The sequence below is a fragment of the Eleutherodactylus coqui genome, chromosome 12 (assembly GCF_035609145.1).
Source record: "Eleutherodactylus coqui strain aEleCoq1 chromosome 12, aEleCoq1.hap1, whole genome shotgun sequence".
NCBI lineage: Eukaryota > Metazoa > Chordata > Amphibia > Anura > Eleutherodactylidae > Eleutherodactylus > Eleutherodactylus coqui.
This window is the reverse complement of record NC_089848.1, coordinates 14031067-14319424: the sequence shown is the minus strand read 5'-3', so window position 1 is coordinate 14319424 and position 288358 is coordinate 14031067. Positions and strand designations below refer to the sequence as shown.

Here is a 288358-nt window from a genome sequence, read left to right as displayed (position 1 = left end):
TCCTTATGGTCGCACGTGAAATGCTGCCAAATCACCATCTTTATATTTAGGCTTGAATTACGTTATCAATAACTAAAAATAGGTGACGATGATAATAATTCTAATAATGACAACAATTGCAACAACTATTGTAACAGCGTCCACATATTCCCCAGATTCGGGTATTCTGAGAATGAAGTGTATGGTAACTGCGCCACCTTGTGGACAAACGTGGAGCTGTTCTACACAGTCAGCATGCAGGAACAGTCCAGGAATGTCAGTTTTCTAAACGCGTAGAATCATTGTCATGTGTATTAATCGTTTCATGACATTTTAGGCCTCACTTACACAACTTTGTGGCCCAAACTGTATGTTTCGAATGCATACAGAGGCGTTCTCATCAACGCTATACAACTCTGTGAGGGTATATCAGTATGCACCATCAGTTGCCACAGAGGTAAGTTGCCTAGTAGTATTTTTGTTCTAGTAAAGAATACAATGTATGATAGCAGCTCAGGCCCATCGGGGGGATTCACCTGTTCCCCTATCGGCTAATCTGAGCCTGACCACATTGTCGGCTTGTACCACTTCTTACAACTTAGCAGTTATTCTTAACAAATATCCTCATCTGAGAAATTCATGGTAGAATGACAATATTAGATTCACCTATTGGCAATTAAAGGGATACTGTCACCAGCAGTTTGCATTTTACAACTGCTCCATAGCGCCCCCTGCCATATTACACAGAATCTGCACAAATGGTTATAAGAGCAAACATGTATTGTGTTTCTGTAAAAAAAACATTTTTAATACCTCCTCTGGTTAATGGATATTGGCCCACCTCAAGTCCCGGAGATGGGCAGCCTGAGCCCCGCGTCACATCACCTGGCCTTGCATTACACCCCTGACATCAGGCAAGGGGAGGTGCCGGAACGCTGGAGGGGTGTAATGAAACAGCAACAAAAAGAGGAAGGGGTGCAATAAAAAACTGGATGGCATGACTCGGAGTTTGGGCAGCCTGCCTCTATGACTCGAGGCGAGACAATTCACACATACCTCTGGAGCTATTAAAAGTGAGCTGTCACACAAATACAATACATGCTTGCTCTTATAACCATATGTGCAGATTCTGTGTATTATGGCAGGGGGCGCTATGGGGCAGGTGTAAAATGTAAACGTCTGGTGGCAGAATCCCTTCAAGAGAAGTCAAGGTGGCCACACAGTCATCTAGTTATGTGTTCTACAACTTCCATAAATTACAGTGGACGATGCCATATAAAGTGTAGCAGCCTATACCTACTAAGGAACGCTATCTTTTCTGACCCTGTCCCAGGCCTCTCACTAGCAAAGCCAGACTCCTACTGCACACTGATGAAGGGCAAAAACACTGAAACAGCTGTCTATACATGGAGTCTGGCTTTGCTTTTAATTCTCAGTCATTGTTACAAGACTTGTATAAAGAGTCTAACTTTGGCTTGAAGGAATGCCGCCTTCCAATAGGTGGCACTGTGGAGGTATTATTCCATCTCCCTTATTTACCAAGGAACAGTAACGTCAAGCTGTGATCATTCCATAGGATAATCACTTGTTTGTAAGGCAACTGTAGGCAGTCCAGGCTTCTCTATGGCATGTAGCATTCATCTGCTGTACATGTACTGTAGATACCTGGTGTCAGTGGACCCAGCGGCCTCGGGAGTGAACCCGCTCCACCTGATACAACGACCAGAATCGGAAATAATTCTAAGCAATACTAACAGTGGCATTAAAATGGCCTGATAGAGGGAGAGCGCTCTCTGCCCGCCAAACACCCCCCCTCCCCCATGGCAACATTACCGGGAGGGGTATTTGGTTATCATGGCCGCCTTGTGGGGTCTTCCTGTGAAGCGCTGCCTGTGACAAACCTCTCAAATGTTATCAGTTCATCGAGTGAAAGTATGAAGGGTAGGAAATGAAACTACAGGAACTACAAGTCAATGTTTTTTGGCACTCATTAATAAACCTCTACATGAGCCCCATTGGTAGGAAGAACAATATCCAGTCTGTACTTCACTTCTTGCCACGTTCTCTCCAATGTGTCCATTGTTACAGTAGCACTCCTATCACGGATGCAGACTGTTTTAGGACACTTCCAGTTGTAGGAAACTTCTGGAGTCACACCTTAAGGCTACCTACACACAGGCAAAAATGTCTCGCTTCGCATCTGTGAAGTTCTGATCCTCTCGTACGATCTCACATGCGATAGAGGAAGAGAAGTGTTTCCCATTGATTTCACATAAAGCACTCGCATCACATAACACGGCATGTGAGAGCCATGCAGTGCATACAAGGTCCCATTGAGATCAATGGGCGATGCGTTCCAAGGAACGTGCAAAGATAGAGCATCGCTTGTGAATATGACTCTAGTTAAAAGAAAGGTGTTCATATTCATGCGAGATTTGTGCGTCTCGCAATGCACAAATCTTACGTGATTTTCTCAGCCGTGTGATAGGGGCTTTGTATGCCCAAAAACACACGCATTAGCACAACGTATTTGAGCCGTAAACATCACGTTTTGCGCATTTTACTGTATTTTTTGTGCTGACAGGGACATTTCAGATAAGCACGGAACACAGCTGACTAACCTGAATAATACCAGATGTGTGCTTTTTCCCAGAAAATCGTGCAGCGTAATGCACAATTATGCAGGTTTTGGGTGCGCATTTGCGAACTCCCCATAGAATTCTATAGGGCCCTAGGTGCGCAAATGCTCACTAAAATAGAGCAATGCGTTCCATCCTCTGTGTGCTGTGCACATATATATGTCCATGTGAATCTGCTCTAATTGTTTTCCCATCATCTCCTCTGCACTCGGGGCGGTCATTTCTTTGCACTTTGCACACTACGGTTGCCACGCTGTCGCACAGTTGCCATTTTGCTTCATGCAGCCGTGGTGCTTTAGTAGGGAGTGAGAACTTCAAAATGAGAGAAACAGACCTGTCACCCGTTTTGGGCTCTCTCCCCATCCCTTCCCCTGGTAACCCTGTCTGTGGCCCAAAATGAAGTATATTCTCTCCTTTCTCATCCCCCAGCAGCTTCTGCGGCCATCACCGCCGATCCCCGTTAACTTCCTCAAGGCTTGATCACACGATCTGAGCATGTGGCCACAGAGGGGACATTATTTCTTTGTGGAGTCACAGATAGTCCACTAGTACTATGCAGGCATAAGGCCTCTTTCACACCGACAGTGATATCACCACAAGAAAATCCCAGCTGTGTCCTGTGCCATATTGATGCGTTTTCTCGCAGCGATATATAGCAATTTTGTGGCGCTACAAAGCCACATGACATTGTAGCACTCTTTTGCAGGGATTTTCAGGTACCTTTGAAATATTGCTATGGCTGTGATTGGTTCAAGTTGCAGCAATTATCAGCAGGCCGTGATTTTTTTCTTTGCGCAACATCAAATCAGAGAAAACATCGCTAATGTAAAGGAACCCATAGGAAAGCATGAGTTTCACCTACATGCGATTTGTAGCGCAGTCGCATCGCAAGAAAATAGTGCAATTTTGGCAGTCTTGTGAAAGCAGCCTTAGGGCGTATTTACATGGACGTATATCGGCCAGATTTTCACGCCGGGTCTATATATGCTGCCCCTCTCTGCAGGGGGAGGAGGTGGGATGGGGCGGGAGCTAGTGTGCTGAGCTCCCGCACCCTGCCACTGTTTGCAGTGGGAGAGGTGGGACGGGGTGGAGCTAAGCTCTGCCGTGCCCTTCCCAATGCAAACAGTAGTGAGGGGCGGAGAGTGGGTGGGAGCCCCTTGAAGAGCAGGGCAGCGTATATCGTCCGAGCTTGAAAACTCGGCCGATATACGTCCATGTGAATACGTCCTTACTGAGGTGTTTGTTAGAAGCAGCAATAGGATGGGGAGAGCATAGAGAGACAAGTTCTGGCTGAAAGAATTCTCCATGACAGTCTGGTCCCAAATAGAGAAAAACAACAAATAACAACTAGAAAATGCCATGTGTGATCACTGGAGGTAACTGCACTGTAGTCACTATCACTGCATGGAACAGATAGCTGACTATTACTTATATTCTAGTATAGTGGGGAAATCATAGAGGGGCACTATTAACTGTGAGGGAGTTACTGAGGGGCACTATTTACTCTGAAGGTATCACTGCTACTTCGCCAAATACTATTACTGTAAGGGGACAAAGAGGGCAAGGTGTAGTTGCCCAGTACAACGGGGCCCCTCCATAACTGTATGCATGCTTTTGTCTTGTAAGTGTCTTCTGTGTTGCAAGAATGGTGTGCATTGCCTAGCTGCAGCACTGAAAGGGTTAACTGTCTGGTATGTGAGTTGACTGTCTGGAACATGTATCTGTTTGTTTGTCATGTGACCTTGTGAAATATATGTACTTGCAAGGCATGTGCAAGAGGGCCTCTGTTCTGGACCTGCAGCAGAGAGGTCTTCAGAAATTCCACACAGGTACCTTCAACCTGTGTGGTGCAGAATAGAAGAGGCTGAGAGAATGTCGCAATGACTGTCAGGGACTATTACCCCAATGAGTGTGGAATAGTAGAGATTAGGAGAGAAAAGAGTGTGGTACCGGGCCAGGACCTACAGATAACTGTGGCTGCAGTTTCTCCTGCCATCCAGTTAGTTCTCCCTGTTGCACCTCCTGCCCAGTCGCAGTGTCGTGTCTCCTTAAAGGGATTGTCTCACGGCAGCAAGTGGGGTTATACACTTCTGTATGGCCATATATATATATATATATATATATACACATACACATACACATATACACATCTAGTCCATGAGTACTTTATATTTTATTATTACATTAACCCCTTAGTGACCAAGCCTGTTTGCGCCTTAATGACCAGGCCAAATTTTGCAAATCTGACACGTGTCACTTTAGCATGGAAAACACCAGAAAGGTTTTGCATATCCAAGCGATTCTGACATTGTTTTTTCGCCACATGTTGTACTTCATTTAGGCGGAAAAAATAGACCGATAGAATTTGTGTTTATTTATTAAAAGCGCCAAAATTGGGAAAATTTTTAAAAAATCGTCATTTTTTCTCATTTCCAACTGCAATATCTCAAACATGTGCAAACATAATATAGAAATTTTTACTAAGATTCATATTTCCATCTGTTTACTTTATTTTGGGCGCACATTGGAAAAACTTTCGTTTTTTTTAACCATTTAGGAGACGTACAAATTTAACATTACTTTTCAGCATTTTGAGGAACACTTTGTTTTCCTACACCAATCCAAGATTGGAAAGGCTCATAGGAGTCAAAATGATAGATACCCCCACAAGTGACCCCATTTTAAAAACTACACCCTTTAACGTATTTACTGAGGGGTGTCATGAGTATTTTAAACCCACAGTTTTTTTTCAGGAGTCAATGCAATTTAGAAGAGAAAAACTAAAATTTCATATTTTTGCAAATATGTCATTTTAAAGACAGGACTTTTTTCTATAGTACACATGAAAATTAGGATTTGCACCCCAGAATGGATACTCCTGTTTGTCCCATGCTCAGAAACATACCCATTGTGGCCCTAATCTTACGTCTGGATGCACAATGGGGCCTAAAATGAAAGGAGCAACCGGTGGCTTTCGGAACAGAATTTTTGCTTGAAGGAGATTTAGGCCCTATTGCACACTTGTAGAGCCATTGAGTGACTAAAACGATGGAGAACGCCCACAAGTGACCTCATTTTGAAAAGTAGACCCCTTAACGAATTTATCTAGGGGTACGTTGACTTTTTTGACTTCACAGTTTTTGAATGAATCTAAGCCAAGCCGAAGGAAAAAAAATACGATTTTCATTTTTTTGGTAATTCTGTCATTTCAAAAGCAGTTTTTTTTGTACCGCACATATATGAATGAAGACTTGCACCCCAAAATGGATACCCCTGTTTGTCCCGTGCTCAGAAACATACCCATTGTGGCCCTAGTATTACGTCTATATGCACAATGGGGCCCAAAATGAAAGGGCAACCGGTGGCTTTCGGAACAGAAATTTTGCTTGATGGAGATTTAGTCCCCATTGCCCACTTGTAGAGCCATTGAGTGACCAAAACGATGGAGAACCCCCACAAGTGACCCCATTTTGAAAACTAGACCCCTTAACGAATTTATCTAGGGGTATGATGACTTTTTGACTTCACAGTTTTTGAATGAATCTAAGTCAAACAGAAGGAAAAAATTATGATTTTCATTTTTTTGGCAATTGTGTCAATTTAAAAACTGTTTTTTTTGGACAGTGTACATAGGAATGAAGACGTTCACCCCAAAATGGGTACCCCCGTTTGTCCCGAGTTCAGAAACATACCCATTGTGGCCCTAATCTACTTAAAGGAAACATAGCTAGGCCTATAATGGAAGGAGCCCCCATTGGATTTCAGGGTACAACGGAATAAATTCAATCCAGTCCCCATTGCCCACTTGTAGAGCCATTGAGCGGCCCAAATGATAGAGAACCCCCACAAATTACCCCATTTTGAAAACTAGACCCCTTAACGAATTCATCTAGGGGTGTACTGCATATTGTGACCCCAAAGTATTTGAATGAATCTAAGCAAAGCAAAAGGAAAAAATTACGATTTTCATTTGTTTGGCAATTTTGTCAATTTAAAAACAGTTTTTTTTGTACAGTGTACATAGGAATGAAGACGTTCACCCCAAAATGGGTACCCCCGTTTGTCCCGTGTTCAAAAACATACCCATTGTGGCCCTAATCTACTTACAGGACACATGGCTAGGCCCATAATGGAGGGAATGCCCGCTGGATTTCAGGGCAGAACTGAATAAATTCCAGGCCCCATTGCCCACTTATACAGAAAAGAAAATTGACTTCCTAAAAATAATCCCGACTAATAACCGACTGCCATCACCGCAACTTCACAAACCCCCATTCTGGCGCACTACACTTGTACCTCAGTGTTCCTGTGTGTAATTTCCTTGTACTAGGTTGTGCTGCAACTTGCAGTGCCTTAAAAGGGGTTGTCCCGCGCCGAAACGGGTTTTTTTTTTTTTCAATAGGCCCCCCGTTCGGCGCGAGACAAACCCAATGCATGTGTTAAAAAAAAAAAACGTTTAGTACTTACCCGAATCCCCGCGCTGCGGTGACTTCTTCCTTACCTTAGTAAGATGGCCGCCGGGATCTTCACCCACGATGCACCGCGGGTCTTCTCCCATGGTGCACCGTGGGCTCTGTGCGGTCCATTGCCGATTCCAGCCTCCTGATTGGCTGGAATCGGCACACGTGACGGGGCGGAGCTACGAGGACCAGCTCTCCGGCACGAGCGGCCCCATTCACCAGGGAGAAGACCGGACTTCGCAAGCGCGTCTAATCGGGCGATTAGACGCTGAAATTAGACGGCTCCATGGAGACGAGGACGCTAGCAACGGAACAGGTAAGTGAATAACTTCTGTATGGCTCATAATTAATGCACGATGTACATTACTAAGTGCATTAATATGGCCATACAGAAGTGTATACCCCCACTTGCTTTCGCGGGACAACCCCTTTAAGCCTTGTTCACACCAGTGTTTTTACGCAGCTAATTTAGCGGTGCAAAAAAATTGCGACCGTCTGAAGCACTGGTTTACAATGTATTCATACAAACAAATTATATTTTTTGGCGCACAAAAATGTCCGAACGAAAAAAAAAAATAACACATATGCGCTCAAAATCAGCGGTCGAAACTTCATGCTGCAGAAAAATATAGGCCTAGTCCTATCTTTGGACTGAAAAATTCTGGAGGGTCCTTGGACTCCCATGGGAACTGAAAAAAAGGGAGTGGGAGGGAGTTCTGCTGCGTCCGGCACTTGGAAAAGATGTCAGCTGCCGCAATTCAGACAGTAGGAGGATCTCTGCTGACCAAGGGAATTCTGATCAGCGGTGCATTTTTTGGGACAAAACGTCGCACCTGGCCCTGTAAAGGGACAAGAAAACGGTAATTGAGCTCAGGACTTGTTCGCGGAAGATCGTCCATTCATGCAATTTTCCGGCGCGAACTGCTAAGCGTTAAATTGCAACGCTCATGTGAAAGAGGCCTTAGTGTGTTAGGTGTGCAATACACAGTGAATAGAGCCCATTGATATCAATAGGTTTGAATGAGTGTGTTTTCCGCATACATTTCATCCGTACAAAAAAATATGCAGCGCGTTCTATTTTTGTGCGTATTGCACACGAACATGGCGCATATTAAACTAACTTAACTTAATTGCTCATCTAAATCAATGAGAGCATGCTTGCGTGATTTCTTGACACGCAAATTTGCACAACATGCATGCGCAAAATACAGTAAAAATACAGTAAAACACGCACAGGAGCGCCAAAAACACAATGTGCGTGTGACCGTGTGAAGTGGGCCTCACTGCGGATTCTGAGGCGGAATTGCAGGTAGGTTTTAAGCCAATCTCAATTCCGCATCAAAATTTGCAAGTATCCTACAGGTTTTGGTGCAGAATTTACTGCAGCTTGCGGTGCGTTGTACGTCCCGGTCCGCCCCTATTATCCCTAGACACAATACAGGAGTCTACCAGAAAATACTAATTCTTTTTATGGTTTTTATGTTAAAAAAATGTAGAACTTGGAAAATGTCATGTGGTCCAATTCCTGATACAAAATGAAACATTTCTAAAAGAAATTAGTCATTGTGTGTTTAATGGCATCGATGCTCCAAAGTAGCCCGGTGACTAAAGGGTTAAGTCAGAAGAGCTTCTAGTACAGTTGTAGAAGGACGCCCCCTCCTGGTCACTCTGTAGCTTTGCCAACGGCTCTAACATTTGTGCTTCTCTGTGTATCAATGGCAGAGAATCAGATATCAGCATTTCCTCTCTGCTATTATTTGCGTAGAAGGCGTCTCCTCTTCCCCCTCGGCTTGCGGAGAACAGGTAGATCCGGAAGGAAGGAAGCGCCAGGAGGCTCAGTAACTTAGCAGTGTGGGATTTGTCACCAGCAATAGCAGAGTAGCAGAGCGTAAAGTGACACTCAGAAGGCAGCTGGCAGGTAGCAAAGACCAGTAATACGGCGAACGACGGGCATATTTAGGGCTTATTTACATGTGAATAGAAGCCATTCATTTAAATGTGTTCATTCACACAAGCGTATTTTGCACGCACATTTCATTCCCGCAAAAGAAGTTCGGTATGTTCTATTTTATGCATATTGCACACAAATATAACACATATGAAACATATTTAACTTAGATGCTGATTAAAACCAATGGGGCATGCTTGCTGTTGTTTTGAACATGACATGCGCAAAAGATACAGTACGGGCGTCATCAGATGCGTGTTTGCGCAAATATGCTTTCTCTGTAAAAAAAAACTATTGACATCAGTGGTGGTAAAAGGCGGATCTGTTTAATTCCATGTTAATTCTCTCTCTGCTCTGAACACAGGCTAAACGCTAGTGAACGACCCAAAAAATGAACAAAGTGCTTGGCTGTCTTGCTTTATTGAAGTTACCTTGCCATAAAATATAGGGGTTCACAGAGCACTCGTTTCACACCCTCACATGGGTTCTAAAGGGTTTTAGGTGAGCTCAAAAAGGACTGTATATCCATAAACACTAGTGAGCCCGTACAGGGGCTGGGTTTCATCTCTTCCAGCCCTAAGGCGTACTATTACATTACGGGAACCATACTGCTCCCGTGATTCAATGTAATAGTACATGACCCGGGTATAACGGAGTCGTTCCTCCTGCAGCCTCCGTCCCCACACTCTCCACAACCCCTAAACTTACCTAAAATTTAATTCCCCTTCTCCTTTGGATTAATTGGCCACAGCAGCCATTTTATTACAAAACATAACATTCATATAACCATAACATTTTTTAACCCCAAAAGAAGGGCGCTCCTTGGAGCCCCAACTAACTCTGCCGCCTCACCAACCATGGGAAATATTTGTAATGCCTCCCACAGCACACCGACTGACTCAGGAGACCCTATTTCCCAAACCACGGCTTCCGTCGCAAGCCAACTGACTCGAGAGACCCAAAACTCCTTACTTGCCTCTTGTCGCCTACCCCCTGACTGCTTACATGACAAAGTCAACCTATCTCTCCCCTACCCTCCAACCGGGTGGGTGGGCAGGATTCCTCACTGTCCTGCTCCACTTCTTTCTTCCTTCTTCTTCTCTGCTGCACTGCCCCCACCCCCCGGTCTGGCTCGTCTTCCTTTTTTCCCACACTTTCTAACTACCCCTTTCTCTTCCCCTTCTCCCTACACCACCTCCTCCACATTAACCCCTTCCTCCCTGTTAACCCTGTCATGCCTGCCTCCTCTTACCGCCCTATGGGCTTCAGCTCCAGCATGTCTTTATAGTGAATGAGCGAGCACAGGAGCGATTCCCACACTGTGGCACAAGTTGTAACTGTAGCTAACAGCTGGATTCCCACTGGTTAATGCTGACTGTGGCATATAAGTGGTTAACAGTGAGAGGTAGCTCCTTTTATGTCATCGGCCCCCCACAAACATAAGGCTGGGTTCCCACTGAATGGAAATCTCACAAAAATCTGGATTCCCACAGCGGGAGTGCACTGAAATTCTGGGAGATTTCCGCAGCGGAAAGGCTGCTTAAAAGCCATCTGTATTCCCAATCGAGAGAAGAGAGCCCTCAGTGGAAATGGCGATACAATTGACATGTCGCAGATTTAAATTCCGTGCCGCATGTTTGTTTCCACGCGGCTTGTCTGTAGTGGACAGTGGGCAGCACATGAAAGAGATTTTCGCAAACCTCGTCCACTTTGCTGCTTAGTCTCAGGCTAAAAATGCATGTGGAGTGGAATTTCCATGCAGAAAGTACCCATGGAAATTCTGTAGCTATTCCACCCCGTGTGAACCCAGCCCAAAAGTCCATTTACACCAAACAATTATCCTTTGAACAAGCAAACAAGTGAATGATGTACATTGTTGGCTGCTTCGAACAAGAATTGTTCAGTATCGTTCAGTCTCTCACATTCGCTGTAAACGACTCAATGAGTGCCATGGAAACTGAACGATGAGCAAACGAGCCGACACTGATTCTTCAGACGAAAACACACTGCCATAGGCTTTTCAAACTTCGCGGCAGTGCACAGTATGAAAATAACCACAGGGGGGCAGCGGCTGCCCGCACCATGTATTCAGTACTTGCAGGGAGGATAGGGCAAGTCCCTGGAGCTGTAATATTCATGCCCAAGAAATCCCGATAACGAAAACTAAACAACTGAACTCCATTGAAATCAGTGGTTTCATTTTGTCCCATTATGTACCCGTGATTATCACTGCTGTATGAGGCTAGAAATTAACGCTCATGTGTGTTTGCCCTTATGCCTACGTAAAATGAACGATGGGTGAAAAGTGAACAATTCTTCTTGAATGATTTTTTGAACAAAAGGGCCAAAAGATAGCAGATAATACTAATTTATGTCCCCTAGAAGGAAATACAGAAAAAGCAAGTAAAATAAAAATGGTGAAAAAAAATTCCAAGTTAAAAATTTACCCCCTTTTATTGGCATTCATTCCTTTATGTGAAAAGTAAAAGAGTAAAAATGGCATACGTGGCATCACTGCATGCAGAACAACCCATACAATGAAATGAATGCTTTTTTTTATCCATCATGGTCTACACTATAAAAAATATATATTTTAAAAAGTCATAACGCTTTTCTGTCCCAAAAAACGCAATAAGGTTCTATTTACACGTCCGTAAGCATTTCACATGTGCCCACCGGTGCCATAAAAATGACTGAACGGCAAGGGGCCTGGCGCATATACGCTGAGGCCAAAATGCCACGGGGCCTGGGGAGACATTCCCCCTTCCCTCCACCTCGCCGGGTCACCTACTCTCTCCTCCCCTCCAGCCATTTGCAGTGGAAGGGGCAGGACGGGAGCGGAGCTATGCTTTCGCCCCCTCCCCACCCCTTGTCCACAGCCAGCAATAGGGCCGGGCAGAGCTTAGCTCCACCCCCATCCCTCCCCCTCCAATTGCAAACAGCGGCAAATCACACTGTTAAACTCCCTTCTCCAGCAGATAGCATAGGCTCCCACAGGAATCTACACCCCTGTGCACTGATGCATTGTAAGCCAATGCATCACAGGGGCAGTGTATGTCAGCCAATATACGCCCGTGTGAATAAGCCCTAAAAGTGATCAAAAAAGACCTTTGCACCAATGAAAACTACAACTAATCATGCAAAAAACAAACTCTCACACAGCCAAAGAAAAAATAAAAAAAGTTATGGGTCCTTGAAAGCAGCAATACCCAAAATAAGTTATTTTTTTTAGGGCTCATTCACACAAGCATATACATTTTTACGGCCAGCCACACACGCTGTAAAATCACATTAATGAACAATAGCCAAGATCGAGACCTGAGCTTAATTAATATTTTCTGAACTATTCACATGGGCGTATTGCGGGAAAAATATGCTGCAGAGCGGCATTCCGTCGGTCACACAGCGCGAGGAAGCCAATGTTCTTGTTTTGACAGCACAATTTTTAATGTGCCCAAAAATCGCTCATGTGGATGAATACATTGATGTCCAATGCTTCACATGGTCATAAATAGTCATCCAACATATTTATGCGACTAAATAGCCTCATAAAAACACTTGTGTAAATGAGGCCTCACTGTGCAAAATGGGGAGAAAAAACGAATATATATATTTTCATATATCTATGGCAGGGGTGAAATTACGGAAGAGGAAAAGAAGACAGCTAGACCTCATTAGGCTTTAAAGAGTCAATCAATTCTATAGAAGGGGAGTAACGCGTGTATGTGAATTGTCACTGCACGCGTATTAAGTACAGTAATAAGTGCTGACACGCAGGCAACACGCTGATTGTCTGGCTCTTCAAACATCATTCATTCGGAAATATACTGCTCTGCGGCAATCGCATTTGTGCTAATGCTTGTCTGAAGCATCACTAAGAGAACACAGAGGCCTGTAGAGGTCCAACATCTTCTTGGCCCCATTGCAAGCCTGTTGCAGCGCATATCGTCATTAAACTGGAACAGACGGTGGAGATGTGGGGAATAGGCCACTGCGAAACCTGACTAATCCCATTGATTAATAGCGTGGTCCATCAGGTTATCATAGAATCGTAGAATTATTGAGTTGGAAGAGACCTCCAGGGTCATCGGGTCCAACCCCCCCCCCCCTCACCCCCTCCCCACTCAATACACTCAATTCCCTCTGTGTTCTAATGTTTTAGACAACAAAAATATCTGTGTAGACTACACTATTCTTCAAAAGCCACAGAAACCCAACTGTTGAAAACAACACCAATGTGAAAAAGAGCCTTTATTGTATAAATACCTTTACTTTACCTTTTGATCCATCAGTAGTTGACAACAGCGGTGTGAGATCTTGGTACAACGCAGCGTCGGGCCAGGCCGGATCCACTTCCCCAATCTGGATAATTGATTCACAAAAGTAATTTGCAATGGTATCAAAAATACAAAATGGCAGAGTGGTCTGTTAAAAATAGCTCTCTTTAGAGCAAACCGGTAAATCTGAACTTGACTTTACTTATATCACAAATGCATAATGGTTGCACTAGCAGTGAGGCACACATACATATTGGTGCTCACTGGGAGACATCACTTGACCAAGGCTGTAACTGGCACTATAGTGATAGTAGTACCTTCCCCTAGCAGTTAGTCACAATTAAAAGCTGTCAAACAGGTCCATCGGGGCGCAGACATATCTACCTATACTCTTCCCTTTCCTTATCTCCTGTGGGGTGGCTCCACCCTCCATCCACCGAACCCAGCCTCTCGCAGATTCACCCCCAGGTAATACCCCTCCAACTGCAGAGCCTTTCATGGTGCAGGTTCAGCGTCCGAGGAGCAGGCCCACAGCCGAGGAGACAGCGGGGTAGAGATGTTAACCTTGTCTTGGGGCTCTACCATCTCCTCCCTAAGGACCCCTGCACGCTAGCGCTTTTTTAACGAGATATCACTGCGTTTTTTAAATGCAAATGTCAATGGGATTTTCTAATGTTACAAACGCATCGCACAAAAATCGCAAGTTTGTGCTTTGTGATTTTTGTGCGATGCGTTTTTAACATTAGAAAGTCCTTTTGACATTTGCATTAAAAAAAACGCAGCGATATCGGAGTGTTAAGAACAACATTAGTGTGCAGGGGGTTTAAGGGTAGTTAGGGCCTGACCTCATTACTGCTGGGGAAGATCACAGGGGTTTTAACCAGGGGTTACCTGTAGTCCAATTGTCACTCGTGACGCCACCGTTCCTTCTCCTGGAATGGATCTTGTAGAAGAATAAAATAGTCCCACACCAGAAGAGTATATTTTGGAACAAAAGTGGGAAGGTTGATCTTGTCCATTTGCTTAAACTTCTTGCTAAAGTAATATAACAGTCTCAGTACAATGGTCTACAAGACTTCTTCAGGGTAGAGCTCACGGGTTATTGGAGCAATCCACAGGCCAAGTTATCTGCAGGTCCTTTAATTCCTGACAATCACTTTCTCCACCAGCAACAACACTCACTGTTATGTTCTTCTCTTCTCGCCAATAAGCAGTTTCTTTCTCTCAGTACTCAGCAGTGGTACAGAGGTTCTCTGGGTTGAACAGGCCCAGGCTGAGCATGAGGCAATTGCTTGGCCTCCTCCATACTCCACATACGGACTGACCTAACAGCCTCTATTGTAGTGTCTCAAACTCTCACTGACAAACTCTCTGAATCAACTTCCCATGCATTGCCTTCTCGCAACCACATATATCAAGCATCATCACATGATCAAAAACGATACACACAAAACGATACATTTTCCAGACAGGTCAGAACTAGAGATGAGCGAACGTGTCCGTTACGGACACATCCGCACCCGGACACCCGCTTTGCCGAACACTGCAGTGTTCGCGCGTAAGTGTCCGGGTGCCGCCGGGGGGCGGGGAGATGCGCGGCGGCGCGGGCGGCAGTAGCGGGGAACAGGGGGGAGCCCTCTCTCTCTCCCTCTCCCCCCCACTCCCCGCCGCACCCCCCCGCGCTGCCACGGCGGCCCCCGAACTTTTTCGCCCGAACACTGAAGTGTTCGCAAAGTTCGGTGTTCGGGCGAAAAAGGGGCGGGGCCGAACGTGTTCGCTCATCTCTAGTCAGAACATACCAGACATTAACCCTTTCAGTCCTGCAAACATCCAATACACATAACATGATGCATTCTACAAACAAAACACTGACAAGACATTGACATGAGACAGAAAAAACATTCTGGAGGGGCGCCATTAACTCTGGGCCACCACACAGAGAATCTGGCTTGCAGAGTCTGCTAGTCTCCAGCTACCAAAGCAGTGCACTTTGCCTCTCTGTTGGGCTCCTGCCCTCTTAGTGATATTTCAGTGATCATTTCCCTTCTTACATGTTTAAAATAATAAAGTCCACATTGCTACTGAGGTTCCCGGTATACAGGGGTCCACAGAAATTCCTATCTGAGGGCAAATGAGCTCTTTAAAATAAGCAAAGCAAATCAATTAGACAGGCTAGTATAATAATATATTTATTAATGCAACAAATAAATTAATGTAATTAGTGATATAAAAGAAATCAGTCACATAAAAGGCTCTGTGACAGTGTCTTGGCAGAGCAGAAGGTACATTTTTCTAACATCAGACCGAGATGCAAATCACAACTGGAATCTGGATGCATGTGACCGCTAGGCTGAACATATTCCACGAGGCACAGGAGAAGTGAGGCAACAAAGTCATGTTGTCTGAAATACCTTGTGTGGAATTTGGTGTAAGCAGCTCCTTGGTCCCTTTATTCATTGACAGCAGTGTGAATGGTGATTGATTTAACCCGTTCCAATCCAATTTGTATCCTGATTTTCCTAGGGGGCTTGCTCTTTTTCTGCAATTATACAAGGTCGCTATCTGCTGGCTAAAGCCAGTACTGCATAAGGTGACACATTGGATAGCCTCTGACAGCAGAGAGGCTGGCAATATACAGTAAGAGAACCCTGACTAATGTCTTCCAACATTGGAGCTGTATAGCCTTAAACCATGTCTTCACAGGTCAGACAGTGGATTGGAAAGGGTTAAACATGATGGTGGACACATGGTTCAAAGACTTGTCATTGGCACAACACCAACGGATTTGATAGCAGCACAATGGCATACCCCCTTATTCCCGAAGAGATATGATTCAGTGGCCCGCCATATTGGGCTTCATGGCCACCACATTTCCCAGACTTGATCCCTCTGGATTTCTTCCTGTGAAGGCGATGTCTACAAAGGGTACCCAGCAGCAGTTGATATTGGTGACCTTGAAAGACAAATATGAAAACATGTGAAATGGTGACCCCAGAAATACTACCTGCCATCCATTCCACTATGCCCAACTGTGTACATCTTGGCATTGCCACTGACACTGATGGTTTTGAACATTTTCTGTAAGATAATGCTCAGTTTTTTGTCTCAAGTTATCCTTTACAGACAGAAATTATTTGTTAGGCTAATTTGTCTTAAATTGATTCCCTTCAATTATTTTAGCACTGGAACAAGCAGCTCCACACACATAATGTCACGTGGCGATAGTTTGTGCTCCTGGGTCTTGTACTTCTAAGCACTTTCAGGAGCACATGTCTGCAGGTAGGGGTTCATTTGACTGGCTGATTGTGTGGATTGCCCCAGCCAGCCAATCACCTGGGGCCTGTGCACATAAGTACCAGCCCCCCTGGGTAGAGGATGCTGGTCATTATACATCTCCTGACTGATCCCTGGTGATAGTGTAGTGACCCAGAGTAGGGTCCCTCCATCATTTGTAAGTATGTTTGTCTTTAAAGGGGTTGTCTCGCGAAAGCAAGTGGGGTTAAGCACTTCTGTATGGCCATATTAATGCACTTTGTAATATACATCGTGCATTAAATATGAGCCATACAGAAGTTATTCACTTACCCACTCCGTTGCTAGCGTCCCCGTCTCCATGGCTCCGTCTAATTTCAGCGTCTAATCGCCCGATTAGACGCGCTTGCGCAGAAGGGTCTTCTCCCTTCTGGTGGGTCTGGGCACGAGTGGTGTTCTGGCTCCGCCCCCTTCTACACGTCATCGCGTAGCTCCGCCCCATCACGTGTGCCGATTCCTGCCAATCAGGAGGCTGGAATCGGCAATTGACCGCACAGAGCTCACGGTGCACCATGGGAGAAGACCCGTGGTGCATCATGGGAGAAAACCGCGGTGCATCCCTGGGAAAGGACCGGCGGCCATCTTTGGAAGAAGTTTTATAAGTTGATGAAACACTAGAATGGTGAGTAGAAACCTTCTTTAAACCTTCTTTACATGTGTACATTGTAATGTTTGACTTAGAAGGGGGACTGGGCAGAAAAAAAAATGTCACTTTTGCCTCGGGACAACCCCATTAAGTTTGATTGTCTCTCTGTCCCATTAGTGTGTTGTGATTGGTGGTTTGGGGAGAATAGGAAGGAGTTTGTGAGTGAGAGAAGAAGGTAATAGTGTGGTGTGTGTGGTCAGAGAAGGAGAGACGGTTGATGCTCCTGCCAGGTCTAGGCCACAACTATGGCTCTGCTGTCAGAAGACTTGCCTCCTCCGAGGATGAAAGTGCAGGTGATGCTGCTTAAGAGATGGTGTGGGAATGCAAGAGCCGTACTAGCCCCCAAAGATGCCAGAACCCCTTCCGTCCGTAGGTGTGCAGACGCTTGAATTCCCCTTTGTCTGTAGGTGTGTGGATACCTGGTTTTGAACAATGTCTTGCCTGATCTGTTCCCTGATCTTGGGGGTTTGCCTGTGTTTCTTGTTCATGTTGTACTATGTGCTGGAGTTTATATTATGTGTCCTCTGCTCCACAGTTACCAGCTGCCGTTTAGGCTGGATTCCAGCGGGACGGAAATCCCACAGAAATCTCGCGGAATGTCCACAGCGGGACTGGCGATACAATTGACATATTGCAGATTTGAATTCTGCATCACATGTCAGTTTCCATGCGGCTTGCCCGCAGTGTTATACGAGATTTTTGCAAATCTCATTCACTTTACCGCTTAGTATCAGGCTTACAAATGCATGCGGAATTTCTGTGCGAAAACTCCACACGAAAAAACCACGTCAATGCTGCCCTGTGTGAGCCCGGCGTAGACCAGGGTCAGACGTTTCCCTGTAGTTGGTGTGAAAATCTATTTGTATTGTATCCTTGTCTTGTCTAATAAAGTATCATATGTTTTTATATCTTAATTTTGTCTATTTTTGTCCTAATACTTACTATCCAGTTAGGGGTTATGTTCGTTCATGCAGGAAAGGTGAATAAGTTCTGCACTTGAACATAACACATACCCTCATGCAGGGGCGTAGCTAAAGGCTCATGGGCCCGAGTGCAAAAGTTTATCTTGGGGCTTCTCTTAACCCCGTAACGCAGAGCCTTAACTTGATGCTCCTAGGCCCCAGTGCAAAACCTGCAACAGGGCCCCCAACTATAATGCTTTATTCATAGTACTAGGCTCCCTATGTGGAGAAGAGAGGCCTTACGAGCCCCCTAAGGCTCCTGGGCCCAGGTGCAACCGCATCCCCTACAGTTACGCCACTGCCTTTAATGCAATACTGCAAGGCCTCTTTTTGCCCCTGGACATCTGTGGCCACCCTGTATATTTGGATTAAACTGTATAAGCCACTTCTAGACAAACTCTTCCTACCCTCATATTATGTGCAGTACCGATGACACACAGCACCAACCTGTGTAACATCAACCAAAAACAGGCTGAACTACAGCGGTTCCAAGTCATTAGTCAAAGCAAGATAGACAAAGAAGAACCAGAATACAAGCAGGATCGTAGTCGGAGCCAAGAGGCCAGGAACGAAGAGGCTGAGTTGCAAAACAGCACTAAATGAGAACTAGCTATATGCATTAGGATGCAGAAGGTGTACCAATACTGACACACCACCACCTGGAATATATAGGGTTACCATCCAGGAGGGTAAAAGTGGTCATGAACCTGCACATCGGATTGCAGCTATAGTGCCAAGGATATACTACTATCTCCGCATTCCATAACGCTACAGCTCTTGAGTTACTTTTGGATGCCTTGAAATTATGACCGCTGGAAATCCTCCAAAACATTCTAAACAATCAGAGGTCTTTTGCTTAAAATGTTATAGGTTAGGTTTCCAGTAACCTGATTCTCTATGCAGTGTTAGAATGGCTGAAGACCATCTTAAGGAGCTTCCTTTCTCCACCACCACAATCTTCTCACGTGTATTTTACATATATAAAGTAAAAGAAGATTATACTATTCGTTGAATCTTTTCGAAATTGACACAAATATTGCCATATTGGTATGATTAGCATGTATTGCCATGGGAGCCGAATAATTAGGAAGTGAAGACTAGGCTCATCTGTTATGCACAGTTGACATTCATCACTGCTGTCAAGCAAGAATTTATTATCACAGTGTAAGGAAAACGCAAATAAGGGACGTGATGGGGAGGAGCCTCCTTCAGCAGGAGATCCAGTTCTGTCACCCTAAATTTCAGGTTATTATGATAGCAAAGAAAAAAAGTGAGGGACATATGTTATTTACAAGATTCTTCATGCATCTGATCAACATTATGGGAACCTGGAAGTATTCAGTTGTTTTGTGAAACATTCACATTTTAGCCACAGTAGAGATTAATGAATATCAAGACAACCTTTTAACCTGGAACCTATCAGTCATGGCAGGAGCTTCACTGTCAGACACTTACATGAGGGTTACTTATGTGTGCACCCTATGACGGTTATACGGTACCCTCACTCGAGAATGGCGCAGTGACTCACACGGACTCAGAAAAGTTTAACTTGAATAGCAGTTTACTCACGTTGAGGCAACAAGCATACAGTTACAGTCTCTCACGTAGGGCAGAAATTTCATGGCTACACAGAGAAATGTGTCAGTTACACAAAGAAAGGTGACACAGATCTTGGCAGTTACAGTCTCTTAAAGGGCACATAACTTGGGGTTGTCATTAGCAATATCTGCATACAGTTCGCAAAGTAGCTGCAGCAGGCGGCTGCCAACAGTAACAGGGTAGTCTCTATTCTTGGAACAAAATACTCTACATGGTATACTAACAGTGTTTAGCATTCTTGCTGCGTCACAGTCACAGTCTCTGTTTGCCGAATAAACTCACAGAATCTGGCTTGGGTCTACACACTTTACAGTGTCTACGGTGAAAGTAGTCCAGAACCACTTGTGATGTCCAAGGCAGTCTCTACTCCTGGAGCATGCCATCATTCCAACATGTCTAGTCACACACAGGCAGAGGTATGAGGAATGCCTCCTACTGTAATGGTTGCACAAATAATAAGGCCATATGGTTCTCTACTTTCCCTTGATAATGTCAACATAGGTTGCATGCTAGGAGTTATCTGTAACCCCTTGCAGAAATCTAGCCCACCTCTCTATACGGAGTGCTCATTCTAGTAAACTCAAATAGAAGTCCAGAGCAGGTCCAGGCATAGGTAACAATCCTAAACATCCCTGCTGGGTTTTAGAGTCACTACTTTTTTCAGCAGGCCCAGCTCTAAATACGAATCCTCCTCACTGCTAACTAAATCACGGCAGGTGCTCCCTAGCCCAGCAAGACTCTGCCCTTACACTCTCTAGATGACTGAATATGAGGCACTCTGAGCATCTACTATGTATAACCTAGTGCCACCTAGGACATAGCTCATGCCTTACAATGTCTACATGTTTCGCACTGGTGACCCTTGACCTCAGGCACAATGCACATTAAGTGGACCTTAAAGGCACAGTGCACAAGTCATAAACATAGTGCAATGCCTACAATAAAGTACAGGTCAATCATCACATGCATAGCATAACATAATGTAACTTAGAACCACATGGCACAAAATAACGTGACATTAGCCAGTTACTTCACAGTGGTTGCATCTCCTATCTATCTCCTGTCTCGTATCTATCTATATGAGATAGATAGATAGATAGATATGAGATAGATAGATAGATAGTTAGATATATCTATCTATCTCATATCTATCTTCTATCTATCTATCTATCTCCTATCTAGCTCTCTGTCTCATATCTATCTATTTCATATCTATCTATCTATCTATCTATCTATCTATCTATCTATCTATCTATCTATCTATCTATCTATCACCTATCTATCTCCTATCTCGTAGGAGATAGATATGATATAGATAGATAGATATGATATAGATAGATATGAGATAGCTAGATAGATATGAGACATAGAGCTAGATAGGAGAGTTCGATATTAGAGATGAGCGAGCACCAAAATGCTCGGGTGCTCGTTACTCGGGACGAAATTTTCGCGTTGCTCGAGGGTTCGTTTCGAGTAACGAACCCCATTGAAGTCAATGGGCGACCTGAGCATTTTTGTATTTTGCCGATGCTCGCTAAGGTTTTCATGTGTGAAAATCTGGGCAATTCAAGAAAGTGATGGGAACGACACAGGAACGGATAGGGCAGGCGAGGGGTTACATGTTGGGCTGCATCTCAAGTTCCCAGGTCCCACTATTAAGCCACAATACCGGCAAGAGTGGGCCCCCCCCCCCCAACAACTTTTACTTCTGAAAAGCCCTCATTAGCAATGCATACCTTAGCTAAGCACCACACTACCTCCAACAAAGCACAATCACTGCCTGCATGACACTCCGCTGCCTCTTCTCTTGGGTTACATGCTGACCAACCACCCCCCCCACGACCCAGTGTCCACAGCGCACACCAAACTGTCCCTGCCCAGCCTTCAGCTGCCCTCATGCCACGCCACACTCATGTCTATTTATAAGTGCGTCTGCCAGAGGAAAAGCAGGCACACACTGCAGAGGGTTGGCACGGCTAGGCAGTGACCCTCTATAAAAGGGGCGGGGCGATAGCCCACAATGCTGTACAGAAGCAATGAGAAATCCAATCCTGTGCCACCGCCATCAGGAGCTGCACACGTGGGCATAGCAATGGGGAACCTATGTGCCACACACTATTCATTCTGTCAAGGTGTCTGCATGCCCCAGTCAGACCGCGGTTTTTAATTCATAGACACAGGCAGGTACAACTCCCTATTGTGAAGTCCCTGTGGACCGACAGCATGGGTGGCTCCCTGGAACCCACCGGCGGTACATAAAAATATCCCATTGCATTGCCCAACACAGCTGAGGTAGTAATGTCGTGCTTAATGCAGGTGGGCTTCGGCCCACACTGCATGCCCCAGTCAGACTGGGGTTCTTTACAAGTGGAAACAGATGCATTTATAATTCCCTGTGGACCCACAGCATGGGTGGGTGCCAGGAAGCCACCGGCGGTACATAGAAATATCCCATTGCATTGGCCAACACAGCTGAGGTAGTAATGTTGTGCTTAATGCAGGTGGGCTTCGGCCCACACTGCATGCCCCAGTCAGACTGGGGTTCTTTAGATGTGGAAACAGATGCATTTATAATTCTCTGTGGACCCACAGCATGGGTGGGTGCCAGGAAGCCACCGGCGGTACATAAATATATCCCATTGCATTGCCCAACACAGCGGATGTAACGTCAGCTGTAATGCAGGTGGGCTAAAAATTCATTTGATTACACTGTAGGCGAGGGCCCACAAAAATTGCTGTATCAACAGTACTAATGTACATCCAAAAAATTGGCCATGGCCAACCAAGAGGGCAGGTGAAACCTATTAATCGCTTTGGTTAATGTGGCTTAAGTGGTAACTAGGCCTGGAGGCAGCCCAGTTTAACGAAAAATTGGTTCAAGTTAAAGTTTCAACGCTTTTAAGAGCATTGAAACGTATAAAAATTGTTTAGAAAAATTATATGAGTGAGCCTTGTGGCCCTAAGAAAAATTGCACGTTCGGCGTGATTATGTGAGGTTTCAGGAGGAGGAGCAGGAGGAGGAGGAGGAGGAATATTATACACAGATTGATGAAGCAGAAATGTCCCCGTTTTGGATGGTGAGAGAGAACGATGCTTCCATCCGCGGGTGCAGCCTACGTATTGCTTAGGTATCGCTGCTGTCCGCTGGTGGAGAAGACAAGTCTGGGGAAATCCAGGCTTTGTTCATCTTGATGAGTGTAAGCCTGTCGGCACTGTCGGTTGACAGGTGGGTACGCTTATCCGTGATGATTCCCCCAGCCACACTAAACACACTCTCTGACAAGACGCTAGCCGCAGGACAAGCAAGCACCTCCAGGGCATACAGCGCGAGTTCCGGCCACGTGTCCAGCTTCGACACCCAGTAGTTGTAGGTGGCAGAGGCGTCACGGAGGACGGTCGTGCGATCGGCTACGTACTCCCTCACCATCCTTTTACAGTGCTCCCGCCGACTCAGCCTTGACTGGGGAGCGGTGACACAGTCTTGCTGGGGAGCCATAAAGCTGGCAAAGGCCTTGGAGAATGTTCCCCTGCCTGCGCTGTACATGCTGCCTGATCTCTGCGCCTCCCCTGCTACCTGGCCTTCGGAACTGCGCCTTCTGCCACTAGCGCTGTCGGATGGGAAGTTTACCATCAGTTTGTCCACCAGCGCCCTGTGGTATAGCATCATTCTCGACCCCCTTTCCTCTTCGGGAATGAGAGTGCAAAGGCTCTCCTTATACCGTGGATCGAGCAGTGTGTACACCCAGTAATCCGTAGTGGCCAGAATGCGTGTAACGCGAGGGTCACGAGAAAGGCATCCTAACATGAAGTCAGCCATGTGTGCCAGGGTACCTGTACGCAACACATGGCTGTCTTCACTAGGAAGATCACTTTCAGGATCCTCCTCCTCCTCTTCCTCCTCCTCAGGCCATACACGCTGAAAGGATGACAGGCAAGCAGCATGGGTACCGTCAGCAGTGGGCCAAGCTGTCTCTTCCCCCTCCTCCTCATCCTCCTCATGCTCCTCCTCCTCCTGAACGCGCTGAGATATAGACAGGAGGGTGCTCTGACTATCCAGCGACATACTGTCTTCCCCCGGCTCTGTTTCCGAGCGCAAAGCGTCTGCCTTTATGCTTTGCAGGGAACTTCTCAAGATGCATAGCAGAGGAATGGTGACGCTAATGATTGCAGCATCGCCGCTCACCACCTGGGTAGACTCCTCAAATTTTCCAAGGACCTGGCAGATGGCTGCCAACCAGGCCCACTCTTCTGTAAATAATTGAGGAGGCTGACTCCCACTACGCCGCCCATGTTGGAGTTGGTATTCCACTATAGCTCTACGCTGCTCATAGAGTCTGGCCAACATGTGGAGCGTAGAGTTCCACTGTGTGGGCACGTCGCACAGCAGTCGGTGCACTGGCAGATTAAACCGATGTTGCAGGGTCCGCAGGGTGGCAGCGTCCGTCTTGGAGTTGCGGAAATGTGCGCTGACCCGGCGCACCTTTCCGAGCAGGTATGACAAGTGTGGGTAGCTTTTCAGAAAGCGCTGAACCACCAAATTAAAGACATGGGCCAGGCATGGCACGTGCATGAGGCTGCCGAGCTGCAGAGCCTCCACCAGGTTACGGCCGTTGTCACACACGACCATGCCCGGTTGGAGGCTCAGCGGCGCAAGCCAGCGGTCGGTCTGCTCTGTCAGACCCTGCAGCAGTTCGTGGGCCGTGTGCCTCTTCTCTCCTAAGCTGAGTAGTTTCAGCACGGCCTGCTGACGCTTGGCCACCGCTGTGCTGCCGTGCCGCGCGACACCGACTGCTGGCGACGTGGTGCTGCTGACACATCTTGATTGCGAGACAGAGGTTGCGTAGGAGGAGGAGGAGGAGGAGGAGGGTGGTTTAGTGGAGGAAGCATACACCACCGCAGGTACCACCACCGAGCTGGGGCCCGCAATTCTGGGGGTGGGTAGGACGTGAGCGGTCCCAGGCTCTGACTCTGTCCCAACCTCCACTAAATTCACCCAATGTGCCGTCAGGGAGATATAGTGGCCCTGCCCACCTGTGCTTGTCCACGTGTCCGTTGTTAAGTTGACCTTGGCAGTAACCGCGTTGGTGAGGGCGCGTACAATGTTGCGGGAGACGTGGTCGTGCAGGCCTGGGACGGCACATCGGGAAAAGTAGTGGCGACTGGGAACCGAGTAGCGCGGGGCCGCCGCCGCCATCATGCTTTTGAAAGCCTCCGTTTCCACAAGCCTATACGGCAGCATCTCTAGGCTGATCAATTTTGCAATGTGCATGTTTAACGCTTGAGCGTGCGGGTGCGTGGCGTCGTACTTGCGCTTGCGCTCAAACTGTGGCACTAGCGACGTCTGGACGCTACGCTGAGAGACATTGCTGGATGGGGCCGAGGACAGCGGGGGTGAGGGTGTGGGTGCAGGCCAGGAGACGGTAGTGCCTGTGTCCTGAGAGGGGGGTTGGATCTCAGTGGCAGGTTGGGGCACAGGGGGAGAGGCAGTGGTGCAAACCGGAGGCGGTGAACGGGCATCGGCCCACCTTGTGGGGTGCTTGGCCATCATATGCCTGCGCATGCTGTTGGTGGTGCCTCCCCAGCTGATCTTGGCGCGACAAAGGTTGCACACCACTGTTCGTCGGTCGTCAGGCGTCTCTGTGAAAAACTGCCACACCGTAGAGCACCTTGACCTGTGCAGGGTGGCATGGTGCGAGGGGGCGCTTTGGGAAACAGTTGGTGGATTATTCGGTCTGGTCCTGCCTCTACCCCTGGCCACCGCACTGGCTCGGCCTGTGCCCACACCCTGACTTGGGCCTCCGCGTCCTCGCCCGCGTCCACGTCCTATAGGCCTACCCCTACCCCTCAGCATGGTGTATTACCAGTGATTTGATTTCCCAGGCAGGAAATAAATTGGTGCAAGCCTGCTGTTAAACGTAGCTGGCTGCGTATGATTTGTTTACTATCTCCACCCACCACACACGTACACAGAACGCTGAGGACTGACAGAGGCAGGGCACATAGAATGTTTCCCTTTTTTTAAAAAGAAAAGGCCCACTGACTATATTCAATCAGATAAGATATGTGTTGCACAGAAATGCAGTTATATGAAGTGCAGCACAGCAGTTACTTTTCCCAGGCAGGAAATAAATTGGCGCAAGACTGCAGGACAAATACAATTTTTCCCTTTTTTGGAAACGGAGGGCCCACTGACTATATTCAATCAATAATATATGTCTTCTGGCCCTGCCTACACAATTCTCTCCCTGTAGTATTACTGCAAGGCGCAATGCTCTGCAGACTGCCGATTTTGAAAAAAAAAAAAATGCAACACTGCTAACAGCAGCTTGCACAGTACTGCACACGGATAGATGTGGCCCTAAGAAGGACCGTTGGGGTTCTTGAAGCCTACACTCACTAACACTCTCCCTGCCTAACCACCACTTCTATCCCTGGACTATTACTGCAAGGCGCAATGCTCTGCAGACTGCCGATTTTGAAAATAAAAAAATTTGTGCAACACTGCTAACAGCACCCTCCACAGTACTGCACACGGATAGATGTGGCCCTGAGAAGGACCGTTGGGGTTCTTGAAGCCTACACTAACTCCTAACGCTCTCCCTACAGCAGCACCAGCACGATAGTACTTTCCCTCAGCTAACTCACAAGGCATCTGAGGCGAGCCGCGGGAGGGGCCGATTTTTATACTCGGGTGACATCAGATCTCCCCAGCCACTCACTGCAGGGGGGTGGTATAGGGCTTGAACGTCACAGGGGGAAGTTGTAATGCCTTCCCTGTCTTTCAATTGGCCAGAAAAGCGCGCTAACGTCTCAGAGAGGAAACTGAAAGTAACCGGAACATCTAGTGGTGCTCGTTACGAGTAACGAGCATCCCGAACACCCTAATATTCGCACGAATATCAAGCTCGGACGAGTACGTTCGCTCATCTCTATTAGATATCTATCTATCTCATATCTATCTTCTATCTATCTATCTATTTATCTCATATCTATATTCTATCTATCTATCTCCTATCTCATATCCATCTAACATCACATCTATCTCCTATCTAGCTCTCTGTCTCATATCTATCTATTTCATATCTATCTATCTATCTATCTATCTATCTATCTATCTCCTATCTAGCTCTCTGCCTAATAGATATGAGACATAGAGCTAGATAGGAGAGATAGATATCTATATATCTATCTCATATCTATCTTCTATATATCTCATATCTATCTTCTATCTATCTCTTATCTATCTATGTATCTATCTATCTTTCTATATCCTATCTCATAAATATCTATCTCCCATTTATCTTTGTGTATATCTATCTTTCTATCTATCTATCTATCTATCTATCTATCTATCTCATATCTTTCTATCTATCTATATCTATCTATCTATTTATCTATGTATCACATATCTGATATGCATCTAACATCATATCTATCTCCTATCTATCTCCTATCTCGTATCTATCTATATGAGATAGATATGATATAGATAGATAAATAAGAGATAGATAGCTATGAGACATAGAGCTAGATAAGAGCGCTAGATATCTATCTATCTATCTATCTATCTCATATCTATCTTCTATCTATCTATTTATCTATGTATCTCCTATCTCATATCCATCTAACATCACATCTATCTCCTATCTAGCTCTCTGTCTCATATCTATCTATTTCATATTTATCTATCTATCTCCTATCTAGCTCTCTGTCTTATGTATATCTATGTCATATCTATCTATCTATCTATCTATCTATCTATCTATCTATCTATCTATCACCTATCTCATATCCATCTAACATCATATCTATCTCCTATCTCGTATCTATCTATATGAGATAGATAGATATGATCTATCTATCTATCTATTCTCTATCTATTTATCTATGTTTCGCTCATCTCATATCCATCTACCATCATATCTATCTCTTATCTAGATCTCTGTCTCATATCTATCTATCTATCTCATATCTATCTATCTATCTATCTATCTCCTATCTCATATCTAACTATATATCTATCTCCTATATATCTTGTATCTCATATCTATCTATATGATATAGATAGATAGATATGAGATAGATAGATAGATAGATAGATAGATAGACGGATAGATAGATAGGAGATAGATATGAGACATAGAGCTAGATAGGAGAGCCAGATATCTATATATTCTATATATCTCATATCTATCTTCTATCTATCTCTTATCTATCTATGTATCTATCTATCTTTCTATATCCTATCTCATAAATATCTATCTCCCATTTATCTTTGTGTATATCTATCTTTCTATCTATCTATCTCATATCTTTCTAGCTATCTATCTCATATCTTTCTATCTATCTATCTCATATCTTTCTATCTATCTATATCTATCTATCTATTTATCTATGTATTATATATCTCATATGCATCTAACATCATATCTATCTCCTATCTAGCTCTCTGTCTGATATCTATCTATATCCTTGCTCATATCTATCTATATCCTAGCTCATATCTATCTATCTATCTATCTATCTATCTATCTATCTATCTATCTATCTATCTATCTATCACCTATCTCATATCCATCTAACATCATATCTATCTCCTATCTCGTATCTATCTATATGAGATAGATAGATATGATCTATCTATCTATCTATTCTCTATCTATTTATCTATGTTTCGCTCATCTCATATCCATCTACCATCATATCTATCTCTTATCTAGATCTCTGTCTCATATCTATCTATCTATCTCATATCTATCTATCTATCTATCTCCTATCTCATATCTAACTATATATCTATCTCCTATATATCTTGTATCTCATATCTATCTATATGATATAGATAGATAGATATGAGATAGATAGATAGATAGATAGATAGATAGATAGACGGATAGATAGATAGGAGATAGATATGAGACATAGAGCTAGATAGGAGAGCCAGATATCTATATATTCTATATATCTCATATCTATCTTCTATCTATCTCTTATCTATCTATGTATCTATCTATCTTTCTATATCCTATCTCATAAATATCTATCTCCCATTTATCTTTGTGTATATCTATCTTTCTATCTATCTATCTCATATCTTTCTAGCTATCTATCTCATATCTTTCTATCTATCTATCTCATATCTTTCTATCTATCTATATCTATCTATCTATTTATCTATGTATTATATATCTCATATGCATCTAACATCATATCTATCTCCTATCTAGCTCTCTGTCTGATATCTATCTATATCCTTGCTCATATCTATCTATATCCTAGCTCATATCTATCTATCTATCTATCTATCTATCTATCTATCTATCTATCTATCTATCTATCTATCTATGGTATAAGTTTTACATCTCTATGTATTTATTGTATGTAATTTCACCCTTTACACACAATTAAAAAACGCATTAAAACCACATGCAGTTTTTGACTGCGTCTGCAGCTCCTTAATAACGTACGTGGTCCTTAAATACTGCATGCAGGTTTTTTATGTGTTTTTCTTTATTGTGGTTCTAAAGTACAACAAAAACATGATTCACCCTGAGGCCGCTCTCACACATGTGTTCAGAAAACGCAGTTTGAAATTGTGGCATTTTTTCTTGGAATTTCGAGCAGCATTTCCGAACACATGTTACAGCATTTGACAGCGCTTTTTAATGCACCCCATCATTGCGAGGAGGTGTGTTAAAAACCACGAAAACGCAAAACTAGAACAGACAGCTCTCGAAAATGACGGCGTTAGAAACACCGTGTTCGAGCGCAGGTTTGAGTAACCTCATTAAAATCAAAGAGGGTGTTGTACCGTGGTTACTATGGCGCTCGGGACACCGTGCTAATAGCGGTAAAAAGCGGCATGTGTGAGAGAGGCCTGGAGGGCTACATACAATTTTTATGTACAGGAAAGATTACACCAAGGGGCTAAATCATGTATGCAGCACGATTTAGGTATTGGTACGAGGGAGTGTGGGGTGGAGGCCCGGGGGGGGGGGGCCCAAGCTGAACTTTTGCACCCGGGCCCCTGAGCCTTTAGGTACGCCCCAGGCAAGGGGCTATATTTGTTACTTACTTATTTGCACAGTTACTTAAGGTGCCACATTTGGGGGCACTGTTACTGGAGGGGCCACACTTGGGAGTACTGCTACTGAAGGGGCCACACTTGGGGGTACTGTTACTGAAGGGCCCCATTTGGGGTCACTGTTCACACATAGCAAAATTGATCCAGATTTCTATGTGGATTTGAGTGTAGACCCACAGTAGAATTCACTCCTTCAACTGAAAGGGTGAAATCTGCAGAACCACACTGAAAACTGTGTCAAAAACTCACCAAACGGTGTGGATTTTGAATTTTTTTGGTGCAAATCCATACCAAAATCCACAATGTGTGAATGTATCTTTAAAGGGGTTCTGTCAGCAAAACCCCTTTTTTAGCCGTGCCCTGCATCCTGCCCTGCATCCCTGTACATTCTAACCTGTTGAAAGAAAACAGTTAAAAAAAACAAAGTAAACTTACCTAATCCCATTGTATTTCTTCCCTCCCTTGAGGGGTCATTTTTGATTGGCTCCTGCGCGTTGACGCCAACCTGGCCACGTCTAACTTCTGACGTCCTCGGAGAGTCAGCAGTGAATGCGCAAACACATCGGGAAGGGAGACGCAAGCTCACTTGCCGTCGACTCTCCGAGGACGTCAGAGGTTAGACGCGGCCAGGCCAATCAGTGACGCATCTACCACTGACCCGGGCGGCAGTACTTGCTGTCTGGCAGTGGTCGAGGCAGTGGTGGAAGCTGGAACTTTGTCAGCTTCTGCACTGCGATAGAAACGCTGCTGGAGAGCAGCAGGTTCCTGGTGAACGGCCCGGTAAGGAACAGGTGAGTATACATTTTTTTATTTTGCTGACAGAAGCCCTTTAAAGGGATTGTCTGAGTTATATTGTTTTTAATTTGATATGTTGCTCCTTATGCCTGAAGATAATAAAATCTGCTACATGTCCCTCAGTGACATCATAGTAACAGGGGGACATCATGTATACAGGACATCACAGGCTATTGTAGCTAATCACAATGCTCGGTGGTAAAATGCCAATGTCTGCAATTGACTGCAGCACCCAGTAACGTCCTGTATGGTGGCTGACTGAAACCTGTATATACAGTGTCATAGGGAATACCAGAGCTGCCGGCACTGATACGCAGGGAGTCAGGAGAGGTGGGTATAGGATATATTATTATTTTCAGGCATGGTCAACATCAATGAAAAAAAAAAATTACAACTCAGACAATCGCTTTAATATTATACTATTATTTACTGCCAGTATGGTGGCATTATGGTGCACTCTGACTGCTACTCTTTATATAAGAAATCAAGGTTTATATCAGGAAATCTAAGAGGGTTTTACAACAGAACTACCTTTCACAGTACAGACAACCTTTAAAAATACCAAATTTTATTAAACAATTATTAAAAACTGTAGACTAACAAAGACACACTCACATATAACCATGTGGTGGGGATCACCCGATACAAAATGTTGACTGTTCCACAATGATATATGGCGACAGTTTATTAGGGTTTTCTACACCACCAAAAGTAATAACCAAGGATCTTGTAGTCTTCCTTCGCACTGTACCGTATTATCACTGCATGAACAATAGGGATGTAATTCCCTGATGAGATCAAGCTGGGCACCCCCTAATTGATATCCAAGAGTAACTCCCTATGAAAGGCAGAGCTTAACCTCCTTGTAAATCTCAAGGCACTTAAAAAGACACAGTGAACATAAGCATTTGCCTCATATAGATCATAGAATCATAGAATGGTAGAGTTGGAAGGGAGCTCCAGGGTCATCGGGTCCAACCCCCTGCTCAGTGCAGGATTTACTAAATCATCCCAGACAGATATTTGTCCAGCCTTTGTTTGAACACTTCCATTGAAGGAGAACTCACCACCTCCCGTGGTAACCTGTTCCACTCATTGATCCCCCTCACCGTCAAAGTTTTTTTTTAATATCTAATTTGTGTCTCCTCCCTTTCATTTTCATCCCATTGCTTCTGGTCTTTCCTTGATCAATGAGGTTAAGTGCTTCTTCAAGCAGAGTTGGATGGCAGCACTTAGCACCAATCTCTCCACTAAAACCACCTGACACACCGATAAATAAGAGTGCAGAGTTGTCAGGGGGCTATCTGGAACTTAGTATAGTACAGGAGCCCAACAGATCATATATATATATATATTCTGCGGTTTATAATTTGTTAGTCATTCTAATGTGGAAGAAGTCAATGGTTTAACGTTTATTGATGGTTCTAAAGCGGTTTGTCACGTTTCTCTGTTAATATTGCTGCAATTTTTCCGCTGCAAGCGGAAAATCGCAATAGTTTTTCACTCGTGTGCAGGAAAAGGCATTTTTCAATAGCATGCTATGGGCGATGTTTGCTGCGGAATCCGGAGGTGGACGCAATGCAAATCCAGCCGTGAGCAGCCAGCCTAATATTAAATTTTCCTTAACTTATTAAAGTCAAATGGGTTTTTCACAGCTGACACAGTGCTGCTCACTTAAATAGGGCTTTTTGTAAAGTGGACAATTGTAAAAAAAAAGAAAAAGATGTACAATTTTTATTCAGATGTTTATTGAAAAGACACAAAATACAAGTAAGTATTTGGATTTGGGATGAAACAAATCAGAATCTTGTAAAATTCTGACATAAATCTAATACACAAATAATGCTGTTAATGGGAGGGATAACCCTTATGCTCTGATAGCAATTGTTCAATATTTGGCTTAAAATTAGTGAGGTATAGTCTCAAATCCCCACGTCCAGTGACTTGCAATTGCTTTGTTTTTAGTGACTGTGCTTAAACCCCTTTCCACGAGGTATGAATATGGAAAAGCTATCAAAACTTTCTTGCAATAGTCCATAATGCAGGATAAGCAGCAGGTATGCGCAAAATGCATTGCTGCCGGTATGAAAACTTGTACAAACTTGCACATGAAGATAGCACACCACAAAGCAGATAGGTATAGTACGCTCAAAACGCCTTGGGCTCTGGTGGATCATTTGAAAACGATGAGCAGTAGAAACTTTCTAGGTAAATTAGCTCCTGCACAGGTCTGTTTTATCTATTGCCAGAGCCCAAGAAGTTTTGTGCAAACTCTATATAAACAATTTAATGAAATATCAAGGAGGTACGTGATTTCTATGTCTATAACAAGTATTATGTACACAATCTGTGTAAGGTGCATTATGTCATTTATAGAATGCCTAAATGTTGATGATGACCTGCGTAAATAAAGTCTGCTCATGTAGACCCCCATTTACATCTTGTGCACCACAAAAGAATTTTTCTTGCTGACATGGACTCCCAGCAAGTCAAAATTCACCTCTGGGGTTCCATATATTCCACTTTGGGAATCACTGATCTAAGCACTCCTGAGCCTTAAATCTCCTACAACAGTCTGAACTCAACATGAGTATGTATTGAAAATCAGTACGAAGTACAATGCTGGCAGATCCGAGCTTATTCGAAATTCACTTTTCCTCCATCTATAACCCACTGGGTTCATAAGGTTAATGACATTGTGAGAATGAATATTGCTTTTATATCCTCCTTGGATTCTATTTCAGGGCTCAGCCACATACCATTCCATTCTGCTTGGAATGGTTAGGCTGTGTTCCCTCCCCTTGCCCCCCCCCCCCCCTACTTTTTTCTTTCTTCTTTCTCTCTTGCCCTTCTTCTTTCTCATCCATTGCCTTTCCCTTATCTTTTTACAGTTCATCTTTATGGCCACGAGTCCTGGGTTCTATTCTCTCTGTATGTGGTTACTGGAATTTCCAGCAAGAACTAATCATATTGATAAATTAATGGCTAAACCAAATGCATTTTTTTCAGATTAAGACAATTCAGCTTTATTTGATATTGAGGCTATTAACATATCAGGTCAATATATATACAAATCTGGCGCACAAAAGAGTAAATTTTCCACCTTGACTAAAACACGCAGAGTACCATAACAACATTTTTTAGGGGGGTAGAGGGTGGATTGGCTAGGGGGGGGGGGCAGGGTGTGATGAGGTCGGGGGGGGGGGGTGCTGGTTAGTAATCTGGTAGGGGGCCCCTGAGAAAATGTGGGGCTATGGTAGGTAGATAATGGGATAGTGGTGCTTACACATGCAAGAAGGAGGAGTCTGACACCTAGACGAAGGTGTTGCTGTCCCCGCCTGCGTTTACTTTAGTGCGATCTTATATGAATCTATAAAATTTGAATAACTTGTCTTATGCCTTTGCTTATTGGTGTACAGTCCTGAGGAATGAGATTTTTGTTATTCCCTGAAACACGTTAAGTGAGTTACATATGTTAGTATTAAAAACTGTGGACTTCATTGCTCTGTATTTAGTGATGGTGAGCACTTATTGGTCTTCGAGGGGTAAGTGTTAGTCAGACCCCTCCCAGCATCTCTAAGTATCATTGGCCACCAACTCTTCTACATTACATACAAAAGTTTGTGCTGAGCGCCTATACTGTTTTTTAGCTTTTTTTGTTTCTGTATGTACTACCCTTCTTGGTCCTTGTACGTGCTGCCAAGGAGGTGGCAGCTGCATTAAGAATAGATAAATGACCGTGGGATTGGATCTGACTAGTTTGGATAACAGCGTGGCATAATCCGATGTCACACATGGCATGGGTCACCCCCATCTTCCCTTGTTATCTTTCTTTACTATTCTCTTCTGGCGCCTCAAATCTTTCGTACTAATTGCATTTGGATGTTGTGACACAATATAATGTGTACTTTTGCCTTTCTGTTGATTAGTAGATGACAGATATTGTTTGTCTTTTTTCAGGTCCAATGCTTCTGATCATTTGCTTTTTGATTTGCATTTGGAGTTGTTTAATTATATCATGTGAAAAAAATAAACGTTTTTCTGTAGTTCAACGTCATTTTTAGAGATGAGCGAGCACCAAAATGCTCGGGTGCTCTTTGCTCGAGTCGAGCTTTCCGCGATGCTTGAAAGTTCGTTTCGAGTAACGAACCCCATTGAAGTCAATGGGCAACTCAAGCATTTTTGTATATGACCCATGCACCGCTAAGGTTTTCATTTGTGAAAATCTGCAAAACCTAAGAAAGTGATGGAAACGATACAGAAACGGATAGGGCAGGCGAGGGGCAACATGTTGGGCTGCATGTCAAGTTCCCAGGTCCCACTATTAACCCACAATAGCGGCAAGAGTGCCCCCCCCCCCCCAACAATTTTTACTTCGGACAAACCCTCATTAGCAAGGCACACCTTAGCTAAGCACCACACTACCTCCAACCAAGAACAATCACTGCCTGCGGGACACACTGCTGCCTCTTCTCCTGGGTTACATGCTGCCCAACCCGCCCCCCCCCCCGCACGACCCAGTGTCCACAGCACACACCAAAGTGTCCCCGCGCAGCCTTCAGCTGCCCTCATGCCACACGCTCGCTTCATAGCCACACCACCCTCATGTCTATTTATAAGTGCGTCTGCGATGAGGAAGAACTGGAGGCACACACTGCAGAGGGTTGGCAGGGCCAGGCAATGACCCTCTTCGAAAGGGGTGGGCGATAGCCCACAATGCTGTTTAGAATTGATGAGAAATTGATGTTCGCTCTTCATTCCAATCCTGTGCCACCTCCGTCAGGAGCTGCAAACGTGGGCATAAAGGGGACTCAGCTGCCAGCCCAGCACTACTACACATCTCCACAATGCAGCAATACTCGGTGTGGGAAGTATGTGAGCGGGCCCTGGGTCAGCCTCTGTCCCAGCAAACACCTTGTGTGGCCCGAGGTGCTGCGAATGACATAGCAATGGGGACTCCATGTGTCCACACACTACTCATTCTGTTTTTGTGTCGGATACCTCATCGACAACGCAAGGGGTAAACCATCTGCACTCTGCACCCTACCCAAGTCTGTCAGTGTTTTGGGGACAGGCAGGTACAACTCCGCTATGGCAAGTCTGTGTGCACCCACAGCATGGGTGGCTCCCAGGAATCCACAGATGGTACAAAAAGAAATCCCATTACTGTTCCCCCGGATAGCTGAGGTTACGTTAGAGGAAATACATGTTGGCTGCGGCCTACATGCCATGCCCTAGACATTCTGGGTTTTTTTTTAAGTGCCACGCAGGTACAACTCCGCTATGGCAAGTCTGTGTGCACCCACAGCATGGGTGGCTCCCAGGAATCCACAGACGGTACAGAAAGAAATCCCATTGCAGTGCCCTGGATAGCTGAGGTTACATGAGAGGAAATACATGTTGGCTGCGGCCCACACGCCATGTCCTAGACATTCTGGATTTTTTTAAAAGTGCCAGGCAGGTACAACTCCGCTATGGCAAGTCTGTGTGCACCCACAGCATGGGTGGCTAGCAGGAACACACAGACGGTACAGAAAGAAATCCCATTGCAGTGCCCTGGATAGCTGAGTTTACGTGAGAGGAAATACATGTTGGCTGCGGCCCACACGCCATGCCCTAGACATTCTGTTTTTTTTGGGGGCCAGATAGGTAGAACACCGCGATGGGAAGACTTAGTGCACCCATAGTATACACAGACCCCTGTAATATTCCAGTAGCAAAGGTATAAGCTGACCTCAGTAACATTCTTGTAGCAGAGGTATAGGCAGACTCCTGTGACATTTAAGTGGCAGCAGTGTAGGCAGACCCCTGTAACATTCATGTGGCAGAAGTATAGGCAGATCCCAGTAACAGTTATGTAGCAGCAGTATAGGCAGAGCCCTGTAACATTTCTGTAGCAGCAGTACAGGCAGACCCCACCACCATTTCTGTTGTTGAAGTATAGGCAGACCCCAGTAACATTTTTGTAGCAGAAGTATACGCAGACCCCGGTATCATTTCTGTAGTAACATTATAGACAGATCCCAGTAACATTTCTGTAGCAGAAGTATAGGCAGACCCCTGTAACATGTAAGTGGCAACAGTATAGGCAGACCCCTGTAACATGTAAGTGGCAGCAGTATAGGCAGACCCCTGTAACTTTCTTGTAGCAGAAGTATAGGCAGGCAGGCAGACCCCAGTAAAATTTCTCTAGTAATAGTATAGGCCAACCTCAGAAACATTGGGATACCATGAGCGTAGGTGAAGGACGGAAAAATTAGTTGGAAAAGAGTGTAGGCGTGGGCCCCAAAAATTAGTGTACCAAGAGTACAAGTGTACCTCTGAAAACTTTATCAACCGAGAGGGCAGGTGAAACCCATAAATATTTTTTTAAGATTCACAGCGGTTATGTAACGCACACTGCAGTCCCAACAAAAAAAAATACGCAAGGCTGCAAAAAGGCCTAGCTGGGTAATAGTGAGGCAACTCCCAGCAGCCACGCAGTATAATGCACACGGTCACAAGTAGCCCTAAGAAGGAGCTTTTTTTCAAATTTTTTTTAAAAAGCTAACAGCCTAGAGAGCGCGTATATGTCTTTCCCTCTATCAGGGGCTGTCGCCGCATGCTGTGCATGAATTTGCAGGCACACACAGAGCGGTGTAAAAAAATATGCAATTATTGGCCTGCAGTTGGAGGCTGACAGCGGTTATGTAACGCACACTGCAGTCCCAAAAAATTATACGCAAGGCTGCAAAAAGGCCTAGCTGGGTAATAGTGAGGCACTACAACTCCAGCAGCCATGCAGTATAATGCACGCGGTCACAGGTAGCCCAAAGAAGGAGCTTTTTGGGGGTACTTGTTGACAGGATTCTACACTACCACTGTCCCTGCCTCACCAGTACTGCCCCTATACTCTGTATAATTGACTGCAGACTGAGAACGCTATAGCCTGCACAGCCCAAGATGGAAAAAAAAAAATTGTGCAAAACTGCTCCCAGCAGCCACAACAGTACTGCACACGGTCAGATGTGGCCCTAAGAAGGACCGTTGGGGTTCTTGAAGACACAAACAGTAGCCTAACACTCTCCCTATAGCAGGAACAGCACTCTCCCTAATCTCTACCAGTGTGTGTCTGAGGCGAGCCGCGGGCGGGACTGCCTTATATACTCGGCGGTCACTTGATCTCGCCAGCCACTCACTGCAGGGGGGTGGGATAGGGCTGGAACATCACAGGAGGAAGTTGTAATGCCTTCCGTGTGTTACTATTGGCCAGAAAATAGCGCAAAACATGCAGGGAAGGAAATGGAATTGACTCAAGTACCGCGTGGTGCTCGTCTCGAGTAACGAGCATCTCAAGTACCCTAATACTCGAGTGAGCATCAAGCTCGGACGAGTACGCTCGCTCATCTCTAGTCATTTTGTGTTCTTGATACTGAAAAAAAGAAACATCTCTATTCTTCAGAACATCCAGGATGAATTCACACACAAAGTCTTTAGGAAAAACACCATGTTTTGGGTAGCATTTTTTCTGATGTTTTTCACCTCATTTTTCTTTTCTTGCAAAAATCACCATTGCCAGATGTTAGCAAAATACTAAACGAAGTACAAACAGTACGTTTTTGTTGTGTTTTTGTTGACTTAGGCTACCTACATGTAGTGTCCCAGAATATTATTCTGCACCCCTCCAAATTGTCGTACATGTTTGTCTCATGTGGATCCACTGTGCAAAGTTGTCATGTCTATTTTCTGTATGTGTGTTGCACAGGTGCAGCGTCTGAAGGGTTAACTACATTAAAATCATTGCTGTGAGTTGGGTTGCATGTTAAGTGTATCTATCTTGCCATGTCATGTGACGTGGTGTGCATGAATCTTAAATATGAGTGATTGGGTTCCAGTGGGAAGTTCTGAGTCCATCTTCAGGCTACCGAGGAGCACCCATCTACCATCTGAGGGTTTGCCACCACAGAGGTACATCAGGGCACCATCAGCCCTTGTGTCGCTGCAGATGGAGGAAAAGGAGAGACCGCTGGACCGTATGTGAAGCGCATGGGAGTGAGTGAGCCTATATGTTTTCCCCACAAAGTCCCAACCAAGAGAGAGCCATAGTGAGTAATTACCCTTGCCAGTGACAAGAAGTGTATACAGTTATATAGCAGTGCAGAAGTCTACTGAACCTCTGAAGATAATATTGAAATGATTTATGATTCCTATGCGGACGTCTGGAGAATAGATCACCATATAGTCGTACACCGGTAACTGACACCCACACGTGCTGAAGTCTATAACAGCAGGGTGATCATTATAGCCATTCTGTGGCCATTGACTTTCATGTCAAGTAATTGCTGAATATTCACTAAGTTTTCCTGCATTGTAAACTTTGCATTCTGAAGTCTGCTGTATTTCATAATAAAGTTATTGCGCATGTGCGCTGAAGTGTCATGCGGGACGTCGGGCGACGGGTCTATGGGGGGGGCGCCGTGACAGGCTCCGCTGCGGAATTCCGTGGGCACTAGGCCTTATAGTCTGAGATTTCAGATGCTGTCTTTCTCTCATCCCACCCAAATGGTTTAGACTTCTAGGAGGTCTCAAAAACATCTGTATAACAAAACTAGTAAAGCCAGAGAGAAATGACAGTACTAGTTTTAGCAGCAGCTGATTACAGAGGGAAGTACCACATTTCTGCACCGTCCAGAGATACTTCTGGTTTGACCCATGCGTGTTCTACTCAACTTTCCCATCTTCTCCATTCCTGACTTAAGCTTGTTCCTGGGCCATATTATACATGTCTGCTGCTTACCCTGACTCTGGCTTGTTATATTGGTATGCAAGAATTCCGCCTGTCTTGACCTTGGCTTCATATCATGACCATGTCCCTCGCCCACCAGAATATAAAGGGGACTCAACTCCATCAGGAGGGTGTGTGGAGTGTGTGTGTATGGGAAGGGGTAGGAGGGGGTTCAAAGCTCCATCAAAAAAGAGGTCTGAAGGGAGAAGGGGAAAATGAAGGGGCAGTGTTCTGTACAGAAGGACCAGACAAAGTTGAAAAGTTCTGATGGTATTTTTAATTTAAAGGGGTTGTCCGGCCATAAACATTAGGTCTCATTACTTCTGTTTGCCCAATACAATGCACTTTGTAATATACATTGTGCATTGTAAATTAGGCAAACAGAAGTTATTCAGTTACCTTTAGGGTTGCCCCCCCCGTGTTGCTCCTCGGTTGCCATGGTTCCTGGTTCCGACAAGTCTCTAGTCCTCTTCTTGTCGGGACGACCGGGGACGCGCCTCTCCAGCACAGCTCTGCGCATGTGCAGAAGAACTTCAGCCTGGGAAGCTCAGTTCTGCCTGCAGGGGAGGCGTGGCTGCTGGCTCTTCAACTCCAAGGTAAGAATGAGAGGAGGGGCGGGCTCTCATGGGGGGGGGGGAGGAGGAGGAGGGAGGGAGGGAGGGAGGGGGGAGGATGGATGGATGGATGTGTGCAAGTGGCTGTCAGAAGTCCCGGGAGGGGAAGGGGGGGGGGGGGGAGGTGATGTGTGTGTGTGTGTGTGTGTGTGTGCAATGTCAGGAGACCCGGCTGTCAGAAGTCCCGGGGGGAGGGGGGAGGGGGGGTGCTGTTAGTGTACTTGTGTGTGGGCACTGTAAAGGGGGACTCTGTGGGGGAGGTCACAGGGGGGGCACTGTATAGGGACGCTGTGGATGATGGGCATGTGGAGGGGGGCTACTTTGGAGTGCAGTGGGGGGGACTCTGGGGGGTGGCATGTGTAGGGGGGGTACTGCGGAGGGCACTGTGGGGGGGGAATACTGGGGGGGCACTGTTGAGGGGGGACTATGGAGAATGCTGTGGTTAGGGGGAATGAGGGGGGCTACTTTGGAGGGCACTGTAGGGGTGACACTGGGGGGCATGTGTAGGGGGTACTGTAGAGGGCACTGTTTGTGGCGCTGTGGGGGATCATTAGGGGGGCACTGTGGGAGAGTGCACTGTGGGGGGGGGGGGTCATTTGAGGGGGGGGGGTCGCTGTGGGAGGGACACTATGAGGGCATGTGTGTGTGGGGAAATGTTTTGTTTTACTTTACTTTAGCAGGGTGGGGGGGCAGTAGGTAGCCTTGCAGTGGGGGGCTGCAGGAGAGTTCTCTCTGGGCTCTCCCCAGCCCCTCTCCATTCACTATACACAGTGTTGCTGTTTACACTCATGCCAGGATTTTATCCTGACATGAGTGTATAACGCAGTCTCCCCTGGCCACACCCCCTCTGATTATAGTATGCAGCAGGGGGCGGGGCCTTGGCGGGGAGAGACTGTAGATCAGTTCAATAGAGGTGGGCGTGTCGTGGGCGGGGCTAGGACGTGAGCTGAGGGAAATCCTGCCTTTTCATGTCTCTTACTGCCATCGGGAGCGCACACACAGAGGAGGGAGAGCGCAGAGCATTTGAGAAGGCAGCACAGAGGCGCCATCTTTGAAAGCTGCAGTGAAGATCAGATTCTAATGTAAGAAACTGACATTGCAGCTAATCTGCCGGCCGGTTTGAGCCCCTGTATGCTGTGTGTTACTATCCTTACTGAAAGGAAAGCAGCAGCATTATAAAAATTTTTACCCTGTGTGGCCGGACAACCCCTTTAAGTGATATGGTTTTAACGGATGTACAGAAGGTGGTTCTGAATAAGAGTTTAAAGTTCATTCCTGAAATTGGACTGAATACATTTCAGGTTTATGTTGATGCTCAGAAATTTATTCGGAATTTAAAACAATATTTTTTGATGAATATTGCAATTAAAGTTGTATCTGGTTATGATAGTTTTGTTCATAGAGTTCAACAATGATCACATGAATGCCTTAAAAACCTATATTCTGTGAGAAATACACAATATGGATAATAAGGTTTCTGGCCGGAGGAATCTTATAGTATATTAGAAAATGTCTCTATCAGATTTGCAGTCCAACCCTCGTATCATCTGAAAACTGGCCGGTGGGGGGGTCTTATTTTGAAAAGTTCAGATTATGATGTGGAGGTTATTAGATATTTAGCAGACACAAAAACGTATTAATTGCTGACGGGTGACCCAACAGTTAAGTTTAGTTGAACTTTGAAAGAAATATTAGATACTGCTTTGAAATAAAAGATTTTAAATTGAAAGGAATATGATTATCTGTATAGAAAACACTACAGAATTTGTGTATTATAATGTCTTCCTAAGGTGCATAAGACCCCGAATATACTCCCTCGGTTGTATCGGGAATTATGTTACTCACCTTTAGAATTTCTGAATATATAGATTTTTTCCTTCAGAAATCTAATATAAATAAGCCTACATGCTTTTTCTTGCACCACACTTTGCCTCCTTTGCTGTAACTTTGGTGTATGATGTTGGTGTCATTAGATGACACACATGCTCATCGGTGCCGTAAAATCATCACATGTGAGTTTAATACATTCAGAGAAATGTCAGACGGGTTGAAAGTTACAATGTGAAGTCTATGGGCAGCGCTGCTGTGCTTCAGGCATGCACTGGAATGAGTGAAGCGTTGCTAAGCAACACAGCAAACAATGCTAAGCTGCACGATACACTGCCCAACCAAGAGCGAGACAGAGACAGAAAGAGATAGAGAGCAATACAGAGACAGAGTGAGAGAGCGATAAAGACAGTGAGAGAAAGAGTGATAGAGAGACAGCGATAGAGAGAGACAATGATAGACAGAGAGAGAGAGCAACAGAGACAGAGTGAAAGAGCAATAGAGACAGAGAGAGGGATAGTAAGAGACAGTGAAAGAAAGAGTGTTAGCAACATAGAGAGAAAGACAGTGAGAGAGAAACAGAGAGCAATAGAAAGACAGAGAGAGTGATAGAGAGAGACAGTGAGACAGCAATATATAGAGAAATAATGACAGAGAGACATACAGAGAGAGAGAGAGAGAGCGATAGAGAGACAGAGAAAGCAATAGAGAGACAGAGAGAGAGGGCGATATACAGAAAGAGAGAGACAGATAGTGAGACAGAGAGAGAGCAATAGAGAGACAGAGAGCGATAGACAGACAAAGAATGAGCCATAGACAGACAGAGAGAGAGCGACAGACAGACAGAACGAGACTGGTAGACAAACAGAACGAGACGATAGAACGGGAGTGATAGACCCAGAGAAAGCGATAGAGAAACATAGAGAGACAGAGAGAGAGCAATAGAGAAAGAAAAAGAGAGCAATAGAGAGAGACAGAAAGCGAACAAAAGAGACAGAGAGACAGAGCGATACCGAGACAGAAAGAGAGAGAGACAGACAGATAGACAGAAACAGAGAGAGACAACGAAAAAGACAGAGAGACCTGTAGGCTTTTTTATATTAGATATCTGCTCCAAATACAAAATGACACTCTAAATATTCACCTAACCAAGCAGATTTAGGCACCCTGCACACGGGCGGAAATTCTGCGGCAAGATTTCCCGCAGAATTTCCGCCCCTGCCGGCCTGCATAGGATTCCATTGCAAAACGCAATCCTATGCAGATGACCAAGATTTGTCTGCGTGAAAATACACGCGGAAAACAAATCGGGGCATGTTGTATATTATGTGCGGGTCTCGCAGAGGCCTGCACAGAAATGTCACTCCCGGCGGCCCGGCTCTGCTCTGCGCCTGCACAGCACAGAGCCGGAGCCGCGGAAGAAGAGGAGACCCCCACTGGTCCCCGCAGGGGCGCAGGCCGGGTGCCCCTGTGAGAATCCTCGCAGGGAATCTGACCCGGCCGTCTGCAGGTGGCCTAAGAAGTTTATAATCACCACTTTTGAAACATTTTATTTTGCGTAGCGAACATCAGGTTAATCTAGTATGTTAAATTGGTCCTAAGAGATTCTATACATTTATTGGAGGATATTCCTTAAAGAAAGTTTGATTAGGTGACTTTATTAGTGACTGCAGATGTAAATTCACTCTATACTATAATTCCCGAGGATAGAGGGGTAGCGGCAATCAGAGGATTCCTCTGTAGGGATGATACTATACCCTGATTGCAGAAAGAATGAGTGAATTTATTTTTGCTTGGGGTGCTGGTACACAGTCCTTGAAAGAGTGCATGCAGAGCATTAATATAACATGTGGAATATTACTTTCTCTTTTGAGGTAAACCCCCAAAAATAAACTTTTTGGATTTATCCATATTTTGGGAGGATGGGACACTTAAAACAAAAACATTTGTTTTTTAAATGGGTATATTGATAATAAAAGCTGAAATTTTGATCTGTGGATTAAAAATATACACAAAGAATCTGAACACAACAGGCATAGTTAAACTTATGTAAAAAATCTGCATACTCGGACCATATGCTGTATAAGGGCTCAGTCAGACGAGCGAATAAACGCGCGTTTTATCCGCACGGGGAAAAAAACGCACCGCATGCGTGGCCGAAAATCTGCACCTGCCTAAGAGCATATGAGTAGCAATGGACATGGTCATGCAGATTTTTTTCCTCACACGCGGTGCATTTTTTTCCGCATGGAAAAATGCGTGTATATCCGCTTGTCTTACTCAGCCCTAAGAATGTATAATCTATCCTTTGTAATTAATACTGATGTCCACAACCATAATTACACCTGTATGTTATGTTATTGAAAATACCAATAACAATCATTGGAAAGAAAATATATACCCAAAGGTCGGATCAAAAGTGTCCCCAGAAATTGCACTAATAGTGAGGATTTTAAAGGGGTTGTGTCACTGCAAAAAAAACAATTCTCACATTAGGGCCTGCTATAAAATAAAACAAGTGCACATTCTCACCTGTCTTCGCAGCTCTTGAGGCTCCAGATTCGGCACCTGGCGTGGATGTCCACAGGAAGTCAGGTGACTGCTGTGGCCAATCAGAGGCGGCAGACTCACTATCAAAACCTCTGGCAGTAAGGCTCAAATCTTAAAGGGCCATGATGCAGGGAGATCCAGACACTCACACCTCTGATTGGCCGCAGTGGTCACTTGACTTCCACTGGATGTTTGCATCAAGAGTTGGAGCCAGGGCCATGGAAATCACTCAGCTGTGTCCTGGGGTCAAAGACAGGACAGAATACTCTGTTATAACAGGCCCAGCAGTTCATTTTTTTGGTAGTGACACAACCCCTTTACGGCGTAACATGTGATTACTACAAGTAAATTTATAGAGAAGGGATACAGGCCTGAGGAAGTGAATAAAGGTATTAAACAAGTGGCATGTGTGAACAGTGGTGTGTTAGTAGGGCCTTAAAGGTTAGACAGTTCTTTATGGTTACAATTTTTGACGTAAACTAAGATAACTATAAGGTGGTCTAAATGTAGATTAGCCTTCACTAGACAAATTCAACAGATTTATCATTTAACAAAGCCATTGCGGTAAATCTGGTGCATTTTAAGACTGTCTCGTCTAAGTTTGCACTGTCTAATTTTTTAGACAGTATTACTAAGGCTGCCTGTCCATGGCCGTTGCAAAATCCCGAGGTGGATCTCCACCCTGGGAGCTGCCGCTCTGGAGCAGGACGGCAGACGGATCTCCGCAGTGAATTCCTGAATGGTTGAGTGCTGCCTTTGATTGGCTGAGCACAAGGGCCAATCAGAGGCAGCTCTTAGCTGTCATTTAATAGCTGAGAGCTGCCTCTGATTGGTCACAGTGCTCAGCCAATCAGAGGCAGCCCTTTCAGCAGGCGGGGATTTTAAATTCCCTACCTGCTGAATAATACTCAGAGCAGTGCAGAAGAAGAGTCGGCTGCACGCAGCTGAGCCCCGGCAGCTGAAGAAAGGTGAGTATAGATGAATTCGTTTCGGGTTCTAGTTTTCAAAATGGGGTAATTTGTGGGGAGTTTCTATGGTTTTGGCCACTCAAGAGCTCTACAAATGTGCTGTGGGGGCCTAAAATGCCTTCAAGCCACATTTCTGTTCTGAAAGACACTGACTACTCCTTCATTTTGGGCCCTGTTGTGCATCCAGATATAAGATTAGGGACATAATGGGTATATTTCTGAACACAAGAAAAACAGAGGTATCCATTTTGGGGCGTCAATCCTCATTTTCATGTGCATTATCGGAAAAAAATAAGTCTTCAAAGTGACATATTTGTAAAAATATGAAATTTTATTTTTTCTCCTTTAAATTGAATTAATTCCTGAAAAAAAACTGTGGTGTCAAAATACTCCTGACCCCCCCCCCCCCCTCAGTGAATACATTAAGGGGTGTAGTTTTTAAAATACGGCCATTTGTAGAGGTATCTATCATTCTGATACCTATGAGCCTTTGCAATCTTGGCTTGGTGTAGGAAAACAAATTGTTCCTCAAAATGCTGAAAAGTAATGTACATCTCCTAAATGGTTAAAAAAAAAAAAAAGCTTTTCAAATGTTCATCCAGAATACAATAAACAGATGTAAATTTATATCTTATCAAACATTTGTATAGTATGTTTTCACATATTTGAGATATTACTGTTGAAAATATGAAAAAATTACAATTTTTCAAAATTTTTCCAATATTGGTACTTTTAATAAATATGCACAAATTCTATCGGTCTATTTTTTACAACCTAAATGAAGTACAAGATGTCATCCTGTGTTTCCTCCCTGACCTTACAGTCTCTGTCTTTCCTGCACTGGCGTGTGTAACGTGTAACATGACAAGCTTCAAGTAAAGTTTTCCGGTCACTGTCCATTCACAGTGACTGAGGTACTAAAGTTAATTGTGTGTGTGGGCCTTCATTTTTCCACTGAGGATCATACTGGTGTGTAAGGAACGATGGCGTTGTGATAGACATGATAATTATTTAGTATAAAATGTCTATCGCTATTTGTATATAACCCAAATGTATTTTGCTATTGTAATGACTTTCAGCTCTGAGGAGTTTAAAGGACACACACACAATCTAATCATAGTATTTGCTAGACAATGGATGTCTGATCTAATGTTAGTTAAGTACATAGAAGTTACACAAGTTGCACAACCAGCTTCTAAGAGTTAAGGGCCATAGTGTCGTGTATATCCTTATATCCTGTGTTTAATACTGAGTGTTTGTCTAGCCCCCTTCCACTCCTCATCCTGAAGCTAGGTAAACAATGAGTCATCACTACACGGAGATGACTTCAGCTAGAGGACGAAGTCCATACCACCTCAACACTTGGAGGGGGTGGGCAGAGAGGTGGGGGATTCTGTATGATCCGACAAATGAGAATCTTATATGTTACTGATGTAATCCGTTGCACGCCCATTGAAGGGCGGTTGTCATGTGTTATAATAAAAAGCCTGAGCCTCTACACATGGTAGAGACTCTCTCCCGGTTTTAGACCAGCATTTGTGTCTGATTCTGGATCGATGATGTGTGCACACGACACTCAATTCGGAAAGCGACAAAATACCCCAAAGCCTGCTGGAGAAATCATATTCCAGATCAGTGACGTCTCTGGGTGGACCGAGTTAAGAGATTTTGATTTCTTTCATTCTGGAAAAATACAGAGATCGGCGGATGGCACGCAGAACTCAGGGGCCCGAAAATCTACAGAACACGGTAAGATTGCTTTATGTAAATCTACCGATGTGATCTGGGTTCTGACTGCTTTTCTGCCTGTTCCTGATCCAGAGTGATAAATCAATGAAAGGCAGGTAATATAGTTCTTTCTTACTCGGAAAAGACCACCGTTTTAACCTGCTTAAGGGGTATTTTGTATGCTGTGTCTGTTATGTCTGAGACGGTTAAAAATTGTGTATACAAGACCAAGAGATAAATTCTGTGAGGGTTAATGTGTCGGGAGGGCGGACTCGGCTGTTTAAGTCTGAGGGAACACGCCAGTGACACGTGCTCCTAGGTAAAACTAGTGTGAGGTTAGGAAGATTTATGATACGTATACTTAACTTTATGATTGAGCGTGTTATGTTCTCATATGTGGAAAGGTATATACTGTGAAGTATAGCCGTGCTTTGTGACGGCTGATTTCTCCAGAATATTATTGAGGTTTTGGTCATTGAAAATAATCGTCAGTCTCTGTGTATAGCTAAATGTCCTGTCTAGGACGTGTACAGGAAGTGCTCTTCGGGATTGCTAGTAGACCTTGGGTTGATATAAAGGTAGATGAGATATATACCTTGGGTTGATATAAAGGTGGATGAGATATATATATACCTTGAGCCGTTGTGGGTATTCTCCAGTAATCCCGTCTGTCTGGTATTATAGAAAGAATGTGCAGTGTTTATTGTTGGGGGGAGGGCTGCTGATAAGAGTGAGCTGAAAGCTTTTTCCAATTAACCCTTTCTGTTTACTTTGTCGTTCCCTGTGTTTTGTAGAATTAATGTGCATTATAATTCTGAGTGGGAAAGAGGTTATATGGAAAGGATTTGAAGAAAGCAGATTTTACAAGAGAAACAGTACTGTGTGCAGAAACTTTGAATAGAATAGAATAAGCAGGTAGCATAGAGTTGAGCAAAGTGAGCAAGGACAAAGGTCATAGAGCTTGTGATTTGGTTACTGAACAATGGGAAAGGATCAGGAAAAGTTGCAGAAAGAAATGCCAGGTTATAGACAGATAAGATAGATTGTAGAAAGTTTTCAGAAGATGAGCAGGAAGCCTAGCAGAAAGAAATGTGTTTTTAGATTGCTAGAAGGAGGTATAATGTAGTTAAGAGATTGAAGAGGGGAAAGCATGTAGGGGGGGTATGTGTATTGCTTATGAACAATGTAATGTCTTTGTGTTGACTGCGGCCCCTCCCTGTAATGGCGGCCGTGCTTGCAATGTTTACAATCCAACATAGTGTGACTCTGCAGTAAATGTAGTGAGGCCTGCCCCCACCCTGAAGTTACTTCCCCCCATGTGCTCACTTTCAGGGTGTGTGATGTTACTTCCGGTCCCTCCCCATCCGGGACAGGACCTGGCCCCGCCCCTTCCTCCTCCAGCAGCCATCTTGCCTCACCTGGAAGTGCTGCTGCCCCTGGCCCCGCCCGTTCCTCCGGCAGCCATTTTGCCTCACTTGGGAGATTTGTAGCCCCGCCCCTTTCTGCCTCTGGCGGCCATTTTGCTGCATTTGGGAAGCCTATATTTCCCAATGCCACTGTATCCAGTGCTAACATCATGATTGTCTGAAGTAAGGTTTTGTTTGACCAGACTTTGTTACACTCCAAGATGTGGCCACTTTGGATGTGTGATAAGTTCAGGGAAACAAACCTTTGTGGAGATGCAGCTTGGGACATAGTAGATGACTAAGCTGGTTTATAGTGCATGGAAGATTGGAGTTGATGCATGGGGGGCAGAGGCTGGGAATACATGACAGGGGACGCTCTCTCATGTTCCCAGGGGCTCTGTTTTCCACTGCCCGCTTCTCCAATGGATGCTCAGACAGATGATGTTACGGAAGGCTCCTACAGATGAAATAATTTCCCTATAGTCACCCAGCAAACTTTTTCATGCAATTTGGTGAAGTAATTTTACTTTTTATGTGAAGAAAGAGGGACTGAATTGCCCAGAGTAGGATGTTAATTCATCCGTATTCTTTAGTTTTTCTTTAAGTCTTTTGTATATTCTAGTGTCAGTTTACACTGAAGCTATAATTATATTCCGACAGGAGAGTAAAAGCTAAACGCTGGCCATACCCTGAAATACTATTACACTGGGTGACGTAAAATTTTACTTGTGTTGCGCCCCCTTGTGTTAAAAAATGCTAACTGCGACCTGAAATTAAAAAAAAAAAAATTTTTTTTAAGGAGATTTTCGCTCAGACTTCGCTGCATACAATGTCACCTTGACCTACAAAGTGCTTGTTTTTGTGCCTCTTGGTTTACTAGTTTGAACGCAATGACTCTTTTTCCATTGAGTATTGCGGTTCAAAAGGGGGGAGGCATAGGTGATCTGGGTCATAGATGATCTAGGTGTTGTAGATCAGCTATTGGGTTTGAAAAAAAATAAATAAATGATTTTGTGCTACAAGGTTCCGAGCCATGTGAAATAGAACATCAGAACGATTATTTAGTACTAATTCAGTAAGAAACTGCAGATATGCAAACAGTTATCAGAACCTCTGTTGATAATGCATATGTTGAGCTTTTTGCAGATGGTACCAGGGTGAGGACTGATGACTCCACATCGGATATGCAGTGGTCACACAACAAGATGTCCTAGAAGCAGGAGCTCTGCCTCCGCATGTCACAGTACAATAAGCGGAATGGAAGGCCCTCACTGAGGCGTGTAGAGTGGCGAGAGGTAAGACCGGCAATCCTTTACACTGACTCCTGGTATGCATTTGGCATAGCTCATGATTACGGCCCAATATGGAAGGCCAGACAGTTTTTTACCTTAGCAGGACAACCAATTGAGAATGGTGCAACGGTACAGAGTCGCATGGAGGCCCTACTTCTACCTGACAAAGTTGAGAGTTCGCACCGATTCCTACACTGGAGAGGCGAGAGACGACACACTCGCTGACAGCGCAGCAAAGGCAGCGGCCCTCAAGCCGTGGAAGAAAGAAGAAAGATACTGACAGCATGAGTCAGTGGTAAAAAAAACTTTGGACATTGACAAAAATTTGGACTTTGATATGCTAAAGACTTTTACAGTTACCAGCCAGCAAGGAAGGAAAGAATAAATGGACTAATATGGGAGCAGCAGAAACAGGACAGCGTGTGGTGAACAGTCAACAGCACTTGCCCACCACAGTTCCTGTATCCCATGATGGCCCAGCTGATGGACGCAAAGACCCACCTAGTAAAGCAGTAATGACGACGACGCTTGAAAGAGGTTGGGCGACTTCTAGGTTCTCTGTAGCTGCTGCATCATTTGTCCGGTTTAGCATGATCTATGCCATGGGTAAGTCAGGGCAGAAGTAAATTTGCCACATCACACTTGCCGGGACCACTCTACCCATTTCAGGGATTGCAAATTGACTACGTTCAGCTCCCACTTGTTGGGAAGTATGACTACGTGCTTGTTGTTGTTGATGTCTTTGCAGGTTGGAGGCCGACCCTGTTACCAAGGTAAACAAGTAGGTAACCGCAAAGAAGCTCATGAACGAGGTAAACTGTGAATATGGGGTACCAGAGGTGATTCAGAGTCAGACAGAGGTATAAACTTCGCAGGTGAATGTAACATGTCATGTCTGCTCTGGGTGTATCCCAGGCCTTTTACATACTCTACCATCTTTAGAGTGGTGGAGAGACGTAGTGGCACGCTAAAAAGTAAGATACTTAAAAATGACGCCACTTTGGAAAGACTGTCATCCAATAGCCTTATACAGTGTTAGATATGAACCCAGGGGGGATTATACATTATCTCCCTACGAGATTGTTTGGGCTAGCCCCAAGACTAGGTCGTTACTATCCTCAGTGGTTACAATTACAATCTGATGTGTTGACTGAGTATGTGATTTCCGTTGTTAAAGAACTAACCAAAGCCTATGCACAGGTGTTCTCTTCCAGACTCAGAGGCAGACACTGGGACACATATCTTGCAGCCTGGGGATTGGGTGTGCGTCAAGAAGTTCCCCAGGAAGCACCCTCCTGAGCCCCGATTTGATGGCCCCTACCAGGTGCTTCTGACTACTGCCACAGCTGTGAAACTAGCCGAAAGACTTACATGGATCCACGCTTCATACTGTAAGAAAGCTTCAGATCCGGGAGACCAGTCTTAGTTGTGCCAAAGACGTTACTCTGGTTAGGGCTAGTGAGAGAGGAGGGTGGCAACTGGAATCCTTAGTCGGAAGAATATGGGGGTATGGTTACCTTCTAGTATAACTCGTCCAATGCTCAAGTAGCTGCATATTCCTTCGACTATTGTACTGTGGTCCCGTGTCTAGGCGCAAGATCCCACCGCAGGCCAGATTTAGCTCAGTCCAGCTGGTTATATGACTTATATACCCGGGGAATACAATATGTTTGCGCCACTGATAACGTCTGGGGAGAAGACTGCCGTTATTGGGGATTAGTGGGATGGAACGCAGGAACAGACTAGTCCTATAAACCGCGAAGTGCCTTAAATAAGAAAAATAGGAGCGGGAAATCCCTAATTAGTCGTATAACCCTCCTTGAGAATAATAAGGACAGCAGGTATTGGAAGGCTGAACTTAGTATGTTGCTTGGTTTTAATGCGGTTTTTACATTAACCATGGGAGATCCAAGCCCGGGGGACGGGGAGACTTATAGTCTGGGGACATACCGGTACGGGAGGATAGATCCCTTAGGGAAGTTTAAAATAAGGGATATGGTAGATGCAGCCGAATGGAAGCCTTCACTTAGTCCCGTGCCCATAATTAACCCCCTCCGCCGTAAGATAAAGACCTTGACGAACATGATGATCATAGCCGACCCTACCTTTTGAGGACACCTTGACAGTAGCGACTGGCTACTCTGACCAGAATCTCTGGTTGGAGTTGATGAGGTACAATGCTAACAGGAGCAACAAGTCTAACTGTTGCGTGTGCGGTAGTGCCCGACTACACTCGGGGATGGTCCCCCTAAATCTCCCTGTAGATGCTGAAGAGTGGTTTATTAGTCTCTTCACGAACATTTCCGCTAATTTCACTGTCCGTGAGAAATGAAAGAAGGAATACTCTATAACTACTTAAGTGTTTGCACCGGAGAGAGTATTACTGACTACCCTGGAAACTACACCTGCCAGGCAAATAGGCAGGGTGGAGGGAGATTTTTGGGGAACTCACCAACGGGTATTGCTCCTCCTACAGTATGATAGGAGGGGAATAGATGCAGAATCAGGTCCAGTCCTTAGGAGACGTTTACTGGCTTTGTGGAGACATGAGGTAGAGGACCCGCCTGGAGGGTAATTGCACAGGGGAGTGTGCCTTAGTAAAGCCCTTATGCTCCTCCACATCCTGTCAGACACCAACGTTTCCCTTGTTTGAAAAAGATGAAGAGCCAGTTCCGATAATGCCAACCACATGCGCTACCAAAGAAAAAGGAGAAATGTACTAGTACTGTGCCTGCCCCGATCTCCTAAGATGGATTGTCAGTGGAATTCCCATTTGCCTAGGGATAGTGCAGAAGACCTTAGGTTCCGGCGAGGGCACACCCTGTGGGGTGTTAACTTGTACAGATAGAGGGTATGGATGCCCGGAAATGAGCCCAGGGAATCCATGGCCTCCCTCTGAGGTGAGGTAGGGATCCCCCCCTCCTAGGAGTAGGGACTTACGGGCAGTGGGAAAACCCTGACGCAAGGGTGAGGCGACTTGGACGTGTTCACCATTAGGACTATCTCCAGGAGGGACACTGGTGTGGGTGAAGATTAGGGAGTCCCACGCCGTGCGTACCTGTGTACGCTACTAGTATTGTAACATTATGCTAGAGCGAGAAGAGAGACCCCTGGTGGTAGTTTTGATCTACACGTGTACATTGACGTCATAGGATAGCCAAGGGGGGTACCTGACAAGTTTTAAAAATTAGAGACCAAGTTAAAACTAGATTCGAGTCCATTTTCCTGATCATTATGGTAAATAAACGTTGACTGGATTAATTATGTTTATTATAATTAGCAGTGGTTTATAAATTATACTAGAGACGCCTTATAGGGACTAGTCGACCAATAGGACCTACCTCGACTATGACTTTTTTAAAAATAGAATGGCCTTAGAGACGACTTTAGCTAAAAAGGGGAGTGTCTGAAAGATGATAGGGGAGACTTGTCATACCTACATCCTAGACGACACGTGACCCGCGGGTAAAGACGCAGTTGCTATTAAGAAGCTGACCACACTAACTAAAAAGAGCTAACTTTTGGGACCAGCACTCGCCATGGATGAGCGGGTGGTAAAGGATCCTGGCACAGACGGGCGTCGCTGTTGTATGTGAACTGATGGTTACCTTTTCTGTTCTAGTCTGCTGTGTTATCCCCTGTGTCAGAGAGACCTGTGAAACTGATGCTGGAAAAGCCGCTCCCACCATGAGTTTGCTGAATGCATCCCCAGAAGGAGTGGACAAGTCCTACACCCCCTTGAAGACCCTAAAACGAACCTTCAACGCGCTCCGGTTATAGGCTCATGCGCAGAAGACTGTGAAAATTAGATAAAGAATTAGAGGATAGACATTTTAAGGGGGGGATTGTGATAGACATGATAATTATTTAGTATAAAATGTCTATCGCTATTTGTATATAACCCAAATGTATTTTGCTATTGTAATGACTTTCAGCTCTGAGGAGTTTAAAGGACACACACACAATCTAATCATAGTATTTGCTAGACAATGGATGTCTGATCTAATGTTAGTTAAGTACATAGAAGTTACACAAGTTGCACAACCAGCTTCTAAGAGTTAAGGGCCATAGTGTCGTGTATATCCTTATATCCTGTGTTTAATACTGAGTGTTTGTCTAGCCCCCTTCCACTCCTCATCCTGAAGCTAGGTAAACAATGAGTCATCACTACACGGAGATGACTTCAGCTAGAGGACGAAGTCCATACCACCTCAACACTTGGAGGGGGTGGGCAGAGAGGTGGGGGATTCTGTATGATCCGACAAATGAGAATCTTATATGTTACTGATGTAATCCGTTGCACGCCCATTGAAGGGCGGTTGTCATGTGTTATAATAAAAAGCCTGAGCCTCTACACATGGTAGAGACTCTCTCCCGGTTTTAGACCAGCATTTGTGTCTGATTCTGGATCGATGATGTGTGCACACGACACTCAATTCGGAAAGCGACAAAATACCCCAAAGCCTGCTGGAGAAATCATATTCCAGATCAGCGTCACGTGTGACAAGTGTACAGTTCACCACACGTATAGGGGTAACCGCTGTTCCAGCGTTGCTTGGAAAAGCCCTAGTGGTACTTAAACCGAGGTTGCGTACATGCCTCCGAGGAGGAGTCTGGTAAGAGCCACCATGACAAGTGCCAACTCTACCCTCCCAGCTCCTCAGCGTGAGCCTCATGTCTAGGTGCCGGATGGAACGCTGCAGATGCACATACAAAAAGTTTGCAGACAAAATAAAGTGCGCAGCATGACGGCAGAGTCAATTAAGGAAAGAGAGACTGTTAGGACTGAGAGAGGCAGTGTGATAAGAGAGACAGGAAGAGTGCAGCTTCAGTACAACTCCAAAAGGGATGTGACAGCATTCGGATTGGTACAGAGGGAGTTACTGGAACATGAACACAAGAAGAAATCAACAAGTGGACACAACTGATCTTCAGTCTCTGTCTGCATAAGGGGAGTGAGTACATTGCTGTATGCCCGACTTCAGTACTGAGGTTTCCTCTGAGACTATACAGATAGCATTTAGGGATAGTTATAGATTAATAGTTTACTCTCCTGTTTTCTAACTGGATTTTTAGCAGAAAAGGCCTCTTGAAGCATTGCTTATCTCCCTATGCAGCTGAGTGGTGTTGCTAAGTCAAATCCATCTTCAGTTAGCTAGGAGTGCAGAAGCTGCACCATTTTTTTCATAGCCTTACAGAAGCTGTAAAACAGAGTCCTGCCCTTGTTGTGATGGGGGTATAAACGTGAATTGCTCGTCACTGCTCAGATCTGGCCACAGATAGGGGGGTAGTGCAGGATAAGCCTCTGCCTATTACCGAAGAGTGGGAGAAGCTTTACAGTGTAAGGCCGGCTGCACACGGCCGTGACGGGCTCTGCCGCGGACGCGCCGCAGCTTCATGTGACACGCCGGCCACGTCACATGACATGCCCACCGCGTCATATGATGCGGCAGCGGTAGGCGGGGAAGCGGTTTCACGCTATCTTCCGCTGTGCTACAGCGGAAGATAGCGTGACGGACGGGCTTCCATTGACTGCAATGGAAGCCGTCCACGCGTACACCCGCGGGAAATAGAGCATGCCGCGGGTGTGGTAGAATTCCGCACCGTGAGCCCTGAGCTACGGGCAATGCAGCGGATTTCCACCGCGAATTACGCGGCGGAAATCCATTCGCGGGAAGGAGCCCTAAATGGTGCCATATAAATAGCAAGGAACTGTGCCACAGCTCCAGAGGAGAGGGGCAGACTGAGGCATGCACGAACACAGACCCAGGGCAGAGAACGTGACGGTGGCCAACAGACAAGACCTTAAATAATTTAATAACGTCTCCTGTGTGAAGGTGTAGTGGCTCAGCAGGCCCTGCAGAACACTCACAGCACACTTGTCCTGTTTCACCTGTCTTGATGCTGTCCTTGGATCCAGAAGGTGTCGTCTGTAGGAGAGACCCTGTGTCTCCCCTTCTGCTCTAGTCATAGAGCTAAATCCTGATGTCAGCTGGCCTCCCATTGGCCGACAGTCAGATTTAATCTTACTGGTGCAAGCCCAATGGCGGGAAGCAAACATACAAGTCCCTATGCAGGAGTACGGGAGAGGGAGAGGTTATAAAAGGAAGTGACGCAGAGCAGTTAGGCAGACTCAGCCAGGAGCATGTGAGGTTGCAGTTTTCGTAGTCGGCAAGGAGGAGTATTCTATGTTGCGCCCACGTTCGGTTTGGGTCGTCAAGCGGCGGCGGCGTTCTCCGGTGTGCGGGCTAGGCGTGTGGCACGCGCGGGCCTGCTATGAGAGGCGAGCGTGCTCTACCTCTGTGAGTTAGAGTGGCTGGCTGGGAGCTCCAGTCAGCCGGCTTAATTGGTCTCCGCCCAAGTTATTGGTTCCGTTCCCTGTGTGTCTGACTTCGGTCCTGCTCCAGTGAAAGTTACCTTATCTCTATCCAGCTCTGCCTGTGTTCTGTGGTTTTCCTGTCGTGTTGGTTTATTCTATCGGCCTAGCCTGTCGGTACAAGTAAGTTGTCATCTGCATAGGTACAGCGGTTCCTTCCTGTCCTGCCACTAGGCAGCATAGGGTCAGTCTTGGCGGCCTGGACCTGTCCACCTTTGGGGCTACCTCCAGGAAGGGACTTTGGTGTGGGTGAGGGTCAGGGAGTTCCGCGCCGTGCGTACCTGTGCACACTACTAGTATTGTAACATAATAACTGGCCCAAAAATATTTTGGATGGGATTCACGGTGTGAATGGAGTCCTACAATATGATTACTGGTCAGATTTGTGACCTGGCCGGGATGGTTCAGCACCTGTCAGGGCGTCTCAGCCATCATGAGCAGCAGTTGGTTGTGCCCACTGATCCAGTACCTGAACCTAAATGCCCATTACCCAAGGTGTTCTTGGGGGACCAGAAAAAATTCTTTGTCTTCCAGGAGTCTTGTAAGTTGTTTTTTCGCTTGCGGCCTCGTTCCTCTGGGTCCGAGCCCCAATGGGTGGGGATTGTTATGTCTCTGCTCAGAGAAGGGCCTCAGTCATGGGCCTATTTTTTACTGGCTGATTCTGCTTGCCTGCAGTCGGTAGACTCTTTTTTTCATTGAGCTCGGGAATATTTTTGATGAACCCGATCGTGCAGGTTATGCAGTCAGTAAGTTGTTGGCCCTATGCCAGGGGCGCCAGTTGGCAGAAGAATATTGCTCTAGTTTCAGGCAGTATTCAGGTGAATCTGCATGGAACGACTGTGCGCTCAAAGATTTGTTTTTGGTAGGCTTGTCTGACGCAGTAAAAGATCTATTGCTGTCCCATCCGTCATGCTCTACTTTGAATCAGGCTATGGAATTGGCAGTCAGAGCTGTTCGTAGACTCAGGTCTAGAAGGGAAGCTAAGCTGGACTACCGTCAAGAATGTGGTGCTAAGTCCCTGGCGACTTCTACAGCCTGAACCCTATTGTCAACCCTCGGAGCTGATGGTATGGAAGTGGACTGGTTGAGTCCTGAAGAACAGAGGCTGTTCCGGGTTTCAAACCAACTCTGTTTCTACTGCAGCAAGACTGGTCATCGCATTGTGTCCTGTCAGGAAAGACAGATACAGAAGCAGCAGGAAAACTTCAGCTCCTAGGTGACTGTCGGGAGGGTCATCTAGGAGGTCAGGTACTCCCTAAATTACTGGTGCCTTGTAGTGTGTCTTACAAGGCTTTTCACAGGGTGGGACAGGCATTTATTGATCCTGGGTCAGCCACAAACCTTATCCATTTGCAGTACGTAAGACCACTGTTATCAAGTTTTACCGTGTTAGGTTTGCCAATCCACTTTACCAGTCTCGATGCCTCCGTCCTCAGGGGTAGTGCGTTGGAAGACACCAGAACTTCGGTTCATGGTGGACGCATTACATTCTGAGGTTATTTCATTTCTGGTCATGGAGGAGATGTCCATGGATATCGTTCTGGGATTGCCATGGCTAAGGACGCACAATCCTCAGTTTGATTGGTCTACTCTGGAGCTAGTTTGGTAGGGAGGGTTCTGTCAGGAGCATCTAGTGCCTGTTACATTGTGCTCCACCGATACTATTAGTATTCCGGACTATTTACAGGATTTTCAAGATGTGTTCTCTAAGAAGGATTGATCTGGTCCCGAATAGTCCCATCCCTAAGGGGGCCATATTTAATCTGTCGGGTCGGGAGCATGAGGCTCTTAAATCCTATATTTCAGAGGCTTTAGCCAAGGAACATATCAGACCATCAAAGTCACCAGCTGGAGCAGGCCTATTTTTTGTTGAAAAGAAAGATGGGTCTTTGCGGCCCTGTGTGGACTATCGGGCTTTAAACAAGATCACCATAAAAAAATCAGTGCTCGCTCCCTCTGATCCCTGATCTGTTGAATCAGGTGGTGGGAGCACACTAGTTCTCTAAGCTTGACCTTCGGGGAGCTTATAATCTTATACGTATTAAGTCTGGTGACGAGTGGAAGACCGTGTTCAACACCCTGTTGGGGCACTTCGAGTGTCTGGTTATGCCCTTCGGGTTATGCAACGGCCCTGCGATTTTTCAGGGGTTTATGAACACGGTCTTCCACGATTATCTAGGGGGTTTTATGGTCGTCTATTTGGATGACATTTTGGTGTACTCGTCGGATTGGGACACGCATGTCAGACATCTCCATTAAGTGTTAGAGCGGCTACGCGAGTACCAATTGTATGTTAAATTGGAGAAGTGCTCATTTGGGGTCAAACACGTGTCATTCCTTGGATATATTGTTACTCCTACTGATGTGTGTATGTAGTCAGACAGGGTTGCGGCAATCGCACAATGGGCTAAACCAGATAATTTGAAGGCTTTTCAGCGCTTTCTTGGGTTTGCCAACTTTTACAGAAAATTTATCAGAAATTTTTTAGTGATTGCACAACCGCTGACTGATCTCACGAAAAAAAGAGTGGATGTGATGTCGTGGTCTCCGGAAGCTTCAGAGGCGTTTGAGCAAGAAGGCTTTTTCCACCGCGCCGGTGCTTGCTCAGCCGGACCCTCAGAAGCCCCTTTTTCGTGGAGGTAGACGCTTCGGAGGTTGGGGTGGGGGCAGTTCTCTCCCAGGAATTTGGGGGCCGTTCAGGGTATATACCTCAGTCGGCATAAATCCCCAAAATGACTTCTAATGCCTAAACAGAGCCAGCTGCCATGTTTTCGCAGCATTGGACGTAGGTAAACTCCCTCCTCCCCCCTTTTTTTGCAGCTCCCATAGCCGCCAGGTTATATCGGCTGAAAGATAGATCCAGACTAGAGTGAGCGAGCATACTCGTTAAAGGGGTTGTCCCGCGGCAGCAAGTGGGTCTATACACTTCTGTATGGCCATATTAATGCACTTTGTAATGTACATTGTGCATTAATTATGAGCCATACAGAAGTTATAAGAAGTTTTTCACTTACCTGTTCCGTTGCTAGCGTCCTCGTTTCCATGGAGCCGACTAATTTTCGGCGTCTAATGGCCAAATTAGCCGCGCTTGCGCAGTCCGGGTCTTCTTCTTTTCTCAATGGGGCCGCTCGTGCAGGATGCCGGCTCCGTGTAGCTGTAAGATGGTGAAACAGTCCTCCTGCTGGGAATGTCCGTTTCTGTTGTAACTGTCATTTTGTTTTTTGACCACAAGAGGTCACTGTGCTCTGGACTGGGACAGAGAAAAAAGAAGTGCATCATGACCATAGAGAGGAGCAGAGGAAAGCGGTTAGATGCGTGTGAGCGAGATGAGATGAGCTGGTGAGGACTGCAGCTAGCGAGACAGACACTGCGATCCACCGGAAAAAGGACCCCAACGAGGACCGGAGCTTCCGTGAGGGGAGCTGCATTAGAGACTGTTCCAGAGTTTGTCAGACTACCATCTTAACGGAGAAGATTGTCATTACAGACCGGGCTCAGAAGTAGCGGCGTCAGTGAGTTCATATGGTTCTTGGATGAAATCCTATTCCTGCGTTCCGGACAAAGTCTAAAGGTACCCACCAGACCCGGGTCAGCCAGAGAACTAAGGCCTCTGGTGTAACCGTGCACGCACCGCCAATCTGACTGAGACTAATAACAAGGCCGGCAGTTAGCTAGTTTAGTTAGGCATACTGATGGCCGCCGGCCGCACTGCTGGGGACTGAGCTGTCCGACATAGTCCTAACACACAGAGAACTCTATACTCGTAGAGCTGTCTAAGGATATCTACAAGTCACACGTTACGCAACTGTACTTTGCCTTGACTTGTGAGCTATATATATTGTTATATCTGTTGAGTGGTGTTGTGTAAGGGGAGAATACGGGTGTGTTGATAAGATTGTAAGCTCTTGTGCTGTGCCGCCGGTGCTTCCCTAGCATCCTCACTGATTGTTCCTACTTCCAGGGTGATAGAAGGTAATAGCGGCTGGTTAGAGACGGCCTGCGGCTAGGCAAAAGCTTGGAGGATATTGAAGGCGCACATTATAGAGCACAGTGCTGCATGGCACAAGAGTCTCAGCTTCCCCGCTGAGTGTATGTAACTTTCTGGGGGAGTTCGGGTTGGTTAAGGGTTCTGCCAAATTAAGTAAAATCTCATTGCTACGGATTGGTTTTGAGTCGCGTCTTTTGTTCAGGACTTCGCTGTATTCTGGAAAGCCCACCCCGGTCGGCGGCTTACACTTGGCGTAGTTCGGCAGGATACAGCGATCGTCATGGACGGAGACGTGGCGGGAAACATTCCCCTAGCGCCAGCGGCCCAGGGTGCCCCGGCGCAACAAGATTTCCTAGCCCCAGTACCTGTCACGCCAGCCCAAGTAGGGTACTTATCGGCTGGAGCACTAATGCAGCACTTGCCAAAGTTTAACGGTAAAAATATGGGGTTGCAGGACTGGACCGAAAGGGTACAAAGTATAGTTAAATTGAGTAATTTGATACCTGCGCTGCGTGCAGAGATAGCATTGGGAGCCCTGGAAGGCGACGCTAGACGGACCGTGATGGTACGGCCCGAGTCAGAAAGAGACACTTTGGAGAAAATATTCTCCCTGCTGGAGGGGGCACAGGGAGGGCGAACCAGGGTAGCGCAGTTGCGCGGCAGCTTCTTCAACCGGTCCCAGCGAGAGGGTGAAACGTTGATACAATACTCTAACACCCTACAGGAAGTGTTGAATGAAGTGCAACGACGGGATTCAGGGGCCATGGGAGCTTTCAAGGAAGTGGACCGGCTACTACGAGACCAATTTATTCTAGGACTATCCAATAGATTTTTACAGGATAAACTGCAAGAGATGACCCGGGCAGATGCTGACCTGACATTTTATAACGTTTACCGGGCTGCTGTAGAGAGAGAAGAAGAGCCCACGGCTGTGAGTGTGCAGGCAGTGAGTAGCACTCAAGTGACAGGGGCCCGGGGAGGTCTTGAAGACTCTGAGTCCTTGAAGGATGTGGTCCAGGCCCTACGAGCAGAAATGAGAGAACTCCGCCTGGAAGTGTCCCAGATGAAGGCGGACTCATCCAGGGCCCCGGGATTGACCCCATCGTCCTGCCCACCTCCACAGAGAGTGTTCCGGGGGCGAGGATCCATTAATCCAGACCCATCCGGGGTGCGGGGATCAAGGGGACCTCTTTGCTGGAGCTGCCGACGGTATGGCCATATCGCTCGAGAGTGCCACCAACAGACGGAACCTGAGCTGGCTTTAAACTTCCGACTGCCGCAGTAACAGGGCATCCTGCGGCAGTTCCCTCAGAGCTAAGCCCACTACGCAATGAACGCGGTCTCTATGCTAGCAGTCCCATTATGGAAGCTGAGCTGGAGGGCCAAAAGGTACACTGCCTAGTGGATACCGGATCGGAATGCAGCCTGATGCCGTTGGAGTTTTTCGAGAGACACTTCGGGCATATGATGGAACCGGAAGATGGAAGTGTTATCCGGTTGACAGCTGCCAATAATGGTGCAATGGATGTACAAGGGATCGTCTGGATGTGAATCTGGCTGTTTGGGCAGGACATTGGCAAAAAGGGGATCGTGCTGGTAGATCATCCGTCCCGAAAGGGACTCGATGTAACGCTGGGCATGAACGTGCTGAGAGACCTCGATCATCACCTCTATGCCAAGGAAGGGCCTAAATACTGGCAGCGGACCACCACGCACCGGCCAACTCAAAAGGTCCTACAGCAGATGGTGAGGAGCTGCAGTTTACAGAAGAGCCTCATGTCAGGGTGTCCTATTGGGCATGTGAGAGTACCGCTGAGAGCTCCAGTGAAGATTCCACCACGCCAGGAGAAAATTTTGATGCTTCCAGTGGGAGCTGGGCGGCCACTGAATGGACTGGAGGTCCTGATCGAACCTGCTCCACGGGGAGAACTGCAGAACCGCCCACTGGTAGCCCGAGCACTCGTCACCGTGAAAGATGGGTGCGTGCCTATACGCTGCCTCAATGGCTGGGACAGTGAGTCGATCGTTCCTGGGAATACCCTGCTGGCTGAAGTTCATGTGCCCGAGGGCGGTGTCATTCACCGGAGGAGCTTCACACTACAGCCAGATGGGAGGTCAGCTTGGACCTTTGCTGTGAAGGTCCAGCAAGAACAGGCCCCAACAGCTGAGTGGAACGGTCGAGTGATCATGTCTCTGATGGGAGTGGACCCCCGCTCTCTGACCCCGGGGCAACAAAAGCTTCTGGAAGACACGCTATGGGAATACCAGGAAGCGTTCTCAAGGCATGATGAAGACTTCGGGTGTGCCACCGCTATCGAGCATGAAATCCCTACCCGCGACGCTGCGCCAGTTCGAGAACGGTACAGGCAAATCCCACCCAAGATGTATCAAGAGGTGAAAAATATGGTGGCCAGCATGCTGGAAAACCAGGTGATACAGGAAAGTAAAAGCCCGTGGGCTGCTCCTGTGGTCCTGGTGCGAAAGAAAGATGGAAGTCTTCGGTTCTGTGTAGATTATCGGAAATTGAATGCCCGAACCATCCGGGATGCTTATCCTCTACCACGGATCGAAGAGTCACTATCCTCCTTGGGTCGAGCCAAGTACTTTTCCACGCTCGACCTGGCTAGTGGATATTGGCAAGTGCCAGTAGCTGAAAAAGACAAGGCAAAGACAGCCTTTATCTTGCCCATGGGACTATATGAGTTCAATAGGATGCCGTTCGGACTGACCAACGCTCCAGGGACGTTTCAGCGGTTGATGGAGCACTGTCTGGGTGACCTAAACTTTGAATCAGTATTGATATATCTGGATGACATTGTGGTGTTTGGGACTTCATTCGAAGATCATCTTAAAAAACTGCGGCAGGTCCTGGGACGACTACAAGATCATGGTCTGAAAATCAAGCCCAAAAAGTGTCAACTGCTTCAACAGCGCATAGAGTTCCTGGGACATGTGGTCACTCCAGAAGGGGTACAACCGGCCCCTAGCAAGGTGGAGGCCGTGCAAAAGTGGCCCCAGCCAAGAACCCTACGGGAAGTACAAGTGTTTCTAGGCCTGGCCGGTTATTACAGGAGATTTATACCCAAGTTCTCTCATCTGGCCGGTCCACTAACCGAGCTGCTGAGAGGCACAACTGGAGGGCCCAGGAATCGCCCCATTGAGTGGGGGCCACGACAGCAAGAAGCCTTCGAGGCATTGAAAAGAACTCTGACCAGCGCCCCAATCCTGGCCTATGCACAGTTTGATAGCCCGTTCTTGCTGTACACGGATGGAAGTTTACATGGTCTTGGAGCTGTGTTATCTCAAGTTCAAGACGGGCGTGAGAGGGTCATTGCCTATGGCAGTAGGTCGTTAAGGGAGTCGGAGCACAACCCTGACAACTATAGCTCCTTTAGGTTGGAGCTTTTGGCGCTGGTCTGGGCCATGACTGAGAAGTTTGCAGAGTATCTGACGGGTGCAGAAGTGACTGTGATGACGGACAATAACCCGCTAGCGCACTTGGAGAACGCTAAGCTAGGCGCCCTTGAGCAGCGATGGATGGCCCGCCTTTCCAAGTATCGATACCGCATCCAGTTCCGGTCAGGGAGGGAGAACGGCAACGCCGATGCCCTCTCCCGAGTTCCAGTGGGGTCGCCGACCAAGAGGGGAGAAGAGGATTTAGAAGACACTGAAATTCCACACCTCGGCAGAGTACCACCATTCCAGAATCTGACACATTCAAGTGGGGTGGCTTCAGGGATGCCGATGGTGTTGGGGAAGACGTTGGGAGATTGGGAACGAGTCCAAAGTAGCTGCTCGGACCTATGGAAAGTGAGAGAGTGGGTCCGAACTAAGGTTTGGCCTCGCCCGGACGAGCGGGCCAGTCTGACGCAGGAAGGTCAGAAGTTGCTGAGACAATGGGATAAGCTGAGTATTAACCAGGGGCTCCTGTGCCGGACAATATACGTACAGTCAGAGCTGCAGCACCGGCAACAGGTTGTCATCCCTATGTCACTGGGACCAGCTGCCGCTCAAGAAGCCCATGAGAGGGGGGCTCATTTCGGGAGCGCGAAGACGTACCAATGGCTCCAGCGCTTCGTATATTGCCCGGATTTGGGAGAAATGGTGACCGAGGCATGTCTGAAATGTCGGTCCTGCGGGCTGAGTAAAAGCCCCGAGCAACGGGCCCCTGTGCAAACTATCCGCACTTCCGCCCCCCTGGAAATCTTATTGATTGATTATGTACAGATCGGGTACTCTACCTCAGGACGCCCCTACTGTTTGGTCATGACGGACCACTTTACAAAATATGCAGTGGCCGTGCCCACCAGAGATCAGACGGCTGAATCGGCTGCTGAGGCAGTCTGTAAACACTTTATACAAGTGTTTGGGTGTCCGCGGAGAATTCATTCAGATCAGGGGGCATGTTTCCAGGGTGCTTTGATGAGGGAGCTGTATCAGCTCTATGGTATCGAACGTTCCCGCACGACTCCGTACCATCCACAAGGGAATGGGGCGTGTGAGCGGTTCAACCGCACCTTGATACAGATGCTGCGGACTCTAGAGGAAAGTCAAAAAGCCCAGTGGCCAGAGTACTTACCTGAGCTGATGTGGGCCTACAACAATAGGGTTCACAATACCACTGGTTACTCTCCACACATGCTTATGTTTGGGAGAGCAGGCCAGGAGATCGAGGATCTTCACATGCCGGATCCGAGACAGCCTCCGCCGAGAAGCACCACCGCCTGGGTGCAAGATCATCGTCGCCGACTGAGAGCAATACATAAGGTTGTGGGTGAGCGCCTGAGACAAGTGGTGCACCCCAACCTGGGGCCAGTGCAGATGGACGAGTATGCTCCAGGTGATCGTGTGATAGTCAGAGCCAAGAGGCCAACCGGAAAATTGGATGGGCGGTGGGAGGCGGTTCCATACATAGTGAAGCAGAAGGTAGATCCTGATATCCCCGTGTATGAGGTTGAGCCCAAGGGGAATGGGGGACCCTCAAGGAACCTCCACCGTAACATGTTGAGACACTGTCACTTTCAGCAACCTGCGGCTGATAAGGAGATGCTTATCCCTACCCCTAGTATTGGGGAACCCCTGGTAGATGATGAATGGTGGGTAGTTCCTGTCCCGGCCATGTCGGAGTCCCCGGTCGTGACAAGCTCGCCACCCAGGGAGAGAGATGCCCAGCCAGCAGAACCACATCCACCGAGTGTGCCAACTGTCCCTGGTCCTATGACTCTGCGCAGGACAGCCAGGTCCACCGCTGGTGTACCCCCACAGCGCTACGCACAGGATGAGTTTGAGTGGGGGAGGTTGCCGGGGATGGCAACATCTAGTGGGGTGGCATGTAAGATGGTGAAACAGTCCTCCTGCTGGGAATGTCCGTTTCTGTTGTAACTGTCATTTTGTTTTTTGACCACAAGAGGTCACTGTGCTCTGGACTGGGACAGAGAAAAAAGAAGTGCATCATGACCATAGAGAGGAGCAGAGGAAAGCGGTTAGATGCGTGTGAGCGAGATGAGATGAGCTGGTGAGGACTGCAGCTAGCGAGACAGACACTGCGATCCACCGGAAAAAGGACCCCAACGAGGACCGGAGCTTCCGTGAGGGGAGCTGCATTAGAGACTGTTCCAGAGTTTGTCAGACTACCATCTTAACGGAGAAGATGGTCATTACAGACCGGGCTCAGAAGTAGCGGCGTCAGTGAGTTCATATGGTTCTTGGATGAAATCCTATTCCTGCGTTCCGGACAAAGTCTAAAGGTACCCACCAGACCCGGGTCAGCCAGAGAACTAAGGCCTCTGGTGTAACCGTGCACGCACCGCCAATCTGACTGAGACTAATAACAAGGCCGGCAGTTAGCTAGTTTAGTTAGGCATACTGATGGCCGCCGGCCGCACTGCTGGGGACTGAGCTGTCCGACATAGTCCTAACACACAGAGAACTCTATACTCGTAGACCTGTCTAAGGATATCTACAAGTCACACGTTACGCAACTGTACTTTGCCTTGACTTGTGAGCTATATATATTGTTATATCTGTTGAGTGGTGTTGTGTAAGGGGAGAATACGGGTGTGTTGATAAGATTGTAAGCTCTTGTGCTGTGCCGCCGGTGCTTCCCTAGCATCCTCACTGATTGTTCCTACTTCCAGGGTGATAGAAGGTAATAGCGGCTGGTTAGAGACGGCCTGCGGCTAGGCAAAAGCTTGGAGGATATTGAAGGCGCACATTATAGAGCACAGTGCTGCATGGCACAAGAGTCTCAGCTTCCCCGCTGAGTGTATGTAACTTTCTGGGGGAGTTCGGGTTGGTTAAGGGTTCTGCCAAATTAAGTAAAATCTCATTGCTACGGATTGGTTTTGAGTCGCGTCTTTTGTTCAGGACTTCGCTGTATTCAGGAAAGCCCACCCCGGTCGGCGGCTTACATAGCTCCGCCCCGTCACGTGCCGATTCCAGCCAATCAGGAGGCTGGAATCGGCAATGGACCGCACAGAAGCCCTGCGGTCCACCGAGGGAGAAGATCCCGGCGGCCATCTTCAACCGGTAAGTAAGAAGTCACCGGAGCGCGGGGATTCAGGTAAGCGCTGTGCGGATTTTTTTTTAAGTCCCTGCATCGGGGTTGTCTCGCGCCGAATGGGGGGGGGGGGATACTCGAGCGAGTATTGCCCTTAGCGAGTACCTGCCCGCTCGTAAGAAAAGATCTGGGTGCCGGCGGGGGGAAACAGGGGGGAAGACTCTCCCCCCCCCCCCGCTCCCTCCTGCTTACTCCCGCAACACACCGCTCACCCCCGCCGGCACCCAAATCTTTTCTCACGAGCGGGCAGGTACTCAAAAAGGATAATACTCGCTCGAGTATTTGTCCTTAGCGAGTATGCTCGCTCATCTCTAATCCAGACCTATCTTTTCTGGCAGCGTATACATTCAGTTTTCGATTTCGGTCACATATGTCATAGAATTCCCGCCTTGAGGGTTTTTTTGCGCCCAAAAATTGCTCATCTGAATGAATACATTGGAAATCAATGCTTCAAATGGTCGCAATTTTCGTGCAACGTCTAAATGCTTGTGTAAATAAGGCCTTAACAGCATCAAAATGGCCAATAATCCGCATAATCATGTACAGAAAAGAAAATTTAAAAACTACAATTGGAAAATAAAAACAGATTAGAAAAAAAGAATGCGTGTGAGGATCAGGTTTTAATTAGTAACAAAGTACAGGTGATACAGTCCCTTTAGGGGTTAAATCTTGGATCGTCTTGTATGATGAATTGGATTCATGCTGCGAAGAGTCAAGTTGATTGGTGGTGCGTATTACACATTAGCATTGTAGATGACAGCGCGATCTTACAGCCATGAACACTAAATGAAGCCTTTCCAGCAGTTAAACGCCCTCCGCTTCTCGCTGACAACTGGATACATTGGAAACTATGCAAAGTTCCCGGCTGGCAGCCCACAGTTTCTGCACTTGTTCTGGTTCCCGTCAGTCTGTCAGCCTACTTTAAACTAAAGTCATCTTCCTCTCTGCCAGCACTCTCTGGTTTCAGCTCCCGGCTCTGTTGATTTTGTCTTGTAAATGTAATACTAATGTTTACCTAGAAAAACAGGTTTGTCTTATGTCCAGTGGGCGGGAATATGAAAATACTCTCCAAGGTTAGGCAAATGGTTTAACTTCTCCCCTTCTGTCAAGCCTCTAGTGCTATGTAATGACCTGGGACTATACTGAAGTCCTGCTGCATGAAGTGAAGTCAATGGCTCTCATCAATAATGCTGCGGGTTCACAGAGACAGAGCAAAGCATCACAAGGTAAGAAAAGTTTCTGATTCTTCTTTCAAACTTCCAAGCACATATAAGACAATTCCATGGTGGTCGTAATACATAGGAATGGTTAGAGACTGCAATATACTCCATTATGTATGATTGTCACCGTGATGACACTACAGAGACTACTAATTGCTGCCTGCCATCTGTTCTGTCACCAGGCATATAACTGTTGGTCCAGCCTTCCCTTGAACTTCTACATCTGTGTCTTAAGCAGGAGGTATACTAACAGAAACTGTTATAGAGCCCTGTTATAAAAGCGATCACTAATTAGTATGTAATATATGCTACATGTATGTGAATGTTTATGCAGCACAGTCATAACATTATCTAGATGCCCTAACAGCAGTAACGCTAGTTTCACACGGGCGAGCGCGATTTTGCTGTGAAATAAACACAGCAAATTTGCATCTTTTTTCCCCGCGATTTTTGAATATCAGTGCTGCTTTTTCTCACAAAAACATTCTGCCGCTTGCGTTTTTTTGCGTGATTTTGTCGTGATTTTTTTCAGCAAAAGTCAATAGCACTTTCTAATGTTAAAACCGCATCGCATCGCACGGGAATGGCAAGTACTTGTTTAGTGATTCGATAAAAAGGAGGCTCCATAGGGAGACATGGAAGATTAAAAAAAAGCAAAACGCAGAAAGATAGGACACGCTGCGATTTTTATTTCTCGCAACATCGCATGAGTGAAAACATTACAAATGTGAAAAAAAACCATTAATTTCATAATTCTGCGTTTTTAATCACTCTCGCATTGTGCAAAAATCACGTGATTTTATCGCCTGTTTTCAGAGCCATGATTTTACTTTTGACAACGGGGTTTAGCGCACCTCCTCATTGACGAGGCGCGCTAAACAAAAAAGATAGAAAGAACTCTGCTTGATCAATTTCACACAAGCGATTTAATTGCATCGCGTCCTATCTTTCGGCGTGCCCTTGCATCGCATTTCCCGTTGTTCTGAATGGGGTCGCACCACTCAATGAACACAATGGAAGGCGTCCAACTTGCAGCCCTTCTGCAATGATATTGCGGAAAGGTTGCAGGTACTCACGTCATTGCCAACCGGCATCAAAGAAAAAACAGGATTTTTAAAGAAAAAAACTGGACTACCAAACCTGGCTGCTACAATATGAATAGCGCAATCTGCTTTCTGAGTTGTGCGTCTGGGCGTCAGCTGATAGGTGAGGATGCTGAGCAGCGGACTCTCGCCAATCATCTATTGACAATCTACCCTGAGGCTAGGTCATTGATAGAAAGAATCCCAAAAGTTCCAGAAAAGCCCTTTAATTTTACCTTGTTTCTCAGTGATGGCCAGAACAGTTCTTAGAGACATACCACTACATGTGGGTCCTAGTTTGGACTGATTTTACTGGCAGATTTTTTCTATTCCTGCAATAGGAATATAATATCACCAATAAATTATCATTGTGATATTTTTCTGTTTGTGACATGAATACTATTTCTATGTTTGTACCGTCTGTACGGCCTTTTACTGCTATTTTGGATACTAGTATCAAAGTGTTTTTTTAAAAATGTATCACTTTGTCCCAGTTAGAAAATACCGATTGTTATGTTCTTACAGACTTTGCTTGGTACAAATTATTCTATTTTCTTTTTATGCTCCTTTATTTGACTTTCCAATCTCTACTCTGTGTATGGTGTGTGTTTTTTTTAATTGTTATAGCTGCCAGCAACAAATCTCTGGCACTCCAATGTCTGTGTGCCTTGATATAAGGAATTGTGGCATAGGAGCTCACTGGATGGAAAAGGCCATAAAATATGTCACCCCCAAAGCGTGCTGCATTTTAGGGGAAGAAATCTCAGTTTTTCCATTGCCAACCAAAGTGCCCATAAAGTCTGCAAAAGGGCCAGAAGTCAGCCGTAGAGCCTTATAGTCAACAACAATGTTCCTGGTGCCTGCCACGGCGCCCCAGTCTCGGCCACATCTCTTCTAGAGTTAACTCAGATGTCCTCAAAGTTCTGAAAGTTAAAAGATAAATTTTAGGCCGGTGTCATATACAGTACTAGAAGCAATGGGATGAAACTGAAAGGGAGGAAGCCTGCAACGAGGTCGGTGTGCAGGGAACGAGCACCTCAACTGGACTCTCTGGAACTTGATATTTAGAGGTGTCCCAGGCTCTGATTACTACTGAGGATAAGGTAGCAGATCCCCAGAGTTTGCCAAGCTACAGGGAGAGGGTCTTACAACCTTCCCCGGCTGCTCAGAACACCGGCAGCTCTGCGGGCCCAGCGTAGAAGGGGGCCGGGGGCTAGATTTTGGAGGAGGCAGAGGAGACTGCAAAAGAAAACGCTGAAAACAAGCTGTGTAACGAGCGCTTGGGCTGCAGATAGGAGAGGCAGCTTACCGAGGGAGAAACATCCGGGCACTGACATCAGGCAGAGGTAAGGAGGCTAGAGGTGGTGTCCGTGATCCCCTGCACTGAAGCCCCGGGAGCACAGAGTGCGGTCACTACACAGAAGTGCTGCTGCTGGCAAACTCACTCAAGACAAGTGAGCTTCACACAGCAGGGAGGCTGACAGGAGGGAGACCGGGGCTGACTGCTGTGAGGGAGAGCGAGGGAAAGTGCACTGCCATTAAAGAGGTTGTCCCGCGCCGAAACGGGTTTGTTTTTTTTCAACCCCCCCCCCCCCATTCGGCGCGAGACAACCCCGATGCAGGGGTTAAAGAACACCGCACAGCGCTTACCTGAATCCCCGCGCTCCGGTGACTTCTTACTTACCTGCTGAAGATGGCCGCCGGGATCTTCTCCCTCGGTGGACCGCAGGGCTTCTGTGCGGTCCATTGCCGATTCCAGCCTCCTGATTGGCTGGAATCGGCACATGACGGGGCGGAGCTACAAGGAGTCGCTCTCCGGCACAAGCGGCCCCATTCAGAAAAGAAGAAGACCCGGACTGCGCAAGCGCGTCTAATCCGGCGATTAGACGCTGAAAATTAGACGGCTCCATGGAAACGAGGACGCTAGCAATGGAACAGGTAAGTGAAAAATTTCTGATAACTTCTGTATGGCTCATAATTAATGCACAATGTACATTACAAAGTGCATTAATATGGCCATACAGAAGTGTATAGACCCGCTTTGTTTCGCGGGACAACCCCTTTAAGATCTGCAAAGCAGGCTTGATAAGATAGGCTCCGATGCTCCCCGCTGCCCCCCTCCTCCTCCCCCCCTCTTTCTTACAGAAGTGTGCTGAGAAGCACTGAGTCCATCACACTCAGGACCCTGAGAGCAGACACAATCACAGCATTTACAGAGGAGTCAGCAGCTAGGAGAGAGGGGAGAATAAGAAAGCAGTGAATAAAAGAGAATATCATAAAGAGTAGAACAAGAGGAGGAATAGGCTGGACAAACTGCTTACTTTATAACAAGGTGCAGACTGACAATGGAGAGAGAGATCAGTCTGTGTGGAAGCCTTCCCCACCCCTCTTGTTTGTATCACCCTAGCCACTGTACAAGGCAACTGCATAAGAATCAACAACGCGATAAGGCTCATCAATTAGATCTGCGAATTCCAAGTGCTGCTGGCTGCCTTAACTATAATATTTGTCGGCAAAAAAGGGCCTTGAAGCAGACGCAAAACCAAAGCGGACGTTCTTCCTATTCCTAAAATTCTTGCAAGGTTATTTCTCAGAAGGACACTGCAAGAAAATAACTATGCTTAATTAACAACTATGTAGAAACCACCGAGACCTATACAGACCAAAATTCAAGATGGTTAAAACTAACAGAGACAAGAGCAGAGACCCAGCAGATACACCAAAAATTAGTAAAAATCAACCAGAAATGGACAAATACTTAAAAAAGAAACACCATTCCCCTGCTGCACATAAATCTAAAATGGCGTATGAAACCCCGTCTAACCAAGAATCAGCTGAGTCAGATAAAGAATGCGCATCCGCTAACTCTGACCAAGAGGAGGACCAGGATAGGGGCCCAATTTCTCGTTCTTTCATCAAGAAAATTCTGTCCCAGTCTCTTTCCTCAGTTATGCAGGAACTTGCCGATATTAAAACGGATGTGAAACACATAGGCCGCAGGGTGGAGGAATTAGAGAAATCCCAACAAGAGATATACCAACATAGTGAAGCATTACAAAACAATTTCCTGGCTCAACAAGATCACCTAAATCAAGCCCTCCTTCTGATTGAGGATCAGGAAAATAGGAGTAGGAGGAAAAATATCAGAATTAGAGGTCTCCCAGAATCCACAGCAGCGGAAGCCCTTAAGCCAGCGGCCATACAAATATTTAAAACTCTGCTAGGAGATGAGAAAGCAGGAACTATCACCATTGAACGTATACACAGAGCTCTTCGCCCTAGACCTGCCCCCTCGGCCCCCCACAGGATGTTATATGCGGGCTACTCAGTTACGTAGATACGGCAGCTATCCTTCAGAAAACACGCGAAGTCCAGGAAATTCGATTTGAAAACAACAAACTACTGCTCTTCCAAGATATAGCACCAAGCACACTAGCTAAAAGGCGCATATTAAAGCCTCTCACAGATGCCATGAGGGCAAAAAGACCAGTTAAATGGCTGTTCCCCTTCGGCCTGGCTACATTTAAAGAGGGACAACAAATCACCATTAGAACCCCGGAAGACCTGAAGGGGGCATGGAAAACGATGGACATTCCTCCAATGGACATCCCCTCTTGGCTGCCAGTCCAGACTCATCAACCAATGCCCCAACTCACAAAACTTGAGGACTGGAAGATTAGCTCCAAGTTTAAACCATCTAGAAACAATAAACACCTGAACAACTAACATAATGTCTTTATATATAATGGACAGGACATCCCATCAAGATGGCTCTTTTCCATGCACAATACTTTTTCCCCCTCCCCCCTCTTCTCTTTTCTCTCCCAATATCTACGAGGAAAGAGTTGGCCTACATTCATGGAAAGGATCTTACAGAAGAGGGAACAATTGTGAACAGTATCGCTGGATGTATCAGAGACTTGTGAGTTAAAGCCTGCCTCTTACAGCAACACTACAGGCTCGGGAAAAAGCAGGACATTAAGCAAGACAAACATCTATTTGCCCTCCCGCTGGTTTGTGGCCCCCAGTTTAACTCGCATACCCCCCCAGCCCTTTGTAGAGAGGCGGGATGGATGGGGCCCTCAGCCAGTGGGACAAAATGTTTCATAGAGACCGTGCCAGCCCCAAAAGGGGGCATATGAGGACATATGCTTTGGTCTGTGTTTGATAAAGTTTGGAAATGTTTAAAAATTGTTACATACTTTTACAACTTACCTTCTACAAAGCCCATAATAGATACAAACTTTCTATTATAAAAGTCTCGGTGGTCTACTCAAAACTCATGGAGTGCATCCGACCACCCCCCAAACACACAGGTGGAGAGTGTCGCCATGGGCAAACCTTTGGCTTTCCCAGATTACCTCGGGTGCCAGGGGGTTTGTCTAATATTTACTGGCACACTCCCCATCTGGGTTTCCTTAAGATGTTAATCTCGGCACAAAATGTGGCGAGAATTGTAAATAGTTACCTTTTGGTCAACGAGATGAGCAGTCAAATATTAGAAGCATCACAAGTGGGACTCAGATCCTTGAGAAACTTATAACATATATGTCATGGCTAATATTAGATATACATCCTTCAATGTAAGGGGGATGAATACTCCCCAAAAAAGATGTCAAATATTTTGCCTTTTAAAAAAACTAAAATCTGAACTGGTGTTCCTACAAGAGACTCACATAAGGCACAACCACATACCCAAGCTCCCCTCCTATATATACAATCAATGGTTCCATAGTATATATTCTTCTGCTTCAAGAGGAGTGTCTATTGCTATAGGGAAAAATATTCCATTTGTCCCAACACTTCAAGAAATAGACCCTGATGGCAGATACATTTTCATCAAGGGCACGATCGCTAACAGTAAAGTGTCTCTCGCCAATCTATATGCCCCCAACAGAAATCAGGTCCCGTGGCTCATCCGCATTTTAACAAGATTCGCAGAATTTGCGGAGGGACTGGTAGTGGTGGGGGGAGATTTTAATCTAGTATTGGACCCTTTCAAAGACACTACATCAACTTTGCCTTCGATTCCATATAAGCAGACCCGTAGATTTAAGAGCGCTCTATCTGAGCTGAATTTACACGATACATGGAGAGTAGAGATGAGCGAACGTACTCGTCCGAGCTTGATACTCGTTCGAGTATTAGCGTGTTCGAGATGCTCGTTACTCGTAACGAGTACCACGCGATGTTCGGGTTACTTTCACTTTCCTCTCTGAGACGTTAGCGTGCTTTTCTGGCCAATTGAAAGACAGGGAAGGCATTACAACTTCCCCCTGCGACGTTCAAGCCCTATACCACCCCCCTGCAGTGAGTGGCTGGGGAGATCAGGTGTCACCCGAGTATAAAAATCGTCCCCTCCCGCGGCTCGCCTCAGATGCGTTGTGACAGAGATCAGGGACAGTGGTATCGTGTTGGAGCTGCTGTAGGGAGAGTGTTAGGAGTTAGTGTAGGCTTCAAGAACCCCAACGGTCCTTCTTAGGGCCACATCTAACCGTGTGCAGTAGTGTGGAGGCTGCTTTTAGCAGTGTTGCACATTTTTTTTTTTGGTATATCGGCCGTGCAGAGCATTGCGCCCTGCAGTAATACTCCAGGGAGAGAATTGTGTAGGCAGGGCCAGAAGACATATATTATAGATTGAATATACGCAGTGGTCCTTTGGAAAAAAATCTTGAAAAAAAATCTATTTCGGCTGCCTGTCACTCTGCTCAGTGTTCTGGGTCTGTGTCTGCTGGGTGTAGTAGTTCTACAGATAAATACGCAGCCAGCTAAGTGTTACAGCAGGCTTGCGGCAAATTATTTCCTGGCGTTCCGTAAGCGAACTCAGCCTCCAACCACAGGCCAATAAGCGGCACATTTAATTACAGTGTTGTGTTTCTGCATTCCTGGTAATACAGCATGCTGAGGGGTAGGGGTAGGCCTAGAGGACGTGGGCGCGGCCGAGGACGCAGAGGCCCTAGTCCGGGTGTGGGCACAGGCCGAGCTCCTGATCCAGGTGTATCACAGCCGACTGCTGCGGGATTAGGAGAGAGGCACGTTTCTGGCGTCCCCACATTCATAGCACATTTAATGGGTCCACGCGGTAGACCTTTATTAGAAAATGAGCAGTGTGAGCAGGTCCTGTTGTGGATGGCAGAAAGTGCTTCCAGCAACCTATCGTCCACCCAGAGTTCTGCGCCGTCCACTGCTGCAACTCAGAATCCTCTGGCTGCTGCTCCTTCTTCCTCCCAGCCTCCTCACTCCATGAAAATGAGACATTCTGAGGAGCGGGCAGACTCCCAGGAACTGTTCTCGGGCCCCTGCTCAGATTGGGCAGCAGTGGTTCCTCTCCCACCAGAGGAGTTTATCATGACTGATGCCCAACCATTGCAAAGTTCCCGGGGTCCGGGCGATGAGGCTGGGGACTTCCGGCAACTGTCTCAAGACCTTTCAGTGGGTGAGGAGGCCGATGACGATGAGACACAGTTGTCTATCAGTGAGGTAGTAGTAAGGGCATTAAGTCCGAGGGAGGAGCGCACCGAGGATTCTGAGGAAGAACAGCAGGACAATGAGGTGACTGACCCCACCTGGTTTGCTACGCCTACTGAGGACAGGTCTTCAGAGGGGGAAGAAAGGGCAGCAGCAGGGCAGGTTGCAAGAGGCAGTGCGGTGGCCAGGGGTAGAGGCAGGGCCAGACCGAATACTCCACCAACTGTTTCCCAAAGCGCCCCCTCGCGCCATGCCACCCTGCAGAGGCCGAGGTGCTCAAAGGTCTGACAGTTTTTCACTGAGAGTGCAGACGACCGACGAACAGTGGTGTGCAACATTTGTCGCGCCAAGATCAGCCGGGGAGCCACCACCACCAGCCTCACCACCACCAGCATGCGCAGACATATGATGGCCAAGCACCCCACAAGGTGGGACGAAGGCCGTTCACTGCCTCCGGTTTGCACCGCTGCCTCTCCCCCTGTGCCCCAACCTGCCACTGAGATCCAACCCCGCTCTGAGGACACAGGCACTACCGTCTCCTGGCCTGCACCCACACCCTCACCTCCGCTGTCCTCGGCCCCATCCAGCAATGTCTCTCAGCGCAGCGTCCAGCCGTCGCTAGCGCAAGTGTTGGAGCGCAAGCGCAAGTACGCCGCCACGCACCCGCACGCTCAAGCGTTAAACGTGCACGTAGCCAAATTTATCAGCCTGGAGATGCTGCCGTATAGGGTTGTGGAAACAGAGTCCTTCAAAAGTATGATGGCGGCGGCGGCCCCGCGCTACTCAGTTCCCAGTCGCCACTACTTTTCCCGATGTGCCGTCCCAGCCCTGCACGACCACGTCTCCCGCAACATTGTACGCGCCCTCACCAACGCGGTTACTGCCAAGGTCCACTTAACAACGGACACATGGACAAGCACAGGCGGGCATGGCCACTATATCTCCCTGACGGCACATTGGGTGAATTTAGTGGAGGCTGGGACAGAGTCAGAGCCTGGGACCGCTCACGTCCTACCCACCCCCAGAATTGTGGGCCACAGCTCGGTGGTGGTATCTGCGGCGGTGTATGCTTCCTCCACTAAAGCACCTTCCTCCTCCTCCTCCTCCAACGCAACCTCTGTCTCGCAATCAAGATGTGTCAGCAGCAGCACGTCGCCAGCATTCGGTGTCGCGCGTCGTGGAAGCACAGCGGTGGGCAAGCGTCAGCAGGCCGTGCTGAAACTACTCAGCTTAGGAGATAAGAGGCACACGGCCTACGAACTGCTGCAGGGTCTGACAGAGCAGACCGACCGCTGGCTTGCGCCGCTGAGCCTCCAACCGGGCATGGTCGTGTGTGACAACGGCCGTAACCTGGTGGCGGCTCTGCAGCTCGGCAGCCTCACGCACGTGCCATGCCTGGCCCACGTCTTTAATTTGGTGGTTCAGCGCTTTCTGAAAAGCTACCCACGCTTGTCAGACCTGCTCGGAAAGGTGCGCCGGCTCTGCGCACATTTCCGCAAGTCCCACACGGACGCTGCCACCCTGCGTACCCTGCAACATCGGTTTAATCTGCCAGTGCACCGACTGCTGTGCGACGTGCCCACACGGTGGAACTCTACGCTCCACATGTTGGCCAGGCTCTATGAGCAGCGTAAAGCTATAGTGGAATACCACCTCCAACATGGGCGGCGCAGTGGGAGTCATCCTCCTCAATTATTTTCAGAAGAGTGGGCCTGGTTGGCAGACATCTGCCAGGTCCTTCGAAACTTTGAGGAGTCTACCCAGGTGGTGAGCGGCGATGCTGCAATCATTAGCGTCACCATTCCTCTGCTATGCCTCTTGAGAAGTTCCCTGAAAAGCATAAAGGCAGATGTTTTGCGCTCGGAAACAGAGCCGGGGGAAGACAGTATGTCGCTGGATAGTCAGAGCACCCTGCTGTCTATATCTCAGCGCGGTGAGGAGGAGGAGGAGGAGGAGGAAGATGAGGAGGAGGGGGAAGACACAGCTTGGCTCACTGGTGAGGGTACACATGCTGCTGGCCTGTCATCCTTTCAGCGTGTATGGCCTGAGGAGGAGGAGGAGGAGGAGGATCCTGAAAGTGATCTTCCTAGTGAGGACAGCCATGTGTTGCGTACAGGTACCCTGGCACACATGGCTGACTTCATGTTAGGATGCCTTTCTCGTGACCCTCGCGTTACACGCATTCTGGCCACTATGGATTACTGGGTGTACACACTGCTCGACCCACGGTATAAGGAGAACCTTTCCACTCTCATACCCGAAGAGGAAAGGGGTTCGAGAGTGTTGCTATACCACAGGACCCTGGCGGACAAACTGATGGTAAAATTCCCATCCGACAGCGCTAGTGGCAGAAGGCGCAGTTCCGATGGCCAGGTAGCAGGGGAGGCGCGGAGATCAGGCAGCATGTACAGCACAGGCAGGGCAACACTCTTTAAGGCCCTTGACTGCTTTATGGCTCCCCAGCAAGACTGTGTCACCGCTCCCCAGTCACGGCTGAGTCGGCGGGAGCACTGTAAAAGGATGGTGAGGGAGTACGTAGCCGATCGCACGACCGTCCTCCGTGACGCCTCTGCCCCCTACAACTACTGGGTGTCGAAGCTGGACACGTGGCCTGAACTCGCGCTGTATGCCCTGGAGGTGCTTGCTTGTCCTGCGGCTAGCGTCTTGTCAGAGAGGGTGTTTAGTGCAGCTGGGGGAATCATCACAGATAAGCGTACCCGCCTGTCAACCGACAGTGCCGACAGGCTAACACTCATCAAGATGAACAAAGCCTGGATTTCCCCAGACTTCTCTTCTCCACCAGCGGACAGCAGCGATACCTAAGCAATACGGAGGCTGCACCCGCAGATGGAAGCATCGTTCTGTATCCCCATCAAAAACGGGGACCTTTTCGCTTCAACAATCTGTGTATAATATTCCTCCTGCTGCTCCTGCTCCTCCTCCTGAAACCTCACATAATCACGCTGAACGGGCAATTTTTCTTAGGCCCACAAGGCTCAGTCATATAATTTTTCTAAACAATTTTTATACGTTTCAATGCTCATTAAAGCGTTGAAACTTTCACCTCCACCAATTTTTATTTTAACTGGGCTGCCTCCTGGCCTAGTTACCAATTAAGCCACATTAACCAAAGCAATTAATGGGTTTCACCTGCCCTCTTGGTTGGCCATGGCCAATTTTTCTGATGTACATTAGTACTGTTGATACAGCAATTTTTGTGGGCCCTCGCCTACAGTGTAATCAAATTAATTTTTAGCCCACCTGCATTACAGCTGACGTTACATCCGCTGTGTTGGGCAATGCAATGGGATATTTTTATGTTCCGCCGGTGGGTTCCAGGGAGCCACCCATGCTGTGGGTCCACAGGGAGTTGTAAATGCATCTGTGTCCTTTTCTAAAGAACCCCAGTCTGACTGGGGCATGCAGTGTGGGCCGAAGCCCACCTGCATTTCATCTGACGTTAGCTCTGCTGTCCAGGGCACTGCAATGGGATACATTTATGTACAGCCGGTGGGTTCCAGGGAGCCACCCATGCTGTGGGTGCACACGGAATTCCCATTGCGGAGTTGTACCTGCCTGTGACTATTTATAAAAAAACGCGGTCTGACTGGGGCATGCAGACACCTTGACAGAATGAATAGTGTGTGGCACATAGGTTCCCCATTTCCAGCTGTATCTAATGTCTAAAGACACTAATTGTACATGTTTACTTGTTTAGAACAACTCCGAAATGTTTGAAATGTAGTCAACACCAATGGCTTTCTATGTAAGATTCGCATTCTCTAATTTGATATGCGAATAAAAAGAGATTGTTCAAAAAAGAAACTGAAAGGGAGGAGACACAAATTAGATATTAGAAAAAAGTTTCTGACAGTGAAGGTGATCAATGAGTGGAGCAGGTTACCACAGGAGGTGGGGAGTTCTCCTTCAATGAAAGTGTTCAAACAAAGACTGGACAATTATCTGTCTGGGATGATTTGGTGAATACTGCATTGAGCAGGGGGTTGGACCTGATGACCCTGGAGGTCCCTTCTAACTCTACCATTCTATGATTCTATGATTTGCGCTTCATATTTGCGCAATGGGTGTTGTGAATTTGCACACACAAGTTTGTGTTTTACTGTATTTTTTGCATGCAAAATATTGTGCATTTAATCACGCAAAAAAAACATGCAACCATGCTTCCATTCATTGAAATGCAAAATTAAGTTAATTAATTCAATATGTGTTATTTTCGTAAGTGCACAGGAAATAGAGCATGCATTAATAAAATGTGTACTCAAATTCCCCCTATGTGAACAAATCATTGAAATGAAAATGCTGCACAAATATGTTCGTGCGATACCTTAGGGCCGCCTCACACAAGTGTATGCACAGAAATACTTGCATAAATGCAGCGCATTCGCACTGTGAACAATTCGCTTTTGCATGGATTTTTACACATAGTACTGTCGTTTTTGTGCTTAAAAGGCCTGTTCACACAGGCACGGTAACCCCCCACCCCCACCCCCATATCCCCTCCCGCTGAAATTTTAAAGACTATCTAGCCCAATGAGTGTATTTGTGCACATCTCATAAGCTTGTATGGGGACCTTTGGTATGTAAATGCGCACAAAAGTAGAGCATGCTATGGTTTATTTCTCTTTCGTATCGATACGCAGTGTCCACACGCTGGAGTGCATGGGAGAAGGAAAGTTCATTGACTTACACTGACTCCATTCCCTTTGTATCACGCGTCCGTGCAATCATTCGTAATAAGTAGTGAAAACACGGTCGTTGTCATGAGCCCTTACCCAGGTGCCCCAGGCGGACAGTCAGTTCATGGCACAGCATTGCATCAATACAGTATAATTACACATATAATTACAACTACATTGTATGCACAAAGCAACAACATACAGCATTTTAAAGTGTGATGCTATTTTTACTTGGGACGACTGTCAAAGAGAACCTGTCACACAGCGAAACTTCTTGGAATCGCAATATTCTATGCAGTGAGATGTAACGGCTTCGAGGGTGCAGCTAGAGAAAAAGGTGCCTGAAAAGTGTCTGACATCTCCTTGTCCATGACATGTATTCATATACATGTATGTGTAGGTTTGTTGAGACCTTGGTGCTGGGTGGGTGAATCATGGGCTACAACACTGGAAATCCTCGTGTTTATTAGGATTCAGAAATGTATTTGCTCAGTTCTACTTTCTAAAAGAATATTATTACAAATTATGTTTTAGATTTCCCTCAGTGGCCGGTTGAGGGGTAAAGGGGTTCTTCCTCTGCTCATGTCCGGGAGTTTGTTTCTACTTTTAAACTACAGTTTTTTTTATCATCAAATTTGGATACAAATCAGTGATTAAATGAGGCTAAAACTGTTTTTTCAGAAGGAGTTTATGAACAATCACAACATGTTTCAATAAACAATTCCTTTAAGCAACTCACAAATATTTACAGAGACTATGTAAGATCTTGATTGGAGGTGTAAGGCCTACAGAACTATGTGGAGTATAAGCTTGTCCCCCATGGCCTCCGTATCCCCATAGTATCAGCCGTCGGAATACAATCTCCAGGATTAATGCAGAGCTGGCAAAAGGAAGCAACGAGCAGCTCTCTTAGATCTACATCAATCCTACGTGAAGATGAAAAGAGAGTTCTGGAATGTATGTAGATCGACAAAAAGAGACTATAGAGCAGACTTGGAAATTTGCTAGTGAACCTGAATGTGATAGGAAAGAAAAGGCTCTACAATTGAATATAGAAAAGTTGTAACAAGGAAAAGGATTACAGAGCCTATGACCCTAGGTCAGATATAAGGTCAGATACAGAGATCAGATCCTCAGACTGTGAGCTCTCAGAGAATGAATCTAGTAGGAGAGCCTTCTCTCAACGTTTTAGGAGACGAGATAAAGGCAATAATTGATCAAGGGATACTAGGGGAAGAGGGGCTGTTGTGGAGAATGATGTTTTAGTGGTCTCAGATTCTCCAGTACCTATTAAGGGAAAGGAACAAGCAGTAGATATGTACCCGCCCTTGAACCCACTCACTCCAGTACTGTTTGACTGTTGTGGACCCAGCCTGTCATAAGGTTGGGACATCGACACAAAAATATCGATAGTCGATAGTATCAACTATAGCTGAACAAACTATCGATTATTGTAAAATACCGGTGGAAAACTATCAATATTTCGATATATCGACTTTTTTAAAAGCTGTATAAAAATAAAACAGGTCTAGGGTTAATGAAGCAACACAAACAACAAAACAATTATAGTTTTCTTTTTAAACTTTAAACTGTTGAATTTATTATTATCTTATAACTATTAACAACATCATGAAAATATATTAAAGTTACAAATGAAAATAAAAAATTACAGATAAAACATAATTAAAATTAGGTCTATGAAAAGAAGTTTTTTATCATTGGCCCCAATAATCGTTATCTAAAGAGCAAAGAAATATTAATTTGCTGGCCTGCTCTCCCTTCAAAATGCTCCTTCGAGCAGACATGACCAGGAGTGCAGAAAGATGATTGGAGGTAAACACACTGAAACAAGGTCCTGCCAGCTACAAGGAAGCCAGAAGATGGCCGCTGGAGCTGACGGGATGTGAGCATGGTCTCTGTGTGTGTTTGTGGGGCTGCGTGCCCTGCATTTTTTTAAGTTGCAGCTGAGGGACCAACAGTCTCCATGGCAACTTGTAAATAATGCAGGGCCGGGTAACGCGAATGCAGTGCCCCGAACGCAATTATAATTGCATTAGATGGGTCTCCTATCTTTTCTATGGGACCTGCGTTCGCGTTAGATGCTGAACACACGTTATGTCGCGTCTCCTTTTCTGGACGTGACCTTCGTGTGTTCAGCCCAGCCCTCCATCTGCATGTGGAAATGCTTTCATTTAGAAAGCATTGCCCACAGCCATCATGTTAGATGCAAGTGTTCAGAGCCTGTGTCTAACGCGATGAACAAACGCATGTGGAGAAGGGGTCTAAGACCACACTTCTTCTGAGAGTCGTTTTGCCTGGAGTATACCTTATTGGTGACAAAGAGTCACCTAACACTTTCCAAAAGTTTCTAGAACTTGTTTATAAGTTCATTAGTGCCGCAAAACTACATCCTGTCCGAACACAAAGGGAAGGGCAGAATGTAAAGAAAGAAAATCTGGTCACTAGACCACAAGACACGCTTCGATATTATATCGCCTTAAACTATCGATGTTACCGATGTATCGGAAATAACAATATCGATGAAAAGTATCGCCAAAGCATTAGCGATATATCGATATTTCGATATATCGGTTTTCGATGTCCCAACATTAGCCTGTCGTAATAGACTCATTACATCCCTCTATGGTAATAGTGCAAATGGGGTGAATGAGGAGTTGCAGATCATTGACCTGTCCGGCAGGTAACTCAAGCAGAGAGATCAGGATCTCCTGAAGAAATGTCTATGTATATGTATATGAAAAGAACCAATGCAGAGAACTTGGGATCTAAGAAAGGGATCTCCCCGATCTAAGCACTCTTGAGGAGTTTTGAGAAGATGCTGAGTTTTGGGAATGATAACTAACATTGAAACTAGGAGTACCACATTTCTTCCAGAACGGGGGATTCCCTTAACATTGATATTTTTGAGAAAATGCCTCTGGAAGAAGTGAGCAAACTGCCAACTGTGAAAAAAAATTCAGGGCAACAATCTAACACATGACGAAAGACAATCTCTGTTAGAACTGGAAGGAGATTGTAATATTATGATCAAACCATCTTATAAGGGGGGTAATGTGGTCATCATGGATCACCCCTCTTAAGTTTAGATGTGTGTTAGGATTCTGAAGGTTATAGATTGCTGGCAAGTGAGCCCTCGATGTATATGCTGGGCAGCTGTGTGATCTGCTGTCCTGAGATAAGGACATGAGTCTTATCAGTCAAAATGAGTTTTTGTTCATGATTCCTAATAAACCACAAATAGCTACTTTCTATTGCTTACCTAAGATACATAAGGGTATTTCACCCCTGAAGGGGCACCCATAGTGTCAGGAATCAACAGTATAACTCAGAATGTCAGCATTTATGTGGATTGTGTATTACGTTCATTTGTGGAAACATATGTACTTAGATGTATAGATAGGTCTGTAGTGATGGAAGACACTAAATCGGTGAGTATTGACATTGAGGCCCACTTCAGCTCTATCCCACGTGCTGGAGGGTTACTTAGACAGTGGAATGTTTGGTACCAATATCATAATGAACTGATACTCCAGTTAGTGTCCTGTATTCTTGAGCAAATTTTTTTTTCTCTTCAATGGAAAGCTGTACCACCAGCTCAGAGGTACCACGATGGAAAGCCCTTCTGCCCCCATGTATGCAAATCTACACCTGGGCTGGTGGGAAGAGAGCACTGTGTTTCAAGATGCCAATGAGCCAGGGACATCAAAAGTTTCTCTTTGGTTACGGTATATTGATGACATTCAGATTTTATGGACCGGAACCACTGAGCATTTCTCTGAATTCGTAAAATAATTAAATATCAACTCTCTGGGATTTAGTTTCACCTCCAATATTAACAATTCTATCCTTACATTTTTAGAACTAACTATTATGAAAACCAGTGACGGTGGTCTAGCAACTACTGTCTTTCGCAAACCCATGGCAACTAATTACCTTTGAAATTGGAAGAGTTATCATCTTGTTGCCTTGAAGAAAGGGATCATCAAGGGACAATTTCTCAGGATATGTAGAAATTGTTCCAAGGATGAGGATTTTGAGATTAGGGCATCTGAGATGAGAGGCAGGTTCTTGATTGAAACCATCCCAGAGATGTTATCGATACTCCATGCTAGACCAAAAGATGACAGACTTAATGGCACATTTGGTGGGAGGGCAATGGAAGTCTGAAACATTTTTGGCCATTTTTGGAACATCCTGAGAAATGACCCTCATCTAACTGTAGTGCTAACCCCAGTACCATCCATTACCTACAGGAGAGGGTACAATCTTAGAGACCAGTTGGTACATAGTCGTCTGCGGCTGATTGATAACTGAGACACTTTGTTTTATGATAATCCACCGAGGGGTACATTTATGTGTACTGAGTATAGGGCCTGTAGGTTTGTGAGAAAGAATGTTGAGTTTGTTAGTTCAGTAACAGACAAAAATTTAGCAATAGAGAATTTATTAACTGCCAGTTTCAGAATTTAGTCTATCTTGTCACATGCCCATGTCCAATGAATTATGTGTGGAAAACCACACAGCAATTCTGTAGACAAATCTTGGCACAAGCTGGTAATAGTCTGCGGAATGAGACTACACCATTGGCAGTTCATCTTAGGGATCATCATGGGATCAATCCAAATGCGCTGAGCTTTCAGGGCATTAAACTGGTTAGACCGAATGGACGCTGTGGAGACATTAACAGGTTGCTGCTTCAAAAGGAGACAAGATGGATTTTCAGACTTGATAGTTGCCTTCCTCAAGTGATCAAGAAAATGCTATCACTTGCGCCTTTCATCTAGGTTTTTCTGGTTCTTTCTCAGGCCTATCAGGGTTATCTGTTATCTGATATTTGGGTATTGGCCTTGTATGTCAATGACTAAATACCTAGGTCGGTTTATCTTATTATCTTACAGTGACAGGCGGTATATTTTGGCATGTTCATTTTCTATCCGGCCACAAAGCGGATGAATGGATGCTATCATCTGCGCCTTTTTACTAGGTTACTCTGTTTTTTTGCTGGACTTCTCAGACATGTCTGTCCTTCCTAATATTATGCAATAGATGGCGGTATATTTTGGTAAGTTTAGTATGTTTATTTTCTGGCTGACCATACATCTTAAATCATCTTGTCATTGTCACTATCCCCACTTAGTCTCTGGTAATGTCTAGCATTTTAACCCCTTCATGACATGGCCTATTTTGGGCTTAAGGACGCAACAATTTTTGGCGAATTTTCTTCTCCGTTTATCAAAAGTCATAACTTTTTTATTTTTCCATTGACGCGGCCGTATGAGGGCTTGTTTTTTGCGTGGCGAACTGTAGTTTTTATCGGTGCCACTCTGGGGTACATAGACTATATTGTAAAACTTTTTTTTTTTTTTTTAATGATGGCAGGGAGAGAAAACGCATCAATTCTGCCATAGATTTTTTTATTTTTTTTTTTACAGCGGTACTCATGCAGCATAAATGAGACATTCCATTTTTTCTGCGGACCGGTACGGTTACAACGATACCAAAATTCTTACATTTTTTTTAGGTTTTCCCACTTTTCTGCAATAAAAACCCTTTTTCTGGGTAATCTTTTTTTTTTTCTAAATTGCTGCATTCAAAGTCCTGTAACTTTTTTATTTTTTGATGTACGGCACTCTATGAGGGCTTATGTTTTGTGAGACGAGCTGTAGATTTTATTGGTACCATTTTGGGCTTTTTTGATCACTTTTATTGCGTTTTTAGTGAGGCAAAATGCTAAAAATTAGCATTTTGCCTCAGTTTTTTAGCGTTTTTTTTTGCGTTTTTTTCCGTGCACAGTCAAAAGCATGTGCAACTTATTGTACGCATCGTTACGGACGCGACAATACCAAATATATGGGGTTTTATTTTTTTTTACCTTTTTTTATGCTAATCTGAAAAAAAGCATTAAAAAATTGTTTTTTTAACTCTTTTTTTACATTTTTTTAAATTCTTTTTTTAATCTTTGTTTTTTTTACACTATTTGAGTCCCTCTGAGGGACTTTAACCACTGCCCTGATGATCGCTGGTATAAGGCATGGCAGAGCTACTGCTCTGCCATGCCTTATCGCTTGTACAGCGATTATAGGCATAGGCAATACAGGACGCCAGTGTCTGGCATCCTGTTGCCATGGTGACAGGTCGGGCTCTCGCGATGACATCGCGAGTTCCGGCCGGAGACACAGAGGGAGCGCGATCCCTCTGTGAACTCTTTCCCTGCCGCGATCTACTTAGATCGCGGCAGGGGAGGGGTTAACAGCGGGGGGCGCATCTCCGATGCCCCCCCCCCCCCCGCTGTTGCAGCGGGACGCCGGCTGTGACTGACAGCCGGCTCCCGCTGCGAGAGAGCGCGGGATCTTATGTGATCCCGCGCTATCTCCAGGACGTAAGTTTACGTCCTGTTGCGGGAAGTACCAGGCTGCCAGGACGTAAACTTACGCCCTGCAGCGGGAAGGGGTTAATATTGTCTGACTCATCTTCTTGCCCTTGTTGTATTCTCTACGGCTGGTTAACTCTGCTACTTTCTGAAATTGACCATGAGATCTGCATGAATATGAGTATGTACTGTTTACCTGCTTTACCGTGACATTACATCCCGCCCCTGTGGCTAGATGACGCAGCGGCTCTGTTGCTCTTTGCAAATAGCTTGCAATAGCGCACGGATTAGCCCGGCTTTCACTGGAAGTAGTGTGTGAGCGGGGCATGCATTCAGTTGCAATAGTTTTATTCCTAATTGGAGGGAAGCACCAAACCTCTTACGGTGGGTGGAGCTCTGAGCATTTATTACCGATCTCTGGAGGATGATCTGGCATTTCCTAACCTGCCGCCAGGTACTAGGCAGGCTCCTGATGAAATAGTTAGAATAGAGAACTATGGGAACTCGTTGAGCATGAGGTTCAACATTAGGTAATGCAAGTTTTTCAGATATCTGAGCATCGGTCTTATACAGAGGGAGGTTGCTGCTTTTCAGGAGGGTATATCAGCCTCTTAATATGAGTGGAATGGTAATTTCTATAGCTAAGGCTGATTGACTATGAGAGCGGTTTCTCCGTGATCATCTGGATAAACCTAACTCTCCTGGTCAATCTGCTGTTTACCTGTTACTGTTTTCCTCACATCTGTTGTCTGCGGGCCATCTATGAAACACTGTGGGGTTCAGTCGGGGCCTTTCCTGACCTCTGTAGTTATGTTTGGCCCATATCAATCTCATTTAGGTTTAGAATATTCTCTATATTAATAATCACGCATTGAGAAACTTTTTGGTAGTGCAATATTCTATGGAGGGAGATTTAAGGAGTGTGAAGGTGCATCTAGAGAAAAAGGTGGTGCCAAGTGTCTGACATCTCCTTGTCCATAGCATGTATTCATATATGTGTAGGTTTATCTGCCTCTCCCGTCAGTGCCTGGTTGGTGAATCGCGGGCTACAACATGGGAAATCCTCCTGTTTATTGATATTCAGAGATTTATTTGCTCAGTTCTATTTTTGAAAAGCATATTACTACAAGTTATGCTTTAGGATTCTTGCTGTGATTGGCAAACCTGTAATATCGATCCATCCCCCAGGGAGCCATGCCTCATTTAAACATTAAGATGGAAACTTGTTGCCTTAAATGCAGTAGTCCAACGATTTCCCTAAATAGGGCTTTATTAACGTGATCTTATTACCCTCTTACACTGTAGTACACTCATATATCTCCATATCACAAGTTCTATAAACCAAGGTACTAATCACGTTAGTTTTACATTTCTTGACATTTTTTTCAAAAGTACACAATACCCCACATTGTCCTGTCTAAAATAATCTACCATAAGTTTCAAACACTGGGCCCCAACAGACCCCTTGTCCTGAAGTGTCATTTATAACGCCGGTTTCATATTATGCATGTGCGACCCCAGACTTATTGCATTTAATATTCATTCCGTTTTATGTAAGACAGGGAACAACTACGGTACATGTAGGCTGACCTATGCTATCAGTAAATTATTATAACCCCTTCCGGACAGAATCTTTTAAATGTATGCCACGCAGTTGGTAAGGCTGTTAGGACCAGACTTGGAAGCTGAGTCCACTCTATCCTCCAGGGTCATCGGGTCCAACCCCCTGCTCAGTGCAGGATTCACTAAATCATCCCAGATGTCTGTCCAGCCTTTGTTTGAACACTTCCATTGAAGGAGAACTCACCACCTCCTGTGGTAACCTGTTCCACTCATTGACCACCCTCACCGTCAGAAAGTCTTTTCTAATATCTAATTTGTGTCTCTAATGGGGGAGCGGTGCTCCTGCTCCCCCATCAACCCCAACCTCCTCTAGGATGCGATCGTGTGGTGCCAATGAGCTAGAAAAGTAGTAAAATGTAGTAAAAGGAAGTTTCAGACAAACATATGCACAAATATGTTCAACGGTACAGAACGTATTTTCGCATGAAGGAAGTTAGGAGATGGCAAGAAGCAGGCTAGTACACCCGTGCCAGCAGATAGATATTTTTTTCTTGTGCTCGAATTACCAGGTCACCCGCTTACGTGTTAGACCCTTTTTGTGGAATAGAATGGCGATTAAATGCCAAATTAGGGCCGTTGTATGCAGGGTAAATTCCTCCACCTCCCTTTTTTTGAGCTGCCATAGACTTCTATGGCAGCTTTCTGCGTAACACGGACAAAGATAGAGCAGGTCCTAGCTTTTGTCGGACAAAGATTTTTCACAGAAAAAACACGTTTGACTGAAGGAATCTATTGAAATCGAAGGCATTGATCATTGTGGACTGTATGTTCTCCATTGATCTCTATGGTCAAAATCTGCTAAATTTCCATGCGGTTTCCACAATATGAAGACATGAAGGATTGGTAAACTGTAGTGTTTTTCAAATTTCTTGCATATCCTGCAGCAAAAACAATCTACGAAGGGCTTCTTCAGATGACCCCCATGAAACAAAACCATTCTTGTCCTATCTTTCTCACACGTAGTTTTTCATTGTATAGAAAGATGAGGCAGGACCTCTCTACCCGCATGTTTTTTCAAACTTGCACGCAATAGTGCAAAGTTTGAATAGTAAAAAAAGACACTAGTTTATGCGCTGATCCGCTCTGTAGCGGCAAGTGTATTAGTGCATGTACCCATCTGTTTAAGCCCTAAGTGTGAAGGCGATTTGTAAAGTCCCATTCACTTGTCTTGTACTATAAATGCTGCCACTTCCTGCAACATTTACTGCCGGTGTGAAAGGAGCCTAAAAGTCCCAGAACCTCCTAGCACAAACCTAAGAAAGTAGTGTGAGCAGTTGAATTGTTATATATTTTTGTCAAGTTAATTGTGAACATTTCTATATGAATCCAGCATGAGTTCCAACAACACAGACATCTCAGTGACTCCATGAGTGTCCACTATCCAGTATGTGACAATGTAACTCTCCTGCTCAGCGGATCATGTACAGATGAACATCTTCAGCGAAGAAGGAATAGATTGTTTATACAAGACGTCTCCTGAATACGAAGTTTCCGCCGTCACTTGTTTGGTTTCATTGTTTTGCAATGCAAATAGCAGAGTGTTAATCCAAAAGTACCATAGCCATGGGAACGCCAAAAAAGATGTTTCACTACTTCCTTGGGCAAGTGCAATCCTTTTGCCTTTTCTTTATGGCCCTGCCAATTTGTGAAAAAGCAATTCATGGCCAGTGAGAGTGAATGAAGTATCTGACCCCAGTAATCTGGTTTTCCTCCCTATTTTGCCTTTGTTTATGCTGTGTGCTATTTCTTTCTTTGTACGCTCCTTGTCTTATGACACTCCGGCTCTGGGAGAGAATCTCATGCAGTTAGGAAAGTATGAGAGTCTTGTATGTTACACGGAGAGATAAGAGTAGCACCCCGTAAGTCGGACCCACCGGCCTTGTAAAGAGAAAGACCTCTCCCAATGGGATTCCCCAGGAGTTACTTCCCTGCCGCTGCTCGCTAGCAGGTAAGCGTGTGCGATGTTTATGACGCCGCTTGTCCTTTATTGCTTCTATAAAATGCTTGTGTAAAGATATTTAATTCTCACGCAACCGAACTGCAGATAACATTGTTCTTCCTGACAGATCATTTGTAATCTGATTTCAGGAAGTTGTGAATGTAGTGAATGCTACACTGAATATGTCATTTGTTTCCAGAGAGAAGTTCAACCTGTCCCCCCCCCCCCCCCCTCAATGGGCTGCTATTACACATTGCACACCCAGCTTTCCTAGAGGCCTGAACTGCAAATCTGCCCTGTTATGCATTTTCCTTTGTTGGAAAACTAGGTAACAACTACGACATTCCGCCTATAACATTGTAACAACTATGTGACATATATTATACCGTAACAATAGGATTTCTTTCGCACTTTTATAGTATTTTGGCGCACATCTAGTAACACGTGGCCGCTGTACGGCACTGTTATGTAGTAGTGTTCAGGAGTTTTAGGCTGCTTTCACACGAGCTACAAAATCACACGATTTTCCGGCAATGCGACAGAGCTACAGAATGCATGTTTGTGGAACCCATGCTTTCCAATGGGTTCCTTCACAGTAAGGCCTTAGTCAGACGGGCATTTTGTCGCGCGATTTGTGCATGCGTCCGGCGATTTATTTATTTTTTTTTAACTATTTTTTATTGACAGTTAGGAAGATCATACATGTACAAGTTTTGGAAAACGTCAAAAGTCATGTACTCAAAGTATACATTTACAGTGGTGTTGTCACCTATAGATGTTAACATGGTTTTTCTGTACAGTAGCTAAAATGTGTATATTTTCAGTCATACTTATATCTTCCATTTTTCCTTTTACTCCCCCCCCCCCCCCCCCAAAGTCCCCCCTCCCCTAATTCCCCAATATTTTAATACAGTGGTTTGAAAACAAAAACCTTAATATTAGAGATGAGCGAGCACCAAAATGCTCGGGTGCTCGTTATTCGGGACGAACTTTTCGCGATGCTCGAGGGTTCGTTTCGAGTAACGAACCCCATTGAAGTCAATGGGCGACCCGAGCATTTTTGTATTTCGCCGATGCTCGCTAAGGTTTCCTTGTGTGAAAATCTGGGCAATTCAAGAAAGTGATGGGAACGACACAGCAACGGATAGGGCAGGCGAGGGGCTACATGTTGGGCTGCATCTCAAGTTCACAGGTCTCACTATTAAGCCACAATAGCGGCAAGAGTGGGCCCCCCCCCCCCCTCCCAAAAACTTTTACTTCTGAAAAGCCCTCATTAGCATGGCATACCTTTGCTAAGCACCACACTACCTCCAACAAAGCACAATCACTGCCTGCATGACACTCCACTGACACTTCTCCTGGGTTACATGCTGCCCAACCGCCCCCCCTCCCCCCCACAGCGCACACCAAAGTGTCCCTGCGCAGCCTTCAGCTGCCCTCATGCCACACCACCCTCATGTCTATTTATAAGTGCGTCTGCCATGAGGAGGAACCGCAGGCACACACTGCAGAGGTTGGCACGGCAAGGCAGCGACCCTCTTTAAAAGTGGCGGGGCGATAGCCCACAATGCTGTACAGAAGCAATGAGAAATAGAATCCTGTGCCACCGCCATCAGGAGCTGCACACGTGGGCATAGCAATGGGGAACCTATGTGTCACACACTATTCATTCTGTCAAGGTGTCTCTGCATGCCCCAGTCAGACCGGGCTTTTTAATTCATAGACACAGGCAGGTACAACTCCCTATTGTGAAGACCCTGTCGACCGACAGCATGGGTGGCTTCCTGGAACCCACCGGCGGTACATAAAAATATCCCATTGCATTGCCCAACACAGCTGAGGTAGTAATGTCGTGCTTAATGCAGGTGGGCTTCGGCCCACACTGCATGCCCCAGTCAGACTGGGGTTCTTTACAAGTGGAAACAGATGCATTTATAATTCCCTGTGGACCCACAGCATGGGTGGGTGCCAGGAAGCCACCGGCGGTACATAGAAATATCCCATTGCATTGCCCAACACAGCTGAGGTAGTAATGTCGTGCTTAATGCAGGTGGGCTAAAAATTTATTTGATTACACTGTAGGCAAGGGCCCACAAAAATTGCTGTATCAACAGTACTAATGTACCTGAAAAAAATTGGCCATGGCCAACCAAGAGGGCAGGTGAAACCCATTAATCGCTTTGGTTAATGTAATGTGGCTTAAGTGGTAACTAGGCCTGGAGGCAGCCCAGTTTAACGAAAAATTGGTTCAAGTTAAAGTTCCAACGCTTTTCAGAGCATTGAAACATCTAAAAATTGTTTAGAAAAATTATGAGTGAGCCTTGTGGCCCTAAGAAAAATTGCCCGTTCAGCGTGATTACGTGAGGTTTCAGGAGGAGGAGCAGGAGGAGGAGGAGGAATATTATACACAGATTGATGAAGCAGAAATGTCCCCGTTTTGGATGGTGAGAGAGAACGTAGCTTCCATCCGCGGGTGCAGCCTACGTATTGCTTACGTATCGCTGCTGTCCGCTGGTGGAGAAGAGAAGTCTGGCGAAATCCAGGCTTTGTTCATCTTGATGAGTGTAAGCCTGTCGGCACTGTCGGTTGACAGGCGGGTACGCTTATCTGTGATGATTCCCCCAGCCGCACTAAACACCCTCTCTGACAAGACGCTAGCCGCAGGACAAGCAAGCACCTCCAGGGCATACAGCGCTAGTTCAGGCCACGTGTCCAGCTTCGACACCCAGTAGTTGTAGGGGGCAGAGGCGTCACCAAGGATGGTCGTGCGATCGGCTACGTACTCCCTCACCATCCTTTTACAGTGCTCCCGCCGACTCAGCCTTGACTGGGGAGCGGTGACACAGTCTTGCTGGGGAGCCATAAAGCTGGCCAGGCCCTTAAAGACTGTTGCACTGTCTGGGCTGTACATGCTGCTCGATCTACGCACCTCCCCTGCTACATGGCCCTCGGAACTGTGCCTTCTGCCACTAGCGCTGTCGGATGGGAATTTTACCATCAGCTTGTCCGCCAGGGTCCTGTAGTATAGCAACACTCTCGAACCCCTTTCCTCTTCGGGAATGAGACTGGGAAGGTTCTCCTTATAGCGTGGGTCGAGCAGTGTGTACACCCAGTAATCCGTAGTGGCCAGAATGCGTGTAACGCGAGGGTCACGAGAAAGGCATCCTAACATGAAGTCAGCCATGTGTGCCAGGGTACCTGTACACAACACATGGCTGTCCACACTAGGAAGATCACTTTCAGGATCCTCCTCCTCCTCCTCCTCCTCCTCAGGCCATACACGCTGAAATGATGACAGGCAACCAGCATGGGTACCGTCAGCAGTGGGCCAAGCTGTCTCTTCCCCCTCCTCCTCATCCTCCTCATCCTCCTCCTCCTCCTGAACGCGCTGAGATATAGACAGGAGGGTGCTCTGACTATCCAGCGACATACTGTCTTCCCCCGGCTCTGTTTCCGAGCGCAAAGCGGCTGCCTTTATGGTTTGCAGGGAACTTCTCAAGATGCATAGCAGAGGAATGGTGACGCTAATGATTGCAGCATCGCCGCTCACCACCTGGGTAGACTGATGAAAGTTTCGAAGGACCTGGCAGATGTCTGCCAACCAGGCCCACTCTTCTGAAAAGAATTGAGGAGGCTGACTCCCACTGCGCCGCCCATGTTGGAGTTGGTATTCCACTATAGCTCTACGATGCTCATAGAGCCTAGCCAACATGTGGAGCGTAGAGTTCCACCGTGTTGGCACGTCGCACAGCAGTCGGTGCACTGGCAGATTAAAGCGATGTTGCAGGGTGGCAGCGTCCGTGTGGGACTTGCAGAAATGTGCGCAGAGCCGGCGCACCTTTACGAGCAGGTCTGACAAGCGTGGGTAGCTTTTCAGAAAGCGCTGAACCACCAAATTAAAGACGTGGGCCAGGCATGGCACGTGCGTGAGGCTGCTGAGCTGCAGAGCCGCCACCAGGTTACGGCCGTTGTCACACACGACCATGCCCGGTTGGAGGCTCAGCGGCGCAAGCCAACGGTCGGTCTGCTCTGTCAGACCCTGCAGCAGTTCGTGGGCCGTGTGCCTCTTATTTCCTAAGCTGAGTAGTTTCAGCACGGCCTGCTGACGCTTGCCCACCGCTGTGCTGCCACGCCGCGCGACACCGACTGCTGGCGATGTGCTGCTGCTAACACATCTTGATTGCGAGACGGAGGTTGCGTAGGAGGAGGGTGGTTTAGTGGACAAGGCATACACCGCCGCAGATACCACCACCGAGCTGGGCCCCGCAATTCTGGGGATGGGTAGGACGTGAGCGGTCCCGGGCTCTGACTCTGTCCCAGTAGTGGCCCTGCCCGCCTGTGCTTGTCCACGTGTCCGTTGTTAAGTGGACCTTGCCACTAACCGCATTGGTGAGGGCGCGTACAATGTTGCGGGAGACATGGTCGTGCAGGGCTGGGACGGCACATCGGGAAAAGTAGTGGCGACTGGGAACTGAGTAGCGCGGGGCCGCCGCCGCCATCATAGCTTTGAAGGACTCCGTTTCCACAACCCTATACGGCAGCATCTCAAGGCTGATAAATTTGGCTATGTGGACGGTTAACGATTGAGCGTGCGGGTGCGTGGCGGCGTACTTGTGCTTGCGCTCCAACAGTTGCGCTAGCGACGGCTGGACTGTGCGGTGCAAGACATTGGTGGATGGGGCCGAGGACAGCGGAGGTGAGGGTGTGGGTGCAGGCCATGAGACGGTTGTGCCTGTGTCCTGAGAGGGAGGTTGTATCTCAGTGGCAGGTTGGGGCACAGGGGGAGAGGCAGCGGTGCAAACCGGAGGCGGTGAACGGCCTTCGTCCCACCTTGTGGGGTGCTTGGCCATCATATGTCTGCGCATGCTGGTGGTGGTGAGGCTGTTGGTGGTGGCTCCCCGGATGATCTTGGCGCGACAAAGGTTGCACACCACTGTTCGTCGGTCGTCAGGCGTCTCTGTGAAAAACTGCCAGACCTTAGAGCACCTCGGCCTCTGCAGGGTGGCATGGCGCGAGGGTGTGCTTTGGGAAACACTTGGTGGATTATTCGGTCTGGCCCTGCCTCTACCCCTGGCCACCGCACTGCCTCTTGCAACCTGCCCTGCTGATGCCCTTGCCTCCCCCTCTGAAGACCTGTCCTGAGTAGGCGTTGCACACCAGGTGGGGTCAGTCACCTCATCGTCCTGCTGCTCTTCCTCCGAATCCTCTGTGCGCTGCTCCCTTGGACTTACTGCCCTTACTACAACCTCACTGCAAGACAACTGTGTCTCATCGTCATCGTCCTCCTCACCCACAGAAACTTCTTGAGACAGTTGGCGTAAGTCCCCAGCCTCTTCCCCCGGACCCCGGGAACTTTCGAATGGTTGGGCATCAGTGACGATAAACTCCTCTGGTGGGAGAGGAACCGCTGCTGCCCAATCTAAGCAGGGGCCCGAGAACAGTTCCTGGGAGTGTTCCCGCTCCTGAGCAGGTGTCATTGTAGTGGAGTGAGGAGGCTGGGAGGAAGGAGGAGCAGCAGACAGAGGATTCGGATTTGCAGCACTGGACGGCGCAGAACTGTGGGTGGATGATAGCTTGCTCGAAGCACTTTCTGCCATCCAGGACAGGACCTGCTCACACTGCTCATTTTCTAATAAACGTCTCCCGCGTGGACCCATTAATTGGGCGATGAATGTGGGGACGCCAGAAACATGCCTCTCTCCTAATCGCGCAGCAGTCGGCTGCGACACACCTGGATCAGGAGCTCGGCCTGTGCCCACACCCTCACTTGGCCCTGTGCGTTGTCGGCCACGTCCACGTCCACGTCCTCTAGGCTTACCCATACCGCTCAGCATGATGTATTACCAGTGATTTGATTTCCCAGGCAGGAAATAAATTGGCGCAAGCCTGCAGGCCAAATATAATGTTTTCGCTTTTTTGCAAACGGAAGACCCCACTGCGTGTATTCAATGAACAAGAAGTTTAATATCTGTGGTGTGGCCCTCAAAAAGTGTCACACAAGTATAGTGTAGCAGAGTTATTAACTCTAGCAGAGCAGGTATTTGCCAGTCAGGATACACAATGGCGCTAGGCTGCAGTAAAGCGTAGCTGGTTGCGTCAGATTTTTGTACGTTGTACACGCAGCACACACGTACACGCAGACCTTAGGACTGACACAGGCAGGCCAAATATAATTTTTTTCCTTTTTAGCTTAGGGAAGACCCCACTGCGTATATTCAATGAACAAGAAGTTTAATATCTGTGGTGTGGCCCTCAAAAAGTGTCACACAAGTATAGTGTAGCAGAGTTATTAACTCTTGCAGAGCAGGTATTTGCCAGTCAGGATACACAATGGCGCTAGGCTGCAGTAAAGCGTAGCTGGTTGCGTCAGATTTTTGTACGTTGTACACGCAGCACACACGTACACGCAGACCTTAGGACTGACACAGGAAGGCCAAATATAATTTTTTTCCTTTTTAGCAAAGGGAAGACCCCACTGCGTGTATTCAATGAATAATAAATGTCTTCTGGCCCTGCCTACACAATTCTATCCCTGTAGTATTAATGCCGGGTGCAATGCTCTGCACAGCCGGTTTTGAGAAAAAAAAAAAAAAATGCAACACTGCTAACAGCAGCCTGGACAGTACTGCACACGGATAGAAGTGGCCCTAGAAAGGACCATTGGGGTTCTTGAAGCCTACACTAACTCCTAACACTCTCCCTGCCTAACCCCCACTTCTGTCCCTATTGCTGGGCGCAATGCTCTGCAGATCCAATTTTGGACAAAAAAAAAAAATACTGTGCTAACACAGTACTGCACACTATTAGATGTGGCCCTGAGAAGGGCCGTTGGGGTTCTTGAAGCCTACACTGACTCCTAACGCTCTCCCTACAGCAGCACCAGCAGCAGCACTTTCCCTCAGCTAAGTCACAAGGCATGTGTGGCGAGCCGCGGGAGGGGCCGATTTTTATACTCGGGTGACATCTGATCGCCCCAGCCACTCACAGCAGGGGGGTGGTATAGGGCTTGAACGTCACAGGGGGAAGTTGTAATGCCTTCCCTGTCTTTCAATTGGCCAGAAAAGCGCGCTAACGTCTCAGAGAGGAAACTGAAAGTAACCGGAACACCGCGTGGTGCTCGTTACGAGTAACGAGCATCCCGAACACCCTAATATTCGCACGAATATCAAGCTCGGACGAGTACGTTCGCTCATCTCTACTTAATATCTATAAACATTTAACTTATTCGCAGTAGATCTCACCAGCACCCGACCTCCCACTCGTGTTCCATCATCTAATCTCAAGGGATCCTAGTTGGTTTGTATCTTTTTGGATGTAGTACCATGAAGTGTTAGTAAATTGGTTCATGCATTCGTGTATTTCTTGAGGGTTGAAGAAATTTTCTATAAATCTTTTCCACTTTTTAAAAACATTTGGGGCTTGGGATTCTACTTGTCTTTCTATCTCTATCCTTTCTACTTTTAGCAGATGTTTTAATGGCTGTATAATATCTTTTGCGCGTGGGGGTTTTGCTAACAGCCAGTCGTTTAGAAGACATTTTTTGCTGATCAATAATATAGTGTGAGTCATTTTAGAATTTCTTGTCTGGCTAGGTAGATGTTGGAAAATGTACGTCTGCGGAGTCAGTTGAAGGAGCTGTCCCCCTATATCTTGGATTAGTTTTTGCGCATCTGCCCAATAGTTCTGTATTTTGGGGCAGTGCCATATGCCATGTAAGAAGTCAGATTTTGGGTGTGCGCATCTAAGACATGCTTGTAGTCTAGTCGGGCCTTTTGGATTTTGTGGCTTGTCAAACCCATATATAGCTCCGTGGATTATTCTAAAGTAGGTTTCCCTCCATCTCTCATTTGATATCGCCTGCCTTACCGAAGTCCAACTCTCAGTCAGTTTCTCGGGTAGCTCTGTATCTTGGAGTTCTCGGGCCCATTTTTTGAATAGGTTGGGGGTTAAAGTTGTTTTTCATCACCCCTCCCTCTCTAAGTTTGGTATAAAGTTTTGAAATTGAATGTTTGTATGTGTAGTCCTTTACCATGGTATCTATTGGGTTGAGTATCGCCTCCTTAGTTATGTCCGCTAATCTTTCCCGGAGGAAGTTACGTACTTGAGCAAATGGTAGGAAGTGGGACAAAGGTAGGTTATATTCCTCACATATCTCTTTAAAGGTCTTGTATCTGGGGCATTCCGGATGGATGAGGTGTTGGACTTTCATAATCCCCTATGTCGCCACATTTCGAACATTTTATTTTCTCTCCCCTCCATAAATTCTGGGTGTTGCCACAGGTTCATGTGTTTGGAGAGCTTGTACGGTAGACCGAAAGCTTTTCGGACTATTTTCCAAGCTGCTATAGTGTCTTTTGCCATTATTGAGTGTTTACACTCTGTTGGGAGGTTAGAGTAGTTTGTGTGTAGTAAGGCGTTCAGGCTCCATGGGGTAAACAGTTCTGTTTCTATGTCCATGTTCGAGTAATCAGAGTTTCGTAGCCAATCCAACGAGTGCCTCATAAGGCTAGCCACATTGTATAATTGAATGTTTGGGAAGTTGAGTCCTCCTTCGCTTATGGGGAGCATTAATTTTTTTAAGGCTATGCGTGGCCTTTTTCGTGACCACACAAAGGTCGTGAATGCTGTTTGTAATTTTGCTAGGTCGCACCTTTGGAGTGAGAGGGGGATTGTCTGCAGTGGGTAGAGAAGTCTTGCATCCGGCGATTTTTTAAAACCATTGCTTTGCAATGGTATCAGACACATGAGCGCTTTTTATGCGCTCGTCCGATAAATTATAGAACAGAAATCGCAGATCGCACCTATCTGCGATCTGCGATTCCTGTTCTCTTCTCTATATGCGCTCAATGGGGCCGGTGGCAGCAGCGCCGACCCCATTGAGAACATATAGAAGACAAATCATTCTTCTCTGCCACAGCTGTAACAGCTGTGGCAGAGAAGAACGATGTTTGCCCATTGAATTCAATGGAGTCGGCAATACAGCCAGCTCCATTGAAAGCAATGGGCTGCCGGTGAGCGCAGGATGAATTGTCGGGAAGGGCTTAAATATATAAGCCCTTCCCTGCAATTCATCCAGAAATGTGTAAAAAAAAAAAATGTATACTCACCTTTCCGCTGCAGCCGGAGTTCAGCGGTGGCCGCCGGCAGTTCTCCTGAACAATTTGATTGGTCCCGCTGACCCAATGAGAGGCAGCAGTGACTCACCCATTCATAAATTCATGAATGGGTGTGTGAGTGAGATCTGTCTCTGATTGGTCAGGCTGTGACCAATTAGAGGCAGCTCATTCAGCAGGCGGGGATTTTAAAGCCCCGGCTGCTGAATACTATAGAGAAGCAGTTCAGGAGAACTGCCGGCGGCCGCCGCTGAACTCCGGCTGCAGCGGAATGGTGAGTATACATTTTTTTTTATTTTTACACATTTCTGGATGAATTGCAGGGAAGGGCTTATATAGTTAAGCCCTTCCCGACAATTCATCCCTCGCTCGCCCGCAGCGCATTGCTTTCAATGGAACCGGCTGTATTGCCGGCTCCATTGAATTCAATGCGCTGGACAGCTCCGGCCCGTTTCTAATGAAACGCGGCTAGGAGCAGATTTTTCAGGCGATTTTTTGGCCCCGGTCACGCGATCCGCATGCGATCCGCAAATCGCGTGAAAAAACGCCTGTGTGACTAAGGCCTCATGTCCACGGGGAAAATCGGGCCCGCTACGGATTCTACATGTAGAATCTGCAGCGGGTCCCTCCTGCCCCGCGGACATGAGCGCCGAAAAGGAGAATAAATGACAATAAACTTACCTCCGATCCGCTCCGTTTCTTCTCTTCGCGGCGGCGTCATCTTCTCTCGTCGCGGCCGGATCTTCATTCTTCGGCTCGGCGGATGTGCACGATGACGTCGGTGACGTGCCTCGCGCATGCGCCGGGCCGAAGCAAAATGATCCGGCCGCGGCTGAGAGAGGATGGCGCGGCGCCGAAGAGAAGAAACGGAGCGGGTAAGTAAAATATGATTTTTGTGTCCCGCGGATCCGGACGGCTTCCATAGGCTTCAATAGAAGCCCGCGGGAGCCGTCCCCGCGGGAGACCCGCATGAAAATGGAGCATGGTCCAGATTTTTTCATGCTCCATTTTTTTTAAAATCACTTTTATTGACGATCCGCGGGTATTTATCTACCCGTGGGTGGTCAATGCATCCCTATGGGATGCGGATCCGCGCGGGAGAAGAGTTAAAATCCGCTGCGGATTTTAATTCTTCTTTTCCCCGTGGACATGAGCCCTAAGGCCTAAGGATGTTTTCAGTGATGCAATGTTGCAAGGGAAAAAAAATTGCGGCATGCTCAAGCTTTCTGCCATGTGCTATTTTTTCTCTCCCATGCTTCCCTATGGTGCCACCTTGCTTATCGCATCACATCGCAAAGCACACGCTGGAGATTTTCGTGCTATGTGTTACATTTTTAACTTTAGAAACCGCTATTAATATTCTCGTGATAAAATTGCGTGATTTTATATCGTAAGAAAATCGCAGGTTACAGAAACATAATGCGCGATGTTTCACGAGAAAAATCATCATTGTCGCTACAAAAACACGGAAACAAAGCTGCGATATTGCTGCAATTTTCTAGTCGCGATAACGCTGCCACTCGTGTGAAAGAGGCCTTGGGTTCAGTATCAACCTTAATATCTCTATTCTCTTGCTGTAAAACACAATAAGCTCCTCCCCCAATATATTTTTGCCATGGGCCCCCACTTATTTTGATTCAGCTAGATTAAAACAATCTGAGGGTTTAAACAGATAGACGTGATTTAGGCCCGTTATGCGACCGCGAAGATCACAGCCGCATAACAGGACAAAACAAAACGAGAAAGATAGTGGCGGACCTATCTTCCCACTTTTTTTTTCAAACGCGCATGCAATAGCGAGGAGTTTGAAAAGTCCGGAAAAAACAAACAAACCCTGTTTCATGCACTAATATGCTCTGTAGCAGTGAGCGAATTAGCACTTGCGCCCATGTGTTTTTGCCCTAAAACCAGGTAACCGCATTCTCTGCAATTTCCATAGCTACATCTCTTCTTATAATTTCTTCTTAATTTTTTTTTCTGACGGCGTTCACCATGCGGGGTAAATAGCACGTTACTTTGATAGATCGGACTTTTATGAACACAATCATACCAAATATGTATTTATGTTTTATTATATAGATTATTTTATTAAAGGGGACAAGAACTTGCAATGCTATAATCGCTCCTGCAGTATTTTGTAATGCCATAGCATTACATTATACCATAATCTGACAGGCATTCTATCAAGCCCCCCCACGGGCAAGGCTTGATAGGCAATTTGCAATGACAGCCCTTGGGCCTTTCAGGACTCCTTCGGCTGCCGTGGCAACCCACGATCTTATTGCTCGGGAACCCTTAACGACCGGGCCATAGTGTTTTTACGTCCTCCCGAAGTGGGCTTTATTCTCTGAGGACGTAAAAACATTTGTCCTGCAGAGAATAAAGCCCCTCGGGCTCTGGACGTGACAGCTCCATGCTGTCGGTGCCCGCAGGTGGCCGACAGCATGGAGCTGTCATCCCGGGCTGCGGGGACCCCTCCCCCTGGCAATGCGATCGACGCTATCCAATCGATAGCACCGATCGCAAAAAAGTTTTAAAAAGTTGAAAATAAGTTAAAGATTCAGCTGCCCTGATGGATCGGATCATGAGTCACTTTGTGTCACTTTAACATGGAAAAACACCAGAAAGGCTTTGCATATCCTAGCGATTCTGACATTGTTTTTTCGCCACATGTTGTACTTCATTTAGGCTGAAAAAATAGACCGATAAAATTTGTGTTTATTTATTAAAAGCGAAAAAATTGGGAAAATTTTGAAAAAATCGTCATTTTTTCACATTTCCAACTGCAATATCTTAAATATGTGCAAACATAATATAGAAATTTTTGCTAAGATTTATATTTCCACCCGTTTACTTTATTTTGGGCGCACATTGGAAAAACTTTCGTTTTTTTTTTTAACCATTTAGGAGACGTACAAATTTAACATTACTTTTTAGCATTTTGAGGAACACTTTGTTTTCCTACACCATCCAAGATTGGAAAGGCTCATGAGTGTCAGAATAATAGATACGCCCCACAAATGACCCCATTTTAAAAACTACACCCCTTAGTGTATTCACTGAGGGGTGTCATGAGTATTTTGACCCCAGAGTTTTTTTCAGGAATTAATTCAATTTAGAGGAGAAAAAGTAAAATTTCATATTTTTGCAAATCTGTCATTTTAAAGACATATTTTTTTACTATAGTTTACATGAAAATGAGGATTTACCCCCCAAAATGGATACCCCTGTTTCTCCCGTGTTCAGAAATATACCCATTGTGGCCCTAATGTTATATCTGAATCCACAATGGGGCCCAAAATGAAAGGAGTAGTCGGTGTCTTTCAAAACAGAAATTTTGCTTGAAGTCCTTTTAGGCCCCATAGCAGACATGTAGAGTTCTTGAGTGCCCAAAACCATAGAAACCCCCCACAAATTACCCCATTTGAAAAACTAGACCCCTTAAGGAATTTATCTAGGGGTGTACTGCATATTTTGACCCCACAGTTTTTGAATGAATTCAAGCCAAGCAAAAGGGAAAAATTTTGATTTTCGTTTTTTTGGCAATTCTGTCATTTTAAAAACAGCTTTTTTGTACAGCACACATATGAATGAAGACTTGCACCCAAAAATGGATACCCCTGTTTGTCCCGTGTTCAGAGACATACCCATTGTGGCCCTATTATTATGTCTACATGCACAACGGGGCCCAAAATGAAAGGAGTAATCGGTGGCTTTCAGAACATAGATTTTGCTTGAAGTCCTTTTAGGCCCCATTGCCCACTTGTAGAGTTCTTGAGCGGCCAAAACAATAGAGAACCCCCACAAATGACCCCATTTTTAAAACTAGACCCCTTAAAGAATTTATCTAGAGGTGTACTGTGTATTTTAACCCTACAATTTTTGAAAAGATCTAAGCAAAGCAGTAAGAAAAAAATTACGATTTTCATTTTTTGGACAATTTAAAAACAGTTTTTTTTGTACAGCACATGTATAAATGAAGACTTTCACCCCAAAATGGATACCCCTGTTTGTCCCGTGTTCAGAAACATACCCATTGTGGCCCTAATCTACTTACAGGACACATGGCTCAGCCTACAATGAAAGGAATATCCGTTGGATTTCAGGGTACAACTGAATAAATTCCAGGCCCCATTGCCCACTTATAGAGCCATTGAGCGGCCAAAACTATAAAGAACCCCCTCAAATGACCCCATTTTGAAAACTAGACCCCTTAACAAATTCATCTAGGGGTGTACTGCATATTTTGACCCCACAGTATTTGAATGAATCTAAGCAAAGCAGAAGGAAAAAGTTACAATTTTCAATTTTTTGGCAATTTTTTTAAATTTAAAAAGTTTTTTGTACAGTGTACATAGGAATGAAGACATTCACCCCCAAATGGATACCCCTGTTTGTCCCCTGTTCAGAAACATACCCATTGTGACCTTAATTTACTTACAGGACCCATGGCAAGGCCTATAATGGAGGGAACACCCGTTGGATTTCAGGGCACAACTAAATAAATTCCATGCCCCATTGCTTCTTTGTACGGAATAAAATTTGACTCCCTAAAAATTCCCCCCCACACACACACACACACTCTGCTCCCTTTTCGGCGCTCGCAAATCTTAGATAAAAGTAATAATGTGAACTGTGTGGTATTTCCGAAGACAGGGGTAATTACGGAGGCTGGTTGGAATGGGCCCATGGGGCAATAAAACCGTGTATTCCCCCTCCTCTTATGCTTTTTGGGGGTCATTTCTTGACCTCAGTGGCGGGTATGGGGTGTAAAAAATGGCGTTCCGTGAGTCTCCGTAAGCTTGATGAGGTGCGGTGGTCTCACACAGAAGGCGCTCAACAAGCTGTTCCTGGAACTGCATGAAGGCAAGCGTTCCCGGGGCTTCTTGTAAATTACGGATTACAGGTAGCGGTCTGAATAACGCTGGGCTCACGCAGCCGTAGGTGGAATCAGCTTGCGGAGGCCCGCAGCGGATCCCAGCTGTGAGCCGGCCGTGACCGTGCGTACGGCCGCGTAATGTACTGCGCATAACTGCCTACTCACACAGGCGGTCATGCGCAGTACACCTTTTTTTGTTTGTATTTCCCGCACCGTCGCTTAGCGATGACGCGGGTACCCGCAGCCCGTATACAACGTAGTTGCGAATGGGCAGCGGGTATATCTGCGACCATGGAGCACAATAGACTCTATGTTGCGGATATCCGCGGTAAAATAGAACCTGCTGCGTTCTCTTTTCTTCGAGTGGATTACGCAATTCCAACCCGCTAATGTGAGCGGAATTGTGTAATCCAATGTGATTGATCTGCATATTAGCGCGGATCAGACGCATGCGGAATCCGTAATTCCTATCCGGTCATGTGAGACCGACCTATGTTAGAGCGCTACTTTTTTATTAGGTGACCGGCGACCACTCAACGAGGCCACCCGTCACTGTTCCAGGCTCTCAGCGACCGTTGGTCGCTGAGAGCAAGGAGATTTTAACCCCTTAACGACCAGCCCATAGTGTTTTTGTGTCCTCCCGAAGTGGGCTTTATTCTCTGAGGACGTAAATAAAAACATGTGTCCTGCAGAGAATAAAGCCCCTTGGGCTGTGGACGTGACAGCTCCATGCTGTCGGTGTCCGCAGGTAGCCGACAGCATGGAGCTGTCATCCCAGGCTGTACGGACGCCCCCTCCCGGCATTGCGATCGGCGCTATCCAATGGATAGCGCCGATCGCAAAAAAGTTAATAAAAGTTGAAAAAAAGTTACATATTCAGCTGCCCTGATGGATCGGATCCAGCGGGGCAGCTGAAATTACTCACGAGGTCCGCCGCACTGCTCCCCGCTCTCCCAATGCTCCGGACCCCGCAGCCGTCGTTCTGCAGGCGGCATTACGTCAGCCGCATGCGCAGAAGGCCTAGTGGTGCGGGAAATTTAAAGGAGCCGGGAGCCAGGAGATGTCAGCGGGGACCGCGGTGAGTGGTCCCCGGTACCCGCGATCGCCGTTATACAATGGATAACGGCGATCGCGGAAAAGTGAATAAAAGTGTTAAAAAAATAAAAGTTTCACCTCCCCTCATGGATCGTATCCATGAGGGGAGGTGAAAATACTCACCCCGGTTCCTTCATGTCCTCCGGCTGGTCTCCGGACCCCCCGCTGGCTTCTGCGATGTGCCAATGTGGCGCGCATGCACAGAAGGCCGGCAAGCCCGGCAAATTCAAAATCTCCCTGCACCCGGCTGTCACAGATAGCCGAGTGCAGGAAGATATGACTGGGGACCGCTGTATGCGGCTTCCAGTCATATGATCACCATTATCCATCAGATAACGGTGATCATATAAAGTTAAAAAGTTAAAAATCGTATCCGTAAGGGGGGATGAAATTACGTACCCAAGGTCCCCGGATTTGTTCCCTGGTGGGATGTTCATACGCAGACCTTATCCCAGCTTATGCGCATGCGCCCGTCAGCATGATGGCGGACGCATGCGCAAAAGTGAAATATTGCCCAAGAAATTTAAAATCTCCCTGCTGCTGGCTACCAAAGGTAGCCAAGAGCCTGGAGATGTCACAGGGGGCGGCGGTATGCGGTTACTGGTCACGTGATCGCCGTTATCCAATGCATAATGGCGATCACGTAAAAGTTCTTTAAAAAGTGGAAGTTTCATCTCCCCTCACCGATGCGATCGGTGAGGGGAGATGAAATATCTTCTTGGAGGCTTCCGCATTTGAATCCAGATGCGATTATCCTCCATGGACCCTTCCGGCTGCTGCGCATGCGCCCGCCAGCAAAATGCCGGACACATTCGCAGGAGCCGGGGAGCCCAGGAAATTTTAAATCTCCTTGCTGCCAGCCACCAACGGTCGCTGAGTGCTTGGAGCAGTGACCAGTGGCCTCACTGAGCGGTCCCCGGTCACGTGATAAAGTAGCGATCTAACATTAGGCCGGTCACATATGACCAGAGAGGAATTACGGGTTCTGCATGCGCTTGATCAGCGGTAATCCACGGATCAATGGCATGCATTGGATTACACGATTCCCCCCAATTAGCGGGTCGGAATTACGTAATCCATTTGAAGAAACAGAACACGGCATGCTATATTTTATCGTGGATACCCGCGACCTAGAGCCCATTGTGCTCTATGACCGCGGATATACCCGCAGCCCATATGCAAACACATTGTGTACGGGCTGCGGGTACCCGGGTCGGGTCATCTCTAAGCGACGGCGCCGGAAATAAAAACAAACACCGGGGACTGCGCATGAGTACACCTCTATTGTTCTGGCCGCTCAAGAACTCTACAAGTGGGCAATGGGGCCTAAAAGGACTTCAAGCAAAATCTATGTTCTGAAAGCCACCGATTACTCCTTTCATTTTGGGCCCCGTTGTGCATGTGGACATAATATTAGGGCCACAATGGGTATGTTTCTGAAAACAGTACAAACAGGGGTATCCATTTTTGGGTGCAAGTCTTCCTTCATATGTGTGCTGTACAAAAAAAAGCTGTTTTTAAAATGACAGAATTGCTAAAAAAACGAAAATCACAATTTTTTCCTTTTGCTTGGGTTGAATTCATTCAAAAACTGTGGGGTCAAAATACACAGTACACCCCTAGATAAATTCGTTAAGGAGTCTAGTTTTCAAAATGGGGTCATTTGTGGGGGTTCTATATGGTTTTGGGCGCTTAAGAACTCTACAAGTGGGCAATGGGGACTAAAAAGGACTTCAAGCAAAATCTATGTTCTGAAAGCCACTGACTACTCCTTTCATTTTGGACCCTGTTGTGCATCCAGACATAAGATTAGGGCCACAATGGGTATTTCTCTGAACACGGGACAAACAGGGGTATCTATTTTTGGGTGCAAGTCTTCATTCATATGTGTGCTGTACAAAAAAAGCTGTTTTTAAAATGACAGAATTGCCAAAAAAACGAAAATCAAAATTTTTCCCTTTTGCTTGGCTTGAATTCATTCAAAAACTGTGGGGTCAAAATATGCAGTACACCCCTAGATAAATTCCTTAAGGGGTCTAGTTTTTAAAATGGGGTCATTTGTGGGGGTATCCATTTTGGGGTGTAAATCCTCATTTTCATGTAAACTATAGTAAAAAAATATGTCTTTAAAATACTCATGACACCCCTCAGTGAATACACTAAGGGGTGTAGTTTTTAAAATGGGGTCATTTGTGGGGGTATCTATTATTCTGACACTCATGAGCCTTTCCCATCTTGGATGGTGTAGGAAAACAAAGTGTTCCTCAAAATGCTAAAAAGTAATGTTAAATTTGTACATCTCCTAAATGGTTAAAAAAAAAAACGAAAGTTTTTCCAATGTGCGCCCAAAATAAAGTAAACGGGTGGAAATATAAATCTTAGCAAAAATTTCTATATTATGTTTGCACATATTTAAGATATTGCAGTTGGAAATGTGAAAAAATGACGATTTTTTCAAAATTTTCCCAATTTTGGCGCTTTTAATAAATAAACACAAATTCTTTCGGTCTATTTTTTCTGACTAAATGAAGTACAACATGTGGCGAAAAAACAATGTCAGAATCGCTAGGATATGCAAAACCTTTCTGGTGTTTTTCCAAGTGACACATGTCAGATTTGCAAAATTTGGCCTGGTCATTAAGGCGCAAACAGGCTTGGTCACTAAGGGGTTAAACATCAGTCAGGGGATTTAAATGCTGCTGTCAAAATTGACGGCAGCATTTAAAGGTTAACAGCTCTGATGAGCAGCGTGGCTTATCGGAGCTGTTGCAGCTGGGTGTCAGCTGTAAGAAACAGCCTGCAACCGCTTGTATGGAGCGAGATCTCTCCACCATGCCCCTTCCTACATACCCCGAACGTGCAGGATGTTAATGTATGCCCTGCAGTGTTAAGGGGTTATTTGTGCAGCTGAGAACAGATAGGATATGCCTAGAGATGAGCGAGCACCAAAATGCTCGAGTGCTCGTTACTCGAGTCGAACTTTCAGTGATGCTCGAGAGTTCGTTTCGAGTAACAAACCCCATTGAAGTCAATGGGCGACTCGAGCATTTTTGTATATGACTGGTGCTCCGCTAAGGTTTTCATTTGTGAAAATCTTAGCAAATCACCAAAGTCATGTAAAAACACAGAAACGGATAGGGCAGGCGAGGAGCAACATGCAGGGCTGAATTTCGGGCTCCGAGGTCTCACTATTAAGCCACAATAGTGGCAAGAGTGAGACCCCCCCCCCCCCCCACTGTCAGCATAACGATCGTTCTCCTCTGCCACAGCTGTAACAGCTGTGGCAGAGAAGAACGATGTTATCCCATTGAATTCAATGGAGCCGACAATACAGCCGGCTCCATTGAAAGCAATGGGCTGCCAGCGAGCGCGGGATGAATTTTCAGGAAGGGCTTAAAAATATAAGCCCTTACCTGAAAAAGAAAGATTTTAGTGTAAAAAAGAATAAAAATGCAGGCATTCTCTTCAATGGAGCCGCTGCTGCTGACGGCGACTCCATTGAAGACAATGGTCCGCTGGCACACCTGAATTCTTTTCCAGGGAAGGGCTTTACATATAAGCCATTCCCTGGAAATGAATTAAAAGTGATTTAAAAAACAAAAAAAATAGATACTCACCTCACTTCAGCTGCCGGGGCACAGCCGCGTCTTCTCCTGCTGTCCCCTGCACTGTGGTGCTGAACTGCTGTCATTCAGCTGAGAGCTGCGCTGAGCCAATCAAAGGCAGCATTCACTCACCCATTCATGAATTCATGAATGGGTGTGAGTGAGATCTGCCTCTGATTGGTCAGGCTGTGACCAATCAGAGGGAGCTCATTCAGCAGGCGGGGATTTTAAATCCCCGGCAGCTGAATACTACTCACAGCTGTTCAGAGCAGGTCAGGAGGACTGCCGCCGGCCGCAGCTGAACTCCGTCTGCCGGGACCAGGTGAGTATATATATATATTTTTATTTTTACACATTTCTGGATGAATTGCAGGGAAGGGCTTATATATTTACGCCCTTCCCGAAAATTCATTGTGCGATCGCCGGCAGCCCATTGCTTTCAATGGAGCCGGCTGTATTGCCGGCTCCATTGAATTCAATGGGCTAACATCGTTCTGCCGGGACAAGGTGAGTATATATATTTTTTTTTTACTTTTTACACATTTTAGGATGATTTTCAGGTAAGGGCTTATATTTTTAAGCCCTTCCCGAAAATTCATCCCGCGCTAGCCGGCAGCCCATTGCTTTCAATGGAGCCGACTGTATTGCCGGCTCCATTGAATTCAATGGTCAGTGCTCGTTTAATTGAGACGAGTACCGCGTGGTGCTCTTCTCGAGTAACGAGCATCTCGAGCACCCTAATACTCGAACAAGCATCAAGCTCGGACGAGTATGCTCGCTCATCTCTAGATATGCCCAATGATCGGGCAGCACCTATCTTCCTGTGTTTTTTTTTCCAACTCCTGCACTCTGGCGTGGACGTTGAAGAGTCGATGAAGAGGAAGAAATTTTCCCTGTTCAGGCATAACTAGGCTCCGTGCTGGCAAGTGTAATTGTGCCTACGCTCATCTGAATCCGCCGTAAAGTCGCGCTAAAAAATAAGTGTGAAATATGCCCATGGGAATGAGCCCTTACAGGTATTGAGAAGATTTTCTTCAAAAACAAGAGCACCAGAAAATTAGCATGCATTTGTCTGATGATGGCCGTGTTGTTTACAGATGTTTTTTGCAGTATTATTTGATATGGAAACATGATTTCCTGCTTCTAAGCGTTGCGTATTTTTTATAGGTGGAATTCACGTGGAAATTTCCACAGTGAATTCCGCCATGTGGACGTGCTCTAAATGCTGCATTGTATATATGCACCCATTAGATTCACGGCCCTGCTGGGAAATTGATTTTTTTCAAGCAAGTTTTCTAATCCTTTCTGACACTTGCTGGTTATATTATCCTTGATGTCGAAGGCGGTGAACTCATTCTTCATCCTACTACATTGCAGACACTATAAGGCCATATTCACACAGCAAAAAGCGAGTTGCGCCTGCGATTCTTAGGCGCAACTTGCATCAGACAGTGAACAGATACATCCGTGTGCTGTCCGATCCCACAAGTAGCGGATATTGTATGTCTGGTTCTGGTCCGTGAATCAGAGCAGAATCGAACATGATGCGAGTTTTTTCATGCGGACCATCATTCTGCTTAAAAAGGCCCATGTGAAAGGCCTAATTGGCTATAATGGGTCTGAGGGCTTCTGTGAAATACACGGACAGAGCACAGGCGACCCTGAATGTTCACATCAGATATTCACAATCACTATTATTCATAGTTGAGGAAGAGTTTGAGTCTTTTAACACAACTCCTCTGCCAGATGGTCAACTTATTTTACTAGTGACGGCACGCCTTCACTTCCTAGCTGCTTTATTTGAATTAAACAAATGGCCTGAGACTTAACCCTTTAAAGACGTCTTCCTCTGTTATACTGTGCCACAGTAGTTCAAGACAAGAGCATTTATACTGTTGAATGTAGATACCGGATATTTCTGACTACTAGATAAGATCTTGCTGGAAACCGTCTACGCTTATCGTCCAGAGGGTTGAGATAATGAAAAAAACAAACAAGGCAGAAAGCGCTCGAGAGCAGTACCAATAAGAGAAAAAGAGAAACAGGAAAACTTACTTTACCAGGGATGTGCGTAGGTCCAGGGTTGGAGTGATTAAAAATAGATTAAACCATAAGATACAGCCAATAAAAAATGTACAATAAAAAACACAAAACATGATGAAAATACTATAAAAATACAAATTAAAAAATAATAGTGGAAAAATTATAAGATTGTAGATAAAAATAAATGTAATGAAACAGAGGAATAAGTCGAAGCGGTAAACAATATTAAATACATGGAGGAGCTGAGGAGCTCCGATCTAGAGATGTGTACTGGGACCGCTGACATCATTTCCATGTGGGCACCTTGGATAGACTTCAAGGGATCCCCCATGCTTTCTAGATGGCTGAAGGAGGGAGCCACATAAGATAAAGAAGAACAACAATAACAACAACCTCAGTAAGAGGTAAAGATAATCAAGGAACTTGAACGGATGGCTGCCAACCCCCTTCCTTCCTACCCCGGACCCTCCCCTTACCCAAAACTTCCCCAACCCCATTACCCCCTCCCTCTCTCCCCCCTTGTATTACTCTTTATTTCTGTTTTATAAGTTGTACATTTCTTATTTGGAATTAGTTTTCATCCTCCACATATCTCTCAAAGTAGACAAAGTTTTGCGCGGGCCAGCTGGAGAGGAGAGAACCTCTCCCTGACGACTCGGAATTATGAAGAGGGACCTACCCCCTCGAGGGGACTCCCCGATGCAGAACTGTCGTATGTAACCTAAAGAATACGGTTTACTCTGTTTATTCTACTGTGTCCAGATCTAAGCTAGTTCTTGTTTGCCGTAGTTACTGATACAGCGAGAATTATTGTTCCATATTCCAAATAGTTAATTCATTGAATGCCTCTTTTTGAGTATGTTTTGCAAAGTAAATGGCTGACACGAATGATGTATGTTGTTATATATAACAAAAAGAAGAAACACAGAGGAATAAGGAGGAGGCCCATAATCAAGGCTTTAATAGATGTTTTCTAATGTCTCGTTGAAGCCATGTGGAGTCAGGGTGTTCAGACAGTACATCTCCTTCCTTCTCAGTTTCTTGTATTCCTCCACCAGAATTGTTCTCTTGGGGTAAAGCACATATATGTGGGGTTCTTGTTATGGCATATTGAGTAATGTCTAGGAACACTGCGTTTATCATAGACGTTCATAATATTTGATCTATGCCTATTCATCCTTTCTTCTAGAGGGTTTCTGGTGCGGCCCACATGTCTCAAATTGCACAGATATTCTAAGGGTGCCTTTCCACTATCGCAGCGTTTTTTTTAACGTGATTGTCAATGGCACTTTCTAATGTTAAAAACGCAACGCAGTGCACCAAAAACGCAAGTTGTGCTGCGTTGCATTGCGTTTTTAACATTAGAAAGTCCCATTGACAATCGCGTTAAAAAAAATGCAGCAATAAAAAAAGGGTAGTGGAAAGGCACCCTAAGATATATAAAACATAGTAAAAGCCATAGTTTAAATGTTGCTGGATCCCAAAGGGGGCCTCCTCACCATTAATCTCGATTAACTTCCTCCCGTGAAAAATTTCTATACAGGACTCACATTTTGGCTTCCCGCATTTAAAAATTCTTCTTTTAAACCCCTACGGCCAGTTTTGTCAATGGCAAGCTCTTGTCGTGGACAGTAGGGGGCAACGATGTTTTTAGGTCATGCCGGAAGATTGCTTCGGAAGAGCCTGGAGATGTCACAGGGGGCGCAGTATGTGGTTACTAGTCATGTGATCACTGTTATCCACTCGATGCAATGCGATCATCCTACATGGACCTTTCCGGCATGACATTTTGCCAGTGGCGCACATGTGCATAAGCCAGCGACAGGTCCTTGTAGGACTAGATCGCCGTGGGACATCGCAGAGGCCGAAGGTGAGTAGTTACATCTCTCCTCACAGATCGGATCCGTTAGGAAAAATGAAACTTTTTTTTAACTTTTATGCAATGGATAACAGCGATCACATGACCATATCTCCGATAGCAGAGAGCTGTCACACTCGCTACCCCCAGGGCTTTAGTCTACAGGGTCGTAAAAACACACTGGCCCAGACCCTCAGGACATGAAAACATGTATGGCTGGTCACTAAGGGATTAACCCTTTTCAATCCACTGTCTGACGTCTGAAGACATTCTGATTGAATGTCGGAAGATGTCCAGCAGGGTATTCTCACTGTATATTACTGGCCACTCTGTTGTCAGGGGGCCTCTCCAGCATGTCCCATACTGCAGTACTGGCTCTAGGCAGCAGATGGCGCCATTGTATAATGGCAGAAAGAGAGATCCCCCTAGGAAATCTTGAATCTTGAATCCAAAATTGGATTGCAAAGGGTTAAACAGATGAGCGCATGCCTAATACACTCGCCTCTATGGAGTGTATTAGTGCATGAACTGGGGTTTTGTTTTCTTTTACTATTCAAACTCCGCACTATTGCGCGTGAGTTTGAAAAAAGAAAAGCTGGAAGATAGATCCTGCCCTATCTTTCTCGCACCTAGAAAACTTTGCGGGAATCCCAATAGTGAAAACGAAACGATTGAAATCAATGGCTTCTTTTCGTTACTTTTTGCAGGCGTAATTTTCACGGACGCAAAACAGGGCAAAAAACATACCCATGTGCTTAAGCCCTGAGAAGAATCGCTCTCTTGTGATCGATGGGAACATAATAGACATTTATGTAATAAGTATCTGTGGTGGGAAAAACAATTAAACAAACCAGAAAACAGTAAAAACACATTGTAATGCACGAAAGTGCGCCACATTGTGGGAAGTAGTGAGATTGACATGGATGTACAATGGAGGGGCATCTGCATAGATGTGACTGCATGCTGCTTTTGGATTTCTTTGTTCTCCTCCTCCTCATTAAGCCTGGTAACCAGTATTAGTGGTTATCGTAGACTGGATCACTAGACATCACTGGGCAAACAACTCACTATTAAAAGCAGAATAAATACAATATGAGCAACCGCAACCTTTATAAATAGCTGGTGAATGACATCAGAGAGAACTAGACATAATCCTTTATTTAATCAATGTTTGTCATATGACAAACAGTCGAGGGAAAAAGATCTTATGTTGTATAAAAAGTTAAAGTGGTACTCCGAGAGTTTTTAAATTCACTAATGATGTAACTCTCCCCCCAGTATATATAAGTGAGCTAGTGTTAAATTGGTTAGTTATTTCTCTCTATCATACTTGTCAGAAGTGTAGAATCTTATTGGTCACTAGCTTGTTACCCGTGACTTCGTCCGCGTGGAATTTGTATTTTGACGCCCAGCATCTAAAATCTGATGGGCCCGAGTTTGCTCAGGGGCTCGGCACCCCTAAGAGATGTGTGATGCTCAGTATCAAGGGTTCGGTGACCCTGAGATTGCGCCAATGTCTATGTAGCTCTAAAAAACTTGTGATGGTCAGCATCCAAGGCCTGGCGGATCTGAGATTGCTCCAATGTCTCTGTAGCTCTGAGAGACATGTGACAGTCAGTACCTAAGGTCAGCCAGATCTGAAATTGCTCCAATGTCTCTGTAGCGCTGAGAGACACGTGAGAGTCATCATCTAAGGTCAGCCCGATCTGAGATTGCTCCAAAGTATCTCAAGCTCTGAGAGACGTGTGACGGTCACCATCTAAGGTTAACCAGATGTGAGATTGCTCCAAAGTATCTCAAGCTCTGAGAGACATGTGATGGTCAGCATCTAAGGTTAGCCAGATGTGAGATTGCTCCAAAGTATCTCAAGCTCTGAGAGACGTGTGATGGTCAGCATCTAAGGTTAGCCAGATGTGAGATTGCTCCAAAGTATCTCAAGCTCTGAGAGACATGTGATGGTCAGCATCTAAGGTTAGCCAGATGTGAGATTGCTCCAAAGTATCTCTAGCTCTGAGAGACGTGTGACGGTCAGTGTTAGGGATATTCCAGGGACCCCAAATGATATGTAGCCGAGTTCCAAATTATTATTGCATATCCAGCCTGAAGGAATCAATGAGATACAGTCAGTTCACTGTATACGAAAGAATTCTATGTTTATTACTACAGACAAGTGTTTTATCAAGAAAAAGAGAAAAAAGAAAGAAAGGAAGGGACTGTACATGGCTTTATGCCAAATCTTCACATAAGGACTCTTGTGAAACTATTAACTCACGTGAACAAATTCTCATGTGAAACTACAGACAGTACATATCTACAGAAACTTGTAACATTTTCTACTGTGGAATGCTGATGATAACTGAAAAAGCTATATTTCATGAAAGATTCTGAAAGAACAAAGGAATGACTACACACTGATAAATCCTCATCTAAGTTGAGAAACACAATTGGGCTAAAGTTCATAGTGTTGTATGTGTCAAGATAAAATGGAGTTTAACAGAGCTTCAGTCTTAACAGTCAGCATCTAAGGTCCAGCGGGTCTGAGATTGCTCCAAAGTATCTCTAGCTCCGAGAAACGCATGACGGGCCAGCATCTAAGGTTCGGCGGCCCTGAAATTGCTCCAATGTATCTCTAACTCTGGGAGACATGTGACGCTCATCATCTGAGGTCCAGCGGCCCTGACATTGCGCCAATGTCTCTGTAGCTCTGAGAGACGTGTAATGGTCAGCATCTAGGGTCCGGCAGATCTGAGATTGCTCCAAAGTATCTCTAGTTCTGAGAAACGCGTGACACTCAGCATTTAAGGTCCGGTTGACCCGAGATTGTTCCAATGTCTCTGTAGCTCTAAGAGAAGTGTGATGGTCAGCATCTAAGGTCCAGCGGATCTGAGATTGCTCCAATGTCTCTGTAGCTCTGAGAGACATATGACAGTCAGCATCTAAGGTTGGTCGGATCTGAGATTGCTCCAAAGTATCTCTAGCTCTGAGAGATGTGTGACGGTCAGCATCTAGGGTTGAGCAGACCTGAAATTGCTCCATTGTCTATGTGGCTGTATGATTTGTGTGACGCTCATAATCTATAGTCCGCCGGGCCTGAGATGCCCTGGAGTCTCTACTTCTCTAAGAGCAGCTTGTCTTTCAGCTTGTTGATGCCTTCTTGCCTCAGCGCAGTCATCAGATTCTTGGGATCTAGTAATTTTCACAGCTCGAGCGCTGCTGAGCTACACACTAGATCTGACCTGCGCAGCATATTAAAGGAAAACCGAAAAATGGTTAGGAAATACAACTATCAAAAGGAAACCATTTCTTACAGAGTTGAGGTAAAATAAAAGCTGCGCTGTCATAGAATCATAGAATGGTAGAAGGGACCTCCAGGGTCATCGGGTCCAACCCCCTGCTCAGTGCAGGATTCACTAAATCATCACAGACAGATATTTGTCCAGCCTTTGGGTGGCTTCACACGAGCGTGTGCATATGCATGCACAAAAACACATCTATTATAACCACTGCATTCCTTATGGTGTGTTCACATGTCCATGTTTTATGAGCGTACGCCTGTAAAGATAGGACATGCGTGCACCATAGGGAATGGACGCACTGTTTTCAATGGAGCCGCAGCTGCTGCCAGCGGCTCCATTGAAGGCAATGGTCTGCCAACACCACTTAATTGTTGTTCAGGGAAGAGCTTTAAATATAAGCCCTTCCCTAAAAACAACCATTTTAGTGTAAAAAAATTTATAATTATATATACCCACCTGTCCACCTCTGCCGTGTCCCCCGCAGGGAAGAAGAACATGCAGTAGATGTTTTATTCATCGCCGCAGGGAATAAAGAATTACCTGCTGCACCTGTCACACCTGTAATTCTTCCTCCTTGCCAGGAATAAAGGATTCCCTAACACAGCTGTCACAGATGACAGCTGTGGTAGGGGATCCAGCTGCCGACATCCCGTAATTGTTTTTCAGGGAAGGGCTTTAAATATAAGCCCTTCCTGGGCTTTAAATATAAGCCCTTCCCTGAAAAACAAGGCAAACTGGTGTAAAAAATAAAAAAAAAACCACATACTTACCTTTGGAGTTGAGCGAACGTACTCTTCCGAGCTTGATGCTCGTTCGAGTATTAGCATACTCGATGGTGCTCGCTACTCGAGCGAGCATCACGCCGTGTTCGACCCTGCCCCAGGTTTTGGCCCCTCCCCGCTGTGACGTGTAAGCTTTTGCCCCTCCCCACTGCAACGCAGCTCGCTGGCTGGCTGAGAGAGAGAAAGGAAAAAAAAAAGCTCGGGACCCTGCAGCCCACATACAAAAATGGCCGAGTCTCCCATTGTAGTCAATGGGGTTCGTTACTCGAGTAGAGCGCTCGAATTTTATGAAAAGCTCAACTCGAATAACGAGGACCCGAGCATTTGGCTGCTCGCTCATCTCTACTCACCTTCCTTCAGCAGCCGGGGCTCAGCCGAGTCCTCTCTGCGCTGTCCCCAGCTCTGCAATGCAGTCCTTTGAGTAGGCGAGAAACTAAAATCCCTGTCTGCTGAAAGAGCTGCTTCTGATAGGCTGAAGAGCTCAGCCAATTTCAGGCAGCTCTCGCCTGTCATTCATTCAGCGAGAGCTTTTTCAGCAGGTGAGGATTTTAATTTCCCGCCTGCTCAAAGAGCTGCATTGCAGAGCTGGGGACAGCGCAGACAGGACGCAGCTGAGCCCCAGCAGCTGAAGAAAGGTGAGGATGTGTATTTTGTTTTACACTAGTTTGCCTTGTTTTTTAGGGAAGGGCTTATATTTAAAGCCCTTCCTTGAAAAACAATTACGGGTTGCTGGCAGACCATTGCCTTCAATGGAGCCGCCGGCAGCAGCTGTGCTCCATTGAAGGCAATGCACACCTGCATACACGCATATTTTTGCGCGTACAGGGGTGCGCATATATGTACGCACCTATGTACGCACAAACACACGCTTGTGTGAAGCCACCCTTTGTTTGAACACTTCCATTGAAGGAGAACTCACCACCTCCCAAGGCAACCTGTTCCACTCATTGATCACCCTCACTATCTAATATCTAATCTGTGTCTCCTCCCTTTCAGTTTCATCCCATTGCTTCTAGTCTTTCCTTGTGCAGATGAGAATAGGGCTGATCCTTCTGCACTGTAACAGACCTTCAGATATTTGTAGACAGCTATTAAGTCTCCTCTCAGCCTTCTCTTCTGCAAGCTAAACATTCCCATATCCTTTACCCATTCCCCATAGGACATGATTTGCAGACCGCTCACCATCTTGATAACTCTTCTCTGAACTTGCTCCAGTTTGTCTGTGTCTTTTTTGAAGTGAGGTGCCCAGAGCTGGACACAGTATTCCAGATGTTTCTATGATTGGTTGCTATGGGCAACACAGATTTTCTGTAAAATCTCAATGCATGTTAAAATGTCTTTCTTTCATGTTGTAAGGCAAAATCTGTCCATTTGTGTCATACAGCCAAGCTTTCATTTCTTATACTGCTGAGGTAACATGAAAGCTGTGCTGTGATTGGTTCTTATATATTATACTGCTGACATAACATGAAAGCTGTGCTGTTATTGGTTGTTATATATTATACTCCTGAGGTAGCATGAAAGCTGCGCTGTGATTGGTTGCTATTTGTCATTATTCTGAGGTAAAATAAAAGGTGCGCTATGATTGGTTGTTACTAATACTGCTGAGGTAAAATAAAAGCTGCGCTGTGATTGGTTGCTTTGTGCAAGACCGATTTTCTTTAAAATCGCAATCCATGTTAATGTGTCTTTGGTTCAAGTTTTAATCCTGGACAACATGTGGTATCCCTGCTAGCTTAATAATTGCATACGTATGGCAATGACGTTTGCCCCCATGTGTTTGCTCATTTGTGCAGGCATAGCTTATGACAGTGGTGGTGAACCTATGGTACACAGCGCCCTCCCTGCTGGCATGCACTGACGCTGGCCACTCATCACGTTAGTGCATATAGGCAGGTGCTGTGGCTTCTCTGCCAGTATTCACTCAGCTGCTCTGCTAGCGGCGCTGATCCTGGCGAACACTGTGAGGTCAGTGTGCAGCCGGGATCCCCACTCCCCTGACGTCTCCTCTTAAGTTCCACGAGAGCAGGGGAAGGAGGCAAACAGCAGCACACTGACGTCACATTGTGCACCGGGATCAGCACCAGCAGCAGCGGTGTCAAGCAGAGAAGCAGTGGTGCTTTGACGAGGAGGATGGGGTAAGTATATGGGTCTCAGAGGGGCCGTTATAGGATGTCACAATTACCGCTGGGTCCACCGCGGAGGTCACTATTAACGCTGGGGTATGTTTACACGTGGTGGAAATTACCACAGCTTATGCCAGTGGTGGCGAACCTATGGTATGCAGAGCCCTCCCTGCTGGCACGCACTGCCGCAGGCCACTTACCATGTTAGTGCATACAGGCAGGGGCCGTGGCTTCCCTGCCGGTATTTACTCAGCTGCGCTGATCCTGGTGCGCACTGTGACGTCACTGTGCAGCCGGGATCCTCCTCCCCCTTCCCCTGATGTCTCCTCTTAGGCTCCACGAGAGCTGGGGAAGGCGAACGGCAGCACACTGACGTCACATTGTGCACCAGGATCAGCGCCAGCAGCAGCGGTGTCGAGCAGAGGAGCAGTGGCGCTTTGACGAGGAGGATGGGGTAAAAATATGGGTCTCAGAGGGTCACTATTACTGCTGGCGGCCGCTATGGGATGTCAGTATTACTACTGAGGGGCCACGGTGGGATGTCACTATTACTACTGGGGGCTGCTGTGGGATGTCACTATTACTACAGGGGGCTGCTGTGGGATGTCACTAATACTAATGGGAGCCACTGTGGGATGTCTCTATTACTACAGGGGCCACTGTGGGATGTCACTATTACTACTGGGGCCATTGTGGGGTGTCACTTTTACTACTGGGGCCGCTGTGAGATGTCACTATTACTACTAAGGCCACTGTGGGGTTTCACTATTACTGCTGGGGCCACTGTGGGATGTCACTATTACCACTGAGGCCGCTGTGGGATGTCCCTATTACCGCTGGGGCTGCTGTGGGGGTCACTGTTACCACTGGGGCAACTGTGGAATGTCAATATTACCACTAAGGCTGCTGTGGGGGTCTCTATTACCACTGGGGCCGCTGTGGGATGCCACTATTTCTGCTGGGGCCTCTATGGGATGTCACAATTACCACTGGGTCCGCCGTGGAGGTCACTATTACCGCTGGGGTATGTTTACACATGATGGAAATTACCAAGGCAAATCCTGCAGCATTTTAGCATTCAAAAAGCATTCAAAATCTGCACCCAGTCTATTTTGAAGCAGACCTGCCCTTTTTTATAACGATGGAGGTAAAAATCATATGTCGTGATAAGCCCCGCCCCCTGACATGTTGGCACTTTGCGATAAATAAGTGGGTTTTGGGTTGCAGTTTGCGCACTCGGTCTCTAAAAGGTTCGCCATCACTGGCTTATGATGTGCACTGCCTTCCCCTCCACCTTACCGCACAGGGCAGGGGCAGAGCGGAGGTGTGCCTGCGCATCACCAAATATATCTGTCTTGTTGTGCTCCCTAGAGAACTCTAAATTTTGGGGATAAAACGTAGCCAATGTCCTTCCTCAGGATGCAAGCTCTCTCCATGCCAAATTTAATCAAAATCACTTCAGGTAACAGACAGACAGACGGACGGACAGAGTTACTTCCGCATTTATGATATTAGTTTGCATATATAAATGCAGTGCAGCATATTAAATTACAACATTTTAAATCACATTAAAATTGGGCAAACACCCAGAAATGTCACTTTTTTTCTTCTAGATTTTGAATGTATTTCTCATATAAACATATTTGGTGCAGAGCTCATTCCATTTTTAACCCCTTAGTGACATAACTAATTTTAGCCTTAAAGGGGTTGTCCGGCCAGAAACATTGCATGTCATTACTTCTGTTTGTCCATTTCCATGCACTTTGTAATATACATTGTGCATGGAAAATGAAGCAAACAGAAGTTTTGGACTTACCTGAAGGGGTGCCCCCCCCCCTGTGTTGCTCCTCCGTCATCCCTGGTTACAACAAGAATCTTCCCTTCTACTTGTCGGGCCGCAGCAGCTCTTGTCGGCGCGGGAACGAGCCTCTTCTCATCCGCGCATGCACAGTTCTTCTCTCTGCAGCCGGGACCGATATACGATCTCCTTGTGTGCAGGGGGAGGAGGATGGAAGAGCGAGGATCAGGAACTGAGCTCCCACCCTCCGCCCCTCTGCACTATTTTCAATGAGGAGAGGCGGGATGGGGGTGGGGCTAATGAGTGTGCCTTAGCCCCCGCCCCCATCCCACCTCTCCTCATTGAAAATAGTGCAGAGGGGCGGAGAGGAGGCAGAGAGGGGCAGGAGCTCAGTTCCTGCTCCTCGCTCTTCCATCCTCCTCCCCCTGCACACAAGGAGATCGTATATCGGTCCCGGCTGCAGAGAGAAGAACTGCGCATGCGCGGATGAGAAGAGGCTCGTTCCCGCGCCGACAAGAGCTGCTGCGGCCCGACAAGAAGGAGCAACACAGGGGGGGGGCACCCCTTCAGGTAAGTCCGAAATTTCTGTTTGCTTCATTTTCCATGCGCAATGTATATTACAAAGTGCATGGAAATGGGCAAACAGAAGTAATGACATGCAATGTTTCTGACCGGACAACCCCTTTAAGAACCAGTAAATCATTTCTGCATGTGTGTTCAAACGGTTATAACTTTTATTTTTTCTTCAGTATGTTGTATGACATCTTGTATTTTGTGAGACAAGCTCTAGTTTTTATAGTAATCAATTTTGGGAACATATGAGGTATTGAATACCTTTTAATTAATTTTATATGGGGGTGGGGGCAATGGGAAAAAAGTTTTTCACCATTGTTTTGGGGGATTTATTTTAATGGGGTTCACCATGTGGTATATATATTACATTAACTTTATTCTGCAGGTCATACCAGTTACTACAAAACCAAATTTATACAGGATTTATCATGTTTTACTACTACAATAGAAATTCTTTTGCTTTTTACATAAAGTCTTTTTGTGTGTCACCACATTCCAAGACCAGAGTATTTTTAGTTTTCTATCAACAGAGCAGTATGAGAGCTTTGTTTTGTAGGACAACTTGTAGAACTAGAGGAGCACAAATTACTGAAAACTTTATTGCTAGCTATGATAGAATGGTGTCAGATTATACAGTGTCGCAGACCAGTCAGAGTGCCCATGTCCACTGCTGAAAGCCCCTACAATGGGCATGTGAGCACCAGACCTGGACCACGGGCAATAGAAGTAGTTGGCCTGGTCCGATGAACCTGGATTTCTTTTGCAGTACAGTGGTGCCTTGGGTTAAGAGTTTAATTCGTTCCGTGACAGAGCTCTTAACCCAAAACACTCTTCAAATTAATTTTCCCCATTGAAATGAATTAAAACGCTATTAATCCATTCCGGACCTCCCGAAAGCCCTAACTACACTACATCTAAAAAACAAACATCAATACTCCCCTACCACTGGCGTTCTGGTCTTCACTCGGGTCTCCGTCGTTGCTGCAGCCTGCTGTGTCCTCCTTCACACCGGCAGAGCATTTCTTCCTGAAAGCAGGGCTTGAATTCCCCACCTCCAGCAAGCTAATGCTCTGATAGGTTAATCCAGCATCGCGTCAGCCAATAGAAGCCGGCACTGGGTTAACCAATCACAGCCATTCAATGACATCATTAAGCGTGTCACCCGAGTTTTTGCTCCTAAATCAGAGCAAAAATTCGGGAAAGAGCCTGCTCTCAAGTCAAGAAGCTCGCAAGCTGAGGCACTCGCAAGCCAAGGCACCACTGTATGTGGAAGACCAGGTGAGTAAGTGGCACCTACATGGAGGGGAGATGGCAGGAGGACTTAAAGGATCTACTGCTAATGTCTCAGTGTCAAATACCACAAGATATCTTGAGATGTCTTCTTGCGGAGTCCATGTCTAAATGGGTCAGAGATGTTTTAGTGACACAAGCAAGACATGTAATATATGTATATGTATGTGATATATGTATATGTTTGTGTATATATATATATATATATATATATATATATATATACAAAGCAATTCTATCATTAAAGGGGCACTTACTTTTCAGACAACTTGTGTTCATCTGCTAGCTAGTGTTTGTCTCATCATTCGTGTGATGTACTTGCATTGAAAATTCTATTGCTTTACCAATGTTCATCATGTTTGAAGTGGCTGCCACTAGGGGTCTGACTTCCACCTTCTCTGCAATCCACTCTCTGTCATTAGGTACAGGGCTGCCTTAGTAACAAGGACAAAGGGACATTTCCTTACCAATGAGGGGAGGAGTTATCTTCACAGGAGCGCTCCTGGGCACTCAGAGACTAAAGGCTGACAAATCTGTAGACACTGTAACAACAATCTCCACAATCTCTGCCTCTCCTGTGTGTATATGTGTTTATGCCTGTGTCAGTGTGTACACAATATATTAGGTTTAGTGACCATCTGGTCATAATTTCCTGATTGTCTTGGGAGAACAGAGGGGCGGGCATTCAGATACTGACCTCCTGCTGTTTGGACCACAAACTGTGCAAGGCAACATGGGAAGTCAAAGCGAGGAAATGCAGGACAGTGAACTACTGGCATAATGCTAGGCTTGCTACCTGCCCCCCACATTAAAGTGGATTGCAAACAGCAGAGCAGCAGAAAAATGAGGACGACTACATGGAAATTAGAATGTACAGACATGAAACAGGGTGTAGACGGCAGCAAATGATGGGTAAGAAGAACCTGGTGCAGTTTAGAAAATGTGTAAAAACGGAGGTATGTTTAAGTGTACTTTATGTTAAGTTATCATTTTTACTGTTTTTATTGTAGATCTATAGAGTGACATGGCTACAGAGTTTTCTTGTCATGGAATAGAGGAACACTCAAGGCTCAGCAACAAAAACATTTTATATACTGTGATTGGCCATGGAAGATGCTGAACTCAGCAGCCCAATTGGGTCAGAAAGGTAGGAGGATCACAAACATGTATTTACAGTATACGCCATTATATTAACCCCTTAGTGATGGCCCCATAGTGTTTTTACATCCTGCAGCTGCAGGACGTGTATGGAGGAAGATCGCGCTGCGATCTCCCTCCATACATCACGAGTGTCAGCTGTTTCTTACAGCTGAACCCGCAGGCAACAGCCCCGACTAGCCATGTGGCTGGTTGGGGCTGTTAACCCTTCAAATGCCGCTGTCAATTTTGACAGCGGCAGAATACCCTTAAAATGCGTAGGTGTGTCTTACAAAGAAACTGCTAAGAAAGCTAAGGGGGCAGTCAGAACAGTTTCCTATACCATCAAAAGGTACCTGCAAGCTGGAGGAAACTCTGACAGGAAAAGGTCTGGTAGACCAAAGGCCACTACAAAATTAGATGGCAAGTTTTTGAGAGTTGACAATTCGCGTGATCAGCGTCTCACAGCACGAAAGTTTCAAGAACAACTTTGAGCAGCACCTCTTATGGACTGATGAATCAATATTTGACATCTTTGATATATTATGCAGGTTTTGTACGAGTAGGTCCTGAGTGTGTGACACCAACTGTCAAACATAGAGAAGGAAGCGTGATGGTCTTGGCTTTTTTTGCTGGTTCCAGATTTGGTAACCAGCACAGGGCGACATTTAGATTTGCCGTGCAGTACCCTCTGGTGTACGCCTAGTTGGTTAAAAGTTCATATTACAACAATACAATAATCCAAACCATACTTCTAGGTTATGTCAAAACTACCTAATAAGACGAGTAGAAGCTGGTAGACTTCAAAGAATAGAATGGCCTGCACAATCTCCAGACTCATTCACATCAGTGTCAGATATTCAGTTTAACCCCTTAGCATAGTAACATAGTTACTGTTAGGCTGAATGAAGACAATGTCCATCTAGTTCAGCCTGTTTCAACCCATAGTTGATCCAGAGGAAGGCAAAAACCCCAAGAGGCAGATGCCAATTAGCCGATTTGGGTGAAAATTCCTTCCCGACTCTGTGTTGGCAATCAGACTAATCCCTGGATCAACCTTTGATAGTTCCTACCTAAATATAAGACCCGGAACTACAAACCCGCTGGTCACCTAATGTCTATATCTTGTAATATCCTTCCACTCGAGAAAGACGTCTAGTCCCCTCTTAAACTCCTCAATGGATTTTGTCATCACTACGTCTTCAGGCAGAGAGTTCCACAGTCTCACTGCTCTTACAGTAAAGAACCCCCTTCTGTATTGGTGATGAAACCTTCTTTCTTCTAGATGTAGAGAATGCCTTTTTGTTACCGACGCAGTCCTTGATATAAACAGATCATGGGAGAGATCCTTGTATTGTCCCCTCATGTATTTATACATAGTTATTTGATCGCCCCTTAGTCGTCTTTTTTCTAGGGTGAAAAGTCCTAATTTTGATAGTCTCTCTGGGTATTCCAGTCCTCTCATTTCATTTATTAATTTAGTTGCCCTTCTTTGAACCCCCTCAAGCACTGCTACATCTTTCCTGAGTACCGGTGTCCAGAACTGTATGCAATATTCCAGGTGGGGCCTGACAAGTGCCTTATATAGTGGGAGAATAATGTTCTCGTCCTTCACCCCTATACCTCTCTTAATGCACCCTGATACTCTATTAGCTTTTGCAGCAGCTGACTGGCATTGGTTGCTCCAGTTAAATCTACAATCCACTAGTACCCTCAGGTCTTTTTCCATATCGCTTTTCCCTAGCAGTACCCCATTTAGTGTATATTGGTGACATCCGTTTCTCCTGCCCATGTGCATAACCTTACATTTATCCACATTGAACTTCATTTGCCATTTTCTGCCCAAGCCTCCAGCTTATCTAGGTCCGTTTGTAACTGTACATTGTCCACCATTGTATTAATTGTCTTGTATAATTTTGTGTCATCTGCAAATATTGATATTTTACTGTTTAGTCCCTCTATCAGGTTGTTGATAAATATATTGAACAGAATGGGGCCTAGTACTGAGCCCTGTGGCACCCCGATAGCGACGGCGGCCCAATCAGAGTACGATCCATTTATTACCCCCCTCTGCTTTTTATCTCTGAGCCAGTTCCTTACCCAGATACACATGTTTTTACCCAGTCCGAATAAGGGAGATGGAATAAATCCTCCACAGTGCCACCTATTGAAAGGCAGCATTCCTTCAAGCCAAAGTCAGACTTTTTATACAAGCCTTGTTACAATGGCCGTGAATTAAAAGCAAAGCCAGACTCCATGTACATACAGCTCTTTCAGGGTTTTTGCCCTTCATCAGTGCACAGTAGGAGTCTGGCTTTGCTAGTGAGAGGCCTGGGAGGAGGGTCAGAAACGCTATCTTTTCTCCTTAGGGAGAGTAACTATACTATAAACTAAGTGAGGAGACTCAAATGGCCACGCACACGCTCCTCTGGGTAATATGCAAATAAGGGAGATGGAATAAGTCCTCGACAGTGCCACCTATTGAAAGGCAGCATTCCCCCAAGCCAAAGTAAGACTTTTTATACAAGCCTTGTTACAATGTCCAGGAGTTAAAAGCAAAGCCAGACTCCATGTAAAAAGTCTGCAATGGTACAACCCCAGTCTTGATAGTGTCCAGAAATATAAGAAATAGTGGTCTAGCTATCACATCACTTAGTTCCCTTAGGACCCTTGGGTGTATTCCATCTGCAGGGTCGGGGTATGTATGAAGGGACATATTGGGGTATTGTCTCTTCTATAATTCAGGCGCCAGCTGATCGGAGCGGTCAACTCTTTAAATGCTGCTGTCAATTCTGACAGATCATTTAAATCTGGCAATGTTCGTGGGTCCCGTACAGTACCCCCGCGATGAGATCGCAGGGAGCCGTGCAGGTGTCGTGGCAGCTGGGGGCCTTCTGAAAGGTCCCAGGGCTGTCTTGGCAGAATGCCTATCAAGCCATACCCGTGGGGTGGCTTGATAGACCGCCTGCCTGATCACAGTATGCTGTAATGCTATGGCTCCAAGAAAAGATGCCATAAAAAGCGATCAAAAAGTTGTACATATTTCAAAATGATGCCAACACAAGCTACAGGACGTCCTGCAAAAAATGAGTCCTCGCACAACTATGTCAACAAAAAAAAAAGAAAATTATTGCACGCAAAAGATGGCGGCAGAAAATAATTTTAGGCCCCCTGCACACGGGCGGAAATTCCGCGGCCGGATTTTCCACAGAATTTCCGCCCATGTCCGCTGCCATAGAATTGCATTAAATGATACTATGCATTAGATAATGCAAACCTATGCAGACAGACGCGATTTGACCGCGTGAAAACTTGTGAATTAAACAAATCGCGGCATGTCCTATTTCCGTGTGAACGTCGCAGAGCCCCACACAGAAACGTCACGGCTGATGTGCGGCTCTGCACTGCGCATGTGCGGCTGTGTGCCAGCCGGCACATCGCAGTGCAGAGAGAGAAGACACCGGATGGGTGAGTATAAGCTCAATACCAGGTCACGGGTCACATCCCGCTGTGAGAATTCTTGCAGCAGGATCCGACCCGGTGGCCATAAAAAATTAAATATCTTTGAATAAAAGTAGTACAGAAAAAAAAAAACTATATGTTTGGTATCTTAGTAATCGTACTGACCCATAGAATAAAGTTATTGTGTAATTTTTGATGCAGCTTGTGCACCTTGGAAACAAGAAAGATGGCAGAATTTCGTGTTTTTTTTATTTAGTCCACAATTTTTTTAAAGTTTTTTAGTACACTATATGGTACATTAAATAGTACCATTGAAAAATACATCTTGTCCCAGAAAAATCAAACACCCTCATACACCCACCTTGATGAATAAATAAAGGAGTCACGATTTTTAAAAGGAGGGAGCAAAAACTGAAAAGGGCAAAGAAAAAAGGGCCATGTCCTTAAAGGGTTAAACCTCCAACGCTGATTTCCACTAGAAGCTGCGCTATTTCATCCTGTAAATGCTGGTAAAATGCCAGAAATCAAATAGACCCCATTATAGTCAATGGTTGTCCATTCAGCGCTGCTCATTTCCATCATAAGAAAGAACTGTTTCACCAAGGGGGTGAACCCCGACACTGATTATTTATGAACAGGCCCTCAAACCCTATTGAGCCTATTTGGGATGAACTGGACAGAAGGGTAAAAACAAAGCAACCTACAAGTGCAGCACATTTGTGGGAACTTCTGCAACAATGTTGGGAAGAAAATTCTAAATAATATCTGAATGCAATTGTAGAAAGAATGCCTCAATTATGTAAAGCTGTTATATCAGCCGTAGGGGAGACTGTGAAGAGTCAAAAATCTAGATTTAATTTGGTGAAAAAAGTAAATCCATTATTTTTATTCATCTTAACTTAGTAACATAGTATGTTAGGCTGAAGGGAGACAATGTTTTCTGGTTCAGCCTGTTTCCACCCTCCCCACACTCCCCACCGCCCTCAAAGTACATTTGAGACATTAAACTGTAAATATCAATAAAAGTGGGAAAAAATGAAGTGTACTACTTTGACCAGTATTATACATTGATATGTTTAAAGGGCCACTCAGGTGATTTTTTTTTCATTCAATATGTAGATATTTCTCCATCAGTATATATGTCGGCTAGTATTACCTTATTAGGCTATTTCTTTATATCTGAAACTCCTGGCCTCTTTCTCCTCAAATGGTCATGTGATCTCAATTCTGACCAACTTAGATCTACTTGGGGTTATGTATTTAAATACGTTTCTCAGCCTGTGTGATGCTTATACAAGGACCCTAACACAGAAACTGCTTATTTAGAAGAATATAGAAGGTAATGAGAATTAAACTGTCCGCACTGTAGGCAGAAATGGTATAGCTTCTAGTTATTGCTGTTCTGATGGATCTTGGAATTGGTGTGAAAGTAAAATAAAAAAATCTCACCATCAAGATGGAGCCTGATAAGCATCAGTCAGGGAGAGTGGGGGGGGGGGGGGGGAGTGTACTGTATAAAAGTGACTGCAATCCACAGAGGAGACCTGCAGAGTGTGACAGGTAATTAGATGAGGGTATCAGGGATGGAAAATATGTTTTCGCCAGAGTGGCATTTTAATCATTGACAATTCAGGTGATTTGGTACATTTTGTGTGCTCTAAATGTCTCAAATTCAGGACAAATATAAATATAAACTGTACTTCAGTCTACAAAAAAGGAATGTAACATGTCTGTCCTAGTACAAGAGTCAAACCAGAGCAAGGATCCCGTTAGTAAGACATATAGACTTCTAGTCGGTGCCATATTTCTGATAACTTTTATGATGCTTGTGATTGTAAAGGCCGGAGTTGCTTCCCTAGATGGCATTAGCTTGTCAGAGATGTAACGATCAGATCAACTTCACAAGTGTTGAAGAGGTTGTGTTATTAAAAGAGCCCCACTGAAAGTTAAAACAAATGTGTACAAGCGCTCAGCGGAGGCCAAATTTTGGAAATCTGACATGTCACTTTAACATAGAATAACTCTGTAAAGGTTTTGCATATCCAAGTAATTCTGACATTGTTTTTTTGCCACATGTTATACTTCATTTAGGTGGTAAAAACAGACCGATAGAATTTGTGTATAATTATTAAAAGCCCCAAAATTATGAACATTTTGAAAAAGTTGTCAGTTTTTCACATTTTCAACTGCAATATGTCAAATATGTACAACCATACTGAACATATTTTTGATGAGATATATATTTCCATCTGTTTACTTTATTCTCGAAGCACATTTGAAAAACTTGTTTTTTTACCCTTTAAATGTACAAATTTAACATTAATTATTAACATTTTGGGGAACATTTTCTTTTCCTACGCCAACCCAGGATTGCAAAAGCTCATAGGTATTAGGGCTCAGTCAGACGGGCGTTTTTTCGCGCGATTTGCGCATGCGTCCGGCGATTTTATAAAACCATTGCTTTGCAATGGTATCGGACACATGAGCGCTTTTTATGCGCTCGTTCCGATAAATTATAGAACAGAAATCACAGATCGCACCTATCTGCGATCTGCGATTCCTGTTCTCTTCTCCATATGCGCTCAATGGGGCCGGCGGCAGCAGCGCCGACCCCATTGAGAACATATAGTAGACAAATCATTCTCCTCTGCCACAGCTGTAACAGCTGTGGCAGAGAATTCAATGCAATACAGCCGGCTCCATTGAAAGCAATGGGCTGCCGGCGATCGCGGGATGAATTTTCGGGAAGGGCTTAAATATATAAGCCCTTCCCTGAAATTCATCCAGAAATGTGTAAAAACCAAAAAAATATATATACTCACCTTGTCCCGGCAGACGGAGTTCAGCCGCGGCCGACGGCAGTTCTCCTGAACTGCTCAGAGTAGTATTCAGCAGCCGGGGATTTAAAATCCCCGCCTGCTGAATGAGCTGCCTCTGATTGGTCACAGCCTGACCAATCAGAGGCAGCTCTCACTCACACCCATTCATGAATTCATGAATGGGTGAGTGCTGCTTCTGATTGGCTCAGCACAGGGACCAATCAGGGGCAGCTTTCACTCACACCCATTCATGAATTCATGAATGGGTGTGAGTGAGAGCTGCCTCTGATTGGTCAGGCCGTGACCAATCAGAGGCAGCTCATTCTCTGAGCAGTTCAGGAGAACTGCCGCCGGCCGCGGCTGAACTCCGTCTGCCGGGACAAGGTGAGTATATATATTTTTTGGTGTTTTTACACATTTCTGGATGAATTTCAGGGAAGGGCTTATATATTTAAGCCCTTCCCGAAAATTCATCCCGCGATCGCCCGCAGCGCATTGCTTTCAATGGAGCCGGCTGTATTGCCGGCTCCATTGAATTCAATGCGCTGGACAGCTCCGGCCCGTTTCTATTGGAAAAGGCGGCTAGGAGCAGTATTTTCGGGTGATTTTTCGGCCCCGGTCACGCGATTTGCGGACGCGCATCCGTCATGTGATCCGCAAATCGCGGGAAAAAACGCCCGTGTGACTAAGGCCTTAGAATGATAGATACCCCCACAAATGACCCAATTTTTAAAAATACACATCTTATTGTATTCACTGAGGGGTGTCAGGAGTATTTTGACCACACAGTTCCCTTTCAGGAGCAAATGCAATTTAAAGGAGAAAAAAATAAAATGTCTTATTTTTGCAAATATGTCATTTTAAAGACAGGATTTTTTTCTATAGTGCACATAAAAATGAGGATTTGCTATTAAAAATGGATACCCCTGTTTACCTGCTGTGGCCCTAATCTTATGTCCGTACGTACAACGGCGCCCAGTGAAAGGAGCAGCTGGTGGCTTTCAGAACAGACATTTTGCTTGAAGGTGATTTAGGCCCCCTTGCCCACTTGTAGAACACTTGAGCAGCCAAAGACAACATTTTGAAAACTGGACCCCTTAACGAATTTATCTAGGGGTGTGCTGCACAGTTTTTGACCCCACAGTTTTTGAGTGCACCTAAGCAAAGCAGAAGGAAAAAATAAAAATTTTCATTTTTTTTGGCAAATGTGTCATTTTAAACTCTTTTTTTTGTGCAGCACACATATGAATGAAGATTTTCACCCCAAAATGGATCCCCCTGATTGTCCAATGGGGCCCAAACTGAGAGAAGCTTTACACTTATAATGGCATTCACGTGACCAAAAAATAGGTATTGCGGCCCCCTGTGAAATCTCCAGGCTCTCGGCTACGTTTGGTAGCCAGGAACAGGGAGATTGTAAATTGCTTTTCAGCAATCCGTGGGTTTTTGCGCGTGCGTCCACTATTTTGGGTGCATGTCGTGAAGCCGTGGTAAAGCCCGCAAATAAATCCGGGGACCTTAGGTACGTAATTTCCTCTCTCCTCACGGATATGATCTGAGAGGAGAGATGACACAAACTTTTTAAACTTTTTTTTCTGCTTTTACATTTTTTTCTTAATCTTTACTTGGTCACCGTTATCCATTGGATCGCATGACTGGGAGGGTCGCTCCCCGTGGCCCCGCCATGACAGCTCCAGGTTGTTGGCTACCTCCGGCAGCCGGCAGCATGGAGCTGTCACGTGCACAGACCACATGGCTTTAAGCCCCAGAGCGAGCGTGTTTTTACATGTTTTTGAGGATTGAAGCCCACTCAGCTAGGACATAAAAAGACTATGGCGTGGTCACTAAGGGGTTAAAAAAATCTCTTCTTTATTGAAATAATTTTTGATTAAAACATAACTGCCTTGGTAAAGGTACAAACCCACCAATGAATATTTCTTACATAACATGCCAAGAGTTGTTTTTACAAGTTTAATGCAAATACTGTATGTTCTACCCTGCAAATGTGGCCTTTGTTTTTAGATGAAGTTATATTTCCACAAATATGAGAATGCAGAACACTTCACAGACTATCATACTGGTCAATATTTTACATTATTTCACAGTGCTCCGCTAATTGAACAATTTAGAAAGCAAGAACCATAATCACATCAAATGCTTTTCATATCATCATAGTAAGTTCTATAAAAGACTGCAACAAAAATGTTATCACATGGATTTTTTTTCTCTTTGCAGTCCACCAGTGATGGCGAGCACAAAGCATGCAGGTAAGACAAAAAGTAGGGAAAGCTTACTGATACACGATATGCATATATGATAAATATATTTAAGAATTGTTCATGGGGGGAGGGGGTTATTTCCAATGTTCTGTTTTGTAATTAAAAAAAAAATCCTAAATTCCTGCATTTTTCACACTGACCACTAAGTATAGTAATAGTCGGATAGTCCCTGATCTGTAGAGAAAACTTTTCAGCAGGTATCTCATTATCATCACAGGCAGGGTTACACTGAGAGGTGACACCTAAATATAGATAGCACATGATCCACCATTCACAAAAGGTGCTGGTCACAACTTATCTACTCCCCTTCCCTGTACAATGTCCTCTGTATAACTCACAGAGCATGTCTTTAACAATCTCCCATAGAAGTCAATGTGTCCCGTCATGTATATTGTGTGAGTGGCCCATGAGCAAGGGCGTATGTACCATAGAGGCAGACCATGTGACTCCTGTGGGCTCCTTAGTGAGACGGGTCCCCATCTCTGATTGCACCATCCAATTCGTGGCTCGGTAGCAAGAGCCTAAACAGGACCGTCCTCCAACAAGGAGCTGCATTGTTAGCAAACAAGAAGGTAGAGAAGGGTAATATTGAAGGGCATGTAACGGGAAACAAGCACCAGGCACTCCAGATCTGTGCGGCAAAACCAGACACCATAATGGAAGGGCCCATTTAAGCTGTTGCTATGGGGCCCCATCTTTTCTATGCATGACACTGCCCATGCGACTTCTGTAAAGCATCTCTAAATGCTGTTAAAAGCAGCTTAGACAATATGGCCGCCCCCCCCCCCCCCCCCCATAGTCATGCATAGACAAAAAAGCCAGAAAATCTACAATCATAAAACATTTTGAGCACTTCCCTTTCTTTGTATAAAAAAACATAAAAAACACATATTACGTATCATCAGATCTGTAACAACCTGTAAAATAAATTGAACACACTTTTTGTTCAAAATGGCAAAAACTGTCTTAAAAAAAAAAACTGAACCAAAGTTATTATTTTGTTCATTTTGCCTTACAAAAAAAACAAAGCAAGTCATAAAAAAATCTATATGCACCCCAAAACGGTACCAGTAAAAACTACAGCTCTTCACACAAAAAACAAGCCATCACAGAGCTCCATCTGTGCTAAAATAAAAAAAGTAGTGGGAATTTGAATACAGCGATGTAAAAAAAAGTTTAAAAAAGGGAGTTTTATTGTGGAAAAAATCTAAAATAAAATATATTATTTTTTGTATTCTTGTAATTGTACGGACCCTCAGAAAACATGTATCTTGTCATTTATGCTGCATGATTAACACCGTAAAAAAAAGGCAAAAATTGATGTTTTTTTTCTCCCTGCTCTCCAAGAAGAGTTAAGAAAAGTTATACAATAATTATACCTAACAAATAGTACCAATAAAAACTACACCTCCTTACACCAAAAACAAGCCCTCATATAGCCCTGTCAACGGAAAAAGAAAAAAGTTATGGATTTTGAAAAGTGGTAATGAAAATACCCTAAAATCGTTGCATCCTTATGACCATGCTCCTAAGGGGTTAAATTATATTTTAAATGCGAAGGAATAAAAACAAATTCAAGACAAAGAAAACTCCCTTGTTATTTGAATCTCTGCCAAATATGCAAGTTTTATGGGCGCAGATGTCAGTTATTGATAGACATATTACATTCACTGCTGTTGGTTCAGTTACAGATGCCATAAGGTATATGATCACCTGGGAGCTCTTTACATACAATCACAGGAAGTGCAGGAAATTAAGGACCCTCACTCACAGGAGAAAGGTCTTAGGGCCATTAAGACACAACGATTATCGCTGAAAAGCCATCTTTTGAGCGATAATCGCTGTGTTTAAACGCGCAGCCTTCATGCACTGTTCATGCACTATTCATTCATTGATAACTTTTAGCAAGCTAAAAGTCTTTGATGAGCCTTATCAGCAGCATATGCTGAGTTCTCAGCGGGATACAGCTGATAGATCCGAGAACAAAGCAGCTGTCAGTGTTCCTGCTGTTCTCTGAGCTATCAGTGGTATCCCGCTCCGCCTTCATTTACATGGTAATAACCTCTTAAGTGGCTAATTAGCTACTTAAGAGTTATGCACAGTGATCGCTCAAAGCTGTCACTCAAACTACCGGTTGAGCGAATTTCCACTTGTCACTCAACCTGGAGAACACGAGGGCTACAATGTTCATCATGCCACAGACATGTTACATGATGATGGTATTGTCAGTTAACTCTCACCATTGGGCTGTCATTACTCTGCCCTCCTCTCATAGGTGTGAAATAAACACCAGGACACCAGAATGGATTAAAATGCTCTCAGTAGTCCTTTTATTAAAATGAAAAAATGGGATTCCAGCTTATCAGCGGCGGACGGACCCCACTAATCAGATGTCGATGGGCTGTCCTGAGGATAGGCCATCAATTGTAAAAGGTTGGATAACCCCTTTAGTTACTTTTAGCCCTTCTCACCCTAATGCAGCTGCTGTACCTCCCAACGGGTGTGATGGGTTGTTTAGCAGGATGTGATATTGCTCTGTGATGATTTTGCATCCTGGCAGAAAAATTAGGTTATTAGAATTGGCCATTCTCATACACATATCTGCTCAACAGAAAGGAAGCAACCCGCTGCAGCAGTCAGATACTATAACACTTTAATATAGAATGTTATTAACAACTTGGAGGCCATGTTGATTAATACTGCACTATTTTCCTGGCCTCACTATACAGGTCCTATACGGAAAACGGGGATGATTAAGTTATCTGTGAAAGACTATATGAGGTAAGATATATTCTCTTCCATTGACAATGTAGGCAGACATCTTTATAAATAATGTCACCCTTTACATAAAAGACAAAGAATATGTGACTGGTAGTCTAAAACAGACAGATTGTAGACCGTACATATAACAGAGATCGCAGCGCTGGAATCGCCATTTATGAAAATCTAGGTATTTCAGGCAGCAGTGAATATGCATATTTTTGGCCCATGAGTATTTCACAGACCAAAACTGCTCCCACCCGTGTGATTGAGCCCTAAATATTAACATGGCTATGGAGATCTCAGCATTATGATGGGTTTTCTCCCCTTCCAACTCTTTAGCATTGAGCTTCCTACCCGGAGGGTGGCTAGGGTACTGGGTAGGGCCAGCAGAGCTGTGTCGCCACCTGTGAGTTGCTAAACAGAATGGTGTGGAGTTGCCCACCGGGGCTTGAGATCCATGATGGCAACCGCTCCCTGTGCTGCCTCAGTCCCCTCTGCCAAACACTGTGTCCTTGTGTGTCCAGACCTCATTGTGGGACACATAAAATGACACGTAGGGCCGGATTCATCCCGAGGGCCTTGAGTTTGACATGTGGACTAGGGCATATTACAAATGCATTTGGAAGAATCTACTAGTCTCTGGAAGTGTCAGTTGAGGAGAGGTTGAGAAACATGTCCCCTTGTGTATGCCACAAAATCCTCGGTAGTGATCTCCTCTTTGCATGATCTTGAAGACAAAGTAGTCCTGATTCATTAGGATACTTTTTCAGTAGTCATGGATTGTGGGGTGTTTCCTCTAGCCTCCTCACTGGCGTTTCATTTGGCCACTCAGTAGGGCAGTGGCACAGCCTTGACAGGGCATCGGAGAGTCTTCTTAGCATGAAATTCAAACAATGTACAAAGTCACTTGCGGCACTCACCAATATTTAAAATGCAGTTACTTTATTCCATAATTTTGGTGGATGTACAGTGTTTAGTCGACAGACAGTTTTGAATGTTATGTATCATTTTAATGAGTATTTACCTCGCGTCTATATGTATGTACTGGGAATCTAACTGACCTCTATATGCATATACTGGGGAGAATCTAACTAGCCTCTGTGTGTATATACTGAGGAGAATCTACCTCACCTCTGTGTGTATATACTGAGGAGAATCTACCTCACCTCTATGTGTATATACTGAGGAGAATCTACTTCACCTCTATGTGCATATACTGAGGAGAATCTACCTCACCTCTATGTGTATATACTGAGGAGAATCTACCTCACCTCTATGTGTATATACTGGGGAGAATCTAACTGACCTCTGTGTGTATATACTGAGGAGGATCTAACTGACCTCTGTGTGTATATACTGGGGAGAATCTAACTAGCCTCTGTGTGTATATACTGAGGAGAATCTACCTCACCTCTATGTGTATATACTGAGGAGAATCTAACTGACCTCTATGTGTATATACTGAGGAGAATCTACTTCACCTCTATGTGCATATACTGAGGAGAATCTACCTCACCTCTATGTGTATATACTGAGGAGAATCTACCTCACCTCTATGTGTATATACTGGGGAGAATCTAACTGACCTCTGTGTGTATATACTGGGGAGAATCTAACTGACCTCTATGTGTATATACTGAGGAGGATCTAACTGACCTCTGTGTGTATATACTGGGGAGAATCTAACTAGCCTCTGTGTGTATATACTGAGGAGAATCTACCTCACCTCTATGTGTATATACTGAGGAGAATCTAACTGACCTCTATGTGTATATACTGAGGAGAATCTACTTCACCTCTATGTGCATATACTGAGGAGAATCTACCTCACCTCTATGTGTATATACTGAGGAGAATCTACCTCACCTCTATGTGTATATACTGGGGAGAATCTAACTGACCTCTGTGTGTATATACTGGGGAGAATCTAACTGACCTCTATGTGTATATACTGAGGAGGATCTAACTGACCTCTGTGTGTATATACTGGGGAGAATCTAACTAGCCTCTGTGTGTATATACTGAGGAGAATCTACCTCACCTCTATGTGTATATACTGAGGAGAATCTACTTCACCTCTATGTGCATATACTGAGGAGAATCTACCACACCTCCATGTGTATGTACTGAGGGGAATCTACCTCACCTCTATGTGTATATACTGAGGAGAATCTACCTCACCTCTATGTGTATATACTGGGGAGAATCTAACTGACCTCTATGTGTATATACTGAGGGGAATCTAACTGACCTCAATGTGTATATACTGGGAAGAATCTACCTCACCTCTATGTGTATATACTGAGGAGAATCTAACTGACCTCTATGTGTATATACTGAGGAGGATCTAACTGACCTCTATGTGTATATAGTGTGGAGGATCTACCTCACCTCTATGTGTATATACTGAGGAGAATCTACCTCACCTCTATGTGTATATACTGGGGAAAATCTACCTCACCTCTATGTGTATATACTGAGGAGAATCTAACTGACCTCTATGTGTATATACTGAGGAGGATCTAACTGACCTCTATGTGTATATAGTGTGGAGGATCTACCTCACCTCTATGTGTATATACTGAGGAGAATCTACCTCACCTCTATGTGTATATACTGGGGAAAATCTACCTCACCTCTACGTGTATATACTAGGGAAAATCTACCTCAACTCTATGTGTATATACTGAGGAGAATCTACCTCACCTCTATGTGTATATACTGAGGAGGATCTACCTCACCTCTATGTGTATATACTGAGGAGAATCTAACTGACCTCTATGTGTATATACTGAGGAGGATCTACCTCACCTCTATGTGTATATACTGAGGAGAATCTACCTCACCTCTATGTGTATATACTGGGGAGAATCTACCTCACCTCTATGTGTATATACTGGGGAGAATCTAACTGACCTCTATGTGTATATACTGGGGAAAATCTACCTCACCTCTATGTGTATATACTAGGGAAAATTTACCTCACCTCTATGTGTATATACTGAGGAGAATCTACCTCACCTCTATTTGTATATACTGAGGAGAATCTACCTCACCTCCATGTGTATATACTGGGGAGAATCTAACTGACCTCTGTGTGTATGTACTGAGGAAAATCTACCTCACCTCTATGTGTATATACTGAGGAGAATCTACCTCACCTCTATGTGTATATACTGGGGAAAATCTACCTCACCTCTATGTGTATATACTGAGGAGAATCTAACTGACCTCTATGTGTATATACTGAGGAGGATCTAACTGACCTCTATGTGTATATAGTGTGGAGGATCTACCTCACCTCTATGTGTATATACTGAGGAGAATCTACCTCACCTCTATGTGTATATACTGGGGAAAATCTACCTCACCTCTACGTGTATATACTAGGGAAAATCTACCTCAACTCTATGTGTATATACTGAGGAGAATCTACCTCACCTCTATGTGTATATACTGAGGAGGATCTACCTCACCTCTATGTGTATATACTGAGGAGAATCTAACTGACCTCTATGTGTATATACTGAGGAGGATCTACCTCACCTCTATGTGTATATACTGAGGAGAATCTACCTCACCTCTATGTGTATATACTGGGGAGAATCTACCTCACCTCTATGTGTATATACTGGGGAGAATCTAACTGACCTCTATGTGTATATACTGGGGAAAATCTACCTCACCTCTATGTGTATATACTAGGGAAAATCTACCTCACCTCTATGTGTATATACTGAGGAGAATCTACCTCACCTCTATTTGTATATACTGAGGAGAATCTACCTCACCTCCATGTGTATATACTGGGGAGAATCTAACTGACCTCTGTGTGTATGTACTGAGGAAAATCTACCTCACCTCTATGTGTATATACTGAGGAGAATCTACCTCACCTCTATGTGTATTGTGGGAGGACAGCTCGGTAGAGTGCGGGATTGCGGCAGTCAAAGATGGAAACAAGTTGGTAAAGTCCAAGTTCAGGCGTGACCTGCCTTTATTTCATTCCAGAAAAATCAACACAAATTCAGCCTTAGCTTCAGGCAAGAAAATAACAGTCCAGCAATAGGTCAATATGCAGTCCCTGCCTGACCAGGTCACACTCAGCAAGTGCACCACACAGCAGGGCTTTCACCTCTAGCAGGTATCACAGACTGCCAGGGTCCAGCACCCATCTTATTCCCCCTGTGTCAGTGCACACAGCTATTTATATGCACACCTCCTGCTAGCTCAGCCTCAGCACCTGTGCTGATTGACCTCGCACACACCCTGGAGTGGAGGAAGTGAAATGGATGGCCCCACTACCAACCTGACATCCATTCCAAAAATCTAGGCCCAAAAGACTTTTAAAGAAAGACCTCCAGCAACTACTTGCTGAAGATTACATTGCCCTCCTGGATTTTCATGTCTGAAACAGTGGGACTAGGCATAATAAACGGAACCTAGGGGCGATGTAGCGACCATCCACTATCACGCCCCTCAGTACTTCACAGTATATACTGAGGAAAATCTACCTCACCTGTATGTGTATTTACTGCGGAGAATCTACCTCACCTCTATGTGTATATACTGAGGAGAATCTACCTCACCTCTATGTGTATATACTGGGGAGAATCTACCTCACCTCTATGTGTATATACTGCAGATTCTGTCTCACCTCTATGTGTATATACTGAGGAGAATCTTCCTCACCTCTATGTGTATATACTGAGGAGAATTTACCTCACCTCTATGTGTATATACTGGAAAGAATCTAACTGACTTCTGTGTGTATATACTGAAGAGAATCTACCTCACCTCTATGTGTTTATACTGAGGAGAATCTATCTCAACTCTAAGGCCTCCTTCCCACGAACGGATTTCCGCCGCGTAATTCGCGGCGAAAATCCGCTGCGTTGCACGCAGCTATTAGGTTCTATTGAACCTAATAGCTCCATGCTCACGATGCGTAATTCCACCGCGGAATTACGCGCCGCGATTTCTCCCGTCCTCACCCGCAGCATGCTCTATTTTCTGCGGGTGAGGACGGGCTGTACGCACTGACGGCTTCCATTGCAGTCAATGGAAGCCGTCCATTCACGCTATCTCCCGCTGTAACCAGCGGGAGATAGCGTGAAAAAACGCTTTCCCGCCCACCGCCGAGCGTCATATGACGCCAAATGACGCGGTCCGGCCGCGTCACGTGACACGGCTGGTGACGCGAGAGCGGTGGGCGGTGACGAGCGGTGACGAGCGGTGACGCGGCGGTGGTGGGCGGGGAAGCGATTTCACGCTATCTCCCGCAGGTAAGTATAGGGGCTCTGGGGGGCGCCGTGACGGGCTTCACAGCGGAATATTACGCTGCGGAGCCCGTCACGCTCGTGGGAAGGAGGCCTAAGTGTATATACTGGGGAGAATCTAATTGACCTTTGTGTGTATAAACTGATGAGAATCTACCTCACCTCTATGTGTATATACTGAAGAAAATCTACCTAACCTCTATGTATATATATATATATATATATATATATATATATATATATATATATATACTGAGGAGAATTTACCTCACCTCTATGTTTATATACTGGGAAGAATCTAACTGGCCTCTGTGTGTATATACTGAAGAGAAACTACCTCACCTCTATGTGTATAAATTGTGGAGAATCTAACAGACCTTTGTGTGTATAAACTGATGAGAATCGACCTCACCTCTATGTGTTTATACTGATGAGAATCTACCTCACCTCTGTGTGTATATACTGAGGAGAATCTACCTCACCTCTATGTGTATATACTGGGAAGAATCTAACAGACCTCTTTGTGTATATACTGAGGAGAATCTACTTCACCTCTGTGTGTATATACTGAGGAGAATATAACTGACCTCTATGTGTATATACTGAGGAGAATCTACCTCCCCTCTCTGTGTATATACTGAGGAGAATCTAACTGACCTCTATGTGTATATACTGAGGAGAATCTACCTAATCTCTATGTGTATATACTGAGGAGAATCTAACTGACCTCTATGTGTATATACTGAGGAGAATCTAACTGACCTCTGTGTGTATATACTGAAGAGAAACTACCTCACCTCTATGTGTATATACTGTGGAGAATCTAACAGACCTTTGTGTGTATAAACTGATGAGAATCGACCTCACCTCTATGTGTATATACTGATGAGAATCTACCTCACCTCTATGTGTATACACTGAGGGGAATCTAACTGACCTCTGTGTGTATATACTGAAGAGAAACTACCTCACCTCTATGTGTATATACTGTGGAGAATCTAACAGACCTTTGTGTGTATAAACTGATGAGAATCGACCTCACCTCTATGTGTATATACTGAGGAGAATCTACTTCACCTCTGTGTGTATATACTGAGGAGAATATAACTGACCTCTATGTGTATATACTGAGGAGAATCTACCTAATCTCTATGTGTATATACTGAGGAGAATCTAACTGACCTCTATGTGTATATACTGAGGAGAATCTAACTGACCTCTGTGTGTATATACTGAAGAGAAACTACCTCACCTCTATGTGTATATACTGTGGAGAATCTAACAGACCTTTGTGTGTATAAACTGATGAGAATCGACCTCACCTCTATGTGTATATACTGATGAGAATCTACCTCACCTCTATGTGTATATACTGAGGGGAATCTAACTGACCTCTGTGTGTATATACTGAAGAGAAACTACCTCACCTCTATGTGTATATACTGTGGAGAATCTAACAGACCTTTGTGTGTATAAACTGATGAGAATCGACCTCACCTCTATGTGTATATACTGATGAGAATCTACCTCACCTCTGTGTGTATATACTGAGGAGAATCTATCTCACCTCTATGTGTATATACTGGGAAGAATCTAACAGACCTCTGTGTGTATATACTGATGAGAATGTACTTCACCTCTAAGTGTATATACTGGGGAGAATCTAATTGACCTTTGTGTGTATAAACTGATGAGAATCTACCTGACCTCTATGTGTATATACTGAGAAAAATCTACCACACCTCTTTATATATCTACTGAGGAGAATTTAACTCACCTCTATGTCCATATACTCGGGTGAATCTAACTGACCTCTGTGTATTTATTGGGGTGAATATAACTGACCTCTGTGTGTATATACTTGAGAGAATCTACCTCACATCTCTGTGTATATACTGAGGAGAATCTATCTCACCTCTATGTGTATATACTGTGGAGAATCTATCTCACCTCTATGTGTATAAACTGAAGAAAATCTACCTTACCTCTCTCTCTCTCTCTCCCTCTCTCTCTCTATATATATATATATATATACTGAGGAGAATTTACCTCACCTCTATGTGTATATACTGGGGAGAATCTACCTCACCTCTGTGTGTATATACTGAGGAGAATCTACCTCACTTCCATGTGTATATACTGAGAAGAATCTACCTCACCTCTATGTGTATGTACTGAGGAGAATCTATCTCACCTCTATGTGTATATACTGAGGAGGATCTACCTCACCTCTATGTGTATATACTGGGGAGAATTTATCTAATCTCTATGTATATATACTTGGGAGAATCTAACTGACCTCTATGTGTATATACTGGGGAACATCTACCTCACCTCTATGTATATATACTGGGGAACATCTACCTCACCTCTATGTGTATATACTAGGGAAAATCTACCTCACCTCTATGTGTATATACTGGGGAGAATCTAACTAACCTCTATGTGTATATACTGGGGAGAATCTAACTGACCTCTATGTGTATATACTGGGGAGAATCTAACTGACCTCTATGTGTATATACTGGGGAGAATCTAACTGACCTCTATGTGTTTATACTGGGGAGAATCTAACTGACCTCTATGTGTATTGTGGGAGGACAGCTCAGTAGAGTGCGGGTGGGCGGCAGTCAAAGATGGAAACAAGTTGGTAAAGTCCAAGTTCAGGCGTGACCTGCGTTTATTTCAGTCCAGAAAAATCAACACAAATTCAGCCTTAGCTTCAGGCAACAATATAACAGTCCAGCAATAGGTCAATATGCAGTCCCTGCCTGACCAGGTCACACTCAGCAAGTGCACCACACAGCAGGGCTTTCACCTCTAGCAGGTATCACAGACTGCCAGGGTCCAGCACCCATCTTATTCCCCCTGTGTCAGTGCACACTGCTATTTATATGCACACCTCCTGCTAGCTCAGCCTCAGCACCTGTGCTGATTGACCTCGCACACACCCTGGAGTGGAGGAAGTGAAATAGATGGCCCCACTACGAACCTGACATCCATTCCAAAAATCCAGGCCCAAAAAACTTTTAAAGAAAGACCTCCAGCAACTACTTGCTGAAGATTACATTGCCTTCCTGGATTTTCATGTCTCAAACAGTGGCACTAGGCATAATAACGGAACCTAGGGGCGATGTAGCGATCATCCACAATCACGCCCCTCAGTACTTCACAGTATATACTGAGGAGAATGTACCTCACCTTTATGTGTATATACTGCGGAGAATCTGTCTCACCTCTATGTGTATATACTGAGGAAAATCTTCCTCACCTCTATGTATATATACTGAGGAGAATTTACCTCACCTCTATGTGTATATACTGGAAAGAATTTAACTGACTTCTGTGTGTATATACTCAAGAGAATCTACCTCACCTCCAAGTGTATATACTGAGGAGAATCTAATTGACCTTTGTGTGTATAAACTGATGAGAATCTACCTCACCTCTATGTGTATATACTGAAGAAAATCTACCTCACCTCTATGTATATATACTGAAGAGAATTAACCTCACTTCTATGTGTATATACTTGGGAGAATCTAATTGACCTCTGTGTGTATATACTGAGGAGAATCTACCTCACGTCTATGTGTATATACTGGGGAGAATCTACCACACCTCTATGTGGATATACTGAGGATAATCTACCTCACCTCTATGTGTATATACTGAGGAGAATCTACCTCACCTCTATGTGTATATACTGGGCAGAATGTACCTCACCTTTATGTGTATATACTGAGGGGAAATTACCACACCTCTATGTGTATATACTCATGAGAATCTACATCACCTCTATGTGTATATACTGTGGAGAATCTAAGTGACCTCTACGTGTATATACTGAGGAGAATCTAACTGACCTCTGTGTGTACATACTGAGGAGAATCTAACTGACCTCTATGTGTATATACAGGGGAAAATCTACCTCACCTCTATGTGTATATACTGTGGAGAATCTACCTCACCTCTATGTGTATATACTGGGGAGAATCTACATCACCTTTATGTGTATATACTGAGGAGAATCTACCACACCTCTATGTGTATGTTCTGAGGAGAATATAACTGACATCTATGTGTATATACTGAGGAGAATCTACCTCACATCTATGTGTTAATACTGGGGAGAATCTACCTCACGTTTATGTGTATATACTGAGGGGAATCTACCACACCTCTATGTGTATATACTGGGGAGAATCTACCTCACCTTTATGTGTATATACTGAGGAGAATCTACCTCACCTCTAGGTGTAAATACTAGGGAGGATCTAACTGACCTCTATGTGTATATACTGAGGAGAATCTACCTCACCTCTATGTGTATATACTGAGGAGAATCTACCTCACCTCTATGTGTATATACTGAGGAGAATCAACCTCACCTCTATGTGTATATACTGGGGAGAATCTACCTAATCTCTATGTGTATATACTGAGGAGAATCTAACTGACCTCTATGTGTATATACTGGGGAAAATCTATCTCACCTCTATGTGTATATACTGAGGAGAATCTACCTCACCTCTATGTGTATATACTGGGGAGAATCTACCTCACCTTTTTGTGTATATACTGAGGGGAATCTACCACACCTCTATGTGTATATACTGATGAGAATCTACCTTACCTCTATGTGTATATACTGGGGAGAATATAACTGACCTCTATGTGTATATACTGAGGAGAATCTAACTGACCTCTATGTGTATATACTGAGGAGAATCTAACTGACTTCTATGTGTATATACTGAGGAGAATCTACCTCACCTCTATGTGTATATACTGGGGAGAATCTACCTCATCTCTATGTGTATATACTGAGGAGAATCTAACTGACCTCTATGTGTATATACAGGGGAAAATCTACCTCACCTCTATATGTATATAATGAGGAGAATCTACCTCACCTCTATGTGTATATACTGGGGAGAATCTACCTCACCTTTGTGTCTATATACTGAGGAGAATCTACCACACCTCTATGTGTATATACTGATGAGAATCTACCTTACCTCTATGTGTATATACTGGGGAGAATATAACTGACATCTATGTGTATATAGTGAGGAGAATCTAACTGACCTCTGTGTGTATATACTGAGGAGAATGTACCTCACCTCTATTTGTATATACTGAGGACAATCAATATCACCTCTATGTTTATATACTGAGGAGAATCTACCTCACCGCTATGTGTATATACTGAGGAGAATCTACCTCACCTCTATGTGTATATTCTGGGGATAATCTACCTCACCTCTATGTGTATATACTGGGGAGAATCGACCTCACCTTTATGTGTATATACTGAGGGGAATCTACCACACCTCTATGTGTATATCCTGGGGAGAATCTAACTGAACTCTGTGTGTATATACTGGGGAGAATCGACCTCACCTCTATGTGTATATACTGAGGAGAATCTACCTCACCTCTATGTGTATATACTGAGGAGAATCTACCTCACCTCTATGTGTATATACTGAGGAGAATCTACCTCACCTCTATGTGTATATACTGGGGAGAATATACCTCACCTCTATGTGTATTGTGGGAGGACAGCTCGGTAGAGTGCGGGATTGCGGCAGTCAAAGATGGAAACAAGTTGGTAAAGTCCAAGTGCAGGCGTGACCTGCCTTTATTTCAGTCCAGAAAAATCAACACAAATTCAGCCTTAGCTTCAGGCAAGAAAATAACAGTCCAGCAATACGTCAATATGCAGTCCCTGCCTGACCAGGTCACACTCAGCAAGTGCACCACACAGCAGGGCTTTCACCTCTAGCAGCTATCACAGGCTGCCAGGGTCCAGCACCCATCTTATTCCCCCTGTGTCAGTGCACACTGCTATTTATATGCACACCTCCTGCTAGCTCAGCCTCAGCACCTGTGCTGATTGACCTCGCACACACCCTGGAGTGGAGGAAGTGAAATGGATGGCCCCACTACCAACCTGACATCCATTCCAAAAATCTAGGCCCAAAAGACTTTTAAAGAAAGACCTCCAGCAACTACTTGCTGAAGATTACATTGCCCTCCTGGATTTTCATGTCTGAAACAGTGGGACTAGGCATAATAAACGGAACCTAGGGGCGATGTAGCGACCATTCACTATCACGCCCCTCAGTACTTCACAGTATATACTGAGGAAAATCTACCTCACCTGTATGTGTATTTACTGCGGAGAATCTACCTCACCTCTATGTGTATATACTGAGGAGAATCTACCTCACCTCTGTGTGTATATACTGCAGATTCTGTCTCACCTCTATGTGTATATACTGCGGAGAATCTGTCTCAGCTCTATGTGTATATACTGAGGAGAATCTGCCTCACCTCTATGTATATATACTGCGGAGAATTTACCTCACCTCTATACACTACCGTTCAAAAGTTTGGGGTCACATTGAAATGTCCTTATTTTTGAAGGAAAAGCACTGTACTTTTCAATGAAGATAACTTTAAACCAGTCCTAACTTTAAACAAATGCACTCTATACATTGCTAATGTGGTAAATGACTATTCTAGCTGCAAATGTCTGGTTTTTTGAGCAATATCTACAAAGGTGTATAGAGGCCCATTTCCAGCAACTATCACTCCAGTGTTCTAATGGTACAATGTGTTTGCTCATTGGCTCAGAAGGCTAATTGATGATTAGAAAACCCTTGTGCAATCATGTTCACACATCTGAAAACAGTCTAGCTCGTTACAGAAGCTACAAAACTGACCTTCCTGTGAGCAGATTGAGTTTCTGGAGCATCACATTTGTGGGGTCAATTAAACGCTCAAAATGGCAAGAAAAAGAGAACTTTCATCTGAAACTCGACAGTCTATTCTTGTTCTTAGAAATGAAGGCTATTCCATGCGAGAAATTGCTAAGAAATTGAAGATTTCCTACAACGGTGTGTACTACTCCCTTCAGAGGACAGCACAAACAGGCTCTAACCAGAGTAGAAAAAGAAGTGGGAGGCCGCGTTGCACAACTAAGCAAGAAGATAAGCACATTAGAGTCTCTAGTTTGAGAAACAGACGCCTCACAGGTACCCAACTGGCATCTTCATTAAATAGTACCCACAAAACACCAGTGTCAACATCTACAGTGAAGAGGCGGCTGCGGGATTTTGGGCTTCAGGGCAGAGTGGCAAAGAAAAAGCCATATCTGAGACTGGCCAATAAAAGAAAAAGATTAAGATGGGCAAAAGAACACAGACATTGGACAGAGGAAGACTGGAAAAAAGTGTTGTGGACGGATGAATCCAAGTTTGAGGTGTTTGGATCACAAAGAAGAACGTTTGTGAGACGCAGAACAAATGAAAAGATGCTGGAAGAATGCCTGACGCCATCTGTTAAGCATGGTGGAGGTAATGTGATGGTCTGTGGTTGCTTTGGTGCTGGTAAGGTGGGGGATTTGTACAGGGTAAAAGGGATTCTGAATAAGGAAGGCTATCACTCCATTTTGCAACGCCATGCCATACCCAGTGGACAGCGCTTGATTGGAACCAATTTCATCCTACAACAGGACAATGACCCTAAACACACCTCCAAATTGTGCAAGAACTATTTACAGCAGAAGCAGGCAGCTGGTATTCTATCGGTAATGGAGTGGCCAGCGCAGTCACCAGATCTGAACCCCATTGAGCTGTTATGGGAGCAGCTTGACCGTATGGTACGCCAGAAGTGCCCATCCAACCAATCCAACTTGTGGGAGATGCTTCTAGAAGCGTGGGGTGCAATTTCTCAAGCTTACCTCAACAAATTAACAGCTAGAATGTCAAAGGTTTGCAATGCTGTAATTGCTGCAAAAGGAGGATTCTTTGACGAAAGCAAAGTTTGATGTAAAAACAATGTTATTTCAAATACAAATCATTATTTCTAACCTTGTCAATGTCTTGACTCTATTTTCTATTCATTTCACAAAGCATGGTGGTGAATAAGTGTGACTTTTCATGGAAAACACAAAATTGTTTGGGTGACCCCAAACTTTTGAACGGTAGTGTATGTATATACTGGAAAGAATCTAACTGACATCTGTGTGTATATACTGAAGAGAATCTACCTCACCTCTATGTGTTTATACTGAGGAGAATCTAATTGACCTTTGTGTGTATAAACTGATGAGAATCTACCTCACCTCTATGTGTATATACTGATGAGAATCTACCTCACCTCTATGTGTATATACTGAAGAAAATCTACCTCACCTCTATATATATATATATATATATATATATATATATATATATATATATATATATATATACTGAGGAGAATTTACCTCACCTCTATGTTTATATACTGGGAAGAATCTAACTGACCTCTGTGTGTATATACTGAAGAGAAACTACCTCACCTCTATGTATATATACTGAGGAGAATTAACCTCACTACTATGTGTATATACTTGGGAGAATCTAATTGACCTTTGTGTGTATAAACTGATGAGAATCTACCTCACCTCTATATGTATATACTGAAGAAAATCTACCTCACCTCTATGTGTATATATATATATATACTGAGGAGAATTTACCTCATCTCTATGTTTATATACTGGGAAGAATCTAACTGACCTCTGTGTGTATATACTAAAGAGAAACTACCTCACCTCTATGTATATATACTGAGGAGAATTAACCTCACTACTATGTGTATATACTTGGGAGAATCTAATTGACCTCTGTGTGTATATACTGAGGAGAATCTACCTCACCTCTATGTGTATATACTGGGGAGAATCTACCACACCTCTATGTGTATATACTGAGGAGAATCTACCACACCTCTATGTGTATATACTGAGGAGAATCTACCTCACCTCTATGTGTATATACTGAAGAAAATCTACCTCACCTCTATATATATATATATATATATATATATATACTGAGGAGAATTTACCTCACCTCTATGTTTATATACTGGGAAGAATCTAACTGACCTCTGTGTGTATATACTGAAGAGAAACTACCTCACCTCTATGTATATATACTGAGGAGAATTAACCTCACTACTATGTGTATATACTTGGGAGAATCTAATTGACCTTTGTGTGTATAAACTGATGAGAATCTACCTCACCTCTATGTGTATATACTGAAGAAAATCTACCTCACCTCTATGTGTATATATATATATATATACTGAGGAGAATTTACCTCATCTCTATGTTTATATACTGGGAAGAATCTAACTGACCTCTGTGTGTATATACTAAAGAGAAACTACCTCACCTCTATGTATATATACTGAGGAGAATTAACCTCACTACTATGTGTATATACTTGGGAGAATCTAATTGACCTCTGTGTGAATATACTGAGGAGAATCTACCTCACCTCTATGTGTATATACTGGGGAGAATCTACCACACCTCTATGTGTATATACTGAGGAGAATCTACCACACCTCTATGTGTATATACTGAGGAGAATATAACTGACCTCTATGTGTATATACTGAGGATAATCTACCTCACCTCTCTGTGTATATACTGAGGAGAATCTACCTCACCTCTATGTGTATATACTGGGCAGAATCTACCTCACCTTTATGTGTATATACTGAGGGGAAACTACCACACCTCTATGTGTATATACTCATAAGAATCTACCTCACCTCTATGTGTATATACTGTGGAGAATCTAAGTGACCTCTACGTGTATATACTGAGGAGAATCTAACTGACCTCTGTGTGTATATACTGAGGAGAATCTAACTGACCTCTATGTGTATATACAGGGGAAAATCTACCTCACCTCTATGTGTATATACTGAGGAGAATCTACCACACCTCCATGTGTATATACTGAGGAGAATCTAGCACACCTCTATGGGTATATACTGAGGAGAATCTACCACACCTCTATGTGTATATACTGGGGAGAATCTACCTCACCTTTATGTGTATATACTGAGGGGAATCTACCACACCTCTATGTGTATATACTCATAAGAATCTACCTCACCTCTATGTGTATATACTGTGGAGAATCTAAGTGACCTCTACGTGTATATACTGAGGAGAATCTAACTGACCTCTGTGTGTTTATACTGAGGAGAATCTAACTGACCTCTATGTGTATATACAGGGGAAAATCTACCTCACCTCTATGTGTATATACTGAGGAGAATCTACCACACCTCCATGTGTATATACTGAGGAGAATATAACTGACATCTATGTGTATATACTGAGGGGAATCTACCATACCTCTATGTGGATATACTGATGAGAATCTACCTCACCTCTATGTGTATATACTGCGGAGAATCTAACTGACCTCTATGTGTATATACTGAGGAGAATCTAACTGACCTCTGTGTGTATATACTGAGGAGAATGTACCTCACCTCTATTTGTATATACTGAGGACAATCTACCTCACCTCCATTTGTATATGCTGAGGAGAATCTACCTGTCAGGACAGTGTCCGGGATATGGGGGTCCCTGAGATATCCCGCAACCCCTGTCCCTGCCTACTTGCCCCCCTGGGCTAACCCCCAGGGCGACAACTGGGCGACGGTCCCTACCCTCACTAGGGAAGCGGGACACGGGAGACAAACAGACACTGAGACAAGCAACGGTAGAATGGTCAGACAATCCGGGTAGGCAACAAGAGGGTACGCAGTACGGAGGGGTCAGGCAAAAACGTAGTCAAGTCCAAAAGCAGGTGTCAGAAAAGCCGAGGTCACAAGAGCAGTCAGGATAAACGCGGGTGCAGCTGGAGAACCAAACTAACACTGGCAAGGCCTGAGAGGAAAACACACCTATTTAAATGCTGTCAGCGCTCCCGCCCCAGAAGCTGATTGGGGCGGGGAGCCTGACAGCAGCAGGGCTAATCAGGGCGGTGCTGGGGGCACGCCCCCAGTCTCACTGCACAGACAGTTACTAGGGAAGCCAGCCTGGTAGTCAAGCGACTAGAAGCACCAGCTGCCTCCCTAGCAACCCGGCGGCGACCAGTATTACAGCGGCCCGGGGAGATCACAAGAACCGGGGTACCTCTGCGCCGCGCTCCTGTACCCCGGGTGGCCGGACCGGTGGTGCGGGCACGGCGGCCCCGAGAGTTGCCGGTTCTGACAGTACCCCCCCTTCTACGGGGGTACACCGGACCCCCATGGCCAGGTGCGGGCTTAAGCGGGAAAGCCCTGTGGAATGCCTGGACTAGGCGTGGCGCATGAACGTCCCTGGCAGGGACCCACGTCCTATCCTCAGGGCCAAATCCTCTCCAGTGGACCAGGTACTGCAGCCCACCTCTAACCCGTCGGGCATCCACAAGCCTTTCTACTTCATACTCCAGTTCCCCCTGTACCAGAGAGGGAGGAGGCGGGTTCTGGGTGGGGAGAACTGGAGTCACATACTTCTTAAGCAAGTTCTTGTGAAAAACCTTGTGGACCTTCCAGGGGTCAGGAAGTGCCAACTTATATGACACCGGGTTGATAACCTGAGAAACCGTAAATGGGCCAATGAACCGAGGAGCAAGTTTCAGGGAGGGAACCTTAAGTCTCAGATTCTTAGATGATAATAAAACCTGCTCCCCGACCACAAAAGGTGCAGAGATAGTACGTCTTTTATTTGCGTATTTACGCAGTTTCTCTTGGGAACCCTGAAGGTTCTTACGAACCTGGGCCCAAACTGTGCACAGTTCTTCGGCGGATATGTCGGCGGCCGGATTGTTCGAGACCAAAGGAGTAGAAAGCGAGAACCGGGGATGGAACCCATAGTTACAAAAAAAAGGTGACAGTTGGGTCGACGAGTTACCATGGTTGTTAATAGCAAATTCGGCGAGAGGTAAGTAGTTGGCCCACTGATGCTGGTTATCAGAGACAAACAGTCGCAGATACTGGATAAGTTCTTGGTTCATCCGTTCCGTTTGTCCGTTACTCTCGGGATGGAAAGCGGAGGAAAAGGACAAATTAACGTTTAGATTTTTACAGAAGGCTCGCCAGAAGCGAGCGACGAACTGAACCCCTCTATCAGACACAATATCCTCGGGGATCCCATGTAACCGAACAATCTCCTTGATGAACATCTCAGACAAAAGTTTGGCGTTAGGCAACTTGCCAAGTGGAACAAAATGAGACATTTTGGAGAAACGGTCAACTATTACCCAAATGACCGTATTCCCCAGCGAGGATGGCAGATCAGTAATAAAATCCATGGACAAATGGGACCATGGCCTGGACGGAATGGGCAAGGGCAGAAGAGGCCCCTCAGGACGTCTCCTGAGGTTCTTCCCCCTTGCGCAAACCGGGCACGCGGACACAAATACCCGTACATCCTTGGCCATGTGCGGCCACCAATAGAGTCTGGCCGCTAACTCCAGAGTACCCCTGATACCGGGGTGTCCAGCTAGGACTGAAGCATGTGTCTCCTCTAACACTTTCAATCTCAGTGACAACGGGACAAATAATTTGCCTTCCGGAAGGGCTTCAGGAGCAGATTGTTGAGCGGCGTGAATGAGAGGTGAAAGGTCGGAGGAGACAGCAGCGAGGACCACCCCAGGGGAGAGAATGCTCTCAGGCTCCGGCTCGGAAGGTTCCGGAGAACCAAAACTCCTAGACAGGGCATCAGCCTTGACATTCTTAGAACCGGGTCTATAGGTAACAACAAAATTGAACCGAGAGAAAAACAAGGCCCAGCGGGCTTGCCGAGCATTTAACCTCTTAGCGGAATCTAGATAAGTGAGGTTTTTATGGTCAGTGAGTACAGTAATCTGGTGATGGGCTCCTTCCAAAAAATGCCTCCACTCTTCGAAAGCCCACTTAATCGCCAGCAATTCCCGGTTGCCTATATCATAGTTCCGTTCGGTGGACGAAAACTTCCTAGAAAAATAGGCACACGGTCTAAGGTTGGTGAGAGTGGAGGGACCTTGGGACAGTACCGCTCCCACACCAAACTCAGAGGCATCTACCTCCACCACAAAAGGACTGGACAGATCCGGTTGTACTAGGACAGGTGCAGACGAGAACGCCGCCTTTAGGGTATTGAAGGCCCTCAGAGCCTCAGAAGACCAGGTCCTCACATCTGCCCCCTTTCTGGTGAGGTCCGTTAGAGGTTTAGCCACCACGGAGAAGTCTTTAATGAATTTGCGATAGTAGTTGGCGAAGCCGAGGAAGCGTTGAAGGGCTTTCAACGACCCTGGCTGGGCCCACTCCGTGATGGCCTTCACCTTTTCAGGATCCATCTGGAAGTCGCATGGCGTGATGATATACCCCAAAAATGATATCTTTTGTACCCCGAAAACACATTTCTCGAGTTTAGCAAACAGCTTGTTATGTCTGAGTCGAGCTAGCACAGTCTGAACGTGAGTATGGTGACTCGGCAAGTCGGAGGAAAAAATCAAAATGTCGTCTAGATATACAACCACGAACACCCCCATGATATCCTGAAACACTGAGTTCATGTACCCCTGAAAAATGGCGGGGGCGTTACACAATCCAAAAGGCATAACTAGGTATTCAAAATGCCCGAGGGGCGTATTGAAGGCGGTTTTCCACTCATCCCCCTCCCGAATGCGGATGAGGTTGTATGCTCCCCTGAGATCAAGTTTAGAAAACCATCGGGCACCAGCGACCTGGTTGAGGAGGTCAGGAATGAGTGGAAGAGCATACTGGTTTCGGACTGTGATTTTATTTAGCTCTCTATAGTCAATACAGGGCCGGAGACCCCCATCCTTCTTCTCAACGAAGAAAAACCCGGCACCCACCGGGGATTCTGAGGGCCGGATGTGCCCCTTGGCCAGGCTGTCCTGGATGTAGTCCCTCATGGATTCTCTCTCTGGAACCGTAACGTTATAAATGCGGCCCTTAGGAAGTTTGGCCCCAGGAATCAAGTCTATTTTACAGTCCCATTCCCTATGAGGGGGCAGAGCTTCAGATAATTGTTTGGAGAACACGTCAGAAAACTCGGAGAGGTATTCTGGTAGGGGGCTCCCCTCGCAGGTGGAGATTCCCACCTTCACCGCACAAAGGTGATTGGCACAGCGGGGACCCCACTTTACCAGTTCCAACGTGTCCCAATTTACTACCGGGTTGTGCTCCCGGAGCCAGGGGAGGCCTAGGACGACGTCCACAGACAAATCTCTCATCACTAGAAAGGTGCAGGTTTCCACGTGTAAGGCTCCTATAGTAAACCTTACTTCAGGGGTCACCAGATTAACCACCCCTGCTTGCAAAGGAGTGGAGTCCACTCCTGAAACCAGAATCGGAGTTTCTAAACGTAACAAAACCCCGGACAGTTGAGCAACGAAATTAAAGTTAACGAAATTAGCCGCAGCCCCCGAATCAACAAAGGCTTGCCCAGTACGGTGGAAAGCATGAAATTCTAGGGTGCAAGGCACTAACATTTTGGACAACACAGGGAGTACCTTGGCTCCTAGACAGTCCCCCCGACAACTGCCTAGGAGCGGGAGTTCTTCCTGCCGTGGCTTCTTAGCGCAGGTAGCAATGCGGTGACCCGGCTCCCCACAGTAGAAGCAGAGGTTCTTCTTCAGGCGGTGTTCCCGTCGTTGCTCGGGGTTCACGGCTCCCAGCTCTATGGCCTCGGTGGTGGGAGGGTAAAAGGTCGGGTCAGTCGAAGAAGTAGACGTGGGGAGTGGGGTGGTCCGAGCGGCGTGTCTGGCCCTCAAACGTCGGTCGGCTCGAATAGCCAGCGACATGGCTTGCTCCAGGGTTCTAGGCTCTGGGTGGGCCACAAGTAGGTCCTTGAGACCCTCAGACAGACCGGTCAAAAATAAGTCTTTTAGGGCGGCATCGTTCCACCGGGATTCCGTACAATGTTGACGGAATTGGGAACAGTAGTCCTCCGCCATCTTACAACCCTGGCGCAGGGCCAGAAGTTTGGAGACTGCGTAGCCCGCCCGGTCGGGTTCGTCATAAATTTGACCCAGGGCGGAAAAAAAGGCGTCAAGGGATAGTCGGGCTGGAGAGCCAGCTGGTAGCGAGAAAGCCCAATTTTGGGGCTCTCCCCTCAGGCGGGTAATTACGATTCCCACTTTCTGGTATTCAGTACCAGAGGAGTGGGGGCGGAGATCAAAGTAGAGCTTGCAGCTCTCTCTGAATGCAAAAAACTGATCTCTCTCTCCGGAGAAGCAATCCGGAAGCGTGGCTCGAGGTTCTGACATCGTTCCTGGAGCGGACGAGGGCTGCATGGGACCTGCAGCTGCCACTTGTTCCCGTGGCTGCAAGCGGGCTGTTAGGTCCTGGGCAAGGGTCGTAAGGACCTGGACCTGGTTCGCTACAGCCGCCACGGCCTCCATCGAGGGGCTCAAAGTTGCCGGGCGGATGCAAGGGTCTGACCTTAGTTCGGCCAGTGTTACTGTCAGGACAGTGTCCGGGATATGGGGGTCCCTGAGATATCCCGCAACCCCTGTCCCTGCCTACTTGCCCCCCTGGGCTAACCCCCAGGGCGACAACTGGGCGACGGTCCCTACCCTCACTAGGGAAGCGGGACACGGGAGACAAACAGACACTGAGACAAGCAACGGTAGAATGGTCAGACAATCCGGGTAGGCAACAAGAGGGTACGCAGTACGGAGGGGTCAGGCAAAAACGTAGTCAAGTCCAAAAGCAGGTGTCAGAAAAGCCGAGGTCACAAGAGCAGTCAGGATAAACGCGGGTGCAGCTGGAGAACCAAACTAACACTGGCAAGGCCTGAGAGGAAAACACACCTATTTAAATGCTGTCAGCGCTCCCGCCCCAGAAGCTGATTGGGGCGGGGAGCCTGACAGCAGCAGGGCTAATCAGGGCGGTGCTGGGGGCACGCCCCCAGTCTCACTGCACAGACAGTTACTAGGGAAGCCAGCCTGGTAGTCAAGCGACTAGAAGCACCAGCTGCCTCCCTAGCAACCCGGCGGCGACCAGTATTACAGCGGCCCGGGGAGATCACAAGAACCGGGGTACCTCTGCGCCGCGCTCCTGTACCCCGGGTGGCCGGACCGGTGGTGCGGGCACGGCGGCCCCGAGAGTTGCCGGTTCTGACACTACCAAACCTCTATGTGTATATACTGAAGAAAATCTACCTCACCTCTATGTATGTATAGTGAGCAGAATTTACCTCACTACTATGTGTATATACTTGGGAGAATCTAATTAACCTCTGTGTGTATATACTGAGGAGAATCTACCTCTCCTCTATGTGTATATACTGAGAAGAATCTACCACACCTCTATGTGTATATACTGAGGAGAATATAACTGACCTCTATGTGTATATACTGAGGAGAATCTACCTCACCTCTGTGTGTATATACTGAGGAGAATCTACCACATCTCTATGTGTATATACTGAGGAGAATATAACTGACTTCTATGTGTATATACTGAGGAGAATCTAACTGACCTCTGTGTGTATATACAGGGGAAAATCTACCTCACCTCTATGTGTATATACTGAGGATAATTTACCTCACATCTATGAGTATATACTGTGGAGAATCTTCCTCACCTCTATGTGTATATACTGAGGGGAATCTACCACACCTCTATGTGTATATACTCATGAGAATCTCCCTCACCTCCATGTGTATATACTATGGAGAATCTAACTGACCTCTATGTTCTATATACTGAGGAGAATCTACCTGACCTCTGTGTGTATATACTGAGGAGAATCTACCTCACCTCTATTTGTATATACTGAGGACAATCTACCTCACCTCTTTGTGTATATACTGAGGAGAATCTACCTCCTCGCTATGTGTATATACAGAGGAGAATCTACCTCTCCTCTATTTGTATATACTGGGGAGAATCTACCTCACCTCTATGTGTATATACTGGGGAGAATCTACCTCACTTCTATGTGTATATACTGGGGAGAATCTAACTGACCTCTATGTGTATATTCTGAGGAGAATCTACCTCACCTTTATGTGTATATACGGGGGAGAATCTACCTCACCTCTATGTGTATATACAGATGAGAATCTACCTCACCTCTATGTGCATATACTGAGGAGAATCTACCTCACCTCTATGTGTATATACTGGGAAGAATCTAACTGACCTATATGTGTATATTCTGAGGAGAATCTACCTCACCTCTATGTGTATATAAGGGGGAGAATCTACCTCACCTCTATGTGTATATACTGAGGAGAATCTACCACACCTCTATGTGTATATACTGAGGGGAATCTACCACACCTCTATGTGTATATACAGTTGAGAATCTACCTCACCTCTATGTGTATATACTGGGAAGAATATAACTGACCTCTATGTGTATATACTGAGGAGAATCTACCACACCTCTATGTGTATATACTGAGGAGAATATAACTGACCTCTATGTGTATATACTAGGGAGAATCTACCTCATCTCTATGTGTATATACTGAGGAGAATCTAACTGACCTCTATGTGTATATACAGGGGAAAATCTACCTCACCTCTATGTGTATATACTGATGACAATCTACCTCACCCCTGTCAGTAAGGCGCAAGTTCACTATTCCATTGTCATTATTAAAGAACTGTTTTGCTGTAAAATCCAGGTTTCGAGCTTTGCTTTGCAACACCCTGTAGACTGTCAGGACAACCATCCAGTCATGTTACGAGTCAACACACTTATTACACGTTTATTGTAGAATTAAATTCAAAACTCTCCTAGTACTCAACATACAGTAGTTATATACTCTGCTACACCATTATGTGTTGCACCTCCATCTACTAACCCCCTGTAGTCTTCATTCAGCCAATAATCCACAACTCTCCTTCTCCCTTATTGCATCCTCTCAGTCCTGTCTACTGGGCTTTTCCTGTGTCCACCCATTCTGTGGAACTTACTTTTTGTTTTAAAGGAGCTGTCTGGGACCTTGGGGATCTTTTCTCAGGATAGGTCATCAATAGATGGTTGTCAGTGGTCCGCCACTCAGGATCCCAACTGATCAGCTGATTCCCGGCATTGCCGTCAGTACTAACAGCACCAGAAGCAGATTGCACCGTCTGTACCGGTTTGGTAGTGCAGGCACAGCTGCTACTGAATTGTGCAATTTCTTCAAGGAAGCCCGAGTCACATAACCACAGTTTATGGTCCATGCAGAACCTGAACTGATCTCCAATCTGCTCTGTGCAGATTTTGTGGGTTGTGGTGTGACGCAAGTTCAGGATTGCTCAGCAGCAGAGAGATGGAGACGGAAGAGGCACATTTTTACCAAATCAAGGTTTTCTGAGCATTACCCGAATAAACATTATTTCACTCCATAGGAGGGTTTTCATGTACTTTAACATTGCATAACTCTGCATAAACGGTCTTAGAGCGTCAATACTCTATATAAATTGATTGTGACCCAAAACATACTTTTAATCATTTAGCGAATCTTGCAGACATATACATTTCCTTCTCGTCCTTCTTGGCAACAGCAAAGCACACAACTTCACTTGACTTTCCAACCTCACTTAACTGCAGTTTAACCATTACATACATCATACTCGGCCAAAGGCTCCATAGGAGCAGCGGCCTTACACACACAATGTTTAAACACGCCATAGCCAGCAGTTGTTACCCATTACTTTTCACATAGTAATATAGTAATTAAGGCGGAAAAAAGACCTTTGCCCATCCAGTTCAGCCTATTTCCCCCCCCCCCCCCAATGTTCATCAAGAGGAAGGCAAAAAAAACCCAATGAGGTAGAAGCCAATTTTCCCCACCTTAGGAAAAAACAATTTCTTCCTGACTCCAATCTGGCAATCGGAATACTCCCCGCATCACTGACCCCTCTGAAGTTATTAATAATTATAACATATAGTATTATATTGCTCAAGAAAGACTTCCAGGCCCCTCTTGTACACTTTTATCAAATTTGCCATCACCACGTCCTCAGGCAGAGTTCCATAGTCTCGCTACTCTTACAGTAAAGAACCCCCTTCTATGTTGTGTAGAAACCTGCTTTTCTCTAGACGTTGAGGGCACCCCTTGGTTACAGTCGCAGTCCTGGGTATAAATAGATGATGGGAGAGATCTCTGTATTATCCCCTGATATATCTATACATAGTTATTAGAGCGCCCGCTTGTTACAGTCCTGGGTATAAATAGATGATGAGAGAGATCTCTGTATTGTCCCCTGATATATTTATATATAGTTACTAGCTGATATACCCGGCTTCGCCCGAGTTAATTTGGTACTGGTGTTTATCTGGTGTTCACATGGAAAATCTTATGAAGTCGTGGTTACTTTAGAGATACTGAGGAAAAAGATATGTTCACCATTTTGCATAGTTCTCTGCGTTACCCAGAAAACACCACGTGGAGGTAACCATGCAACGCTTCCTTTATATAAAATGACATCAGGAAGTGAGAGAATTAGATTACATACATAAAATTTGGACACTAATTCTTTTGCGCTTAGAATTGAATAATCGCGTTAGGACCGATTCGCTTTTCCTATTTATGACATAATCAATGCTCGTGCCAAATTTCCCGTTTCTATGACACCGGAAAGTGAAAAAATTACATTCCGCACGTAAAATTTGGACGCTAATTCTTTTGCGCATAGAATTGAATAATGGAGTTGGGACACATTAGCTTTTCCTAGTTATGACATAATCAATGCTCGTGCCAAATTTCCCGTTTCTATGACACCGGAAAGTGAAAAAATTACATTCCGCACGTAAAATTTCGACGCCAATTCTTTTGCGCTAGAATTAAATAATGGAGTTGGGACCTATGAGCTTTTCCTATTTCTGACATAATCAATGCTCGTGCCAAATTTCACGTTTCTATGACACCGGAAAGTGAGAAAATTAGATTCCGTGCGTAAAATTTTGACGCTAATTCTTTTGCGCATAGAATTGAATAATCAAGTTGGGACCCATTAGGTTTTCTTATTTATGACATAATCAATGCTAATGCCAAATTTCAAGTTTCTATGACACCGGAAAGTGAGAAAATTAGATTCCGTACGTAAAATTTGGACGCTAATTTTTTGCGCATAGAATTGAATAATCATGTTGGGACCTATGAACTTTTCCTATTTATGACATATTCAATGCCCGTGCCAAATTTGAAGTTTTTATGACATTGGGAACTGAGAGATTTAGATTATGTATGTTAAATTTCGACGCCAATTCTTTTGCGCTAGAATTGAATAATCGAGTTGGGACCCAATTACTTTTCCTATTTTGAAGATAATCTATGCTTGCGCCAAATGTCATGTTTCTACGACATTGGGAAGTTGGAGAACTTTTGGCGAGTCAGTCAGTGAGTCAGTCAGTCAGTGAGGGCTTTCAGCTTTATATATATAGATTAGGTCAACCTTCAGTCATATTTTTTCTAAATAAAATAACCCGTTTTGATAATCTTTCTGGGTATTGTAGTCCGCCTATTCCATTTATTACTTTAGTTGCAGGCCTTTGTACCGCTGAAGCTCTGATATGTTCTTGATAAGCAGTGCCCCAAACAGTCTACAATATTCCATGTGTGGTCTGACCAGTGACTTGTAAAGAGGAAGAACAATGTTCTCATCATATGCCCCTAGACCTCTTTTGATGCACCCAATGATCCTATTTGCCTTGGCAGCAGCTGCCTGACACTGCTTGCTCCAGTTAATTTTACAGTTAACTAAAATCCCCAAGTCCTTCTCCATTTAGGTGTTTCCCAGTGGTTTCCCATTTAGTATGTAATGGTGAAATGTATTTCCCTGCTCATGTGAAGAACTTTACATTTATCAGTGTTAAACCTCATATCACTTTTTTGCCCAATCCCCCAACTTATCCAGATCCTTTTGCAACATCTTTTAAGACCGCACTTTTTTCCTGGGTTAGACTGCTGACATTTAGTGGAGAGTTTACTTTATCAGGGCTTAGTCAGACGGGCGTTTTTTGCCGCGATTTGCGCATGCGCATGCGTCCGGCGATTTTTTAAAACCATTGCTTTGCAATGGTATCGGACACATGAGCGCTTTTTATGCGCTCGTCCGAAAAATTATAGAACAAAAAATCGCAGATCGCACCTATCTGCGATCTGCGATTCCTGTTCGCTTCTGTATATGCGCTCAATGGGGCCGGCGGCAGCAGCGCCGACCCCATTGAGAACATATAGAAGACAAATCATTCTTCTCTGCCACAGCTGTAACAGCTGTGGCAGAGAAGAACGATGTTTGCCCATTGAATTCAATGGAGCGGCAATACAGCCGCTCCATTGAAAGCAATGGGCTGCCGGCGTGCGCGGGGTTAATTGTCGGGAAGGGGTTAAATATATAAGCCCTTCCCTGCAATTCATGCTAAAATGTGTTAAAATAAAAAAAAATTGTATACTCACCTTTCCGCTGCAGCCAGAGTCCAGCAGCTGCCGCTGTCAGTTCTCCTGAACTGCTTCTCGGCACTATTCAGCCGGCGGGGCTTTAAAATCCCCGCCTGCTGAATGATCTGCTCTGATTGGTCACAGCCTGACCAATCAGAGGCCGGTTTCACTCACACACCCATTCATGAATTCATGAATGGGTGAGTGACTGCTGCCTCTCAGCGCTGAGCCAATCAGGGGCAGGTCTGACTCACATCCATTCATGAATTCATGAATGGGTGTGAGTGAGGCATGCCTCTGATTGGCTCAGCGCTGAGCCAATCAGGGGGCAGGTCTGACTCACACCCCCTTCACACCCACTGCAGGACGGCTGCCCGGAGCTGCAGGCAGAAGGTGAGAATGCAATTTTTTTTTTATTTTAACACATTTTAGGATGGATTGCAGGTAAGGGCTTATATATTTAAGCCCTTACCGACAATTCATCCCGGGCTCGCCCGCAGCGCATTGCTTTCAATGGAGACGGCTGTATTGCCGTCTCCATTGAATGCAATGCGCTGGACAGCTCCGGCCCGTTTCTAATGAAACGCGGCTAGGAGCAGATTTTCGGGCGATTTGCGGGCGACTTGCGCGCACCGGTCACGCGATTTGCGGATGCGCATCCGTCATGCGATCCGCAAATCGCGGCAAAAAACGCCCGTCTGACTAAGGCCTCACTCTGCATCTCATCTGACATTTCATTTTCCTTTGTGAATACACTGGAGAAAAAAAAAACTATTCAATAGATTTGTTTTTTTTCTCATCAGCCTCTACAATTTTTCCTACATTATTTATTAAGGCGCCAACACTTTCAGTATTTATATTTTTACTATTCATATAATTGAAAGACACTTTAGGGTTATTTTTATTCTCCTTGGCAATACGTTTCTCTGTCTGTATGTTTTTTGCTGCTTTTATCTCATATTAACATAATTTACCTTTTTTGTTATAGGTTTTTGGTGCTTCTTCACTTCCTTCTTGTTTTAGTAGTTTAAGGGCTTTATTTTTGCTGTTTATTGCCCTTTTACCTCTTTATTAAACCACATTGGTTTTCTCCTATTACTAAGTCTTTTATTACTGTGAGGTATGAACCCCTCCCTCACAGTAAGTAATTAGGATGTTAATAAATATTTCCCATTTATTGTTTGTGCTCTCATTTTTAAGAGCATATTCCAGTCAATAAGGTTAAAGGCATCTCTAAGTTGATCGAACTTAGCCTTTCTACTCAAATCCAAAATAACCCTATCACAGTCCCGTGAGTCCATCTTCCCCAGTCTGGACAGGGATTTTGCATTACACAGTACTAGGGGTTATAGTCCACTCACACTTTCTCGATAGACATTTTCGCTGCTCGCTTTGCTGTTCATTTACAGCATCCATTTCAATTCTTCGGCACTGCTGTCGCAATGTCAGACACTGCTGGGAGGGAGACTCCCTCTCCTTCTACACACTGCGGGGCGCTTAACCCCAAGGGTCAAGTTGGTTTTCTATACGATGTTGCGTTTTGGCCCCCAGATCTTCCAGGTCTTTGGTGGTCTCTGCACTGCTCCGTAGGACAGTATCTATACTGCATCTATGGCCTCCGCCACTTTTGGTGCTGGCCTACTGTGTCATTCCACTGCCCAGGCTCTCAGCTCTGCTCTATCTGTCTAGTTGCATCTACACTCTGCACATTACTCCTGCTGCATCCTTTGGAGCTTTGACGTAGCACTAGACCTGTTATATGGCACCTTGCTGCACTGCGAAACTTCTCCCAGACTGTAGCGTTACCCTTGTGGTACCCTGTAGCATTACGCTTGTGGAATCACTCTGCACTTATTATCTGTGCTGGCTCAGATTCTGAGTGGGTGACAGGTTCATCATTTATTTATATTCCCAATTCTAACGCAAGGTCTCCGTTTTCTGGATAAAGTTACATTTGTACCAGTTCCGTCACTCTTCCCATTACCATTTAGATTGTAAGCTGTTTCGGGCAGAGGCCTCTTTATTTTAGTTTCATCGTGTTCATTTGTTTTGATTACTTGTGATTTTACTTGTTTCTCACTTTCCTTTCTATGCTTCCATATACACTGGGAAGACCTCACATTATACGCTGACGTGACTATAGACTTTAATGGCTGTACATTGTGTTTTAAGTGCAGTGGCATACTGTGCATAGCAACTGTTATAGGCTTATTTTCTACTCGTCCAGCCATACGTTAACCCAGAACAGAGAGCAAATTAAGCCTTAATATGATTTGAGCAAAGTGAAATTTTCCACTGTGTAAAGCTTTCGTTGCACATCTGCTACTTTTTAACTGGCAACAAGATTGTAGTGTATTATAATGTCTTTATTAATTGGATAAATAAGCTCATTCATGTAAACTGTCAATTCAATTCGCAAGGAATTGTGTTGAAACACAGTGTTTTATAGACAGCAATTAAAGTTACCCTGAACTACTTTCCTTTGTTATCAGTGCTTTTTGTTATTACAGTATCCTCTCCTATAACAACATCTTCTATTATAGTATTACATTGCCAACTTCAGTCTTTATAAGTTTACTTTGCTGTCCATAAAGACACAATGTTCCCCTATTAGGATATTTTCCATAAGGAATGACTGTAGTATCTGACAGTCACAAGTCTTAACTACGCAAGTGTCTTATATTTACATTTTGTACTGCTTAGCTAACCCAGAAGATTTTGCCTTTTCCAGTGTCCAATCCTTCTTAGCATTTGTATCAAGTACAAATATTAATCAATTATTTTTCTACCATTGCCTTAACCCCTTAGTGACCAAGCCTGTTTGCGCCTTAATGACCAGGCCAAATTTTGCAAATCTGACATGTGTCACTTTAACATGGAAAAACACCAGAAAGGCTTTGCATATCCAAGCAATTCTGACATTGTTTTTTCGCCACATGTTGTACTTCATTGAGGCGGAAAAAAAAGACCAATAGAATTTGTGTTTATTTATTAAAAGTGCCAAAATTGGGAAAATTTAGAAAAAATCGTAATTTTTTCACATTTCCAACTGCAATATCTCAAATATGTGCAAACATAATATAGAAATTTTTGCTAAGATAAATATTTCCATCCGTTTACTTTATTTTGGGCGCACATTGGAAAAACATTCGTGTTTTTTAACCATTTAGGAGACGTACAAATGTAACATTACTTTTCAGCATTTTGAGGAACACTTTGTTTTCCTACATCAAGCCAAGATTCCAAAGGCTCATAGGAGTCAAAATGATAGATACCCCCACAAGTGACCCCATTTTAAAAACTACACCCCTTAACGTATTCACTGAGGGGTGTCATGAGTATTTTAACCCCACAGTTTTTTTTCAGGAATCAATGCAATTTAGAAGAGAAAAACTAAAATTTCATATTTTTGCAAATATGTTATTTTAAAGACAGGACTTTTTTTCTATAGCACACATGAAAATGAGGATTTACACCCCAGAATGGATACCCCTGTTTCTCCCGTGCTCAGAAACATACCCATTGTGGCCCTAGTATTACGTCTGTATGCACAATGGGGCCCAAAATGAAAGGAGCAACCGGCGGCTATCGGAACAGAAATTTTGCTTGAAGGAGATTTAGGCCCTATTGCACACTTGTAGAGCCATTGAGTGACCAAAACGATGGAGAACCCCCACAAGTGACCCCATTTTGAAAAGTAGACCCCTTAACAAATTTATCTAGGGGTACGATGACTTTTTTGACTTCACAGTTTTTGAATGAATCTAAGCCAAGGAGAAGGAAAAAATTACGATTTTCATTTTTTTGTCAATTTTGTCAATTTAAAAACTGTTTTTTTTGTACAGTGTAGATAGGAATGAAGACGTTCACACCAAAATGGGTACCCCTGTTTATCCGGGGTCCAGAAATATACCCATTGTTGCCCTAATCTACTTAAAGGAAACATGGCTAGGCCTATAATGGAAGGAGCACCCGTTGGATTTCAGTGTACAACTGAATAAATTCCAGGCCCCCTTGCCCACTTGTAGAGACATTGAGCAGCCAAAACGAAAAAGAACCCCCACAAATGACCCCATTTTGAAAACTAGACCCCTTAACGAATTCATCTAGGGGTGTACTGCGTATTTTGACCCCACAGTATTTGACTGAATCTAAGCAAAGCAGAAGGAAAAAATTACGATTTTCATTTTTTTGTCAATTTAAAAACTGTTTTTTTGTACAGCACACATAAGAATGAAGACTTTCACCCCAAAATGGATACCCCCGTTTATTCCGTGTTCAGAAACATACCCACTGTGGCCCTAAACTACTTACAGGACACATGGCTAGGCCCATAATGGAGGGAATGCCCGCTGGATTTCAGGGTACAACTAAATAAATTCAAGGCCCCATTGCCCACTTATACGGAAAACAAATTGACTTCCTAAAAATATGTCGCGGATATCCGCGGTAAAATAGAACCTGCTGCGTTCTCTTTTCTGCGAGTGGATTACACAATTCTAACCTGCTAATATAAGCGGAATTGTGTAATCCAATGCGATTAATCTACGTATTACCGCTAATCAAATGCATGCGGAATCCGTAATTCGCATCCGGTCATGTGAGACCGACCTATGGTAGATCGCTACCTTTTTATCACGTGACCGGGGACCGCTCAACGAGGCCACCCGTCACTGCTCCAGGCTCTCGGCGACCGTTGGTCACTGAGAGCAAGGATATTTTACGTTTTCTGGGCTCCCCAACTCCTGCGCATGTGTCCGATGTTTTGCCGGCGGTCGCATGTGCAGAATCCGGGAAAGTTCACGGAGGAAGATCGCGCCACGGTGCAAATACGGAGGCCTCCGGTAAAAAGTTTCATCTCCTCTCACCAATCACATCGGTGAGGGGAGATGAAACTAACTTTTTTTTTAAACTTTTACGTGACCGCCGTTATCCAATGGATAACGGCGAACACATGATCAGGAACCACTCACTGCGGCCCCCCGTGAAATCTCCAGGCTCTCGGCTACGTTTTGTAGCCAAGAGCAGGGAGATTTTAAGTTATCCTGGCAATCCACGGCTTTTGCGCATGCGTCTGCGGCTTTGGCGATGGTCACATGCGCAGAAGCTGTGGTAAGGTCCGCATATAAATCCGGGGGCCTTAGGTGCGTAATTTCATCCTCCTTCACGGAGATGATCAGTGAGGGGAGATGAAATGTAAGCGTTTTAAACTTTTTTTTTTTATACTTTTTTACCCTTTTTTTTAATTACTTTTTTACACTTTTTTTTACTTTAAATGATCACTGCTATCCATTGGATAACAGTGATAATCTCTGCAGTGACACCCCTCTGCTCCTGGCTACACATGGCAGTCAGGAGCAGAGGGATTTTAAATTTCCCGGGTCCTGAGCCCCTCTGTGCACGCGCCCGATGTCAATCATCGGGCGCGCATGCGCAGAAGAGGACTCAGGTCCCGGAAGACCGGGACGCCGCTGAGGACCGGGGGTGAGTATTTTCACCTCCCCTCATGGATCTGATCCATGAGGGGAGGTGAAATTAAGCTGATTTTTACTTTTTTAAAACTTTTTCCACTGGATAGCGGCGATCGCGGGTCCGGGGACATCTCCTGGTTCCCGGCTACCTTCAGGAGTCGGGAACCAGGAGATTTTAAACTCCCGGGGTTCCCATTCTTCTGCGCACCCGCGTGACGTCATTCGTCTGGCGCGCATGCGCAGAAGAGCCGTGCCGGGTCCCAGAGGACCCTTTCTCTGCGGCAGACATCGGGGAACCTGGGTAAGTACTTTCAGCTGCTCTGATGGATTCGATCCAACAGGGCAGCTGAATCTTTAACTTTTCAAGCACTTTTATTTACTGTTTTGCGATCGGCGCTATCCATTGGATAGCGCCGATCGCAATGCCGGGGGGGGGACTGCCCGCAGCCCAGGATGACAGCTCCATGTTGTCGGCTACCTGCAGGCACCGACAGCATGGAGCTGTCACGTCCAGAGCCCACGGGGCTTTATTCTCTGCAGGATGCATGTTTTTACGAGAATAAAGCCCACTTGGGCAGGACGTAAAAACACTATGGGCTGGTCGTTAAGGGGTTATAGGGGTATTCCAGGCACAGACTAACATTATAAAATCTAGTGTACATCATCTTAATAAGTCATTTTGTAATATGTTTACTGTACCTGGTTTAGCTACTTTCCCCAGTTTCTATCTGGAACAACCAGTGTCAGGTAGCTGCTGCCAAGGCAAATAGGATCATGGGGGCATCAGAAAAAGGTCTAGGAGAATATGGCGAGAACTCTGTTCTTCCTCTTTACAAGTCACTGGTCAGACTACACATGGAATATTGTGGACAGTTTTGGGCACTGATGCTCAAGAAGGACATATCAGAGCTTGAGCGGGTTCAAAGGCAGCAACTAAAGTATTAAGCAGAATGGGTGGACTACAATACCCAGAGAGGTCATCAAAATTGGGGTTATTTCGCTTAGAAGAAAACATGTCTGGGACAACCTAAAAAACTATGTAGAAATATATCAGGGGACAATACAGAGATCTCTCCCATCATCTATTATACCCAGGACAGCAAAAAGGGGGCGCCCTAATAACTATGCGTAGATATATCAGGGATCAGTACAGAGATGTCTCCCATCATCTATTTATACTCAGCAGTGTAACTACGGGGCGCTCTAATAACTATAAATAGATATATCAGGGATCAGTACAGAGATTTACCCGTCCTCTTTTTATACCCATGACTGTTGGAAGAGGGCAATCGCTACATCTAGTGGAAAGAAGCTTTCTACACCGACATAGAAGTGGGATGTTTACTGTAAGAGCAATGAGACTATCAGACTCTCTGCCTGAGGATGTGGTGATGTTGAACTTGATGAAAGAGTTTAAGAGGGGCCTAGATGCCTTTCTTGAGTGTTACTATGTTACAAGTTACAGTAATCAATTACTATAGAAGGGTCGGTGATCCAGGGATTATAGGCTGAAACTATCCAGGGATTATAGGCTGAACTAGATGAATATATGTTTTTTTCAGCCTAACATTCTAAGTTAATATCTATGTCATGAAATTAGGAAGATGGAATAATACCTCCACAGTGCCACCTATTGGAAGGCGGCATTCCTTCAAGCCAAAGTTAGACTCTTTGTACAAGCCTTGTAACAATGACCGAGAATTAAAAGCAAAGCTAGACTCCATGCACAGACAGCTGTTACAGGGTATTTGCCTTTCACCAGTGCCCAGTAGGAGTCTGTCATTGCTAGTGAGAGGCCTGGAATGTGGGTCAGAAAAGCTATCTTTTCTCCTTACAGAGAGCACCTAGATGGTGAGTGAGGAGACTCAAAAGGACATTTATGCTCCTCTGGGTTATATGCAAATAAGAGAGATGGTATAAGGGTATGTTGGTTTTTTAAAGCTTTGTTTTTTTGAGGGATTGGCCAGATATTCTTTAGTGATCATTTTGGGTAAATATTTGGTAGGACTTAATTTACAGTAGATACATTTTTTAGTATTAAATAATACATAAAAAACAATACTGACAGTTTTTCCCCCCTTTTTTATCACATTCACTGATAAAATTAATGGACGGTATATACTTAATGAAACTTTGAAAATTGGTGTAGAAATATATAATATGTAGATGTTTAACACTTTTTAGACATTGATTAAATGCAGTTGTTTTAATTTGTTAAAAACAATGTTGGGTCTATTAGTGGACTGTTGAGCTGATCGATGCACTGCTGACTTTTATTGGCCCAATGGCCTACTAAATAATACTGGTCAGATAGTGATTTCTCAGTGACACAGGGCCAGGAACTGGTCTAATCTACAGCAGTGAAAATCCCTCAACCCATGGACTGAGAGCTCTCACTGACTCACCCAGACACGAACTGCTGCCAAAATTGTGGTGCAGTGCCAGCAGACTGCAGCTAAGGTGGAAGGGAAGTTGAGACTTAGATAACAGACCTAGAGGACCAGACTTTGGAACAAATGGCAGCAGCTGGTCGCTGCTCCAACTATGCTGGGATGTCTAGAGCTATACCAGAAGAATATTGTAGGAAGATGTCAGGGGTGATGTGGAACTCATTGGAAGGTTGGCTAACATGGCCACAACAAGCAGAGATAGCGCTAGCACTGCATGCAGCTAGTGTCGGAACTCCTTTGGTGCACCAAGGTTACAGTAGGACACTGGTGTGTTAATCTTTTGAGCAGTAATGTTGCAGAAACGTGAGACGGTATCAGCATCTGGGCAGGCTGGCCTACTGACTCATCCGGTAGTGTGGCCTACTGAGATCTACTTTATCGAATCCCAGTCTTGAATTCATAGCCTCATTGCTCAGTACTACTGTATAATGTCCTCTATGCTGCTGCTGCTTTTGGGGATGTGCTACAAACAAATACAGAAGAAAGGGTCCTGCTCTGGTATCTGTGTAGAGCATGGGAGACTTCAGAGCTGCTAGTCTCTGCCCAATCTTGAGCTGAGCTCAGGAAAACGGACAATTAGAAACTGAGTCTACAAAAGGCAAACCTGCAGATACAATCAGGATACAAGTCATATACTGGCTAGAAACGATGTTATTCCTCATGTACATACGGATGGCAATTTATTCTGAAAAGCCATCTGAAAGTGGCTGCGCTTCTTCACAGCTTGTTGTCTGTGATCCACACTGGTCGAAAAATATTACCATGGAAAACTACAATGGCAGCAATACTTGCTACTTCATCAAGGAAATAGGAAACTGATTTCTAAGGAATATTTTGCAATGCAAACACTTAGCAAAGGGCTGGAACATATTTGTAAAGGCTTATTTGAAGGCTGTTAGGTACATTGTTTGCATTACAATCCCTGCTTCTGTTGTTAACTAATGACTAGCGGCTTTAGATACCTATTGTAAAAACAAACCCACATTGTAACTGTTTATTAGTTTCTGAAGAAAACTATTTTTGAAACTTTTTTCTTGGCTACAGTAAATTATTCACCGCAGGAGGTTAAAAGTGCTTCCATCAACAATGTATTCTTCTATCTGATTCTGTTGGCAGTTTGATCTTTGTCATACATAACTCAAAAAGGAACACAATATTTCAGAAATAATATATTTTGGAAGTCATGGCTATGGAGACTGTGTTCTCTGAAGGTTAGCAGCTGATTCACCATCTGTCATAAAGCAGAATACCTTCTGTCTCATTTACAGTATAATTAGCATTTGCTAACACCTAACACCTTTATTCTCACACCTACAATATGCTGCCATATTTTGTTTTCCAAAGTAAGATGCTGAGGCTTGAAATAGACATATTTTTTGCTCATTCTTTTCTATTTTTTGCCTCTTCATACAGTTAATTTAAGAGTAAATACATGCAAAAATGAAAGTCATTGCTCAGGAGAACCATTCTAATGTATAATTAAAATGTCTTTTATTTTTGTGTATTTGTCTTATCTAGCTCACTACATAATTATATAGAAACATTTCCAAAAGAAAGAAGTAATGGAACTAATAAATCTGTTTCAAGACTTCCAACAAGGTTTGTTTCTCTGTAGTTTCATGATTCTTTAAAAATATGCACTTTAAATTCCTTCCACCTATGAGGGGGTCACAGAAGGCAGAAGAAATCCTAATTACCCTTAAAAAGAATAGGATTAAAGAATAACCTTTATCCACCAAATCCCAATGTGTCATTCTTCATGAAGATTTAGAGTAAATTCATAGACATATGGTATTCTATAGCTGGGCTATACTAAATCATTACTATGTCTGGCTAGTAATGATATCACCCATCATAGGTAGAGTCTTTGACATAATGTTGGGACCCATTTGTGAGCGTCATGCCTAGTTAGCATCCATTGGGCTGGCACTCACTTTGGGTTTCCATGGAGAATAAGAGAGGGTCCGTAGATGTATGGTGGTACTTTGTGAGTCGGGTCATGCTATGTCATTACTCAGTCTGACTAGCAGCTGGATTACCCACCATAGGTATCCACCAGGAATCTAGAGAAAACCAGTAGATTGGCCTTTAAGAGATAAAAAAAAATCTGTTGTTTCTATGGCCATTATAGATTTTCTGCTACCTTTTCACCTTAATTGATTTTCACTTGGGATGGTTCACCTGAGGTAACACCATTTCTAGCGGCTGCCTTTTGCTGAAGGGGCCTCTCCTTAGTGTAGCATCATCTTTCGTGTTAAGAACCCCTGTTTTACGGAGATATCTATTGGAGGGACATGTTCATATCTGGGCTCCCCTCTCATCAATGTTGTATCTTCATCTGGCACTAATTGCCAAATTGCTCTGGTTTTAATCAAAGTCAATAAATGTTATTTTTTAATCCTATCCTCCTACCTATGAGAACTATACCTTATGGTTAAAGCTACACAATGTTATGTTCAATATGAAATCCTACATGTGTATAAGTGTACTTTTAAACTGTTTTATAACACTATACTAATTACCCTTTCTTTTTTACTTACTAACATTAACACTTAAATGGAATCTGTCAGGTTGAACGTACTGTCCAAAGTGCAGGCAGCATGTTAGATATTAGAAAAAACTTTCTGACAGCGAGGGGGATCAACGAGTGGAACAGGTTACCATGGGAGGTGGGGAGTTCTCCTTCAATAGAAGTGTTCAAACAAAGGCTGGACAGACATCTGTCTGGGATGATTTAGTGATCTTGCACTGTGCAGGGGGTTGGATCAGATAACCCTGGAGGTCCCTTCAAATTCTACCATTCTATGGTTCTATGTTATAGAGCTGGAGGAGCTGAGCAGATTGATATATAGCTTTATGGGGAACTTGTATTTAATTCATTTACACCTCTGCTCTTTCTGAGCTGAACAGTCTAATGGGCGGAGCTATTAGTGATTGACAGCTGCCCCTGTATGTATGGTCATATACAGACAGCTGTCAATCACTGATAGCTCCACTCACTGGACTGTTGAGCTCAGAGTGAGCACAGATATAAATGAATAAAAGGAAGGCACATACAGTATAAAGTGATATGAAGTTACCGTATTGTACCCCAGCGCTAAAAATACAAGCGGACATCATCAGTGCTCTATTATGGTGGATTGAACATGACAACCACAGTACATGCCATCAAGCAGAACTGAGACTGAGACTGCCCCAGTGTACCATAACAGACAGGATGTGGTGTGAATTATTTCAATGAAATTGAAGACAAATCAGTTAGGAAATAATAGAGTAAGTCCTGTTGAAAAGTATAACAAAGATAGAAACTAGCCAAAAATCAGTACTCTTTCTGGAGGCAAGAGCTAAAATGTAGAAGACTGCTTAGATCTGGACCTGGTTCTGGTCTTGTGACACTTTGGGATATTATTCAGTCTAAATGCATACACGACTGAATGATAAATTAATTTGTCGCTCAGTTTCTGCATGCAAACTGAACAACAGATCAGCCCACCTGGACAGGCAGTCATTCATCTACGAAACCCTGCGGTTTTACTTTGAAAAGGGGGGAAGCGATTTGTTATTGCACCATTTTATTCCACTGCACTTTCTGGTAATTCCATCGGAAGGCTGTGTCAACCTTGAGACGGCTACCTGAACCCTGTGGGGATTGAACCCGGAACCTTCAGGTTGTGAGTGAGGGCTTAGGACTGCATTCTGCTACCTTAACAGTTTGCGCCAGACGAGAGGAATGATCATCACTGGGATGCAAATATCACTTGGAGTGATCGAAGAGAAGAGTATTTTATTTAGAATGATTACATGTTTTTTTCTTACAGCATCTCGGAAATACTGAAACTATGTGAGGCTGATCCAGTGGATCTTCTCATTGATCTTGGATTTGGCATTGATGAACTTGATATCTGCACTAAAATCCCTTCCCGTTTCATCATGACTCCTTCTGAGGCTAAAGGAATTAACACTCGAGTGTTTTTAGAGGCACAGAGAAAGCGGATGGAAGTTGAAAATCCTAATTTGTGTGGTAAGCGTGCAGTGAAAGAGTTATTGTACAACTCAGTTTCACAGAAAATGTTCTATGCACCATAGCCTCTCATTATTTGTGAGACATAGACAAGGTGATTAAAGAAAGTAACACTACTGCACAATATTGGGGAAATATATCAGATCCAGTGAAGATCCTGCTTTTATTTCCCCAGTGTACTTTGAAGAAATGAGAGCTGGATTCTGATTGGCTGGTGTGGGCAACAACCGCTTTATTCTCTTTATATAACTTTATATAATATTTCTCCAATATATGTAAATGACTACAAGCAATATTACACAGTTTGTATGTTAATGAAGGAAACGCCCTCAGATTTGGTCTTTTGTGTTATGTTTCAAATTTCTCAAAGTTTTAAACATGGAGTAATAAACTTGAAACAACTCACTAGGTATTCAGACATTCCTTTCTTTCTCCCATCTCATGGCTGCTAATATTTATACCAATATTTTGTGCCAAAGATGGCATATGGTGTAAGTAGATTCTATATTGAAATGTCTTTAAACGTCTGTTAGCTACATAACTTTTTCTGGTCATTCTTCCCACCTGTTCGGGTAGTTGTACATTCTATGTACCCTGTTTTTGGTACAATTTTTGCTAGTGTTGTCACAGATCTTATGAATGAAATCTCCCTCATTGACCGCAGCGGAATCCGACCCTATGCCAGGCTAGCGTCCACGCGTTCCTGCGTTATTTCTTTTTTTGTACCACGGATGGTCCCCGTCGGTCATGCACAGTACAGTTTTTTTTTATCCCTGTTTTTCCCACAGCGTCGCTAGGCTATGACGTGGGTACCTTTGTTTGATAAAGACCCGAGCACAGGGTCGATACGTGGCTGCTTGCTTCCTCATGGCTATTTAATAAAGAAGACTTCAATGAATGCTGCCTAGTTCCTCCTCTCTACATTGCTGATCAACAGTGGACCCAGGGAGTCGGGACCCTAACTGGGCTATTGCATTGTACCTTGCACCAGCGGTGTGGCTGAACCCTTGGAGTGCTGCTGTGTTTCTTTTTTTTTCTTCTTGGGTACCTTTGTTTGAACACGTTTCCTCAATGTCAGTGCAGAAGGGCCGCGGCTTGGATGGCTTCCATTGAGTTCAATGGAAGCTGTCCGTGTGGAGCCCGCACAAAGATTAAACATGCTGCGATTTTTCCTATGCTCGCTCAAACCGCAATTGGTGCGAGTGTGCAGGAAGCAGCTGTTTTCCATTGGATGTAACGAATGCTATTTTCTGCGGATCCGCGGTGTGGACACCGACTGTGGATTCCACAAAATAAATCTGTTTGTGTGCAGCCAGCCTTAAGCTCACAGGAGTTGCTGCTGTTTAAGCTAAAATATATTACCACCAATTGGCAGGAGTCGAACTGCTGTCACACCTAACCATCAGAAGATTGTGGCATCCAAGATAGGACGACCTCTTTAATATCCTCCTCTAATTTGTGATAGGAAGAAGATATTTAATATGTACAGAAAAATCTATATGATGTCAAATACTCAGATGAAGCTTTTTATGGTCTATCTGTGTTCGGTATGTTGGGGGATCTTCCATTATCACGATTTACAGCAAAAATAGCCTGGCACCAGAATAATCCATGTGATGTTACATATTATACATTTGCTAACATGGTGCCATGTTATTTTTGCTGTTCATTGTGCTAATGGAAGATCCCCCAATGTACCGAAGACAGATGGACCTTACAAACCTAATTTTTATCCAGGTGTATTTAAAGGGAGTGTGTCATCAGGAAATTACCAATTATACAAATCACATTTTTATGTTGAACATATTTTTAAAGACTTTTTGGTGATTTTCTTTTACTTTTACAAGTAATCTATATTTAAGAAGCTAAGTTTCTAACAATTTAATTGGAATAAAATGTATCTTTTTATCCTTTAGGCCGTTTCCGGCAACTGGAAGTCTTAGAAGAGGTGACAAGTGCATTTTCCTCATTGTTGAAAAATATTCACACTAGTCAAAATAACGTCGGTCAGAATGCAAATTCTGAAAGAAAATCAACACTTACTCCAGAGAAGAGAAGAAGAATACGACAACTTCTCTGGAAATTCTCCAAGCAGGTGAAAATAGTTGATGAGAATTTAGGTCCAACTATGACTAAAGCAGAACCAGAAGTACCGAAGGAAGACCTAAAGCATTCGGGACCTTTAAAAGATTCCAGCAACTTGAAGGTCTTTAGAAAGCGTAAACAGACTAAGCAAAGCAGTTTGGAGGTTTTGTCAGCTGGGAACAATAGAAACACACCATCCGATGGGCAAGAATACAAAGCATGTTTACTTCCTACACCTATGAAACAATGCAGTCATCTTGACATGGCAGGCAAAATCAGAACACTCAATGGCTCCAAAGTACTTTCCAAAACATTCAAAGAAACGACTCAGCAAAGACTCCAGCCTCCAGATCCAGAGTCATTTGAAATGGAAGAGGTAAGCATTGAAGTAAATTCATTGTGATAGGCCAGGGTTTCTCAAATGGTCAGTACACTTCAAGAAAACCTGCATTAGTACAATGGCTAGTGAAAGGGAAAATCAATTTATTTACTCAAACAACAACAGCCTATGGAAGGGGAGAGCTAACTCAAAAATACTGATGCAGCCTGCAGAGGGGAAAGTTGGTGATAAATACATGATACGGGTCATGCAATGGCCAGAAAGAGTGTTACTCCTCAAGAACACACACATGGCAGCTTATTCAGATAAAAAGTCATCTGATGGTGCAGGCACACTTTAGCATCTTTCACTGTAGAATGCATGTAAACAAATTAAGAACTTGGTCCATACACATGATGGATCCGTTCAGTCACATCCGACCTTCAGCCACTCTATGGATCAATGTACTCCACGCATTCCTGTCTTTCACGGCTTCTTTCAGTTCCGTGATTGACATGTTCGTGGTGGCCTTGATTGTATCTAGCCATCTTGTTCTTTGTCGCACTGATCTTCTCTTTCCACTGACTTTGCCGAGCATCAGTACTGTTTCCAGTGAGTTAGCGCACATCACGTGGCCAAAAAGAGAGCCACGTTTGATGATTTTGCCCTCTGGTGATATTTTCGGTCCATACACATACAATTTACAATATATAAATACTACAGAAAGGCTACTTACTTTTATTCAACATACTGCAACATAAAGTTAAAGTGAGTGTCCATCCTTCAACGCCATTTCGTTTTTTTGCCTCTAAATAATTCAAAATTTTGTGCCGAATCAATTCATAATATATCTTAGTAATAATTGGAATTGTATTACCATCCAATGCAGAGCTCCAAATCACCCCAGTGTTACAGTATATGTTCAACTTCTGAATGCCTGCAAACATGACTTGAGGAAGATCGGGAGTTTAGTCTAGCTAAGAGCTCTGTCACACGGGCGCTACGACTTTCGGCAGGCCGTGTCACAGCCACAGCGGACCTGAAAATCACACGAACGATTCACTGCTGCATCTCCTGTTTATGCGCCCGTTCAGACAGCCTGCTTCCGGCAGGTATACACTGAGCCCAGAATACCGTCAGGCGGGGGGAGAGAGTTGAGCTCTGCCAAACTCCCACCTCCTTCCCTCCCCTTCTCCGCCCATTGCTGGCAGTCTGCAATGGAAGCGGGTGAGACGGGGCGGGAGCTAAACTCCCACCCCGTCTCGCTCACTCCGTCCAGGGCCAGAGAGGGGGAGGCAAGGGGGAGCAAGTTTATCAGAAATGCTACTAAACTTCCTTGCACCTCTCTTTTTTGGCAGCTCCCATAGGCTTTTTTAGGAGTCTATGGGACCGGCCGCTATATTCCAGCCGGAAGATAGTTCCAGGGCTATTTTTTCCGGCCGGCGTAAAAATGGCCTACTGGAATGTGCACTGTATGCACTATCTTTGCTGGCCATCCATCTTTACGCACTGCAAAAATGGCAATCTGAACTGAGGTATTGGAAACCATGCTCAGTTGGGTACACCGTATATCGGCCGGCCGTGAAAACGGGGCCAATATACGCTCATGTGAATGAAGCTTAAGGCTGTATTTGTGTTGTTTATTAGCATTTATGCAAGCAAAATTTCTCAATTTATACAACAAGTTTATAGCTGCTACATTTACAACTGTATGCGATACAGGTATTGCGCCTGAGCTTGATGCAAAACATCTAATCCAGATCAGACATAATTAGTTGCCCAACAAGGACTAACGCGAAGAACACCAAACATTTATAACGAAACCCAAAATCTGGGAACAGAAAAAATGACCCGAATGTACTAATGCGATGAAACCCTACCTAAATGCTGAGCACTTGCACTGATGAGGGCGACACCTCGTTGGGAACCTTGTGTGATCCTGACTCTTCCTAGTTGGAAAATGAGGATAAAGTTTACACTACAAAAAATAACAATATATGCAGTATAAATGTTAAACAAACATGCAAAGAAACAAACTAATGCAGAAATAGTAAGGAGATCGATGTTACAACACCCCAAGTATCCTCTTTACATCAACTTATCTGACAGTGGAACAGGACCGGAGCCGCCTACTAGACGAGAAGTAAAACTAGTGTCCTCAATGAGGAGGAGCCGGAATAAATGTATACAGGCGCTGATTGGTTGGCTGGGACACGCCTTCCAGTCAATGAATCCATTCACATACCAGCAGGGAAGTGCTCCTGTCAGTGTCCAGCTCTGGAAATGCACTGAGCATGCGTGGATCACGTAGGATGGGGCTGATGCTGTGATGTCACCCCTGTCCGGATCTGACACAGCTGGTGAGCTAACAACAAAAGGGGCGTGACCCATAGCACAATATCCAACTAAATACACCCGGTTTTAGCACTACTAGATTGTAATCCCTAGAATATAACCTTTATTATGTTTAAATTACAGCCCCCCCCTCCCCCTTTAATAATAGACAAACCCAGTTAGTTTCTCTTTAAACAATAGACCCGCAGGCATTTTGTTGTTTACAGCTTTCAAGATGCAACAACAGGCCAGTCATTATGTTATTGTATACTAAGTACCTCTCTCGCTACCATTTCAATAACAAGGGAAATAATTGATTCTTACATTCTGAATAGAGATGAGCGAGCGTACTCGGCCACGCCCCTTTTCCGCCCGAGCGCCGCGATTTTCGAGTACTTCCGTACTCGGGTGAAAAGATTTGGGGGGCGCCGTGGGTGAGTGGGGTGTTGCAGCGGGGAGTGGAGGGGAGAGGGAGAGAGAGAGGGCTCCCCCCTGTTCCCCATTGCTGGCTGCAGCAGGGGCCAGAGGGGGGCAGGAGCTTAGCACACTAGTTCGTGCCCCATGCCGCCTCTTCCCCTTGCCGAGAGATGGCGAGGGGGAGGGAAGGGGGGGACAGTTTAGCAGCCTCGGCATATATGCGCCGGTCCCCTGCCATCTGAACGGGCGCACAAATGTTAGATTTGTGCGCCCGTTTACACGTTTTTACGACGCTCGCGGGTGCACATAAAAAAGCACCTACGGCTGTGTAAATAATAATTAATAGACATTTTTTTAAATTTTATTTTTTATGTATAAGAGATGGATGAGGCTATTATCAGAGTTGACATATAAGGTGAATTAACTTTATGAATAAAATATTAGTAATATTGCTAGAATAATGTAGTTTGCGGAAATAATCAAATAATGCTGAAAATTAATGACTGTAAGACACCAGAATTAGGCTGAACTGCGCAATAAATGTTCATCATTTGTTTAAGCTGAGCCAGTTTGGCAGATGCAAGTAATGCAAATATAAAGCCACTAGGTCATCTGATTTTACTTGGCTGTATAAGCACATATTTACAAACACATGCTGACACTTTGGGTTTAGAAAAGTGAAACCTACAGATGGAAAAGTACAAGCTAAACAAACACATGGAAAAACTATTGAAAAAGAGCAAACCACAGAAAAAACAATGTGCTATTGGATATATGAACAGCGATATGGGATGGACTGTAGCTTAAGGGTTAACTTACTACTGAATTCACTTAACAGAGTGACACCAACTTTCACTGTTATCGTGTCATTTTTGCTTTCTTTTAACGAGAATCTGCAGTAAAAACTAATCGTGTCATAGAAAATACAAGGAAAGGAAATTAGAGGAACTGTATGGTACTGGAGAAATCTAGCACCTTTCTCCTGGAATCAGCACAACTCCAGTTTCTTATTAGTGTTCAGCAATTATTTTACCTGATTTTAAAAAATAATTGTGTATCAGGACTTCCAGTTCCAAATCCCATTACAATCAGTAGGATAAAATCAGTTTCTTTAATTTGGTCTCCAAAATGTCTCTTGAACAACCATAGAGGCGGTAGCTATGGGCCGGTGGTCAGCACTGTCCCAGGTCCAGATCTCTATAAGGGCTCAGTCAGACGGGCGTTATTTATGTGCGCATGTTACTTGCGTTTGCAATCCGCATGTATTAAGAACCAATGCTTTTCAATGGCAGCGGTCATTTGCCCGATATTTACCTGCACACAAAAATGCACAGCGGTAAATAGAGGGCAGTGGATTTAAAAACGCAAGTAACTGCGGCATCTGTCTTTTTTGGATGTGAAACCCCTGCATGCTGTCAAATCCAGGGGTTTCACCTTGTGGTCAATGGGGCCAGCGGCAGCAGCGCTGACCCTATTGAGAATATACAGTGAAGATCGCGATCCTCTGGCACAGCTGTGGCACAGCAGCTCGATGTTCTCCTATTGAATTCAATGGAGCCTAGCTACTGTGACTGATGGGAAGGTGCTAACATTGGGAATATCCCTGCACAGCTTAATAAGTATACTACTGTGGCACAAGTGTCCCTACTGGAACCTACTGATGTGTTTGAGAGTGAGACTGACAGTGTGTTACAAGAGTCACAGTCCATACACACAGGTTCCCCTTGGTCTTCCCCCTGGCTCTCTGAGCTGCAGATTGGAGATGCCCAGACATCTCTGGAACAGGTGCAGGGAATTAAGAATGTGGCGCTAGCAAAGAAAGATGCCTTCAGCAAACATAGCCTTGATTTTGCCCAAGTCAAGGTCCTTTGCCACTCCATTCCCACTAATGGTCATGCACCAATTAAAGAGCGGTATGGACCTATCCCACCTTCATCCTACCAACAAGTCAAAAACATGATTCTAGAGATAAGGGGCAATCATGTAATCTGGGAAAGCCATAGTCCCTGGGCTGCTCCCATAGTACTTGTGAAGAAAAAGGATGGAGGCATACGCTTCTGTGTAGACTACAGAAAGCTTAATAGTGATACTCACAAGGATGCCTATCCTCTCCCTCTCTAACAGCTTTGGGGTCCGCCGCATATTTTTCCACTTTGGATCTGACCAGTGGATATTGGCAAGTGCCCATGAGTGAGGCAGATAGGGAAACACTGCCTTCACTACTCCTATGGGGCTGTTCAAATTCAATTGCATGCCTTTTGGCCTCTGTAATGCCCCAGGCACTTTTCAAAGGCTCATGGAGAGGTGCTTAGGACATAAAAACTTAGAGTCTGTCCTGCTATATTTGGATGATGTAATCATCTATTCAAGGAATTATGAAGAGCCTGTCCAGCACCTCAACAAAGTATTTCATACCCTTATTGACCATGGCCTAAAAATAAAACCCTCCAAGTGCCATTTGCTGCAAACTAACGTGCTATCTAGGGCACATTGCCGAGGGGGTATACCCAGATCCAGAAAAAGTGAGCACTGTGGGAACTTGGCCTACCCCTAAGACCTTAAAAGATGTCAGGAGCTTTCTGGGGTTTGTGGGGTATTACAGGCGTTTCATTCCTAAATTTGCGCAGATAGCAGCCCGTTGCAGGAAGTATTGCGCGGTCACCTGATGTAGACCTTTAAGAGACACATTGCCATTAACTGGGAAGAAGAACAAGAGCAGGCCTTCCAGCCTTAAAGGAGAAGCTAACCACTCCCCCCGTCCTAGCCTAAACTGACTATACGCTCCCATTTAACCTCTACACTGTTGTTAGTTTTAAGGGCCTATGCGCAGTGCTTAGTCAGGTGCAAGAGGGCAAGGAGAGAGTAGTTGCTTATGCTAACCGCTCCTTAAGAGGCGCTGAAAGAAACAACCAGAATTACAGCTCTTTTAAACTCCAGCTCCTTGCATTAGTCTGTGCAGTAACTGAAAGATTCAAAGATTACGTCGCTGCAGCCACCTTCACTGCCTATACTGATAACAAGCCAGTCGCCCACCTGAACTCTGCCAAACCAGGGGCACTGGAACAAAGATGGTTGTCCCGCTTAGCCAACTTCATGTTTCAAGTTAATTATCATGCTGTAAAAAGTAATACCAACACTGGCGCTCTCTTTAGGCTACCTACTGAGCTGGACAATCCCCTGAAGAGGACACTTGGGAGGACATTGAGATGCCATCAGAGCCTTTTTTATTTTAATACAAACATAAGCAAAGCAGCGATGTTTCGATCCTCTACACAGGATCTTTTTCAAGTGTCATCATTACAACTGTATACTACAAAGAAAAAATCCAACAGCACTCGATTTCTGCACCCCAACTATAGGGGGAGCTATTGTTAACGATGATATGTAGAGCAAATGCAGGGGTTGTGGACAATCAGCTCCAAGTTCAATTAAAAATATATGGCAAGGAGCATGGCAGCATAAAAGGTGCAAACAGCTTTTTAAGAAAAAAAGCTTTTATTGTTCCATAAACAGACGAAAAGGCAACGTTTCGACCATTTATCCACTGCTCTGTGTTCTACAGATAGCAGCTTGATAAAGACCTAAACGCATTGGCTTCACATATCTGCAGAAGCCCGGGAAAGCTGAGTACAAATCAGCCTGTATTGTAATGACTTCAAGCTTGTAGTACTGCTAGAGTGGTCCATTGGAGCTCGGCTGTGACAGTTGGTTCATCGAACGCCGGCTCTGATTGGCTGGCGCTCGATCCAATCACAGCGCTTACCGGAGGCGTGGTATTCAAAGTCCCGTTACCAGGAGAAGAGAATCCTGTCAGCGCTGAAGACTGCAGCAGCATGGGGAACAGATGCTAGCGGCTACGTGATTATTGCTTTTTTTACCTTATTGCTTATACTCACCTAGCCGCTGGCGTCTGTGTCCCTCGCGCTGCTGCAGTCCTCAGCGCTGACAGAATTTTCTTCTCCTGGTAATGGGGCTTTGAAAACCCCGCCTCTGGTAAGCGCTGTGATTGGATCGAGTGCCAGACAATCAAAGCCGGCGCTTGATGAACCAATTAAATGAATATAAAACAGTGTCTTATTTTCGGGAAACACAGTAGTATAATAGTGCCTCCTGTATAATGCACCCTCAGCAGTAACTTCGTATAATGGTGCCTCCTGTATAGTGTCCCCTCAACAGTCTGCAATCACTTAGTACAATAGAATCTCCTGCACAGCACCGCTCAAAAGTCTGCAGTCAGTTAGTATATTAGTGCCTCCTGTATAGCACTGTCCCAGCAGTCTGCAGTCAGTTAGTATATTAGTGCCTCCTGTATAGCACTGTCCCAGCAGTCTGCAGTCAGTTAGTATATTAGTGCCTCCTGTATAGCACTGTCCCAGCAGTCTGCAGTCAGTTAGTATATTAGTGCCTCCTGTATAGCACTGTCCCAGCAGTCTGCAGTCACTTAGTATAACATTGCCTCTGCTCAGCAGCCTGCAGTCACTTCTTATAATGGAGCCTCCTGTGTCATGTAGTATAGTAGTATCTCCTGCATAGTGCTCCATCAGCAGTCTATAGACACTTAGTATAATAGTGCCTTCTGTATAGCTCCCTATCAGTAGCTTGCAATTAGTATATTAATGCCTGCTGTATAGCACCCCCTCAACAGTCTGCAGTCAGTATAATAGTGTCTCCTGCATAGTGCCACCTCTGCAGTAACTTAATATAATAGTGCCCTTTATTTTGGTGAAGATATTTATGAGCCTACCACCTCGGCATTGTTATTATGTGCCTGTAACGCCTGTAAGTGTGATGGCAATGTGAATCTGGCCTCAACCTAATGAATTTGGCTTTTTTTACCCTAATGATACAGATCTAGAATACAGAGCACATGGAATTGTATACATTTATATTCTATGACTATTTGTCTCAGGTCAAACACAGCTCACATGGCTGATTTATTTTTCTCTACTCATTTCAAATAAACTTGCATGGTCTAACAGAGATAATGTAATACATGTAGTCCTATATATCACAGATAAAACGCAATGATAACTCTGAGTACAGATAATGTGGTGGATGTGACTTGTCCTATGTAACACCACAGATAACACAGTAATAACTTTGTGACTACAAATAATGTTCTACTTGTTAAATGCGGTCCCTTGTCACCATATAAACTAAAAACCATTAATTATGGCATAAAGTAGCTGTTCGCGAACATAATGCATAGTGCTAAATCCCCATAGACTTGCATTGGGGCATTCAGACCTGCATTTTTTACACATGTGAAAAAAATCACAGCAAGTCCTATATTAATCCGTATTATGGACAGAAATAGCTTATGCAAGTCTATGGGAGTAATAAGAATAGCCGGTGAATATGCATAATATATGTTTATTCACTGTGTATTTACACAGTAAGGTGAAATCGGTATTAATGTATCTTGACGCCACCAGGAAGCCCTGGTGGAGTCAAGAGTGACAGCTGGGTCACACCCCCTGAACCTGATAGGCTGCACAGCTCGCTCCCCAGCAGGTCCTGTCAGCGTACTAAAATTGATTTCTCAGCTCCTGCCTCCGGGCACTGAGACAACCTCCTGCATGCTTGCGTCACGGCTTCTGGTAGCCCACAAATATTCTCTTCTCTGCTGCTGGCTCCCATCCCGCCTGCCTGCAGTGATACAATCTCCTGGGTGCTGGTGTGCTGGCTCCCAGCAGTGATACAACCTCCTGGGTGCTGGTGTGCCGGCTCCCAGCAGTGATACAAGCTCCTAGTTGCAGGGCTAATTCTCGGCCACTCTGAAAGTCTCCCCACTGCTGGTCTTTATTGCCTGGCCCCTGTTTCACACCACGGCTCCCAATGTAGCCGGTTCTTGGGCTGCTTGATCACGCAGCTGCTCATGATCCAGGTGCCAGGCCACTATTATTTTGCAGTCCCACCTTCCGGCCCGAGTCCAAGGCTGGCCGCTGCTGCAGTCTATTCCCCTGCCGCTCTTCCATCCCACGTCCAGTCATTGTAGGTCCCCCGCTGTCCGCGGTCCCAAAGCAGCACTGACAGCCGCCGGTCAGCACATGTCACCGCTGCTCCAGTGTGGAACAAGGCAGCTGAGACAGGCGGCGGGGCACACATCTGAGCGCCGCTGGGGCGCCCACACTCCTCACATTTGCAGCATTGGGGGAGAACACTATTGGGAATGGAGGCACTTTGCATGCCTATTATTTCTGCCGCACACGGTACTCAGACCCACTGCGTACTGGAGATTGGGAGGAGGGGTGTCTGGCTATAATTGTCTTTTAGCTACTTGCAGGACCTTGCAAAATTGACCCAATTGGGAGTTAGGGGACTGACAGGGGCATTTCTGCATGGAACACCTGTATGCATAAATATGCAGTGATCACTGAGTGTTTAAGTGCCCAAAGAAGCTGAAATAGCTGGAAATACGCATAATTTGGTCATGTAAATGTGCTGCATATTTCATGACTACGCCCATGTGAGGGCTTTAGATGCAAACTATTCTGAGTTATCTAAATACTCAAACTCACAAATTATTATTAATCTGAGCTATTTCTGTGCATTTTAGGTGCTGAGTTTTGAAGAAGATTGTCCCAGAGTAGTGAATGAGGACAGCAGATCAGGTAAGTCGAACGCTTCTTATACCCTCCAATGTGTTTTTGTAACCTCTTATAACCATGTTTTATGTGCATAGAAAATAGAAATGACACTAAAAAGGGGTTTTCCATTACTTAAAATTGCTTCACAGCCACTCCTACTTCCTGGTTGGTGCTAACTAAGATATGTGAAAGCAATAGAAGGTCACTGCTGTGACCAGTGATTGGCTGCAGCAGTCACGTGTCTGGGTCTGACCCCACCAGGAAATAAGAGTGGCTGTGACGCAGTCTTAAAGGGGTTGTCCCGCGCCGAAACGGTTTTTTTTTTTTTTTCAACCCCCCCCCCCTGTTCGGCGCGAGACAACCCCGATGCAGGGACCTAAAGAAAGCTTACCGGAGCGCTTACCTTAATCCCCGCGCTCCGGTGACTTCTATACTTACCGGTGAAGATGGCCGCCGGGATCCTCTTCCTCCGTGGACCGCAGCTCTTCTGTGCGGTCCATTGCCGATTCCAGCCTCCTGATTGGCTGGAATCGGCATGTGACGGGGCGGAGCTACACGGAGCTACACGGAGCCCCATAGAGAACAGGAGAAGACCTGGACTGCGCAAGCGCGTCTAATTTGGCCATTAGGCCATTTTAGACGGCGAAAATTAGACGGCAACCATGGAGACGAGGACGCCAGCAACGGAGCAGGTAAGTATAAAACTTTTTATAACTTCTGTATGGCTCATAATTAATGCACAATGTACATTACAAAGTGCATTAATATGGCCATACAGAGTGCATTAATATGGCCATACAGAAGTGTATAGACCCACTTGCTGCCGCGGGACAACCCCTTTAAGTAATGGGAAAACCCTTTTAAATACCTCTAGCAACCAATGCTATAGCATGAAGACAAATTCTATCCTTCACTTAGCACTTCATCCTGGATAACACGCTGACTGGGTGCAGCACCATAAGAACAGGAATCCAGGGAAAAGTAAAATTCACTGATTCTGATATGTAAAACACTTAGGAAGATGATTGGCAGCCCACCAGTTCCATAGACCCAATGTGATTCGGATGAATCAGTCCTTATTCATGGCATAAATGCCTGGGTAGTAATACCCACTATATGAAACAACAAGGAACTAATCAAAAATTGGACAATTAAATTTTTTTTTTTCAAATTATTTTTATTAAGATTTTTGCATTACGAGGTAGATACAGTTTGTATAGAGCATTGCAAACACCATCCATATGTAATATCTGGGTAACAGATGGGATTAGATTACGATCTAATAATAATAGGGCCAATTTGGGTTTTATCGACAACCTGAGCCCTGTTACTTCATGAATGAGTTGGAAGACCTCTTTCCAGAATGGCTGCATCAAAGGACACTCCCAGAAGACATGAAAAATTGTGCCCACTAGTCCGCATTGGTTGCTGACATCCCCAAAACTATATCTTAGCTATTCATGAATGAATAGCTAAGGGCAATGGGTGATTGGCTGAGCGCTCAGCCAATAGCTAAGCAGTAGCTGCTATTGGCTGAGACCTCAGCCAATCTGCACAGCCCTTTCAGGAGGTGGGGATTTTTAAATCCCTGACTGCTGAGAGAGCTTAATAGCAGTGTCGGGGAGCCAGCAGGAGGACGCGGCTGAGCACAGGAGAGGTGAGTAATAATTTTTTAAATTTTTTTACCACTTATTGATGATTATCGGGGAAGGGCTTATATTTCAAGACCTTCCCTGATAATCATTCTGCGGGGCTTGGCAGAAAGCAGTGCTTTCATTGGAATCGGCAGCAGTGCCGATCCCATTGAAAGCAATGGGCTAAAATGCCGTGGACTTCTGCCACAGCTGTCACAGCTGTGGCAAAAGTCTGCGGCATTCTCCCTATGCTTTCAATGGGGCTAGCGCTGCTGTCGCTGGCCCCATTAAAACCACTTGCGATATGCCGGTTCTATACCGGCCTCTTTCTTGCGCTGCGATGCGAGAGTTTTCTCGTGCTCTCGCAGTGCAAGAAAGAAAATATCGCCAGTGGGTGGGAGCCCTAACTAATATAACAAGTGTTTTTGTTCCAAATTCAACACAAAATGAAGTCAGGTGTTGCCTCAAGCACACCCGATTCAACTAGTCAAGGGCTTCATTACTTGCATCAGGTGTGCTTGAGATAAAACACATCCATTACCTGGACTGGTTAAGGCTTTGACTGTGACAATTGATTACTTGTTAAAAATATGGCTAAAGCCCCATTAACATGGGACAACTGTCCCAACGATGATCGCACAAGAGTGATCATCATCAGTAAAATGAGGCGGAGCATGCTGAAGATCATTCCTGCCTACCTGCCTCCTTTCAGAGGCAGCCATTCATTAGTGCCACTTGTCTGAAGAAGAGTAACCAGAAAATGAGCTGCCATAATCAAGGGAAATGTAGATCCATATATATCTGAGTCCACATGAACACAGATACCTTCATACTGGTCACAGAAAAGCCAGTGAATGAATCATAAGAAGACAACATTAGTGTACAGAGAAATACAGAAAACAGGTGAAGCAGGTGAGGCCACCTCCGATGTGATGATGATAGATGGGGAAATGGGAAAAAGTTTAATAGTGAATATGAAGTGTTGAGCAAAGTCCAATAGATGCTGATCAAATATAGGTGTATTGTGTGAACTAGTGGAGAAGATAGTAGAATTACCATATACCTTTGGAATTGATTCATTGAAGTATATGTCAAAAAATTTGTTTGCAAAATTGCATTTTTTACAAACATCGAACTAGTGCAAAAGTCACCATAATCCTGAAAATGAAAATGGTTATGTGATATGGATCGTTCAGTTGTCCTCCTGTGGCCTGAGTTGTAGCTTATGAGTAAAACCCCTTCTCCATGCAGTTGCAGCATCCAAGGAGCGGGCCCCAGCCTAGGAGACAGCGGGGGGGAGAGTAGTTCACTTGTCAGGGTGGCTCTACTGTCTACCACCCGGAGGATAACCGGGGACACGTCCAAGGGGTGAGGGCAGACTATTTTAAATTGGAAAACCCACTGATGGATTACGTTAGTTCTTTTGTCATGGGTGACGTCACCGTACCTTTCTCCATGGTGATCTAATACTCAGACTGAAGGTGTCTGAGTTCAGGCCCACCCTCTCTCTCTACTTCTTGTTCCTCAAACACCAAATAAGACCAACTCCAGCAGCAGCAGCTCCACTCTCATGCACCTTGCACCCACATATATATAACAAGGTCACATGACAAACAAATAGATACATTTCCAGACATCTCCCAGACAGTAACCCATTCAGTGCTGCAAAGGTGCAATACACATTGTATTTACTCACATATAAGGCACTGACAACACATAGGCACAAGACTACATAGATCACTCAGAAACATCCAGAAACTTCCACACATTAACTTCTGTACACTACACAGTAATATAACTAACAGGCTTATACTTTCCTGCTGTGTCCCGCAGTGCTGCTTCAGGTCTCCCCTCTGATGCCACTGGTACAGACTTCCCCAGCCCAGTTCATAGGATGTCACAGATGCTGCAGCCAATTACAGAGCTCAGTGATTGGTTGCTGAGCCCTGTTGGTGATGTTTCATGAAATTACACCGCAGGACGCAGCCAAATCCACAGATGCAGAATAACACACCAAAATCCACAGGTTGAACTGTGGATTTTGATGTGTCATTGCAGGCAGGTTTTAAGCCATTTGGAATTTCACATCAAAATTCCACAGGAAGCCTACAGATTTTGGTGTGGAATTTACTACGGTTTGCGATGTGTTGTGTTGTGAAGGTCCCTTATTGGCTGCAGTGCCTGTGCAGCGTACCGAGCATCGGCGCGGCACACAATGGGAGCCGGAAAGGTGAGTATAAGTTTATTTGTTATTTTACTGCATGCAGAAGGGGTTTTACCAGTCAGCTACAACTTGGACAACTCCTTTAACTCTCGCAGATCTGGTTTGTTCAGGTATTACACGGTTGACTGTTGGCAAGAGAAATCTATGGAATGTGATCTAAATGCCTTTTTGAAGTAAATTAATTCTCCAAAATTGTAATATTATGGGAGTTAGTAATAAATAATTTGCTTAGCACAGGCTTTTTAACCACTTAAGCCATCATGATGTACAAGAGCCGGCCATATACATGGGCACCAGCTGTGTGGTGGCTGTTTAACCACTTGAATGTTTGAGGCTTTATTCACATGGGCGTTGTGATTTTCATCTGCCTGCATCACGGCCAAAAATCGCATGAATGAGAGCAGCTAAATCTTGTGTTTTCTCGCCCATTCAGACGGAATTCCGTCAGCCGGGGGGGGGGGGAGAGAATTTAGCGATGCTAAGCTGTCTCCCCCTAACTCACCTCCCCCACTTTGTCATCTGATTACAGCAATAGAAGCTCCCATAGAAGCCTATGGGAGCTGCTGGCTGATCGCTGCCAAAAGATAGGGCAAGACCTATCTTTTCTGGCTGCGCATAAAAGCGGCCGGCCAGAATCTGCAGTGTATGTGCTATCTTTTCTGAGCGGCCAATTTTACGCGCCGGAAAATCTCCCATCTGGACGAATGCATTGGAATCCAATGCTTCAGAAGGCCGTGAATTTCAGCCGATATTTTACCACGGCAGAATATGATACACATTTGTGAGTCTAAGGCCTTAGATGTGTCTTTGGTAAGATCTCAGTTTTAAAAGTTTCAAATTTGGGCAAATTTAGTGGTAGTTCATAAAGTGAGTGAGCAGACGTGAAAGCATTATGAGCAGAAGCATGGCTGCAAGCCTACACATTGCTTCCATAGTGCCGGAACTGAAGTCCAGAACATTGGGAGCTTTTTTGGCTGCCCGAGATTTGTATAACCTCCATACCTTCTCCTTGGATCCACCCTCGTCCTGGACTTGATGTTGGGTGTTTGGCTGATGGAGAGATCTGTCCCTAGGAATACTCTATAATCCTGCAGATGGAAACCTATATTATCCTAGTGTTTAGCAGCCCATTTGTCCTGGATCCGCTGCGCACTGTAGTGAGTCTGTACTGAGAAGCCGCTTATTCATCTCTCCCTGTAGAATATTCCCTTACACTAGGAAGTTGGCTGCAATTTTTCTCTCAATGGTTAATTTCCTTTGCTCCCTATGAATGTCGGAACTCAGACTGCTTTGTGTCTTTTTATGCTCCGCCATCACGCTGATCCTGGCTGATTCTTTATCACAGGCGTTATGATGATGGGCTTTTCTTGGGCGCAGGAGAAATAGCTGAACACAAAACTTGATTACAAAGATACCTCAATACGCACATTGCTCTGGTTAATTAGCCATAGAACCAGGGTGTTTTCTTGCTCCGTATATGATGTATGACCACATTATTATCAGTCATTTGTACCATTGTTATAAATAAGTAATTGGGTTGGGGAAAAGGGATAATCCTTATTTAATTAAATTCATCTATACTCCCAGGTTGGCAGCAACAAGACATATGTGAGACTAATACCCTCAGTCTGTCTGCATGCATGTGCAATTAAAAATTCACTCTACAGTTGCACTGGCAGTTTAGTGTTGCTTTTGGCATTTACAAATTCTTTTATTTTGTGACTTTTTTCACCAAACACATATGCTGGAGCAGATGTTGCTTATTTGTTGTTTATTCAGTTCTGTAGGCACTGGCAGCCTACATCATTGTTCCGCTAGGAAGTTTTAGTCATAGTCTTGCTTTAGGACCCAGTGTGTGTGACGCGGGCCGAGCGGGCAGTGCAGGCGCGAGTGCTAGACTTTGGCTCTTTATATCAGCTGCATTCTCAATGCAACAAGTGACAAGAAGTGTTACCCATGGAGAGTCATTGCCTCACAGAGCGATACATGTGTCTGTGACAATCACTGGTGGCAGCGTTTTCTGGTGACTGTCTCAAGAGACATCTACATTCAACCCTGTGGCCAGTTATGAAGTTACATATGACTGACATTGCGCAACATCATACAACTGGTGCATACAAAGTTATTTCTCAAGTCAGTCTGCCCTATCAAAAAAAATTCTATATGCGACAAATGTTGCATATAATTTGTATATGCAATGTTCTGCAACTTTCTAGAGCAACTTCATGCTTCAGCTACTCCATATATTGCCTGTCGACCTTAGGGCTCTTTCACAGGAGCGTTGCGATTCTCGGCCGCCCGCATCACGGCCAAATTTCCTGTTTTCACGCCCCTGCACACGGCCAGGCTTTGGTGTATATATGCTGCGGCCCGGAATTCCGTAGGCCAGGGGGAGAGACCTTAGTGCTGCTAAAGTCTCTCCCCCTCATTACCTCTCCCCTTGCCGGCTGATTACAGCAATAGAAGCTCCCATAGAAGCCTATAGGAGCTACTGGCAAGGGAAGGGGGAGGGACTTTAGCAATGCGAGTTGCTGCTAAACTCCCTCCCCCTTTCCTTTCCTGACTTCTCTCATAGACTCCCACAGGAGTCTATTGGAATGGCCTGCACATACCGGCAAAAAAAAGATTGGACAGGACCTATCTTTTCAGGGTAAAAGCGTCCGGGCAGAATCTGCAGCGTAAGTGCTATCTTTTCCAGACAGACGATTTTGCACGCCTGGAAAACGCCGATCTGAACGAATGCATTGGTCGCAATTTTCAGCCAGCATTGTATAGTGGCCTAAGTAGTAAGTAACCCTCTATTGTTATCCCAGTAATAATAGTGACCACCATAGTGGTCCTAGTAAAAATAGTGACCCCCCATAATGGACCTAGTAGTAAGTGACCCCCATAGTGACCCCAGTAATAAGAGTGACTACAATAATAAGTGGCCCCAGTAGTAATAGGGTCCCTCATAGTGGTCCCAGTAGTGATAGTGACACATAGTGGCCCCAGTGGTAACTGTGACTCTTATAGTGGCCCCAGTAGTAATAAGTGGCCCCCATAATGGCCCCAGTAGTAGTAAGCGACCCCCATAGTAGTCCCAAATGTAATAGCAACCCACCTATTGGCCTCTGGCCAACAAGCATCCCACTCACCCAGCCTGCAGCACTATTCCAGCGGCAGCAGTGCAGTCTGTGACTGCTGACATCTCCCTTTGGTGTTTGCATACAAGACGGCGCACACAGACACCGCTAGGAAGAAGTAAACGGTCACAGACTCTGCACTGCTACCGTCAGAACAGAGCTGCAGGCTGGGTGAGTGGAGTGCCTGTTATGTTGCTGCACGGCCAGTGGGCCACATAAAATGAGGTGGCGGGCCGGATTCGTCCCTCGGGCTTTGTGTTTGACATGAGTGTTGTGGAACATCCATTTATCTCTAGCTATTCTCATGCCTGCAACTTCCTTACTTTCCTGCCCAGTACTTGAACCTCCCATATACAGGTCAACTAATGTTCTGCTATTTAGTCCCACAGCATCTCTTTGCTACAATGTATTCAGAAGAGAGGCTATAAGAGCTGCTGTGTAGCAGTTGCATCCAGGCTCTGGTGCTTGGAGAGACCCGAAGACACCAGTAATCAATTAGTACATGGTAGTTGGGGGGCTGTAGCAGATTTTGCATTGGGGTCCAGGAGCCTCTGCTAGTATCTGTTTTAATAATTTGTTTTTTAATTAAATGAAAATGTGACTCATATGGTATTGTTAGATAGTGTTGACCTTCAGTTTGGAGACGTAAGGACTGGACTAATTTTATATGGCAAGGTACAAGAACATACATCTACCAAGTCAGTTGCTGTAATTTATGTGTCATATATATATATATATATATATATATATATATATATATATATTGTAGGGGTGCGCTACAGAAAATGGCCTGTAGGGGGCAACAGACAATCAGTCTGGGGCCTGAAGCAAGAGGAAAAACACCCACAGGTGTGGTCAGTGGTATAAAAAGGGTGGTTCCTGCTGAAGTGACAGAGAGTGTGTGGCTGAGAGAGCCAGAGAGACATAGCTCAGTGGAGCTGTAGGGCTGCCAGGCCCATTGTGTGGCTGAGAAGGCCAGAGGTGGACAGGGAGACGCCCCTCGCCTCAACACCTAGCAGAGGTGTGTGTCTGGGAGAACTAGACTTCAGCTAAGGCTGTGTTGCGACCAGACTGGGAGCTACGTGGTTCCAGCAACACCCCTGGAGTACGCCTGCCTGTGGACTAAGGGTCTGAAGGAACTAAAGACTCGGGACCAGCTGCGCTCTGGACATCCACAGGTCTGTGCAAAGCAAATGGACTTGTTATTGCTGTACCTTCAACCCTGTGGAGGACCATATTGAAGGGTCATAGAAAAGGACTGTAAAGGGACGTTATATGAAAGAGACTTTGTTGTTTCAAGCATTTATTATTTCCCTGGAGACCCAGTCGCCTATGTTTCTGTGAAAGATTGTGTGTAAATAAACCGAACAAGAAGGAAAGTGACCGTTTGGCATGATATGTAACCCCTGTGGTGATATTTAACCCCCGTGTTGTCACTATATATATATATGAATAAAAGTGCACACATAAATATTCCAGATGTAATGCTTTATTACCATCAGATAGTAATTAGCCCCAAGCTGCACATAGCGGAGTCTATCAAAGCAATGATATTGAGATAGTCCTGTCCACTTTAACACAGTGCAATGGTTTTAATTCTCATTAATCTGCATTATAAATATATCAACAATAGAGATGAGCGAACGTACTCGTCCGAGCTTGATACTCGTTCGAGTATTAGCGTGTTCGAGATGCTCGTTACTCGAGACGAGTACCACGCGATGTTCGAGTTACTTTCACTTTCATCTCTGAGACGTTAGCGCGCTTTTCTGGCCAATAGAAAGACAGGTAAGGCATTACAACTTCCCCCTGCGACGTTCAAGCCCTATACCACCCCCCTGCAGTGAGTGGCTGGCGAGATCAGGTGTCACCCGAGTATTTAAATCGGCCCCTCCCGCGACTCGCCACAGATGCATTCTGACATAGATCAGGGAAAGTGCTGCTGATGCTGGAGCTGCTATAGAGAGAGTGTTAGGAGTTATTTTAGGCTTCAAGAACCCCAACGGTCCTTCTTAGGGCCACATCTGACCGTGTGCAGTACTGTTGAGGCTGCTTTTAGCAGTGTTGCACATTTTTTTTTTTTGTATATCGGCCGTGCAGAGCATTGCGTCCTCAGTCTGCAGTCATTGTACATAGTATAGGGCCAGTACTGGTGAGGCAGGGACAGTGGGAAAGGTGAAAGAGATATACTGTCTATATAGGCAGTGGGCTTTTTCAAACAAATTTGGGGAAAAAAAATATATTTGGGCTGCCTGTGACCGTCCTCAGTGTACTGCGTATCTGCTGGGGGTAGTAGTCCTAATTAATACGCAGCTAAGTGTTACAGCGGGCTTGCGCAAAAGTGTTTCCTGGCTCTGCGTTGCCCGTTACATCACCGCCGTCATCCCGTGCAGAGGGAAACAGTCTGCAGTAATTTTACATAGTATAGGGCCAGTAGTGGTGAGGCAGGGACAGTGGGAAAGGTGAAAGAGATATACTGTCTATATAGGCAGTGGGCTTTTTCAAAAAAATTTGGGAAAAATACTATCTTTGGGCTGCCTGTGACCGTCTTGAGTGTACTGCGTCTCTGCTGGGGGTAGTAGTCCTAATTAATACGCAGCTAAGTGTTACAGCAGGCTTGCGCAAAATTCTTTCCTGGCTCTGCGTTGCCCGTTACATCACCGCCGTCATCCCGTCCAGAGGGAAACAGTCTGCAGTAATTTTACATAGTATAGGGCCAGTAGTGGTGAGGCAGGGACAGTGGGAAAGGTGAAAGAGATATACTGTCTATATAGGCAGTGGGCTTTTTCAAAAAAATTTGGGAAAAATAGTAACTTTGGGCTGCCTGTGACCGTCTTGAGTGTACTGCGTCTCTGCTGGGGGTAGTAGTCCTAATTAATACGCAGCTAAGTTTTACAGCAGGCTTGCACAAAATTCTTTCCTGGCTCTGCGTTGCCCGTTACATCACCGCCGTCATCCCGTCCAGAGGGAAACAGTATACATATATACGCTGCCTACAGTATCTGTCTGCTGTCTCAGCTCAGCCTTTAAAAAAAATAGAAGCAAAACACTTAAGGCCTACTAGTGGCCTTTGGACACTTGACTGCTTCTGCGCTGTGAATTTCACTAGCTCGGTCATACGCACCTATGTCTCACTACAGGCTTGCGCGAAATTCTTTCCTGGCTCTGCTGTGCGTTCCGTAAGCGAAGTCAGCCTCCAACCACAGGCCAATAAGCGGCACATTTAATTACAGCGTTCTGTTTCTGCACTACTGGTAATACACCATGCTGAAGGGTAGGGGTAGGCCTAGAGGACATGGACGCGGAGGCCCAAGTCAGGGTGTGGGCACAGGCCGAGCTCCTGATCCAGGTGTATCGCAGCTGACTGCTGCGGGATTAGGAGAGAGGCACGTTTCTGGCGTCCCAAGATTAATTTCACAATTAATGGGTCCACGCGGTAGACCTTTATTTGAAAATGAGCAGTGTGAGCAGGTCCTGTCGTGGATGGCAGAAAGTGCATCCAGCAATCTATCGACCACCCAGAGTTCTGCGCCGTCCACTGCTGCAACTCTGAATCCTCTGGCTGCTGCTTCTCCTTCTTCCCAACCTCCTCACTCCATTACAATGACACATTCTGAGGAGCAGGCAGACTCCCAGGAACTGTTCTCGGGCCCCTGCCCACAATGGGCAGCAATGGCTCCTATCCCACCGAAGGAGTTTGTCGTGACCGATGCCCAACCTTTGGAAAGTTCCCGGGGTCCGGGGGATGAGGCTGGGGACTTCCGGCAACTGTCTCAAGAGCTTTCAGTGGGTGAGGAGGACGACGACGATGAGACACAGTGGTCTATCACTCAGTTAGTAGTAATTGCAGTAAGTCCGAGGGAGGAGCGCACAGAGGATTCGGAGGAAGAGCAGCAGGACGATGAGGTGACTGACCCCACCTGGTTTGCTAAGCCTACTGAGGACAGGTCTTCAGAGGGGGAGGCAAGTGCAGCAGCAGGGCAGGTTGGAAGAGGCAGTGCGGTGTCCAGGGGTAGAGGCAGGGCCAGACCGAATAATCCACCAACTGTTTCCCAAAGTGCCCCCTCGCGCCATGCCACCCTGCAGAGGCCGAGGTGCTCAAAGGTCTGGCAGTTTTTCACTGAGAGTGCAGACGACCGACAAACAGTGGTGTGCAACCTTTGTCGCGCCAAGATCAGCCGGGGAGCCACCACCACCAGCCTCACCACCACCAGCATGCGCAGGCATATGATGGCCAAGCACCCCACAAGGTGGGACGAAGGCCGTTCACCGCCTCCGGTTTGCACCACTGCCTCTCCTCCTGTGCCCCAACCTGCCACTGAGATCCAGCCCCTCTCTCAGGACACAGACATGACCGTCTCCCGGCCTGCACCCACACGCTCACCTCCGCTGTCCTCGGCCCCATCCACCAATGTCTCTCAGCGCACCGTCCAGCCGTCGCTAGCGCAAGTGTTTGAGCGCAAGCGCAAGTACGCTGCCACGCACCCGCACGCTCAAGCGGTAAACGTGCACATACCCAAATTGATCAGCCTAGAGATGCTGCCATATAGGCTTGTGGAAACGGAGGCTTTCAAAAACATGATGGCGGCGGCGGCCCCGTGCTATTCGGATCCCAGTCGCCACTACTTTTCCCGATGTGCCGTCCCAGGCCTGCACGATCACGTCTCCCGCAACATTGTACGCGCCCTCACCAACTCGGTTACTGCCAAGGTCCACTTAACAACAGACACGTGGACAAGCACAAGCGGGCGGGGCCACTATATCTCCCTGACGGCACATTGGGTGAATTTAGTGGAGGCTGGGATAGAGTCAGAGCCTGGGACCGCTCACGTCCTACCCACCCCCAGAATTGCGGGCCCCAGCTCGGTGCTGGTATCTGCGGTGGTGTATGCTTCCTCCACTAAACCACCCTCCTCCTCCTCCTACGCAACCTCTGTCTCGCAATCAAGATGTGTCAGCAGCAGCACCTCGCCAGCAGTCGGTGTCGCGCGTGGCAGCACAGCGGTGGCCAAGCGTCAGCAGGCCGTGCTGAAACTACTCAGCTTAGGAGAGAAGAGGCACACAGTCCACGAACTGCTGCAGGGTCTGACAGAGCAGAACGACCGCTGGCTTTCACCGCTGACCCTCCAACCGGGCATGGTCGTGTGTGACAACGGCCGTAACCGGGTGGCGGCTCTGCAGCTCGGCAGCCTCACGCACGTGCCATGCCTGGCCCACGTCTTTAATTTGGTGGTTCAGCGCTTTCTGAAAAGCTACCCACGCTTGTCAGACCTGCTCGAAAAGGTGCGCCGGCTCAGCGCACATTTCCGCAAGTCCAACACGGACGCTGCCACCCTGCAGACCCTGCAACATCGGTTTAATCTGCCAGTGCACCGACTGCTGTGCGATGTGCCCACACGGTGGAACTCTACGCTCCACATGTTGGCCAGGCTCTATCAGCAGCGTAGAGCTATAGTGGAATACCAACTCCAACATGGGCGGCGTAGTGGGAGTCAGCCTCCTCAATTCTTTACAGAAGAGTGGGCCTGGTTGGCAGACATCTGCCAGGTCCTTGGAAACTTTGAGGAGTCTACTAGAGATGAGCGAACGTACTCGTCCGAGCTTGATACTCGTTCGAGTATTAGCGTGTTCGAGATGCTCGTTACTTGTGACGACTACCACGCGATGTTCGAGTTACTTTCACTTTCATCTCTGAGACGTTAGCGCGCTTTTCTGGCCAATAGAAAGACAGAGAAGGCATTACAACTTCCCCCTGCGACGTTCAAGCCCTATACCACACCCCTGCAGTGAGTGGCTGGCGAGATCAGGTGTCACCCGAGTATAAAAATCGGACCCTCCCGCGGCTCGCCACAGATGCGTTCTGACATAGAGGAGGGAAAGTGCTGTTGGTGCCAGAGCTGCTATAGGGAGAGTGTTAGGAGTATTTTTGGCTTCAAGAACCCCAACGGTCCTTCTTAGGGCCACATCTAACCGTGTGCAGTACTGTGGAGGCTGCTTTTTGCAGTGTTGCACTTTTTTTTTTTTTTGTATATCGGCCGTGCAGAGCATTGCGCCCTGCAGTAATTATACATAGTGCAGGGCCAGTAGTGGTGAGGCAGGGACAGAAGACATATATTGTGAGGCAGGGACAGAAGACATATATTGTGAGGCAGGGACAGAAGACATATATTTATTGAATATAGGCAGTGGGCCTTTGCAAAAACATTTGGGGAAAAAAATCTATTTGGGCTGCCTGTGACTGTCCTCAGTGTCCTTGGTCTGTGCTGGGTGTAGTTGTCCTCCTAATTCATACGCAGCCAGCTAAGTGTTACAGCAGGCTTGCGCAAAATTATTTCCTGGCTCTGTGTTGGCTGTTACATCACATTCCAGTCCACAGTGCAACAGTCTGCAGTTATTTTACATACTCCAGGACCAGTAGTGGTGACGCAGGGACAGAAGACATATACAGTGTATATAGGCAGTGGGCCTTTGCAAAAACATTTGGGGAAAAAAATCTATTTGGGCTGCCTGTGACTGTCCTCAGTGTGCTGGGTCTTTGCTGGGTGTAGTTCTCCTCCTATTTCATACGCAGCCAGCTAAGTGTTACAGCAGGCTTGCGCAAAATTATTTCCTGGCGTTCCGTAAGCGAAGTCAGCCTCCAACCACAGGCCAATAAGCGGCACATTTAATTACAGCGTTCTGTTTCTGCACTACTGGTAATACACCATGCTGAGGGGTAGGGGAAGGCCTAGAGGACGTGGACGCGGGTGAGGACGCGGAGGCCCAAGTCAGGGTGTGGGCACAGGCCGAGCCAGTGCGGTGGCCAGGGGTAGAGGCAGGGCCAGACCGAATAATCCACCAACTGTTTCCCAAAGCGCCCCCTTGCGCCATGCCACCCTGCAGAGGTCAAGGTGCTCTACGGTGTGGCAGTTTTTCACAGAGACGCCTGACGACCGACGAACAGTGGTGTGCAACCTTTGTCGCGCCAAGATCAGCTGGGGAGCCACCACCACCAGCATGCGCAGGCATATGATGGCCAAGCACCCCACAAGGTGGGACGAAGGCCGTTCACCGCCTCCAGTTTGCACCACTGCCTCTCCCCCTGTGCCCCAACCTGCCACTGAGATACAACCCCCCTCTAAGGACACAGGCACTACCGTCTCCTGGCCTGCACCCACACCCTCACCTCCGCTGTCCTCGGCCCCATCCAGCAATGTCTCTCAGCGCAGCGTCCAGACGTCGCTAGCGCCACTGTTTGAGCGCAAGCGCAAGTACGCCGCCACGCACCCGCACGCTCAAGCGTTAAACGTGCACATTGCCAAATTGATCAGCCTGGAGATGCTGCCGTATAGGCTTGTGGAAACGGAGGCTTTCAAAAGCATGATGGCGGCGGCGGCCCCGCGCTACTCGGTTTCCAGTTGCCACTACTTTTGCCGATGTGCCGTCCCAGCCCTGCACGACCACGTCTCCCGCAACATTGTACGCGCCCTCACCAACGCGGTTACTGCCAAGGTCCACTTAACAACAGACACGTGGACAAGCACAGGCGGGCAGGGCCACTATATCTCCCTGACGGCACATTGGGTGAATTTAGTGGATGCTGGGACAGAGTCAGAGCCTGGGACCGCTCACGTCCTACCCACCCCCAGAATTGCGGGCCCCAGCTCGGTGGTGGTACCTGCGGTGGTGTATGCTTCCTCCACTAAACCACCCTCCTCCTCCTCCTCCTCCTCCTACGCAACCTCTGTCTCGCAATCAAGATGTGTCAGCAGCACCACGTCGCCAGCAGTCGGTGTCGCGCGGCACGGCAGCACAGCGGTGGCCAAGCGTCAGCAGGCCGTGCTGAAACTACTCAGCTTAGGAGAGAAGAGGCACACGGCCCACGAACTGCTGCAGGGTCTGACAGAGCAGACCGACCGCTGGCTTGCGCCGCTGAGCCTCCAACCGGGCATGGTCGTGTGTGACAACGGCCGTAACCTGGTGGAGGCTCTGCAGCTCGGCAGCCTCATGCACGTGCCATGCCTGGCCCATGTCTTTAATTTGGTGGTTCAGCGCTTTCTGAAAAGCTACCCACACTTGTCATACCTGCTCGGAAAGGTGCGCCGGGTCAGCGCACATTTCCGCAACTCCAAGACGGACGCTGCCACCCTGCGGACCCTGCAACATCGGTTTAATCTGCCAGTGCAACGATTGCTGTGCGACGTGCCCACATGGTGGAACTCTACGCTCCACATGTTGGCCAGGCTCTATGAGCAGCATAGAGCTATTGTGGAATACCAATTCCAACATGGGCGGCGTAGTGGGAGTCAGCCTCCTCAATTCTTTACAGAAGAGTGGGCCTGGTTGGCAGACATCTGCCAGGTCCTTGGAAACTTTGAGGATTCTACCCAGATGGTGAGCGGGGATGCTGCAATCATTAGCGTCACCATTCCTCTGCTATGCCTCTTGAGAAGTTCCCTGCAAACATAAAGGCAGACGCTTTGCACTCGGAAACGGAGGCGGGGGAAGACAGTATGTCGCTGGATAGTCAGAGCACGCTCATGTCTATATCTCAGCGCATTGAGGAGGAGGGGGAGGAGGGGGAGGAGCATGAGGAGGAGGGGGAAGAGACAGCTTGGCCCACTGCTGAGGGTACACATGCTGCTTGCCTGTCATCCTTTCAGCGTGTATGGCCAGAGGAGGAGGAGGAGGAGGAGGAGGATCCTGAAAGTGATCTTCCTAGTGAGGACAGCCATGTGTTGCGTACAGGTACCCTGGCACACATGGCTCACTTCATGTTAGGATGCCTTTCTCGTGACCCTCGCGTTACACGCATTCTGGCCACTACGGGTTACTGGGTGTACACACTGCTCGACCCACGGTATAAGGAGAACCTTTCCACTCTCATACCCGAAGAGGAAAGGGGTTCGAGAGTGAAGCTATACCACAGGACCCTGGCGGACAAGCTGATGGTAAAATTCCCATCCGACAGTGCTAGTGGCAGAAGGCGCAGTTCCGAGGGCCAGGTAGCAGGGGAGGCGCAGAGATCAGGCAGCATGTACAGCACAGGCAGGGGAACACTCTCTAAGGCCTTTGACAGCTTTCTGGCTCCCCAGCAAGACTGTATCACCGCTCCCCAGTCAAGGCTGAGTCGGCGGGAGCACTGTAAAAGGATGGTGAGGGAGTACGTAGCCGATCGCACGACCGTCCTCGGTGACGTCTCTGCCCCCTACAACTACTGGGTGTCGAAGCTGGACACGTGGCCTGAACTCGCACTGTATGCCCTGGAGGTGCTTGCTTGTCCTGCGGCTAGCGTCTTGTCAGAGAGGGTGTTTAGTGCGGCTGGGGGAATCGTCACGGATAAGCGTACCCGCCTGTCAACCGACAGTGCCGACAGGCTTACAATCATAAAGATGAACAAAGCCTGGATTTCCCCAGACTTCTCTTCTCCACCAGCAGACAGCAGCGGTACCTTAAACAATATGTAGGCTGCACCCGCGGATGGAAGCATCGTTCTCTATCACCATAAAAAACGGGGACCTTTTAGCTTCATCAATCTCAGTCATATATCTTTTGTAAAAATGTTTATATGTTTCAATTCTCAATTCAATAAAGCGTTGAAACTTGCACTTGAACCAATTTTTATTTTAACTGGGCCACCTACAGGCCTAGTTACAAATTAAGCCACATTTACCAAAGCGATTAATGGGTTTCACCTGCCCTCTTGGTTAGGCATGGGCAATTTTTCTGAAGTACATTAGTACTGTTGGTACACCAATTTTTTTGGGCCCTCGCCTACATTGTAATCCTAGTAATTTTTAGCCCACCTGCATTAAAGCTGACGTTACCTCAGCTGTGCTGGGCACTGCAATGGGATATATTTATGTACCGCCGGTGGGTTACAGGGAGCCACCCATGCTGTCGGTCCACACGGAGTTGTAACTGCATGTATCCACTTCTAAAGAACCCCAGTCTGACTGGGAATGCAGTGTGGGCCGAAGACCACCTGCATTTAATCGGACGTTACCTCAGCTGTGATGGGCAATGCAATGGGATATATTTATGTACCGCCGGTGGCTTCCTGGGACCCACCCATGCTGTCGGTCCACACGGAGTTGTAACTGCATGTGTCCACTTCTAAAGAACCCCAGTCTGACTGGGGAATGCAGTGTGGGCCGAAGACCACCTGCATTAAACCTGACGTTACCTCAGCTGTGATGGGCAATGCAATGGGATATATTTATGTACTGCCGGTGGGTTCAAGGGAGCCACCCATGCTGTCGGTCCACACGGAGTTGTAACTGCATGTGTCCACTTCTAAAGAACCCCAGTCTGACTGGGGCATGCAGTGTGGGCCGAAGACCACCTGCATTAAACCTGACGTTACCTCAGCTGTGATGGGCACTGCAATGGGATTTATTTATGTACCGCCGGTGGGTTCCAGGGAGCCACCCATGCTGTGGGTCCACAGGGACTTCACATTAGGGATTTGTACCTGCCAGTGTCTACGTATTAAAAACCCCGGTCAGACTGGGGCATGCACTGTAGGCCGAAGACCACCTGCATTAAACCTGACGTTACCTCAGCTGTGCTGGGCACTGCAATGGGATATATTTATGTACCGCCGGTGGCTTCCTGGGACCCACCCATGCTGTCGGTCCACAGGGAGTTGTAACTGCATGTGTCCACTTCTAAAGAACCCCAGTCTGACTGGGGCATGCAGTGTGGGCCGAAGCCCACCTGCATTAAACTTGACGTTACCTCAGCTGTGATGGGCAATGCAATGGGATTTATGTACAGCCGGTGGGTTCCAGGGAGCCACCCATGCTGTGGGTGCACACGGAATTCCCATTGCGGAGTTGTACCTGCCTGTGACTCTTTATAAAAAACCCCGGGCTGACTGGGGCATGCAGACACCTTGACAGAATGAATAGTGTGTGGCACATGGGTTCCCCATTGCTATGCCCACGTTTGCAGCTCCTGATGGAGGTGGCACAGGATTGGATTTCTCATTGCTTCTGTACAGCATTATGGGCTATCGCCCCGCCCCTTTTAAAGAGGGTCGCTGCCTGGCCATGCCAACCCTCTGCAGTGTGTGCCTGCGGTTCCTCCTCATGGCAGACGCGCTTATAAATAGACATGAGGGTGGTGTGGCATGAGGGCAGCTGAAGGCTGCACAGGGACACTTTGGTGTGCGCTGTGGACACTGGGTCGTGCAGGGCGGGGGGGAGTTGGGCAGCATGTAACCCAGGAGAAGTGGCAGCGGAGTGTCATGCAGGCAGTGATTGTGCTTTGTTGGATGTAGTGTGGTGCTTAGTTAAGGTATGCATTGCTAATGAGGGTTTTTCAGAAGTAAAAATTGTTGGGAGGGGGCACTCTTGCCGCTATTGTGGCTTAATAGTGGGACCTGGGAACTTGAGATGCAGCCCAACATGTAGCCCCTCGCCTGCCCTATCCGTTGCTGTGTCGTTCCCATCACTTTCTTGAATTGCCCAGATTTTCACAAATGGAAACCTTAGCGAGCATCGGCGATATACAAAAATGCTCGAGCCACCCATTGACTTCAATGGGGTTCGTTACTCGAAACGAACCCTTGAGCATTGCGAAAATTTCGTCTCGAGTAACGAGCACCCGAGCAGTTTGGTGCTCGCTCATCTCTAATCAACAACAAATGACATTATTGAAGCCAAAAGACTGTGTGCTAACACCACAATTTATGCAATAAAAGCCGTGTACATGAAGCCTGTACTGGGGCAGGTCAACGCAGCTCTACACTGCAGAGCTGTGCCACCATATTATACAGTAACTCCCTGTCATCTAGAAGGAGTGCTTTGAGGGGGATATTGTTTCATAATGTCATCTGTTAGATCTGGACACAATTTTTTTTCTATCGGATCCTTACAGAATCTAAGAGAAGTTTTACCAAGGTACAGCACTAGTCCATAGCTTTCTGTCTTGGAGGGTGTATGGCAATGTAAAATGGCTGTGCATGAAGCTGTATGAGGACCGTAACTCCGTTCCTGTGATAACGTCTGACTACATTAGCTTAAAGGGTTATCCGGGACACAGTTTTGTTCAAAAGCTTCTTTAAACTTCAGTAGTAAAACGACAGAATATATACTCACCCTTCCGCGCTCCCCAACAACTTTGTGGTCCACGCTGAGCTTCACTTCCGTGAGGGGACTGATGATAACCCAACACTGGGTCATGGGAGAACTGCAGCTATTCACAGGCTGAAGGGAGCCAGTAATTGGCTGCATCGGTCATGTGGCCCTTTTGTCAAGGATACCATCGCTGGTTCCCTATAGCAGGAAATAAAGACCACTGGAGATTGGATAGCAGGAGAGCCGGCAGCGGCGGGGAGCATGGAAGGGTAAGTATATATATTCTGTTATTTTACTACTGCAGGCTGAAGAAGTTCTTGAACAAAACTCTGTCCCCAGACAACCCTTTAACTGCTTCTTTTATGTTAATGTTATCTTTAGAATAGACCCTTTAGGAGAAATCCTTACCTCATCTCATCCCTATATTGCATTAAATATTACCATGGCTTTAGCACATTGTACCAGTGTAATTTATAATATTTATTACGTATTTGATGTAATGCAGGGTGCGATAGAAACCCCCTAAACAGATATAGATTAAAAGTAATAGCATACTACCTACTTGCCCTGCATTTGAAATGTTTGCTAAACAGCCAGTTAGGCCTATAAAGGGTTATCCCTTTGGAGCTCTAAATAGTGACCAAAATGGTGCCAATGCAGCCAAGATTTTGCATATGGTGACAACAATTTAGATACATGATGGAAGAAGCTGGTGGGTCATCTAGGTGATGTGACACGCGTGAGGCATCTCTGATAAGAGGACCCGCTACCTGAGGACATTCTGCCCACCAGGAGCTGAAGGCTTCCTGTCACAATGATTACTTTGGAAGAAGTTGAGGATGAGAGGGCTTTGCTCCTGCTGTGACTTCAACTACTCTGTAGGTATTATGGACAGCTGTAAAAACTACCTATCAAGTGTTCAATGGGTTATCCAACCTTTTAAAATGTATGGCCTGTCCTTAGGAAAGTTCACCAATATCTGATTGGTGGTGGTCCGCCACTTGGGTTTTCCTCTGGCCAGATAAGTTAAGGGGCCACAGCACTCCTGCAAGCACTACAGCTTCTTCAATGTTCACATCCAAGCCCCTACAGCAAAACACAGTTATTGATAATGGCTGTTCTAAATACTATTGACTTGTCCCATTCACCTAAATTAGCTGATTGGCAAGTATCCAAAGCGGCAGACCCCCACCATTCAGATATTGATGGCCCATCCTGAGGACAGGCCATCAATTTTAAAAGGTTGGATAATCCCTTTAATGTGATGAGGAGAGGAGGTAAAGGGGCGAATGGCTGCAGTTTGGCTCTTGTTAAATGATTGTCCAGTTCTAAACTACTGTTGGCCTACCCTTAGACCCTGGACCCTCAGTGTACAAATGCTCGGGCCCAGCGAGCAGCTGATTATCGGGGGTCCTGGAAATGGCCTATCCTAAGGACACGCAATCAATAATTTACAACCAAACAACTCCTTTAATGGAGGGGAATCTCTGAATGCAAATATACAGCAGGGGAGGAGTGGGGCTTGCATGTGATTATATTGTGGGATTGATTGTGATTATGTTGGAAGTGTGGGGAACTTTAGAGCAGGGGCGTGCTATAGGGGATGCAGTTGCACCTGGGCCCAGGAGCCTTAGGGGGCCTATTAGGCTTATCTTTTCCAGATAGAGAGCCCAGTATAACTAAAGCATTATAGTTGGGGGCCCTGCTACAGATTTCGTATTGGGGCCCAGAAGCTTCAAGTTACACCTCTGCTTGAGAGTGATGCTGTGGGTGGGCCCAAATTCATTATGCTGGGAATAAAGGAAGCGGCTTTAGAATGATTATGCTGAGGATATGGTGAAACAGAGGAGGAGCAAGAGCTTTCCAGATAAGAGGTATATAAAGCAGTCATACGTGAGTGTGTGTGCTGTATTTTAAGTGTTCTGTTTAGAGATGAGCGAGCGTACTCGCTAAGGCAAATTACTCGAGCTAGTATTGCCATTTTCGAGTACATGCCCACTCGTGCCAAAAGATTCGGGGGTCGGCGGGGATGAGCGATGAGTTGCGGGAGTGAGCATGGGGGAGTGGGGGGGAAAGAGAGAGAAATCTCCCCCCCCCCCCCGTTCCTCCCCGCTCTCCCCCGCCGCCCCCCCGAATCTTTTGGCACGAGCGGGCATGTACTCAAAAATGGCAATACTCACTCGAGTAATTTGCCTTAGCGAGTACGCTCGCTCATCTCTAGTGCTGTTTCTTAAGTGTGTGTCTTGAGATTAGTGAGTTTGGATTCAGGGACTTTGGAAGAGTCACTTGTATTTATTTTCTGTTTATTTAAATTCTTGCATATATATTTTTTTAATCTAATCTATCTGTACAGTCCCCATTTAGAATGTGCTCCATGATTGACAATGCCGTTCCGTGTACATCCTGTGCCATGTATGCAGTCCTTGAACATCCGGGTGCATACTGCTGTACGAGATGTAAGCGTGTGGCGCATTTGGAAGCCCAGATCTTGGATCTAAATGAGCAGCTTGCAACACTGAAAACCATTGACAACATAGGAAGAAGTATTTTCATTTTCCGGATCAACGGAGGCTTGACTCCCCCCCCCCCCCCCCACCCTTCCCTCACACATAAACTAATCTTAATATTATTCCATATCCTAATAAAATACGAACATTCTACAAAGTAGAAATAACCCTTTAAGGTTTAGTTCTCCACATGGTGAAGCTGCAGGAATACATAAAATAATTACATAATTATCCATTCCCTAATGTTACTAAATCAGAGTAATTCCCTTTAGCAGCAAACGTAATTATACAGATAGAGATTCTGCAAAAAATTTTAAAATTCCGTACCATTATTATACAAAGGTCATCGGCAAACACAGGCTGTCAGTTGAAGCATAGAATTTAGCAGCTCAATATACATATAACACTCCCTGAGCGAATGGCCTGCTAAGCACAGACATGGGTGTGTGAGCGGTTGCGAACGGGCGGAAACGTGTTTGGAGTGTGATCTAGTCAATCTTCACTATTTCCATAAGTAAATTGTAGATCCCCATTAGGACGAGATCCATGCTTGATAATGCCATCCAGTGTGCTACTTGTGCAATGTATGCGGTCCTTTATTAGACGATCGAGGGTGCATACCGTTGAGCAAATGCGTGCTCGTCGCACATTGGGAGCCCAAATCCTGGATCTAAATGAGCAACTGGCAACACTGAGAGCCATTGACATCATGGAAAGGAGTTTGCTGTTAACTGAGCAGACACTTCCTGGGGTGGATGGTAGTTCAAATGAGCAGGCAGCTAGCTGGGTGACAGTTAGAAGGGCTAGAGTGAATGGAACCAGGGAGGGTAGTCCTGAACTGGCACAACCCAACAAGTTTGCAAAGTTGGCAGATGAGGGGGATGCCATTACAGAGCCAGCACCGCTGCAGCATGACATGTCCTCTGAATGCCAAGGAGATGACTGCTCCAGTGAGAAGGGGATGGGAAGCACAGGGCAGGTTAGACAGGTCCTAGTGGTGGGGGATTCAATTATAAGGGGGATAGATAGGACAATCTGCCGCAAAGACCGGGATTGTCAAACTGTGCGTTGTTTTCCTGGCGTTCGAGTTCAACATGTTGTGGATCCGATTGACAGATTTCTGGGAGGGCCTGGTGAGAATCCAGCCATATGCTGCACATTGGCAACAATGAACAAATTAGAGGTCAATGGAGGGCCCTCAAAAATGATTTCAGTGACCTAGGATCCAAGCTTAAGGCGAGGACCTCCAAGGTAGTTTTCTCAGAAATACCACCTGGACCACAAGCCACACTAGAAAGGCAGCAGGATCTTAGGGAGGTAAACAAGTGGCTCCGGAGTTGGTGTAGGAAGGAGGGATTTGGGTTCCTGGAGAACTGGGCTGTACCATAGGGATGGGCTGCATCTTAATGGGGAGGGTGCAGCTGTGCTGGGGGAAAAGATGGCCAGAGGGCTGGAGGAGTGTTTAAATTAGGGACTGTAGGGAGGGAAAAAAGAGGGTAGACAGTGTAGATAGCGACCTGGGACCCAGAAATGAAAATGGGGGTCGTGCAGGCGGTAGGGTTAATATTGTTATATTCACTGTGTGTATTCCTTAAAACGTAACTTTTAATACATAATATTTAAAAACTTGAGGTGCCTCGCTGACACGATATCACATACACAAATAGACATACAACACAAAAATAAGCTCAACAAAGAGCCAGTGGCCAGAAATACTATGAGAGCACCATACTTTGAGAATTGACTCACGGAAAAAATGTGGTGGCACCTATAGATTAGTGCCAGCGGGCTGTGATTAGGGGCTAGTGACCAAAATGAAGGTCAATGACTCATAGTTTTGGCAATGAGAATTACAGTTCTGGAATGATGCCAGAAGTAAGGTAGATGACTCATATGCCTGTTATCCAGATAAACCGGACAACACGGATTAATTGGTTCACAAATGTTATTTGGTTCAACACGTTTCTGTCAAGAACTGACTCATCAGGAACCTTATAGTGGAAAAATTGTCATCCCAAAAGTGGGTAAAATAACCCGTAGCAATATCTGAGTATAGGGCTGCCGTAGTCTAAGGACAAGAGGTATGCACCAGTTCTAGGCAGATGGCCCGATAATAACCCTCTAGTGGCCTTTAGACTGTGCACCCGTTGCCCACTCCTTCCTAAGTGGTGAGAAGGCAACACCAATGCCATACACCTAAAGGAGATGGTAGTGTAGGTAAATGGTCAGCTGAACCATAAAATAGTGGTTCAACAGTAAAACCTAAATAGGTTGGTATATGACCAAAAAATCTCAGCTAGTCTACTAGCAAAAAGACGGGTAACCTATGCTGGCACCAGTAGAGCAAAATAACAAGAAGGTAGGATAGGAGAGACAGAGATATGCAGCAGCACCTCCAGTCTGGATGGTAGACTGGAGGCTAATGTGGTCTATGAGTGACTGTGTCTATTTAAAGAGGCTGAATGGTACACTCCCCCCTGGGGGTGTGTTCCCATTAACCAATGTCTACGCTGGGGTAATTAAGAAATACGACCCCTTGGGAGGATCCAGTCTCCCATTGTTATGGAGGGCATGAGGCATAAAGAGAAAAAAAAATGTTAGATGATAAAAGCGGGCTAGCGGCGATTGCAGCTGAATGATGAAAAGCCCGATTGCAAAGATTGCCACTATGCAGATCGGATGACAGCCACCGATGACGTCATCACGTCGGCGCGTGGTCACGTGACCGCGCGTCATGTGTAGGGGAGGAGCCAATTACGGTACTATGCCCCGCTTTTAAACAGTCTGCAAACACAGCTATTCGTGTATAATAACATGACATCTCGTCGGAACGGAGCCCGGTGCAGATAGATGCCCTGCTGTGAACAGACTATTATGCCGGCCGGCGCTGATGTGCCTGCGATCCTATACAATCATGTGACACCTGTCACATGTGGGGGAGGAGCCAATTACTGATCCCTGCCCCGCTGTCAGCAGCCTAATGCCGGCTACGATGCACACTTTGCTATGACTGCGATCCTATACGATCATGTGACACCTGTCATGTGTGGGGGAGGAGCCAATTCCGGATCCCTACCCCGCTGTCAGCAGCCTAATGCCAGCTACAATGCACACTTTGCTATGGCAACAGAGACACTCAGAGACGTAGGATCTGTACTGAAAGACCGTCCCTAACATGAGATGGACAATAGTAAATTATGGACCATGTGATCCTTAAAAGATAAATTGTTTACAAAGCAGTAGCCCACATATATGGAAAAAATAGATGTTTTACAGGGTAGTGATGCTGTAAGGAAGAAACTACAGCGGATGAGTATCAATGGCCTTAAGAGAAGTAGTGGTTGTTTAACCAGAGGTTGCTCTTACATAAAATGGATGAACATATATGGTAAAATTATGATACCAGAAAGAGCGATATGTAATTTAAGGCCGAAAAGAAGGTATGAGAGGCCTAGAGATATTTTTAAAAAAGAGGATTAGATATCAGCATTATTAGCAGATGGCAATGCTGCTTAACTACCCTTAGCCTGGAAAAATATGTAGGCTGAAATTTATACGGTTTTATGCGGTAACGAAAGCAGTAGCATTGGTAGTCGGGAAAAACGGATAAGACCAAAAAACGGGACTCTCAGTCCCCTAGTAGAAATGAGGGTAGAAAAGTAGTCATAGGAAACATCCAAACGGAAGAACCTCATTGAGACCGTTTGGAGAGACTGAATCCAACCGAAAGATCCACTGAGATTCTTTTTGTAGAACTTTTCGGTTAGTGTCGCCTTTCCTTCCAAAAGTGCTAATGCACTCGACCCCTTGAAATTTGATGTTAAACATGTTGTCAGCATGTGTTTGACGCATGTGATTAGCCAACGGGGTGCTTTCCCCCCTTCTAATGTTGCTTACGTGCCCCAGGATGCGTCTGCGAAATTCCTGAATAGTCTTGCCGATGTAGTTCTTGGGGCACGGGCAGGTGGCAATGTAGACAAGGTGTGATGATCTACAGTTAATGAAGTCCCTTATCTCATATGAGGAGCCTGTAGCAGCACAATGAAATCTTACACCTTTTCTGATAAAGGGACATGCTTCACAACCATTACATGGGAAGGTACCATTGGGTCGAGCTGACCCCAACCATGTTCGTCTACTCGGGTCTGTATCAAAATGACTCTTAATAATATGGTCTCTTAGGTTCCTGCCCCTTCGGAAAGTGAAGAGTGGTACATCCGGGGTAGTATCCTTGATATCTGGGTCCTCTTTCAAAATATGCCAATATTTTCGCAGCAAGTTTTGCATAAATGGCACTCCGTCGTCGTAAGTACCAATCACCCTTAGAGCGTTACTCGACGTTTTGGCTCGTGGTTTAAGTAAAGTGGCTCGATCCTGTTTTTTAGCAAAGTTGAAGGCTTGATCGACTATCTTAGAGGGGTACCCTCTATGGAGAAATCTTTCCTTCAGTTTAGTGCCTTCATACAGAAAGGTAGTTTCTGATGAGCAATTTCTTTTAAGCCTTAAAAATTGCCCTTTTGGGATCCCCCGACGTAGGGGGAAAGGATGGGAGCTTTGCCAGGATAACAAGCTATTGGTAGCCGTCTTTTTTCTGTGAAGCGTGGTGGATAAATACCCTTGAGATGTTTTTGAGACACAAATATCCAGGAACGCCAGGGACTGTTCCTGTATTTCAGATGTTATCTTAAGGTTGATGTTATTGATGTTCAAGTGTTGCACAAAAACCTGAAAGTCATGTGACGTTCCAGACCACAGAAGAAAAACGTCGTCGATGTAACGGTGCCAAATTAGTATCTTTTCAGTCCACATGCTGTTACTTTCAGAAAAGACAAGATGTTCCTCCCACCAGCCCAGGAACAGATTTGCGTAAGATGGGGCAGCTGGGCTCCCCATCGCGGTGCCCCTGAGCTGGTGGAAGATCTTGCCGTTGAAAACAAAATAATTATGGGTGATTATGAAATCAAGAAGGTCCAGTACAAATTGGTTGTGTCTCACGTACTCACAACCACGTTGTTTAAGGAAATGGTGTACTGCCCCCAGGCCAATGTCTGATTAATATTGTTAGAACTGACAGAATAGCTAATAGTGCCATTAGTAGAATTTAAAGAACAACAACTGTATAAATTGTATGGCAATGAATGTAAGAAGTCTGTTCTGTAAAGTAGGTGAGCTTAAAGCGAGAATGTCTGATGACAATTACGACATAGTTGGAATAATGGAAACATGGCTTGATGATAAGTGCGATTGGGCTATGACTTTACAGGGTTACAATCTTTTCAGAAGAGACCATGGGGAACAGAAAGGGGGAGGGGTATGTCTGTATGTTAAATCCTACGTAATACCGAGGCTACGGGAGGATATAGGTGCAGGTAGAAATACAGGGAGAAAAAAAATAACAAAATCCTGATAGGGGTTTTCTATAGGCCACCAAAAGCAACAGAAGAAACTGAAAGCTTACTATTAACCCTTTGCAATCCAATTTTAAATTCAGGGTTTCCTAGGGGGCTCTCTCTGCCATTATACAATGGCGCCATCTGCTGGCTAGAGCCAGTACTGCAGTGTGGGAAATGCTGGAGAGGCCCCCTGAAAACAGAGCAGCCAATAATATACAGAAAGAATACCCTGCCGTACGTCTTCAGACATCGAAGCTGTACAGCCTTCAATCAGAATGTCTTCAGACGTCAGACAGTGGATTGGAAAGGGCTAAGGCAGATAGAAGAGGTGTCAAACCACAATGAAGTAATTATTATGGGGGACTTTAATTATCCAGATATAATAGGAGATAACGAAACCTGCAAATCTCACAAGGGTGATAAGTTCTTGAGAACAATTAAAGATAACTACCTTATCCAACTTGTGCGGGAACCAACTAGATGGAGGGCCACATTGGACATAGTACTAACTAACAAACCAAACAGAATCTCGGGGGTACAGGTAGAGGGACACTCGGGAAATAATGACCACAATATAATTAGTTTCCAGCTGTCATCATCACCAGGGAGCGACAAAAAACTAAACTTTAGTAAAGCAAAATTTGATCAGCTTAGAAGTATTATCAGTAACATTAATTGGGACAACATCCTCAAAAATATCAGTACAGAGGACAAATGGGAAAAGTTTAAAAACACCCTAATTACCTCATGTGAACAGTTCATACCCTTTAAAAACAAAAGAACTACAAGTAGAAGGAAACCAGTGTGGCTCGACAAAACTGTAAGAGGGGGGCAATAAACGTTAAAAAAGAAAGCGTTTAAATTATTAAAACAAGAAGGCAGCAAAGAAGCTATAAAATCATACAGGGAAAAAAGCTAAATATGTAAAGAATAAATTAAAAAAGCTAAGGAGGAGGCAGAGAGACAGGCCGACCTAGATGGACATTGTCTTTATTCAGCCTAACATACTATGTTACTATGTAAGAAATTTAGTAATATTTTTTGCAACGTTAGAGAGACTCTGCCAACATCTTTTTGTAGCCCTCTTTGAGAGCACACGAGGTAGTGCCTGTCACACTGATTACTGTGATATGTCTGCTGTGCGGATCTCTGTAGTAACTTTTGAGTAGTAGCACATCTTTTATCAGTAGTAGCAAATACCCTGTTTTCCTGAAAATAAGACCTGTCATGAAAATAAGCCCTCACATGATTTTTGAGGTTGCAGAATGATTTTTCAGGATTTTTGAAAATGCTTGAACTATAAGGCCTACTCCAAAAATAAGCCCCAATTACAGTTAATAAAAAAGTCAATGTAAATAGTGTCCAGGCAGCTATACATGTAAAAAAGTTAAAACTTTTCTGGGAACATTGAGGTTTACTTCCAGTAGTCCTGGATATTCATGAGCTGTAGGCTATCTCCACCCACCCCACCCTCCAGCCAGTGATTGACTGCTATCTGCCTATTACTATGCATAGAGAGAGCAGCCAATCATTGGCTGGAGGGTAGAGTGGGTGTGTCTGCAGCTCATGAATATGCAGGACAACTTCTGTGTCTGGCTGCTACTAATTAAATGCAAGTTTCTCAAAAACTCCTAGACATATCACTACAATATGTATCTGTGTCAAGATGTTCAGAAGTCTGATACAATGTATTTATGATGACGGTGGACAAAACTGACAAACACTATATTTACTGAAGTTGTTAGCTTTACAAAATGTAGAAGAAGCTTTGCACCCCATTGGCTAAGCAGCTGTTGTGTAAGACTGAAAAGTGCCAGGAGGAACCTTTGGGATAAGTGGATAAGAAAACAAACGTTTTGCCTTACTGTTATAAAGAGGCAGAGCCCTCGCTGCGGGCTGTAGTAATGTTAGTGTAAAGCTCCATGGGTGCTACATTATGTGTAAATGTGGGTAGTAACGGGTTACAGAGTTACATGGCAATGCAGATCCAGACAAAGTCATGATATTTGTTGCCTACTGCAGACCTGATGATCAAGCTGCATACTGTAAATCACGATCACCATACAGTAAGAGGGCTCCACGGAGATTAGATATGTGAAGTTGTGTTGCCTTTACTCTGTAAGACTGGCTAGTTGTCACTTTGCCTTCCTATAACATGAGGAGAATACCACAGTCTGACAAGACAGAAGCTACACAAAGTTAAAGGGTATGGTTTGGACTTTTACTATTTGCTGGCCTATCCTCAGGTCATCAACCAATGATTGACAGGGGTCTGCCGCTCAGATTCCATGCACTTCAATTGATCGCTAGGTCACTGTTAGGGCAGCATTCTTGCAAGTCCGTTTTAGACCTTTTGACAAGCCTTGTAACTTTGATATTGACTTGCAGGAATGCTGCCTCCCAATAGGTGGTGCTGTAGAGGCATTGTTCCATCTTCTCATTTGTATGCTTGGCCTTATATGTCTCCTCACACCTTCTTGGCGCTCTCCCTGTGGAGAAATGATACTCTTCCTGATCCATGTCATAGATCTCTCGCCAGCGAAGCCAGAAACCTACTTTACATTGATTAGGGGCGAAAACCCTGAAACAGCTGTCTGTGCATAGTTGGCTTTGGCTCCTAATTCCCAGTCTTCCTAGAAGGCTTGTTAAAAGTTCTGACATTGACTTGCAGGAATGCTGCCTTCCGAAAGGTGGCGCTGCAGAGGTATCGTTCCATCTTCTCATTTGCATATTTTAGAATGGAGCATGGATGGCTTTATAAGTCTCCTTACACTTTCTAGCAACCCCCCCCCCCCCCTCCTCACAGGGCCTGCTAAATGTGCTATACCTGCTACAAGGATCAGTGGCCATTAAATGTGTACATTGATTAACCCTAAGACCTCATGTCCATGGCACGTGCGGATTCTGTGCTGGGAATCCCGCACGAAATCCAGCTCTGCCTGCGACCAGTGAGCCCTGCTTACCTGCATTTCCCCGGCAGTGGCGTCCTTGTGGATCCCTCCACTTCTGGGGTCGCTGTACTGCTCATGGTCCTCACGGCTCGCCATCAGACATGCGCCGCACAGTTGTTTCTTTTTTAATCTCCTGCTTTCCCACGGATCTGCGGCACATTCGCAGTGTCAGCTGCGGGTATGCCGCGGATTGAAAGGCTGCAATTCACTTCAATGGAAGCCATCCATTCGGGATCCGCTGAAAGGTTGCGCATGCTGCGATTTGTTTTCTGGACCAAAAGGTCTGCAAATCAAATCTGCATGTTTTAATCCATTTGCGGACGCCCATGCATCTCTATGAGTAGCTTGATTTGCGGATTTCCCGCTCGGATTACGCAAATCAAGTTTGCCCGTGGACATTGTGCTTTAAATTACAAATTGTCTCCACTGCTGTGAGAGAAGCATGTCACCTTTCCAGCAGTGAAAGTGTTACAGCCCAACAGAAGAAGTTTATATAATATAAACACACTCCAATAAATTGTAAGGGAAATGTCTTTCATTCAAAATTGTCTGTTTGCCAGGGGTGTCAGGTGCTGTTTGTGGTGGGCGACGCATTCTCAGAGGGGCACGGTCTGTATGTATGTGTGTGTGCATGCTTCTCATGCTCCACCCCTGGTGACGCCATCTAAGGTACTACAACATATAAAACACAGAGTCTCACCGACAGAAGAACAACACAGTTAGGGCTCTTGGAAGGGGAAGGCAAAAATAACAAAATGAGAATACAACTAAGCCGTTATTATCTCAGAAGACACAACTCAATGTCTCTTCAATGGCTGCACATCCAAGTGGAAGAATGTATCAAGTGGGGTACCACAAGGCCCAGTGTTGTTCAACATTTTTATAAATGATCTGGAGGAGGGAATTGATGGGAAACTGATCAAATTTGCCGACGACACAAAGCTAGGAGGGATAGCTAACACTAGGGAAGAGAGAGAGTATTCAAAAAGATCTAGAAAAGCTCGAACAGTGGGCAGCGGCTTACAGAATGCTATTTAACAAGGAGAAATGCAAAGTCCTACATCTGGGCAAGAAAAATGAAAAGGGCAGATACAGAATGGGAGGAATTGGGATAAGCAGCAGCACATGTGAAAAAGACTTGGGTATACTAATAGATCATAGACTGAACATGCGTCAACAATGTGATGCAGGAGCCAAAAAGGCAAACACAATTCTGTATTAAGAGAAGTATAGAGTCTAGATCACGTGAGGTAATTATCCCCCTCTACTCCTCCTTAGTCAGACCTAATCTGGAATACTGTGCTCAGTTCTGGGCACCCCACTTTAAAAAAGACATAGACAAACTGGAGCTACAGCGTCCCGTAGGGTTACTCTGGACACAGGGCGTACGTTGAGGAGTGTGGAAGGTAAGATGCTGGCTTGTCACGGCGGCACTAACCATGCTCCCTCCCAGAGGGATGCAAATAGCCTCGGCCAGGGAAACACTGGACCTCTTCCAGATACCTCTAGGAGAGGGATGCCCAATAAATGGTTGAACAGGGATAGGTATTGTCATGGGTGATGCCACCATTCTGTTACACACTGGAATGACCTTTGGCGGAGAATAAAGGAGCCGCAGACAGTTATAACTTACCTCAGGTCCCTGGGAACGGTCAGGGCCTGGCAGAACTTTACTTGAATATAATTCCAACAGTACAAGGCAAAGTAAACAATATTCCAAGTGCAGGCATTTAGACAGACTTGATTGGGAGTACTTCCACACAGTGATCCCAGGCTTCAGGACGCCCGTGTGTGAACAATTGAAGATGCATACCTCCACACAGCTGTCCCAGACCTTAGGATGCTCGGGTGTGAACAATGAGCAATGAATGCCTCTGCCCTGGGCCTTGGGAAAAACTCACTTATGGTTTGCTCACGCTCTCTCTCTCCACTTGGGGGCTCACTCTTCTCTCATGCTTGAACAGTCAATCCAGAACACCTCTCTTCTTCCATTCTTCACTACATGAGGCTTGAAGGTACCCTCATGTAGCTGGCAGTCTTTATCAGGAACCCAGAAGACATGGAACTCTTCCCGCTCTCAGACTCTCCTATTTATAATCACACTCATACCACGTGACAGGACATAAACTGATACATTCACAGACAATCTGCAGGCTCTTGCAAACACTTAACCCATCACATACTGCAGCTGTGCAATACATATAACAGAATGACTAGACATTTGCACAGTGCACCAACAAAAGTCTAGACATGTATGACATTATGGGTGTTAGTGTATCTTGACGCCACCAGGAAGTGCTGGTGGAGACAAGATTGACAGGGGGGTGAAATGCATACCGCAGCCCCAGTTGAAAGTGTCTTCCCTGCCAGCGTGCCACAAGGCGACAATGCCCTCACTGGGGAAGCGGCCTCAGCACCAGGGAGGGCACAGCACCTTGCAGCGTGTTTCCCGGCAGAGGGGCACAAGGCGCACCTCTGCCCCCTCCCCCCCCCCCCCCCCCCGCAGCTGGCAGCATGAAGCACACACTGCCGGGGGGAAGGACACAGACAGCTGGTGCCCAATGACAGCTGGAATTGGAACAGTAGAAGGATGGCAGCGGACAGCCACAATGCATAGCAACCTCCATGTAAGTTGCACATCGCGGCCAGCAGCATGGATCCCACAGTGGCAGAGGAAAAAAATCACAGTGAGTGGGTGCACACTGCAGGGATCCAACAGCGCCCTGGGACACTCAGTACTGTGATGCGGCGGAGGAAAAGCACACTAACAGCCGCTGCTCACAGACTGCTGGGATCCTACAGCCGGGACACTTGCTACTGTCATACATAGATGGGTTAGAGGTGTGGATCAGCGCCTAACACAGGGAGCGCAGCGCCTTCCAGGACCTTGCCCTATTCCAGCAATTGGAAGCCAAGGGTGTGACAGGGGCGCTCCTCCATGGAACCCCTAGCTTCCAGTGGCGTCAAGATACACCAGTACGGACATTATGGAGGGGGCCAGGGAAGCATGTACTGGGCCACTAAAGGAGCAAGTTCAGAGAAGAGTTACCAAGATAGTGAGCGGTCTGCAAATCATGTCCTATGAGGACTGGGAGGACTCCCCTTCCCCTCAATTTCGCTCCCCACTATCTATGAAAAGAAACACGACAACTGGCTGGCGTTTTATGTGGGTAGGCCACAGCTTTATTAACTTTTTCTTTTAACCAAACTTTGTAACTTTTCGTCTTCCATGCCGCTTAAAACTGCTTTGTAAACTTTAATATATAACCGCGAAAAACCAGGCGTAAGAAAGCCCCATGATGGGCCTGAACCGCCCTTCCATCCATTGCTGGCATGGAAAGAAATTTACCGCTAACCTCAAGCTGTGACAACTTCCATAACAGACTTAACCTCTGTGTCAAGGCCTATCTCACCTCCCCCTCGTCATAAAGGGCGGGTGGGTGGGCGTCTTCTCACTTCTTCTCTCTTCTGAGCACTGAGCTCCTCCTCTTCCTCCCTCTCTCTTTCCTCTCCCTGCATCACCCCTCCCTGGTCGCTTCCTTCCTCTTACTTAAATTACCCCGCCTCCCAGTCCGCCACAGCTTCGTTATACACTCTGCTGTTCCTTAGACTGGGAGGACTCCCCTTCCCCTCAAATTCGCTCCCCACTATCTATGAAAAGAAACACGACAACTGGCTGGCGTTTTATGTGGGTAGGCCACAGCTTTATTAACTTTTTCTTTTAACCAAACTTTGTAACTTTTCATCTTCCATGCCGCTTAAAACTGCTTTGTAAACTTTAATATATAACCGCGAAAAACCAGGCGTAAGAAAGCCCCATGATGGGCCTGAACCGCCCTTCCATCCATTGCTGGCATGGAAAGAAATTTACCGCCACGAAGGATGCAGTATATCCCTATGCTGCACTCCGCCCCCCACATGCCAGCCACAACGCCTCCTCCACCCCGTCCTGTAAACCTGACAAAAACGTGTCGGTGCCAATATCGCTAAGGTGTACACCATCACCCCTGAACATACCTATCTCTCTCTTTTCTAACTCCCAGTGTCTAATAGCTACCCCCCCTATTGACTGAACAAACTTCGACATCTTGAAATTCACATTCTTCCTCGCTCTTTCTATTGCTTCCATGTCCCGTGCTTCTCTCCAGAACCTTCTGGCTACAATATCCGACCAGACTAAAATAACTTTATTAAAGAACTTTTTGAACCGACATAAATCCTCCTTCAATAATGCCAACAACTCTCCAACCTTTACCTTCCCTAGATCGTTTCCACCCACGTGGATTACCAAAATTACTCTGTCCGGGGACCGCCTGCTGATTTGCAGCACCTCGTGGAGCAGCCCGGTCCATTTTAAACCTCGTATGCCGTGCCATTGCATGCTTACGTCTGTTTGTCCCAGGTGGGCACCCATCGGCCTGGCTTTGGCCCTTTTTTTCGCCCAAAATATGTACGAGTGGCCCACCACCCACACTGTCCAGTTTGAACCTGTAGAATAAATCAAGAAAACAGGGGAAGAACTGTCCCCAACATCAACCTCATAACCATTCTTACAATACCCTCAAATCCGGCCTTACATAGGACCGGTATGCCTCCGACTTCCATCTACCCACCCTTTTTACTTCCTCACTCCGCAAACCGCAGACGAACGCCGACGTGGCCGCTCCAATTCTAAAGGAATGGGAACCAAATTCGTTCGGCTTGAAACCCAGATTTTTAAGGCATGACCGCATTACCGTCGAAAACTGGTACCTCGTTAACGGAGATCCCGACGCGTGCACCAACAGCGGGCCGACCCCGCTGTGGCGTGCCATAAAGTCTCTTATCAGCCGTACTGGGCACCACTCTGTCCCCAGCGCTCCTATCCGAAGCCATTCACCCATTTTGTAAACATCCGTTTTCGATTTACGAATACAAATTTTAATATCGTCGCTCCCGACCAACACGTCCGAAAATTGAAGACCTCCCGGATCATTTTTACTCGCCGAGACCAGTTCCCCCAGCCGTAAGGCTGCAAAAAAGGCCAAAGAAAATGCCACTCTAAAAAGCGTCGTTTCTTCTGTGTTCACACATACTGACCCCATGACCTTCATCATCGTGCAGAGCAGTTCGAAAGTGATCGGGCGTCTCCCATCCCGAGAAGACTTCTCTTTCTTCCAACCCTTCAGTATTTGTGTAAAAACAAAATCCTTTGTCACGTCGCGACTCCCGTGGAGGCGTAACAAAAATGCTATCGCCGATACGTGTTTTTTAGCCGCGTCCGCCGACACTCCTAGCCCGCGCAGGTTCGCTAGTATATCTAAAGTTACCGCTCTAGCCTGTTCCGCTTCCGGAAAAACGTCACCGGCGGCCGCGATCCACCGCTTCCAAATCGCATTATATTGCCTCCAAGTGGCTTCGGTTACCGACTTACGGACCAGATTCAGGAGCTCCTTTCTATTATTTCCCACAAGAAAGCAGGGCAACATACCCCCTCGACGTCCGCAGTCGGGTGAAGCTCCCTGAATTTCGACATCTGGAATCGAGAAAGAGCGTCAGCCGTGTTATTCAAGTGTCCTGGGACATGGTTCGCTTTGAACTTTATGTTATGCTGTAAACAACGCAAAACCAAATGGCGTAGTGCCGCCAATACCAACCCCGAAGCCGAAGACTGCTTATTCACCGCTCTCACCACCGTCTGGTTATCAGACCAAAAACAGATGCTTCTGTCAGCCAGAGCCGGGCCCCATAGTTCAATGGCGACCATGATGGGAAAAATTTCCAGCAATGCTATGTTTCTCGTCCAACCTTTTTCGACCCAGGCTTCCGGCCACAAGGAGTTGCACCACCTGTTACCAAAAATTGCGCCAAGACCGCACGCTCCAGATGCGTCTGATACTAAGCCCAGCTCCTCATTGTCAACTTCTTCCCGTTGGCAAATGACCTGCCCATTGAAAGTTTCGAGGAAAACCTTCCATATGTGCAGGTCCGCCTTCATTTCTTTTGTCACCCTGACAAAATGATGAGGCTCCCTTGCCCCTTTTGTCGCCAACGACAAACGCCTCGAGAACGCACGTCCCATGGGGATGACCCGACACGCAAAATTTAGCAGTCCCAGTAGCACCTGCATTTGATGCAGTGTGACTTTTCGCGCCGTACTAACGGTCTCTACCATTTGCCGCAAGCGCGCAATTTTTTCCTCCGGTAGACGAAAAACCATGTCCTTCGTATCGATCTCGATACCTAAGAACTCCAAAGATAACGCTGGACCGACCGTTTTTTCAGCCGACAGGGGAACGCCTGCCCTTTTCATCAGCCTCTGGAAAGATGCCAATAAAAATCCGCATACGCCTGAATCGGGGGGCCCCACGAATAAGGATGCCCGTCTCGAATCGAAGCATCCATTCCAAGAAAGAACTGAACACCTCAAAATAATAACACGAAATCGAGCATCCCATCGGTAAACACATGTCTACAAAATAGCAACCCTCCATTTTACACCCCAAAAGATGGAAGCAATCAGGGTGTACCGGAAGCAAATGGAAAGCTGATTCAATGTCAGCCTTGGCTAACATCGCGCCAGCTCCCGCCCGACGGACTAGATACACGGCCCGATCGAAAGACGCGTACGACACCGCCGCTTGCTCTTTTGAAATCCCGTCGTTGACTGAATCTCCTGCCGGAAAAGATAAATGATGGATAAGCCGGAACTTGCCCGGTTCCTTCTTCGGGACCAGTCCCAAAGGTGAAACCCGCAAATTCCCGAATGGGGGCTCCTGAAACGGGCCCGCCATCCGACCCAATTCCACCTCCTTCAGTAACTTCTCCATCACTAACTCTTTGTTTTCTCGAGCCGATTTTAGATTGCCGCTGAGCCTAAGGGAACAAGTCGGGTTATGCGGTATCCGGAAACCTTCCGTAAAACCGGATCTAATTAGTTTAGACTCCTGCTTCTTGTGGTACCTGACGAGCCACCGCTCCAGGTACCTGACGTTCACCGGGGTTCGCTCCTGCGCCAGACACCCCTGGTGTAGCTGCTGTCTTCTGACGTCTAAAACACCGTACTGCAGAGTGCGCTCCTCCGCATACTGAGCACTCGTGGCGAAATTTGCACGAGGCGTAGAATCGGCAATGACCTTCGTTGAAGGCCCAACATGACCCGGAGGGTTTTGGGGCCACAGGCGCCTGCTGTCCACTGGCGCCTGTGGCGTTTCCTTGAAAAAACCGCTTTACCGGTTTTTGGGACAGGATAAGCTGGATCCATACATCCGTTGCTTTCGTGGCCCAACTTATATTTTTTATACCCGAGATGCGACGACGAAAATCCTCGTCATATCGCCTCCACGCCGACCCTCCGTGAAGTTTATACGCACTGTGAATGGTGTTTATATACACAAATAATTCGGGACCTTTTTGAGGACTATGTTGACATGTCACGTGCGCAAAAATTAAAAACGCCTGTAGCCAATTACCAAACGTTTTGGCTACTTTCGCCTTTCTATCCGTCCCGCGTTCTGAAAACCGTTCTTTGTCGACGGCAATATGATCCACCGACAGTAGTGACCATATATCTATGTATAAGCCATTCTTAATTTTCTCCGTCATCTCCTCTGCCAAGCCCACTCCCAAAGGGGCTACCCCGCAGAACAGCGAGTCTGCGAATTTCAAACCATCACCACACAACACTTCGCCCCTACGACTCGCCTCTCTCTGCTCTCGGGTGCGTGAGACAAACCAACCAACTTCCGGCGGGCCTCGGGGCCCTTTTTCCACACCAAAACGATGTACCAGCGCTTTAAGCGCAACCATAAACTCCTCGTTACTCTTATCATTCGAGGGTAAAGAGACATCCCAAACATTCTTATAATGTGACTCACCCGCCTTGTTCCCCTCTGGCCCTGCCAAGAGGAAGCTCGGGCCGGGTGGCGCTGATGTACGATCCCGCCTCTGGCCTGCGTGTCGCTCCGGTCCCAATTCATGGGTGACACCACGGCTCCTCTGGCTCTGTGCACTGGATGCCCTACTGGCCGAAGATGCCAAGCTGTGCCTGATGCTGCGGGCAGCGTATATATTGTCTGCGGAAGAAGCCGGCGAGAGAGATGAGGTATCTCGTGAAGCCCGGGCGCCCCGCTTACGGCCACTGCGCCTATCGTATGCACCCACCGCTTCTGCCCTTCCATGCTTGCCCGGTAAAGGGATCTTCCCCCTCTGACCATCGTTCTCTGGAGACGCCGACGCCGAAGAGCTAGTAGAGACACGCGCTCTTCTGCCTGACCTGACCCGCTCCGCCCCCTTTTCGCATCTGCGCGCCACCACGACGTGAAACCTACCTTGCCCTGCTGCATGCTCCTCTATGCCGCGCCAACTTGCTCACTCCACTGCAGAGCTGCCCGGTGAGCGCCCGCCTGTGCGCCGCTCATATTGATCGCTCTGCAATCCGCTGGATGCTCCTAATGCCGCTGCCGCCTGCCGCTGCACAAAACTCACCTGCCCATCCCCCACCCTCCTATCCGCAGGCAGAGGGGCTGTTGCCAATGCCCCATCTCCGCCTCCTGTGGATGCCATGCTGCCTACACTGTCCTCACTATCCTGAAACTCCCTTCTGTTTAACCCTCTAGCACCTCTCTTTGTTGTGCGCCTCCCCCCCCTTATCATCGCGCTACTTCTATTTAGATCTCCTTCGCCGCCACTAAACTCCTCCGGGCTGAACAGGGACTCACTCCCGTAGCCCCCTGTGGCCTCTTTTTGAAGTGCAGGCCTCCTGCCGGGACTACTTCCGGCTCGCGGATCCCTCCGCCTGCTGAGGGAGACACGTGTACCGCGCTCCTTCTCCCTTCTAATGCTCGCCTGCACAGCCGCGGGATTCCCCCTGCCCGCGCCGGACTTACCCGACCTCCGCACCGCTCCTCCGCTCCTGGTAAGCGAACCTCCGGCTTCCGGTCCGACCTCGTCTCCACTCCTGCGATCCCCCCGACCGGCTGCATCCGCCGGGCGCTGCGACCGCGCCGCTCCACTCCCGCTCGCTTCCGCTGTTCTCGGGCTGTTGTTTCTGCCTCCTTTCTTTGCCGCCGGGCTGGGGCTCAGTCTTGCTGGCGGGTGTCTTCTCCTCTGCGGTCTTCCACGTGGTTCAGCGCCGCTGTTCTCTGCTGGTGGTTCTTCCTCCGCTCTCCCCTCTGGTGCCGCCGCCGCCGCTCCGAATTCTTCGGCCATCTTCATGAGCCACTGGGGACCCTGGCTGGCCACTGCTTCTTTAATCTGTTGGACGAGATGCTCCATCTTCTCTCTTGCTTGCAGACCTGTCCTGGTGCGTCTTCTCACTTCTTCTCTCTTCTGAGCACTGAGCTCCTCCTCTTCCTCCCTCTCTCTTTCCTCTCCCTGCATCACCCCTCCCTGGTCGCTTCCTTCCTCTTACTTAAATTACCCCGCCTCCCAGTCCCCCACAGCTTCGTTATACACTCTGCTGTTCCTTAGAACGGTTAAAGGATCTGGGAATGTTTAGCTTGCAAAAAAAGAAGGCTAAAGGAGACTTAATAGCTGTCTACAAATATCTGAAGGGCTGTCATAGTGCAGAGGGATCAGCCCTATTCTCATTTGTCCAAGAAAAGACTAGAAGCAATGGGATGAAACTGAAAGGGAGGAGACACAAATTAGATATTAGACAGTGAGGGGGATCAATGAGTGGAACAGGTTGCCATGGAAGGTGGTGAGTTCTCCTTCAATGGAAGTCTTCAAACAAAGGCTGTGTCTGGGATGATTTAGTGAATCCTGCACTGAGCAGGGGGTTGGACCCGATGACACTGGAGGTCCCTTCCAACATTGCCATTCTAGGATTCTAGAGTTTAGTGCTTCAGCCCTCTGCCTACCACCTCATGAATGTCTTCAGTGTAACTATACACCTCTTCCCGTGAGATCTCTACACCTTTACTCCAAAACATCACCGACTGTCTGTCTGCTGTCTCTAACACTATGTCCTCTCTACCTAAAACTAAACCTCTCTAAAACTGACTTACTGGTATTTCCACCCTCCACTAACCGACCTCATCCTGACATCTCCATCTCAGTGTGTGGCGCCACCATAACTCCTAGACAACATTCCTGCTGCCTTGGGTCATATTCGACTCCGATCTCTCATTTACTCCCTACATCCAATCTCTTGCCCGAACATGTCAGCTGCACCTCAAGACCATCGCAAGAATCCGCTCTTTTCTCACTGTAGACACGTTAAAAACGCTCACTGTTGCCCTCATCCACTCCCAGCTCGATTATTGCAACTCGTTGCTGATTGACCTCCCCTGCACCAGACTCTACCCCCTCCAATCCATCCTGAATGCGGCAGCCAGGCTCATCTTCCTGTCCAGACGCTACTCGGACGCCTCTGCCCTGTGCCGGTCACTGCACTGGCTGCCAGTTAAATACAGAATTCAATTTAAACTCACTACCTTCATCCATAAAGCCCTCCACAGTGCAGCGCCCCCCTATATCGCCTCCCTCATCTCAATCCATCAACCAGCCCGGGCTCTCCGCTCTGCTAACGAAACCAGACTGAGCGCCCCTTTAATTTGAACTTCTCATTCCCGTCTCCAAGACTTCTCCAGAGCAGCTCCGGTCCTCTGGAATGCACTACCAAAGGCTACCCGAGCAATCCAGGACTCGCTGAACTTCAGGCGTGCTCTAAAAACGCACCTCCTCAGGGAGGCATACCGCATTCCCTAAACAAATCCCTCTCTACTCCGCCTGATAACATGCTCCCTGACCTACTGACTGCAATCCCTGCTAGCCATCATAAACCGCTCCTGCAGTCATACTGTTTCTGCCGTCACACGGCTAAATGTCTGACCATTGTCTATGTGTATAACATCGCTCACTCTCCACCTCGCCATACTGTGCACATCTCCGGCCCCTTTACCTTCTGTATCCCCCCATTACTTGTAGTGTGTAAGCTCGTTGGAGCAGGACCCGCACCCCTATTGTCTCCATCAGCTGATTACTATGTAACCGTGGTTCTGTAATTTTTGTATTTTGTCTTTCTGTATTCCCTCTGTCTATGTAAGCGCTGCGGAATATGTTGGCACTATACAAATAAAGTTTATTAATATTATTAACTGTGTTGTTAATGCAGTATTTCAGTATTTGGGTCCCATATCTGATTTTGACGGGGGCAACACTTTCTCTAAAACCGGTGCTGCTCCCCAGAGTTTTTTCTTCAGTACAGGAAATTAAAATGTCCCACCGAGCAGCAGCACTATAACTGTGGACGGATCACAGTGATGGCATGAATTTTTTCCACACACACACTTCAAATTCATGTGCAGAAAAAAAAGAAGTAACAGAATTTCCTAATATGGACTCAATGTTGGATAATCTCCACTGTACCAAAGCCACGTGCTGATCCTACTAATGAAAATCTATGCAGATTTCTAATGTGGATTTTCATTGAAGTTTACCCCCCAGCGATGACGAGACCAACAATGCAGCAGAAAGTCACAGATGGATAGTCGCCAGCAGCCATTAAAGGGGTTGTCCCGCGAAAGCAAGTGGGGTTATACACTTCTTTATGGCCATATTAATGCACTTTGTAATATACATCGTGCATTAATTATGAGCCATACAAAAGTTTTTCACTTACCTGTTCCGTTGCTAGCGTCCTCGTCTCCATGGTGCCGTCTAATTTCAGCGTCTAATCGCCCGATTAGACGCGCTTGCGCAGTCCGGTCTTCTCACTGGTGAATGGGGCCGCTCGTGCCGGAGAGCTGCTCCTCGTAGCTCCGCCCCGTCACGTGTGCCAATTCCAGCCAATCAGGAGGTTGGAATCGGCAATGGAACGCACAGAGCCCACGGTGCACCATGGGAGAAGACCCACGGTGCATCGTGGGTGAAGGTCCCGGCGGCCATCTTCGCAAGGTATGTAAGAAGTCACCGGAGCGCGGGGATTCGGGTAAGTACTATCCGTTTTTTTTTTTAAACCCCTGCATCAGGTTTGTCTCGCGCCGAACGGGGGGGCTATTGAAAAAAAAAAAACCTGTTTCGGCGCGAGACAACCCCTTTAAGAGAAGTTGCACAGAGGGGCCCCAACTGAATTCTTGCACCAGGGTCCGTGAGCCTTTAGCTACACACTTGGACTTCAGGTAGGACCATAAAGCGGCATGGTCACAGAACAGATATTGGTTGGGGTGGTTTCGAATCAATTGTTAAATGCTTGTACATTTTTGCAGTGAAACAGCACCAAACAAGCAGTTTACTAATTGTGCCAACATGAGGTTCAGCGCATTCCGGATGCCCCGGAGCAGAAGTTGTGCGGTGCGTTCTTATCCTGTAATGTTGGGGAGAAAAATAAAGAAATTCCTCTACATTAATTGGTTGGGGGGGGGGGGGGGGGGGGAGCAGGTGAAAGTGCAGGAGACCCTAGCTATACATCTGGATATCTGGACATAGGCAATTAAATGATTGTATATGTAAAGATGTGCCTGAAAGCTTACTGTAACTAAAAAAGATCTACTGTACATAGTAATGATGTGTGAGGGAGAAAGTTTTGCACCAGATGAAAAGTCATATCACATATCTTATATGCCTTTCAATATTTACGGAAAAATGACCAACTTAAGCAAACAGCCCGCAATGTACTTGTAAATGCAAACGTCATATATGACTGTACCGACAGTGTACAACAGTACAGATGTTCAGTGCATGTTTACTTTCAGAAACAATAGCAATGTGGTCTTCTAGTGCCACCAAGTGGACATTTTTTAGTATGACAGCATAAATTAAATGGTTTGTCGATAAATGAGAAGTCATGCAACGTTCTAATGTACATAGAAGTAATTTCCCATCTCCAGACCCCTGAGGTGGCCAGCTTCCACATACATTATGATCACTTCAATATGGTTACTACTAAGGGCTTTTCACACACAAGATTACATTTAATCATACAAATATACACTCGCTGTCAAAAATAAATCCCGCCCTCAGAATAAGTTGTAGCTTTGCTGTTAAAACCAGCTTGCAGTTCCATCTCAGACAGATATGTAAGTGATCAGAGTCGTGGTGTGATTCATGAACGGTCTTGTCACCTGAAACCCTAAAAGTGGATTCCCCGTGGCCTATAAGCGGCTCTCGGAGGCTCCTTGTGTATAGCGACCTTTTCTTGCGCTTGTGTAGAGCTTGTTGACCACTAGATGCCTCTACGACGCAGAGCAGAGATTTCACCCCGTTACCAGAGCCTGAGAGGGGCGCATTATTGGGATGTGAGAAGCTGGATGGTCGAATCAATGAATTGTCCACCACCAGGCTGTTCTGACCAGGCTGTTAGGAAATATTGGGACCAGTGGATGTGTGAGGGCACACAAGACGACTAAGCTCAGGACCCCCTACAGACCACCAGTAGAGAGAAGCATCTGACCAGACTGTTAGGAGGTGTTGGGACCAGTTGATGGGGGCACACAAGGCGACCGGGCTTAGGACTCCCTACAGACCACCAGCAGAGAGAAGCATCTGACCAGACTGTTAGGAGGTATTGGGACCAGTTGATGGGGGCACACAAGGCGACCGGGCTTAGGACTCCCTACAGACCACTAGCAGAGAGAAGCATCTGACCAGACTGTTAGGAGGTATTGGGACCAGTTGATGGGGGCACACAAGGCGACCGGGCTTAGGACTCCCTACAGACCACCAGTAGAGAGGATCGTCTGATCAGACTGTTAGGAGGTGTTGGGACCAGTGAACGTGTGAGGTCACACAAGGCGACCGGGCTCAGGACCCCCGACAGACCACCAGTAGAGAGGAGTGTCTGACCAGATTGTAGGAGGTGTTAGGACCAGTGGATGTGTGAGGGCACACAAGGCAACCGGGCTCAGGATCTTCGACAGACCACCAGTAGTGAGGACCGTCTGACCAGACTGTTAACGGGGTGTTGGAACCAGTGGATGTGTGAGGACACACAAGGTGACCAGGCTCAGGATGTCCCCTACAGACCACCAATAGAGAGGAGCAACTGACCAGACTGTAGGAGGTTTTGAGGCCAGTGTATGTGTGAGGGCACACAAGGCGACCGGGCTCAGGACCCTCGACAGACCAATAGTAGAGAGGAGCATCTGATCGTCCAACACGCATGAGTAGCTCCAACTATTTTATTGTCCGCCATCCAGAGACAGGTAACCTGTGTTTGTCAGAACCATCTTTCAGGCTAGTACATTTGGTCTCACAGCCCCCATTACATGTACGGCCTCGGACACCCACTTTCACAGTGGTGTCGTGAACGATGGAACTGGATGCTACAGAGGGGAACCGGGTTGTCTCAGGGTGATCACTTCAATCCTGCCCCTGCTGTGGAGCGGCACACTGCCCTCTGCTGGTGCGATGGTCTAGGGGTCTGTCACATACGACAGGCGGTCCCCCCTAGTAGGGGTTTGAGAGACAATGACAGCTCAGCGATATGTTCAGGACATCCTGCAGCCACGTGTTCCTCTCATTGCGGCTTTCAGTAGGATAATGCTCGACCGCACACACAAGGGGGTCACTGGAAGCCCCCACAACATTGTCACACTTCCGTGGCTGCCTAGCCGCCAGATTTATCACCAATAAAGCATATATGGGACCATCAGGGATTTAGCACAACCAAGTGAAGGCTGCCTTCACTTGGTCATGCACACTTGCTGCCCATTTACCTTCTGTCCCTCCTACTGGAGCATATGAATGGTATCCTACCCTGCTTTTATTTGTAGGCTTAGTCCCAAGAGAGGAGCATTCTGAGCGGTAGGAACCCAACTTTCCCAGGTTGAGATTTACCACCTGGTATTAGCGTTAGGACCCATGTGAGAGCTTGGTCACCTGGATGTTGGTAAATGGGCCAATGTAATTCCATCAGATTTTATACTAAGAACCTTGTATTATTTAATGTAGTTAGTGTATTGATTATAGGTATGTATACCTCTGATAGTAAATTTATTTTGCGTGCTGTTGCCATTTTTGGTTTCTGCTTCTAGGGATGATTTTTCAGGGAAGGGCTTATATTTAAAGCCCTTCACCAAAAAATCATTGCTGGGGTTGCCTGCATCCCATTGCTTTCAATGGCCCAATTGAAAGCAATGGGCATAGATCTTCGGTCACACTTTTTTTGCACATCCATTGGTGCGCTGTTTTCTGCGCACATACGCACGTGCAAAAAAACGCTTGTCTGACCGATGCCTAATATTTTTAGTTTCATTTTTGGGACATGACTATCAAAGTTTCACCCGTACTCTCCGACACATGTGCCGCATTCTCAAGACTGTTCGTATGTGTCTCTAACGGCCTCCATTGTATTATATTGCTAATATGTCCAACCATTATTTTTTACTACACACCATGGCAAAGTGTCATTGCTATTATCATATGTCCAAAGCCCATTCTAAAACTGTGTGACAATCTTCGTGTGTACTCACATGTGGTCAACATGACAGGTGTCAATGTGGTATGGGGATGACTCTTTATACATGAAGGTATGTGAATCATACTGGTTACTCATGCATTTGACAAGTATATGTGTTCAAATGGACCCTTACATTATAGTATATTGCGAGCAGCAATGCGGGGGAACTCACATCTCTACCGACTATATTAACCTGCAAATATTCTCTACACCACATCATTTTCCAGTACGTAAACACTTAAGAGACATGAACACATACACCACATCCTGCTCACATAATCTTTATTGTCACACATCACAACTTTCCTCCAACACAACAAAAGGAGGTACCATGAGATATTTAATATAATGGTTGGACGTCCTGGTCCACATTGCTGTGTCACCCAATCATCATTGACATTACATTAGCATATTGCCTTAGGGCTTCACAGTGTCTCACACTGACACCACCATCATGGGAATCTGTAATAAAGATGGCAGATAATGTACATGACTCAGTGACAAAAGATTAGTACCCACTTATCATGATTCGTGACGAAGAACCCAGCAAACTATTGTCAAATATAAGGTAAAGGGTTGTACTCAGTGTTGAGACCCTTCGGCTGCAAGGTATCTAATTTGAATATCCACTTTAATTCCAAAAGTTTCAGCTGTCTTTCCCTATCACCACCCCTGATGTTAGGGGGTGCCGAATCTGTCACCCTGAAACGCAGTTGGCTGATTGTATGTCCAAATTCTACAAAATGTTTCGCTACTGGTAGTTCTGTTTTCCATGTTCTGATGGAACTCTTATGGTTTTTTAAATGAGAACAGGTAACAAGAAATGTTTAACTATCTGGTTTTAATTAATAAAAATAATCTAAGTTCCTACAGACATATCTGATGGGACTGCCCAGTCCTTCAACCCTTCTGGAAGAAATTGTTGAACTTTATAACTCACTATGTGGCAGTTCTGTTGCTCCAAGCCTGGAGGTGGCTTTACTTTATTTACTCCCAGGCTGTATATCTAGGGCAAAAAAGGATCGCTATGTCAGTTTATAGGTGCTGCCAAAATCTGGATTCCTCAGTATTGGAAATCACGTTCTATCCCTTCCAGAATGGAGTTCACAGAATTTATGAACTGTATCATTCAAATGGAAGAATTTACACAGTCGATAATGACTCATATGACCCTGTTGTTCAGACTTGGGACTGCTTGTCTTTATTTTCATCTTCTACAGCCAAACATGTTTGGATCCAGGGTGATACCAATAACTTGTGCAGCGTCCACGCAGCAGACCCACATCCAAGGATATAGCAGAGTAGATAAAGACCTTGTCACAGGGCTCTACCATCTCCGTCCCTGGGGGTAGCTCAGGACCTGACCAAATTACTGATGGGGGAGGTCACAGGGAAGGTAACCGGAGGTTACTTGTAGTCCATTTGTCACACGTGACGCCACCGTTTTGTCCTATGCAGTGAATCTTGATGATGGAATAAATTAGTCCACACACAGAGAAAACTTTCTGGACAAAACTGGAATGCTCGTTAATGTCCGTTTACTATAACATAGCAATGTCCACAGATACAACAAGATAAAGTGGTGCAACAGGGAGGATTCTCTGGGTATTCCAGACGATCCACTGTCAACGTAATCTGTGTGATCCCGCTCCCGGCGACTTTCTCTTGCTCTCTCCTGGTCCATACTTACGTTATTTTTGCCTTTCTATCACCAAGCAGCGGTCCTTCTCCACCCAGTGCTTGGTGGTAGTACCGGCATATCCTGGGTAGACTGGGCCAAGGCCAAGCAGAAGGGAATCACTCGGCTTCCTCCATTCTCTCCTCACACAGACCAATCAGTGTCTGTGTGGCTCACCTAGCAGAAATTCTTTCTGTCTTCCAGACTCCAACTACAACTCCAGACTGACTCTTGCAGAAGAACCTTGCACTTCGCCTTGCAAACACTATAAAAATAGCAATTCTGGCATTACTTTTTAAAATTATTTTACCGAGTTCTTCATGTGCGATGAATAACAAAATATTTTCATTGTCTAGGTCATTGTGAATGCAGAAATACCTACTTGTTGCTTTTTTGAAAATATTTTAGGTATTTTATCCATTTACAAAGGGATTTTGTGGGGAAAATGTATAGTTTTTTTTCCCTCAAACTAGATTTTTTTCTTTTAATTAAATTTTATTGATCTTTTTTGTACACTATTTTTTAGTCCGCTAAGGTGTCTTGAAGATCACTAAGATAGTACACTGCATTACTTATGTAAGGCATTTACTAAGTCCATGACTGCAGCCTATTAGACTCTGCATGAAGCAGGGTCTAATAGGCTGACTTACATGGTAGATATGGAGGCCTTTGTCAGGCTTACAGCTGCCATGGGAACCAATTGTTACCTTGCAATCACACTGAGGTTTGCTAATACATGATAGAAACAGACCCCTCCCCCTGTCATCTAGTTACATGCTGCCGTTGCTATTGATTATGGCATGCAAGGGGTTAAACTGCCAGGATCTAAGGGTTTCTCTACTACTGGCGGTTAAAGCAGGAGCCAGGCTGTCAGCAGTCAAATAAGCCATCACCCTAAAAAGATGTACATGTCGATTTAAAGCCCATTAGTGAGGTCAGTAAAAAGGCGTATTGCAGTCACTAAAGGGTTAAAGCTAATTAAAAATTTATGTTACAATAGTACTTTGTATTTGTAAAAAAATTACCAACGATGTTTGACATGTTTCATAGAAATTACCAGAACAAACAGTTGCCAGTCTGACAGTAGTGGATTTCAAGAAGAACCCCCAGAACCTCTACCTTTACAGGTAAGTAGTTATAGTCATAAGAATCCTGTTGGTATATCCAGTCTTATAAAGAAAAACAATGTATAAGACCTTACATCTTATATGCCACTGTACAGTAAGCATATTTTGTATGTAAGCCACAGTTCAGTAGCAGTGAGCGATTCCAGCGACCTCATTGGTTGTTGGGTACACACCACCTTTTGGAGATGTGCACGAGTGGGCGGCCCGTTAAATAAGCAGCAGCAGGGCCGTAGGAGGGTCGGCAACTAACCCCAACCCTAAACCATAACCCTAACCCTAAACCCAACCCTAACCCTAAACCTAACTCTAACCCTAAACTCTAACCCCCCGTGGGTCTCGTGAGGTAGCACTTGTGCACATCTCCAAAGGGGGGTGAGTACCCAACAACCAATGAGGTCGCTGGAATCGCTCACCGCTACTGAAGTGCGGCTGAAATACAATATATGCGTACAGTAATTATATAGTCTGCTGTAAAAATCCAGATTGCAAAATAGTTAGCTAGTGAAGCAAAAGTCAAAGTTGAACAGACCTTAAACAAAGAAGTTCCAATACTTAAACCAGCTAACAAAAAAAGATTCCACGACTGATCGTTATCTCCTGTAACATAAACAATCCACTTATGTGTATTGCACAGCTGCAGCATGTAAGAGGTTAATGTCTGCAAGTGACTGGGATATGTCTGGAAAAAGTAACAAGTTTGTCTAGTCTTGTGGTGTTTGTACATTTTAAATATGAGTAATTGAGAGTGAGGTGAGGTCTTCTGTAATCTCCAACGGTTGAGAAAGGAATGAGACTGCCGGTCACATGGGGGTGCCTTCAATCCTCATGTGGTGAAGTGATGAAAGTGAAGGGAAAGGTATCCTGAGGCCTGCTATTCCAGGAACCACCTTTGAGGAGTGAAAGTGAGAGAGAGAAGAAAGGAGTCCGCCGTGCAGTGTTCATGCTACAGAGTATAAGTGAGTGTCTTATGCAGCATAGTGCATAACGCAGCTGCATGGGACTGGGGGCCGGGAGTTAATATGTAAATAGCGAGATTAGCTGGGGGTGGAGTTAGAACAGGAAGAGAAGAGGAGAAGACAGGAAGAAGATCAGAAGAAGCTACACGAGGAGGAAAGAAGACGGAGCTGGACAAGACAGAGTGAGGAGCACATTAGAGAGAGCTGAAAGACAAGAGAAAAAGAGAAGAAAGAATAGAGAACCGGGCGACAGACCAGCGGAGGACGAGAGGAACGCAGAGGGAAGATTGCAAGAAGGTGACAAGCGGAGGAAAAACCAGCAAGAAGAGGACAGGCAAGATGGAAGACCTGAGGGCGCAAATCCAAGCAGCAGTGTTGCAGGACGGTACTGGGTGGCTTGAGGACCTGTTATCCAGCTGCAGGTCGGCCGTGGGAGCAGCGGGGACAGCGGTATCCGGGGCGCAGCAGAGCAGAGCCAGTGAAGTTATGCCCGAAGAGCAGGAACAATCGCAGGGAAGACCGCAGCGCAGAAAGCAACTGCTGGCGAGACTCAGTCCTAGCCCGGCCACCAAGCATCGCGGCCGAAGATCCAGCCGGGGAGGAGACGGAGCGGTGGGAGCCGCGAGCAGCAGAGGCAAGATGGCGCCGGATTTGAATCGGGCGGCGGGAAAACAGCCCGCCACGAGGCAGCGGTCACCGCCGGCTGGCGGTCCGCTTGCAAAAGGGAAGCGTACGGCAGCGGCAACAGCAGCAAGCTCTGCACCAGCAGAACAGCGCACGTCCGGGCGCAGGACACCGCAGACGGGGAGAGGTGAGCTAAGGAGAGAAGGAGAGGGGGAACACGCGGGGAGGGCGCGTACCCCACCAAGATGGCGGATCATCGTGCCACCGCACAGATGTAGCGCACAGCGGTGCCGATAGGAGGCCAGTGATAGAGCAGTGGGGAGGGGGCACCAGAGGGGGGGGGCAGGCCACAGACATCGGGTCTCCCAGGCAGCCCCAGCAGCAGTTCAGCAAGCAGCCTCGGCCCCGCGGCATTGACGCCGCTGAGGAGCCAACGAGGAGGGGTAAGCTCATTCTCGGGGTCCCGCAGCCAAACCCCCGGGCCCTCTAGCTTTAGCCTCCCGGCCCATAGCTACAGTAACCCCGTTTATTATAACCCCCCTGCCAGAACGGCTTCCGCCCAGCCCCTCAGCCAGCTTGCAGCGAGACAGCGCCCCATTACGGCAAGCGTACCCCCTTCACAATCCCCCCCTCCACTTCTGGCATGCAGCGCCATTGCTTTGTTAACCCCCGCTATCTTAACCCCTTGTTGCAAGAAACGTTGGGTTATTCTTCACAAACCTCATCCAACCACGCCAGCAGCAACCGTCAGGGACAAGGCGCAAGGCGCAGGCAGAGAGACAGGGCCAGAGTCCTAAGGCAGGAGGCCAGGCGTTCTAGACAGACAGAGCAGGCGAGTAGAGCTTCTAGTAGCAGCAGCTGTAGGGCGCGAGGAGCCAGCAGGGCAGATAGGAACAGCACTGAAGAAGAGACAGGGCACCCAGAAGGCCAGCGCCAGCTGCTGACCCCATGATCACAACAACGTAGAAAGGAGCACAGGAGCAGCAGGAGACAATGTCATTCGCAGGGACGGTCAAGCAGAGACCAGCCTGGTTTGGCGCAGCCGCGTGGGGCGCAGGAGGCTACGCAGATGGTCGGTCGGCAGCCCACGCCCGAACACAGGATCCGTAGCAGGGACACAGCAAGGACAACACCCTTGGCATCGCCGGAGGTCGGTCGAGCAGGTGAGTCGTCATTTCATAATGCTTGGTATAATGTTATGGATCCCGCGAGAGGCGTGGACAAACACGATTTGGTCACGGTTTTGAAGTAATTGTTGAGCAAGGTTAATCCGCAAGAAGGGCTTTTAGTGTCCTGTGGTTCACCAGGGGGCGCAGGCCCGCCTGTGAGTAACATTGGTGGTGGCTTAACAGTGAGTGCAGAAGGTGACCCATCGGAAGGTCTAAAATATGCTGATTCTATGTTTTGTGGTGTCGCCCCCTTGGGGGTAGGTTTGGCTGATGATATATCGGATAAGATCAAAAAAAAGTTTATATGTGGATATTTGGTCCTTGCTTTCAGCGGACCACGTTATGGTGGACAAAGAAAAGGTTTCAGAACGTGGAGCGGAGAAAAAACCCAAAATCGCTAAGATGTTCGGGAACTAGCTACAAGCGTACCTGGTATTGGCGCACGTAGCGTGTCAGCATCAGCCTAGCAAGGGACCGGAGCTGATATTGTATTTAAACACCATCTACAGTGCCTACAAGCTGCACGGAGGGTCAGCTTGGTGGCGCTATGATGAAGATTTTAGGCGGCGGGTATCAGGTCTGAGCCACGTAAGCTGGGCTACAAAAGCCACAGATGTGTGGATTAAGCTTATTCTAGTGCAGCGGCCCGCCAGATCGTCCTTTCCAGTGGGAGCCGCGGGAGGCAGTCAACAGCCCCCCACGGCCGCACAGAGACCCAATGGCTCTTGTTGGCTATACCACGAGGGCCATTGCAGATTTTATGCCACCTGCAAATTCAGGCATGAATGCTCAGTTTGGGGGGGGCAGCACGCAGCAATTCGCTGCTACAGGAAACAAAGATCGTCTGCCTCAGTGGGTGGTGCCAGTGGAGCATCGAACCCCAGTGAGAAGTGGGTACGTGGATCTGTGGCTCGACAAGTACCACATGAAACAGGCGGCAAGAATCCTTAAGTTCATTTTTTCCGAGGGTTTTGTTATACCGTTTTCGTTTAACCCCGCGACAATGTTAGCCCCCAACCTTAAATCGGCGTTAGATAACATTGAGTTAGTGAAAGAAAAATTGCTTAAGGAAGTGGAGCTGGGCCGCATGGCCGGCCCTTTCGAGGAACCGCCTTTTACGAACTTGCGCGTGTCCCCCTTGGGTTTAGTACTAGAGATGAGCGAGCACCAAAATGCTCGGGTGCTCGTTACTCGGAACGAACTTTTCGCGATGCTCGAGGGTTCGTTTCGAATAACGAACCCCATTGAAGTCAATGGGCGACCCGAGCATTTTTGTATTTCGCCGATGCTCGCTAAGGTTTTCATGTGTGAAAATCTGGGCAATTCAAGAAAGTGATGGGAACGACACAGCAACGGATAGGGCAGGCGAGGGGCTACGTGTTGGGCTGCATCTCAAGTTCACAGGTCCCACTATTAAGCCACAATACGGGCAAGAGTGCCCCCCCCCCCAACAACTTTTACTTCTGAAAAGCCCTCATTAGCATCGCATACCTTAGCTAAGCACCACACTACCTACAACAAAGCACAATCACTGCCTGGATGACACTCCGCTGCCACTTCTCCTGGATTACATGCTGCCCAACCCCCCCCCCCCCCACCCCGCACGACGCAGTGTCCACAGCACACAACAAACTGTCCCTGCGCAGCCTTCAGCTGCCCTCATGCCACACCACCCTCATGTCTATTTAGAAGTGCGTCTGCCATGACGAGGAACCGCAGGCACACACTGCAGAGGGTTGGCACGGCTAGGCAGCGACCCTCTTTAAAAGGGGCGGGGCGATAGCCCACAATGCTGTACAGAAGCAATGAGAAATAGAATCCTGTGTCACCGCCATCAGGAGCTGCACACGTGGGCATAGCAATGGGGAACCTATGTGCCACACACTATTCATTCTGTCAAGGTGTCTCTGCATGCCCCAGTCAGACCGGGCTTTTTAATTCATAGACACAGGCAGGTACAACTCCCTATTGTGAAGTCCCTGTCGACCGACAGCATGGGTGGCTCCCTGGAACCCACCGGCGATACACAAAAATATCCCATTGCATTGCCCAACACAGCTGAGGTAGTAATGTCGTGCTTAATGCAGGTGGGCTTCGGCCCACACTGCATGCCCCAGTCAGACTGGGGTTCTTTACAAGTGGAAACAGATGCATTTATAATTCCCTGTGGACCCACAGCATGGGTGGGTGCCAGGAAGCCACCGGCGGTACATAGAAATATCCCATTGCATTGCCCAACACAGCTGAGGTAGTAATGTCGTGCTTAATGCAGGTGGGCTTCGGCCCACACTGCATGCCCCAGTCAGACTGGGGTTCTTTACAAGTGGAAACAGATGCATTTGTAATTCCCTGTGGACCCACAGCATGGGTGGGTGCCAGGAAGCCACCGGCGGTACATAGAAATATCCCATTGCATTGCCCAACACAGCTGAGGTAGTAATGTTGTGCTTAATGCAGGTGGGCTTCGGCCCACACTGCATGCCCCAGTCTGACTGGGGTTCTTTACAAGTGGACACATGTAGGTTAGACTCCGTGTGCACCTACAGCATGGGTGGCTCCCTGGAACCCACCGGCGGTACACAAAAATATCCCATTGCATTGCCCAACACAGCGGATGTAACGTCAGCTGTAATGCAGGTGGGCTAAAAATTCATTTGATTACACTGTAGGCGAGGGCCCACAAAAATTGCTGAATCAACAGTACTAATGTACATCAAAAAAATTGGCCATGGCCAACCAAGAGGGCAGGTGAAACCCATTAATCGCTTTGGTTAATGTGGCTTAAGTGGTAACTAGGCCTGGAGGCAGCCCAGTTTAACGAAAAATTGGTTCAAGTTAAAGTTTCAACGCTTTTAAGAGCATTGAAACATATAAAAATTGTTTAGAAAAATTATGAGTGAGCCTTGTGGCCCTAAGAAAAATTGCCCGTTCAGCGTGATTACGTGAGGTTTCAGGAGGAGGAGCAGGAGGAGGAGGAGGAATATTAGACACAGATTGATGAAGCAGAAATGTCCCCGTTTTGGATGGTGAGAGAGAACGTAGCTTCCATCCGCGGGTGCAGCCTACATATTGCTTACGTATCGCTGCTGTCCGCTGGTGGAGAAGAGAAGTCTGGGGAAATCCAGGCTTTGTTCATCTTGATGAGTGTTAGCCTGTCGGCACTGTCGGTTGACAGGCGGGTACGCTTATCTGTGATGATTCCCCCAGCCGCACTAAACACCCTCTCCGACAAGACGCTAGCCGCAGGACAAGCAAGCACCTCCAGGGCATACAGCGCTAGTTCAGGCCACGTGTCCAGCTTCGACACCCAGTAGTTGTAGGGGGCAGAGGCGTCACCGAGGATGGTCGTGCGATCGGCTACGTACTCCCTCACCATCCTTTTACAGTGCTCCCGCCGACTCAGCCTTGACTGGGGAGCGGTGACACAGTCTTGCTGGGGAGCCATAAAGCTGGCCAGGCCCTTAAAGACTGTTGCACTGCCTGGGCTGTACATGCTGCTCGATCTACGCACCTCCCCTGCTACCTGGCCCTCGGAACTGCGCCTTCTGCCACTACCGCTGTCGGATGGGAATTTTACCATCAGCTTGTCCGCCAGGGTCCTGTGGTATAGCAACACTCTCGAACCCCTTTCCTCTTCGGGAATGAGAGTGGGAAGGTTCTCCTTATAGCGTGGGTCGAGCAGTGTGTACACTCAGTAATCCGTAGTGGCCAGAATGCGTTGAATGCGAGGGTCACGAGAAAGGCATCCTAACATGAAGTCAGCCATGTGTGCCAGGGTACCTGTACGCAACACATGGCTGTCCGCACTAGGAAGATCACTTTCAGGATCCTCCTCCTCCTCCTCCTCCTCCTCCTGTGGCCATACACGCTGAAATGATGACAGGCAAGCAGCATGGGTACGGTCAGCAGTGGGCCAACCTGTCTCTTCCCCCTCCTCCTCATCCTCCTCATGCTCCTCCTCCTCCTCCTGAACGCGCTGAGATATAGACAGGAGGGTGCTCTGACTATCCAGCGACATACTGTCTTCCCCCGGCTTGGTTTCCGAGCGCAAAGCGGCTGCCTTTATGGTTTGCAGGGAAGTTCTCAAGATGCATAGCAGAGGAATGGTGACGCTAATGATTGCAGCATCGCCGCTCACCACCTGGGTAGACTGCTCAAAGTTTCCAAGGACCTGGCAGATGTCTGCCAACCAGGCCCACTCTTCTGAAAAGAATTGAGGAGGCTGACTCCCACTGCGCCGCCCATGTTGGAGTTGGTATTCCACTATAGCTCTACGCTGCTCATAGAGCCTAGCCAACATGTGGAGCGTAGAGTTGCACCGTGTGGGGACGTCGCACAGCAGTCGGTGCACTGGCAGATTAAACCGATGTTGCAGGGTGCGCAGGGTGGCAGCGTCCGTGTGGGACTTGCGGAAATGTGCGCAGAGCCGGCGCACCTTTTCCGAGCAGGTCTGACAAGCGTGGGTAGCTTTTCAGAAAGCGCTGAACCACCAAATTAAAGACATGGGCCAGGCATGGCACGTGCGTGAGGCTGCCGAGCTGCAGAGCCGCCACCAGGTTACGGCCGTTGTCACACACGACCATGCCCGGTTGGAGGCTCAGCGGCGCAAGCCAACGGTCGGTCTGCTCTGTCAGACCCTGCAGCAGTTTGTGGGCCGTGTGCCTCCTATCTCCTAAGCTGAGTAGTTTCAGCACGGCCTGCTGACGCTTGCCCACCGCTGTGCTGCCACGCCGCGCGACACCGACTGCTGGCGACGTCCTGCTGCTGCTGACACATCTAGATTGCGAGACAGAGGTTGAGGAGGAGGGTGCTTTAGTGGAAGAAGCATACACCGTCGAACATACCACCACCGAGCTGTGGCCCGCAATTCTGGGGGTGGGTAGGACATGAGCGGTCCCAGGCTCTGACTCTGTCCCAGCCTCCACTAAATTCACCGAATGTGCCGTCAGGGAGATGTAGTGGCCCTGCCCGCCTGTGCTTGTCCACGTGTCCGTAGTTAAGTGGACCTTGCCACTAACCGCATTGGTGAGGGCGCGTACAATGTTGCGGGAGACGTGGTCGTGCAGGGCTGGGACGGCACATCGGGAAAAGTAGTGGCGACTGGGAACTGAGTAGCGTGGGGCCGCCGCCGCCATCATAGCTTTGAAGGACTCCGTTTCCACAACCCTATACGGCAGCATCTCAAGGCTGATAAATTTGGCTATGTGGACGGTTAACGATTGAGCGTGCGGGTGCGTGGCGGCGTACTTGCGCTTGCGTTCCAACAGTTGCGCTAGCGACGGCTGGACGGTGCGGTGCGAGACATTGCTGGATTGGGCCGAGGACAGCGGAGGTGAGGGTGTGGGTGCAGGCCATGAGATGGTCGTGCCTGTGTCCTGAGAGGGGGGTTGTATCTCAGTGGCAGGTTGGGGCACAGGGGGAGAGGCAGCGGTGCAAACCGGAGGCGGTGAACGGCCTTCGTCCCACCTTGTGGGGTGCTTGGCCATCATATGTCTGCGCATGCTGGTGGTGGTCAGGCTGTTGGTGGTGGCTCCCCGGCTGATCTTGGCGCGACAAAGGTTGCACACCACTGTTCGTCGGTCGTCAGGCGTCTCTGTGAAAAACTGCCAGACCTTAGAGCACCTCGGCCTCTGCAGGGTGGCATGGTGCGAGGGGGCGCTTTGGGAAACACTTGGTGGATTATTCGGTCTGGCCCTGCCTCTACCCCTGGCCACCGCACTGCCTCTTGCAACCTGCCCTGCTGCTGCCCGTGCCTCCCCCTCTGAAGACCTGTCCTGTGTAGGCGTTGCACACCAGGTGGGGTCAGTCACCTCATCGTCCTGCTGCTCTTCCTCCGAATCCTCTGTGCGCTGCTCCCTCGGACTTACTGCCCTTACTACTACCTCACTGCAAGACAACTGTGTCTCATCGTCATCGTCCTCCTCACCCACTGAAAGGTCTTGAGACAGTTGCCGGAAGTCCCCAGCCTCATCCCCCGGACCCCGGGAACTTTCCAATGGTTGGGCATCAGTGACGATAAACTCCTCTGGTGGTAGAAGAACCCGAGAAAAGTTCCTGGGAGTGTTCCCGCTCCTGAGCATGTGTCATTGTAGTGGAGTGAGGAGGCTGGGAGGAAGGAGGAGCAGCAGACAGAGGATTCGGATTTGCAGCAGTGGACGGCGCAGAACTCTGGGTGGATGATAGCTTGCTCAAAGCACTTTCTGCCATCCGGGACAGGACCTGCTCACACTGCTCATTTTCTAATAAAGGTCTCCCGCGTGGACCCATTAATTGGGCGATGAATGTGGGGACGCCAGAAACGTGCCTCTCTCCTAATCGCGCAGCAGTCGGCTGCGACACACCTGGATCAGGAGCTCGGCCTGTGCCCACACCCTCACTTGGCCCTACGCGTCCTCGGCCGCGTCCACGTCCCCTAGGCATACCCCTACCCCTCAGCATGCTGTATTACCAGTGATTTGATTTCCCAGGCAGGAAATAAATTGGCGCAAGCCTGCAGGCCAAATATAATTGTTTCGCTTTTTTGCAAAGGGAAGGCCCCACTGCGGATATTCAATGAACAATAACTGTGTTGTGGCCCTGCCTACACAATTCTGTCCCTGTAGTATCAATGGAGGGTGCAATGCTCTGCACAGACGATTTTTTGAAAAAAAAATATATGCAACACTGCTAACAGCAGCCAGCACAGTACTGCACACGGTTAAATTTGGCCCTAGAAAGGACCGTTGAGGTTCTTGAAGGCTACACTCACTCCTAACACTCTCCCTGCCTAAGCACCACTTCTGTCCCTAATGCCGGGTGCAATGCTCTGCACTGCCGATTTTGAGAAAGAAAAAAAAAAAATTTCCACTGCTAACAGCAGCCTGCACACACGTAGATGTGGCCCTAAGAAGGACCGTTGGGGTTCTTGAAGCCTACACTCACTACAAACACTCTCCCTACAGCAACTCCAATAGAACAGCACTTTCCCTCACTAACTCACACGGCATCTGAGCCGAGCCGCGGGAGGGGCCGACTTTTATACTCGGGTGACATCTGATCGCCCCAGCCACTCACAGCAGTGGGGTGGTATAGGGCTTGAACGTCACAGGGGGAAGTTGTAATGCCTTCCCTGTCTTTCAATTGGCCAGAAAAGCGCGCTAACGTCTCAGAGAGGAAACTGAAAGTAACCAGAACACCGCGTGGTACTCGTTACGAGTAACGAGCATCCCTAACACCCTAATATTCGCACGAATATCAAGCTCGGACGAGTACGTTCGCTCATCTCTATTTAGTACCCAAGAAGGAAACCGGTAAGTTCCATTTAATCCACCATCTATCTTTCCCGGACGGAGGTTCCGTCAACGATGGCATATCAAAAGAACAGGCAGCGGTTGCTTACACGTCTTTTGATTGCGCGGTCCGCTTGGTTAGAGCAGCTGGTAAGGGAGCGCAGCTAGCGAAGACGGACATTGAGTCCGCTTTTCGCTTGTTGCCTGTCCACCCTGATTGTTTTCATCTGCTTGGATGTCGTGTTGACAATCAATTTTCCGTTGATATGTGTCTGCCCATGGGATGCTCGATTTCATGCTATTATTTTGAATTGTTTAATTCCTTTCTGGAGTGGTTACTCAAGTATAAGACGGGCATTTCATCGGTGATACATTACTTGGATGATTTTTTGTTCGTGGGTTCTGAGAACTCGAGTGATTGCGTGTTTTTGCTTGACACTTTTCGGTCCCTCATGCGCCGGGCAGGGGTACCGTTATCGGAAGAGAAAACCATGGGTCCTGTAACGCGGATCATTTTTCTCGGAATCGAGATCGACTCGGAGGATATGATGTTCAGATTGCCGTCGGAAAAAGTGGTCTGATTGCAGCAGGCAGTCATTGAGGTGGCCAGTTGCAAGAAGGTCACCCTGTGCCAGATTCAAGTGCTTTCTGGCCTGCTCAATTTTGCGTGCAAAGTCATCCCCATGGGACAGGTCTTCTCTAGAAGATTAACGTTGGCGACGGCAGGGGTACGTGAACCCCACCATTTCGTTTGGGTGACGCAAGGGATGAGAGCAGACCTGCATATATGGAAAGTGTTTCTACAATCTTTCAACGGGCAGGTTGTGTGCCCGAAGGAGGAGGTGGCAGGTAGCGACATCAGCTTGTTCGCGGATGCAGCCGGGGCGGGAGGCTTTGGTGTCATTTTTAACAATCATTGGTGCAGGGAACCCTGGCCTCAGATATGGTTGGAAAGGGAATGGACCAAAAATATTACACTTTTGGAATTTTTTCCTTTGGTGGTAGCATTGGAGGTATGGAATTCGGAATTACAGGACTGTAAGATTTGTTTCTGGTCGGATAATGTGGCGGTGGTTCATACTATTAACAAAACAGTCCTCGGCTTCCCCGCCCGTATTGGCTTTGCTGAGACATGTGGTTTTGAGATGCCTGCAAAATAATATTTATTTACGAGCCAGACATGTGCCGGGTTGTGATAATGGAGCGGCTGACGCACTCTCTCGTTTACAGATGGAGGCGTTCAGGGAACGGCACCCACAGGCAGATGCCGAGGGGGTACGATGCCCTCTTTACTTATGGAGTCTGGCAGAGCAGAGTTGCTGAAGCTGGTGGAGGCATCGGACACGGGTGCGACCTGGAAGAGTTACAACTCAATTTGGTTGTCTTGGTTATCGTTGGCAGGAGGGCGCGTGGCTGAGGGTGAAAGGGCGCATTCGGCCACGTTAGACATGTTGACAACTTTACGGGAAAAGCGATTATCGGTCGGGGTAGCCAAAAAAACATTTATCAGGAATAGCCTTTTTGTTGAAACTACACAGTAAAGTAGACATCACTAAGGAGTTTTTTTTTCGGCAGATAATACGGGGTTGGAAAAAAGACAAGACTCGAGTCGACAAGCGGCGGCCCATTACGTTTGCCTTATTAATTAAACTACTAGAAATTTTAGAAAACGTATGCGAGAACTGTTCGGAAACATTATTATTCAGAACGGCTTTTTTGTTGGCATTTTTTGCAGCGTTACGGATTGGAGAGCTAGTTCCAGCAAGTAAAAATAAAAGCGGTGGATTGCACCACAATGACGTAATTTGTTCGGATGGGTCATTGCGTATATGCATTAGAAAATCCAAAACGGATATTTACGGCAGAGGCGAGTGGTTAGCCATCAATAGCCTTGGCTCCAAGTGGTGCCCGGTCGACACGGTACGGTCTTATATGAGCTCTCGTAGCATTTGCGAACAATTTTTGCTACACTCCTCGGGTCTTCCCCTCACACGCTTCCAGTTTACGGCGGTTTTCCGTTCAGCACTACGCAAGGCAGGTATGGATGTGTCCGAGTTCGGAATGCATTCGTTCAGAATAGGCGCTGCAACCATGGCGGAAGCGCATGGCATGCAAGAAGATGAGCTAAAACGGCTGGGGAGATGGAAGTCACAAGCCTATAAGTCTTACATTAGGCCGGACTTAATATTATAAAGATCCATAGTCGTGTTCAGTATTGGCCATGTTTATGGCGTGTTTTTTCCGTTTTTGCCTGGTACGGTGTTTTTTCCTTGTTTTCTTTGTTTCAGTTACGGAACCGTGGAAAGTATGGATTGTCGGTCATTCTTTCGTGTATTGGGCGGAAAAGAGGGCAGCAACTCGGCCATTAGGAAGGAGCTTGGGGATGACTGGCACTGTGGTGAATTGGCACGGAGTTGAAGGCCTGCAATGGCCCAGGTTGCTGCAGATCGTGACGAGGATCAGCAGGTGGACCCCCCGGAGAGTCATTTTGGTCGTGCACGCCGGGGGGAACGACCTAGGCAAGGTGAAAATGGGCGACTTGCTCGTCTTAATGAAACAGGACATGCTCCGAGGCTGGCCAAGGAACTGTTTCAAGTTTTAAACAGGACTCTTTACATAAGAGATATTTCTTGTTCCCCTGTTAAGCCCCTTAAAACTTAAGGACTCTAAAGTTATGCTCTTCCCCATTTGCATAGCCAAATGTTCATCTGCTATGATTGTATTGTTTCTCATGAAAAATATTTTGTTTTTTTTTGCAACATTATAGTTTAAGCATTGTGCAGGAGGTAGTAGAAAAATATTCATATGCATATAAGTAAGTAAAATTGTTCAGTTGACAAGAACATGCTCCTGATTGAATGAGACCGTGTGAATGGTGTGAGTGATATATGTGTATGACTGGAAGTTCTTTGTCCCCCTTGCTGTGTCTTTTGTGCCAGTGTCGGTCCACTATCCTAGTCTATCTCAGTAGGTGTGGCATCCTTTTCACCTTATCTCTTAGTCCCCAGACAGGATGGGGGGGGGTATTGACTTAACCTATCACCCGTCTCAGAGTCTTTTTTCCTTTTTCAGAGAAAGGGATGGTCATTTTACTTGTCTCTTGTTTTTCTGCCAGTCGCCCTTCTCTATTTTGTAGTATTGCATCACTGATGTATTTTCGTTAGTCAGAGGAAGCAATGTTCATTCCACTTGCCTCATATCTTTTGTCTCTGGGGAAAAGAGTCATGTAGTTGCCCCATAGCTATACTAGTGAATCCTGAATTCAGTTCAGCCTAGTAGAAATCCTCCCAAGGTTTAGGCCAAACCATTTCATACACATTGTTATAATGTAATGCCTTAGGGCGCCCACCCACTGGCGATTTTTTTTTCTTTGCGTTTTGCGTTTTTTCTCAAGAGCAATTAGAATTGAATGTACTCCTGTCCACTGGCGTTTTTTTTTGCGTTGCGTTGCGTTTTTTAACATAGGAACTGTCAGTTGCATATGTGTCCTTATTTTTCTCCTAATGCACCCATGAAAGTCAATGGAAATTAATGGAAAAGCCGCGAAAACGCGGCAATAAACGCCACGGAAAACGCGGGAAAAACGCCGCGAAAACGCTGCGTTTTTCACGCACGAAAATCGCAAACGCTAGTGGGTGGGCGCCCTAACTTGGAAAGTGACATTCAATAGGTGGTTTTACACCACTAGAATGGGTTAATCTTTTATATAAGTAACCAGAGGGTATGAGCTGTGTTTACTCCGTGACTGTGTAGTGCTCCTAAAGGTGAACTGGAGTAGCACACTTGAGATATCCTTTCTCCAGATGATACACTCTGTTTCAGAGGCGCCAGGGTCGGCTTATTTTAAGTAGGGGGAAACTGGAGTTGCCCGAAATTGTCATACATGTCATGCCTTTAATGTGGATGCACTGTGCAAAGTGTCTTGTCTTCAGTTATGCTGCAGCATGTAAGAGGTTAATGTCTGCAAGTGGCTGGGATATGTCTGGAAAAAGTAAGAATTTTGTCTAGTCTTGTGGTGTTTGTACATTATAAAAATGAGTAATTGAAAGTGAGGTGAGGTCTTCTGTCATCTTCAACGGTTGAGAAAGGAGTGACAATGCCGACCACATGGGGGTACCTTCAACCCTCATGTGGTGAAGTGATGGAAGTGGAGGAAAGGTATCCTGAGGCCTGCTATTCCAGGAACCGACTTTGAGGAGTGAAAGTGAGAGAGAGAAGAAAGGAGTCCGCCGTGCAGTGTTCATGCTACAGAGTACAAGTGAGTGTCAGTGGAGTGTTCCCATCCCCCGTCCTCCTCTGGAGTGTTCTTTTTCCAGGAGCGGAACCTTATAGATAACTTAGCCTGAAGGTCCGATGCCTGGCTGTAATTCCTGCATTGGTGTGTGAAGCTTATTCGGCAAGAAGTAAAGTTCCAGTTCTTGCCCGTTCCCAGTGATTCAGGTATTCAATGTGTATGGACTCTCTTATTTACCAACTGGAGAATCCTCGGTGTGAAAGGAACGGTGGCGTCACGTGTGACAACCCATTGAGTCCACTACACTTATTCAGGTAACCACCATCTGAGGAGGAGTCTGGTAGAGCTATCGTGACAAGTGACAACTTTACCCCCACCAGCTTCTTAGCATGGGCCTTGTGTCTTGGTCGCCGTCGGGCACCACATTAATATAGATATTGACTTCTTGTATGTGTAGTTGGCGAGAATCTTTCTAGTTCTTGGAGATCACCAGTTTAGTAAACATGAATAGGTAACCACCATATAAACTCCATTACTAAAAGAACCTGCACTTTAAATCCAATTCTGGCATTACGTCTGATAGATTTAAATAGAATCCCTTAGACACATGCCTTTTTTTAAGTGGGGCATGGCCTTCCGCTAAATTGACATAAATTATGTTACAAATCTATGCCAGCTCATAGCTGATGAAAATTTGATTTTCTGGATCATGGGCTGCCTAAAGATGCACCAAATTTATTAAGATGGGTGCGTCTTAATAAATTTGCCACGTGTTACTGCAGCACACTGTATAGTAAGACAAATCTAGTGAACACCTATTTTAATAAATTTAGGCCATAGTGTAGGTTGAGGATAGACTGAGCAATTGGGCAATTTGGCAGTGATTAACAGCTTCATACCCAATGGATATGACAGTGGCTACATGTAATTTAGAATGAGAAAACTCCAGTCATCAGCTAATCACCAGGCCCAGCTTCTCTTAGAGGTTACCCGTTTGTGACATTCCCTTTAATGCTGGATTAGAATTGTACTGAGTGCAGAGAAGGAAACAGACAATCAAATAATGACATTCCCAGTATTAGCATTATTAATTTCATTTTTTTCTAAAAAAAAAAACTTTACCAAAAAGACTTACTTTAGTGACATTCCCAGGCTGTCAATAAAGAGATTGCTGGACCAAGTTAATGCAACCCTCACCTCCCCCCACCCTTCTCCCATACGAAGTTTTCTTAGTTACTCGTTTTCATCAGTTTCCATATGGCAGTTACGCAATAATGTTTTTTTCACTAGTAGTTTAGTAATCTGTAATTTATTACTGTAATGTAATTCAGTCCTCCGTGCACGGGCTTCCTAATAAACCTGTTTGGACTTGTATTTATACATAGCAGCCAATCAGAATAGGCAAAGCTGCAGGGGGAGGGAGAGAACAGCAGTCTGAACCAATGATGAGACAGTAGGCATGTCTCCCTGAGACAGAAGGAGTGTCTCGGACTACCGCAGATTCCCTATAGACACTGTAGAAAACTGTAGTCATAGATCACACCTCTGCTGTAATAGAACTGAGCCTAAAGAGCAGCCAGGCAGCAAGCATTAAGAAAAGTGAATAACCTGTAAGTCGCAGCTGTAGAAGTCATTGCCCAGCACTTTGAAACTCAAGACTGGATGGTTGCTTTAAAGGGTTTGTCAAACTTCTTTCAGTTTTGCTGCAGGAAGAAGACAACTTCATACATTGCACAGTGGCCAGAGTTGGTACTGCATTCACTTCATTAGGACTTGACTTACAGTACCAACCTGGGCCACTCTGTAATGTATGGAGCCATATACTTCCTGCAGCAAAACTGATAGCAATGGGACAACTCCTTTTAGGGGTTTCCTTTGGCCAATGTGTATGGCTAGTTAACAATTGCAGTTTTGATATTTATTAGAATCATTATTTTCATCTTGGTGGACAAGCAAACAATACTGCAGTCTTTTCACAGACTATCACTATAATTTGAATACTATTCTTTAGGTAAGGTTTTTCTATATTTTTCTTCCCACAGAATCTGCATGAAAGTTCAGACAGTAATGACAGTCAGATTACTCTCGGGGACAAAGCTGATTTCTCTACCTTTAATAATGAAAGTGAAGCTTATGATGATGCCAGTCATTTCACCAAACCTCTGGAGACATGTGAAAATATTGCGATGAATAGATTTAAGACAAATAAAGAAAAGTATAAGTCATTGTCAATGAACACGGAAAACAGCGATGATGTGTTTCAAAGTTTTGATAGTGTTGATAAAGACAATATAGAAGAAATAGAAAGTCAAGATCCAACAGCCGGAGACAACGGAAATGAAGCAGATAGTAATGGCGGTCTACCACAATGTGAACTGGGTGGCTCAGTCTGTATAAACCAACCACAGTCCATGGAGGTTCCTTCAGAAGTTGACTTCCCAATTTATGTCACGCATTATTTAAGTGATATTAGGGAAAATATCCCAGAATCCCCTGGTGATACAAATAACAGTCTAACGCCAGACTCCTCTGAAGAATGTGTAAGTGATCTTCAAAAGAGCGACAGTGAGAGAGATTCATTTGTAGATAATGAATGCTCGGTGGAGTTGTTCAACCTAAAATGGTCACCATCTCCCACCAATGATTTACATAGCCTGAGTCACCAAGCCCATACCCCAGAAGGATCTGTAGACCTCTCAGATGTGGAGCTAAATACTAGCTACCAAGACAAAAAGAGCACATATCAGACGGAAGTCAACACAAACATTTACAAGTCAGTGACCATTCAGATGTCTTCGAACTGGTTACAAGACACAAATGATGGATCAAATAGACCTAATAGTGTTTATAACACAAATACTAATGGAAGTGAAGTGCATGCATTGTTACAGTGCAATACGGGGAGAAAGGAAGTCTTTAGTCAGACGGATATGGGGTGGTGGGATGAATGCTGTACTAACAATCATAACTATCTCACAGAACCACTGTCATTTGATGCAGCTCTCTGGCTTCCACATCATTGTCCTCATTCGTCACTTTACACCCATTGTTGTTTTTGCTGTCACTGCCATCACTTCTGTACTCCAAGAAGCCCACCAAGGTACAGGCACAATGCATCCCTGAGGTCCGCTGCTAACATCAACCTAGAGAAAGAGCTATCAGATACTCTGACATTACTGAGGGAGTCATTGGTCATAATAACACTGGTATGTATACTTCACACCTCATATCCATCATTCAGATGATGTTATCATAACTGTCACATTTGGTGTCATAAATTTCTTAAGAAAAAGTTATGTAATACATGTTTATGGAAACAGTATATATCTCATTATATAGCTAGTATGGATTACGACTAAGGAATTCTCAGAACCTCTTCTATAAAGTTAAAGGGGTTGTCCCGCGGCAGCAAGTGGGTCTATACACTTCTGTATGGCCATAATAATGCACTTTGTAATATACATTGTGCATTAATTATGAGCCATACAGAAGTTATAAAAAGTTTTATACTTACCTGCTCCGTTGCTAGCGTCCTCGTTCCCATGGAGCCGACTAATTTTCGCCCTCCGATGGCCAAATTAGCCGCGCTTGCGCAGTCCGGGTCTTCTGCAGTCTTCTATGGGGCCGCTCGTGTAGAATGCCGGCTCCGTGTAGCTCCGCCCCGTCACGTGCCGATTCCAGCCAATCAGGAGGCTGGAATCGGCAATGGACCGCACAGAAGCCCTGCGGTCCACGGAGACAGAGGATCCCGGCGGCCATCTTCAGCAGGTAAGTATGAAGACGCCGGACCGCCGGGATTCAGGTAAGCGCTGTGCGGGTTGTTTTTTTAACCCCTGCATCGGGGTTGTCTCGCGCCGAACAGGGGGGGGGGGGGTAAAAAAAAAAAAAAACCCGTTTCGGCGCGGGACAACCCCTTTAAGACCTAAGAAGTTCTCTGAGAGTAGGAACGGTACAGGATGCTGATGCCAGAATCAGGATTTATTCTAAATACTAATCTGGGATCCAAAATAAAACTAATTGTAGGTTTATATGCACACGGAGTGGTTGGGGCACTTTACAAACCACATCAAAACCACATTGGCAAAATCGCTTGCATTTTTGCTGGACCTTTGATGCAGATTTGATGTGGCTGCAGGAAACACCCCAACCGCATCAAAAACTACTGGTTTTGCTAATGTAGTTTTTAGTGAACTTTTTATTGCACCCCAACAACCCCATGTGTAACGATCTGGTTCTGGATTGGAGTCTCTTGTTGTAAGTGGTACAGATCGGTAGCGTGGTCAGGGAAGCCAGAGGTTGTACACATTTAGGTATCAGTTTGCGCTACAGAGGAGCAGGTGGGTAGTGTAGTCAGGGTAGCCAGAGGTAGCAGTATGGAGGAACTCCAGGTGGGAGAGCTTGAATACTGTCTGGGAGCACAATAATCTTGCAGGGATGGGAGGTGCAAAGTTATATAGGCTGAGCAATCACAAGACAGGGTGGAGCCAAACAGGAACTGGGTTAGCAAGAGCAAGGATTGGGAACTAGCTCAGTAGGGCAGCTGTTCAACAGGCTGATAGCTCACTGGGGAGAGCCATCACCTGCAGCGCAAGAGGTCCCGGGTTGAGTCCCAACACGGTGATGATAATACAAACTCAATAGTAATACTGGTCAATTTTACCTTATTTTACCAAATAGATAGCTATCACGCTGCCTAACATCCCACCCTGCCAGCGTCTTGCCTAATTACTAAACTTCACCTACTATACAAAAAGTGTACAAGGGGTTATAGGGTTTCATGTCCATGCACCACTATTGTCCATTGTCTAAATGAACAACAGTGGCACTGTGTCTGGAGAAAAATAGACATGTTTTTCCCAGAATCAACATGTTTTTTTTACCTTACCAAAGCATAGGTGAGAAATGTCTGATCACTAAAATAAGTGTCTTCAGGTCCTCTATTCCTTTTCACTATAAACCTCCAAGACATTAAATAGAGCAGCAGGGTATGAGGTTGACTACCGCCTCAAACTCCTCACCACAGTCTTGAAGTGAGAATGAGTTGGGGATTAGAAACCCTTCTTTTAGTGATAGGTGGGGGCCCATGGTGATTGAGCCCCTGCAATCAGATATTTATTACCTATCTTGTGGATAGATAATGAATATCAGGAGTGAGAAAACAGCAACATGTTTCATTGACACCACAAATTGTATCGTCCCAGATGAGGATATGGACAATGCTCAACGTCACCACAGATAATTAACGTATTTATACTCAAAATGTAAACTAAGCTTATGGCCACAAGGTAGCATGTACCCCTAAGATGTGTAGTCACATCCAGTGTAGGCGAGACATTAAAGGGAACCTGTCACTAGCTAAGACCACTATAACCTAAATTATGGAACTTGTAGTCCGGGTTCCGAGGATTCCGGAAATGTAGTTTTTATATTCACCTAGCTCTCTTTTGTTGCATTGTCACCCATAGAATTTAGTGCCAATGGACTCATCTTTGCAGCTGTGAGCACTTCCATAGAGAGAACAGTATGTGAACGTGCAGCCTGCAGAGATGAGTCCAGTGTGTATGCACATATACTGTTCTCTATGGAAGTGCAGAGATAAATCTGCTGGCACCGACTTCCACAGGTGAGAGCACATGGACATGGAGCCAGGTAAGTTTAAAAACTACATCCCCAAACTCCTCAGAACCTGCCCTGTGAGCATCAGTACTTAATGTATGGTGCTCATAGGTGGTGATGGGTCCCCTTTAAGACCAGAAATGAGCATGAATCTCGTAACTGAAATCTGCCTCATCTCCAGTGTTTTGTCCAAAATCCTGATTTACATGGTAATGCTCTGTACAGTTCCTGATCTTTCCTTGCTAATCCACTACTTCTCCAGTTGTTACAACACAGCATCATCAAGGAGGAGCAGCAGTTTATAGTACGATACACTTAAAGAAACACTCCAGGCTTTTTTTTTGAAAAATCCATCCTGATATCAGTGACCTCGGCTGTGAAGACCACAGTCCTGTAGTTTGTCCCTCCAGGCTGTGTATTCTGCACTTTTCTCCTAGCCTTTGGGTCAGATGACCAGCACTCTGATTTTGCTCTGTGTCCTGCAGTTAATGGGGAAAATTTATGAGAACTGTCTAAAAGAAAAAAATGCCTTTCTTATCCATAAAACCAATCACAGTGCAGATTTAGTTTTGAAGAGCAGGATATTAAATGAAAGCTGCACTGTGATTGTGATGAGGTCCCTGATACTGTGATGAATTGCTAAAAAAACGGAGAGCTTCTTTAATAGCATAAGCATGCCTCCCAATAATTGCATACCAAATTGTGAGATCGTTAGATCTCAGTGCTGCACTTATTGGTATGCAATTACTGTATTCACAGAGGTTTAGCCAAGATGAGCACAACACTAATAGAAAGTATATATTTCTCATCATCTGACTTTAATTGTAATGCCATTTTCATGCAAATTGGGATTACGTGACATAGCACATTACTCCGCAGAACTAAGAAGTGCTTTGTTTTGTAGAAAGGTGGCCATACATATTAGATGAATGTTGGCCAAAGCCACCAACATTGGTAGGGTTGGCTGACCATCTAATGTGTATAGTGGGGTCCTGACACTCCCTCAACAGCATGGGGCTTTCCCCCTAAGGGTTAGGCATGTTGAATTTAACAGGTGTCTGTCAACAGATCACTCTGCTCTCCCTATTGAGAAAACATGCATACTTAATTGAGTGTGCATGTGCATAGGGGGATCGGGGGCTGAACAAGTGTTTTGCCAACAGCTATCTAATATGTTTGGCCAGCTTTACTCTATAAGGGTAACATATGGATGCTGGCAATGCTTTTATGTAAATAAAGATTAATCAGCATACAGTATAGAGGGTATAACCAAAAAGACTGATCCAGTGCTATAACTCCAGTACTGGTGTCCTATATTGAAATAGCAGTAGTGTACTTTAAAAGGAAGGCATGGATGCACTGCATGATGGTATGGTGCACGGGCCCCTGGGGTCCTCGGAACATGGATTTCAATTTTGTGTTGTAGCTCCAATTAGAGAAAAAACAGTAAAACCCAATTACAAAGGGTATGAAGAGTAGCATGTAGGAAGCAGAAATTCACTTTCCGCATCTTTGTAAGTCCCGTAGGACTGTTACATAGTAACATAGTATGTTTGGCTGAATGAAGACAATGTCCATCTAGTTCAGTCTGTTTAAACCCCCCTTCCCCCTTGTTGAAAATAAGTAAGTTGCTAGGACTGATGTAAGGAAAGCGTGCTCAAAGTGGCCTCCATCTGCTACAATACATGTATGGAGCCATCTTTGGACCTGCGTTCATTCCTGAGTCTCCTTCAGATGACGGTGGATGACTTCCTCAATGGTGTACCCCTTTTGTAGCAGAAGAAGGCCAGTTCGAGAGAGGTTGCAAATTTTAAGGCACTTCACATTTGTGCAACAAGTTATGGCTTTTTGCTATTTTGCTTTTCCCTGGTCACATTTGAAAAGTGATGAGGGAAAGTGTGGGTGGGGTTAGTGAGATGAGAAAGAGCCTCTACAGATTAACAGTACTATAAATTGTAGCAGAAATGAGCATAAATCATGGTGCAAATCTATACCTGTTCAAAGCTGATTTAGACTTCCTTTTTTTAAACTGGTCGTGGTAAAACTCCCACTTGAAGAGGAGTGCCTGGCCTGCAGACTCTCAGCTTTGACAAGTATTAGATCAAGAGTTTCTTCACTTAAAACTTTTCCAACAATATTTTATCCTGCGCAGAATACAGACCAGGATGTGGAAAACATGAAAAAAGCGTGTCAGAAATATCGGGAGAAACTACTAGAAATTGAGCAGCGACTGACAGAACAACAAGCTGGATGTTATAATAGTTTTACAAGGGAAGAAAGGTAAAGTCGAATGTTCTAATATTTCTTACAAATCACAGTTTTCTGCTGCAGTGGGTGAGCATTAAGCAGAGGGGATTTTCTAGCATAAATGCATTGAAATACACTTTGTCAAAACACTCCCGCCCCTGGAAGAAGCTGTCATTTGGCTGCAAAATTGTTGTTTTGCTGTGATTAGATGAACTGTCTTGTCAGCTGAGACCCGAAAAGTGGTTCCCCCCTTGGCCTGTAAAAAGGCTCTCAGAGGCTCTACGATGCAGAAAATATATTTTTGCCCAGTCTGAGAGGAGGCACATTATTGGGATGTGAGAAGCTCGATGGTCATATTGACGAATCGTCCCCCATCGGGCCGTTCTAACCAGGCTGTTAGGAGGTGTTGAGGCCAATGGATGCGTGAGGACACACAAGGCGACCAAGCTTAGGATGTCCTCCACAGACCTCCAGTAGAGAGGATCGTGTGATCATCTAACAAGCACCAACAGCTCCAACTGTTGTATTGTTCGCCATCCAGAGAGGTGGTGCCGTTGTTACACCCCTATGTCTGTCAGAACCATTTCCAGATGCTTGACAGTAGGACATTTGGTTACATAGCGCCCATCAGAAGACCCTAGAGGTCCCTTCCAACTCTACCATTCTATGATTCATTATATTTACTGTCTTTGACACCTACCATCATGTCCATTTGCACTGGTGTCGTAGTTGCTGAAACCGGACTGTTACGGAGTGGAACCAGGTTGTCATCAACAGCAAATATAGGTTTGGGCATGGATATCGGCTGTGTTGGTGTTTGGAGACCTAGGGGTGAGCGCCTCAATCCTTCCTTTGCTGTGGAAGGGCACACTGCCCCCACTGCATCAAAGCTAGAGGTGGTACAACAGGGTAGTAGAGCCTCCATGCTTGCCTATGTCGCATCTTGTATCTAAGCTAGAGGTGGTACAACAGCGTACTAGATCATCCATGTCCATCCGTATCATATCTTGTATCCAAGCTAGAGGTGGTACAACAGCGTACTAGAGCCTCTATGCCAACCCATATCACATCTTGCATCCAGGCTAGAGGCGGTACAACAGTGTACTAAAGCCTCTATGCCAACCCGTATCACATCTTGTATCCACGTTAGAGGTGGTACAACAGGGTACTAGAGCCTCCATGCCCCCGGTATCACATTTTGTATCCAAGCTAGAGGTAACATAGTAACATAGTATGTAAGGCTGAATGAAGACAATGTCCATCTAGTCCAGCCTGTCTATCCTACTGTGTTGATCCAGAGGAAGGCAAAAAACCCCAAGGCCACAAGCCAATTAGCCCTTTTGGGGGAAAAATTCCTTCCCGACTCCCTAATGGCAATCAGACTGTTCCCTGGATCAACCCCCAATAGTTCCTACCTGCTTATATACCAGGATTGACACTTGACCTAATAATTATATCCTGTAATATCCTTCTTCTCCAGAAAGACATCAAGTCCCCTTTTAAACTCCTCTATGGATTTTGCCATCACCACTTCCTCCGGTAGAGAGTTCCACAGTCTAACCGCTCTTACAGTAAAGAATCCCCTTCTATGTTGGTGATGAAACCTACTTTCCTCTAATCGTAGCGGATGTCCTCTTGTTACCGTCGTGGTCCTGGGTGTAAACAGATCGCGGGAGAGATCCATGTGTTGTCCCCTCATGTACTTATACATAGTTATTTGGTCGCCTCTTAACCTTCTTTTTTCTAGAGTAAATAGTCCCAATTTGGATAGCCTCTCTGCGTATTCCAGTCCCGTCATTCCATGTATTAGTTTAGTTGCCCTTCTTTGAACCCCCTCAAGCACTGTAACATCTTTCCTGAGTACCGGTGTCCAGAATTGTACGCAGTATTCCATGTGAGGCCTGACAAGTGCCTTATATAATGGAAGGATAATGTTCTCGTCCTTCACCCCTATACCTCTTTTAATGCACCCCAAGACTTTATTTGCCTTTGCAGCAGCTGACTGGCATTGGTTACTCCAGTTTAGTCTATTATCCACTAATACCCCCAGATCCTTTTCCATATCACTTTTCCCCAGTGGTACCCCATTAAGTGAATATTGGTGACATCCGTTTCTCCTGCCCATGTGCATAGTCTTACATTTTTCAACATTGAACTTCATTTGCCATTTTTCTGCCCAAGCCCCCAGCTTATCCAGGTCCGTTTGTAGCCGCACATTGTCCTCCGTTGCATTAATTATATTGTATAATTTTGTGTCATCTGCAAATATTGATATTTTGCTGTGCAGCCCCTCTATCAGGTCATTGATAAATATGTTGAACAGAGTGGGGCCTAATACTGAACCCTGTGGCACCCCGCTAGCGACTGTGGTCCAATCAGAGTACGCACCATTTATTACGACCCTCTGCTTTCTATCATTGAGCCAATTTTTTACCCACTTACACACGTTTTCGCCCAGTCCGAGCTGTCTCATTTTGTATATTAGCCTATTATGTGGCACGGTGTCAAAGGCTTTAGAGAAGTCCAGATATACAAGATCAATAGATTCTCCCAGGTCCAGCTTAGAGCTTACTTCATCTAGAAACTGATCAGATTTGTCTGACATGAGCGACCCTTCATGAATTCATGCTGGTGAGGAGTTATTCCCTTAATCTCCTTGAGGTACTCATCGATGGCATCTCTCAGAATCCCCTCGAAAACTTTTCCCATTACTGAAGTGAGACTTACTGGCCTGTAGTTACCAGGCTCACTTTTGCTCCCTTTTTTGTAAATTGGAACCACGTTAGCAATGCGCCAATCCAATGGTACTACACCGGTCTTGATAGTGTCTAGAAATATTAGGTATAGCGGCCTAGCTATCTCGTCACTTAGTTCCCTTAATATCCTTGGGTGTAATCCATCTGGGCCCGGCGATTTATCAATTTTAGTTTTCTTTAGACGCTTCCGCACCTCCGCCTGCGTTAGGTATGAGATATTTTGTGAGGGGTTCTTTTTATTCCCCTGCATCTCGTGTGGCATTTCCTTTTCTTTTGTGAATACACTTGAGAAAAAACTGTTTAGTAGATTTGCTTTCCCTTCGCCATCATCAATGATTTCTCCTGCATTGTTTTTTAAAGGGCCAGCGCTCTCCCTGCAAATCCTTTTGCTGTTAATGTAGTTGAAAAATAGCTTCGGGTTGTTTTTGCTCTCTTTGGCGATCCGTCTTTCTGCTTCCTCCTTGGCAGTTTTGATCGTATCTTTGCATATTTTGTTTTTTTCCCTGTATGATTTTAGCGCTTCTTCGCTGCCTTGTTGCTTTAGTAGTTTGAACGCTTTCTTTTTTTCGTTTATTGCCCCTCGTACCGTCTTGTCGAGCCACATTGGTTTCCTTTTAGTTGAGTTTCTTTTATTTTTAAAGGGAATGAACTGCTCACATGAGGTGATTAGGATCCTTTTGAACTTTTCCCATTTTTCCTCCGTACTGATATTTTTGAGGATGTTGTCCCAATTAATGTTACCGATAGTAGTTCTAAGCTCATCAAATTTTGCTTTACTAAAGTTTAGTTTCTTTGCCACTCCCTGATAAGGCTTCCTATTGATTGACAGCTGGAAGTTGATTATATTGTGGTCGCTGTTCCCCAAGTGCCCCTCAACCTGCACCCCCTTTATACGTTCCGGTTTGTTGGTTAGTACTAGGTCCAGAATGGCCCTCCCTCTTGTTGGTTCCTGCACAAGTTGGTTCAGGTAATTGTCTTTAATTACTCTCAAGAATTTGTCACCCCTGTGAGATTTGCAGGTTTCCTTCTCCCATGTTATATCTGGGTAATTAAAGTCCCCCATGATAATTACTTCGTTTCGCTTTCACACCTCTTCTATCTGCCTAAGTAGTAGGTTTTCAGTTTCTTCTGTTGCTTTTGGTGGTACAACAAGGTACTTACTACAGCCTCCCTTCAAGGGGTCAGTCAGTTTTCCACTATAAATGGTCTAATATTGTAATCACTTACCTATAACACCAATAAGCGCTGCAGAATAAGTTGGCGCTATACAAATAAAGATTATTATTATAACAACCTTACAATCACACATAAAAAGTTTCATCCCCTCTGACAACTTCTACAGAGGGATGTTACTGAGTTTATACTGCATGGCAGCTGGTATACTACTTTTTCCATCACCTGCACTTGTGTCAGAAGTGTATGGGGCTTCAGACTTACATTCTGTGCAATACATGTAGGTGTTTCTTCTGTGCTCAATGTAGAGGAATATGACTCTCAATGACTAGTGTAATGGACTGGTGTCCCCCTCTGATGGAGTGGCAGTATTGCCTCATTTCCCTCATTTGGTGAAAAAAATTACTATAGCAAACAAATTGCTGCATGGAGTCAAAGTAAAGTTACATAATATACACTATTCTAGTACAGCCTGGGGCGTAACTATAGGGGATGCAGAAGATGCGGTTGCACTCGGGCCCAGGAGCCTTGGGGGACCCATAAGGCCTCTCCTCTCCATATAGGGAGCCCACTACTATGAATAAAGCATTATAGTTGGGGGCCCTGTTACAGGTTTTACATTGGGGCCCAAAAGCTTCAAGTTACGCTTCTGAGTACAGGTCTACATCTGCACTCCCATATGATCCAGTGCATGTCATAGTACACAAATATTCTTCCACTTCTTATGGGAGTATCACTTCTTATGGGAGTACAGTGCCTCAATGACCAATAGGGACTGGGTGCACATACATGCTGTGTGCAAGTCAGAAAGGTACAGTGTGCTGGGAGATTTCAGCTCCGCAGCCCACGAATGGATGAAAATGGGCTATGACACAGGAGGCAACTCAAAATGAATAAAGATTACTCAGCTTTCAAGTCAACATGTTCTCTACTGATTCAAATTCAAAGGGGGTCCCGGCCCTCCCATTGCAAACAGTGGCGAGGGGCGGAGAGAGGGGGCGGGAACTCGGTGTACTGCTCCCGGATGGCCCGCCTCCTCCCCCTGCAGAGAGGAACACCGTATATCAGCTGGGCATGAAAACCTGGATGTGTGAATAAGCCCTTAAAGAGCACCTAGCAGGTTCTCTGACTAGCAGGAGGGGCTGCGGACCTTTCAAACTGTGTCCTCGCTGACTCCATCGGGGCTTTTGTTTTTCTTCTACACATTCTCCTGCATTAGATGCAGATACCATTATTTATAAAGTTTGATACTAGATCGCTGTCAAATGGGCAGTCTTCACTCTGCAGTATCAATGGCTGATGTGAGATTTGATTGACACAACGTGGTGGAGACCACCCACTTGGCAGTAATGTCTGGCCTTGTATGTAGAAGTAGCAATTGTGGAAGAGCAAGGGGTCTAGAAGAAAGATAGAAACAGCAATGCAATGTGGCTATAATCATATACTGCCTGTCCCACTTGTCAGAAGACCTCACTGCTCTTCTTTAAAAAGGTTTTCTAAGTTTTTGACAATGATGCTGACTCACTTTGTGAATGAAAAGTTTAGGAATTTACTAATATACTTTGTTTCAAAACCATTTTAAAGATATTAGTTTGCTGTGAGTGAAAAGAACAGCCATGTGTACCTTCAGAGATGACTGACCTCAGCTGAAAAGTGGATACAAATGTCCTCAGTCTAGGCAATGCTCTGGGAGCCATACAGCTCAGACTCCGGACTAATAGACTGTACAAGCCAGCAGAGTGATTTGTGCAGCTCCTGCTGATGGATTTTGGCTAGGTTCACACTGCCATCATTTTTTTCCCCTTTGTTCAGCTCTGTTCTCAGAGCTGAATAACAGAAAAAAACAGAAGTACCAGACCTGGCATATGCCAGACATGGACTACAATGACTATAATGTGCTCCGTATGGCTTCCAGCATGTGGGCAGAAATATTCATGGGCAAAATAGCGCAGTATGCTGCAATATTTATCCAGGATTTCATACTGTGGTACAAGGAGTTATAAACTATTGTTTATCTGTTATCAGCCCAAAGAGTTAACCCCTTTTCTTTTTTCTTTTAGCTAATGGTCTATTCTGATAAGGTATTACCTAACAGCTATAATAAAGAGCCCAAGCCCTAGAGGATCAGTTACAGAAGCAGAGCACAAAAGACCTCAGGTCTATCATCCAGGCAGGAGGCTCTATCAGTCCTCTCATTTATTTCCTTTTGTGCTCTCCTTGTGGAACTGATCCCCTAGGGATTGGGCTCTTTATTATAGCTGTTAGCCAATACCTTATCAGAATAGACCATTAGCTAAAAGAAAAAAGAAAAGGAGTTAACTCTTAATGTACTAAGACTTACTTTGAGGAAGCAAGGTCTAATAATCATTAAAGGGGTTGTCCCGCGCCGAAACGGGTTTTTTTTTTTTTCAACCCCCCCCGTTCGGCGCAAGACAACCCCGATGCAGGGGTTAAAAAAGAACACCGCACAGCGCTTACCTGAATCCCCGCGCTCCGGTGACTTCTTACTTACCTGCTGAAGATGGCCGCCGGGATCTTCTCCCTCGGTGGACCGCAGGGCTTCTGTGCGGTCCATTGCCGATTCCAGCCTCCTGATTGGCTGGAATCGGCACGTGACGGGGCGGAACTACACAGAGCTGGCATCCTGCACGAGCGGCCCCATTGAGAAAAGAAGAAGGCCCGGACTGCGCAAGGGCGTCTAATTTGGCCATTAGACGCCGAAAATTAGACGGCTCCATGGAAACGAGGACGCTAGTAACGGAGCAGGTAAGTGAAAAACTTCTTATAACTTCTGTATGGCTCATAATTAATGCACAATGTACATTACAAAGTGCATTAATATGGCCATACAGAAGTGTATAGACCCACTTGCTGCCGCGAGACAACCCCTTTAAGTAAGACCACTGATTGCTGTGACACTATATGAATAGAGACTATTACCAGTTTTCGTTCTGGCAGGCCTCTGCTGCATACCTATCATTACAACTGGAGTCATAATAAGTGAGATAAGGTTGATAGCTGCCTACAGCTATACATAGCGCTCCAGTGTTTCAGTCACTATCACACAAAAAGGCACACATGTATCAGTACACTACCTGTACTAGTATACCACATGGCTGGTGAAAATGTACTTAAGTTCCTGACGAAGTGCCTACACTTGGCACGGAAACGCCCTGAACTAACTGAAAGTGTATAAAATCATTGAACCAACTGATAAGCATCAATCAAAATCGTATGCAAATCATCATAAATACAATTTTGATAGACCAACTACTAATGAATAAATGATGAATCATTATAATTATAACCCTGATGATTACAATTTTTAGCATTAAGTACAGTTTAGAGATGAGCGAGCACCAAAATGCTCGGGTGCTCGTTACTCAAGACGAACTTTTCGCGATGCTCGAGGGTTCGTTTCCAGTAACGAACCCCATTGAAGTCAATGGGCGACCCGAGCATTTTTGTATATCGCCGATGCTCGCTAAGGTTTTCATTTGTGAAAATCTGGGCAATTCAAGAAAGTGATGGGAACGACACAGCAACGGATAGGGCAGTCGAGGGGCTACATGTTGGGCTGCATCTCAAGTTCACAGGTCCCACTATTAAGCCACAATAGCGGCAAGAGTGCCCCCCCCCCCCCTCCCAACAACTTTTACTTCTGAAAAGCCCTCATTAGCAATGCATACCTTAGCTAAGCACCACACTACCTACAACAAAGCACAATCACTGCCTGCATGACACTCCGCTGCCACTTCTCCTGGGTTACATGCTGCCCAAACCCCCCCTCCCCCACGACCCAGTGTCCACAGCGCACACCAAACTGTCCCTGCCCAGCCTTCAGCTGCCCTCATGACACGCCACCCTCATGTCTATTTATAAGTGCGTCTGCCAGAGGAAAAGCAGGCACACACTGCAGAGGGTTGGCACGGCTAGGCAGCGACCCTCTTTAAAAGGGGCGGGGCGATAGTCCACAATGCTGTACAGAAGCAATGAGAAATGCAATCCTGTGCCACCTCCATCTGGAGCTGCACACGTGGGCATAGCAATGGGGAACCTGTGTGCCACACACTATTCATTCTGTTAAGGTGTCTGCATGCCCCTGTCAGACCGCGGTTTTTTATAAATAGTCACAGGCAGGTACAACTCCGCAATGGGAATTCCGTGTGCACCCGCAGCATGGGTGGCTCCCTGGAACCCACCGGCGGTACATAAATATATCCCATTGCATTGCCCATCACAGCTGAGGTAATGTCATGTTAAATGCAGGTGGGCTTCGGCCCACACTGCATGCCCCAGTCAGACTGGGGTTCTTTACAAGTGGACAGATGTAGTTACAACTTTGTGTGGACTGACAGCATGGGTGGGTGCCAGGAAGCTACCGGCGGTACATTAATATATCCCATTGCATTGCCCATCACAGCTGAGGTAATAATGTCATGTTTAATGCAGGTGGGCTTCGGCCCACACTGCATGCCCCAGTCAGACTGGGGTTCTTTAGAAGTGGACACATGGAGTTACAACTCCCTGTGCACCCACAGCATGGGTGGCTCCCTGGAACCCACCGGCGGTACATAAATATATCCCATTGCAGTGCCCAACACAGCTGATGTTACGTGAGCTGTAATGCAGGTGGGCAAAAAATTAATTGGATTACACTGTAGGCGAGGGCCCCCAAAAATTGGTGTACCAACAGTACTAATGTACCTGAGAAAAATTGCCCATGCCCAACCAAGAGGGCAGGTGAAACCCATTAATCGCTTTGGTTAATGTGGCTTAATTGGTAACTAGGCCTGGAGGCAGCCCAGTAAAAATAAAAATTGGTTGAGGTGAAAGTTTCAACGCTTTAATGAGCATTGAAACGTATAAAAATTGTTTACAAAAATTATATGACTGAGCCTTGTGGGCCTAAGAAAAATTGCCCGTTCGGCGTGATTATGTGAGGTTTCAGGAGGAGGAGGAGGAGGAGAAGGAATATTATACACAGATAGATGAAGCAAAAAGGTCCCCGTTTTGGATGGTGATAGAGAACGATGCTTCCATCCGCGGGTGCAGCCTACGTATTGTTTAGGTATCGCTGCTGTCCGCTGGTGGAGAAGAGAAGTCTGGGGAAATCCAGGCTTTGTTCATCTTGATGAGTGTAAGCCTGTCGGCACTGTCGGTTGACAGGTGGGTACGGTTATCTGTGATGATTCCCCCAGCCACACTAAACACAATCTCTGACAAGACGCTAGCCGCAGGACAAGCAAGCACCTCCAGGGCATACAGCGCGAGTTCAGGCCACGTGTCCAGCTTCGACACCCAGTAGTTGTAGGGGGCAGAGGCGTCACCGAGGATGGTCGTGCGATCGGCTACGTACTCCCTCACCATCCTTTTACAGTGCTCCCGCCGACTCAGCCTTGACTGGGGAGCGGTGACACAGTCTTGCTGGGGAGCCATAAAGCTGTCAAAGGCCTTAGAGAGTGTTCCCCTGCCTGCGCTGTACATGCTGCCTGATCTCTGCGCCTCCCCTGCTACCTGGGCCGCGGAATTGCGCCTTCGGCCACTAGCGCTGTCGGATGGGAAGTTTACCATCAGTTTGTCCACCAGCGCCCTGTGGTATAGCATCATTCTCGAACCCCTTTCCTCTTCGGGAATGAGAGTGGAAAGGCTCTCCTTATACCGTGGGTCGAGCAGTGTGTACACCCAGTAATCCGTAGTGGCCAGAATGCGTGTAACGCGAGGGTCACGAGAAAGGCATCCTAACATGAAGTCAGCCATGTGTGCCAGGGTACCTGTACGCAACACATGGCTGTCCTCACTTGGAAGATCACTTTCAGGACCCTCCTCCTCTGGCCATACACGCTGAAAGGATGACAGGCAAGCTGCATCTGTACCCTCAGCAGTGGGCCAAGCTGTCTCTTCCCCCTCCTCCTCATGCTCCTCCCCCTCCTCCTCCTCCTCCTCCTGTGGCCATACACGCTGAAAGGATGACAGGCAAGCAGCATCTGTCCCCTCAGCAGTGGGCCAAGCTGTCTCTTCCCCCTCCTCCTCATGCTCCTCCCCCTACTCCTCAACGCGCTGAGATATAGACATGAGGTTGCTCTGACTATCCAGCGACATACTGTCTTTCCCCGCCTCCGTTTCCGATTCCAAAGCGTCTGCCTTTATGCTATGCAGGGAACTTCTCAAGAGGCATAGCAGAGGAATGGTGACGCTAATGATTGCAGCATTCCCGCTAACCATCTGGGTAGACTCCTCAAAGTTTCCAAGGACCTGGCAGATGTCTGCCAACCAGGCCCACTCTTCTGTAAATAATTGAGGAGGCTGACTCCCACTACGCTGCCCATGTTGGAGTTGGTATTCCACAATAGCTCTACGCTGCTCATAGAGCCTGGCCAACATGCTGCGCTGAGAGACATTGCTGGATGGGGCCGAGGACAGCGGAGGTGAGGGTGTGGGTGCAGGCCAGGAGACGGTCGTGCCTGTGTCCTCAGAGGGGGGTTGGATCTCAGTGGCAGGTTGGGGCACAGGGGGAGAGGCAGTGGTGCAAACCGGAGGCGGTGAACGGGCATCGTCCCACCTTGTGGGGTGCTTGGCCATCATATGCCTGCGCATGCTGGTGGTGGTGCCTCCCCAGCTGATCTTGGCGTGACAAAGGTTGTCGATCGTCAGGCGTCTCTGTGAAAAACTGCCAGACCGTAGAGCACCTTGACCTCTGCAGGGTGGCATGGCGCGAGGGGGCGCTTTGGGAAACAGTTGGTGGATTATTCGGTCTGGCCCTGCCTCTACCCCTGGCCACCGCACTGGCTCGGCCTGTTCCCACACCCTGACTTGGGCCTCCGCGTCCTCGCCCGCGTCCACGACCTCTAGGCCTACCCCTACCCCTCAGCATGGTGTATTACCAGTAGTGCAGAAACAGAACGCTGTAATTAAATGTGCTGCTTATTGGCCTGTGGTTGGAGGCTGACTTCGTTTACGAAAAGCCAGGAAATAATTTTGCGCAAGCCTGCTGTAACACTTAGCTGGCTGCGTATGATTTTGTAGAACTACTACACCCAGCACAAACAGACCCAGAACACTGAGCACAGTGACAGGCAGGCCAAATAGATTTTTTGCCCAATATTTTTTAGAAAAGTCCCACTGCGTATATTCAATCAATAATATGTCTTCTGTCCCTGCCTCCACACTTCTGTCCCTGGAGTATTACTGCAGGGCGCAATGCTCTGCCCGGCCGATATACCAAAAAAAAAAAATGTGCAACACTGCAAAAAGCAGCCTCCACAGTACTGCACACAGTTAGATGTGGCCCTAAGAAGGACCGTTAGGAGTATTTTAGGCTTCAAGAACCCCAACGGTCCTTCTTAGGGCCACATCTAACTGTGTGCAGTACTGTGGAGGCTGCTTTTTGCAGTGTTGCACATTTTTTTTTTTTGGTATATCGGCCGTGCAGAGCATTGCGCCCTGCAGTAATACTCCAGGGACAGAAGTGCTTAGGCAGGGAGAGCGTTAGGAGTATTTTAGGCTTCAAGAACCCCAACGCTCTCCCTGCCTAAGCACTTCTGTCCCTGGAGTATTACTGCAGGGCGCAATGCTCTGCACGGCCGATATACCAAAAGAAAAAAAAATGTGCAACACTGCAAAAAGCAGCCTCCACAGTACTGCACACGGTTAGATGTGGCCCTAAGAAGGACCATTGGGGTTCTTGAAGCCTACAATAACTCCTAACACTCTCCCTATAGCAGCTCCGGCACCAGCAGCACTGTCCCTCAGCTATGTCACAACGCATCTGAGGCGAGCCGCGGGAGGGGCCGATTTTTATACTCGGGTGACACCTGATCTCGCCAGCCACTCACTGCAGGGGGGTGGTATAGGGCTTGAACGTCACAGGGGGAAGTTGTAATGCCTTCCCTGTCTTTCAATTGGCCAGAAAAGCGTGCTAACGTCTCAGAGATGAAAGTGAAAGTAACCAGAACATCGCGTGGTGCTCGTTACGAGTAATGAGCATCTCGAACACCCTAATACTCGAACGAGTATCAAGCTCGGACGAGTATGTTCGCTCATCTCTAGTACAGTTACTATATGAGCAGGTATAGAGGGATCCCTGTAATCCTCTGTCACTGTGCATCTTAGATGCTCCGCATTAGGCATTGATGATTAACAATTTCTACGTCTATTGTCTGATAAATCGGACCAAGTGTGTCACCCAATATTGTTCTCAGAAAAATTGACACACTATTCAGTCTCATGAGTGCTCATTCCAATCCAATAAGGATTGACATACTATATAATTTGTGAGCAAGAAATCTTCATCAATACCAAAACAGTGCCGAGGATTACGTTGTATTTTTTCGTTCTTTGGTGTCTGTCTTTGTCAGCCCTATTTTAATGAGAATGAATAAAATATTGTTTTAGGTCGTCTATAACTGTGAAGGGCTTCTACTTTAATTTACTATAGACTTCTTCTGCCCCAGTGACTAGTTCTAATTTTGGAATAGGGCTTAAAGCATCCTCAAAGATCCTGAAAAATCCTGCTAGGGCTTATTTCCGGGGTAGGTTTTATCTCCAGGGAAACAGGGTACATGGATAAACAAAGAACCTGGTGCTTGCGGGCACAGACACACAAACGCCTGCAAATACCTAATCAGGCATATATTATCATGCAAAAGAGCAAACAAGCGAAACCACACCTCTTTACCCATTTTGTCTATTTTTTTTAAATTATTATAAAGCTCCCATGGTTTGACACATCCTTAAGGCCCCAAAATCACATCTAAACAGCTGTAACTCATATGCGGATCTATACACTTCAGGCAATACTTTTACCAACTTCCCTAGTAAGCTAAATGTGATAGCAGAGCGTTGATCAGGGGCATACACTACTGCCCTACAGCCCCTGATCAGGGCGTACACTACTGCCTTACAGCCCCTGATTAGAGATGAGCGAACGTACTCGGTTCGGGTGTTTTTGGACTCGAGCACCGCTTTTCCCGTGTAACTGACTACTCGAACGAAGAGAGTCGTGGAGCGCGGGGGGGGGGGGGGGGCGGCGTGGTGGAGCGGGGAATAGCAGTGGGGAACAGGGGGGAGCTCTCTCCCCCCCCCCGCACTCCCCTCTGCAACCTCCCGCGCACCCCCGGCGCCCCCCGAATCTTTTCGTCCGAGTAGTCAGTTACTCGGAAAAAGCGGTGCTCGGGTCCAAAAACACCCGAACCGAGTACGTTCGCTAATCTCTACCCCTGATCAATCGCTCTACCTGAGAAACAGAATTAATAGGTACCAGATTATGCCATCTTTGAAAGAAAGCCATACCAGACAATACCTTTCAAACTGATCTATATGAGCGCTGCATCCTAATTTTGGACTCTTCTTCCCTGAATTGCTGCATCAGCAAACAAGACTATGATATAACAGCCGCATTAATCTCACACTGAGCATCTCTAACCCTCAATAAGAGGTTATATGTTAGACATAATCTGACCAGCATACGAATTAACTCCTGCCGACCAGTTCTGACCAACAATCACTCCATAACCATTATACACTGATGTCAGCACCTAACTGCCATCACCAAGCTGACTGGCCATTAAAGTCTGTCACAGATACCAACCTCACCACTAAATCCTGCTTTAGCTCCCTTGACACCTGCGCATGCGATGTATGGGACTTCCAACCGCACATCACCACACATTACCTGCGGGAATAACTGCGACCAATAATAATCACCTGTGAAGCCAAACAAAAACTGACCTGCTAACGGCTGCAACTCCCTCCATGTAATCGTCCTTCATACGTAATGTCTGACTAATTAAACCCATAAACTATACACCCCTGACATTGGCAATTAGAAAAACCATCACAATGCTATCAGTTGAATACCTAAAAACTCCAACCGAGTACAGGGCCATACCATTTTTCCCATTCGCCAGCGGCACCCCAAGACCCTCCATCCTGACCACATGCCCTCTAAAACTTGTGGATACCCTCATTACCCTGATGCCCCATAAATATCTAAGTATCATAAACAGCATCAGGAAATTCCTTCCTCCCACCCACTCTAACAATGAGGATAGTTCTAAATAATAGTAGGATGCCTTAGGCCTCATGTCCACTTGAAAAATACAATCCGCGCAGAATCTGCCGCGGATTCCACGCAGATTTGCTTTAAATTTTTTTTTATTTTTCATGCAGATATCCGCACACATTGCTATCAATGTGATAGCAATGTTGCCGATCCGCACGGAATCCGCAGCAGAATGGAGCATGCCGCGTTTTTTCTCCCGCGCATGAAAAACGCAATTCTTTTAAAATGCCATCCGCGGGTGCAAAAATCAATTTAATGGACCGCGGATGGCCAATGATTCCCTATGGGCGGAATCCGCAGTTCCATGTAGCTAGTGGACATGAGGCCTTAGATCCCATTGGTAACGCCAAACCGCAAACCCAAAGAATTAAAACCCCAACCAATAAGAAGTTATAAGAATACTGCATTACATCACCGAAGTGCCATAATAAAGCCAATGTAGTCACATGATGCATATCTTACTGCCAGCAGCTCAGGAGCCCCTCAGCATTCAGTGAGAACTGCTTGGGGTAAGATAAATGATAAATCACTGAGAGGAGATCGACTCCTTCTTTGGTATCACCCTTAAAGGGGACAACCTCAAATTTAAAAAAGGGGGTATCAAAATGACCGGCAACTCTGCCCTCATCTATGTTCTTAGCAATTTAACTACTCAGGATCATAAATAACTGAAATTAACTTATTAACCCCTTCACAGCTGAGTCCCTTTAACTCATGCACATGTAAGCCATACCGGGAGCCTTCTTTAATGAGCCGGGCCTACTTCCAATATGAGAGCCTAACTGGTGTCTTGCCCTATTGCATGAAATTCTCTATTTCCTGGATGCAGGGATTTGTACTGATTTCTGACTAAAACAACAATAAATGGATGAGACCGGCCCAATATGAGCCCTCCTGTCAGTACCCACACCTCTCCATTACCGCAATCCCATAAACGTAACCACACATCGAGGTAGTGAGGTGCCCCAAGGATGTCTAACAACCACCTAACTAGTTACACCAAGGTAGTGAGGTGCCCCAAGGATGTCTATAAACCACATAACTAGTTACACCGAGGAAGTGAGGTGCCCCAAGGATGTCTAACAACCACCTAACTAGTTACACCGAGGAAGTGAGGTGCCCCAAGGATGTCTAACAACCACCTAACTAGTTACACCAATGTAGTGAGGTGCCCCAAGGATGTCTAACAACCACCTAACTAGTTACACCGAGGTAATGAGGCGCCCCAAGGATGTCTAACAACCATCTAACTAGTTACACCGAGGTAGTGACGCGCCCCAAGGATGTCTAACAACCACCTGACTAGTTACACCGAGGAAGTGAGGTGCTCCAAGGATGTCTAACAACCACCTAACTAGTCACACCAAGGTAGTGAGGAGCCCCAAGGATGTCTATAAACCACTTAAAGGGGTTGTCTCGCGGCAAACCTCAAAATTTTACCTTACCCCATTCCCCCTGTCACCCCCCTGGCATAAAATAGCAAATTAAAGCGGTTTTTAAACCGCTTGCTACTCACCGATCCGATGAAATAAGGACTTTAAAAAATCTTCTCCCAAAGATGGCCGCCGGTCCTTTCCCAGGGATGCACTGCGGTTTTCTCCCATGGTGCACCGCGGGTCTTCTCCCATGGTGCACCATGGTCTCTGTGCGTTCCATTGCCGATTCCAGCCTCCTGATTGGCTGGAATCGGCACACGTGATGGGGCGGAGCTACGATGACGACGCGGTGACCAGCTCTCTGGCACGAGCGGCCCCATTCACCAAGCAGAAGAGCGCACAGCGCAAGCGCGTCTAAAAAAGCAAGAAGACATCAGAATTAGACGGATCCATGGCGACGGGGACGCTTGCAACGGAGCAGGTAAGTGAATAACTTCTGTATGGCTCATATTTAATGCACGATGTACATTACAAAGTGCATTAATATGGCCATACAGAAGTGTATAACCCCACTTGTTTTCGCGAGACAACCCCTTTAACTAGTTACACCGAGGAGGTGAGGTGCCTCAAAGATGTCTAACAACCACCTAAGTAGTTACACCGAGGTAGTGAGGTGCCCCAAGGATGTCTAACAACCACCTAACTAGTTACACCGAGGTAGTGAGGCGCCCCAAGGATGTCTAACAACCACCTAACTAGTTACACCGAGGTAGTGAGGCGCCCCACGGATGTCTAACAACCACCTAACTAGTTACACCAAGGTAGTGAGGTGCCCCAAGGATGTCTAACAACCACCTAACTAGTTACACCGAGGTAGTGAGGCGCCCCAAGGATGTCTAACAACCACGTAACTAGTTACACCGAGGTAGTGAGGCGCCCCACGGATGTCTAACAACCACATAACTAGTTACACCAAGGTAGTGAGGTGCCCCAAGGATGTCTATAAACCACCTAACTAGTTACACCGAGGAAGTGAGGTGCCCCAAGGATGTCTAACAACCACCTAACTAGTTACACCGAGGAAGTGAGGTGCCCCAAGGATGTCTAACAACCACCTAACTAGTTACACCAATGTAGTGAGGTGCCCCAAGGATGTCTAACAACCACCTAACTAGTTACACCGAGGTAATGAGGTGCCCCAAGGATGTCTAACAACCATCTAACTAGTTACACCGAGGTAGTGACGCGCCCCAAGGATGTCTAACAACCACCTAACTAGTGACACCAATATAGTGGGGTGCCCCAAGGATGTCTAACAACCACCTAACTAGTTACACCGAGGTAGTGAGGTGCCCCAAGGATGTCTAACAACCACCTAACTAGTTACACCGAGGTAGTGAGGCGCCCCAAGGATGTCTAAAAACCACCTAACTAGTTACACCAAGGTAGTGAGGTGCCCCAAGGATGTCTAACAACCACCTAACTAGTTACACCGAGGTAGTGAGGCACCCCACGCATGTCTAACAACCACATAACTAGTTACACCAAGGTAGTGAGGTGCCCCAAGGATGTCTATAAACCACCTAACTAGTTACACCGAGGAAGTGAGGTGCCCCAAGGATGTCTAACAACCACCTAACTAGTTACACCGAGGAAGTGAGGTGCCCCAAGGATGTCTAACAACCACCTAACTAGTTACACAGAGGAAGTGAGGTGCCCCAAGGATGTCTAACAACCACCTAACTAGTTACACCAATGTAGTGAGGTGCCCCAAGGATGTCTAACAACCACCTAACTAGTTACACCGAGGTAATGAGGTGCCCCAAGGATGTCTAACAACCATCTAACTAGTTACACCGAGGTAGTGACGCGCCCCAAGGATGTCTAACAACCACCTAACTAGTGACACCAATGTAGTGGGGTGCCCCAAGGATGTCTAACAACCACCTAACTAGTTACACCGAGGTAGTGAGGTGCCCCAAGGATGTCTAACAACCACCTAACTAGTTACACCGAGGTAGTGAGGCGCCCCAAGGATGTCTAAAAACCACCTAACTAGTTACACCAAGGTAGTGAGGTGCCCCAAGGATGTCTAACAACCACCTAACTAGTTACACCGAGGTAGTGAGGCGCCCCACGCATGTCTAACAACCACATAACTAGTTACACCAAGGTAGTGAGGTGCCCCAAGGATGTCTATAAACCACCTAACTAGTTACACCGAGGAAGTGAGGTGCCCCAAGGATGTCTAACAACCACCTAACTAGTTACACCGAGGAAGTGAGGTGCCCCAAGGATGTCTAACAACCACCTAACTAGTTACACCGAGGTAATGAGGTGCCCCAAGGATGTCTAACAACCATCTAACTAGTTACACCGAGGTAGTGACGCGCCCCAAGGATGTCTAACAACCACCTGACTAGTTATACTGAGGAAGTGAGGTGCTCCAAGGATGTCTAACAACCACCTAACTAGTGACACCAATGTAGTGGGGTGCCCCACGGATGTCTAACAACCACCTAACTAGTTACACCGAGGTAGTGAGGTGCCCCAAGGATGTCTAACAACCACCTAACTAGTTACACCGAGGTAGTGAGGCGCCTCAAGGATGTCTATAAACCACCTAACTAGTTACACTGAGGAAGTGAGGTGCCCCAACGATGTCTAACAACCACCTAACTAGTCACACCGAGGAAACACCAACATCCCGGTAACCATTATTAACCATCTCTGTTCCTCCGGTCATCATTAGCTTCTGCTTCTTTATATGAAAGTAACAGTTATAAAATAACAAGTAATTATAAACCATATCTGATTAACAGCAGCAGCCGCCTCAACCACAGACTGCGTGCAGTGGTTACCTCACAGCTGACTAACTGCATACAGTAATTACCTCAGAGCTGACAGTCTGCATACAGTGGTTACCTCAGAGCCGACAGTCTACATACTGTGGTTACCTCACAGCTGACAGTCTGCATACAGTGGTTACCTCACAGCTGACAGACTGCATGCAGTGGCTACCTCATAGCTGACAGTCTGCATACAGTGGTGACCTCACAGCTAACAGTCTGCATACAGTGGATACCTCAGAGCTGACAGTCTACATACAGTGGTTACTTCACAGCTGACAGTCTGCATGCAGTGGTTACCTCACAGCTGACAGTCTGCATATAGTGGCCAGTCACCTCAGAGCTAACAGTCTGCATACAGTGGTTACCTCACAGCTGACAGTCTGCATACAGTGGTTACCTCAGAGCTGACAGTCTCCATACAGTGGCCAGTTACCTCAGAGCTGACAGTCTCCATAGAGTGGCCAGTTACTTCAGAGCTGAAAGCCTGCATACAGTGGATACCTCAGAGCTGACAGTCTGCATACAGTAGCCAGTTACCTCAGAGCTGACAGTCTCCATAGAGTGGCCAGTTACCTCAGAGCTGAAAGCCTGCATACAGTGGATACCTCAGAGCTGACAGTCTGCATACAGTGGTTACTTCACAGCTGACAGTCTGCATGCAGTGGTTACCTCACAGCTGACAGTCTGCATGCAGTGGTTACCTCACAGCTGACAGACTGCATGCAGTGGCTACCTCACAGCTGACAGTCTGCATACAGTGGTTACCTCGCAGCTGACAGTCTGCATACAGTGGTTACCTCACAGCTGACAGTCTGCATACAGTAGTTACCTGAGAGCTGACAGTCTGCATACAGTGGTTACCTCACAGCTGACAGTCTGCATACAGTGGTTACCTCACAGCTGACAGTCTGCATACAGTGGTTACCTCAGAGCTGACAGTCTCCATACAGTGGCCAGTTACCTCAGAGCTGACAGTCTCCATAGAGTGGCCAGTTACTTCAGAGCTGAAAGCCTGCATACAGTGGATACCTCAGAGCTGACAGTCTGCATACAGTAGCCAGTTACCTCAGAGCTGACAGTCTCCATAGAGTGGCCAGTTACCTCAGAGCTGAAAGCCTGCATACAGTGGATACCTCAGAGCTGACAGTCTACATACAGTGGTTACTTCACAGCTGACAGTCTGCATGCAGTGGTTACCTCACAGCTGACAGTCTGCATATAGTGGCCAGTCACCTCAGAGCTAACAGTCTGCATACAGTGGTTACCTCACAGCTGACAGTCTGCATACAGTGGTTACCTCAGAGCTGACAGTCTCCATACAGTGGCCAGTTACCTCAGAGCTGACAGTCTCCATAGAGTGGCCAGTTACTTCAGAGCTGAAAGCCTGCATACAGTGGATACCTCAGAGCTGACAGTCTGCATACAGTAGCCAGTTACCTCAGAGCTGACAGTCTCCATAGAGTGGCCAGTTACCTCAGAGCTGAAAGCCTGCATACAGTGGATACCTCAGAGCTGACAGTCTGCATACAGTGGTTACTTCACAGCTGACAGTCTGCATGCAGTGGTTACCTCACAGCTGACAGTCTGCATGCAGTGGTTACCTCACAGCTGACAGACTGCATGCAGTGGCTACCTCACAGCTGACAGTCTGCATACAGTGGTTACCTCGCAGCTGACAGTCTGCATACAGTGGTTACCTCACAGCTGACAGTCTGCATACAGTAGTTACCTGAGAGCTGACAGTCTGCATACAGTGGTTACCTCACAGCTGACAGTCTGCATACAGTGGTTACCTGAGAGCTGACAGTCTGCATACAGTGGTTACCTCACAGCTGACAGACTGAATACAGTGGTTACTTCACAGCTAACAGTCTGCATATAGTGGCCAGTTACCTCAGAGCCGACAGTCTGCATACAGTGGTTACCTCAGAGCTGACAGTCTGCATACAGTGGTTACCTCACAGCTGACAGTCTGCATACAGTCGTTACCTCACAGCTGACTGTCTACATACAGTGGTTACCTCAGAGCTGACTGCCTGCATACAGCGGTTACCTCACAGCTGACAGTCTGCATACAGTGGTTACCTCACAGCTGACTGTCTACATACAGTGGTTACCTCAGAGCCGACAGTCTGCATACAGTGGTTACCTCAGAGCTGACAGTCTGCATACAGTGGTTACCTCACAGCTGACAGTCTGCATACAGTGGTTACCTCACAGCTGACAGTCTGCATACAGTGGTTACCTCACAGCTGACAGATTGCATGCAGTGGTTACCTCACAGCTGACAGTCTGCATACAGTGGTTACCTCACAGCTGACAGTCTGCATACAGTGGTTACCTCACAGCTAATAGTCTGCATATAGGGGCCAGTTACCTCAGAGCTAACAGTCTGCATACAGTGGTTACCTCAGAGCCGACAGTCTGCATACAGTGGCCAGTTACCTCAGAGCTGACAGTCTCCATAGAGTGGCCAGTTACCTCAGTTACCTACATAGTCATACAGTATAAGGGCGCGCTCACATCTGCATTAAGGCTTTGCATCTCTCTGTTCTCTCAGTCTGCAGCGATAGTTGTTCTGTTAAAAAAAAAATAATGGAACCGAAACAAACTGAAAGCTTTTCATGAAAACTCATCAAGATCAATGCAGAAAAAAACTGGAATGTGTAATTCCAATTTAATTCAGCTTTTATGTTCCAAAAATGGAACAGAGAAATAGAAAGCCTTAACGGAGCCCTAAGATAGATGGGAATAAGCCCTAATATATATATATATATATATATATATATATATATATATAGGGGCTTATTCATATATATATATATATATATATATATATATATATATATATAGGGGCTTATTCCCATCTATCTTAGGTATATATCTATATATATACATATGTTTACATTTATTACTTCCTTGGGTTTCACATTCTCCTCACTAGTAAATTAGTTTATAATGTGCACTTTTATTTTTTTTGTACGTATGTAAGCCGCTGCATGTTTTCTTTTACGAAATCCTCCTTATTCCTACTCTCCTAATCACATGCTCCGATTGTTCCCCTTCCCTGGAACAATGAAGACTTAGCAGCAGTGGAAGTGCTATAAATGGTTAGTAAAAGCAGTTGGTAAGGCCGCCTGCAAACGGGCGGAAATTTTCACGGCGGGATTTCCCGCGGAATTTCCGTCCTTGGAAGCTGCCATAGGAATGCGTTAGCAAGCGCAATCCTAGGCAGACGGCTGCTGTTTGGCCGTGCGAAATCTCACGCGGCAAACAAACCGCAGTATGTTCCATTCACTCACCGGCCGCCGACTCCGGTCTGCGCATGCGCCGGCTGCCCGGCAGCTGGCACATGAAAGATCCGGAGTTGCGGGGCGCGGGTGAGTACGCGCTGCTCTCTGCAGGCGCTCAGGTCAGGTCCTGCGAGAATTCTCGCTGCCGGATCCGACCCGGCCGTCTGCAGGCGGCCTAACATTGAGGTGCTGGACTGGAATAAGTGGCTAGTAGTGTAAATAAACAAATACTTCCCTCTATTGAATACACATATCCGAGAGGCAAGACGGTTCGTGCTGTAACGGGCAGGTTGTCAGACTTAGGCCCAATGCACACGGGCGGATTTTTGCTGTGGATTCTCCATACCATGCAAGGCAAAAAAGATTCTTCATGCACACGAGCAAAAAACAATTGCAGTTTCCCCTCGCGGATGAAAAATCGCAGCATTTTCCTGTGGCTCCCGCACGGAAGCCTTCCATTGACATTGCGGACAGGCAGCGGATTCCGCGGGAAAAGCAGGAGTTTAAAAAAAATCTGTACTGCGCATGTCCGACGATGAGCTGCGTGGACCATCCATAGTAAAGAGATGCTGGAAGAAGAGAGGCCTGCGCGGACACTGCTGCTTGCACACACAGGTACGCAGGGTCACCCGCCGCGGACAGGGCCGGATTCCGTGCAGGATTTCGTAGGGGGAAACTGGACCTGCCGTGTGCATTGGGTCTGTCAGTGACATATTTCATATAGATGCTGTTATTATAATTAGTCCTTTGCTGTTCTTCCTTATTCCGATACTGCTGACGCCTGACAGGTTGTTGTGCTACATTAACTTTGCTTTTTATAGAGAGAATATGAAAAGAATGCACTTGTTACGTCAAAGTGTTCTGAAAGAAGCCTTGGAGTTGGAATTTAATTTGGATGCGCGAGCACGTCGGGTGAAGGAGACCATTGCAATGGTACGCTCAAGCGAAAATATTATCATATTAACCTTTTTCTGTGTTGCTATGTTCACTTTGTATCTATATATATAAAGTTGAAAGCCCTCACTGACTCACTGACTGACTCACTCACTGACTGACTGACTGACTCGCCAAAAGTTCTCCAACTTCCCGATGTCGTAGAAACATGAAATTTGGCGCGAGCATAGATTATCTCCAAAATAGGAAAAGAAATTGGGTCCCAACTCGATTATTCAATTCTAGCGCAAAAGAATTGGCGTCAAAATTAAACGTACATAATCTAAATCACTCACTTCCCAATGTCATAGAAACGGGAAATTTGGCACGAGCATTGATTATGTCATAAATAGGAAAAGCTAATGGGTCCCAACTCGATTATTCAATTCTAGCGCAAAAGAATTGGTGTCGAAATTTTACGTGCGGAATGTAATTTTCTCACTTTCCGGTGTCATAGAAACAGGAAGTTTGGCACGAGCATTGATTATGTCATAAATAGGGAAAGCTAATGGGTCCCAACTCGATTATTCAATTCTATGCGCAAAAGAATCAGCGTCCAAATTTTACGTGCGGAATGTAATTTTTTCACTTTCCGGTGTCATAGAAACAGGAAATTTGGCACGAGCATTGATTATGTCATAAATAGTAAAAGTTAATAGTTCCCAACTCCATTATTCAATTCTATGCGCAAAAGAATTAGCGTCTAAATTTTACGTGCGGAATGTAATTTTCTCACTTTCCGGTGTCCTAGAAACGGGAAATTTGGCACGAGCATTGATTATGTCATAAATAGGAAAAGCTAATGGGTCCCAACTCCATTATTCAATTCTATGCGCAAAAGAATTAGCGTCCAAATTTTACGTGCGGAATGTAATTTTCTCACTTTCCGGTGTCATAGAAACGGGAAATTTGGCACGAGCATTGATTATGTCATAAATAGTAAAAGTTCATAGGTCTCAACTCCATTATTCAATTCTATGAGCAAAAGAATTAGCGTCCTAATTTTACGTACGGAATGTAATTTTCTCACTTTCCGGTATCATAGAAACGGGAAATTTGGCACAAGCATTATGTCATAAGTAGGAAAAGCTAATGGGTCCCAACTCCATTATTCAATTCTATGCGCAAAAGAATTACCGTCCAAATTTTACGTGCGGAATGTAATTTTCTCACTTTCCGGTGTCATAGAAACGGGAAATTTGGCACGAGCATTGATTGTGTCATAAATAGGGAAAGCTAATGGGTCCCAACTCGATTATTCAATTCTATGCGCAAAAGAATTAGCGTCCAAATTTTATGTACATAATCTAAATCTCTCACATTCCGGTGTCATAGAAACGGGAAATTTGGCACGAGCATTGATTATGTCACAAATATGAAAAGTTAATAGGTCCCAACTTGATTATTCAATTCCAAGCGCAAAAGAATTAGTGTCCAAATTTTATGTACGTAATCTAATTCTCTCACTTCCTGATGTCATTTTATATAAAGGAAGCGTTGCATGGTTACCTCCACGTGGTGTTTCCTGGGTAACGCAGAGAACTATGCAAAATGGTGAACATATGTTTTCCCTCAGTATCTCTAAAGAAACCACGACTTCATAAGATTTTCTGTGTGAACACCAGATAAACACCAGTACCAAATTAACTCGGGCGAAGCCGGGTATATCAGCTAGTTGTTTTATATATTGAGTTTATTTAGCAGATGTTTCATTATACCGGACAGTAACATAGTATGTAAGGCTGAATGAAGACAATGTCCATCTAGTCCAGCCTGTCTGTCCTCCTGTGTTGATCCAGAGGAAGGCAAAAAACCCCAAGGGCAGAAACCAATTTAGCCCTTTTGGGGAAAAAATTCCTTCCTGACTCCCTAATGGCAATCAGACTGTTCCCTGGATCAACCAACAGGATTTTAGAAACTCGTTCATATAACGCAACTGAAAACTACATTTTTAAAACTTGTTTCATTTTTTTAGCCTACTAATTTGCGGCATTTTGTGACTCTTATTTAGAATTACTTGTTTAACCCATTAGTGACGGAGCAAAATTTTGAAAATCTGACGTGTCACTCTTGACATAGAACAACTCTGTAAAGGTTTTGCATATCCAAGTGATTCTGCCATTGCTTTTTTACCTCATATTGTACTTCATTTAGGTGGTAAATATAGACCAATAGAATTTGTGAATATATATTTAAAGTGGAAACATTTTGGAAAAAATATCATTTTTTCACATTTTGAATTGCAATATCTCAAATATTTGCAAACATACCGTACACATTTTTGATAAGATATATATTTCCATCTGTTTATTTAATTCTGGACGCACATTTGAAAGACTTTGATTTTTTTTAAAGCATTTAGCAGACGTACACATTTTTCAATGATTATCAACATTTTGAGGAACACTTTGTTTTCCTGCAACAAGCCAAGATTACAAAGGCTCATAGGTGTCAGAATGATAGATACTCCTACAAATGACCCCATTTTAAAAACTACACCCCTTAATGTATTCACTGATACATTCTGTCTCACACAGAAGGCACTCAACAAGCTGCTCCTGGAATTGCAGGAAGACGAGCGTTCCCGGGGCTTCTTGTAAATGATGTATCACAGATAGCGATCTGATTAATGTCGGACTCATACGTTCGTATGTGGAATCTGCTTGCGGAGGCCTGCAGCGGATCCCAGCTGTGAGCCCGGACGCGTAATGTATTGCGCACAACTGCGTACTCATACAGGCAGTCATGCACAGTACAAAGTTTATTGTTTGTATTTCCTATGCCGTCGCTTTGCAATGACCCAGGTACCCGCAGCCCATACACAATGCAGTAGCATATGGGCTGCGGGTATATCTGTGACCATGGAGCACAATGGCCTCTATTTTGCGGATATCTCGCGGTAAAATAGAACTTGCTGCATTCTGTTTTCTGCGAGTGGATTAGGTAATTCCGACCCGCTAATGTGAGCAGAATTGTGTAATCCAGTGCATTTGATTGATCCACATATTACCGCTGATCAAATGCATGCAGAATCAGTAATTCCTATCCGGTTGTATGAGCAAGAAGATTTTAAATTTCCCGGGCCTTCCCTGGCTCCAGCGAAAGTGTCTGGCCTTTTGCTGGCGGGCACATGCGCAGAAGCCAGGAAGGTCCAAGGAGATGGTTTGCATCAGTGAGGGGAGATGAAACTTCAACTTTTTTTTTAACTTTTACGTGATTGCCATTATCCATTGGATAATGGAGATCACGTGACCAGGAGCCACTCACTGCAGCCCTCGTGACATCTCCAGGCTTTTGGTTACCTTCGGTAATTTCCTGGGCAATCCTCGACTTTATAACAGTGATCCTGTGACCTTGAACCACATACAGCGGTCCCCGGTGACATCTCCCTGCAGTTGGCTATCTTTGACAGCCGGATGCAGGCAGATTTAAAATTTGCCTAGCTCTCAGGCTTTCTGCACATATGCACCACATCGGCGCATGCGGAGAAGTTCGCGGCAGGTTCCGAACAATGTGGGACATCACGGAGGATCAGGATAAGTATTTTCAGCTGCCCCCATGGATTGGATCCATGGGGTCAGCTGAAACTTTAACTTATTTTAACTTTTTTTCACTTTTCTGTGATTGCCCGTATCCAATGGATCACCGCGGTCCCCAGTGACATCTCCTGCTTGCCAGCTACCTTCAGGAGCCAGGAGATTTCTAATTTGCGGGGGCTCTCGGCCTTCTGCGCATGACTTCATACGTCTGGCGTGCATGGGCAGAAGAGCGGCGTTGGGTACTGGAGGACCAGTTCACCGCGGGACATCACGGAGGACCGGAGTGAGTATTCTCAGCTGCCCTGATGGATCCGATCCATCAGGGCAGCTGAATCTTTAACTTTTTAAAAACTTTTTATTGACTTTATTGCGATCGTCGCTATCCATTGGATAGCGCTGATCGCATTGCCAGGACGTAGAAAAACTATGGGGCCGTCACTAAGGGGTTAACTGAATAATCGTAAGTAAAAAAAACAAGTTTATGAATAGCCTTGATTAAAGAAGTTTCTCGTTGATTTGCATCTACAGCTCCTGTGGTGGCTCATGTGTTTCCTTCTATTTATTCCCTGTTTCTTACTAGCATACATTTAGTAAGTTATCAAGTAGTAGGTGATGGATGGCAAAGTTACTGTAGGATCAGAATATACAGGGTTAATTTCTAGTCTGTAAGATCGCCTTTACACAAGCCTACTATTGGCTGAAAATGCACTCAAACTTCAACTCCATTCACTGAACAACTCCTATGTAAAAGCACGGGGGCAACAGGCATTGGGATGACTGTCAGGCTCTTATGTACCCGAAAGTTGTCCCATGTAAGCCACCTGTGGAGACAGAGTTATAGACAAAAATCACTGGAATGTTAACTTAGGCTACCTACCACAGGCAAGACGAGAAACTTGGCCTATCGTGTTCGCCAACATGCGTTTTCACGCCGATGCAAGGCGTTTTTCTGTAAAAAAAAAATGCCTCCTACCACTTCTGTGAAGTAGCGATCCTCCAGCAGGCTTTCAGGCATGTTAGAGAATCAGCATGTGTTTCCCATTGTTTTCACATGCACCTCACACATCAGGTTTTACTGCCCCATTATCTAAATGCAAGTGAAAACAAGTAGATTTCCACCTGAAGAAAAAGTATATCGTGGGCCAAAGGGGTGGGAAATGAAGAATACACATGTTATGCTGATTCTTTTCCCACATAGCTATATATCAGTCCGCTCAGCTCCTCCGGCTCTATAACATCATGCCGGCAGTTTGGACAGCATATTTGAGCCGGCAGATTACTTTTACGGCATATTAACAGGATATGTCATAAATGTCTTATAGCTGCAGGTCCACCGGCTTTCTAAGTTCACTGTTATGGGAGTTATGGAAATAGCCAAACATGCTTCCTTTAATATAGAGTCCACATCTCCTTGTTCTGTAAAATGGGAAATAATGATTCTATCCAGTATATTTATTATCCAGTAAGCAGAATATATATATATATTCATTTTTTCCGCCTCCAGCAACTTGAAGAGGTTGTGGAAGAGCAATCAAGGTTGTATTCAGAGCTAGAGTTTTATAACTGGGATCAAGACAGAAATCCTGGGGAGCGCTACGGATATCTGCATAGGACCAACAGTTTACCATCTACGTCATCGCTTACCGCTCACAAAGATCTAGGCACCCCAACAAACAAAGGAGAACACAAGACTCCGGCACAGAATGTTGACCTAAGAGCTATTTTACAAAATGTAAGTTCTAAAACATTGGATTGTTAAATAAATATATCAATGCTTGGTGTGTGTATATATTATATATATATTTATACACAGGGTGTACCAAAGAACGTGTACACACTTATGTCATGTATATCTACATATCTACATAAAAGCTTCACTAGACTTAGGCCTTCTGTCCACGGGCGATATTCTATTGCGTTATCCACGGCGATAATCCGCACACGGGTAATGCAATGAACGCATTCCATAGGTTAACTATGGCAAGCGCAGCCCAATGTACATGAGCAGAAAATCGCCGCGTATAAAAATCGCGGCATGCCATGTATAAAAATCGTGGCATGCCGGGATTTTCCGCGATGAACATAACATTAATGATAGGTTGATCGCGGAAAATTGTGGTGACTTTAGCGTTATCCCAAAATGCTACGCCCGTGGACAGCCAGCCCTAAGGCTCCTGCCCACAACTGGATGTTTGCTGCAGAATCTGCGGAGGGCGTCCGCACTACTCTGAGTAGAGTGGGAGGGGTGGCATATTGTGCAGAGAGACATCGGTACATGCAGTAACACAGTAACAATATCCTATTTAATATCACAATAAAACTTGGGGGCTATGCAGCACCCTCTGACAGACTCATACTTTGGATTCACTAGGTACCAGCAACGAAACACTGCTGAACACTAGAGAGAGTATTGTTGGACTCTTACACCGCTGTGGGTGTACGAAGTATTAAGGACTGCTGTTCTAGATTAAATCATCCTCCAGATTTTTTTCAAATGTCAAATATCAACGCCAACTAAGAATTTTTAAGAAATGTGTTGCATTTATTACTGCTGGAACATGTTTTATGGCTCTCTGTCTCTCAAATAAAAGTCTGTTTTTCTCTTTTGTAGATCAAGAAAACATTCAGAAGTTTTAACAACTCCTAAAATGAAGCAAAAGCCAAGGACATGAGATTCTAGTCTTCTGGATGTTGGTTATCAACATGTCTGCATACAAAATCTGTAGTACGCCGCTAAAGTAGACTATAGTCCTCGGCTGAGAGAATGTGCTGCCGTAACGTAATTATCGATCCACATTGACAAGTGTCAGGATCCTGCACTGTGTAGCAGTTAGTCCCTGGACCAGAACCTCTCAGCGTCAGTCCTCATGTACCAACAACAGGTCGTGTTTTCCGGATTTCCTTAGTATTACACAGGTAATATTGTTGTCAATGGCTCAGAAATTGCCACCAGTGTTCTTTCTATGTAAAATCCTCAAATCATGAGCCGTTGGGGGTTCTTGAGGGCTGGAGCCGAGAGACGCTGTTCTGGAGGAACAAGAGTAGTCAATGGTTCTTAAGCAGCTAAATAATAAATGTTGTTCTTTTCTCATAAAAGATTAACGGGAAACACTCATCCTGTAGTGGAAAGGCTTCCATGTGTCTCCGTACTTCAGATGAAGTTTGGAACTTGACATTAATATAATAAATGAAATGTATTTGATGATTTAACAGTAATTGCACAGTCTGTCTACTAAGAAGGGAAAACAGTTCCTTGGTGTTTTACTGCTTAACTATATGGCGTTCTCCTCCTTCCTTGACCTGGTATAACGGAGTCGTCTGCTGCAACCTTTTGAACCCACCATCTTATCTTAAATAACCACTGACAATTTCTCCTTTGGATTAATTTTTTGGCCACAGCAGCCAATTTATTATAAACATAACAATAAACATAAATATACTTTCAACCCTATTCTGAAACTATTTTAGGAGAGATCCTTGGAGCCCCAAAAAGAAACTATCTGTCGCCTCACCAACCAAGGAAAAATAGGTGTAACTGTCTCCCGTCTCATAAAGCCCGACTCGGGAGACCCTATTTTCCAAAACCACGTCTCCCGTCTCTAATCAACTGACTCGGGAGACTCACCACTTCGCCTCAAGTCGCCTACCTCCCGACCCTGAGGCTATCTAGCCATACCCAGGCTAGCCACATCAACCATCTTTGCAGGGAACCCCCCTGTCAAAGCCAAGAGGCGACAGACCCACCAACTACTTAATCAGAACCGGGGGGGGGGGGGGGAGTTAACTATCCCGCCCCTGCCTTCCCCCCACCACAGTTTTATGTTGACTCCAAGGACCCCTCCCTAACCGCTGCTATGACAATATAGACCCTCCCCTTTTTCTCTCTTTTCCTTTGGGCGGGTGGGTGGGACTCTTCTCTGTTCAGCTCCAGGTCCTTCTTCTTCTTCCTCTGCTCCCGGACTGGCTCCTCCCCCTGTTTTCGCACACTTTTTACTTCAGAATGCCCCTCACCCCCCCTCCCTTTTACCCATCATGCCTTTACTTTAAAAAATCCTTAACCCTTTCCCTCCCCGTTAACCCTGTCATGTCTGCCTCCTCTTACAGCCCTGCGGGCCTCAGTTCCGGCTTCTCTTAAAATGTTGTGTTTGCTAAAGAAGTGTAAATAGACCCACTTACAGTTTAAGAGCAACCTTAGTGTTGGAAGAGATCATTTCCTGAATGACTCCATGTATATCAATGTAATAATATATCAAACCGCATGGCGTTATGAAGTTGTCTTTGTTGCTGAGTAGAAGACTTGACAAATGCTGGAATAAATAAGTAAAAAATACACTAACTTACTAATTAAGAAACAACTAATGATACTCAGTCATTAAATTTTAAGGGGTATTCCGAGGCCAATGTCAAATTCCAAATTAGTCATAAAACGTCTCACAGCGCTATGGTAAATCCATCCATTACATTTTTTCAGCTTTTTCTGCTCTCCTCTTCATTCTGCAGCATCCACTGTGCTTTGTTGTTTTTACGTCAGTACTTCCTGTTCACAGTCCTCCTATTCTCTACTATCTCCCACAATATTCCTGCTGTCTACTCCATCTCCCACAGTCCTCCTGTGCTTCTCTACTACATCTCCCGAGTATGTGCGGGACCAGTGTCGGGCATCGTTTGCACGACATATGTCCAGTGTAGATGGGCCTTAACGTTATCCACCTTTACTATTGATCCTGGGAAAATGATGCACTGCTTTCCTCTCCAGAATTGGTGTAAGTTAGGTTGTATGTATGTTGTACCCATCTTGCTATGTCATGTGACGTGGTGTGCATGAGTCTATAAGTATGAGTGATTGGGTTCCAGAGGAGATCCATCTTGTCTGCCAAGGAGCACCCATCTAAAACCTGAGGGTGTGCTACCACAGAGGCACATGAGGGCACCATCAGCCCTTGTGCAGCTGAAGATGGAAGAAAAGGAGAGACCGCTGGACCATATGTGAAGCGCATGGGAGTGAGTGAGCCTAAATGTTTTTCACCACCAAAGTCCCAACCCAAGAGAGCCATTGCAAGTAATTACTAGAGATGAGCGAAAGTGTTCGTTTAGAGCAATAACTTGATCGAGTATCGCTTTTTTCGAGTAACTGCCTAATCGGGCGAAAAGATTCGGGGTGCGATGGGGGTGAGCGGGGGGTTGCGGGGGGGAGTGGAGGAGAAAGATAGAGAGAGAGAGCTCCCCCCTGTTCCCCCCTGCTACCCCCACTCCACCCCGGAGCCCCCCGAATCTTTTCGCCCGAGTAGGCAGTTACTCGAAAAAAGCGATGCTCGATCAAGTAATTGTCCTAAACGAGCATGTTCGCTGATCTCTAGTAATTACCCTTGCCAGTGACAAGAAGTGTATACAGTTACGTAACAGTGCAGACATATACTGAAACCGTTGAACATAATATTGAGATTTATTGATGATTCCTATGCAAACGTCTGGAGAATAGATCACCATATCTATACACCGGTAACTGACACCCACGCATGCTGAAGTCTATGACAGCGGGATAATCATTATAGCCATTCTGTGGCCATTGACTTTCATGTCAAGTAATTGCTGAATATGTACTAAGTTTTCCTGCATTGTAAAGTCTGCATACTGAAATCTACTGTATTTTCAAGCAAAGTCACTAGTAAAGTTTTAGTGGGCCTCCCCAGTTCCGGAGGACCCGAGGTTCTATGCACTTGTCCAGTGTCATTTAATGCGCCGAGCGTGAATGACGGTGTATGGAATGGTGGCTTCACGAACTGACAACTACTACCCCCATCATTGTCTGCCATTCCAGGGAACAAGAAAAGCTGTATATAATTTATCCCTCGGCCCTGTGTACAAATTCTGGCTGTCTCTCACAGGACATATATATTATTTTCCAATTGCACATTGCAATAATTGGCGTAACAGGATCATTTGTATATATGTTTTACATGGTTGTACACCACAGCTATTTGTGGCCACACAAACAGGCTACTACACAGGCAAACAGTTTAATGTCTTGCATGACTTGATGAGACCTACTGATGAAAAGAACCTAAAGTGAAAGGTATCCTGAGCCCTAAGACCCCTGAGGAATCTCAGTAAATCCGGTACTGGCGGTAAGGCATGTTGACCTGGTGTGGTTTTAATGCATTGTTTTAAAAAATTCAGACGGGACCAAAGCAGAGGAGACATTCTTCATTTATGCTTTTCTCTTCTCGAGATCCACTCCTCTTTGCTGACTGTAAAACATTGCACCGAATACGGTTTGATTCTGACAGATTAGCGAGTTTCAATGCACTAAGCAACGCTAAGTACAAAGTGGCACTTTATTGAAATAGTTTTGCTAGTGGAGAATTCCTGACAGATCTATGTAGGAGCAAGGGAGAAGAGACAAAGGCCTCATGTCCACGGGAACAGATCCGCAGCGTGTCACCCGCATACGTGATCCGCGCCCCATAGGAATGCATTGGACACCCGCAGGTAATTAAATACCTGCGGATGTCATTTTCCCTTGAGACCCGGGATTGCGTGTGCGGGAAAACACCCGCAGCATGCTCCATTTTGGTGCGGGTTTCCCGCGGGGACAGCTCCCGCAGGCTTCTATTGAAGCCTATGGAAGCCTTCCGTATCCGCGGCACACCCGCAGCTGAATTTCTGCTCTCCAGCGCGGGAGAGCAGGAGTTAAAAAAAAATGGAGTGCACAGCGCATGCGCGTGGCACGCTACCGGTGTGCCAAGCACATCCGCCGGGCCAAAGAAAGAAGATCCGGCAGCGACGGAGGGCAGATGCGCAGCGTCCGGACAGGTAAGTAATGCTTACTTTTTAGCCTCGTCCCCGGCAAA

At 45.9% G+C, this 288358-nt stretch overlaps 1 protein-coding gene across 3 annotated transcripts; it reads left to right on the top strand.

Annotated features, from left to right (window-relative positions):
* The first annotated feature begins 67750 nt into the window (after nucleotides 1–67750).
* On the top strand, nucleotides 67751–286630 carry ITPRID1 (ITPR interacting domain containing 1). 3 transcript variants are annotated; one of them, XM_066584464.1, is made up of 14 exons: nucleotides 67751–67999; nucleotides 123662–123798; nucleotides 132305–132336; nucleotides 135078–135129; nucleotides 171078–171158; nucleotides 173378–173580; nucleotides 175497–176041; nucleotides 185295–185349; nucleotides 233332–233408; nucleotides 249702–250865; nucleotides 255428–255555; nucleotides 277857–277968; nucleotides 283012–283239; nucleotides 284119–286630. In XM_066584464.1, exons 2-14 carry the CDS (start codon nucleotides 123758–123760, stop codon nucleotides 284152–284154), a joined length of 2754 nt encoding a protein of 917 aa, XP_066440561.1. In that variant the 5' UTR covers nucleotides 67751–67999; nucleotides 123662–123757; the 3' UTR covers nucleotides 284155–286630. The 3 variants fall into 3 exon arrangements, with proteins under 3 accessions (XP_066440561.1, XP_066440562.1, XP_066440563.1); XM_066584465.1 differs by lacking the exon at nucleotides 67751–67999 and adding an exon at nucleotides 90091–90202; XM_066584466.1 differs by lacking the exon at nucleotides 67751–67999 and adding an exon at nucleotides 97449–97489.
* Nucleotides 286631–288358: the final 1728 nt, after the last annotated feature.

Coding starts and splice junctions, on each gene's coding strand:
- ITPRID1 (XM_066584464.1), top strand. CDS start 123,758: ATGGAAGATGCTGAACTCAGCAGCCCAATTGGGTCAGAAAG. Junction 250,866..255,427: donor CATTGGTCATAATAACACTG/GTATGTATACTT, acceptor TATCCTGCGCAG/AATACAGACCAGGATGTGGA. Junction 283,240..284,118: donor TAAGAGCTATTTTACAAAAT/GTAAGTTCTAAA, acceptor TCTCTTTTGTAG/ATCAAGAAAACATTCAGAAG.